Here is a 288,358-nt window from a genome sequence, read left to right as displayed (position 1 = left end):
ACAAATTAAAAAAATATGAATGTAAGACATATGAATGGAAGACAGCAGTGAGTCAGGCTGAACGTTATTTGACAGCTGGCAGTTGAAGCTACTAGATGTGCAAAAAATGTTGCAATTCTTATACTTGGACGTATGGTATTATGCTATGAAAATCAGTGGACGTTCAGCAAAACTGATGAACATCTTACAATTTTATTTTGATAAAGATGCAAATGCTGCGCAGGACCGTGAAGAAACTTGTGCTGTTTATGGGCAAGATATGTCATCAAAAACAACAGCCAGAAGATTGTTCAGCCGCTTTTGTTTTGGAAATTTTTATGTCCAAGATGCTCCTTGCAGTGGAAGACCAGCCACAAAATCACAGAGAAAGTGAATGATATTCTGGCAAAAGTCTAACCGTGCAAGCCTTCATGATATTGCCAGTGGCCTAACACCCATCATCAAACACTGTTAGTCCATTCAGAGAAAGCCAGTTACAAAAATAAGCTTGACATTTGGGTGCCACATAATCTGACTGAAAAAACTTTACTCAATTGAATTTCTATCTGTGAATCTCTACTGAAACGTCACAAAACTGAGCCATTTCTGAAGCCGGATGATCATGAGTGATGAAAAGTGGATAACCTAAGAACACAATGGTGAAAAAGATTGTGACTGCAACAAGGAGAAACTCCATAGTCTGTGACAAAGCCCACACTGATAACCAGGAAGATTATGTGTGTTAGGTGTAACTGGAAGGGCATTGTGTATCACAAGCTGCTGCTGCCAAGTAGTATGATAGACTCAAACCTGTACTGATGGCATTTAGTGTGACTGCACTTAGCAATTAAAAAAAAACGACGAATTACTAAACAGAAAGGATGTCATACACCACAGTGATAACCGCCAGACTGCGACATCTTTAACGACCTATCAACAATTGCAAGAACTTGACTGGGAGGTTATGATGCATCCACCATATAGCCTGGACCTAGCACCATTAGCATATTACTTGTTTCAGTCTCCGCAATAACTCCCTGAATGGTGTTAAATTAGTTTCAAAAAAGGCCTGTGAAAACCATGTATCACAATTTTAAGAACGGAAACCTTAGAAGTTCTATAGTGTAGGATTTATGGTGTTGACAGAAAAGTGGCAGAAGGTTATCGAAAAATATGGTCTAGGTAGTCTCATAATGTTTTTTTCAATAACAATAAATGTATTCTACATTTTGGACTCCAAAGGCTCATTACTTTTTAGTCAACCGTAAATAAAGGAAATATGAATCATGGAATGTGCAGTTATTACAAAGCTTTTTAACAGAATTTTACATAATATAAATGGTTCCAAATGATCTTATTAATAAACTAATTAGGTTAGAATAGTGTATGCAATAATGTAAAAAGAAAAAACTAGGCACAAACTGCCAAGACCCTATAACAGAGACAATTTATATCACTCTGTAACCTAATTTGACTTTTGTGTAAAAGTTTTTACATAAAAATTACATATGACATTTTCTAACCGGTATGAATAGAGAGATGTCTTTTTAAATTATTCCTGCCACTAAATGTTTTCTTACAAAAATTACAAGTGAATCTCTTCTCACCATTATGAACAGAGAGATGTGTTTTTAAATTACAGCTTCGATTTAAAGTTTTTTTACAAAAATCACAAGTAAACTTTTTCTCACCAGTATGAATAGAGAGATGTGGTTTTTAAACTACAGCTTCGATTAAACATTTTTTTACAAAAATTGCAAGTGAATTTTTTCTCATTTGTATTAGTAGAGATATGTATTTTTAAATTACTGCGTCGAATAAATGTTTTTTTAGAAAAATTACATGTTAAGTTTCTTTTGACAACATGAATAGATAAGTGTGACTTTAAAGTAGATCTCTGAGTGAAAGACTCCTGACAAAAAACACATGTGAATAGGAAGATGAGAAGAGATTCCTTTCTTTAACTGGTTTTTCTGTAATTTGCAAGCACTTTTCTTTAAAAGAAAAACAGTTGAATTCATGAATTCATCATATTCTTCATCGATGTGTAGTCTCATTGTGTTCTGAACTTTGACCTACAGCTGAAATGCACTGGTTGAATGGCACTTAATTTCCCATCATAAGATTTGAATAAAAAATGATAGCCTGCGGTTTCCCAAGGTAAAAGCTAATGCTGAATACAAGAGAGGTTTGGTTCTTCTGGAGGTATGTGCATATTGTTGTTGCACAGGGAAATCCACAAGAATGCATTCTCCTTAATTCAACTTTAGTTGAACAGTAATTTAATTTGGTCATATTTTTTTCTATTGCACAGTCTTTTGGTCTCTATTTTCAGTAATGTAAAAGTATCAAGTATTATATTTGATAGATTTTTGTGATTATTAGCAGATTACATTAAAACATTATCAGTGGAATTTTAATATTAATCTGTATACTGGACATGGATCTCTATTCATAAAGTTCTTTTTGTACCATAAAAGCTCGATGAAGTAGCTTAGTTGTCTTGGAGAGTAAAATTTCCATATAAATTCAAAGAAAGAAGAAAAACACTCAGTAATTAAGGAAATTCAGTTTTTGCATGTTGTTGAAAATGAGTATGATTTAAAAAATTCTGCTTAGTTTATGAATATATATCAGCTTGTTTTCTAGAAGTAACATATTGTTAATAAATGAATCATTTGATACATTTCATTTTTACATTTTTGGTGAGTTTAACAAAACTTTCTGATTAACTTTATTATGCAGTATTTATTTATTTATCTTTATTTTTATTTAAATAAATAGTCAAGTCTCCTGGGATGATTAAATAAATCTTTCCATAAATTTACTCCTTAATATTAAGTCTCCTGTTTGAGAGTTACTCAAAGATTTGAGTAGAATTTGATCCTTATTGGATTATGTTTCATTCTAGAGGTCTTATTTTGTATTTAATGAAGGAAAGCTGTCAAAATTAGATGTTAAATATCCTGCCTGTACAAATTTGCCAGAACTTTCAATTAACTGTTCGTATACTTTAGCTTATAAATCGCAAAAGTTCATAATCAATAAATTCAGTTGATAACAAAGAGATGTATTAAATCTGGTACAAAAAAACAGAACTCAGAGCTTTTAAAAAAGTAGCATAGAAAAATGTCTAATGTGGTAGATCATTTATTAAAAAATAAACAAATGTTCTATGAGAATATTGAAAATAACGAATCAGAAGGTATGAAAATAATAATTTAATGGAGATTTGATATATTTATAAAAAGTTATAATACTTTTAAAAAAACTTACATTTACCAATTTAAAAACAAATTAATAAACTGCCAGTCAGAATTTGAAACTTGCTTTAGTTTCAAACACTAATAACATGAACTGTATGGAAAAGATAGTTGCTTTCATACATGATTGTATGAAAAAGATACTTCCTCTGTTCAGATTGATTTATCTAAGAACAAGTCTTAATGATTTGATGTTCACTGCATTTAAAATAATGTATCATGTTACGCAAATATTTTAATTTGCATTCTAAAAAGTAAAAAAGTTTGGGATTAAATTATTTTTAGTAATACATTAATTTATAATAAAGAGATATTTTATAGATAATAAAGAGCCAATTTTCTCCTCCCACTTCGTTCTCAAAGACTATTTATTTATCATCTTAAAGTTCTTTAATATGCTTTTAATTAATGTTTATTCTCCTCAGTCATCAGTTTCTCTCCATTTTTTTATCTTATCCTATTCTTTTCTCAAAGGAAGTTTTAATAGGTTTAATGCATTCCATATTTGTTTTTATTTTAAACTTCTTAACAGTATCTAATGAAACTGCATCATCAAGCAAAAACTATAGATCAGCAGAGACTAATTTATTGAATGTGAATTCAACTATTAGAATTTTAGCATTTCTTCACAGCTTTCAATTTCCAGAATCCTGTTCCCTGAGATCTTCCAAGTAATGTGGGATGTACCTTTTTTTTTTGTAAAAGTTATTCTAAATTAATAATCTATTTAATCTAAATTTATAAAGATTATTACTTTGACTTACTAGTATTACAGTTCAAATAGATTAAACAAGCCAAATTCTGGACAGATTGATGTAAAAATCTTCTTTTTTTACCAAAAGCAAGTCCTAATCACATTTTTTTAAAATTAATCCGATTAAGTAAAGTATCCTTTTGTAAAGGTTTAAACATTATTTTACAACTGCCAGTTCTTATCTAAAATAATTAGTTAAATTTGGAAAACTAGTTAAATTTTTGGGATTAAATTCATTTATGGTTAGCCTTTTGAATAATTACTGAAATAGGTTTTTAGAAACAAACCCAGTTTAAGTGAAATACTTTTCTTTTAATCAAGATGGATTTCCAGTTCTCCTGTATCATTAGAGACCAAAGAATTTCAGCTGTCCAGTCTTGAATGTTATCATGAAAAATGAAAATTCTTATTTCTGCTAAAAAATTCATATATATATATATCAAATTATATACAAATTAAAGCATTTACACTGGAAATTGCAAACTGTATAAAAGTTCTTTTGTTAAAAAGTAATATCTTCTTTTAGTTGTTACTCTAAAGGTCACTTTTTATGTAGATCTCTACAAAATAAAAAAAAAAATGTTTAATCAAAAACAAATTTTGTTACTATTTTTAGTTTTTATAGCAATTTATTAATGCAATTTAAAAAGCCTGTACAAGTAATAATTTGAAATAAATTTACATTGTCTAGTGGTTAGTAAAAGATAAAATGCAAAATTTAATTCTATTCAACAGTTTGGAAAATTTTTACTTTCATTCTGTATTTCAACTTTTATGGAAAATCATTACTGTAAATTAAAAATAATAGGATAGATATTCAAAAAAGAAACTTCAAACCTTCTAATTTTAAGTATAACATGAAATGAGTATCACCATATTTCTAAAAATGGATTAGGAGCACTCTTCAAAATCCAAAATACTGTAGGCGTATGTGAGAGCATAAACTGAAATCTGTTGCCTGAAGCTAAGGAAGGATGTTTCCATTGAATTGAATCGTGCTTTGATTGAGAGGGATGAATGATGCCTCATTGTTACAAGCCCATTTGATTTGTGCTGTGTTCCACAATAAGTTGTCAGAGCACCCAACATGGGCATATACTTTGGAAACTCAATTTAAACTATCATTATGTAGGCAGCTACACCATATAAATACCATATTGAAGTTAATAACCTTGTTATTTATTTGTTATTTTTTACATACCTTTCAACTGAAATAATCTTCTCCATATGACAGTTAGTTCTGTCACAATATGAAGGCAGAACAGCAAAGTTGGTCTTCCAAAGATGTTGGATGTTGATAAGAGAATTTATAACCCTAGTTTTGCAGTATTTTATGTAACAAACATTTTTCACCATAAATAGGAAGAAATTCCTTATTAATAAACTTCGCAGGAACCAAATTGTTAAAATAGTACTGTATGTAACTGTAGTACAGTATTGCATAATAATATTATATATACTGTATATAGTATGAGTACATGCTTAGTATGAATGTGAATATATTGCATGTATTTTTGCTCACAAAAGTACGTTTCTCTTCTAATACACATTCTCAAGCATGGTTCCTATTTTTAATACGAGCAGTTCAAATATGCATTTTTTAACTGATAGCAGAGATTGATTAATATTTTAACTGTCACACCCTCAGTTTGTTGTGACCTATTTCTGGCTTTCTAATAAATAAAAAAATGAAAACATAATTCTTGTACTAGTTAGTGAATAAAATTGTTGTGAAAAAGATTAATAAAATAATCATTTAAACAAAATAACAACATATATTTGCCCAACAGCAACTGTGCATCGCATGAAATGCTACAATACTGTTTGAGGTTAATAAATCTGCAAAATAAAAATTAATTAATATCTTGAAAGATAGAGCTAAGTTGTCAGTTATGAGGTATTGTGAATCACACAGAGTAACCCAGAAGAAAGAGTGAGTATAAAAAATGCTATACAAGGTAAAATAATAAAACGGAAAAATCCAATTCAACTTCCTGATTCTCTTATCTAGTTAATAGCCACCAAATAACAAATAAATCCAATATTATCTTCCCAAAGCATCACAATTTTCCTGTTACCCTAGTCTTCCTTTATTACTAATTACAGTCTTTTTATTATCAAACATTATTAGTTAAATATTATTTTATTTATTGATTTTAGACTATACAAGAAGACATTATCTGTCTTAGGGCATTAAAATTTTATCACAGAATTTCAAACTTACCTTCACGACATATATATTTATAGTTCATTTGTATCTCTACCAGTTAAGCTCATTACATTTTCTAGACAGGGCTAAACTGGCTCATTAGAGTAATAAAAATATTAGATGAAAAATGTTCTAAAATATGATAACATGCTTGTACAGTTGGATGATTCTCGTAATTAATAAATCTGAGTATCTTTAATGAAAGAATATTTTGAAAGCATTAATGTTTATTAATAACAGGAAGAGAGATTGCATATATGTAGATCTGTAATGGGGCATGCATGAAACTTAATATACTACATCCAGGAATTTCTGGCCAGTAAAAATATCAAAAGAATTGTTATATCAAGACTCTGTCTTGATAACTTGCATCCAAATGGCTGATTACTTATCTTATAATGTTTCTATAAAGACATGATGACTCAATTACATTAGCATGATGTACTTACATGGAAAGGAAAGCATATATATTTATATAACAATAATATGAGTCAGGCCAGCACTTTTGCATTCTGTGCTTCCACGTCCAACTCATGAATCCTTTAAGATAATACCTGTGTAGCAAATGAGTGATACATTAACATGACCTTTCAAGATATCTAATTAATTTTTATTTTGCAGATTTATTACCATCAAACAGAATTGCTACATTTCATGCAATACACAGCTGCTGTGTTGGGTTAATACATGCTTTCCCTTAAAATTATTATTTTATTAATCTTTAACACAACTGATATATTGCCTGAAGGTGAGGAAGGAAGTTTCCATTGGATTGAATCATGCTTTCATTGAGAGAGGTCGTGATGCTCCATAGTTGCAGCCTTATAAGTTATCTTCTTCATTGACATACTCAGATAGATGTTACTAGTCCATTTGATTCGTCTTGTGTTTTGTAATCAATATATGAAAATCTGATGCAGACACCAAATGACTTCCTTGTACACCTCTTAAATTATATATACACATTTTTTGCTACAAACTTGTTTCATTTGAAAGTGAGATTTGATCCTCCATTCTTTAATAAAGTGTACAGTTACACAATTGCTGAAATATTAGTTCTTATTAACATCAAATATTTACAAAAGTAAATATTATTAATATTGTTGATTAATTCAACAATCTTACATGAAATATTAGGATAGAGTAAAAGTCCCTTTATTACTAGATCAGTATTATTCGTATCTTTGTGAGTTGTTGATCTGAAACAAAAGTTTCAGATTTCTGATATGTCACATAAATAAAAGTCAATAATGATTAAACTATTCTGTTTATTTATATACTGGTTACAAATGTTAATTTCAACCTTACGATGTAAAATATTCAGTTTTTATTATTGGATTATTTGGTGAATAATAAAAATGAAAAAGAAACAATCATACAGGAAAAAAAATAACATTTAGAAGTATACAAAAAAATGACAAGATGAATATGAAGAAAAAGAAAATATTAAGAAGGGAAGAATAGAAAAATTAAGAGATGATAAATATAAAGAGAAAGAAAGTGTTAAAACCAAAAAAGGAATAAAAAGATTAAGAGAAGATGTTAAATATAAAATAAATTTGAAAACTAGAGAACTTGTACACTAATTAAGATCAGAAGAATTATATCAAACCAAAGAGTGATTAAATGATTGGCAACAAAAAACAAATAAATGAAATGATGATCAACTCCAACTTAGGAAGTATATTGTCCGACAATATCAGAGGAGTAATGAACAAAAAGATAAGAATTTTTTGCATTTTATTAAAGATCAGGCATCTATGACTCAGTGAGGGTCTATGTTGATCTTGTGAGGGTCTATTTTTCAGTCACTATGTAGTTAACTTTAATGTAGATAAAATTAAACATAAATTCCAGAATAATTAAATAAAATTAAACAGAAGTTAAACTAGAAAATTAAAAAATAATACAATTCTAAATTATAATTTTCATTTAAAAATATATATATTATATTATATATATTACATTTAAATTTATAAATTATAATTTATAAATTAAATAAATCAGATGTTTCACCAAATATATTACATATACACACATATGTAATAATGTCTATTAAGTTATACATACATATTTTTAAAAGTACATAAAATTTTATTTCACTAACTTCTGATTTTTTTAATTTTTTTTTTATTGTTATTGAATAATTACTTACTGTAATTTTTTTACAATTACTAAAAAAAAGAAGAAGTCTGATTTGAACTGATGTGCCTTCACTTCTAATATCCAAATATTTCATTAATTAAAATTGTACTTTGCTATAACTCTGGAACCAATGAAAATATCTACCACTTATGATATAATGTTGAAAAGCTTTTATCTACGACTTATTACTGCACCTAAAAAAAAGTCCAAAATCCAATTTTATTTTTTATTTTTGGCACTTTTGGTTCAGTAATTGCAATCAAAAGTGCAGGTGCATAACTAGATGTTACAACAGCCCTAAATCCAAAATTTCAACATCCTACGGCTAATAATTTTTGAGTTTTGTATGTATGTACGTATGTATATATCTAACCTAACTCAAAAACAATTATATACTTATATACGTACATACAGAAGTCACTCTGAAACTAGTCAAAATGGATTCAGGAATGGTCAAAATGGGGTACTTCCGTTGAAATCAGCAAAACAAAATTTTTCACGATCATCAATACTACTTTACTTCGTACAAGGCAGTAAAAATTTTGTGGCTGAGATAATCCTGTTGAACACTCCTAATTATCCCTGCAGGATAATTGATCCCTTCTGAATTATCATAAATGCTTGAACATAAATAATTCCCAAACTCTAAAATCTTTCCACTTACACCTTTAGACCCTAGTTTATCTTTAATCTGACATAATTGAATCAAATGCCTCATAAATATCCACAAAATCTCTTAAAGGGACTTACTACTGGAGCAAAACTGAATTAATTTTCAGGTGATCCTTCTTCAGTTTTTTATCCATTAACGTAATTGGGATGTGACTATTTTTGACAATGTACTAATGAGTAACACATTTATTTGGATCACTTCAATTTTCTTTTCTTTTTTTTATTATGCACCAGGATTTAAATGTTCTTGGCTCTATTCTACCTTCCAAAATGATATTTTATATAAAATCACCAATCCTTTAGGGCATGTTGTGGAATTCATATAGCATTTGGCCGTTTTTTTGTTTTTTTTGAAAAAATGTTTTAAATACCTTATCATCTTGGTAATCAAGGTTTCAATCTAGGTAGTGTGTGTTGTTTTCACACTCATCATATGAACAAAACTGTATACCTGTGTCATCACTTTAGCATTCCCCCATTATGAAATGAGCTACACTCCATCAATCAACAACTAATTTTTTAGCATATAATATTTTAATCCCTGCTCATGAAAATATCTATATAATTAAGTTCACCTTCTGCCACTGAACTAAATTTCCTATTTTTGTGTTAAAATTGCCCCTTAAAATTACTGGTAACTTGAATAAAAATATATTAAGCTCCTCTATATAATCTGCCACCTTTTTTACAATTGACAGAATTAATTCTACCACAATATTTACGCATTGATTCTTAATTTAGAACAAAAATGTATAATTTCTTTCGTTAATTTCTGCTTTAAAAGTATTTTTACATAGTACTATAAAATTCTCCTTACTGCTTTTAATATTTTTGCTAACAAAATAATTTTGTATTAAATTAATTTTTTTCAACAAAACTTCCACCTGTACTAGGTGGTTTATATTATTAGAATTTAAAATGTAATTTAACAATACAGAGGAATAATATGAATCTTAAAAAAACAAATGATATCCTCAATATACCAAAGATTACATTTCTTTTCTTAAGAAATACTTTTGAAATTTCCACATATTTTTAATTAAATTATAATTAATCTAGATATTTATTATAATTGATTGATTCCACTTTTTCTGATCTATGTGGTTTTTCAATTTTCTTTCACTTATGAATAACATAATTTATGTTATTGCATCTTCTCTTAAGTTTTTTGCTATTTTTTCTTCGCTGTAGAATATTAGAGTTGATTTACCATAATGATTTCTTAAGTTTTTATTTTTTTATTAAGTGCATATATTTTTCCATCTTCTTGCAGTTTCCATTTAGTATTATCATCTGTTAATTTAAGAAATAGATTGTGTAAAATTGGACACTGAAATTTTTATTTCACTACCATCTGATTTTAAATCCCCCTACAATCCAATTGTTTGCAAGCATCAATATTAATGATCAAATTTTGCAGCCTAAGATTTAGTTTAACATAATGAGTTTTGAATAAACATATTATAACTGTATTAACATTTTCACTCAAAAAACTGAACTCTAGGACTTGACATATAATTAAAATATAAATTTATATTACTACTGCACCATAAATTCAATGCACACTTAAATGTACTTTAATTGTTGTAAATGACCTGTACTTGCAAAAAACATGCTTTCATTTACTTAATGTACATGCTTTATGTGTTCTTTGCATATCCTTTTCCTTCAACCCTGTGTTCATCTTCAGGTGTACAGAAATATAAATAGCTAATATTGTAAATATTTTAGGTGTCCTGATGACAAAATCATTTTAACATTTGGTAAATATATCACTGAATGACTGAGGACAAATGTTACTGATTTACAATGGAAAATTATTACATAATAATTTAACTTATTGTAGAAAAAAAGGAAAGCAAAGCAATTCCTAATCAGCTTTGTAATTTGTTTTAATATTTTTGTTGAAATAGACTATTCCAAAATTCAGTATTTTAATGATCCCTTAAATAAAACCTTTTTGGTGGTAGAGAAAAGAAATGTTATCTGTGTAGATAATTCTACCCTACTAAACGACATTTGTATGTGTACCTGTCTGTGCATCCCTTACCTTAGTATCATAAGGTACCGATCACTAGCGGAAAATCCCAATTCGTTAGTACGTGTCTCGTGATGGTCTTGTGTATACTTATGTTATTATATAACGAAGTTTTGGAAAAATTTAGTACTTTTAACCGGATCCAATTTTCGGACGAAAATCGCAAATATCTCGAAAACGCCTTAAAAAATTTTTCGACCCTCTCGACGACGCCCCATCCGTGCTCGTAGAATGATAATATTTTCAAGTGCCCTCAGGGCGCTGTTCGGAAATTCGGGAGGTGGTGCGGGCTACCGTAATAACTCGGCAACTGCTCGTACGATTTTCACGATTCAAACGGCGTATGTATCAGCAGGTTAATTGCTAACTGTTTAACGCATCGGCTATACTCCTGATCGACCGGATCTTGATTATCCGGAAATTAAGTCGTTTATCCCCATGTTTGATTGCACTCACCCACCGTAAATCGTACCGCCCGATCTTTCGCTAAATACCCTCAAACTTGTACGCTAGCGCAGGTGTAAAATATAAACTTACGAGGACTAAAAAGTAGAAAATATAATATATGTAAAAATAAACACCACTCTTAAATTAAACGCACTAAAATGTCAAAAATAATTTTAGGAAGGTATCTCAGAATGGATTTGACAACAAGCTTTGATGGTGATATGTAAGATTATGTGAAAGTCATAGCTTCAAATTAAAAATTTGATGCTTTTGCCAATTTTTTCTTATGCGTGCTTGCACCCCACTCTTTAGGCCATTCATCACGCATAAAAAAGAAATTGGCAAAAACATAAAATCTTTAATTTGTAGCTGACTTTCACATAATCTTACATATCACCATCAAAGCTTGTTGTCAAATCCATTCTCAGATACCTTCCTAAAATTATTTTATCATTCAAAAAAAAAAAAACTTTTATATAAGAGGTAATCAATTTTGGACAACTAATAATCCCATTCCGTGACCCCACCCGGAGGGCCTAGCTGCGGAGGCTGGAGGAGTGCTGTAGGCATGCCCTGCAGCTAGTAATAGTTATAAATGTGACAATTTTATATTTATGTCTATTTATATATTTCTAATTTTCTCTTAGGCAATGCAATAGTAAAATAGCATTTTTAAAATAACATCAGTTACAGAAATTACCACAAACTACATAGAAATGAAAACATTCAGTAGTATTTATTATATTGATATACAACAGCAATAATACATTAGCTATTATTTGTTCATTAGCTGATTCATACATATTCCCATATTAAAAAAATTGTTCAGTTAATGAAGGCTATTAAATTAAATGTTTTGAGCTTTTTGTTTTTAATTTTAAGCTGTTGTACTCATAAGACAGTTGTAATAGTCTTTACTGTTAACATCAACTATGTGGATCAATATTAGCCGAAGATTTGTCTTGATTACTGTTTACATACAGAGTGTATTATAATATACATAAAAGCAAGTCTGCCCAAATATGTTGTAAATAAATTTATTCCAACATCCAACCTGAGGACCCAGTGATGTTTGTTCTCTGAACAGCAAAAGTGTTGCATGTGAAGAATGGCTCCCCAAATCAGTACACTAAATTTATATGTTATGAGTATGTCCAAGATATGCAATTTTAAAACATTTAAAATAACTTATCCTTATGTTGCAAAATGGATTAATGGAATTGATGATATTTTTATATTGAATTCTGTGAGTAAAGTCAAAATTAAAACCAGGCCAGTTTTAACTTCTAAAAATTTAATATATCTTGGGGTCGAAAGAACATTACAATTTCTCAAACTGAGTAACACTAAATTAGTTTTTTTGGTAAAATTTGTTATCGAAATAGTTCATTGATGGATTCAGTTTTAACAGTTGCGTTGGTATCATCTACAAAACGTACAGAGTGAGAGTTAAATCATAAATTAATATTAAATTAGCACTGGCCAAAGGACTGAACCTTGGAGTGCATCAGCTACTTCTTTTAGAATGTTTGATTTCTTTTTGTTATAAAAAGAAGAGAAAATCCCTGCTTGATTGTATTATCTATGTAATAGTTATCAAACAAGCTCATCTTTCAAAAAATACAACAGACTTTGTTTTCATTAATAGATGTGACTTTCTGAGTTAAAAGCTTTTCCATAGGTTTTATTTGGATAGCTTTTCTTGCTCCAAAACACTGTAAAATATACTTTGTAAAAAACTGTATTAAACAATATTAATAGTAATTAATAACACTGGTTTTTAATTAAATAATATTCTATTTCCATGTGATTTCAAAATAACTAGTTGCCTATCGAAGGTGGTTGTTATATGAGATTCTTTTTTAGCATAATATTCCTTTTTTATATAATATTTGTTTTTAGTGTTTTTGATGAATTTATTAAAAATATATTATAATAAATTTGGGTTGATCAGGTTAAGTTTATAAAGTAAAAGGGCACTAATATTAAAAACAGAATATTACGTAATAAAAAGTTCTCAACATTTAAAAATTTGAATGCTGTAATGACAAAATATTAATGTCGCTGAAAAATTATTATTTTTTTATTTAAATGAATTTATTAAATACCTAATGTACTAGGTGTAAAAAAAAAAAGAAGAAGAATATTGGGGTTTTAATTTAATATATCTCTAGGATGATGTGTACATCAAAGAACAAAATGGGTAGTTTTAGTTCTACACTGTAGATTGAGTCCTACTTTTCTACTTGGTAGTACCACTAGCAAAGATAGCAAATCCTGAATAGAGAGCCTACTGTGTTTTGCAGTTTGCTAACTGTAAATCTATAGTTAGATTGATATACGTTTTGTAGAGAATTTAATTGCTATCCTCCAAATGACAAAAAGATTTGTGAATGGCATAAACAGTTTGAAAAGACTGTGTAAAGGGAAGATTATGGGACGACTGAGCATATCTGAAGAAAATGTTAAATGTATCAGAGAATCTTTTTTGGGTAGTCTTAAAAAATGTGTTAGGAACGCTGGGCACAAACTCCCAACGCCAGTGTGGAATGTTTAAAGAAATGTTGCACCGTGAAGATTATATTTACTTTCTTGATTATATTGTGTTTAGTGATGCGTTAACATTTTTACTTTTTTTGGAAAAATTAACACACAATGTTTGTACCTGAGAGTCAGAAAGTCCTCCGATGGCAAGTTTACAGGCTGTTTTTTTTCGGCTGAAGTAAGCATAATAGTTGCTTATTTGGATATACTGCATATAATGGCTCTTTCCTCAAATGCAACATGGACCAGAGAATTTTATATGGCAACAATATGAGACATCTCCTCGATGGTATAATTCCATGATATCAATTAAAAGACATTTTCCACAACCGCTGGATCAGACGGCATGAATTTGATGAGAGCTTGTTTGCGTAGCCTCCAAGGTCCCTGATCTGACCTCATATCAATTTTTCCTTTGGGGTTTTATAAAGGTTCTTGTGTATATGTCTCCACTAACTATTGATCTATCTAAATTGAGACACTGAATTGAAGGAGCTTTCACTTCCATTACTCCAGATATGTTGGTTGAAGTATGGGATAAACCCTCCTATCGGTTGGATGTGTGTCTCATGATGAAACATGCTCACATTGAACACTCATAGGGAAAACTGTAGAGTTACTCTTTCACTTTATTTCTGATTAATTATTGTAACTTAAAGGTTTCGAGATAATAAAGCGCTTGAAAACTTCTATTTTATTTTTTTCTACATCTTTATAATGAATAAAATATGATATAAATCTAAGTTCAGCTGGTTGCAGTTGTGATTCTCGGTTTTGCTGTTTTTGCAGCAGGGTGGGAAGCATGACCGTGATCTGTTTTACTGACCGGGTTGGTCTAGTGGTTAACGCGTCTTCCCAATCAGCTGATTTGGAAGTCGAGAGTTACAGCGTTCAAGCCTAGTAAAGCCAGTTATTTTTTTACACGGATTTGAATACTACATCGTGGATACTGGTGTTCTTTGGTGGTTGGGTTTCAATTAACCACACATATCAGGAATGGTCGAACTGAGAATGTACAAGACTACACTTCATTTACACTCATACATATCATCCTCATTCATCCTCTGAAGAATTATCTAAACTGAAGTTACCGGAGGCTAAACAGGAAAAAGAAAGGATCTGTTTTACTGACGCTGAGCAGAGTGTGGACAGGGAGTGCTCATCTCTCTTCTTGGTTGTGGAGCCGGGTTGAGGGTATGGTGCTGTGAGCTTGCTCTGCCGAAGTCTTGTGCTACCCAATGTGTATCAGTCATTTCGGCCCTTGGCAGGGATTGTCCCATGAGTAAGGGTATCAGAGCCCTTATTGCTAGGTGTGACACCTGGGGTGTCAGTATCCTGGATCAGGCTGTACCTGACTCCCCAGCCTGGGCTAAGTTTGTAGGAGGTGGCAGGATCACTGATCCAGGGTACACCCAACAATCTCTGTCTGCATCTTGCAACATATTGACAGGCAAAGAATAGGATTATGGATAATTCAAAATCCACAACTTCCATGGCAGAGGGTCCACGTAAAAACCCTCATCCTGGTGCCTCATTCTGTCTTCACAGAGGAAGAGGAAGAAGAGTGTCAAGTTTAACAACAAAGAAGAATTCATTGTGTTGTGGAAAAGATGGATTGAACAAAGTTTTAACCAAAGAGTAGTGAATCAATTCTGAAATATTTTGTTATCAAGAAAAAAGAGGGTGATATTACTAAGACCAGCCTTTTCATGGTAGCTAGAGCAACACGAGATCACAGAAGCAACAATAGATCCAGTAAAGGATGTTAAAACTGCAGTTGCACTATTTGTAGAAGCTGTGAAGAACTTACAATTGTCACTGTTACTTAAAGCCAAGAAAATTGAAGTACTAGACGTTGAAGTCATGCCCAATGGTACATTAAATACCTCAAAGGGTGTTGTTGCATGTAGAGAATCATTGAATTGCAGTGAAAAGGAATCATCAAAGAATTACATGCTCAGAAAGTTGTTACTTGCTGACGATTGAATACACTATGAAAAAGTTGTTCCCTCTGCATCGCACATCCTGACCTTTAATAAACTGAATTGTCTGGAAAAGATTAAGGCAGGATTTCATAGACTGGATGTATGTACTTTAATACTGACTCCACTGCGATGCTTTGGATGTCAACAATTTGGACATACAGCAGCGAGATGTACCAGGAAACAAATATGCATCTGTGGTGAGTCATTGTATCCTCATGACCCATGCAGGGACCCACCTGTATGTGTCTACTGTCATGGACACCACTCTGTTAGATCTCAAAATTGTCCTATTTACAAGGAAGAAGTAGCTACTCAGGAAGTCAAGACAATACAAAAGGTTAGCTACTTGGAAGCTAGTAAGATTGTGATCAGCAGAACACCAAAGGTTTCTTCATATGCAAAGGTTACTGCAGCTCCTGTAGCTTTAAAAAACATATCGGAAATAGCACCAATACTTACAAATATGGTTGAACAAATCATCAATCAAAAAATGAAGATGACCATCAAGAGGAAATAGTCCAAAGCCGAAGGAAGCACAAGTTTCTGTGGAAAAGAACGCCATAAAGCCAAAGTTTGAGCCTACAACTAGTACACAAGTTAAGCCAAAAAAAACAGTAACCGAAATAAAAACTGAGCCATTACATCTAAAGTAAAAGTGCAGGAAGAAAAAAATCCTCATTGAGGGATCCGTGAAACCAGAAGTGATAATATTGAAAAAGGAAGATTTTAAACAACCAACAATGGAGCCTCTGAAAGCACGGAGGCCTTTAGCCAAGAACTTCGGCTGCCCCACATGTTCTAGTGGTGAGTGTATCCAGTCTCGAGTGCAATGTACTTCTGAAAAGTAAAGGTGTCATTTGATGTTGGCAGCAGAAGATACTCAATGACTAATGGCAGAGGATCTGAACTACATTTTCGAGGGCTCAGATACCTTGGAATTCGACATTGAGGCCTTTAGGAAGATGGAAAAAAGAAGCAAAAAAGGATGTCCTAAAGGGAAACCCAGCCAACAGAATTGAAGAAGAATTGATTGTATGTTTTCAAGAAGAATTTTATAATAAAAAGTGTATTTTTATTTTTTGATTAAGAAAATAGTTTTAATACGTGTTTTTGATGTTTCGTTATAAGTGATCTGTGTGATGTTAAGTGGTATCTTATGTTTAAAAGTTTTTCCAATGTGTGTTTTAATTTTTATCACAGTGAAGTTTTGTTTGATAGTTTTGACAAAGTTTCAAAAGAAATAGCTAGAAAGGTTTTAAAATAACAAGGGCCTTTACACCCTTGTTATGTTGTGTTTTCAGGCTTTCAATAACCATTGACAAGTTTATTTTTAGATTCTCTTATTGCAAGACTATGTTGCTTATGTTCTTTTTAAGGGAGGAAAAGATTTCTTTTATTTTTCTCTTTTGATGTGGAAGGGGCTAATGACCATAGCATCGATGCTTCTAAAATTTCAACAAAAAAAATTATCCTTTGTATTTTATATCAGATCTGTAGAACTTAGATATTAAATATATATAACTGCTTCAATCTTAATGCATAATAATTGAGCATGGACATAGCTTACTTTAGAGTTTACTTTGAGAAAGTACAAACAAAGTTGGTATGTACAAGATAGTGAGCAAGAGATCAAATGAAGGAGAAAAAAAATACAAAAATAATTCAGTGACTTAGGTTTTACCTCCTTCCTTATCTCAATTAAAAAAAAAACCTTAATCGTAATAAACCTAATAGGTAAATAGGCTAGATTTTTAAACATTTTTATTATTATTAATTCATAAAACTTGCATGACTTACTTGGATGCGTGAAGACACATGAATTATTCGTGGTTATGGCATTAATTGGTGAAGCCAATTAATGCCATAACCTAGCTGAGTTTCATTTCACCAAGCTGAGTACATGTATCTTCTGACCACAACCTGAGCACACCACTTCTGCAAACAGATACTAATAAAGGTTGCACTGGCAAAAATGCCAATCCACAAACCCAATCCTTGTGGGCATTACTCACAGACTGAAAATAAAAATAAAAATAATTTTTTCTGGTTGAATTAAATTTCTATAATGAACAATTTTTTATTTTAATGACAGAATTATAATTATATGACAAGGAATATAAAATGTAAGAACAGAAATTTTTTTCAGAACTAAAACATCATACAAATAACTTCATATTTAAAATAAATTTATCTAAACTATTTAACTTTGGATGGCGTAAATACATAGATGGTTCAAATAGATTAAAATTTATACAAAATTGTTTTAAATTATTTTGAACGTAAATTTTCAAGGTGTAACAATTACCTGTAGCTATAACACTTTCACTGCCACCAATTGTTTTCAGTTGATAAAAGACAATTTCTATATTTAGTTTTCTGTACAACCATAGATGAAAAACCCTTTTCATAGAGGTAAGATGTGGCGAAAGAGATTAATATTTTCAATGCTTCTGTGACTAAATTTCTATTCACTTTGACAAGCAAGCCAAAACATATCTAAATTTTCACATGTGAATTGTAGTTGTAACATTTTATCGGCAGACACTTTGATAAGCTGGTCATGAATTTTAACTGGTAACATCGCAGATGCAATAACGTTTTCACTAAATGGATTCAATCCCCGTCTCTTCAAAAAATCATTTTTATCTCATGGAAAATACTATGCCAACTGAATTTTTAGCTTATAAAATTACATCTTCATGCTAGCCAAGCAATGGTGAATAATGTCTTTTTCATCCAGATTTTTTTTAATATAATCGGAAGCGAGTGGAAACATATCAAAATTTTTGCTTTGAAGGCAAATATCCAGATATCAAGCTTTGTAATGAAGGCATGAACTTTGTGATCAATAAAATTTTTTTATCACATTATTGTAAATTCACATTAAAGTCATTTAAATGTGAAAATACATCATCTAAGTAAGCCAACAACATCAAATACTCACTATTCTGTAAAAACAAAGAGAATGGCATTTGTTTGTACTTGATATATATTATTAATTCATCTCACAATTCAAATTACTGGGTTAACACTTTTCCCTGTGATAACCATCAGAATTCTGTATGGAAAAGAAGAAATATTTTATTTTCGCCCATTTCATTGCAGTCTAGCAAACAGCCTATTTCGTAATGGTTGACTTTTAATGATGGAATTAACCATTTTTACAGCTTTACAATGAATTTTTTTGAGGTTTCCCAGCATACTTTTTGTGGCAAGAGAATGTCTGTGAAAGAAACAGAGTGCATCCATTCCACCCTTATTATAAGGTGATTTTTTTTTTTTAATTTTTTAGAAATTCACTGTGTTTTCCTGTTACTGTTTTTGTATCATCACTAAATAATGCAATTAATTTTGTCCAATCTATGTTATAGTTTTTAGTAACTTCACAAAAAACATCAAAAAGTTTTCCTGTTGCATGACCAAGAATTGATTTGCAAAACAACATATTTTCTTTGACTGATCTGTCCAAATCACATTCATATCTCACAAAAAATAAGAACTGAGAAATGTTTGCTACATCTGTTAATTCATCAAACTGGATACTAAAAAATTCACTTGATAAATTTTCTTTGAAACTGTCATTAGAATGCAGAATTTTTTCAATTTTTTTGCTTCTTTCAAGCCTATTAAAACACTGACCATACCAATTGCATCAGGCAGTATGAGGTTTCCTGTCATCGTATGGGGGTTTGGACAACTTATCTATTCTTAATGTTATGAGAAAAGATGCTTCAACTGTCTCTTTTATCAGTATAGATGCCATACTTTTGTCAGTATGGTTTCATATACAAATAGAAGCTTGTATATTTCTCAAAGTATGCAATTTTCTTTTGAAAAATTTCAAGGGAATTTATGACCCAGATATTTAGTTTCTAAGTGCTGAATTAATTTTAAAGTTTCATGCTTTCATCGAAGAGGAACAAAGCAAACAATGTACTATGGCTCTCCATCCAATAAGATATAATAATAATTTAAATGTCACTGTACAATCTTATCTTTTTAGCAATCAATTCACTGGATATAAATTGCTCACTTCATTTTTTCTATTTATCCATTTCAGAAATTTGTCCATTTTGCACAAGAATCTAATAGAAAAAACGCAGTTACATCATTTGACTGCACCGTAAAAAAAAAACAAAATCTCAATTATTATTTTTAATGAAATTACACTCAGACGCATGCTATGCATTCAAACTAAACTGGCATTCTGCAATCCCTTATGCCTCTTTTATGCTGCTGAGGGCACATGTTCAAACGTATCATATGCATGTTTAAATATGACACTCCCACAGCAAACATTATGCACGCAGACCAAATTACATGAAGCACATACATATCAAGTTGGAACCTGTTCCAACAGGTTCCTGCTCATGTTTGTACACTTCATACATGCATGTTCATACCTGTCGCTATCAACACAGCTTAATTTTAACTAGACTTCATTGGGTTAACCCACCAGCTTGGTCTAGTGGTGAACGCGTCTTCCCAAATCAACTGATTTGGAGAACACTGGAGAGTTCCAGTGTTCAAGTCCTAGTAAAGTCGGTTATTTTTATATGGATTTGAATACTAGATCATGGATATCGGTATTCTTTGGTGGTTGGGTTTCAATTAACCGCACATCTCATAACATTTTCACTAAATGGATTCAGTCCCCATCTCTTCAAAAAATCATTTTTATCTTGTGGAAAGTACTATGCCAACTGAAGTTTTAGCTTATACAAATACATCTTCATGCTAGCCAAACTATGGTGAATAATAGTGTCTTCTTCACCCAGATTTTTTTTTTAATATAATCGGTAGCTAGTGGAAACATATAAAAATGTTTGCTTTGAAGGCTAATAATCCAGATGTCAAGCTTTGTGACAAAAGCATGAACATTGTGATTAATAAAATTTTTTTATCACATTATTGTAAATTCACATTATTGTCATTTACATGTGAAAATACATCAGCTAACTAAGCCAACATCAAATACTCATTATTCTGTAAAAACATTGAGAATGGCATTTGTTTGTACTGGACTACTGTACAAGACTACACTTCATTTACACTCATACATATCATCCTCATTCATCCTCTGAAGTAATAACTGAATGGTAATTCCTGGAGGCTAAACAGGAAAAAGGAAGGCTTCATTGGGTTGAGGTTGGGAGTCGCAAAATATTTAAATATATTTTTGTTTTCTTTTTGGGGGTTGTGGAGCTAAAAACCTTGAGAATCATTGCCCTATACTATTACACCATTTTTGTTTTCATTTTTCTACACACTGTTGTAAACATAAATTCATACCTATGTCAAATATAAAAGTTACATAATAAACAGTGTGCACCCCATATGAAGAGAAGTGAAATGAAATGAAAAAAAAAAACAAGAAGTACTTTAATTGATGATAAATTCTTTTTTTCATCATTTTAACGTCTAAAGAAAAAATTTAGCAACTTTTTTAACCCTATACTGACAATGATTTTACCTAAATTAAAACCTAAATTTTAGGATCATGCAGTCTTTTTTTAAAAAGATAATGTAATTTTTCTCTTACATGTAAATATGTATATAATCAAATGCAGGGAGCCATATATAAGGCATCCAGGGTAAGTGAATATTGTTTTACAAAGAAGTATAGAACGTAGTGAAGGAAAACAACAAAGAATATATGAAACAGATAATAGAGTACGTAAAATTAAGAAGATATTTTGAAGCTAAGAGACTGGCAAAAATTAGAAAAAATGAAGCATCAAACATGACTGATACCAAAAAAAAGTTAACAAAAATAAGTGGAAATACGAGCCACATTAGGCTGGTAAAAGAAATTATTCAACAATAGTACAATTTTACAAACACCTTTCCTTGATGACATAACAAATATTTAATTTCTATTTTAACATGCTGAATGGAATAATACATGTAATTTTTACGTGTTATAAGATTATCCAGTATTTATGTTTCATTGGTGCATTACAGGATACCCATATCATGTAAGCTTTCACCTCTTTTAATGGTATCTGTCATAAACTATTTGTGAATTTTACATTCAAATGGTTTGGTAATGATCACCCAGGTCTAGTACAAAATTAATCCATCTAGCATTAAAATTTAATTTTTAGAATTACACCTAAGCATAAAAAAAAAAAATAAGGACAGAAGAAAAATACACTTACTTATAGAAGGGAGATGGAGGGGAAAGTAGGACGCCTCACTGCAAATGCTCATACAAGATATTTTTAACCGATCCATAGTCAATATATAAATATATAACTGAATACATGATAATAAAAGCAAAATGTTTCTGATCAAATAATAAAACATGAGACTAAAATTTTGGTTTTTGCAAATAATAAGAAATTTTTTATATAACTCATCACACATCTGGAAAGAGGATTCTTTTGATGTCCAAAATACAGTACAGCCCTGCTATAATGTGGCTCAATACACCGCAGATACAGATATAATACGAATTATAACCTTCCCCCAAAAAATATCTGAAAAGATTAAATAGGATGAAGAAATACTACTAGTCACACTACCACTGTATTCAATATTGGTGTAAAACCCACCATAAATCCTTTAAAATTGTCAACAATATCAACAATACACTTTTAATATAACTTCTGTCAATTAATTACAAACAATTTTAAAGCCCTGGAATTCCCAAAAACACGATTCAATAAAACTAAACAATGATTCTAATACAGCAATAAGACAAATTCTTATGATATACTGCACATGACTCATTTCCTGTAACAGCAATAAGACCATCAATGTGCTGCCTGTACAAGGGGCACAGTATACGGTATCTGAATGTAATTATGTATTGTGATTTATTCAGAGCTGCTTTTATTGTGTTCATCAGTATCGTTACGTTAGTAAATTTATTCAATTTTGTAGTGTTTGTTTTCGTTCATATTTGTCTAACATGTCATCCAAACAAAAAACATATTCTTTAAAGGAAAAATTAGAAATTATTGAAAAGGTTAAGGCAGGTCGTTCAAAAGCCAGTTTATCCCAGGAATTCGGTGTGCCTGAAGGTAATATACGTGGTTGGATGAAAAAAGAAGATAAATTGCATTCTTTTATTGAATCAGTAGATGAAACAGTTGGACTTGATCACAAAAAGATTAGACTCTGTGATGTTAATGTTGTAGATAACTGTATGTACCATTGGTTTTTGCAAAAACAGAGTGAAGGAGTGCCGCTATCAGGGCCAATACTTCAAGCTCAGGCATTAAATTTTCATGAACAAATTAACAATGGAGAAGAATTCGGTGCTTCTAGCAGTTGATTATCGCGATGGAATCAACTATGGCATAGGCCAAGTAAACATCGAAAGAGAATCTTGTTCAGCAGATGCGACAGCAGCTGAACATTTTTCACAAACAATATTACAATCAGTTATAGAAGAGAATAACTTCAGTAATGAACAGTTGTATAATTGTGATAAAACTGCTTTATATTATAAACTATTGCCAACAAAAACATTAGATGCAAAGCAGGCACCAAATAAGTCTGATATGAAATGAACAAAGAAAGGGTAAATTTTTTTTGTGTGCCAATAAGTCAGGAAAACATAAATTGAAGCCGTTGCTCATTGGCAAATATACCAGCCCATGTTGCTTCAAACATATTAATATGTTTGAAGGTAATATACGTGGTTGGGTGAAAAAAGAAGATAAATTGCATTACCAGTTATTTTTAAAAAAAGTAAAAAGCTTAGATGACGTGTAATATTTTTTTAACATGGTTTAATAACGAATTTGTGCCTTGTGTTAAAAATTATTAACAAGTTCGAAAATTGGAAGAAAAAGCTTTATTCCCTGTTCATCCACCTACTGACTTGCTGAAATCTAAAGATGGTAAAATAATCGCAATATTTTTACACAAGAACATCTACTGTGTAAGTAGTGTGAACATCTACAAGAACATCTACTGTGTCAGAGACCTACTGAACGCTATCGTTAACTCAGAATTACAAGTAACAGTTTAATTAAGACTGAAGTAGTAAGTCCAGAGTCCACTAAGAACTCTGTGATATCTAAATACATAATCAGGAAAATCTTTTACTGATAAAAAAGATTTGACTTTTTAATATATGAAGAGAACGAGATAGTAAACTTATAATTATCTGTATTATTAAGGAATAATAATCATTATTGATGATATTGACAACAAATAATAGCTCTTTATTCTTGTAGTAACCAAATTTTTTTGATCTTAAACAAAATGGTAAACTACCCTGATCAACCCCAATTAGAAGCAATCTATCTATGGTTTGATTGGGCTTTATTCTTTTTCCTTGTTTGAGGACATTTCTTGTTTACGGATTGTCCAAAATTGAAACTAGTGACTGACGTATCAATAATAAAATTATAATAATAATAAAAGTAAAATTTTGGTTTATTTTTCAAATACTGAAAAATATCAATTTAAACGCTTTAAATTCTTTACTGTTTAGACTTTAGTATACAAACACAGAAGATCAAAAGTAAATTTTACACTTGATTAAGGGAATTTTAAAGAATAAAATTAGTAAGTTTTACTGTGTAATAATTTCTACACATTGACTTAGAAAACATAACATCAAGTTGAAATGTATAACTTACAGGCCTCTTGACAGACTAGAATGAAACACAGCTTTCTTCAAACTATTCACAAATGAATCTACAAAATGTTTGATTATGAATTTTCTGAAATTGACATCAATTTTTGATAATGCATACACAAATGTGTTCTATACAATGAAGTTCATAAGAGCCTGATTACAAATTGTTTTTTAAAAATACATTTTCAGGTTTTACTTCCTGAACCAATGGAATGCAAGATGAATATTTCTGCTTTAACGAATTCAGTACAATAATCATAATTTTCTTTCAATTTTATTTCTTTCCTTATAATTCAAAATCTTATAAATTAGACTGCATATTTTTTTCAGAACCTCATTTTATAAGTAATGAAATACATTTAAATTAATACTTTTTATTTTACCATTTATTGTAGTGCTCACACATTTTGATATGAAAATCTCCAAAGTAAAACAAAATTATTCACTAAAAGAAACAGCAATATAACTGTATCACATCATTTAAGAAGGTGAAAATTGAGATGAAGTGAATAGATAATGACATATACACTAAGTTATAAATGAAAAATGAAATTACCGTTCAAATAACTGAAGGGCATTCAAGTAACATCTTCAGTTTGCATACCATACTGCAGTTAAAAGCAAATAATATATCATCCACTTAGGTTACTTTGTAATTTGTTAATTAAAATTATTATAAGTGACATAGTAAAAGTCATCCTCTGAGTGTAAATAATGTTATCACTTAGCTCTTTTACTATCAGTGTCTATTATTTATGTACAGAGTAGTGTATGCTTGGTCCACCAAAATTCCATCATTATTTTTTAAAAATGCCATTTTCATCAGTAATCATTTAGATCAGTTCTATTTTTGGCCTTACCTTGTATTATTCAAAATGTTTACAGATATATGCGCATGCTTTTAGAATGGTACAAAGAAAATTTAAAGCGACCAATATTTTGAATAAACCTTTTTGTTTGACAGTACACACAAACCCACACGGGCTGTACCTGATAAGAATAAAGCGACTACTTAAATTATAAATGTCCGAGAAGTAAGAAATTATATTTTTAAGAATGTAGTAAAAAAAAGGTATCATTTAAGACAACATTATCCTTAAGATCCAGTTCTGAACTATCCAAGCTGGTTGCAGTTGTGATTCTCGGTTTTGCTGTTTTTGCAGCAGGGTGGGAAGCATGACCGTGATCTGTTTTACTGACCGGGTTGGTCTAGTGGTTAACGCGTCTTCCCAATCAGCTGATTTGGAAGTCGAGAGTTACAGCGTTCAAGCCTAGTAAAGCCAGTTATTTTTTTACACGGATTTGAATACTACATCGTGGATACTGGTGTTCTTTGGTGGTTGGGTTTCAATTAACCACACATATCAGGAATGGTCGAACTGAGAATGTACAAGACTACACTTCATTTACACTCATACATATCATCCTCATTCATCCTCTGAAGAATTATCTAAACTGAAGTTACCGGAGGCTAAACAGGAAAAAGAAAGGATCTGTTTTACTGACGCTGAGCAGAGTGTGGACAGGGAGTGCTCATCTCTCTTCTTGGTTGTGGAGCCGGGTTGAGGGTATGGTGCTGTGAGCTTGCTCTGCCGAAGTCTTGTGCTACCCAATGTGTATCAGTCATTTCGGCCCTTGGCAGGGATTGTCCCATGAGTAAGGGTATCAGAGCCCTTATTGCTAGGTGTGACACCTGGGGTGTCAGTATCCTGGATCAGGCTGTACCTGACTCCCCAGCCTGGGCTAAGTTTGTAGGAGGTGGCAGGATCACTGATCCAGGGTACACCCAACAATCTCTGTCTGCATCTTGCAACATATTGACAGGCAAAGAATAGGATTATGGATAATTCAAAATCCACAACTTCCATGGCAGAGGGTCCACGTAAAAACCCTCATCCTGGTGCCTCATTCTGTCTTCACAGAGGAAGAGGAAGAAGAGTGTCAAGTTTAACAACAAAGAAGAATTCATTGTGTTGTGGAAAAGATGGATTGAACAAAGTTTTAACCAAAGAGTAGTGAATCAATTCTGAAATATTTTGTTATCAAGAAAAAAGAGGGTGATATTACTAAGACCAGCCTTTTCATGGTAGCTAGAGCAACACGAGATCACAGAAGCAACAATAGATCCAGTAAAGGATGTTAAAACTGCAGTTGCACTATTTGTAGAAGCTGTGAAGAACTTACAATTGTCACTGTTACTTAAAGCCAAGAAAATTGAAGTACTAGACGTTGAAGTCATGCCCAATGGTACATTAAATACCTCAAAGGGTGTTGTTGCATGTAGAGAATCATTGAATTGCAGTGAAAAGGAATCATCAAAGAATTACATGCTCAGAAAGTTGTTACTTGCTGACGATTGAATACACTATGAAAAAGTTGTTCCCTCTGCATCGCACATCCTGACCTTTAATAAACTGAATTGTCTGGAAAAGATTAAGGCAGGATTTCATAGACTGGATGTATGTACTTTAATACTGACTCCACTGCGATGCTTTGGATGTCAACAATTTGGACATACAGCAGCGAGATGTACCAGGAAACAAATATGCATCTGTGGTGAGTCATTGTATCCTCATGACCCATGCAGGGACCCACCTGTATGTGTCTACTGTCATGGACACCACTCTGTTAGATCTCAAAATTGTCCTATTTACAAGGAAGAAGTAGCTACTCAGGAAGTCAAGACAATACAAAAGGTTAGCTACTTGGAAGCTAGTAAGATTGTGATCAGCAGAACACCAAAGGTTTCTTCATATGCAAAGGTTACTGCAGCTCCTGTAGCTTTAAAAAACATATCGGAAATAGCACCAATACTTACAAATATGGTTGAACAAATCATCAATCAAAAAATGAAGATGACCATCAAGAGGAAATAGTCCAAAGCCGAAGGAAGCACAAGTTTCTGTGGAAAAGAACGCCATAAAGCCAAAGTTTGAGCCTACAACTAGTACACAAGTTAAGCCAAAAAAAACAGTAACCGAAATAAAAACTGAGCCATTACATCTAAAGTAAAAGTGCAGGAAGAAAAAAATCCTCATTGAGGGATCCGTGAAACCAGAAGTGATAATATTGAAAAAGGAAGATTTTAAACAACCAACAATGGAGCCTCTGAAAGCACGGAGGCCTTTAGCCAAGAACTTCGGCTGCCCCACATGTTCTAGTGGTGAGTGTATCCAGTCTCGAGTGCAATGTACTTCTGAAAAGTAAAGGTGTCATTTGATGTTGGCAGCAGAAGATACTCAATGACTAATGGCAGAGGATCTGAACTACATTTTCGAGGGCTCAGATACCTTGGAATTCGACATTGAGGCCTTTAGGAAGATGGAAAAAAGAAGCAAAAAAGGATGTCCTAAAGGGAAACCCAGCCAACAGAATTGAAGAAGAATTGATTGTATGTTTTCAAGAAGAATTTTATAATAAAAAGTGTATTTTTATTTTTTGATTAAGAAAATAGTTTTAATACGTGTTTTTGATGTTTCGTTATAAGTGATCTGTGTGATGTTAAGTGGTATCTTATGTTTAAAAGTTTTTCCAATGTGTGTTTTAATTTTTATCACAGTGAAGTTTTGTTTGATAGTTTTGACAAAGTTTCAAAAGAAATAGCTAGAAAGGTTTTAAAATAACAAGGGCCTTTACACCCTTGTTATGTTGTGTTTTCAGGCTTTCAATAACCATTGACAAGTTTATTTTTAGATTCTCTTATTGCAAGACTATGTTGCTTATGTTCTTTTTAAGGGAGGAAAAGATTTCTTTTATTTTTCTCTTTTGATGTGGAAGGGGCTAATGACCATAGCATCGATGCTTCTAAAATTTCAACAAAAAAAATTATCCTTTGTATTTTATATCAGATCTGTAGAACTTAGATATTAAATATATATAACTGCTTCAATCTTAATGCATAATAATTGAGCATGGACATAGCTTACTTTAGAGTTTACTTTGAGAAAGTACAAACAAAGTTGGTATGTACAAGATAGTGAGCAAGAGATCAAATGAAGGAGAAAAAAAATACAAAAATAATTCAGTGACTTAGGTTTTACCTCCTTCCTTATCTCAATTAAAAAAAAAACCTTAATCGTAATAAACCTAATAGGTAAATAGGCTAGATTTTTAAACATTTTTATTATTATTAATTCATAAAACTTGCATGACTTACTTGGATGCGTGAAGACACATGAATTATTCGTGGTTATGGCATTAATTGGTGAAGCCAATTAATGCCATAACCTAGCTGAGTTTCATTTCACCAAGCTGAGTACATGTATCTTCTGACCACAACCTGAGCACACCACTTCTGCAAACAGATACTAATAAAGGTTGCACTGGCAAAAATGCCAATCCACAAACCCAATCCTTGTGGGCATTACTCACAGACTGAAAATAAAAATAAAAATAATTTTTTCTGGTTGAATTAAATTTCTATAATGAACAATTTTTTATTTTAATGACAGAATTATAATTATATGACAAGGAATATAAAATGTAAGAACAGAAATTTTTTTCAGAACTAAAACATCATACAAATAACTTCATATTTAAAATAAATTTATCTAAACTATTTAACTTTGGATGGCGTAAATACATAGATGGTTCAAATAGATTAAAATTTATACAAAATTGTTTTAAATTATTTTGAACGTAAATTTTCAAGGTGTAACAATTACCTGTAGCTATAACACTTTCACTGCCACCAATTGTTTTCAGTTGATAAAAGACAATTTCTATATTTAGTTTTCTGTACAACCATAGATGAAAAACCCTTTTCATAGAGGTAAGATGTGGCGAAAGAGATTAATATTTTCAATGCTTCTGTGACTAAATTTCTATTCACTTTGACAAGCAAGCCAAAACATATCTAAATTTTCACATGTGAATTGTAGTTGTAACATTTTATCGGCAGACACTTTGATAAGCTGGTCATGAATTTTAACTGGTAACATCGCAGATGCAATAACGTTTTCACTAAATGGATTCAATCCCCGTCTCTTCAAAAAATCATTTTTATCTCATGGAAAATACTATGCCAACTGAATTTTTAGCTTATAAAATTACATCTTCATGCTAGCCAAGCAATGGTGAATAATGTCTTTTTCATCCAGATTTTTTTTAATATAATCGGAAGCGAGTGGAAACATATCAAAATTTTTGCTTTGAAGGCAAATATCCAGATATCAAGCTTTGTAATGAAGGCATGAACTTTGTGATCAATAAAATTTTTTTATCACATTATTGTAAATTCACATTAAAGTCATTTAAATGTGAAAATACATCATCTAAGTAAGCCAACAACATCAAATACTCACTATTCTGTAAAAACAAAGAGAATGGCATTTGTTTGTACTTGATATATATTATTAATTCATCTCACAATTCAAATTACTGGGTTAACACTTTTCCCTGTGATAACCATCAGAATTCTGTATGGAAAAGAAGAAATATTTTATTTTCGCCCATTTCATTGCAGTCTAGCAAACAGCCTATTTCGTAATGGTTGACTTTTAATGATGGAATTAACCATTTTTACAGCTTTACAATGAATTTTTTTGAGGTTTCCCAGCATACTTTTTGTGGCAAGAGAATGTCTGTGAAAGAAACAGAGTGCATCCATTCCACCCTTATTATAAGGTGATTTTTTTTTTTTAATTTTTTAGAAATTCACTGTGTTTTCCTGTTACTGTTTTTGTATCATCACTAAATAATGCAATTAATTTTGTCCAATCTATGTTATAGTTTTTAGTAACTTCACAAAAAACATCAAAAAGTTTTCCTGTTGCATGACCAAGAATTGATTTGCAAAACAACATATTTTCTTTGACTGATCTGTCCAAATCACATTCATATCTCACAAAAAATAAGAACTGAGAAATGTTTGCTACATCTGTTAATTCATCAAACTGGATACTAAAAAATTCACTTGATAAATTTTCTTTGAAACTGTCATTAGAATGCAGAATTTTTTCAATTTTTTTGCTTCTTTCAAGCCTATTAAAACACTGACCATACCAATTGCATCAGGCAGTATGAGGTTTCCTGTCATCGTATGGGGGTTTGGACAACTTATCTATTCTTAATGTTATGAGAAAAGATGCTTCAACTGTCTCTTTTATCAGTATAGATGCCATACTTTTGTCAGTATGGTTTCATATACAAATAGAAGCTTGTATATTTCTCAAAGTATGCAATTTTCTTTTGAAAAATTTCAAGGGAATTTATGACCCAGATATTTAGTTTCTAAGTGCTGAATTAATTTTAAAGTTTCATGCTTTCATCGAAGAGGAACAAAGCAAACAATGTACTATGGCTCTCCATCCAATAAGATATAATAATAATTTAAATGTCACTGTACAATCTTATCTTTTTAGCAATCAATTCACTGGATATAAATTGCTCACTTCATTTTTTCTATTTATCCATTTCAGAAATTTGTCCATTTTGCACAAGAATCTAATAGAAAAAACGCAGTTACATCATTTGACTGCACCGTAAAAAAAAAACAAAATCTCAATTATTATTTTTAATGAAATTACACTCAGACGCATGCTATGCATTCAAACTAAACTGGCATTCTGCAATCCCTTATGCCTCTTTTATGCTGCTGAGGGCACATGTTCAAACGTATCATATGCATGTTTAAATATGACACTCCCACAGCAAACATTATGCACGCAGACCAAATTACATGAAGCACATACATATCAAGTTGGAACCTGTTCCAACAGGTTCCTGCTCATGTTTGTACACTTCATACATGCATGTTCATACCTGTCGCTATCAACACAGCTTAATTTTAACTAGACTTCATTGGGTTAACCCACCAGCTTGGTCTAGTGGTGAACGCGTCTTCCCAAATCAACTGATTTGGAGAACACTGGAGAGTTCCAGTGTTCAAGTCCTAGTAAAGTCGGTTATTTTTATATGGATTTGAATACTAGATCATGGATATCGGTATTCTTTGGTGGTTGGGTTTCAATTAACCGCACATCTCATAACATTTTCACTAAATGGATTCAGTCCCCATCTCTTCAAAAAATCATTTTTATCTTGTGGAAAGTACTATGCCAACTGAAGTTTTAGCTTATACAAATACATCTTCATGCTAGCCAAACTATGGTGAATAATAGTGTCTTCTTCACCCAGATTTTTTTTTTAATATAATCGGTAGCTAGTGGAAACATATAAAAATGTTTGCTTTGAAGGCTAATAATCCAGATGTCAAGCTTTGTGACAAAAGCATGAACATTGTGATTAATAAAATTTTTTTATCACATTATTGTAAATTCACATTATTGTCATTTACATGTGAAAATACATCAGCTAACTAAGCCAACATCAAATACTCATTATTCTGTAAAAACATTGAGAATGGCATTTGTTTGTACTGGACTACTGTACAAGACTACACTTCATTTACACTCATACATATCATCCTCATTCATCCTCTGAAGTAATAACTGAATGGTAATTCCTGGAGGCTAAACAGGAAAAAGGAAGGCTTCATTGGGTTGAGGTTGGGAGTCGCAAAATATTTAAATATATTTTTGTTTTCTTTTTGGGGGTTGTGGAGCTAAAAACCTTGAGAATCATTGCCCTATACTATTACACCATTTTTGTTTTCATTTTTCTACACACTGTTGTAAACATAAATTCATACCTATGTCAAATATAAAAGTTACATAATAAACAGTGTGCACCCCATATGAAGAGAAGTGAAATGAAATGAAAAAAAAAAACAAGAAGTACTTTAATTGATGATAAATTCTTTTTTTCATCATTTTAACGTCTAAAGAAAAAATTTAGCAACTTTTTTAACCCTATACTGACAATGATTTTACCTAAATTAAAACCTAAATTTTAGGATCATGCAGTCTTTTTTTAAAAAGATAATGTAATTTTTCTCTTACATGTAAATATGTATATAATCAAATGCAGGGAGCCATATATAAGGCATCCAGGGTAAGTGAATATTGTTTTACAAAGAAGTATAGAACGTAGTGAAGGAAAACAACAAAGAATATATGAAACAGATAATAGAGTACGTAAAATTAAGAAGATATTTTGAAGCTAAGAGACTGGCAAAAATTAGAAAAAATGAAGCATCAAACATGACTGATACCAAAAAAAAGTTAACAAAAATAAGTGGAAATACGAGCCACATTAGGCTGGTAAAAGAAATTATTCAACAATAGTACAATTTTACAAACACCTTTCCTTGATGACATAACAAATATTTAATTTCTATTTTAACATGCTGAATGGAATAATACATGTAATTTTTACGTGTTATAAGATTATCCAGTATTTATGTTTCATTGGTGCATTACAGGATACCCATATCATGTAAGCTTTCACCTCTTTTAATGGTATCTGTCATAAACTATTTGTGAATTTTACATTCAAATGGTTTGGTAATGATCACCCAGGTCTAGTACAAAATTAATCCATCTAGCATTAAAATTTAATTTTTAGAATTACACCTAAGCATAAAAAAAAAAAATAAGGACAGAAGAAAAATACACTTACTTATAGAAGGGAGATGGAGGGGAAAGTAGGACGCCTCACTGCAAATGCTCATACAAGATATTTTTAACCGATCCATAGTCAATATATAAATATATAACTGAATACATGATAATAAAAGCAAAATGTTTCTGATCAAATAATAAAACATGAGACTAAAATTTTGGTTTTTGCAAATAATAAGAAATTTTTTATACAACTCATCACACATCTGGAAAGAGGATTCTTTTGATGTCCAAAATACAGTACAGCCCTGCTATAATGTGGCTCAATACACCGCAGATACAGATATAATACGAATTATAACCTTCCCCCAAAAAATATCTGAAAAGATTAAATAGGATGAAGAAATACTACTAGTCACACTACCACTGTATTCAATATTGGTGTAAAACCCACCATAAATCCTTTAAAATTGTCAACAATATCAACAATACACTTTTAATATAACTTCTGTCAATTAATTACAAACAATTTTAAAGCCCTGGAATTCCCAAAAACACGATTCAATAAAACTAAACAATGATTCTAATACAGCAATAAGACAAATTCTTATGATATACTGCACATGACTCATTTCCTGTAACAGCAATAAGACCATCAATGTGCTGCCTGTACAAGGGGCACAGTATACGGTATCTGAATGTAATTATGTATTGTGATTTATTCAGAGCTGCTTTTATTGTGTTCATCAGTATCGTTACGTTAGTAAATTTATTCAATTTTGTAGTGTTTGTTTTCGTTCATATTTGTCTAACATGTCATCCAAACAAAAAACATATTCTTTAAAGGAAAAATTAGAAATTATTGAAAAGGTTAAGGCAGGTCGTTCAAAAGCCAGTTTATCCCAGGAATTCGGTGTGCCTGAAGGTAATATACGTGGTTGGATGAAAAAAGAAGATAAATTGCATTCTTTTATTGAATCAGTAGATGAAACAGTTGGACTTGATCACAAAAAGATTAGACTCTGTGATGTTAATGTTGTAGATAACTGTATGTACCATTGGTTTTTGCAAAAACAGAGTGAAGGAGTGCCGCTATCAGGGCCAATACTTCAAGCTCAGGCATTAAATTTTCATGAACAAATTAACAATGGAGAAGAATTCGGTGCTTCTAGCAGTTGATTATCGCGATGGAATCAACTATGGCATAGGCCAAGTAAACATAGAAAGAGAATCTTGTTCAGCAGATGCGACAGCAGCCGAACATTTTTCACAAACAATATTACAATCAGTTATAGAAGAGAATAACTTCAGTAATGAACAGTTGTATAATTGTGATAAAACTGCTTTATATTATAAACTATTGCCAACAAAAACATTAGATGCAAAGCAGGCACCAAATAAGTCTGATATGAAATGAACAAAGAAAGGGTAAATTTTTTTTGTGTGCCAATAAGTTAGAAAAACATAAATTGAAGCCGTTGCTCATTGGCAAATATACCAGCCCATGTTGCTTCAAACATATTAATATGTTTGAAGGTAATATACGTGGTTGGGTGAAAAAAGAAGATAAATTGCATTACCAGTTATTTTTAAAAAAAGTAAAAAGCTTAGATGATGTGTAATATTTTTTTAACATGGTTTAATAACGAATTTGTGCCTTGTGTTAAAAATTATTAACAAGTTCGAAAATTGGAAGAAAAAGCTTTATTACTTCTTGACAACTGCCCTGTTCATCCACCTACTGACTTGCTGAAATCTAAAGATGGTAAAATAATCTCAATATTTTTACACAAGAACATCTACTGTGTAAGTAGTGTGAACATCTACTGTGTCAGAGACCTACTGAACGCTATCGTTAACTCAGAATTACAAGTAAAAGAATTTCTTAAAACTGTGTCATTAAAAAGTGTTGTATACAGTGCTGGAACAGAATGGAATAACGTAAATTCTATTACAATTAAAAATTGTTGGTCAATGTTGTCACAGAGTAATACAGAAGACATTGAAACAGAAAATGTTCAGGAATTGTCAAATTCAACCGAGCAAGAATTGCCTGTAAGTGATCTCAATGAGTGGGTTCAAGAAGACAAACAAACACCCGTTGCCCATTACATGACAGATGAAGAAATTGTAAACTCCATTCTACAACCTAATTATAATTTGTTGTAGGAAGAAGGGGAAAGTGTTGCAATAAAAGACGTTCCGGAAAATATAAATAGTGTAATAACATGGATGGTGCAACAAAGTGATAGTGATGATTGTCATTTATTACATTTACAAAGCGTAAAGTTATATATTATAAAGAAGAAACATACATCAGCAAAAGAAAAAAACAATAACTTCTTATTTTAAAAACTAGTACAAAGAAAAACTAACGTATCTTCTGCATTTAACTTGTTTCAATGTACATATTATACTGTATTGGCTTTTTCTATTAAATCATTATTGTTTGATTTATGACTATTTTTTTAATCGATCCCCTTTGTGATTTAAAATTTACTTCTTGAAATAACGTGGTTAGCCTATACAGGTGTCATGTAAATCCTGATAACCATGTTATAGCGGGGTACACTGTAATATGATACAATAGGTTGAAATATGAAACAACTATGAGCTTGTTGATAAGTGAAACTTTATGGTGAATACGCTATGCTACTCAAAAAAAGACTGTATAGTGTGTACAGAAAAGCCGTTTGGCACTCAGTGCCAAACTGGTTAAAAAGTAATGGTAATTTTGTTAAACTTACGAATCAGCATTAGTAGGTGACTGTGATCTAGATGAAGCATTAGAAGAATTAGAACTTTCTTGTGATTACCAGAAGTAACAAGACCTCCTTGCTTACCAACAATATGTTCTAAAAGCTGTCTTTGTGTTTCATTTTCCTTCTCCAGCTAAAAAAAAACCAACCATATATAACTATGGTTAGTTAAGTAGCACTTTTCATTAGATGTCTTACTAAATTAATATCAGAAAAAAAATTTTCAATTGGATATTACTTAGTACTTATTCATCTAAATGCAAAATACTACCAAGTCAAATTGAAAAATGTCATACAGCAGAAATTTCATAAGCTTTGGCTTAAATTAAAAAAAAAAATATTGTTCTAAGGACCACCACAAACCTATTTGTTACATTTTTTGTGTTGTAACTACTGAAATTTATTTTAAATCTACCAACCTGAAGTGGTTCCTACACTATTAAGTAATAATAAAGGAACCACAACTAATTGCTAACAGTTTCATATTTCTTTATTCCTACCATGTATAATGAAGCCTTTCTTCTGTAGCCTAAAACACTGAACGTTTTGCTTAGACAATGATAATAAAACAATACTAAGTACTTTATATTAAAAGTTATCTATGACATACTTCTGTCACCAATTTAATACCACTAAGCTTAGCCTAGAACTGAGTTTTAGGTCAAAAAGTTGACCATATTTTTTCAAATTTATATATTTAAGGAAAGGTTATATGATTAATTATTTCAATGAAAAGTTCATTAATGATGACAGCCCCTGTATTTCTTGATTTTGGGCATAAAAAAATTTTAAAATGAAAAAAAAATATTTTTCCTCGCTAATCGAGTTTGAATATCTTAGGAATTCACTCAATGTAACCATTTATACTTATTTATTTTATAAATATAATTTAATCAAACTTAACCTACGCTCGCTTCGCTCGCTAACGTTGCCTAATTAACACGGTAATGTTTTGAGTATTTAAATAATAAATTCAGTAATTCTGACAATTATTTATTATTTAAATAATGAAAACATTATTGTTAATTTCTCGATGTCAGCGAGCGTACTCAAAAAATATTTTTTTTCCTTAATTCTCGCCTAAAAATTGTTATTTTTAACAAAAAAAAATGTGTGCTTCACACCGCACGGCCGAAGTGAAAACTTGTATAGGATCGCAATCGTTTCGAATTAATATATATATTACAAGTAGCGTATAACGATTACATTCAATAGCCGCTTTAACCTTTCACCCCTAGAACCAATTTGAACGTGTTTTTTTCACGATTATGCCGTTTGTAGTAAAATTTTCCCGGACAAAGACTGGATTTGCTGCAAAATAATTTTTAATTTTTTATAGTTGTGATAGCTAGCTATTGACAGCTGATGTTATTTTATTTATATTATACATAAGAAACGAGATCGCTCGGACATATCTTTTGTTAAATAAAAAAAAAAGGGCGTACCTCGAAAACGGCGCGTCGTAGAACATTTTTAACGCCATTTTAAAATTCTTAACCCGAAAGGAACTTTGCCATCGCCCGGATCGATCGGTCCTAACCCACGCGTCTAGCGGCTACCGTTCTCGAAATACTAGCGCGAGCGAAATTCGCCCCCGCAGAATTGCAGGACCAAAATATTTCATATAAAGTAATTTTTTAACGGTAAACAGCAATCTTTACCGACAATATTTTCAAGGTTAGTGATATTTTTAACGCGTATAAATAAGGAATTTAAAATCTTCACTTACACTGAATTAAAGAATTATTTTTTTTATTATTATGAGCGATAGAGGGAGAATTATTTTGAATCGCCGGCACTTTTTTCTCCCACCTGGCATTCTTTATACTACATATTACACATCAAATGAAAAATGACCTCGGAAGCCGAGTCGAATCGGAACGGCATATTTTTTCACGTATCGATAGGCCTAACGGTTGCCGAGTTATTGGCGGTGAAAAATCGGCAAAAAAGCTCCCTTAGCCTAGAAAAACGCCCTTACCGCGTCGAAGCGATTTTTCCAAAATCGTTGTCGTCAGTTAAAAAGTCGAAAAAAAACCCAAAAAATACTAGATTTTCTGCTGAATTTTTTGACGGCAAGCACGTTTTTGTCGCGCGACGAGGGTCCGGGCAGTTAAGTTTTGAAAAACGGCCTTAATGGCTGATTTATAAAAAAATCGTAAACGAACGAACCGAGCGTCAGAGTAAGAAAAGGAAGCTACCCAGTAGGTAAAGTCGGCTCGGAAATCCGATTTTTCAACTATAAATGGATTATCTCTAACCGTTATCGGTATAGAACAGTGCCGTTAATTGAACCGAAACCGATAGTAGGATCGAGTTGAAAATACGGTAGACTGTTGAAAGCGATCGGTCGGCCGGTTTATCGGAAATTCAAGTACGAAATCCGATTTCACGTTGTCTCAGGCGAAATCCAAACTTACAGCGTTTCCGTATACCCGATATATGCATTATGACGGAGAGAAACCGTTCACGACTAAAAACGAGATTCGCCCAAGATAGGGTCAGGAATGATGAACTAAAAAAGAATTCTCAGCCGGCAAGACAGACAGGCTCGCTCTGTCGCGAGAGCAAGTGTGTGTGTGGGTGTGTATGTGTACATTAAATAGTCAATTGCCAATGTCTCTCTCTCTATCTGTGTCTGTGCGTGCGCGTGTATGTGTTAATATATATATATATGTATATATATATATATATATAGTGTACATATGTACTCTGTTGTCATATTCACTCACTCACTCTCTCTCTCTCTGTGTGTGTTTGTGTGCGCGCGTATTTCTATTGTAAATATGCTTACTGTAAACTTAGTAATCGGGAGAGTGTGTGCGTTGGTGTGAGGTTGATGGATGTTGCCGGGCTAGACGCACATTCTTACTCTGTTATTATTGGCGCGGAGGGGATAACGTGATGCGCACTGCTACTCTGCGCACCTCGCTGCAGACCGTCTTGGTCGGTTGTTAGGGCTGCAGGGTCTGCAGGCCCTAGCAACCGCCTCTCCTTGTAATCTCCAGCTGTTCCATTGAAACGGCTTTTCTATAATTACCACCCTTTTCTGTTAATGTAATAAGATTAAATAATATTTAAATTAAATTATCATAATTCCCTATACGTAATCTACAGTATCTTATTATAATAAATAAATAAAAATATACATATAATCCTCATTCATCCTCTGAAGTATTATCTGAACGGTAATTACCGGAGGCAAAAACACGAAAAAGAAGTATACATAATAACATATGTTTTGCATCAAAAATTACCGTTTATTATATATATATACTAGGACATCATTAGTCGTAATAAAATATATATGTAAAAATAATAAATAAATAAAAAATAGCATTATTTTATGTGAAATTGCAAAACCGGAGTACCAAAAATAATGTGCAAAGATTCCAACTGCAGAGTAAATCGTTAGTCGCGTAAACTGTATACATTAAGTAACTGCCGGATAACCAAGTATTGTTAATCACTTCCTTTATTTACTTTGAATTAATCATTACACTGTGTTACAATAGTTTTATGCTTTTAATTAAGTTTACATTTTTAAATATATAAATCACATTTCACAATGCACATTTTTAAATATACACACACTCACATTTTTAAATATGTTGCCTAACTAGAACACATATAGAATTTAGTAATATTATCTTTTCAGCATTTTAAAGGAAAGGTGAAAATTCATATATTAATAGTTCGAACAAATATTAGATGAGCTGAAAGATGAACAGAAAGTACACTTATTTTAAATTATATTAAAATAATATAAAAAACATCTTACCTCAACCGATAATGAATGTCACCTATCTAAAACAATGTATAAGAAATAATAATAGTTGATAATAAATCAAGAGTGACCGCAGACGCAAGGATCAAAATTGAACTGCGACCGCAGCGCCATCTGTAATCTTTTCTAACAAACCCGGACTGACCGTTACATTTCATAATCTCATTCTGTCCAAGTAATTTTTCTGTCGCTCCCCACCACTACACTACCGCGTCTAGACAAACAACAATATCTTCAACTGCCAGAGAAAATAAATTATGAAAAAGTATTTCACGCGCACATGCGCGTGTACGGGACGGCAGCAGCAATTTAAGCTTGGACACAGCTGCTGTTTGATAGAGAAGGTTAATAACCTCTCATAGCAACAGGATTGTAGACTGCATGTCGCCGAGCTCTTCCGTCGATTATTGCTGTATGATTTACAAAGTTATCTCGCACTAAATTAAACTAATTTTTATAACCGGTTCTTTTTTATATTAATTTATTTTACTCGAATTGACAACATCTATATGAGTAAGAGTTAAATAAAAATATAATGTGTGTGCGCGCGCGCGTCCTCCATTATTCTTTAATTACGCAACAGACTCAAAATTTAACGAAATATTTTTTGTACATCGCAGATCCATTCTTTTGATTTCATCGACCCAAAAATGTAAGGGAAAATTATTTTTTTTACAGAAAATTTACTGCATTAGAAACTGTCAGGTCAATTGAGGCGCTTAACTAACAGACAACAGATAATACGTTTTACAATGGCAACAGGATACAATTTTCCGGTTATTTTTTTAGTACTACCGTTCTGGTTGACAAAAAATGTACATTTCATTTTACTTTATCAGATTAAATGTATCACGTAACTGACTTATATCCGAAAGGTTCTTGATACGAATCCCATTAATTTTTTACGTACGAAAATATTTATCTACCTCACTGTCATATTTAAAAAAAAAAACAACAAAAATTTTAATTTTGGGCATGAGCCTGTAGGGGTTAACAAAGAAATAAACATCGAACTTATATAATATAAAAATAGATAACAATTTTATAAGATGCAAAAAAAATGATATGCACCAGGCCCCATTATGTACTATTGGTGGAGACATTAATTTTGAAAGTTTAAATAATTTTTTGTAAAAAGCCTTTAAATATGTTTTTTTTTTGTCTTCAGTCATTTGACTGGTTTGATGCAGCTCTCCAAGATTCCCTATCTAGTGCTAGTCGTTTCATTTCGGTATACCCCCTACATCCCTAACAATTTGTTTTACATATTCCAAACGTGGCCTGCCTATACAATTTTTTCCTTCCACCTGTCCTTTCAATATTAAAGCGATTATTCCAGGATACCTTAGTATGTGGCCTTATAAGTCTGTCTCTTCTTTTAACTATATTTTTCCAAATGCTTCTTTCTTCATCTATTTGCCGCAATACCTCTTCATTTGTCACTTTATCCACCCATCTGATTTTTAACATTCTCCTATAGCACCGCATTTCAAAAGCTTCTAATCTTTTCTTCTCAGATACTCCGATCGTTCAAGTTTCACTTCCGTATAGAGCGACGCTCCAAACATACACTTTCAAAAATCTTTTCCTGACATTTAAATTAATTTTTGATGTAAACAAATTATATTTCTTACTGAAGGCTCGTTTCGCTTGTGCTATTCGGCATATTATATAACTCTTGCTTCGTCCATCTTTAGTAATTCTACTTCCCAAATAACAAAATTCTTCTACCTCCGTAATCTTTTCTCCTCCTATTTTCACATTCAGTGGTCCATCTTTGTTATTTCTACTACGTTTCATTACCTTCGTTTTGTTCTTGTTTATTTTCATGTGATAGTTCTTGCGTAGGACTTCATCTATGCCATTCATTGTTTCTTCTAAATCCTTTTTACTCTCGGCTAGAATTACTATATCATCAGCAAATCGTAGCATCTTTATCTTTTCACCTTGTACTGTTACTCCGAATCTAAATTGTTCTTTAACATCATTAACTGCTAGTTCTATGTAAAGATAGAGATAGGGAACATTCCTTGTCGGACTCCCTTTTTTATTACGGCTTCTTTCTTATGTTTTTCAATTATTACTGTTGCTGTTTAGTTCCTGTAAATGTTTGCAATTATTCTTCTATCTCTGTATTTGAACCCTAACTTTTTTTGCTTCCCTTGTCCCTAATAATAAGAATTAAATCTTATTGCGAGAAAATTATTAGTTAATTTGATACTAATTGACAATACTAGAATTAACAATAAACAAATAAAAAATTAATATTTAATCGAATTTAACGTAAAGTGGAGAACAAGATTACAGATACAAAATTACATCAATTTTCTGCCATAATTCGGCTATTTATTAACCGATTTAAAAAAATAAAATGTCACTTTCTTTAAAATAAGAAGCTTAATATTTTATCGAGTAACATACATTTTGATAAGCTAATATTTACGGAGATAAAAAGGATTGAAAAATAAGTATGGCTGCCATTTTTTAATTTGCAAAGGTATTTCATTCCTGATTTTTTTATAATTTTAAAACTTTATAATCAAGACGCTTATCAAATATTAATGTGTTTCGTCTATCCGAACTTGAGATACTAATTTTTATATAAAAATAACAAAATGGCCGACAGGGGGAGAAAGAAGGAAAAATCGTCATTTTTTCAAAGGATATATTTTTTTACCAAAAAATATATATATATATTTATAAACTTGAGAAATGTGAAATGCGTAGATATTTCGAAATTTTCCGGAAGTCGAATCATATATCCATTACAATAGATAGCTTTCTTATGAAATCTACTTAAAACATTAGATTGTTCAAAAATATAATGAAATAAACTATTTTGTAATTTGGGGTGTTTTACCCATTTACAACCCCTTAAAACTAGATAATTCATTCGGTTTGAAAAAATATATATTTTACTGATTTTAAATAAAGGTCCATTTAAATCCATCACTTCGTTTATATTAAACATCGGACCTTTAATTATTAAATATCACCTCATTATTTTCAAGTCATTTAAATATTAAATGATGCGTTATTAAAGTGTAAGCTGCCCAAACCTAGTCCTATTATAATATAATATTAAATTTAAACTTCTTTTCATATTATAATTTATTACAAACGTGTCATTACACGTGTATTATTCGTATTTTTTTTAAAAATAAATTTTGTTTTTATAACTTAAGCATTTTTAATATTATTACGTTCTATTAAATGAAATGTTTTATCGATTTACTTTTGAAATAGATAATTTAATTTTTAAATAGAGAATGTAATATTTTTTATTACATATTTGTTTTTTCGAAGAAGACACCACATCAACACCCAAGTGATCCGATTTTGGCCGTTAACGAACTTGACCGAGATGCTGGGCCGATTTTTATTTAGGGAACAATTTGAAAGTGATTGATGCAAAATTACAGCAGTTATCGTGTACACAAGAAAGTGATACATATATATATATATATTATATATATATAAAACTTTGTGCTGATTGTGATTTTGGGGTCTCCAAAATCACCATGTTTAGCCTTTTCCTGTTTAGCCTCCGGTAACTACCGTTTAGGTAATTCTTCAGAGGATCAATGAGGATGATATGTATGAGTGTAAGTGAAGTGTAGTCTTGTACATTCTCAGTTCGACCGTTCTTGAGATGTGTGGTTAATTGAAACCCGACCACCAAAGAACACCGGTATCCACGATCTAGTATTCAAATCCGTGTAAAAATATCTGGCTTTACTAGGACTTGGGAATGTGAAACGCGAAGATATGTCAAAATTTTCCGGAAATCGAATCATGGTACTCTACAATATGTACCTTTCTTATGAAATCTACCTAAAAAGATTACTCAGACTGAATATTTAAGGGTTTTCTAAGCTTGGAAAAAGTCGCAGCGTAATATGCTTAAGCATATTACACTGGACATGACAAGGATTCAGTCCTTGAGCGTGTAATATCCTCTATACTGTATTTTGTAGAATATTGAGTAGCGTAGAAATTCTTCGAATGCTCGTTTTAGAACTAAACTGTACTACTTGAAGATTTTTTTTCCTCATCTTGTACCGGTTGGCGTTCAAATGAAACACGAGTGCTGCGAAGTGTGCTATTCTCACGAAGATTATTAAATTCTACCAATTTGTTGTTTGCGGTCTAAATTTATCGCACCAAAAAATTGTTTAAAATTTTCATAAATTCATTCGCTGTTTTCTGTTAACTTTTTTTCAGTTTTGTTTTTAATAATAAAAGTAGATATTTTTTTTATTTTCGTAGACTTCTTTTCATCAATTTTCTCAAAATTAAGTTCTCTACACGTTTTCTTAATAAAATTTACGCATTCATTAGTCATTTAACAAAGTTATTGTACTTCAAACCTAAAAAAACATGATTTTCATCACTGAATTTTTCTGTTTTACGCTGGTTATCATAAAACCTACGGGGGATACAATTTTGGGACCTGTTTATTTTTCAAGTGAAAATCATAAAAACCCATCAAGTTTACTTCTTTTATGACCCCCTTAAACATTTTAGAATGACCTCATTTCACCTGGGAACTGAAATCCGAGAGAAATTTCCGCTAACCGCAACTCTACAAAGAAGCGTTTTCGGACATATGTTTGTATGATAGCAGCCCTTTCCTCGATGGAATACTGTATTTTAGGATAAACATAAACGTAAAGAACGAAACTATATCGCACTGTAGCAGGAATGGTTTACAACCGGCATAAACAGACGATTAGTAATAGCAGTGTTAAACGCGACGCTAAAATAACTGCACTTCGAGCCGATTATGTTCTCAAAAGTCTGTATAAGTGTATATTTATTTATACATCTATTCAAATATTAATCCTTTTAGGCAGATTTTTTAAAAAGCGTGCTTAAATTAAAATATGAATTTAAATAGTAATATGTGAATTTTTGTTTTGTACCGGTAAATGATTCGTGTGATTTAGTAAATTAAAAATTCTGATGTTTCCCCATTTACGAACGGTAACATTTGTTAAGAAGTAAACGTATGTAATATTTTAATAAAAATTAAAAATTGTAATTATGTAGTAAGAGATTTGTGCATTTTTTCGCGCGCGCGTGTGCATGCGTGCGAACTCTTGCATTACTGATAAAAACATATACACATATAGTTTTATCAAGCTGGAACATTAGATTTTATTAAATAACAAAAAAGCTTCATACCGGTATGGTAGTTCAATTTACTTTTGAAAGTACAGTTTTATTTACTGTAATACATAATTTGTGCTAGATTTAAAAAAAATCAGATTATGATAAAAGCGAAATGTTTAATAAATAAAATAAATGTAATAAGTAAATTCTTTATGGTAATAAATGCTTTAATAAAAAAACAGTAGTTCGAAGGCCAATGATAAAATAAAACAATAATTTATAAAATATGCTGACAGACGAGCTAAGAGAAATAAATATTAGAGGTAATTATTTTTTCGTTTAATTTTTTGGGGATGACGCATCTCTCAGTCTGACTATGCGATGACGGAGAGAGTGGAAGGGGGTTTAAGAAACACAGTGGCTTCCTTCGCTCTGATTGGCTACCGTTGGACAGTACAGTATCACGCGATGTAAACTTGCTTACATGTGTGCGTGCGTACGTGTGTGTATTGTTGTCGTCGAGTAACAAAATTAATATCCATATTTCTTATATAGACGTTCGATATAATTAAATTAAATCAAAATTTGTCGATTATTTTATATTTACTACATTTTATTTAAAATAATAATAATCTCTTCCTTAATTTTTAAATTTTTTTTTAAAATATTACGATAAAGTTTATCCGTTTTGTAAAGTAATTAAAAAAAAAAAAAAAAGATTCTAATATTGCTAATAGCAGATAAAATTTTTCCAGTTATATTTACAATTCGACCCCCTAATACCTTACACGTGTATTTTAACGAGCGAAGAATAAGCGGTACATGACATTGTCTACATGAAATTATATATATATATATACTGAAATCTAGCGTAGTGAAGAAATTGCCGGTTCTGCTAGTTAAAATTAATAAATTATTTAAAATATTTTAATAATTATTAATTTATTTTACTCGTATTGAAAACATACTAAGTATCTACAATTTTTTTCATTTCCACAGCGCCAACCGCTTATGTATCACCGATTCGAGTACTTAACATTTTTAATAAAATTTTTATTATTATTTTTTTTTTTTAATCTAATAATGAATCATATTATTATTTTATTATTTATATTTATATATTAAAAAAAAAAAAAATTAAATCGTGTTAAATTCTTTGTAATAGTATTAGAAGAGAAGAGAGAAGGAAGAGAGAGAGAGAGATCCTCTCTCTCACTTCCTCTCCATCGTTGATCCCCCTATCAGCCCTCTCTCAATCACCCTCGCTCTCTCTACCAGCTGTGTCTCTCACTCTCCCCTCTCTCTCTAAGTCACTCTCTAACTCATCCCCTCCATCACACTCTCTCTCTGTATGCGGTGGCTACTTAAACATGTTTGTATTTTTTTAATTTTCTCACTCAAAGTGCATTTTTACAAAAACTTTGTAATAAAAAAATTGACCGTTAAGGTTTTCGAAGCTTTTTAAATTTATTAATGCCTTTCCGTGAAAAAGCTTTAAAAATTTCTCGTTGGAATTAAAACAAAAACGGAAACTGTAAATTAAAAATTTACGTAAAATTTAACCTCTGATCCCAATATTTTTCCCGACGAGAAGAAAAGTTATAACGGCGTTTGTAGTTATAAAAAATTACTCGTATAGAATTTTATTTCGAAAATACGATCGATCTAAGAAGGGTCGTTAAATTTTTCTTAAAAATAGTTTTCCTCTAAAAGAACAATCGACTATACATTTTCAACAATTTTGTGATTTTTTTTTTTAAATTTAGCTTAAAAAAATGTGTAATGAACTGTTTGTTGTATATATGTCGTACTGTTTACGAATAATTTCTGCTTTAAATATTATGTACGCATAATTATTAAGATGATACACGATTATACCAGGAGTCGAACTCAGAACTTCACATAAATTATCAAATATCGGTCGCCTTCTACAAATTCACTACCGATGTTTTTTTCCTTTCTTACGATTAATTATTGTTAAATATATATGTTAAATAAAAAATACGCCGATAGATTTCTGAAAATATTTTTACAAATTTATTAAAATGTTTATTTGCAGCTTTCTTTCCTATCAAAAATTATTTTTTCCAAATTTTCGTGTTATTCCCGAGTATACATTCATTTATGAATATTTAACGACATTAACTAAGATCGGTGAAGAAACGGTAAGCTATTTTGGGTCTCGAACCCAGGAGCTCGAGTCAATCAGAATATTCATTATAACGATACAGATGCGAATTATATTCTTGGTTAGCACGATTCATTCTCATTACCAGACTTAAAACTTAATATATCTAGAACGAAATATATCTAATATATCACTCACGAAATAAATTTTGCTTATATTAGTTTAGTTAAATATATAATGGCCAAATAACCTAAAATTACAACCGAACATATAACTTGTGTTTCTCTTTATTATTTTTTCGATATTGTTTAAAACTACTTGGATAAATTATTAAGAGATAAACACAGCAAATTTATTTATTTATTTTTATTAAATTTATTAATTTATTCTGTAAAAATCAATCGGCATTAACTGGAATTTAACATTTTTAATCTAATAAGTAATTTGTAATACAAACAAAGAATAAAACAACTGCAAATTATTGTTTCAAAAATTGTATTAATATTTAAAAAATAAATAAAACTCACCTTAATCAGTAATAAAGAATATCTCAATAAAAAGATGAAATTTGGATGATGTTACAACTTAGGTTAAGAAACAATGTTAACTGGAGGCAATTGCACTACGTATTCAGTCGCCTATCTACCGATAATTCCCGCCAATAACTAACTACAAGACAAAACATCTGAATTGAGTGAATTTCTTTAGTTACACAACACATAATGCTTCTCTTCTTCCCCCCACTCCGGAATGACGTCATCGATAGACAAAATATAATGAAAAATTATTCCATCTAAAATTTAGTTCGCAAACTGTTTCATTCACAATCAATTTTTTTAACATTACACGCCGTCTAATATTAAATTGTTTTTAAAAGTTACTATCAATCTTGCCGAACTTATAATTAGATAAAATATTAAAGAGAATAAATTTTCCCTTAATCTATAAATGGACATATTACTACAACCGCCAACCATACACGAAGGGGTTATAACGAGATTTTTACTTATTATTTAATTACATATAATAATTATTTTATATACGTAATCAAGCTCAAGATATAGTACATGTAAATACGGACCCGCACGCACGCGCATGTACAATTTTGTTTTAAGTGTTACTATATTTTTAAATATCAAATCAGGAATTAAAAAAAAAATAGTATTAATCTTTTTTAGATGTAACATGACTTCCATGCTATTAAAGACTTGCTAGACTAAAAGTTCCAGATTCGATACCCGGTTAAAATCTAAGAAATATATAATAGTGCAGTCTCTAATGACTTTCAGTCATCTTCTCAAAAAGAAAAATAACAGAACTGCATCTTTTATGATGTAGATTATAGAAACCGCGAATGGTACGTAAGGAGGTAATGAACGATTAGTATTATTTCTAAATTTCAAAGTTATCGCATCTAGCCGACCTCCATATTTCACGGTTCAGCCCGTCTACAATATCCAAATCTAATGGGTGTGTAAGCGCGTACATACACCCGTAGATCTATTTATTAATTCACTTTATTATACATGTAAAGCCTAATTTTATTTTATTTAGATATTTAAAAATATATTTCGTCGTTTTTAATTAATACTTGGCTCTCAATGAATAAAACAATTTAATCCAAAAATGTTTGACTTTATTTAATTGTTTTATAAGATAACACTCAATCCTGCTATTGCGTAAGAGATTTATAAAAGCAATAGACTCTGTGTTAACCTTGAACGTTCGTAGACGGTGGAGTGAGGAATGTTTACAAAACAACGAAAGCCGGCTAGACAGCGCGCGCGGAAAGAACTTTTTTTTTATCTTCCATCACGCATTTTTAAAAGAAATATTATTTATCTATTTTAAATAAGGTATTAATTTTAACTAGCAGACCCACAAGCTTCAATACGGTAGATTTATATATATATCAGCTCCTTATATAGTTCCTTATATATATAAATGAACACAATTGAAAGTTAGATAAAGCATTAACAAAATTCACAAAATTTAACCTTTCCTTTTTACCCTTTCACCCTTTAACTTTTCCTTTCCCCCTTCCCAATTTTAATTTTACCCCGTTCCATTTTCCTTTTCAAGGTTTCTCTTTCCTTTTTCTCCTTCTTCCCTTTTTTGATTTTTTACTTTTCCGATTTTTTCCTGTATCGTATCATCTTTACCTTTTCATCTTGTACTGTTAACTCCGAATCTAAATTGTTCTTTAACATCGTTAACCGCTAGTTCTATGTATTGATTAAAAAGTAACGGGAATAGGGAACATCCTTGTCAGACGCCCTTTCTTATTACGGCTTTTTTCTTATGTTCTTCGATTATTACTGTTGCTGTTTGGTTCCTGTAAATGTTAGCAATTGTTCTTCTATCTCTGTATTTGAACCCTAATTTTTTTTAAATGCTGAACATTTTATTCCAGTCTACGTTATCGAATGCTTTTTCTAGGTCTATAAACGCCAAGTATGTCGGTTTGTTTTTTTTAATCTTCCTTCTACTATTAATCTGAGCCCTAAAATTGCTTCCCTTGTCCCTATACTTTTCTTGAAACCAAATTGGTCTTCTTCTAACACTTATTTCCACTCCCCTCTCAATTCTTCTGTGTAGAATTCTAGTTAAGATTTTTTTTTAAATTAAAAGCGAACCAAATCGAACTGTCAGTTACAAATCCTTTTGTTTTTTTTGTGAAAAAATTATTAATTATACATTTAAAAAATACATTTTTAAATATATTATATTGATAATATATATATATTATATAATATATATATATGAAAAATTGTGTAGGCAGGCCACGTTTGGAATATGTAAAACAAATTGTTGGGGATGTAGGATGTAGAGGGTATACTGAAATGAAACGACTGGCACTAGATAGGGAATCTTGGAGAGCTGCATCAAACCAGTCAAGTTACTGAAGACAAAAAAAAAAAAAAATATTGATAATAGTTTAAAAGTATTTTAATATAAAAACTATTAATTCGAACATTAAAACTAATTAATGCAGATTAATAAGGAAATAATAGTAAAAAAAAAAAATCTAACAGTATGAAATAAAAAGGTGGCTTCTGAACGATATAGGGGAAAAAAATTAAAATTGCGGTAACTTTGTAGTAGTGGTGATTGTATATTGAATGGGGAAAGAACGTAACAGCTGAAGTGTATCCACTCGCTCGCGCATCATTCGTCAAAACAACTTGACAACAGTGTCAAAATTGAATGTGTTTTGGCAACAGTGTCAAAATATGTGTTACATTGTTGAAAAATTGTATCACTTTATAATATTATTATTAGGTGCTTCCAATATATAAAGCGATGTAGTGAAAATAAACAAAACTGACAGTAATATTTTCTTTCCGATAACTACTTATTAATCTAATATACGTATTATTAACGTTGTCAAATCTAACAGTAAATAATATCTATTTATCGTTATTAATATTAAGTAAATAATAAATATTTCTTTCTTTGCGATCTGTAGTGGCGTTTTTAAAACAGTATCAAATTTCGTTTATATGATTATTTGTAATTAGCGTATTCAGTATATATTAGAAAAGAATTTCGACGTGTAAACTAGGTAAGTTCTTTCAGTAATAATATTTTATATTAAGAAGTAGTACACAATTAAATAATGTGATTTGCATTTATGTTAATATTAATTACAAGATTAGGAATAGGTTAGCAATAATTAAGAAATTTAATGACCTAAACGTTTTATTATTTGTACTCTGTAGGCTTTAAAATATTATTATTTTTAGTTTAGCCGAATATATTTTAATTAAATAAAATAAAATTTATATATATTACTTTATAAAAATATACAATAAAGCAAAATAATTTTCTTTCAAGTACCGAAACACTAGAGAGGGATTGGTGGGTGATTCATTTGTAGATTTGAATTGCTGAATATTTTATAGTAATATTTTTTACAGTATTAAGTTAATATTTTATGAACTTGAAAAAACATTCTTAGGTAAGAATAAGTTTTCAAATATGTCTTCTATTCATAACCTGAGTATAAATTCCCTCGTTTGCAAATATTATGTATAATAATGTTTAATCTGTTTTTTCATTACATGTCAGTTATTTTTTTTTTTTAAATTTAAACTGAACATTTTCATTTTTCCATCTACATATATATATATATATATATATATATATATATATAATGTTGAATCTTACAAAATTTATATTTTTACAATTTGGTATGTATCGATCAGATATAACATTATAATTAATCTTAGGTAACGTTACCTCTAAAAGTAAATTATATTTATCACTATGAAAAATTTCACCGTAAATAATATTAACATTAATTGTAAGATAAGAAAAAACTGAATCATGAGAATTATCGCAACAGTTGAACAAATTATTTGGTTGAAATATTGCAACTTGTAGAAAAATCTGTAAGGTGAATAACAGCAATTTTAATATTTAAATTTGGATGATAAAATTTGGTGTAAAACATTTTCTAGATTTTACCATAGAAAACCCGGTCCATTAAAGTCACCTAATAATAATAATTTGACTGTGGCTGCACTGTTAATGTATGCGGTAAGGGAACAATTTATTTTATAAATTCTACAGAAAATCATAAACATATTTAATTTGTAGCATTAAATTATTGTTTTTTATTTTTTGTCTTCAGTCATTTGACTGGTTTGATGCAGCTCTCCAAGATTCCCTATCTAGTGCTAGTCGTTTCATTTCAGTATACCCTCTACATCCTACATCCCCAACAATTTGTTTTACATACTCCAAACGTGGCCTGCCTACACAATTTTTCCCTTCTACCTGTCCTTCCAATATTAAAGCGACTATTCCAGGATGCCTTAGTTTGTGGCCTATAAGTCTGTCTCTTCTTTTAACTATATTTTTCCAAATGCTTCTTTCTTCATCTATTTGCCGCAATACCTCCTCATTTGTCACTTTATCCACCCATCTGATTTTTAACATTCTCCTATAGCACCGCATTTCAAAAGCTTCTAATCTTTTCTTCTCGGATACTCCGATCGCCCAAGTTTCACTTCCATATAAAGCGACACTCCAAACATACACTTTCAAAAATCTTTTCCTGACATTTAAATTAATTTTTGATGTAAACAAATTATATTTCTTACTGAAGGCTCGTTTAGCTTGTGCTATTCGGCATTTTATATCGCCCCTGCTTCGTCCATCTTTAGTAATTTTACTTGCCAAATAACAAAATTCTTCTACCTCCATAATCTTTTCTCCTCCTATATTCACATTCAGCGGTCCTTCTTTGTTATTTCTACTACATTTCATTACTTTTGTTTTGTTCTTGTTTATTTTCATGCGATAGTTTTTGCGTAGGACTTCATCTATGCCGTTCATTGTTTCTTCTAAATCCTTTTTACTCTCGGCTAGAATTACTATATCATCAGCAAATCGTAGCATCTTTATCTTTTCACCTTGTACTGTTACTCCGAATCTAAATTGTTCTTTAACATCATTAACTGCTAGTTCCATGTAAAGATTAAAAAGTAACGGCGATAGGGAACATCCTTGTCGGACTCCGTTTCTTATTAGGGCTTCTTTCTTATGTTCTTCAATTCTTATTGTTGCTGTTTGGTTCCTGTACATGTTAGCGATTGTTCTTCTATCTCTGTATTTGAACCCTAATTTTTTTAGAATGCTGAACATTTTATTCCAGTCTACGTTATCGAAAGCCTTTTCTAGGTCTATAAACGCCAAGTATGTCGGTTTGTTTTTCTTTAATCTTCCTTCTACTATTAATCTGAGGCCTAAAATTGCTTCCCTTGTCCCTATACTTTTCCTGAAACCAAATTAGTCTTCTCCTAACACTTCTTCCACTCTCCTCTCAATTCTTCTGTATAAAATTCTAGTTAAGATTTTTGATGCATGACTAGTTAAACTAATTGTTCTGTATTCTTCACATTTATCTGCCCCTGCTTTCTTTGGTATCATAACTATAACACTTTTTTTGAAGTCTGATGGAAATTCCCCATTTTCATAAATATTACACACCAGTTTGTATAATCTATCAATCGCTTCCTCACCTGCACTGGGCAGTAATTCTACAGGTATTCCGTCTATTCCAGGAGCCTTTCTGCCATTTAAATCTTTTAATGCTCTCTTAAATTCAGATCTCAGTATTGTTTCTCCTATTTCATCCTTCTCAACTTCCTTTTCTTCCTCTATAACACCATTTTCTAATTCATTTCCTCCGTATAACTCTTCAATATATTCCACCCATCTATCGACTTTACCTTTCGTATTATATATTGGTGTACCATCTTTGTTTAACACATTATTAGATTTTAATTTATGTACCCCAAAATTTTCCTTAACTTTCCTGTATGCTCCGTCTATTTTACCAATGTTCATTTCTCTTTGTTTTTTATTACAGCAAATATATTTTGTACAACTGAAAGAAGAACCGCTTGACATTATGAATGGTGAAATCGAAAAAGATTCTTTAGCAATTGAAGAGACGAACTTAGTTAAATCAGAAAATTTACAAGTTGAAAATGAAGTGGTAAGAGCGTTAGATTTTGTATACAGTGGAACACTAATTATCCAGATTGACCTTGCAAGGCCAAATGTGGATAATTTAAAAGAGGTTTATCATATATATATATATATTGCACATATTATTCTATATTTAGTGGGTAACACTAAGGAAAACATTAAAATTAAAAAAAAAGTAAACGTATTTCAGTGAAATTAAAAAGAAATTTGGAACATATGTACAATGTAAAAAAAAAGAGATGTAGTAATGGGGTACAAAAAATATAGTTTGTAGAAATTTACTTTTATAATTATGATAAATAAATGAAATTATTATATATAAACGAATTGCAAAAAAGGCAGTTAAAAAACCCAGTATTATAAAGATTGATAAAAAAATTCCTATTGAAGCAAGGGTTTTCAATTTTTGTTTGTTTGAATAGTTTAAATTTTTCAAATAATGTACTAGCGTTTTTTAAGTTGCCTAGTCTGGATTTAAGTAGTCCAGTTAGTTGGACATCTGGAAAATTGGCGTCCCACTGTATTATCTTTTCATTATAATTTTCTAATATGTAAATTTTGGATTACATACATATAGTTCACTTTTCAACACGTGTGTGTGTGTATTATTATTATTATGCTTTTACGGCCAACATGGGACCACTTAAGTCAATTTTAGTTGGATCTTTTTTGAGAAAAGCGTGCTATTTTACTCTTTCGAGCTGCCCAGTATTTCTTCATCCGTTCAGATCTTGCTTTCTTTTCTTCATCCGTAAACACCCTCTTCGTTGTATTTTGTCTTTTGTTTAAATCTAATGCTTTTATCTTTTAGCTTTGTAATTTTTCCAGTTTTATTCTGTAGGTCGGTCAGGGAAATTCCCAATTCTTTCATATCTTCTCTAATTTCTTTGATCCATCCTACTTCTAGCTTTTGGAACCAGAGCTTTTCAATGATATTTCTTGACGGTCTTGTTTCCGGTGTCCTTATGAGATGACCGAAGAAAGAGATTCTTTTTTTCCGCATAGTATCAGTAACAGGCTCTATTTCTCGATACACCACCTCATTTGGCACAATCCACCATCGGCCTTCTTTTTGGTGTTTTTTATTGATACACGTTCTGACAATTCTCCTCTCTATTTTCGGAATTTTTTCAATTCGGTTTTTCTGAGTGAGTTTGAAAAGGGTCTCGCTTCCGTAGGTGACTACTGGCTGTACTACAGTTTTATAATGTTTAAGTTTTAATTTAGCAGAAAGGCATTTTTTGTTATATGTTGACCGAGTTAATTTTTGGGATTTAATCATTTTATTTGTCCTGTTTTGCCATGTCACTTTTTCATTTAAATTATAAGTTATTATTTCCCCTAGATATTTAAATTGTTTTACTATTTTAATTTTCTGATCGTTTACCGTAATGCGCTCTATTACCAGAGGATCTATGGCCATTAGTTCAGTTTTTTCGAAAGAGATATGAAGCCCTATCTTTTGTGCTAGGTTTTGAAGGCTCATGATTTGTGTTTTGGCTTCTTGAATATTATTTGCTAAAAGAGCGAGGTCATCTGCAAACCCTAGGCGATTTAGTGTGATGGAGTTTTTCTTAGTACCCGTTTTTATATTTTTGGGATTTATTTCTAACCATTTTCTCATGACAAATTCGAGGGCGCAGTTAAAAAGGAGTGGTGAGAGGCCGTCTCCTTGCCTCAATCCAGTTTTTATGTAGAAGGGTTGAGAGAGTTCACCTCTGAATTTCACTCTGGACTGGGTATCGGTTAAAGTTAATTTTATCATGTTTAAGAGTTTAGGGTGAAGGCCCAGGTTTCTCAGAATATTCAGCATGGATGGTCGGTGTATACAATCATAGGCCCTTTTAAAGTCGACGAAGGTGATTATTAATTGTTTTTTCCGTCTTTTATATAAGTCCATCATAAGTTTTAGGGATATTATTTGCTCCGGGCAACCTCTCCATGGCCTAAATCCCCCTTGGTATTCCCCAAGTTCCAGTTCAAGTTGGTCTTTGCATCGGTTGTATATGATTCTCGACAGGATTTTGTATGTGCAATCCAGGAGAGATATGCCTCTGTAGTTTTCCGGATCCCCTTTTTTATGTAATGGATGAATGAGGGCTGTGGTCCAGTGTTCTGGAAGTTTTTCTTCGTTCCATATTTTCACGAGGCATAGATGTAGGGAAGTTTTGACTGAATAAACTGATGAATGTTTCCAGAGTTCTGCGAAAAGCTGGTCTTCTCCGCTTGCTTTGTAGTTTTTTATTTCATTTAAGGCTGCGAGAACTTCTTGAATTGTTGGCGGGTTGATATTTACCGGTGAAGTTTTAACCGGAGTTTCAGTGTCAATCTCAAAAAGCTCTGGGGGTCGTCACAGTTGAGGAGTCTATTGAAGGTTTCTGCCAAAATTTCAGCATTTTCTTTATTGGTGTGGGCCATATTTCCTTTTTTTCCTCTCAGCATAAGGGTGGGTGGTTCATATCTTTGAAGAGCCTGACCAAAAATTTTATAATAGTCTCGGAAATTAGTTTTCTTGGAACTTTCTTCTATTTGCTGAATCAAGTTTTTTTGGGCTTGTCGTTTGGTTCCTCTTATAATTTTCTGAGTTATTTTCCTTTGTTTGGTGAATTCACGGTTAGATTCTTCAGTTTTCTGGGTTTGGTGGTTGATCCAAGCCCGGTGTCGGTCTTTGACTGCTTTGTCACATTCTTCATTCCACCATTGGTGTTTTTTTCTTGGGTTTATAGGGGCTAGTTCTTCAGCTATTTCTTTCAGTTGGGATGTCAGTTCTTTTAAATTATTAGTTAATTTGATTTTTTTTGTTGTTTCTTCAAAGATGGCATTGTTTATTAATTTATGTGGATCATAAGCTGTTTTGTTTTTAGGTTGGGATTTTTTCTTTTTATGCGGGGTGAATTTTATTTTAACTTTAATTAAGTAACGGTCCGATCCAGTATCTGTTCCTCTCAAGACTTTTACATTATAAATCTCCTTGTGATAATTCCAGTCCATGCAAACATGATCGAGTTGCCATTCCCCTTTTTCCCAATCTGGGTGTTTCCAAGTCTTCAATTTGTTTGGTTTTCTCATAAAATAGGTGGATTTTGAGATCATATTATGGTTTCTGCAAAATTCGACAAGTCTTTGGCCGTTCTTGTTAGTTTTCTTCTGGGCAGGCCATTTTCCGATAATATCACGATATCTTCGTTCTTTACCAAGTTGGGCATTAAAGTTCCCTATTAAAATCTTGGTGTGGGTCTTATTTATGTTGTTTGCAGTTTGATCAAGAAGTTCCCAGAATTTGTCCATCTCTTCTCTATCTTTTTTAAGATTGTTTTTGTCATTGGTGGGAGCATGGACATTTATTATGGTGTAGAATTTATCGGCTGATTTTAGGGTTACGGTTGAAATCCTGGGGGAGTAAGACTTAAATTCTACGACCGAGTCAATTATTTTAAGATTGATTGCAAATCCTGTTCCGAACTGTGGGCAATTCTTCATCACACGTTTCCCGGGGATTCCTTTGTAAATCCTGTAAACCTGAGATTCAAACGGCTCTCGATCGGTGTTTCTCATTTCTTGAAGTCCTGCGATTAGGATTTTTTGTTTGTCCATTATGTCTGTTATTTTAGTTTGCCGGGTTGAGTTAGAGAATTAATGTTGTGAGTGGCAATGTAGTTTATTTGCTTGTGTCTTAGCCTCAATTTTGAAGTTGTGTTGTTTTTGGGTATTTCCAAACGCTCCGATTCATCGTTATCTTTTAAGCAGCTGCCCACCGGATCCGAGTGCAGCCTTCTCTGGTATTTACCAGACGGTGGGTTTTTTCTTAAAAGACCCTCCATATTTGACTTCCAAACGCAAGTCAGCCTTGGGTGGGAATAAATTCCCGAGTTACAACTCTGGATGTGATCCAGAGAGGTGATTCCGATTTAGTTCACCGGTAGAAATCTCCACGTTTCTAACTGGTTATCCAGACGAACCGACGTGGAGGCGCAAACCGATTTTTTTAATTGAGATTTTAAGTATGGAGAAAGTTTAAATAGGTTCCGGAATCATTTCGTCCGAAAAATAATATTCAATAAATGTATTAATTTTCTGCTTTTAAAAAAAATAGTCTAGACATAATTTTAAACAAATGTTATATTACTAATTTGCTTCTTATAAAAACTATTAAAGGAATGTATGTGGTAAGCTAAAATAATACGTCTGAATTATTTGCAACGGGAGAAATTTTAAGCTTAATTAGAATTTGACTTTCTGAGTGAAAAGTAGAAACGAAACCACCCCGCCAATTTTCGCTTGCTTTAAAAAGAACAAAGTGAACGATTTTAAAATTAAACCTTTCTTTGCTGTTTTTCTACTTTGTGTAGAGGAAGTTGCTTTTTTCATTTTATTGTTTTAACACGGTGAATGATGTAGAGCAAGATATATTTCTGATATTCAATCTATTTACGTGTAATTAGATAATATAACTAGAAAATTACTTTGAAAAATATAAATTACTTATTCCTTCATTTTATCGTCTTAGTTCACTCTGTATTTTCCGAGTTTTTTAACTTTCCGTTTTTTGAAATTATATTTTGTGACAGAATTCGACGGCGTTAATTTTTCATTACCTTATTTTTGTTACTAATTTGGCAAATAAATCTCAATTTTTATTAATTGAAAAGTAAGTTGATAAATGATAAAAACATTTCCGTTTCTTAACTTGAACAAGAAGCAATTTTTTCCTTTACATTTATTGTTACTAACGTTCTCCAGCTACTAAGGTCTCAGCTTCTTGCGTAAACTGCGGCGACCTACACCCAGCGAATTACAAAGGGTATAAAATTTATTAAAAATACAAAATCTGTCCAAACCTACCATATCTCACAGAGTTTCATTATTTTAACCAATATCTATTTCGGCTCCGCCTTGCACCTAATAAGCTGGGCGTCTGCAGGGAGATCTAGTCAAATGAACATCTGATGTTTGACTCCCTGCTCTTGTGGGTGGGGGGGGGGGCGGACAGAGACCGGGTCACCCTGGAACTTAGAGGTCAAGGTGAAAATTGGCCACTCGCAAACGGCGAGTCAATGTGGCGAGAGTCGCATTGTCGGACCGTGTGGGGGTTCCTAGATGCGGTTGCTTTGTTCAACCGGAATCCGTAGTTTGCTTAAGGAAAAGGTTCTTACCGCATTGCTGTGGGGCGCTAATCCTGAGTATGGCTCAGCGCATACATCATGTGCTAGGTAGCTGGCATGCAGCGAGCTAGGCGTGGCAGCGAATTGCTGCCTAGACGAAATAAATGCTATTATGTATTGACGGGGTGTGCCTACCCATTTTAGCAAATATATGACATGTGAACGGTCGGGACAGTAAGCCGATGGTGTATGGCATAACGCTTAGTCTGCTCACACTGTTAGGTAAGCTGTAAGAGCTATGTTAGGGTACTGGTCGCTAAACTGTTCGAGGTATAGTAGCCGTTTGTGGCACAGACATTCGGTCTTATCCTTTTGGGCGACCTAATGGGGTGGTAGCGGGAGAAACTCCAAGCAAATCAATAAACTTCCAGAGTTACAACTACTAGCAATTCTAATGGCAGTCGTACTAATACTACTGTCAATAACACTCCTCGTGCCAAAGGAGGAGATGTGTGGGTAACTGGCTCGAGTAACAATGATTCTTATGTTTGTAATAGTAATAATATTGATAACAATAATACTGACTTTGATGATAGGCTGGATATTTCTGGTCCTACCTACGCTGAGAAAGTTACAATGTGTGGACCCTCTGGTAACAATGATAATGAGTATAAAAATAGGCTGAATACTTCCGGTTCTACCTTTTTCTTTCTTTTCCTGTTTAGCCTCCGGTAACTACCGTTTTAGATAATTCTTCAGAGGATGAATGAGGATGAAATGTAGGAGTGTAAATGAAGTGTAGTCTTGTACATTCTCAGTTCGACCGTTCCTAACATGTGTGGTTAATTGAAACCCAACCACCAAAGAACACCGCGGTATCCACGATCTAGTATTCAAATCCGTGTAAAAATAAGTGGCTTTACTAGGACTTGAACGCTGTAACTCTCGACTTCCAAATCAGCTGATTTGGGAAGACTAACCACTAGACCAACCCGGTGGGTTTTCTGGTTCTATTTACGCTGAACGAGTTAAGATGAGTGGTTCCTATGGTCAGCAAACTGTAGATAACCAGACTTTTCATGGGCTCATGCATATCGTGGACCATATGTTTCAAAGATTTGAGCGAATGATGGGAATTATGATGGACAGGACGTTCAGACTTTTCCTGAGTCATCTTGAGAAAAAATGAACAACTTTCAGAATAGCAGTCTAGAATGCTAACGGGTTGTCTGATGAGAAACTAGATTTGGATCTTTTGTTTCGTTATTATTATTATTAAGTCACAAACCACTGGGTTCTGTGGCTAGTTAATGTTCGTTTAAATAAATCTTATTTACTTATTGTTCAATTCTCTTACTGAACAATTGAAAATTTTCTGTGACGTTATAAAAAAAAAGAAAAAAAACTTTTATTGCGATCGGAGTTTTGCATTTGACTGTTTTCATACGTACAACTGTTCGGGAGAGCGGCTGTGTCCGAACACAGTCATCTTCGGGACATCTGCAGAGAGGACCCAACTCCGACAGTTGTAAGGAAGCGGCCTCACGCCGTACTGGACGAACCGCCGTGATGGTGCGGTGCGGTAGCCGAAAATCGACAAACCAGGCTTAGGGGCCTCCATATCGCATGAGCCATAAACGGAATAGTGCGTCAGACGCGTTTCCGGGGTCGCGAGTTATATAGTTTGAAGACTTCAAATACGGTAAGTCGCGCACAAAACAAAAACGCGGTCTAAAAAAAATTTTTTTTTTTTTTCTCGCGTGTGTTTTGTTCTGTTTCTCTTGTTTCAGAAACGGGAGAAACGTGGATGTGGAACGACGCGTCGTGCCGTCTCATCCTGCCAGTCGAAAGGAAAGTAAAATTTTTTTTTTTTTTTTTTTTTCTCTCACGTGTGTGTGTTCTGCTTCTTTTGTTGCAGATGACAACAGCCACCACAAAAACAAATGGTTTCTTCACTGCGGCCACTTGTGGCGTATTCCTGCTAGCCTATTAAAGAGTTAGCACCGAAAGGACTTCAGTGGACGGTCTGAAGGGGAATTACGTCGGGAGGACAGGCTTTATAAGCCTAGCCTTCCGCGGTCGGCCCATGAAATGGGTTCGATAACGCTGGTTTAACAACGGATTGGAATGCAATTAAATCCGTCTTAAATTCACTAAAATAATAATAGACAAAACTTGAAAAATTAGATCCGAGATTAAAAAATAACCCTTTTAAAAACAAGCCCGATTAGAAAGATCCAGCAGCAAGGGACTCTGTCCAGGTTCTGCGATAAAGTAGGGAGTAATAGACTCCTGCCAACTTTGCATTCCATTCCTCATACGTACAATTTTATTGAAAATATAAATAAAAGAAAAATGTTAAAAATAAAACGGAACTTCTATTCAAATATTTTTCAAATTTTTTGAAGTCAACGCAACTCAGTTGCTTTTATTTGGATAATCCTCGTAGTTTTTAAATTCATGTCGATTTTAGAAAGTTAAAAATTAATGAATAATGAAAAAGTGTTATTTTCTAACTATTCGTGAACTTTTTAACTTGGTTTTATTTTAATATATAAAAAAAAAAACATTATTAAATGACATGACAGGTCTTAATAGACCAAAAGATTTTAAAAAGATCTTTTTCCTATGTTTTCCTCAACACTAAATATAGTAAAAAATAGTAGATATTTGTTAGTAAAGATATTAAATTTACATCTTTTGCTATATTAGCCTCAACAAATCCTTTTCACATTGTATCTTCAAGATGTATTCTCTTCGATGATCTGTTTCATTTAGTTACTTTTTTCATAGATTGCTATCTTAATTTGTTTTTTTTTTTTTTTCATATGATCACAAAGAAAAGGATCGGAGATGTTTAAGTCTGGTGATTTAGGCGGTCTTAGATTAAAGGAATAATCTTCAGTTCGTTGACGTATTACTTAATAATCAATGTTGAAAATCTACCTCAGGATAGTTATGAATTCTGATAAAAAAAATTAACAAGAATGTTTAAACTGCGCACACTGTATCTTGTCAATTGACAAAGTGAGTTGATTTTTTTTATTTTCTAAGAAGTCAAGACTGGTCAAATGTGAAAAACCTTCTAACCATTTTCTTTGATTACAATGGAAGGCTTATCACAAATTCATACTGCAAGATCGTACAGTCAATAAGAAGTACTACCTAGAAGTTTTATGCAATTCACACGAGGCAACCCAGAGAAAACAACCCAAACTTTGGAGAGACAATCCATGGATTTTGCACCACGACAACACATCAGCACAAACGGCTTTAATTATTCAACAATTGCAAAACATAATACTGTTGTGATGTTACAAACACCCTATTCTCCAGACATGACTCCCTGTGACTTTTTTTTATTTTCCAAACTTAAAGGACACTAATGGACAATGTTTTTCAACAGTAGATGAGATAAAGGTGAAATTACAAGGCAAGCTTAAGACGATACCTAAACTGGAAGCTACATTGGCTTAAGTGTAAAATATCACAGGAGGAATACTTTGAAGGGAACGTAATAAATATTGAAGATTGGATAAATACTCTTGAGAAAATTAAAAATTCCTTTTTTTTAATCGAACCAAGAAAACCGAATAAGGAATTTGAAAAAGAAATTAAGACTATATAGTCTGAGTTACAAGTTTTGATCAGATGAATCTAGCTTAGTGAATTTGCGAAAACGGTCAGCTTGTTATATTATGTTTAGTATAGCTATTTGCTCTCATAAACAATTATATTTAAATTTAAATTCTGTAATACTACTGCAGTACATTTTATAAAAAAATTTCATATAAGAAATGAGTCGTGTATGTATAGTAGAAAAGAAATTATTTACTGCAGTTCTAGTTTTATCAGTAATAATAGCTGTACTAACACATAAAAATTTAGATGAAAGGATAAACTTATCTCTAACATCAGGATCCAGACTTTTTCAGGTTAATGTTTATTTTCTCATTACAGAATATCTTATGAAGAAAAACTTATGCATCTGTTAACTCATATGCTTGTGTTCAATATTTATGTTTTCCTATAGCGCATTGAAAAGACACTATGGTGTGTAAACTGTCAAGGCCAAAATCAAAATAACTCAGTATTCCTTTACATCTGTTTGACAACTACAAATATTATCTTGGAAGCAGATATAAAATTATTAGCACCAGGCAGTGATTCTGCATATAGTAACTTTAATTAAAAACAGAAAGTGGTTTTCTTTACCTTTACAGCTGTGGTTCTTTCTGAAGTCAAGAAATAATCCTAATCCTGTCTGTGTTAAAGTAATGTCTGCCTGTATTAAAAGGTCATTTAAAGTGAAAACTGTTTTGATGAAAAATCACTTGCAGAATTGCTTCTTGTGTCGAATGTTCAATTTAAGAAGGAAAAATTCTGAGGAAATTTTACTTGCACTGAACTACATTATACAGTCAGTTTTTAATGAACATAAATTATTTAATTTTAAAAGAAAAGTGATTTAAATATTAATAGGAGTAAAATAATGCTTCAACAATTAATTAAGCTATTAGGAATTCTTTTAATTTAAAAAAAAACTGTTTTCTGCAGCATTTACTCTCTTTATACATCAGCAAAACTAAAATCTTCTTTTTTAAGCCGATTAATGAAAAGTTTAAACATTATTCCTCGAGACAAAAATATATGTAAGGGAATGACTTCAGAAAAAGTTGTGGGAGAAAGAGAACAGTTATAAATATGAAATTATTAACTAACCCCATTGAATACAAAAGGTAATCGTTCTATATCAGAATACAGAACAGTTTTTTTATGAAGAAAACCAAGATTTACAAAGAAAATGTTACATGTGTATAGCATAATGTAAAATATCAGAAACAGTGCAGCACTGCAAAGTCTTTGAAACTAGTGAATTAGGAAAATTGTTTCAAGAGTATATCATATGCAAACAAATCTTTAAAAAATACTGTGCTATAAATTGTACAATAGTGTAAACACAATAAACAACATATAAAAGAACATCTGGGGTCAGTAATAACATGTTTTCTTTATATTTAATAAAATCATATTTTACACGTAATTACATAGTAAAAATATTTAATCCTGGGAGTTACATGAATGATAAAGTAATTTAGATAACAAACAATAAGGTTTACACCCGCATAATTTTGTTTTTATATGCAAAATATTAAGAAAAGTTATAAAAAATTCATGCATAGATTAACACTTTCATTGCTGAACAATTTTATTACCATATGCATCCTTTGCGCTCAAATGAGTTTAGTTTCTTTGTGTTTTTTAAATCTTATTTCCATAAAACATGACTAATTAGTTTTTTGTGAACAAAATTTATTATGACAGAAAATACAAGTTTACTCTCTGTATCAATGTTTGATTCATGATTCTTAAAATTGTATTTGTAATTTAGTGTTTGATGACCACATTGCTGGGTGTTTGATCTTTAACTAAAGAGGTCTATCTCATCTTGGTTAATATACAAACATATATAAAACAACAATACATAATACTTATCATAATTTCACACACACGTGCGTGCGAATATTAACTTACATATATTTATTTAAGTTTATTTTCCTCTTGATTGGATAGAATTAAATACAATAAAGACATATTTTACTTTAAAATATTACCTTTATTAATTTCTTGGGTTAACAAGCAATACTTATAAATTAAATACACAACATTTCACTTAGAATTCTCTATAAGCTTCCTCAGGCGACAATACACATTCACACATACATCATACAAAATTCTCTTACATACTAAGAAATTAAATGTTCCACCCATCCCTAGATAACAATATTTTATCCCCACCTTGTTGTAATAGATCCCCCCTACACATACTGACTCATCTTATCTTTAGAAGAATATTATATCTTTATATAACCTAATTGTTATTTCCTGGGTATTAAAAAACCTTTACCATGGACATATTTTTACAAACATTACAAACTTAAAAATTACAAACATTATTTTCCATAAAAGTAAATTTACAATATAAATATGATTTTTCAAATTAAATTAACATATATGTTGCTTAATACGGCTACGTCCATTCTATTGTTGACAGTGTTTGTATTTTTCTTGATGTAAATCATTTCTAGAGTGATCCTTTTATATGTATTTTGTTCTTTGTCTAATATTTTGGTGCTGTTGAAATCTAACGAGTGTTCATGTTCTATTGTATGTTTTGTGAGCGCTGTCACTTCCTTTTTTCTATATTTATGGGCTTCTATTCTTTTTTTAAGGTATTGAGATGTTTGTCCAATAAACAACACGTTACAATCTTTACACGGAATGCTGTGTATACTACGTTGCCTTTTGATTTTTTTTTTTTTTTATCAGTGATTTTAATTTAGAAAACATACTATTCAAATTGCTGTAATTTTGTTGGGCTATTGCAAAATCCTTTTGTAGCAATTTTTTAATCTTTTCTGACAGACCTACAACATAATTCTCACACCTATTATTTTTGTTAGATTGGTGTTGGCTGATGTATTATTATAGTGTTTATGAGTTGTATTTTTAAATATATATGTATATATTTTTAAATATTTTATTTATGACAAAAATATTTAAAAATACTATTCATAAACACTATAATAATACATCAGCCAACCATCCTAATAAAAATAATAAAGCTGATAATTATATTGCCGATAGAAAAAATCAACTAGTCAACATAGTATACAGCATTCCATGTAAAGATTGTAACACGTTGTACATTGAACAAACATCTCAATATCTTAAAAAAGAAAAGAAGCCCATAAATATAGAAAAAAGGAACTGACAGCGGTCACAAAACATACAGTAGAACACAAACACTCGTTAGATTTCAACAGCACTAAAATATTAGACAAAGAACAAAATATATATGAAAGGACCACTCTAGAAATGATATACATCAAGAAAAATACAAACGCTGTCAACAATAGAACGAACATAAGCAACATATGTGTTAATTTAATTTTAAAAAATCATATTTATATTGTAAATTTAGTTTTAAGAAAATAATATTTAATGTTTGTAATTTTTAAAAATAATATGTGCATTTTGAAGGTTTCAATACATAGGAAATGGCAATCAGGTTATATATATATAAAGAGATAATTACCTAAGAATAAGATGAGTCAGGTATGAGGAGGGGATCTATTACAAGGTTGGGGATAAAATATTGTTATCTAGGATGGGTGGACCAGTTAATTTCTTAGTATGTAGATTTTATATGATGCGTATATGAATGTGTATTGTCAGCTGAGGAAGCTTAGAGAATTCTAATTATAAGCTTAAGAATTCCACAATCTAATTAGATCGTGAATACTGATATTCTTTGGTGGTTAGGTTTCAAACAACCACACATCTCAGAAACGGTCGACCTGTGACTGTACAAGACTACACTTCACTTACATTCATATTTATCACCCTCATTCATCCTCTGAAATAATATCTGATGGTGATTTCCAGAGACCAAAAACAAAAAAAAGAAAAGAGAAATCTAAGTGAAATGTATATTTAATTTATTAGTTTGTATAGTTGATCGGTTAACCCAAGAAATTAATAAATGTAATATTTTTAAGTAAAGAATGATTTTTATTTTATTTATATATACCGGGTTATGACTGAAGTATCCCACAAAAGAATAGCACACATGATTTGATTAACAAATGGGAACCGAGTACCAACTTAAGGGAACAAACAAAGCAAAATGTCTTAATTATTGCGGTGGATTTACAAAAGCATTGTCGATGGACATATAGACCTGATTTTCCTTTTCATATCAAACAAAGGCACTATTTTATTTATAAGGGCATGTTAAATTTGTACAAACCAGATATCAGTTGCCTGAAAATCCTCATTTGATATCTGAGCATCCACTTTACAATGTGAAAACTGGTGTACGAGTCTTGTTTCTGGTAACCACATAGCAAAGCCAATATTTTTAGACTAGATTGTCAATGCAGGAGTGCGCCATACAATTTTCAAAGCATTCTATGCTCAGTTAACAAACCGAGTATACTCAGAATGTAAAAAAAGGTAAGGCTTCTTCCAACAAGAGAGCAGTGTATTGTACATTAGTTTCACCAGCAAAAACTCATGAGGCTTTATAGAAAAACAAGCTGTCAGCAAAGGAAGGTAGCCTTCACGTTCCCCAGATTTTGTCTAGTTATGATTTTTTCTTTTGGGGCAATTTGAAAGATAGACTTTATGAATAAAGTCTATCATTATTCATGAATTATTCATATATTATTATTCATCATTATTCATATATTATTCATGAATTGAAGGCTATAAAATAATAATAAATAATTCATGAATTCAATGAGAAATTGAGTGCATTAACAACAACATTTTGCATCAACTATCCCTCAATATGAACACTTAAGACAAAATAGCATCGCTGTGCAGAGTGCTCACTTTGAATATCTTTTGTAAAAAAGTTGATGCAGAATTTAATTTAATTTTTCATTTCTTTCATAAAATGTTATGTCACAACTGTGTTTAGTCTGTGGCAGTGCTGTTTTAAGTTGCTCACCTGTATATGAATATCTCAAGAGAATAACAGTAACAGAAGTTTTTTTTTTAAGTTGTTTATTGCTCAAAGAAAAAGATATTTAATGTTTGCAGCAAAGGTGTTTTAGTTTTGTAAAATTGGAACACCTGGAAGCTTAACTGTTATTTCTATGAAGAAAAAAAAAGATAAATGTATAAGAAAAACTAGACCTAGAGATTCTTGTTTTCTTCAAAAATAAAAAAAAGACAAATTCAAAAGATTTCCAAATCGAATAGATTATATAATTTATGCCTGAAAGAAATTTAAATCAGATAAGTAATCAGAGTTGATAACTGGCTTGTGATTAGAGTGAATGAGTAGAAAAAATTTTTAAGTCTTTAAAAAACGATTTAAATGTTTTTTTAGTCGATAATGGCAAAGGTAGTGCAATTATATGTGAAAACAACAAGATTTAATGATATAAAAATCAGAAATAAATGAAGAAACGGTTCAACGATGAATTATAACAATTACGCATTCCATCCTTGCCGGTCTCTACAAGGTTAGATGAAAAGAGAAATATCCTACATCACATCAGATTGATCATTACATCGAGAGTCTGCATACTTTCAGATGTAGCAGTGACCAAGTGCAAAGAGAATTAATTAACAAGTAATGTAACTTCAATGAAGCTTTTCATTTAATAGAAAATGGAAAAATAAAATAATGATAGCATTATATGTAACGTGCCAGTTCTGTAATCTTGCAAGTGTGTGGTGTCATACTTTTCAAATGAATAACCGAGTAAGTACAATATTATCTGTATGAATCACCAGCTTTTTTTCCAATCGTCCTCCTGATAACTCAGGTTGAAGAAGTGGAGTGTAAATAACATTAGATCTCTAATACACATCGTGCTGTACTTTTCACCCTATAACTAAGTTATAGTGAAATATTTGACTAAGATATAAATCTTTGATATGTTTTTACTATTTATATTTTCAAAAAGAAAAATATATATATATATATATATATATATATATATATAATTGATTTTCTAAATAGAAGAAAGTTCCAAGAAAACTAATTTCCGAGACTATTATAAAATTTTTGGTCAGGCAATTCAAAGATATGAACCACCCCCCTTATGCTGAGAGGAAAAAAAGGAAATATGGTCCACACCAATAAAGAAAATGCTGAAATTTTGGCAGAAACCTTCAATAGACTCCTCAACTGTGACGACTCCCCAGAGCTTTTTGAGATTGACACTGAAACTCCGGTTAAAACTTCACCGGTAAATATCAACCCGCCAACAATTCAAGAAGTTCTCGCAGCCTTAAATGAAATAAAAAACTACAAAGCAAGCGGAGAAGACCAGCTTTTCGCAGAACTCTGGAAACACTCATCAGTTTATTCAGTCAAAACTTCCCTACATCTATGCCTCGTGAAAATATGGAACGAAGAAAAACTTCCAGAACACTGGACCACAGCCCTCATCCATCCATTACATAAAAAAGGGGATAAAACTAATCCTGAAAACTACAGAGGCATATCTCTCCTGGATTGCACATACAAAATCCTGTCGAGAATCATATACAACCGATGCAAAGACCAACTTGAACTGGAACTTGGGGAATACCAAGGGGGATTTAGGCCATGGAGAGGTTGCCCGGAGCAAATAATATCCTTAAAACTTATGATGGACTTATATAAAAGACGGAAAAAACAACTAATAATCACCTTCGTCGACTTTAAAAGGGCCTATGATTGTATACACCGACCATCCATGCTGAATATTCTGAGAAACCTGGGCCTTCACCCTAAACTCATAAACATGATAAAATCAACTTTAACCGATACCCAGTCCAGAGTGAAATTCAGAGGTGAACTCTCTCAACCCTTCTACATAAAAACTGAATTGAGGCAAGGAGACGGCCTCTCGCCACTCCTTTTTAACTGCGCCCTCGAATTTGTCATGAGAAAATGGTATGAAATAAATCCCAAAAATATAAAAACGGGTACTAAGAAAAACTCCATCGCACTAAATCGTCTAGGATTTGCAGATGACCTCGCTCTTTTAGCAAATAATATTCAAGAAGCCAAAACACAAATCATGAGCCTTCAAAACCTAGCACAAAAGATAGGGCTTCATATCTCTTTCGAAAAACTGAACTGATGGCCATAGATCCTCTGGTAATAGAGCGCATTACGGTAAACAATCAGAAAATTAAAATAGTAAAACAATTTAAATATCTAGGGGAAATAATAACTTATAATTTAAATGAAAAAATGACATGGCAAAACAGGACAAATAAAATGATTAAATCCCAAAAATTTACTTGGTCAACATATAACAAAAAATGCCTTTCTGCTAAAACAAAACTTAAACATTATAAAACTGTAGTACAGCCAGAAGTCACCTACGGAAGCGAGACCCTTTTCAAAATCACTCAGAAAAACCGAATTGAAAAAATTCTGAAAATAGAGAGGAGAATTGTCAGAACGTGTATCGATAAAAAACACCAAAAAGAAGGCCGATGGTGGATTGTGCCAAATGAGGTGGTGTATCGAGAAATAGAGCCTGTTACTGATACTATGCGGAAAAAAAGAATCTCTTTCTTCGGTCATCTCATAAGGACACCGGAAACAAGACCGTCAAGAAATATCATTGAAAAGCTCTGGTTCCAAAAGCTAGAAGTAGGATGGATCAAAGAAATTAGAGAAGATATGAAAGAATTGGGAATTTCCCTGACCGACCTACAGAATAAAACTGGAAAAATTACAAAGCTAAAAGATAAAAGCATTAGATTTAAACAAAAGACAGACAAACGACAAAATACAACGAAGAGGGTGTTTACGGATGAAGAAAAGAAAGCAAGATCTGAACGGATGAAGAAATACTGGGCAAATCGAAAGAGTAAAATAACACGCTTTTCTCGGAAAAGATCCAACTAAAATTGACTTAAGTGGTCCCATGTTGGCCGTAAAAGCATAATAATAATAATAATTGATTTTCTGTCAACATTGTTTTTACACTTTCTAATGAATATGAAAAACATTTAATGTTGTAAAATATATGTATAAATTTACATAACTAAAAAATTACCGATGAAGAACATCAGTTAAGAGATTTAACATTATAATTAAACAGTTAACAAACATTAAACAATAAAAAATAACATTGTTCAATTTATATCCAAATCGATACGGATTAGAAACAAAATAAACATAAAAATTATTAGTCGATTAAATTACAAAGTACACAACAGTGATATGTTGATGAATCTATATTCAGTAAAAATCGCTTAATAAATTATTACATAATATAACAATTCTTACATTATTCTTTGTATCATCAGCACTAACTCTATGCGAGTGAAAAATTAATTTAATTAATTATAAAAACTATATAATATATAACAAAAATAGTTTTAAAACTAGTTGTTAAATTAAATTTTACGATTAGCCAAATCATAATGAAACAGTCCATAAAATATGAGTATGTAAACACTTTTGAAACTGCAATAAAGTAAACAAAAAGCAGCAAATATACGTATATTATATCACTTCACTACATTGAACGTTCCATAAATTTTAACAATTTTTAATTACATAGAAAAAAAAAATTGGTGCAATAAACCAAAAAAATCTATACAAAACAAAAATGCTTTCTTCTAATCATGTTAAATAATATACATATATATATATATATATTTAAGTCAATAAAATAAAAAAAAACCACAAAAAACATCTATCAACATCCCTAGAACTATCCAGCGGTCAAATCCACTTCTATGCTAAACTTGAAACTGTGGCTTTATCAGATGTATATTTTTGTTCTAGATTTTGACATGCAGCAACAAGTTGGCCGTTTTCTACATAAAGATGTGCTAGTTAAAGACTAGCACATCTGCTTTTGTCAATCGATCCATCTGAAAAAAAAAAATGTATAAGTTACAACAATCTTATAACAATCAAAAGGAGATGAAAATTTAATAATAGTTGGAGATTGGAATGCAAGCATTGGAAAAGGCAAGGAAGGAAATATAGTGGGTGAATACGGGCTGGGCAAAAGGAATGAAAGAGGGGACCGACTTATAGAGTTTTGCACAAAGTATAATTTAGTAATTGCCAACACCCAATTTAAAAATCATAATAGAAGAATATACACTTGGAAAAAGCCAGGCGATACTGCAAGGTATCAGATAGATTATATCATGGTTAAGCAAAGATTTAGAAATCAACTCGTGGACTGCAAAACTTACCCTGGAGCAGACATTGATAGCGACCATAATTTGGTGATAATGAAATGTAGATTGGGGTTTAAAAACCTGAAGAAAAGGTGTCAGATGAATCGGTGGAATTTAGAGAAGCTTGAGGAAGAGGAGGTAAAGAAGATTTTTGAGGAGGACATCGCAAGAGGTCTGAGTAAAAAAGATAAGGTAGAAAATGTAGAAGAAAAATGGGAGAATGTTAAAAAGGAAATTCTTAAATCAGCAGAAGCAAACTTAGGCGGAATAAAGAGAACTGGTAGAAAACCTTGGGTTTCAGACATTATATTGCAGCTGATGGATGAACGTAGAAAATATAAGAATGCTAGTGATGAAGAAAGTAAAAGGAAGTATCGGCGATTAAGAAATGCTATAAACAGGAAGTGCAAACTGGCGAAAGAAGAGTGGATTAAAGAAAAGTGTTCAGAAGTGTAAAGAGAAATGAACATTGGTAAAATAGACGGAGCATACAGGAAAGTTAAGGAAAATTTTGGGGTACATAAATTAAAATCTAATAATGTGTTAAACAAAGATGGTACACCAATATATAATACGAAAGGTAAAGTCGATAGATTGGTGGAATATATTGAAGAGTTATACGGAGGAAATGAATTAGAAAATGGTGTTATAGAGGAAGAAGAGGAAGTTGAGGAGGATGAAATGGGAGAAACAATACTGAGATCTGAATTTAAGAGAGCATTAAAAGATTTAAATGGCAGAAAGGCTCCTGGAATAGACGGAATACCTGTAGAATTACTGCGCAGTGCAGGTGAGGAAGCGATTGATAGATTATACAAACTGGTGTGTAATATTTATGAAAATGGGGAATTTCCATCAGACTTCAAAAAAAGTGTTATAGTTATGATACCAAAGAAAGCAGGGGCAGATAAATGTGAAGAATACAGAACAATTAGTTTAACTAGTCATGCATCAAAAATCTTAACTAGAATTTTATACAGAAGAATTGAGAGGAGAGTGGAAGAAGTGTTAGGAGAAGACCAATTTGGTTTCAGGAAAAGTATAGGGACAAGGGAAGCAATTTTAGGCCTCAGATTAATAGTAGAAGGAAGATTAAAGAAAAACAAACCAACATACTTGGCGTTTATAGACGTAGAAAAGGCTTTCGATAACTCAGACTGGAATAAAATGTTCAGCATTTTAAAAAAATTAGGGTTCAAATACAGAGATAGAAGAACAATTGCTAACATGTACTGGAACCAAACAGCAACAATAACAATTGAAGAACATAAGAAAGAAGCCCTAATAAGAAAGAGAGTCCGACAAGGATGTTCCCTATCGCCGTTACTTTTTAATCTTTACATGGAACTAGCAGTTAATGATGTTAAAGAACAATTTAGATTCGGAGTAACAGTACAAGGTGAAAAGATAAAGATGCTACGATTTGCTGATGATATAGTGATTCTAGCCGAGAGTAAAAAGGATTTAGAAGAAACAATGAACGGCATAGATGAAGTCCTACGCAAGATAATAAACAAGAACAAAACAAAAGTAATGAAATGTAGTAGAAATAACAAAGATGGACCGCTGAATGTGAAAATAGGAGGAGAAAAGATTACGGAGGTAGAAGAATTTTGTTATTTGGGAAGTAAAATTACTAAAGATGGACGAAGCAGGAGCAATATAAAATGCCAAATAGCACAAGCGAAACGAGCCTTCAGTAAGAAATATAATTTGTTTACATCAATAATTAATTTAAATGTCAGGAAAAGATTTTTGAAAGTATATGTTTGGAGTGTCGCTTTATATGGAAGTGAAACTTGGACGATCGGAGTATCTGAGAAGAAAAGATTAGAAGCTTTTGAAATGCGGTGCTACAGGAGAATGTTAAAAATCAGATGGGTGGATAAAGCGACAAATGAGGAGGTATTGCGGCAAATAGATGAAGAAAGAAGCATTTGGAAAAATATAGTTAAAAGAAGAGACAGACTTATAGGCCACATACTAAGGCATCCTGGAATAGTGGCTTTAATATTGGAAGGACAGGTAGTGTAGGCAGGCCACGTTTGGAGTATGTAAAACAAATTGTTGGGGATGTAGGATGTAGAGAGTATACCCAAAATGAAACGACTAGCACTAGATAGGGAATCTTGGAGAGCTGCATCAAACCAGTCAAATGACTGAAGACAAAAAAAAAAAATAACAATCTTGTTATTCTTTTTACTATGTACATCTACCGTAACTTAAATCTAACCGGTTGAGTATGGGACTCTAGTAAGATGAATTTGATAAGACTGCAAAGAAAGGGACAGGATATGCATTTCTATTTTTCTTACAACATAAGACCATATCTTAGAAAATGGCTCTACATTTAACATGTTATGTTTTCAGAATACGACAAATTTTTGTTTATTGGAATGCTGAATAATTAGTCGCCTAAATATTTAAGTAGCATATTCCCAATTCATTCGGGCAGTCAATTAGTTTTCAAGCAGTCTAAGTAGTACTAAACCATCTTGCAATTTATCATTCGTGGCCCAATTTTCTATTTTATTATTACCTTATTTCTAATGACAAAAAAATGGTTACAAAAAAGTCTCAGCATAATAATTTCAAAACTAAATTTTTTATTTTTCTAACTTTTTTAACGTTAAAAAATGTTAACTTTGAAAAATATAAACTTCAGCTAAAATTATTGTAAAATATCAGTTAAACTGTCTATTAATATGTCTCAAATCATTATGTTAATTAAATCTGAAATTAACATTTATTTTAGTGTTTGGTTTAAAATCAGACACTCAGTGCTGCCTATGGGCAGCTTTAGTATTAAGAACATTCTGTTATTCTAGTTAGTCGGAGTTGGACAGTGTTAGAGTAATCGTGCATGCCAGTACGGCCTCTGCATCATAGTAATATAGTTTAGTTTTTTTTTTTTTTTTTGGTTGTTTGTGGGTGAAAAACGCTTGGGCGTTTATCGCCCGGTAGTTATTATTAAAAGGGTAATATAACTCCAAAATAATAAGCTATACAGGGTGTAAACGTAATATTAATCGTATAATAAAAATGTACTAAAACAAGCCAAGAAGGCAAAATAAAACCCGAGTTGATAAAATAAAAAAAAAGTAGATAAAATAATAGGATAAAGAAAGTATAAAAACTTAGCTAACTCTGATGGGTTGTGCAAAAATCCCCACCCCGGTTAGTAAAATTAAACACGTAGAACTAAAAAATCAAATCGGAAATAAAGGTTAAAATTATTAAAAAACTCTCCTTACAGAAAAATATATATAAGTATATTAAATCCTTTGCAGTAACCCAGTACTATGCAAAAAGAGAAACATTCGCTCCAAAACCCTGCCATCATTGCCCAAGACATCACAAATGCTGCTGGATATATTAAACTGATGACGCAACGCCGCATAACATACGCAGTCCACGAGAATGTGGTGCACAGTCGTGCGGCAGTTGCATCGTGTGCACAGGAGTGACCCACTCCTGTGGGTCACTCCAGGAGGAGACCCTCCTCCTGACATTAGATATTCGTGTGTGATCCTCGTACGCCCCAACCGTAACCGGCAGAGGACAACTTCCTCACGACGAGAGTTTCTGCAAGAGGAGCCCCACGGCAACACTGAGTTTCTAATCCGTCCAAGTTCACTATCGACGGGGCAGCCGTCCAGCCACTTTGCCACCTTGCTCGCAGCGATTGTTTTATACGATTAATAAAATCAAAGGTAGTAACTCGGGTGGTGAAAGGAGGCTGAATACACGCATCTTTCGCAGCAGAATCTGCCCTCTCATTACCAAGACTCCCAATGTGGCTAGGGATCCAGCAAAAACCTACCCCCTTGTTTCGTTTTTCTAACTCAGCGATTTTATCATAAATGCCAACGACGACAGGATGTCCAGAATAAAGGGTTTCCAACGCCTGGAGAGCACTGTACGAGTCACTGCAAATAAGAATGTTCCTTTTCCAATGATACTTAGAGCCCTATCCACAGCGAGTAGTTCCGCAGTGAACACACTCGTAACACCGGGTAGGCCAAACATATAAATCTGTTCATCGAAAACAAAAGCACAACCAACGTTACGGTCATGCTTCGACCATCAGTATATACCACTACGTCTGGGTTCGACTTGGTGAGGAGAAACTGGAACACCTGCTGGTAAACAATAGGTGGCGTTGATCGTTTATCATACGTTGTAAGATCACACGTAAAATTTACACGGTTTATTCTCCACGGGGGATTCGAGCACGGACATGATGGAAAGAACGAGGGAGTGCCAACATTCATATGCTGCAGCAAAGGTCGTGTACGGACACCCACAGGCGCAGTACAACGTGGACGGTCCTCAAATTAGGATTCTTAAGAACCGGGTCAAAAGCTGGGTGATTCGGCTGTCCACTGAGACGGGCAAAATAAGATAACAAAAGCCGGTCTCGTCTATCACAAAGCGATGGCTCGCCACCGTCTACAAGTAAGCTTGCGATAGGGCTTGATCTAAACGCACCCGTGGCAAGCCGAAGAAAAGAATGATGCACACCGTCCAGCATCTTAAGTACAGTTTGACGAGCTGAGGAATAGGCGACACAACCGTAATCCAAACGGGAACGAACAAGGGAGTAGTAAAAACATAACATACACGACCGATCGGCCCCCCAGTTGGTGTTACTTAGGACCCCCATCATATCCAAAAGTTTGGAACACTTTGTCCTCAAATCCCTCATATGTGTGACCCAAGTAAGACGGCTATCAAAAAGCAAACCCAGAAACCTGACGTAAGTAGAGACAGCAATAAGCTCCCAGTTCAGAAAAACCCGTGGATTAGAAGGGTTCCATAGCCGAGAAAAGACTACACATTTCGTCTTGTCGGGTGAAAATGTGAAACCAGTAGTCCCTGACCAAACCTCAAGGTGAAATATAGTGTTCTGCATCAGTCGCTCCGCAGTGGGTGTAGAGTGGCTCGCAATGTAAATAACAAAATTATCAACGAAAAGACAAGAGACAGGAGCCTATACAAGTGGCAATGCTGTTTATGGCCACAGAAAACAAGCCGGCACTTAATAAACTACCTTGCGGTACCCCATTTTCTGAGACGACACTGTCTGAAAGTGAATCGTCTACACGAACACGAAACGTCCGGTGATTCAAGAATTCCCGGATAAAAGCAAGCATATTGCCTTTGATTCCCCACCTCCTAAGGGTGTTAAGAATGCCACGTCACCAAGCCGTACGCCTCACGTCACGTACGCCTTTTTTATATCGAAAAAGATAGCAACGAGGTGTTGGCGGTTCAGGAAGGCGTTTTGTATGGCCGTCTCAATCGACACCAAATGGTCAATGGTTTCATGTCGGAAACCACACTGTTCCGAAGAAAGAAAGCCATGTTTCTCTAAGTACCACGCAAGCCTGCGGTTCACCATCCTCTCCATTACTTTACACAACACGCTTGTTAAAGAAATAGGGCGGTAGCTTAAGGGATCGGTTTTCTCTTTGCCAGGCTTTAGTACTGGTATTTGGTTAGCTGGCATTTCTCCCGCCACCACCTCATTCGGTCGCCCTAGAGCATAGACCAAATGTACTGTGCCAATAAACGGCTACTGAGCCTCGAAACAGATTTGCGACCTCGTTATCCTAATTGCTCCTAATGAGCTCCTATCTTGCGTGAGCGGTTAAGCTGGGCGCCGTACAGCACCCGCCTATGTGTCCCTACCGCTCACTTGTCACATTAAAACTAAATCGGGGAGGCGCACCCCTTGTTACAATTAAAACAATAAAAGTTACAAAAAATTAAAAGACGGCAATTTAAGCCGCCACGCCTCGGTCGCTGTTTGCCAGCTAGTGTCTGTCCACCATTTAAGCGCTTGGAGCTTTATTGGCTGATGGCAGCCATTATTTCTAGGAAGGTTTTCACCGACACGCCACAGGAATCAATTATTCCCCATTAAAATTAGCTTATACTACCGATGACGGTTGAACATCGCAACCTCATCGAGGAACTCCCACACGGTCCGACAATGCGGCTCACGCCACATTGACTCGCCGTTTATGAGCGGCCAGTTTTCCCCCTGACCTCTAAGTTCCAGGGTGGCCCGGTCTCTGGCCCCCCCAAGAGCAGGGCAGTCGAACATTAGGTGTTCGTTCGACTGGACCTCCCCACAGACGCACAACTCATCAGCCGCTAGGCGAAACCTGAACAGATATTGCATCAAATTCACGTGGTTGGTGAGCACTTGGGCACCCGCCGCCCTTAAAAATGAACTTGAGGCATACCATCCCCCCAGATCCTGTATAAATCTATACAGAGATCTTCCCTTAGACGTGGTGTGCCATTCATGCTGCCATGCCTCCATCGCGAGGCCCCAAAGCCTCTTCCGCAGGCGGGAAATGGGCAACTGTTCGAAATTTAGACCCGGTGCATTGTGATCACCGTTCCGTTCCGGTTCTAGCCCGGCCCGAAACCGTATCCCAAATACCTCGGTTTCCCGACCTCTTCGCAACTTCCACATGGCTGCTCGAACTTTCACCACTAAATCGATTGGGAGAGCCTTTCCCAATACGGTAGTAGCCTCGTAGGAGGTTGTTTTAAAAACACCAGTGCATACAATTAAGGCTCTGCGCTGGGCACTCCTTAAATTTAGAAGCAGTGCTCTATTTCTATCCAACCTATGCGCCCAAACTGGCGCCGCGTATGCAATCATAGACTCGAAGACACCTCGGTACACTAAGTACATTTGGCGACCAGAAAGCCCGTAGTCTTTCCGAGCAATCCTTCTAAGTTTGTGCATCACAGAGACGGCGTCCGCCGCAACTTGTCTAATGTGGTTGCTAAAAAGCAACTTATCATCAAACAAAACACCTAGGTACTTATGAACCCTTACTCGGCTGATTACACAGCCGTTATACTTAATGTGGGGGTTTCGACTGCATGATAATTTGTCTGCGCCCTTTAGAAGCATAAACTTCGTCTTGGGCACAGAAATCTTTAAATTTTGCATGTCCATCCAGCCTTCGGCGGTTGACAAGGCCGCCTGCGCTCTACTTTCCAGCTGTGGTCGTGAATTTCCACGAACTAAAAGGAGACAGTCATCGGCGAAAGCCTGGGCCGTGACTCCTTCTGGAAATGTCAACCCCAGAAATCCATCGAACACCAGGTTCCACAGCAGGGGACCGAGAACGGAACCCTGCGGGCTTCCCCTGGTGACGGATTTTTCCACAACTAGGTGCGCATCTTTAAACAGGGCCGTACGGTTAGACAAATAGTCTCGTACCACGGCCTGTATGGCTTCGGGAACATCGCGGCGTTCCAAAGCATAGAGGACAGAACTCCAACACAAAGAAGGAAATGCTGCCTCTATATCAATAAAAATAGCCAAAACATATTTGCAGTCGGCGCTTTCCACCTCGGTAAGAGCATTTAAGATGCAATCCTCGGTGCCAACCCCTTTCATGAAGCCATATTGGCCTCGATTTAGAATACAGCTCATATCGATGCCTTCCTCGAGCCGTTCCACAACCAGCCTTTCCAGCAACTTGCCGAGAACCGGCAAGAGGCTGATGGGTCGATAACTGCCGACCTCACCAGGATCCTTTCCAGGTTTCAGGATTACCCTTACCAAAGCCACCTTCCAGCAAGCCGGAAAGCAGCCCCAGTTTAGGCATCCCGTGAACAGTCTGCCCAGTGGCTCTCTTATGACAGGCAATAAATGATGGAAAATATCCGGGTCAAGTTGGTCAATCCCCAGTGCCTTCCCTAGTGCCATTCGAGAAACCACTCGGTCTATATCTTCGGGTTCCACGGTCCGAACGCCAGGGAATGGTGTTTCACCCGCCCTAACGCCGATTTCCGCTTCCCCCTCCGGAGCATCTGGAAACAGAGTATCCAGGAACGCCCGGTAAGTCGCCACAGATGTTAATGTGTGGTCACGACCACCTAACCCGCACCGGACACTGGACAACACGTGCAATGGCTTCGGTCGGTAACAAGCCTTCGCGAGCTGCCAGGGATCGCGCTGCAATTCCCGCATGGAGTCTTTCCAAAACTTGAGTTTGGCTTCCTTGATGGCGTGAACATATTCGTTACGGGCGCGCCGGAAGGCCCGCAGACGCTCAGCGCGCACGTCGTTGACAGTGATCCCCGTTAGGGGGCAACGCTGGTATCTTGCCCGAGCGGACCTCACTCTTGCGCGCAGCACACTAAGGTCAGAGGACCACCATTTCTTGCCGGGCCTCCGTCTGCCTTCCACAGACGACCCCCCGGAAAATGGGGTCATGACGGCTCCAGGCACGCTAAGATCAGCGGACTGGCTGCTTGTGACGGGTCCGTCCATTGGCCTAGGCCGCCGTAGGACCACGTCGCAACCAGTCTTGATGGCCCGGCCGATTAGCTCCGCCATCAATTCCACCTCCTCCCTCGACTCCATGCTCCACCGCAACCCCTGCAATGCAGCATCGCACACCCGCCTAAGCCATTAGTACTGGTATAATAAATGCCTCCGACCAGTCGGGCGGAAAGACTTGTCCGGAGAATAAACCGTTGTAAATACTCAAGGGTCAGGAAGGTGCAAAAGCATACAAAGGCGAACGTTGTCCGGTCCAGGGGAAGTGTCACGTGAGTTCCTAAGTGCGTGCAACAATTCTTTAAGTAAGAATGGGGTGTTCTATTCACCATCCGAAACACCAATATTCAACCCCCATCCGTGCTTTGTACCTCTGAAAGTCGTTACTATATGACGAGGTGAGAGACACCGAACGGAAAAATTTCGCTAGAGTATTTGATACAGCAGAAGATGACGTAAGGAGTTCCCCCCCCCCTCATCGATGAGACCGAGAATAGATCGCCCTGGCGACCTGAAAATTGCATGGATTTTCCTCCACACAGTAGACGTGGTAGTAGTACGTGAGATGGAGTTCACATACTTCATCCATGAATTCCTCTTAGCGGTCAAGAAGACTCGACGGCACACTGCCCTAGCCCTACGGTACATAACTAGATGTTGAGTTGTAGGTCTATTATTGAATTTGCGTAGTGCTCGCCGTCGATTCCGAACAGCACACTTGCATTGAAGTCTCCCACTATTAATGATGGAGATGGTATTTGTGCGAGGAGGTCTGAGATATCCAGAGCACTGAACTCAGTGTTCGGCGACAGATACAGATTGCAGATATGCCACTTGAAGGGGACAGAGATCTTCACTGCAACAGCAGGAACGAGAGTGGTCAGTCAAATCCTTGTAGCCGATATTATATATTCATCCCTCATGAAAATAGCCACTCCACCACTCTCTCTACCGTCCACTACACAGTCGAATCTCTCACAAAAGTATCCCCTGAGTGCGATCGGGTCATGTCGCAGAAGATGAGTCTCCTGGAAACACATGACAATCGGATCATGCAGCTGCGCCAGTACTCCAATATCTGCAATGCGGGACCGTACACCCCGAACATTTCGCTGAATAATGTTCATAAAATTAAAATAAAGTAAAAAATATAAATATAATAATAATAAATATAATAAACAATATATATACTCAGGAAACCATATAGAATTCAGTTGTACGCGATTCTATTTTTCTTTTTTGTGTTCTTCACCTTAGATAACTCCGACGCCTTTGGGTCGGGAGGTTCCTCAACCATATCCTCCAGTATATGGGATGATGGCGGAGGAGATTTATGAGAACGGGATTTCGCTACTGACATCCCAGAGGGGGTGGCCATGCGGGTCACTTTCGTGGGGACCTTGTTAGTCGGCTTACCGCCGTCTGTGGTAGCCTCTGCCCGTACCGGCAGCACGTTAGGAGCAGGAACTTTTTTATGAACCGCACTGTTGGATTCAGTTGTCCTGGACAACTGAAGTCCTAAAGTCCTGTCAGTCCTGGACACAGGACTTTTCACTCGCCCTTGTCAGTCCGGAAATAGTGGCTATCGGCAGCACTTTGGGAGTAGGAACGTTTGTACGGACCACACTGCTGGATTCGGTTATTGAAACGGAGGACTTTTCACTCATCCTCGTCAGCCCGGAAATAGTGGCCGTAAGCGAAGTAACCTGATCAGAAAGCATCTGAACGAGCTTCTTAAGTTCCATGCAGGATCCTCGCTGTGGAGCATGAACAGGTGTAGCGGTCTGTTTTGACGCAGCAGTGGCGAAGGACACATCAGGTTGAACGAGATTACGTGAGTTAACTATCTTCCTATACTCCCTGCATGCAGCCGGCAAAAATAGTTTCTGCTCAGTACAGATCTTGAGAATCCCCTTCTCTTCCTTAAATACTTACACATGTGTGTAAGCTAGATGCGTGTGAAAGATTTGTTGTGAAAAAATGATACTGTTGATTTACAAGTTTTGATATGAGATATTTTAGAATGCGTGCTTTTATTTTTTCATGTTTTTATTTATACAAATTTTTGGACAGGAGTATTTTAAAAATGTGTTAAAGTTCATAACAACAATGCATTTATGTATTTTTATACCTGCGAGTTGGGAAGCTTTAGAGCAGATTTATTTTAGAAAATAATTTAGTGTTTTCTCTTACTTTTAATTAACACATTTGTGTAACCTCTCTGATTTAAATATTACTGCATTATCTATTTTTTATAATACATTTTATTGTGTATGTAATATACTGTAAATTAAAGGTACACCGAATAATGTTTCTGCTTTTAATTCAATTTCATTTCCTAATTTACTGCTAAATCAAATTTTTCTCCCGTTTTATTTCTTTTAAAACTTAATTTGCGTTTACAGGTCTGGAACAAAGTATATCTTGACTTTTTTTTTGTCTTCAGTCATTTGACTGGTTTGATGCAGCTCTCCAAGATTCCCTCTCTAGTGCTAGTCGTTTCATTTCAGTATACCCTCTACATCCTACATCCCCAACAATTTGTTTTACATACTCCAAACGTGGCCTGCCTACACAATTTTTCCCTTCTACCTGTCCTTCCAATATTAAAGCGACTATTCCAGGATGCCTTAGTATGTGGCCTATAAGTCTGTCTCTTCTTTTAACTATATTCTTCCAAACGCTTCTTTCTTCATCTATTTGCCGCAACACCTCTTCATTTGTCACTTTATCCACCCATCTGATTTTTAACATTCTCCTATAGCACCGCATTTCAAAAGCTTCTAATCTTTTCTTCTCAGATACTCCGATTGTCCAAGTTTCACTTCCATATAAAGCGACACTCCAAACATACACTTTCAAAAATCTTTTCCTGAGATTTAAATTAATTTTTGATGTAAACAAATTATATTTCTTACTGAAGGCTCGTTTAGCTTGTGCTATTCGGCATTTTATATCGCTCCTGCTTCGTCCATCTTTAGTAATTTTACTTCCCAAATAACAAAATTCTTCTACCTCCATAATCTTTTCTCCTCCTATTTTCACATTCAGTGGTCCATCTTTGTTATTTCTACTACATTTCATTACTTTTGTTTTGTTCTTGTTTATTTTCATGCGATAGTTCTTGCGTACGACTTCATCTATGCCGTTCATTGTTCTTCCTAAATCCTTTTTACTCTCGGCTAGAATTACTATATCATCAGCAAATCGTAGCATCTTTATCTTTTCACCTTGTACTGTTACTCCGAATCTAAATTGTTCTTTAACATCATTAACTGCTAGTTCCATGTAAAGATTAAAAAGTAACGGAGATAGGGAACATCCTTGTCGGACTCCCTTTCTTATTACGGCTTCTTTCTTATGTTCTTCAATTGTTATTGTTGCTGTTTGGTTCCTGTGTACATGTTAGCAATTGTTCTTCTATCTCTGTATTTGAACCCTAATTTTTTTAAAATGCTGAACATTTTATTCCAGTCTACGTTATCGAAAGCCTTTTCTAGGTCTATAAACGCCAAGTATGTGGGTTTGTTTTTCTTTAATCTTCCTTCTACTATTAATCTGAGGCCTAAAATTGCTTTCCTTGTCCCTATACTTTTCCTGAAACCAAATTGGTTTAAAGAAGAGTATTATATATAATTTTGTATATATATATATATATATATATATATATATATATACAAAATTGTCGCCCGCACGCTCTTCCTATATCAGTATAGGAAGTATATCATAAATAAATTAAAGAGCAATTTCTTTTTTTTTGGCTGTCGTGTTTTTTTAATTTTTGATATTAATCTCTTGCTTTAATTTAATTTTATCTTATTTTATAGTCACGGTTTTAGTTGTGTAGATTACAACTATTAACCGGTTATTAATGAAAGGTCTAGCAAGATTTTCCCGAACAAACATTATTGTTATTATTATTACTGTTTTCTCAATTATTAATTAATTTCTAACCAAGTTACATTATCTTTCAACTTACGTATATTTCATGTTTGTTTAATTTATTTGGTTTAATGCGATTGTTATTTAATTATATTATATGTATATGTTTTTATATTCTAAAGTTCCCTTCTTTCTTTTCCTGTTTAGCCTCCGGTAACTACCGTTTAGATAATACTTCAGAGGATGATATGTATGAGTGTAAATGAAGTGTAGTCTTGTACATTCTCAGTTCGACCGTTCCTGAGATGTGTGGTTAATTGAAACCCAACCACCAAAGAACACCGGTATCCACGATCTAGTATTCAACCAGGTGGGTCCTAAAGTTCCCTTAAGTCACGTGACCGTTATCTGGTGGCCGATTCAATCGGTAGTCGCATATTATGTTAATCATTACTTATAGTCATCTGTGATGTCGGTTCATTTTCACTACATGTAACGATTAAAAAATTACATATTTTTTCTAATTTTAAAATAAATAATTATTTTTTTTAAATCTGCAGGTGGCGCAAACGAGTTTGTTACGGTTTTAATAAATTTCTATCTGTGTTCTACATACGCTAAGTTAATATAATTTACTTACCTCGTGTATTAGCGGTTTTACGGCACACATATTTATTTCAATTATTACAAAATAGCTTTTCCACCGCTTTGGGGTGTTACACGTGATTACAAAATTTATATTTATATATTTTATTCGGTTTAGTGAATTTTATATTATTACCTTTGGACCGACTTGATAAATTATAACAATGTTTCTCAACCTTATATAAAATTTTAAGCGAGCATTAGAATACAGCGAAGCATCAACAAGTGCACAGACGAACTCGGTACTGAAAATGAAATCAAGGAAATATTCTCAAAAATACTTAAATTTTGGGTTTGCCAGTACGAAAGGCCCCTGTGTGTCATTTGCTCAAAAATTTTAGCGTGAAACGTAATAAACTTAAACGACGTCTGGAAACGCTTCACAGCGAGTACGATAACAAACCAAGAGAATTCTTCGAATTAAAATTAAAATCGTATGAAAAGCAAACGAAATTTTTAAAAAAAAGTTTGTCTGTGAATGAAAAAGCTTTACTTGCCTTTCATGTAAAACGTTTCATGTAAGACAGCCGGATTTAAAAAACTTCACGCCGTGAAGCTCTCTGTAAAAAAAATTCTAAAACGATGGTTTTCTTTTGAAATAAATCGCTGTAAAAAGTAGAAAATAATTTACCGGTGATCGTAAGATAATCAAAACAATTTTCAACATTTGTAAAAATTTTGCGCTTATAAAATATTTCTTTGCGTTATCGATTTAAATGATAAACTTTCACGCATTTTTACTTTTATTAATCCTCGCAGAATACCTACTTGAATTCTTCAGTAATATTTTAAGAGCGCACAATTGTTTTCTTTTTGCAAATATTGAAAATTATTTTCTACTTTTTAAAGCGATTTCGTTTTCTTAAAAAAAAAAACCATCGTTTCAAAATTTTTTTATTTTTTACATTTTAGACTCCCGCCCGCACTTATTCATTCACATCGGTTTATAATTTTTTCTCATTCTTTCTTACGCTAGTAGCGCTCCGTAAAAAATAAAATAAAAAATTACCTTTCGCCCGTCAAAAATCAACTCTACTCTAGCCCGCTTCGCCTTTTCAGTTTCATTCGCTCGCTTTTCACGGTATTTTTGATGCGCTTTCTCCATTCATAATATTTATGAAAATGGGGAATTTCCGTCAGACTTCAAAAAAAGTGTTATAGTTATGATACCAAAGAAACCAGGGGCAGATAAATGTGAAGAATACAGAACAGTTAGTTTAACTAGTCGTGCATCAAAACTCTTAACTAGAATTCTATACAGAAGAATTGAGAGGAGAGTGGAGGAAGTGTTAGGAGAAGACCAATTTGGTTTCAGGAAAAGTATAAGGACAAGGGAAGCAATTTTAGGCTTCAGATTAATAGTAGAAGGAAGATTAAAGAAAAAACCAACATACTTGGCGTTTATAGACCTAGAAAAGGCATTCGATAACGTAAACTGGAATAAAATGTTCAGCATTTTAAAAAAATTAGGGTTCAAATACAGAGATAGAAGAACAATTGCTAACACGTACAGGAACCAAACAGCAACAATAACAATTGAAGAACATAAGAAAGAAGCCCTAATAAGAAAGGGAGTCCGACAAGGATGTTCCCTATCTCCGTTACTTTTTAATCTTTACATGGAACTAGCAGTTAATGATGTTAAAGAACAATTTAGATTCGGAGTAACAGTACAAGGTGAAGAGATAAAGATGCTACGATTTGCTGATGATATAGTAATTCTAGCCGAGAGTAAAAAGGATTTAGAAGAAACAATGAACGGCATAGATAAAGTCCTACGCAAGAACTATCGCGTGAAAATAAACAAGAACAAAACAAAAGTAATGAAATGTAGTAGAAATAACAAAGATGGACCGCTGAATGTGAAAATAGGAGGAGAAAAGATTATGGAGGTAGAAGAATTTTGTTATTTGGGAATTAAAATTACTAAAGATGGACGAAGCAGGAGCGATATAAAATGCCGAATAGCACAAGCTAAACGAGCCTTCAGTAAGAAATATAATTTGTTTACGTCAAAAATTAATTTAAATGTCAGGAAAAGATTTTTGAAAGTGTATGTTTGGAGTGTCGCTTTATATGGAAGTGAAACTTGGACGATCGGAGTATCTGAGAAGAAAAGATTAGAAGCTTTTGAAATGCGGTGCTATAGGAGAATGTTAAAAATCAGACGGGTGGATAAAGTGACAAATGAAGAGGTATTGCGGCAAATAGATGAAGGAAGAAGCATTTGGAAAAATATAGTTAAAAAAAGAGACAGACTTATAGGCCACATACTAATGCATCCTGGAATAGTCGCTTTAATATTGGAAGGACAGGTAGAAGGGAAAAATTGTGTAGGCAGGCCACATTTGGAGTATGTAAAACAAATTGTTGGAGATGTAAGATGTAGAGGGTATACTGAAATGAAACGACTAGCACTAGATAGGGAATCTTGGAGAGCTGCATCAAACCAGTCAAATGACTGAAGACAAAAAAAAAAATTCTCCAGCCGGCTTTTACGTTGCGTTGCAGTTTTTTGTTTTGTACTCTTTAATTCCCGCGAGAATCTTTACTATCTTCACACGAAGAAAAATGATTATGTTAAAATAACGAATGACGGGATGACGTATGATTTTGTGATATTAACAGAATTAATTTACTTACGATAATAACAAATCGGTTTTTCCTCGTAACAAAATCAGATATTTCCAGTAACGATATCACAACGTTCTCCTGCACCTTTCATAACCTTTTCTAGTCGTGAAAATAATGGAAAAATTTCATAGAAAAATATGTCCTAAAACGCTTCGTTTGCGATTTACGACTAGTGAATAAGCCGTGAAAAGGTGGTTTTCTTTTGTTCGATTCGACTTGCTATACAGTTTTGTTCAGAATTAAATTCTCTACAAGTTTTGTTTAAAAGTTTTACATGATTATTACTCGTTTAACAAAGTTATTGTACGTCTAACATAAAAAAAAAAAAACAAGGTTTTTACCCCAATTTATTGAATTTCACACCAGATTTCTTTATAACTACTGCAGATACGTTTCTGGGACCTATTTTATCTTATTTTTTAAGTCGAAAACCAAACAAAACAATTTTGTCCCGTAATTAACGTTTTACAAATTTCAGTACGGAATTATTTCACCGGCGTTCATAATAATGTGACATTATTTTAATTTTTTTTTTTTTTTGTCTTCAGTCATTTGACTGGTTTGATGCAGCTCTCCAAGATTCCCTATCTAGTGCTAGTCGTTTCATTTCAGTATACTCTCTACATCCTACATCCCTAACAATTTGTTTTACATACTCCAAACGTGGCCTGCCTACACAATTTTTCCCTTCTACCTGTCCTTCCAATATTAAAGCGACTATTCCAGGATGCCTTAGTAATGTGGCCTATAAGTCTGTCTCTTTTTTTAACTATATTTTTCCAAATGCTTCTTCCTTCATCTATTTGCCGCAATACCTCTTCATTTGTCACTTTATCCACCCGTCTGATTTTTAACATTCTCCTATAGCACCGCATTTCAAAAGCTTCTAATCTTTTCTTCTCAGATACTCCGATCGTCCAAGTTTCACTTCCATATAAAGCGACACTCCAAACATACACTTTCAAAAATCTTTTCCTGAGATTTAAATTAATTTTTGATGTAAACAAATTATATTTCTTACTGAAGGCTCGTTTAGCTTGTGCTATTCGGCATTTTATATCGCTCCTGCTTCCTCCATCTTTAGTAATTTTACTTCCCAAATAACAAAATTCTTCTACCTCCATAATCTTTTCTACTCCTATTTTCACATTCAGCGGTCCATCTTTGTTATTTCTACTACATTTCATTACTTTTGTTTTGTTCTTGTTTATTTTCATGCGATAGTTCTTGCGTAGGACTTCATCTATGCCGTTCATTGTTTCTTCTAAATCCTTTTTACTCTCGGCTAGAATTACTATATCATCAGCAAATCGTAGCATCTTTATCTTTTCACCTTGTACTGTTACTCCGAATCTAAATTGTTCTTTAACATCATTAACTGCTAATTCCATGTAAAGATTAAAAAGTAACGGAGATAGGGAACATCCTTGTCGGACTCCCTTTCTTATTAGGGCTTCTTTCTTATGTTCTTCAATTGTTACTGTACATGTTAGCAATTGTTCTTCTATCTCTGTATTTGAACCCTAATTTTTTTAAAATGCTGAACATTTTATTCCAATCTACGTTATCGAAAGCCTTTTCTAGGTCTATAAACGCCAAGTATGTTGGTTTGTTTTTCTTTAATCTTCCTTCTACTATTAATCTGAGGCCTAAAATTGCTTCCCTTGTCCCTATACTTTTCCTGAAACCAAATCTGTCTTCTCCTAACACTTCTTCCACTCTCCTCTCAATTCTTCTGTATAAAATTCTAGTTAAGATTTTTGATGCATGACTAGTTAAACTAATTGTTCTGTATCCTTCACATTTATCTGCCCCTGCTTTCTTTGGTATCATAACTATAACACTTTTTTTGAAGTCTGACGGAAATTCCCCTTTTTCATAAATATTACACACCAGTTTGTATAATCTATCAATCGCTTCCTCACCTGCACTGTGCAGTAATTCTACAGGTATTCCGTCTATTCCAGGAGCCTTTCTGCCATTTAAATCTTTTAATGCTCTCTTAAATTCATTATTTTAATATAAAATATATTTTTATTTTAATGAAATAATTCATTTTATGTCCTAAAATGAAGCGTTTTAAGACATATGTTTATGACGGATTTTTTTCATTATCTTCGCGAGTAGAATAGGTTGTGAAAATCCTGGGAGAAATTCGTGATACACTTTGCGTATGTAATAAATAATTGTATATGTATTACGTAATATATTACCAGGAAGATAAAAATTTAATTGAAATTCAGTGAGATTCAATCGTATCGATTCTTTTTTCTATAACCGATGAACGATTCACCGTAGAAGCTCACAAAGAATTTATTACAAAGGAATGTGAAAATGGAAATTTTAAGCGTACGCTAAATGTTACGCCTGACCGGTATTCGAATCCCGGGACCTCTAGATGAAATGCCGAGACGCTACCCCTCCGCTTCGGTGATCAGACGAGTGGAGGAGTGGTAGCTTAATTTATTATATCAGTTGGTTTTCTAAAAACTGGGTTCAAATTTTTAACGGTTTTTTAATTTAATTTTTTTTTAAATAAAAATTTATTTAGCTACGTAACTTTTGATAATAAATAAAAATATTTATATATAAAATGAATTTTAAATTACGTTTTATTTTAGTTTATTTTAACAATTGATTTTATTATTTTACACGTTTAAATAGATGTTGAGTGTATATGTGAGGGTGCGCGCACGCGTTGTATATTGATAAAATAAAACTTCAACACTGTTACGTTAATCTATATTTCACAAGTTAAGCGGTCGAGTTTCATACGCCGAAGATCGCCGATTGTACGCGGAGATTTACGAACGCGTACACAATAACTCAGCCCATCAGTCGCTTATAGTTGATGGACAATAAACGAGTTTTAAACTTACGTATAATTAATGCGTGTTGCTTTATTTATGCAAACTTATCGTCTTTATTTTACCATTTTGGTATGTATTTTTTACATATTTTATTTGTTTTATCTAACACATATTTATTAAAACATAAGATGTTAATTAAAAAAATTCAATACGTATATATTTAATTTTTAAACGGTCACTTATGTTTCGCTTTTTAATTATATAGTTAATATTAGTGTATTAACCTTTATGTATTATATTATACAAAAATCTCTCTCTCTGTCTCTCTCTCTCTCTCTCTCTCTCTCTCTCTCTCTCATTATAATACGGGAAAAATTGAGGTCGGGGAAATAATTGCTCACAATTACCAAATTATATATTATATAACTAAAGTAATTTCACAACTTACATAGAAAAAATTCGCCTGTAGGGGTCGGCATACTGGTGTATCCATGTGGCTTAACGCACCAGGTACGGAGTCGACCGGGCGATCGATTTAGACATCCCGCCAGACCGAGTGACTTTTTACATTTTAAATATGATTCATTTATCTCATTCTACCACTCACCTGTGACGTCAGAACATAGCAGTAAATTAGATAAATTTTTGCGGTAAGGATGGGATTTTAAAAAAGTTTTTTTTTGTAAATATTGTTACAATTTTTTAATCGTTAAAAAAATTTGCCTAAGTAAAATATGACGTCAGGCGAAATCTCGAGATTGAGGGTGACCTTGCTATACAGTCTCTCATCTTCTTGACCTTTTAAGTTGAAAATTTAACGGCGCGTGCTGCCTCATATGAAGAAGTAATCAGACCAAGTTTGGTCTAAATCGGTTCAGTAGTTCTGGAGATATAAGGTGATTTATATGCCGACACCGAACGCATGTTTATACGAACATTAACATCCGGTAAATTTCCATTCGATTTTTCGGGTTCCTTAGGCGTCAAAATGTCAAGATCCGGTGAAAACCGCATATGCCGAAATAGGACCGATTTAAATACATTCCCTTCTAGAGCTGTAAAGCTATTTAGACGGGAAAGTTAAAGCTAATTTAGTAACTCTCCTTTGCGTTTGTACTGGTAAATATCGTGTGACGTATAATAAATTAACTATTCTAATTAAAAAATTGCGCTTATAGATTTATTTATAGGAAAATTTCTCTATTTATGAAAAAGATACAAAATTTAAATTTAACTATATCTGTTCCTGTATATTTTACGTTCAGATTTAATAATAACTTTGGTAATTATATAAGTTATGAACTCCCCTCTGTTTTTGATGAAATTTGGATTATACTTTTCGTAAAACAAAGTTATTCGTTACTATTAAAATTACTCGTCGGAACGCTTTCCATCGAGTTAGTCTCTTCCGAGTTACGCAGCACCCTTACCGAAATTTTGAAATATTACAAGTGTAATATACTTTATTTTGGAACTAAATAAATCGGTTTCGATGAAATTAAATTCACTTAAGGTTAAATTAATTTAGGTTTAGCTTAAGATGTAGGTTTTGATAAACGTACGATATGCATTATTTGCGGAGTAAAATGCTTGGTTTAAATGAAATTTAATCGAGTTTAGTTAGGTTTATATCAAGGTTAATGTTAGGTTTACGAGTAAGTCGATTGAATTTCCCGTAGTTTAACGGATTAATTCACGCTTCTGGTTAAATCGACTAAGTAAATCTAATCGTATTCTTAACTAAATTTATACGAAACAAAATTTTAGTCGGCAATTAATGTAGTTACCGTGAAAGATCGATATCTGACAAATATGAATTTTCTCCGGTGAATAACGTCACGTACCAAATACGTCGGTGAAAGATTGAAATATTTGCTTATTCGGACGTTCCCTGAATTCGTGACAACATAGATAATCCCTGGGGATGGGGGTCGAAACATTAACTAGAAATTAAAAATAAAATCGGTCCATACCAGTGTCTAGAGTAAACAGATTACGAGAAATCTTCGTAAAACAAGTAAGTTTAAATTTTCTCCAGACATAACCTACATTTGATAATCTCGTCTAATTAACGTTAAATTTACAAATTAAGAATGTTATTCTCCAACATCGGAGGCGATTAATCAATTCACCGCATTTATAAATAAATCAAATCAAATTTTCAACATTTTATATACCGGAAGGACCTATCAGGATATACAGATTATTTTACACGAATGGATGAATAACGGATGTAAATGATCGTCAGATGGTTTGCTCTTCGTTCACTTTTTTTATAAAAATGTTTTTATTCAACATTCACCATCAGAGTGCGCCCTGATAGCGGTGAATCTGTTTAATCGGCTCCAATGTTGGAGAATAACATTTATAATTTGTATATTCAATTTAAAATTCAAATCTCTTCCGATAATACTTTTACAAATATATTCACGATGTTCCATTATCTGGAATAAAGTAAAGCAACAAAAAGTTGCATTTTTTTTATTCTTCGGGACAACCTTTAGGTATTTCTTCAGAGGATGAGATGAATGACAAATTTTGTAGCGCGTGAAAATTCCACGTTTGACCGGGATTCGAACCCGGGTCCTCCGGATGAAAGACCGAGACGCTATCACTCGCACCACAGAGGACCGCAAAAAAGCTCCGTTGCCAAAGGTAATTAAACGGCACATAGTTCGGGGAAATTTATACCTTTTTAACCGGATCCGAACTTTGGTATAAAAATCGTAAATATCTCGACAACGGCTCGTCTTAGAGCTCTCGAACCCCCCAGGTATAATTTTTTTTTTGTTTAACCTCCGGGTCCGCAGTCAAGTAATTCATACCGCAAGGACGAGATGAATGTTTTGTAGCGTGTGTGAAAAATGCCTGACCGGGATTCGAACCCAGTAACTCCAGGTGAAAGGGCGAGACGTTATCACTCGCGCCACGGAGGCCGCTCAGGTATAAGTCTATCCGCTCCCGTTGGTATCCGACGATCGATAATATTTTCAATTCCCCCCGGGGTGCCGTTCGGAAATCGGTGAGGGGTTGCGATGGGGTGCCACCGTAATATTTCGGCAACGTATCGGGGACACCGTTGTTCGACCGGATCTTAGTTATCCGGAAATTAAATCGTTTAGCCCTACGTTTTGATCGCACTCACCCGCCGTAAAACGTACCCATACGATCTTTTGCTAAATACGCTCAAACCTGTGCGCAAGCGCAGCTATAAAGTATAAACTTATGAAGATGAAATATAGAAAATAAGATATATATTAAAAAAAAATCTTTTTAAAATACCGCTATTAAATTAAATACACTAAACGTTATTTTTTTTTTTTGTCTTCAGTCATTTGACTGGTTTGATGCAGCTCTCCAAGATTCCCTATCTAGTGCTAGTCGTTTCATTTCAGTATACCCTCTACATCCTACATCCCTAACAATTTGTTTTACATATTCCAAACTTGGCCTGCCTACACAATTTTTCCCTTCTACCTGTCCTTCCAATATTAAAGCGACTATTCCAGGATGTGGCCTATAAGTCTGTCTCTTCTTTTAACTATATTTTTCCAAATGCTTCTTTCTTCATCTATTTGCCGCAATACCTCCTCATTTGTCACTTTATCCACCCATCTGATTTTTAACATTCTCCTATAGCACCACATTTCAAAAGCTTCTAATCTTTTCTTCTCAGATACTCCGATTGTCCAAGTTTCACTTCCATATAAAGCGACACTCCAAAGATATACTTTCAAAAATCTTTTCCTGACATTTAAATTAATTTTTGATGTAAACAACTTATATTTCTTACTGAAGGCTCGTTTAGCTTGTGCTATTCGGCATTTTATATCGCTCCTGCTTCGTCCATCTTTAGTAATTCTACTTCCCAAATAACAAAATTCTTCTACCTCCATAATCTTTTCTCCTCCTATTTTCACATTCAGCGGTCCATCTTTGTTATTTCTACTACATTTCATTACTTTTGTTTTGTTCTTGTTTATTTTCATGCGATAGTTCTTGCGTAGGACTTCATCTATGCCGTTCATTGTTTCTTCTAAATCCTTTTTACTCTCGGCTAGAATTACTATATCATCGGCAAATCGTAGCATCTTTATCTTTTCACCTTGTACTGTTACTCCGGATCTAAATTGTTCTTTAACATCATTAACTGCTAGTTCCATGTAAAGATTAAAAAGTAACGGAGATAGAGAACATCCTTGTCGGACTCCCTTTCTTATTATGGCTTCTTTCTTATGTTCTTCAATCGTTACTGTTGCTGTTTGGTTCCTGTACATGTTAGCAATTGTTCTTCTATCTCTGTATTTGAACCGTAATTTTTTTTAAATGCTGAACATTTTATTCCAATCTACGTTATCGAAAGCCTTTTCTAGGTCTATAAACGCCAAGTATGTCGGTTTGTTTTTCTTTAATCTTCCTTCTACTATTAATCTGAGGCCTAAAATTGCTTCCCTTGTCCCTATACTTTTCCTGAAACCAAATACTTTTCCTGAAACTAAACGTTAAAAAATAATTTTCAGGACGGTATACAAGAATGGATTTGACAACAAGTTTTGATAGTGATAAGCAAGATTATGTGAAAGTGATAGCTTCAAATTAAAAATTTGTTTTTGCCAATTTTTTCTTTGGCGTGTTTGCACCCCGCTCTTTAGGTCATTCACCAAGCGTAAGAAAAAATTAGCAAAAACATCAAATTTTTAATTTGAAGCAATGCGTTCAGTTTTTGCTGAAGGTTGCAGACGTAACGTAGTTTGAGACTTAGTCGACGTAGAAATATCGGGCTAGAATATATGAAAAACATACTACGGAAATTACATCATCGATGTAACACAATATTATTTATTAATATTTCAATACTTTTTCCTACATCCCTGGGCCGGACATCCGATTAAGTATACTCGGCCCAGGGACGTGTACATTATTTCAATACTGTTCAGAGTGGGGAGTGACGATGTGAGCTGTCAGTCTAGGTCAGAGGTGTCAAACTCAAAAGCTAACTTGGGCCAGATAAACAACGCTTAACTTTAGGTGGGCCGCAAAAAAAAAAATCGATCTTCATAGAAACAAATATTTTTATTTTGAATAGTACATTGTAATAAACATATGTAAAGTTAAATTATTGTTTACGTCCTGACACTTGACATCTCTTCTCTGCTACTATCTTTCCTATTTCGGGAGAAATTTTATCGGCCGAGACTACTTTCAAAATTGACCCGACGTGAGCGTCATTAATACGGTTTCGGACAGGAGATTTATTTCCATTCATAACAGAAAATAATTGCTCGCACCGATGAGTACTTCCAAACGTGGAAATAATTTCTGTGTAAAATTTACACGGTTAAATAAATAATTTTTCATTTTTCGATAACATTTTCGATTAACCGTTCGTTATCTGTTAGATCGAGAGTTTACGTGATGCATGCAAAAATACCCCGTTCGAATCTTGAAAATCTGACGATTATTTAGAGAGATATCATAAAAGCATCCCATCGCACCTCCCACTGGATAAACTGGCGGCCATTCACATCATTTACGCTCTTAAATATCATCCTTTGAAGTAATATCTTTAAGGCTAAACAGGAAAAAGAGAAGGTAAAAAACTACTTCCAAGGCCAAAAACGTTTAAAGTATCTATAATTTAAACTCTTAAAAACTGAATTTATTTGATTAGTTACAGCTACAAACCCAAAAACGGTTAAAACGGGCGGTTTTTTGCAAAGCCAATATTTATTATAAAAATAACTTTTTTGCTATTAGATGGATTTTATAAGAAAGCTACCTATTGTAATGGGTATCATGATTCCACTTCCGGAAAATTTCGATATATTTTCGCGTTTCATAACCTCCAGACCCCAAAACCACGTCAGGTTAAAAGTTGATATTTCACTTTTTTGTGGACGTAACTGCCGTAATTTTAAGACTTTCAAATTGATAAATAAAATATACCGACCCAAACTCTGGGTCGAGTACGTTAAAGGGAGAAATCGGGCCGTGGGAGTGGAAATCGGGGGCTTTTTCGAAAAAACAAAATTATCTTGTAATGTAAAGTTTTTGATGTCACTAACCGTCGGTCCAGGGGGTGGAAAAATGGGATTTCGAAGACAAAACAAATTATACCTTCCTCAGTCGGAAGGTATCGAATCGGTTTAAACCGGTCCTTAATCCTCGAAATATTACCTAAAACTTTCATCTGAAACAATTTTTGATATGACCAACCCTTACGGTAAGGGATGACCAAAATATTGCTGGAATTGTAAAAATATGGGGTTTGTCGTATGCTAAACATGCAACCGTTGTCGTATCGATTAAATTTGAAGTTTTTCTTAACTTTAAGGTGGAAATCTTTTTTATCCACTACGTAGCACCGGCGAAATCAACCTCCGTATTCCGACGTGCCGAAATAGATTTTTTTTTAATATTTATTTTTCAATGAACTGTAAAACAATTATTCAACTCTTTCCTTTTTTACTGGCGGAATCTTTATAAAGCGTTAAAAATTTGGAATTTTGAAAAAAAAGGTGATTTTTGTGGTTTTTGTGTTTATATTTTATTTATTTAGTAATTTTTGTTTGTTTCCATGGACTGGGCTGGACTTGATTACAATTTTATCCAGTCCTGTCCACGGAAACTATATTAAAGGGCAGTCCAGTTCATTTCTGGATAGAAATTTCTGTCCAAAAGAGCCCAGTTCGCTCTTTCCATTAATCCAACCTAGACCGATCCATCCAATCCAGATCGGGCAGTACAAATCCAGCACAAATTTCTGTTTGTTTCAATAAGTAAAAATAAAATTCTATATTAATCGAATAATATAAAATTAAATTTTACAGAAAAAAAAATTTGGTAAATTTGGTAACTACCCCTAGTAATTACCTCTATTAAGTAAGGGATGAATAAAATACCGAATTTACCGTTAACAGTTATTAATAAAAAGAAGGATTAACACCGTTTAATTTCATTTCATTAGATTATAATATAAAATAATTATCTAGGATAACAAATATCTTTTTAGAAACACCTTAAATATAATGAAAAATATTAGGCATAGAGAATTTAGATTTTCAAAACGGTCTAATTTTTACTTCCTTGTACGAAGTAAAGGAAGTATTGTAATCGCGAAAAGTGTAGCTTTTTAAATTTCAACGGAAATATCCATTTTCATCATCCCTGATTTCATTTTGACTAGTTTCGGTGTGACGTCTGTACGTACGTATGTATCTCGCGTAACTAAAAAACGATTAGCCCGTAGGATGTTGAAATTTTGGTTTAGAATAGTTGTAACATCTAGTTGTGCACCTCTCGATTTGATTGCAATCAAGTGAAGCAAAAATGTATAAAACAGCCCAAAATCCAATTTTTGTTCGGATTTTTGAGGTTTCTTAACTGCAGTAATAAGTCCTCATCGAGAGCTTTTCAACTATATATCATAAGCGGTATTTATTTTCATCAGTTCCACAGTTATAGCGAAATAAAATTTTAATTAATGAAATATTTGGATCTTACAAAGGGAAGACACATCGGTTCAAATCTGATTTCATATACATATTTTTTATTTATTCAAATATATTGATTTATTAATAATTATTAACCTCTGATTGTAATAATAATTTTACAATAAGTATGAACGGCATAGATGAAGTCCTACGCAAGAACTATCGCATGAAAATGAACAAGAACATAACAAAAGTAATGAAATGTAGTAGAAATAACAAAGATGGACCGCTGAATGTGAAAATAGGAGGAGAAAAGATTATGGAGGTAGAAGAATTTTTTTATTTGGGAAGTAGAATTACTAAAGATGGACGAAGCAGGAGCGATATAAAATGCCGAATAGCGCAAGCGAAACGAGCTTTCAGTAAGAAATATAATTTGTTTACATCAAACATTAATTTAAACGTCAGGAAAAGATTTTTGAAAGTATATGTTTGGATTGTCGCTTTATATGGAAGTGAAACTTGGACGATCGGAGTATCTGAGAATAAAAGATTAGAAGTTTTTGAAATGCGGTGCTATAGGAGAATGTTATAAATCAGATGGGTGGATAAAGTGACAAATGAAGAGGTATTGCGGCAAATAGATGAAGAAAAAAGCATTTGGAAAAATATAGTTAAAAGAAGAGACAGACTTATAGGCCACATACTAAGGCATCCTGGAATAGTCGCTTTAATATTGGAAGGACAGGTAGAAGGGAAAAATTGTGTAGGCAGGCCACGTTTGGAGTATGTAAAACAAATTGTTGGGGATGTAGGATGTAGAGGGTATACTGAAATGAAACGACTAGCACTAGATAGGGAATCTTGGAGAGCTGCATCAAACCAGTCAAATGACTGAAGACAAAAAATAAATAAAAATAAAAAATAATAAATAAATAATAATAATTCATTAATAACAAAAATATATATATGAAAAAAATCAGAAGTTATTAATGAAGTAAGATTTTATGTAATTTTCATTTAAAAAAAATATGTATATGTAATATAATAGGCGTACAAAGAAGTCTTGTGGTGTCCAGATCAGATATTTCCTGTATGACACAAGTACATCAGGGAGGCTTCATGGAGAAAATCTGAAGTTTTTAATCGAAAGAGTACCATAACTTAGAGGAATACAAAAAACCATTTTCAAGTTAAAAAAAAAATTAATTAAATCTTTGAACGGGTGGGGGGTGGATTGTTTCTTTACCTTCTGTTCACTAAGGATCACGTTTCCAAAATTTTGATTTCTTTTGCTTTCCAAAATGTCACGTTTCTTCGGTCCATCTATTCAGGTTTATACCTTCTTTTTTCTTTTTCACCGGAAACGTAGATTTTCAAATGAATTTTCTAAATTTATCTCTGTTTTTACACAGATCATTATAATGTTTATTATTTTTAGATCTGTTTATTTTTCTTTAAACCGAGTGGTGTTTGAGGCTCGTTTATGTAGAGATTAAATAGGGTTTAGTCATGCATCGATTCCGGTGGCGGCTCGTACTTAAAATTACTGGGGGTGGTGCTCCAGAAAACCCTTTTCTGGACCTTTTCAAGGCCGCGGTCAAATTTTTATGAAAATTAAAAGAACCGACAAAAATGAATCGAATTCGGTTTAACCGAATAAATAATAAAATATCGATACGGATAATATTTTTCAGTATTATTAGATAATAACTTAATAAAATGTCGGTTTAAAAACACTTTAATCCAACGGTGGTTAATTTAAATTTCTATTACACAGAAACAAATACGTAATTATTTTTTACTAATTACCTTCTCTTTTGCCCTTCCAGCGTATTTTTGGACGGTTGTGGCGATCAAAGAGTTCTTGCTTTACACACCATCTTCTGATCGCTACTGAAAAACAACTAAACCGCTTTCGTATTCCTTCCGCCGACTAAACTAGAAAAGGGAACGATCGAGGAACGTTCCACACACGCGCGGAGTAAAAACAAAACTACCTTCTTCAAGCACGCAAGGGTCAGAACTGCGGGAGCGACAGTGCTTTCTCTCCCTCAAAGCATCGTTCAGCGTTCTTTACGCGCACGCGTAGAATAGCCAAACAGCACGCCGCTGTAACTGTGAAGTTCACAGTTCCATATAAAGATTTTTGTATGTTTTCATAAACCGCGGCACGGCTACTGAAATTAAGCGTAAGGATTATATATTGTACACGTATAAAAGGAATCGTTATATTAAATGTTATCGATAATATCAAGTGGAAATAGGGGGTGCTGCAGTTCCACAGTGCCTGTACGAGAGTCGCGTGTCGCTACTGAATATTATCGTCGCGTAATTTCTTTTATACGCATCGGGATTTACAGGAGATGCTTGCGAATCGGCCACCTGAACACTCACACTTGAATTCTATAAGCTAACCGAATAAGATATACATGAAAAATTGATAATTTGTGACATCGAAGTAACTTAACTAGGAAGATTTCCTTCAATTTTAACGCGATTCAATATAATTGTGTCAAGAATGCGTAACTCTTGAAAAGATTTAAATAAAACCTCTTTCTGCAATTCTAAATTATTTTATCAGAACAAAGGTATTTTACTTTTCACTGAAAAAATAATAGAATAACAAACTGTAGTAAATCGTAAAGATGCCGTAATAAATTTAGACAGATCTTAGAACTAATAATATGATTCGACACCCCCCCCCAAATTTATTTTGTATGTAATCGTATAATTGAGGGTACAAATTAAAATAAAGGACTGTATAAATTTTATAATTGAATTTATTCATACGCATAAGAAATTTTACACCGCAATAAATTCATTAAATAAAATGCCGAACTTTAAATTCACTTGTTTGATTTTTTCTCCTGTTCTTTCTATTTTTATTGAAACATTCATTCCTTTCTTGATTGTAATTAGCTTAAATTGTATGACACCCTACCATGTAACGCATAGAAAATTGAAATATAGCATCTTTTTAATGACAATTGAACGCCTACCGCAAAAAAGTTGACGACACAGTTGTAGGATTTTCTCGTCACGCGGAATTTCTCTGATGCACGGCTTACACACGCAACTTAATTTCAAATATTTATCTTTTTATTTAAATATAATATTTTAGTAGTGTAAAAATGCCGGTTCTGGGACAAGCGTCATCAATGACGTCATCAAAAAAATCAATGACGTCATCACCCCGCCCCCCGCCCCCTCTGACGTCATCAAAAAAAAAAAAAAAAATTGACCTTTGACCCGAAAAAAAAAAAAATTGACCTTTGACCCGAAAAAAAAAAAAATTGACCTTTGACCCGAAAAAAAAAAATTGACCTTTGACCCGAAAAAAAAAAAAAAAAAAAAAATCAATGACGTCATCAAAAAAAAAAATTTTTCAAAAAAAAAAAAAAATTTCAAAAAAAAAATCAATGACGTCATCAAAAAAAAATAAAAAAAAAAAAATTCAAAAAAAAAAAAATCAATGACGTCATCAAAAAAAAAAAAAAAAAAATTCAAAAAAAATTTCAAAAAAAAAAAAAATTAAAAAAAAAAAAAAAAAAAAAAAAAAAAAAAAAAAAAAAAATTGACCTTTGACCCGAAAAAAAAAAAAAATTGACCTTTGACCCGAAAAAAAAAAAAAAAAATTGACCTTTGACCCGAAAAAAAAAAAAAAAATTTCAAAAAAAAAAAATTCAAAAAAAAAAAAAAAAAAAATTTCAAAAAAAAAAATTCAAAAAAAAAAAAAAAATTTCAAAAAAAAAATTCAAAAAAAAAATCAATGACGTCATCAAAAAAAAAAAAAAAAAAAAAAATTTCAAAAAAAAAAAAAAAATCAATGACGTCATCAAAAAAAAAAAAAAAAAAAAAAAAAAAAAAAAAAATGTGCTTACTTCGGCATAAACAAATGTACACGTGCTTGCTGACTTTGCATTAACCTTGTTTACTAGTTTGAAAGTCAACCGATAATGCATTTGCGTCAATTGGTGATAGCATTGTTATTTTCAAAGTTATCTCAATGATAATGATAGCCGATACATATAAATACCCGCCAAAAATTTAACGGATTCATACTACGTTTTGCTGTTACTGTTACGTTTTGCTGCTACTATTATATTATCATCTTTATCATCTTTATTTAAAGAGGTAAGTGAAATAATATTTAAATGTAAAATTATTCGCTTAAATATAATTCTATTTCATATTTATTTAATAATTATTTTTCCAGCCAATATTTAAATGTAAAATAATTCTGTTCCAGTTTATGTATTTAAAATCAATTCTTGTACATCTAGTTCACAAAATTAAAATAAATAGTAATGCAACTGTTTTCTTTGCAGATTAATTAAAATTAAATAATTCAAAACATATTGGTGCTAAGATTGGAAAACTGGCGTTTTGTATTGGATTATATCAATATTTTCGTCACCTTTATAAAACAGTAAGTTTTTTCTTAGAAGTAATATATTATTACATATTTTTTTATTATTTTTCTTATAAGTTATATATTATTACATATTTTTCGTTATTTTTGTTAGAGTACAATGAAAATATTTCTTTGTAGATGTCCGAAGAAATGTTTCCAGTAAATGATGCGCAATTAGAACAGGTTGTTTATGATGTTTTACAAGAAGATGATGAATTAGAGGGAACTCCTAATCAGCGGCTGCAGTTATTAATACCGCGAAGGTTGGTGTATGGGGAAGTCGACGACCAACAACATCATCCTTTATTAGATGACGGCAACGATAACCTCATAGCAGAGGCTGCTGCTGATGTTGAAAATAATGAAAGTGAAGAAAGCACAGTAGTAACAACATCATTCATCCTCGAAAACCGTGTTAGATTTACAAAGGCAAATATTATTTTTTTATTTGATAAAAAGAAATATATTTTTAGTTTTACAGAGAAACTAATAGGTCTTTCTTTCAATTTCAGTTTCATAATGAACAAGAGGCTTATTTTGGACTTAGGCGTTGTCTAAATGCAAAAGAAGAAGGAGAATATAAAATGAAAATAAATATTGAAAATATACCGATGAAAGAGGTAATCAACTGTGGAGTAATGATTTGTTCAACAAAAAATTCTTTATTAATAAAAGGTGGAGGATTTATGCACAAAATAAAAAATGGTTCTGTTCTACATAAAATGTTAAATAAAGGTTTTGCAAAATCGCAAAGGAAACCTGATAAAAATAGTTTTCCTATTAGACTTAGTGAAACAATTGCTTTAAACGATCGAGAAGCAATAACATGCCAATTTTGTAAAATAAATGTAATTAAATTTATTACTATTCCATGTGCACATCCAATATGTTTTAGATGTAAGTTATTATATTTTAAAAAAGTACCTGTCGAATGTAATTTATGTAATACTTTAATTATAGCATTGAATAAATGTTTCTAAGCTTAATTTAAATTGATTTATTATATTTTCCTTTTTGCAGTCGAATGAATCAGCGATTATAGAAGAAGGAGAATATATTATTTATCCATTTTCCAATAATATATCTAATATATTATTATGTATTGTGAAACATGAAGAAAATGAATTTGACGAAACCCAGGAGGGGGATATTGAAATAAATTCTTTATCAGAAGATGAGATAAAAGAAAAATATATTTGTCAAATTTGCTTTAGTAATTTAATAAAAGTAACTTTTGTTTTGTGTGGTCATTCCGTCTGCAAATTATGTAATGATCGTCTCGAAAGTAAACCTATAGTCGATGAAAAAAAATGTCCTTTCTGTAGAAGCCCAATACAATTAGTAATTGAAACAAAAGGTGGAAAAATAGTTTAAATAAAAAATTGAAATGACTGAAGCTATTACATGCTAGTTTTGTTTTAGTATTAAATAATTGTTTTTAATTCTTATGTTAGTTTAAGTAACACTTTAATTTTAGTATTTAATAAATGTCTTTAACGTTATAGTATATTATATTTCCTTTTTGCAACCAAATGAATCAGTTGTAGAAGAAGTAATCAACAGTCATAGAAGAAGAATATAATTATTCATTCGTGAAAAAGGTATGTTAATAATTTATTGAAAGGAATTTTTTAATTTTTTGTTCCTAATATTTTCTGTTTCTAATATTTTTTTGTTTCTGTTTAAGATTGATGTCGCAGTTGCAAAAAGAGATTCTTAAGAGCTACTGTGAGAGGCTGAACATATTTAAAAAAGAACTAGAAGAAATTGAATTTGATATAAGACTATATGCTGTCAAAAGTGGAATCAGAAAAATAAATCTAGGAGATGTTTGTCCCGTTTGCGGCGCTCAGCAAAAGGATAAACACACTCCCATTCAGAATTATTAAAGAATGTGGATTAAATCGCTTCGATAATGATGGAATCGTTTCATGTAAGGAATGTAATTGGACTATAACCTCTGAAACTAATTTATTTCATTGCGGAATTGCACATAAAACATATGATGAAACTTGTAGTGTTGCTGAAGAATTATTCAATTGTTGTTTATTTTTTAAAGATAGCATAGTTTGTATTGACCTGATGATGAGTACTTTTAGTAATTGGCCAAGGCTTTTTCCAAAGGTTGAATTATTGTTGGAAGCAGGATTTTATTTCACCGGCGTGATGGATTCTGTGGCATGTATCGAATGTGGTCTTGAAATTTTTGAGTGGTTGGATAATGATAACCCGTTTAAGGAGCATCAAAAAGTTTCATATAATTGCAAAATGGTGAAAAATAAAATGAAAGGTGTGTTGTATTTTAGTAAACATTTTTATAAGTTTATCAGTAATATATAAGTATTTGTATAATTATTTTCTATTTGTTTGTTCTAGGTTAATTGCTGACGGAGTGTTGTGGAGAAATAATGGGTTCGTCTTCATCTGAAGAATATTTATCAATGATGGGAGAGAGTTCTTCCGACGAGACAGCTTGCGAATCTGAATCTGATATCACAAGCGATTCATGGATAATAGGATTTGTACCGGGAGGTCGAATAAAATCGATAAATCATTTAATAAATATTTTGAAGAAAACTTTCCCTTTATCAAGATTAGAAGTAATAAAGAAAGGAAAATATTTCGGTAATAAAACAGAAGTAGTAAAAATGAAAATACCGACAGTTATTGAATATGAATTTTTGCGAAACAAATTAATTGAGTGGGAATTTTATCTCGTTTATTATTTGTAAAATAATATGTTATCAAAACCAATGAATAAATAGATTTATAAATTGAAAAGAATTTTATTATTTTATCCTTATTTTTCACCTTAAATATATAAGTTAAAAACATCCAATTTAAATTTAGTTTATAATAAAATGATGAGTGTTAAACAAGGGATAGCAAGAGAGCTTCACAAGCAAGCTCGCAGAAATTTTTTGACAAGGTCTGTTGAACTTAAGGGTATAGACGATTTGTACCAAGCAGACTTAGTAGAGATGATACAATACTCAAGATTTAATAGGGGATATAAATATATTCTCACAATTATAAATTGTTTTTCAAAATTTGCTTTTGCTTTTCCATTGAAGAGTAAAAACGCAGATGAAGTTGTAATGGTCCTTAAACCCATATTTCATAAACATAAAATGAAGCATTTTCAAACCGATGATGGAAAAGAATGGTTTAATTCAAAATTGAGATCGTTATTACTAAAATTCAATATAAATCATTATTCAACTTTTTCCGATAAAAAGGCATCAATAGTGGAGCGGTTCAATAGAACTCTCAAGACTAATATGTGGCGTAAATTTACCGAACAGGGTGATTACCGATGGGTAAGTATATTGGATGAAATAATTGAAAAATATAACAATAGGGTGCATAGAACTACTGGTTTTAAACCTAAAGATGTTTCTTATAAAAACGAACGCGAAGTGTTGTTAAATATATTAAAGGTTGCAAAAAAAACGTCATCAGCATACGACCACGATTAAATTTAATGTTGGTGATCAGGTAAGGATAAGTAAGTATAAAAAGATATTTGCGAAAGGATATCTTCCGAATTGGACTAATGAAGTTTTTACAATTTTCAAGATAAAACAAACACAACCTATAACGTACATTCTTAAAGATGGGAAAGGGGAAGTGTTAAAAGGAAGTTTCTATACGGAAGAACTTAGTAAAACCAAGTACGGCAACGTTTATTTGGTTGAAAAAGTATTAAAAAAACGCGGTGATAAATTATTAGTTCGCTGGTTGGGATTTGATAAGAAGGAGGACTCGTGGATAGATAAAAAGGATTTAATAAAATAAATTACACTTATGTAATTTATTCAGTAGCAGAGATGGATGCTGAAGAACAAGATCGGAAGCTAACAGTAATTAATTTTGACCGTTTAATAGGTGAGGTATCTGATTTAAATTCTATAAAAAGACATAGTCCTCTTCTTCCAGATAATATCAGATGCTTGGTTGTAGGTCCTTCAAATTCTGGTAAGACGAATGCAGTTTTCAATCTTTTATTTGACCCTAGCGGGTTAAGGTTCAGTAACATATATGTTTTTTCTAAATCATTGTACCAGCCTAAATACTTATTTTTAAAAAGTTTGTTGACTGATGTTGAAGGGATAGGTTACTATCCTTATAGTGATAACGATGTTATTGTGGCACCGGAAGAAACGGAACCGAATTCTATAATGATATTCGATGATGTAATATGCGAAAAACAAAATAACATAACAAAATATTTTACTATGGGACGGCATAATAACATTGATGTGTTTTATATGAGTCAAACATATAGTAAAATTCCTAAACAATTGGTCCGAGACAATGCGAATTTTCTCATAGTGTTTCGACAGGATGAAAGAAACCTGAGACATATATATCATGATCATGTTACACCGGATATATCATTTGAAAAGTTTAAAGAAATATGTAATGAGGCTTGGAACCGGATAAAAAATGGATTTTTAGTAATTGATAAGGAGAGAGATTTTGATAAAGGACGGTACAGATTTAATTTTGACATCTTTATCGGAAAGCCTGAAAAAAGCATACAAAAACGCGAAAGAGAGCTTGAAAAGAGCCTGAAAAAGCCTAAAAAAGCCTAAAAAAGCCTACAGGCTAGCGTGCGCGCTTATGAAAAAGCCTAAAAAAGCCTACAGGCTAACGTGCGCGCTTATGAAAAAGCCTAAAAAAGCCTACAGGCTAACGTGCGCGCTTATGAAAAAGCCTAAAAAAGCCTACAGGCTAACGTGCGCGCTTATGAAAAAGCCTAAAAAAGCCTACAGGCTAACGTGCGCGCTTATGAAAAAGCCTAAAAAAGCCTACAGGCTAACGTGCGCGCTTATGAAAAAGCCTAAAAAAGCCTACAGGCTAACGTGCGCGCTTATGAAAAAGCCTAAAAAAGCCTACAGGCTAACGTGCGCGCTTATGAAAAAGCCTAAAAAAGCCTACAGGCTAACGTGCGCGCTTATGAATCAACTTTAAATACTTCAACATACTTAAAGAAAGATAGTGAGTGCATGCAGTCAGATTAAACATAAATGTCTACTATGGAGGATCGTGAGCGTGTCACCGCGGAGATCGCGGAGATCCGCAGGAGTATTAAAAGAAAACATGGCGAATTGGTAAGAGGAAGATTCGAGTCCGATTTAAGACTTCAACAAGATTTCAAACCGCTTACTGAACCTCTGATTAAGATAGCAGAACAGTTCGGTTCTGAAGAGAGAGAAATGGGAAAACGGATAAAAAAAGAAATAGATTCAAAAGAACGTTCACTACCGAAAATCTCAGCTGAAGAGTTGCGTGAAAAAGAGGAGCGAGATTACCGAGATTTTGAAAAGAGGTTTGATATGGGTTCTATATTCGATCAATTAACTGAAGAAGATAGGATGAAACATAGTAAACGTTCTTTAGCAAATGATGAACCAGAACCTGAAATAAAAAGGTCGACTGCAAAATTACATAATAAGATGGATACTTCTAGTCCATTTCCTTTTCAGCTAGCTCAACCATCTGATAGGGTAGATGATGAAATGACCGGTATGAGACGTCGACAAAAGGCTAAAAGATTTCTTTCTTATTCGGCTCACCATCGAGCTGAAAAAGCCGAAGAAACCGAACAGTCACCTAGGATCGAACAAGAAGAGACTTATGAATCTCAACCCAGCATAGTACAAATGTTGAATACACCCGAAGGGAAAATGCAAATGAGCATGTCTCTCAAGACAAGCATGCGAGAAGGGTTAGCGCAGGAATTTATGCTTGACGCCATCAGAGATGTAGAAAACAACATGGATAACGTTTACGGTGTTCATTTTGAAGGAAACGAACTGAAGATTGGAGATTCATTAATCGATTTCGATAAGGAAAGTAACATCCTGATAAGAGAAGTGAAGTATCCTGCAAGCCGAGGTTTGTTCGAATTACTTTTCTGGAAAAAACCGAAGTTATTCACTGAAGAAGATTTGGAAGAATATAGGAAAATTTTAATCGCAACAAATGCGCACAGAAGAAATAATTCCGCTCTGGAACGGGTAAAGACTAATTCGGGATTTAAGTATGTGGAAGTAATAAGCAAGCTTTTTCCACCGTTCACCTCGAAAAAACGAGGTGAAGGTTTAGTACCATCTGCAATGACTTTGAATGAAAACCATAAAGTCGATTACGTTTATTTTGATGATCCTAACGAAATCTGTGAGAGGCTAAAACTATTGATCGCGTCAAAAAAGGCAGGTAATACCGCACATGATAATGAAATTGTATCGATAGTCGAGGAATTAAAAGAACGAGGACTAATAAAAGGAGAAGGCGCACTGTAAGCAAGTCATTTGAGATCATGCCAGTCAACAGGTTAGGACAGACAGAATTTGGTTCAAGAATCCCGTTTGGGATTACTGAAGAGGGTGATATCGACGCCCGCGAAAAAAAGATTTGCAATCTAGCATCAGCGGAATATTATGATGATGCTGTTAACATGGACGATTGCATATATTTAATCGAGCAATATGCCTCTGATCACGATTTTTTAGCGTGTGAAGAACAAACACATTTTAAAGTGGTAGATTTCAAAGGAGCTCGTGCCAAAAACGCCGCTCATCCAGATGATGAAAACGATTTGGTGACCATGAGATATGTACGGTTCCTTATTCAACAGAAATTCGATGAGATCATCGCTAAAATAGAAAATATGATAGGAAAAGAAATAGAAAATCCTTTAAGAAGTAAAAATACTAATGACCCCATTGTTCGTCAGCGATTAGAGGAAAGTATTTCTCGATTGAAAAGCGAGGTTCAGAAAGATGCGGTAACTCAAACTGAAAAAGAATCTGATTTAAATACGGATGCATTGACCGAAGACTTTTAGTTGGGGATAAAATGAAGAGCACGAACAAGTGTAACGTTAGTTGTAAAACAGGAAACGGATTGATAAGTTCGATCGAAAGTCTTCCGGGTAAAACTTTCGGTATTGCACGTAACGTAGTAGGAACAGTTCTCAATCGGGCTGTAGATCTTCTTCCTTTCGAGGCTCACATACCCGGTTACCAATATTGCGGACCCGGAACAAAACTAAAACAAAGATTGGAAAGAGGCGATCTTGGTATAAATCCACTCGATAAAGCTTGTAAGGCGCATGATATAGCGTATAGTATCTACAACGATTCTCGGCGAAGAGCACAAGCTGATAAAGAGTTAGCGGAAAGAGCTTGGCAAAGGGTATCCGCGCCCGATTCCAGCATTGCAGAGAAGGCTGCTGCGTGGGCTGTAACAAACGCTATGAAAATAAAGAGTAAATTCGGCGGAAGATTGAAGAAAGCTTCAGTCAGAGGTGTGCGAAAAAAAACTATAAGAAAAAAGGGGAAAGGTGCTTATCTTGAACCGTACCGATCTAAAACCGGATGCGGCGTAAAAAAACGCCGGTCTGCAGGTCGCAGTCGTCGTCGTCGTCGTCGTCGTCGTCAAGGCAGAAAAAAGCATTAAATTTACTACGCAAACTCCCCATTCATCCTTTATCAGATGTGGAGTTAATACGGTTTGCGCGAACAATTAATTTACCCCACTTCAGAGGTGTTTTCATGCGCGATACTTTACCAGCTAGAATAAATAAATTCGAATCGGGAATAGTGAACTTGGACAGTGTCCTCAATCCGGGTACGCATTGGGTTTGTTATAAAAAACGTAACGCGAACGTGTTTTATTTTGACAGTTACGGTAATTTACAGCCACCTAAAGAGCTAGTCCAATATCTTAAATCCAACAAAGAGAAAGTCAACATCCAGTATAATTTAGACCGCAGACAGGATTTTAATTCAGTTGTTTGCGGGCATCTATGTTTAAAGTTTCTGATATGTTCTGCCTAAACGGAAAATCTTCTATACTGTCTGCAGATTTTTTCCCTCCGATAGAACTCGGCGATGCCGCGTGGGAAATCGGCCTGATTGATTTTATGTCATATAATAACATTCAAAATGTAGAAAAAGAAAAAAATAATATGTTTTATTACGGTTACCATGGCAGTAAATCGATAAAGCTTCCGCCGGGGATGTATGAGATTGATGATTTGAAAGTTAAATTGAAACATGGGATGGGCAACTGCGATGAATCGAACGCGACTGACAATGATAAAGGTAAACAACGAAATCGCAATAAAAATGATGCAAAATGTTTGATTAAAATCTTAATCGAACCTACGACGATGCACTCGCGTTTATTTTGTACTGAAATAGTAGATTTTACAAAACCACATTCTATCCGTACTCTTTTGGGATTTGATGAAATGGTCCTACCAGCAAACTTCTGGCATACATCTCAGAAACCTGTTAGTATTTCATCTGTAAATGCAATACGTATAAGTTGTAACATCGCCCGCGGTTCATTTGTAGGCGGAGAAGAAGGTCATATCATTCACGAATTCTATCCCAGAGTTGGACGGGGATATAAGATAATTGAAGTACCGCACAGTGTCATTTATCTTCCGGTCAACACCAAGTCTATACGGAATATAACTGTGCACGTTTATAATCAAAATTCAGAACTGATAAGTTTCGGTGGTGAAGAAGTGACGGTGAGACTGCATTTAAGACGAAGAAACGATGGTGCTGATTTTCGTTGATAAAGCAGAATATAAATTCCCTCCCATAGTCCCGTTAACGACTAGTCAACCTGCGAAGCTTAAACGGTTAACACGAGAAAACGTACGATTTTTGGAATCTTTAGGTTTTAAAGTATTACAACAATGAGCGGACAGATAATAGACGTTGATACTGCGAACGCGGTATTTGATGAAAGCATTACGGGTAAAGAATTTCATACTCACTATCCTTATGCATCAACTACATTTAATAATAGTGATGAAATAAGAATTCCTGTCCAGCAACAGGATGTATATACGCTTCCGTGCGAAAGTTATTTACTCATCAACGGAACGTATAGTGATGCTAATGGAGTTTCAGATTCAACACTAAAACTATGCAACAATTTTGGCGCGTTTCTTTTCGATGAAATTCGTTATGAAATTGCAGGACAGGAGGTGGATAGGGTGAGAAATGTGGGGATAACTTCAACGATGAAAAATGCTCTATCACTGAGAAACTTCGAAAAAGATTCAATTTTTATGCATGGTTGGTCATCGGACGGTGTTGAAGATATCCAACCGGTCAACGGTGTATATATCGATGGTGAATCGGCAAAGTTTAAGGTATTACTTCCGCTGAAGATGCTCTTGGGCTTTTTTGAAGATTATAATAAGATACTGCTAAACGTTAAACAGGAACTCATTCTGCTTCGGGCTTCCACTAATAATAATGCTGTTGTCGTTCCAGCTGGAAAAACATTTACCTTCACAATAACGAAAATTAGTTGGAAAATACCATATGTTAACGTATCGGATGAAAAACGGTTATCACTTCTTAGACTGGTAGATAAGGATGAACCGATTTTGATGATGTTCCGAAAGTGGAACTTGTACGAATACCCAACTCTACCTATCAGTAAAGATGTAATTTGGACAGTTAAAACAACAACGCAGGTGGAAAAACCTCATTATGTTATCATTGGATTTCAAACATCGAGAAAAGGAGACGCAACAAAAAGAGCTTCGAATTTTGATACCATTTCACTTAATAACATACGCTTGTATCTGAATTCAGTATATTATCCTTATGAACACATTCAAGGAGATAACATTATATTATACGAAATGTTTAAGAGTTTCTATAGATCTTATTATAACAGGAATTCAGCGGCCGCGTTAATTACCCCATCCAAGTACTATGCTATGCCATTAATCTTTATAGATTGTTCAAAACAAAACGATACTTTGAAAACTGGCGCGGTCGATATTAAAATCGAGATACAAACTTCTACCAACATTCCCGACAACACAACAGCCTATTGTTTGATGATAAGTGATTGCATAATGCAATATTCTCCTTTAACTGGCACAGTCAAAAACGTTTCCTAACCAGTTTAGTCTGTTAGTCGGTAAAGTCAACATGTCTGTCTTTATATCAGACTTTACTTTTTTTCGTTTACCCAACGCTGATGTCTACATTAAAGAATTAGTTTTAATTTCTTTGGATGGGCTCCGATTCGAGCAATATCTATTCAAGCCACCTTTTGACTACTATGATATTTCATCTCAAACTACAAGAGTTGCAATACAAAACTTTCAGAAACAAATCGGATTCAATTGGAATTCGGGTTTTATTGAACACTTGAGGTTATCAACCATTTTTGAAAATTTAGCACCAATGTGTACTATATATGTAAAGTGCAAAGAAAAGAAAAAAGTGTTAGAACAAATACTAAACAATAAACGGAATATAATAAAAGACCTTGACGGTTACGATTGTCCTCCGATCGATTTATTCGGTTCTTCAATAAATAAAGTATGCCCTTTTGGTGAAAAACATAATTGCGCTATGAAAAAGGCTATATGGTTACACATGTGGTGGAGTGAACAAAGTAAATTTTATTATATGTTGGAAACGGTGGGAAATGCTATAGAAAAAGCAAAAGAGTGTTATTTAAACAGTCCCGGACGTAACGTTCTACGTCACCTTCCTAAGCAGGTTATTATCGACCTTTACGGAAGGTATGTTCCGCCTAAAATTTATGAGGATCTACCCAACTACATGCAACAAGATCCAGACATCAAGATTCATCAACTGTTTCCTGACGATGAAAAAGACTGGAGTGAAGAATAATAAATTTTAATTTGAAATAAAAATGTATTTAAAATTTAACATCAAATAAAATATGTATTTGTATTTTGATTATTAAAGAACAATAAATAACTTAAAAAAGAAATAGTTGTTTTTATTTTAGGTTTAATTATCCCTTCTCCTCTAAACAATAAGATTTTGGAATGTATTTAAATGAAATGTTCCATTTGTTACGTTCAGTCTTTAAAACAGTGCAATAAGATGATTATCATATACTTCATAACGTTTTTTATCACAACAATTTCTATAAATGCAGATGAATTTGATTCTAATAAATTTCTATTGGACTATGGAAATCTCAAAGGAGATAATGCAAGCTTAACTGATGAAAAAGCAGTAAAAGATGCCGTAAAACTGTTTCAAGAATCTTTTCATCTTCCGGTTAATGGGGAGTTAAATAGTAAGACCATCGCTCTCATGCGTGAGCCTCGATGCGGTGTACCAGATATTTTACCGTATGTAGTTTCAAGAATCATATGGAGAAAACCAGAACTGAAATGGCACTACCAACGAGCAACGGCTGAAAAGATGAAATTAGCTAACATAGCTTTTGATGAATGGGCAAAGCACACATCGTTAAGTTTCAAACATGATTATTACGGATATGATATCCTAATTTCTGACAAATATGGTATCCACACATGTGCCAAAAACGATAAAGTTCGATGCTCGAGCAAATTTGATGGACCTGGAGGTGTTTTGGCGCATGCGTTTTCTCCTAACACTGCTAACACACCCATAGAAATTCACATTGATGAAGAGGAGAATTGGAATTTTGATCCTGAAGGTAAAGAGGAAAAAGACAAAACCAACCTTCTGAGCACGTTGATGCATGAGATTGGTCACGCCTTGGGTGTTCGCCATTCTTTCAATAAAGATGCTCTCATGTACCCTTTACTAAACAAACGTTCAAATTTAAGCGAAGACGATATATTAGCCATTCAGTCGCTTTACGGCAGTAAAGCGATGACAACTACTGCTAAACCTGTTCAAACGACTAAATCTACTACTGTTCCTAAGTCTTCAGAGGTTATTACCGACGTGTGCGCAATAAAAGAAGATGATGAGAATAAAATTCATTACTTGCTAGTAAATGGTAAAGTTTATGTAATATTCAAAAAACAGTTATGGATAATAAATATTGCGAACAGCAGTAAATATGATAGCAAAAATTATTATAGACCACTTGAAATTACTGAACGATTAAAGTTTCTTTCTTTAGATACATTCAAAGGAATAGATGCGATGTACCAGAGACCGAACGGAGAAATAGTATTAATTGAAAATCATAAATTGTTTATGTTCAATCTTAATACTCAACAGTTGGTCATAGGCTATCCTAGGAATGTATGTTCACACTTTAACATCGGTCATCCTTGTACGATTAATGGTATCGTAAATACATATACTGGAAAAACTTATGTGATTTATAATGAAGATTTTGTGGGGGAGATAAATGAATGTTCATTCACTGTTGCTCGAACAGATCTTGTATCCAATCTGTTTCCTGGAATACCGGCAGATATAGATGGGGTTACTCGTTTTAACAACGGACTACTTTATTTTTTTAAGAATGGAAATTATTATGAGTATAATGAATTCTTCCAAAAAGTAATCAGATTTGGAACTAAAGATCATGAGCTTTTTGGTTTGCTATGTTACAGTAACAATATCTTAAAACAGTTCACTGAATTTATCAGTAAATTTCATGTTTATCCTAAAAAAGAAGTTTAAAAGGAATTGTGTGAATTTAGGATAAAGAAAGAATTATGGATAAGTTCATGTAAAAATTATATTTTTGATTGAAATTTGTAATCAAATTTTATTTAATAAATTAATTCAGAAAAATGTATTGTAACTTATTTTAATAAAAATAACTACCTTTTATCCTTTTTATAATTAGTTTTTAATGATAAAAAAGGTTGAAATAAAATAAAAACTGAAATAAACTTTGAAAAATTATTTATTTTTACAAAACATTTACTTTTGACTATAAAAAAATGCTGGATACATTTTATTAAATATAATAAAATACTAAATACATCTTTATTTAATATAATAAAATAATACATACATTAATTTAATTGAAACAATAAATATCTATTTAAAATATTAAATACATTTTAATTGATTATAATAAAATAAAACATACATTAATTTAATTGAATATAATAAAATAATAAATATATTTTAATTGAATATATTAAAATACTAAATACATTTTATATTGATTATAATAAAATAAAACATACATTAATTTAATTAAAACAATAAATATTTATTTAAAATATTATTGATAAAATTACCAATTTTTACTATATAATATAGAATTATATTGTTTACTAAATAAATAACTAAACCATTTATTCGATCTTTCTGTAAGAAAGTGAATCTTTACGGAATTGTTATGTTTTTTATTAATTAAAATTGATACAATGTTATTGAGAGTTTCTGTTGTTAAAACAGAAAATATATAATTTTCTTCTTCATCATCAATATTTAAATTTTTAGTCAAATGAACACAAAGATAGTTATCAACCATTTCTTTAACTGAAAGATATGTAAGTGAGAAAAAATTATTTAGTAAACAATAATAACATATATTCGGATCGATTACATTCTTATAATTAAACCTGCTGTATACATTAACTTTAAAATCTAATTCATTTTCGTCTAGTATTAAAAATAAATGCCTTAATTCATCTGTAACCTCTATTAAGCCACTAGTTATTGCTTGAACCACACTTAATGTTGAACATGCTACTAATGAAAGCGGTTTGGTTACTCTAATGCTATAATAACAAGATTTTTTGTACATTTTTAACTGAAAAGAAAAAACAAAATTGAAAATAATTTAATGATTAAATAAACGTTTAAGTTCTAAAGGAATATCAACATGCCCCCAAGGTAAAGTTAATATGTTATTAACTGCAACACGTTTATCATCATAACTGCTTAATGCTAATTTGTTTACTGTCACAGTTTCAACTAAGTGTTTTTTTGATCGAATCAGTTTCATTTGAACATAAAGGTCTTTGCTATCGTCACTTGCTTTCAATAAACAGTTTCTGTAATGGTTGATATTTAATTTGTTTTTTACTACATTCTTTTTTATTCCTTTAGCTTTTTTCGTAATCCCCTTTGTAGTTGTAAAAGTATATAATTTTGCTCTTAATCCGATAAATTCTTTTATAGGAATGCCGTTACATTCATCCTTAAATTTACCTAAAACTTTTTTATTTTTAATTGAAAAAAGAGGATGTGAAACAGGAAAATCAGACGTATCAAAATACTCAATAAAACTTTCATCTTGTAAATCTTGGTAAAAATCATGAGTCTCTATTTCATAAAAAAAGCTATCGGTATCCATATAAAGAAGATTAATCTTAGATCTATATTTTTTCTGATTCTGTTAATATTAAAACAATATGTTCACTAGCATTCTGCAACGCTAACCATACATCCGAACATACATCATTATCATTTTTATAATAATACGTTAAAAGATTACATGCAAATGCATTTTCAATTAGAGTAAACTCTCCCATACGCTGAACTGCTTCCAACCTAACTCTTTTATATTTATTGTCCATTTTCCTGTTTCAATCCTGCGAAAAAAATTTAAACAAAAAAGTTAATCAAGTAAACATTTAATTTTGTTGCTGTATAGGACTTACCTTTGCAACTGGTCTAACTACTTTTTTATACCCGTTTTCAGTTTTTAAATTATCACATGCTAGCGAAATAATATCATTAATTAATTCGAAGCGTTCATCATTTTCATTAATAACCATCTCCAATTTAGTTTTTACTCTTTTGTATCTATCCTTAAACGATAACCCTTCAATGTCATCTGTCTCAAACAACTCTAGCCTCACCAAATATTTACCTTTTTTTGCTGGTGTCCATGCTAAAAATTGTTTGTCATTTAATTTTATCTCAATTGATTGTGAATAAGTAAATGGTTCACGTTGCGGGATGGCCTCTTCGTTAAAAACGTCTTCAATTGTCCTTTTTCTATTACAAACCTTCATGTAATTCCAGATTTCATCTACATCAGATTTTAAAAATTGTGGCTTATCTGAATCACTCAATCCTTTCGCCCCTACAAGAATCTCACTACAGGGTAATGTTTTATGTAACACATCTAAAATACCCATTTGGTTATCATCATATGCGTGAGGTAACATTACCCTAGTTCTGAGTCCTTGTATATAAATTTTTAAAATCTGAAATATAGATTTTATTTTTATTGATGGATGCGCCATAACTTTCTCTTCAGCCCTACGTAATGCTTCTTGCCAGAGGGTGATAGAAATCAAACCATACGAATAAAATAGAATAATAATATCAATTAATGTTATTGAAAGTTCATCCGGTTCCATATTAATCAACCCACCAGCTGAAGAATGTTGTAAACCGGATGGACCCGGTCTAGCTTCATTTTCTGCAGGTTCGACAGCCTCCATACCTCGTAAGATGTTTGAAATTTCACCGTTGTTAACTAATTGTACTTCTTCTTCCTCATCAGATATAATAATTCTTCTTGCTCGACTCATCTGTTTAAAAATGAATTCATTATTTAACGTTTTTAAAATAAAATTTCGTATATTTTTCGAATTTATAATTTGTTCAACCTCATCAATAAGTAACTTAAAAATATTTTTCGAAGAAATACAAAAACTAAGAGAAATGCAAACAGATACTGCAGCAAGTTCGCTAGGTAAAATATTATCAAAATCAACACATATCAATTCATTTATAGTAGCATGTGATAAATACATAATATTTCTTATACTGTACTGATTTATGATCTTACTCCTAATCACAATTTGAAGTATAAAACTATGTGGAGTAACAATTGCAATTTTCCATTGTAAACATTTCAAAATTTTTATTTCATAATTAAAAATATCATTTTTATTATATAATCCAGAAGTTAAACTAATTAAATCACTTACTAAAAAATAATTATACGCTTCAATATATTTTGAACTAATAAATAAACACACACAAGCTATTAACTTTAGTTCCGCACTTTCAATTTTTTCTTTTGATAAAAACTCATTTAAATAAATAATAGCATTTGTAGCTACACTAAAATATGAATCGTTTTTTAAACAAAGATCTCTTATCCAATTTTTAATATTAATTATACTTTCTATGTTTAAATTCTGATTAATGTTCAAATTAATTTTTGTAGTAAATGGTGATTGCTTTTTAATTAAACTTAAAAATACTCTATCCAATGTTAAATTTTCATCACACAATGCTATTACTTCATCTTGGAATGATTCTAAACAAAATAACATTTCTGAAAACATAAATTTATATTAAATGAATTAATTATTGAATTACTAAATTAGAATTTTTTTAAAAATATACAATCCCATCCCAACCCTCACCATGTAGTGGATGATATATTGCTGTAAATGGTATCGGGTTTTCTGTTATTATTACTACTGCAGTAGGAACTTCTATTCCCTCTTCATCATCAGAATCTATTGTCTCACCTACTACATCTACAAAATAGTCGGGAAACAATTGCTGGCAAACATCAAATAAGTCTCCTACTGCTAAAGATTCAAATGGAACTATACACCATTTAGTTTTACATTCATGTCCAATATTTTCACAATCACTACATACGTCGCTTTCATCAACCTCTTCTTCACTTTCATCAATCTCTTCATCAATGTCAAACATATTTTTAACAAAAAATTCATTTTTTTGTAAACACATTTTTAAAAACTATTTTATATTTATCTCTTTAAATGAAGATAACAAAGTAATTTTATTTAATCTGTAAAAAAAACAGTTGCATTACTATTTATTTTAATTTTGTGAACTAGATGTACAAGAATTGATTTTAATTTAAGCGAATAATTTTACATTTAAATATTATTTCACTTACCTCTTTAAATAAAGATGATAAAGATGATAATATAATAGTAGCAGCAAAACGTAACAGTAACAAGAGTATTAATTTTATTTAATCTGCAAAGAAAACAGTTGCATTACTATTTATTTTAATTTTGTGAACTAGATGTACAAGAATTGATTTTAAATACATAAACTGGAACAGAATTATTTTACATTTAAATATTGGCTGGAAAAATAATTATTAAATAAATATGAAATAGAATTATATTTAAGCGAATAATTTTACATTTAAATATTATTTCACATACCTCTTTAAATAAAGATGATAAAGATGATAATATAATAGTAGCAGCAAAACGTAACAGTAACAAGAGTATTAATTTTATTTAATCTGTAAAGAAAACAGTTGCATTACTATTTATTTTAATTTTATGAACTAGATGTACAAGAATTGATTTTAAATACATAAACTGGAACAGAATTATTTTACATTTAAATATTGGCTGGAAAAATAATTATTAAATAAATATGAAATAGAATTATATTTAAGCGAATAATTTTACATTTAAATATTATTTCACTTACCTCTTTAAATAAAGATGATAAAGATGATAATATAATAGTAGCAGCAAAACGTAACAGTAACAGCAAAACGTAGTATGAATCCGTTAAATTTTTGGCGGGTATTTATATGTATCGGCTATCATTATCATTGAGATAACTTTGAAAATAACAATGCTATCACCAATTGACGCAAATGCATTATCGGTTGACTTTCAAACTAGTAAACAAGGTTAATGCAAAGTCAGCAAGCACGTGTACATTTTTTTATGCCGAAGTAAGCACATTTTTTTTTTATTTTTTTTTTGATGACGTCATTGATTTTTTTTTTTTTTTTTTTTTTTTTTTTTTTTTTTTGATGACGTCATTTTTTTTTTTTTTTTTGAATTTTTTTTTTTATTTTTTTTTGATGACGTCATTGATTTTTTTTTTTGAATTTTTTTTTTTTTTTTTTTTTTTTTTTTTTTTTTATGACGTCAGAGGGGGGGGATTTTTTTTTTTTTTTTTTTTTTTGATGACGTCAGAGGGGGCGGGGGGCGGGGTGATGACGTCATTGATTTTTTTGATGACGTCATTGATGACGCTTGTCCCAGAACCGGCATTTTTACACTACTTATTTTTTGTTTATTTAATTCGGTGATTCTAACTAGAGTGCGCGCGCATGCAGTATATTATTCGCGAGTGTGTGGCGGTACTAGCGGTCACTTTAGATAATTTTTATACTTTAAACATTAATTCATTATTTAATTCTACCGCTCTCTCGCTCACTCTCTCTCTCTCTCTCTCTCTACATATATATATATATATATATATATATATATATATTATTATAATAATTTAATTGTTACTTAAATTTTATATACTTTAAATTTTTATTTATTGTAATTGAATTTTTTTTTTTTTCACTAACTATTTTGTGTGTGTGCATATATAATATATATATACGGTTTATGGATATATATATACATAATAATAAAAACAATTGTAAAAATTAAAAAATTCACAGGAAAAATATTAAAATAACTTTTTAAAAGAAAAAGACAGTTGAATTTTATTCAACTAAATAATATTAAAAAAGAAAAAAGATATTTAAATAAAGAAGGAAACAGCTACGCGGTATTTAAATATTAAATCAACTTTGAGAGAGATTTAATTTTTAAATGTATTTCTCTTGTAGAAATAGTTTTTTCGATTAATCGAAAAATTCAATTTTCATAGAGCTTCAATTTTTAAACAGATTATGACGTTGTAGAAATAGCAGGTATTTAAAAATTAATGTCCTCACCTGTCTTACATCAATAAGAAAATATTTAACTGCAGTTATTTAAAATTTAAAGAGCTCTTTAATACGATTAAACAAAAAAAAAATACTTTCAAATAATTTTAATTTTTATACATATTTTTAATGGGGATGATTACGTGTGTGAATACAGAGTGTTTCTAAAATACTGGGCTGGCAATATTTTTTCAGATTCTACTTGTAAAACTAAACGAAAAATATCCCAAACGAATAAACCGTAGAGCCATAATAAACCACATGAATAAGCCACAAATAAACCAAATTTTACGCCAAATCAGAATATGTGAAAGACAGAAACTACTCGTTTTGAACGATTTAAAATTTAAACACCTAGTGCAGTTCAAAAATGTCTTTAATCTGTAGTAGGTTTTTAAATTTTAGCATTTGGAAAAATATAGTTAAAAAAAGAGACAGACTTATAGGCCACATCCTGGAATAGTCGCTTTAATATTGGAAGGACAGGTAGAAGGGAAAAATTGTGTAGGCAGGCCACGTTTGGAATATGTAAAACAAATTGTTAGGGATGTAGGATGTAGAGGGTATACTGAAATGAAACGACTAGCACTAGATAGGGAATCTTGGAGAGCTGCATCAAACCAGTCAAATGACTGAAGACAAAAAAAAAAAATTATATTACCAAGCAATATGGTCTTTGTCCTCTTACAATGGTGCTGTTTATGTGAAACTACCCAGACTATTTTGGGGATGACGCACATATTACATCCTGTACAGCTATACTTTTGTACATACAGCCCACAATTCAAATGCTTTATTGTCAATTATAGTTTTTCTTTTGTGTTTTTTCCTTCATGTATTTATTTCAGATAGAAGGTTTTATAATGTATTTAAAATGTATGATTAATATGTAGTACAGTAATAGTATTTTGAATTTGAAAGATATATATGGAACCTAAATAAAACTTGTAAACACAATTGCTGAACTATTATTTTTATAATTATAGGTTTTTTCACATCTCTATCATTTGGAAAATAATTTATTTAATAACTACAACAAATATAGTTTTTCCTGTAAGAATAATTAAAAGTAATTGTAAAACAGAGAATTTAGTTATATACTGGAATTACAGTATAGCTACCTTGCTTAGCTAACTTATTAAATTGAGTTACAATATTACAAGAACCTTATCTTAAAAAAATGTATAAACTTTATATCAAAATACAAAACATACCGGTGAAGAGCAAAAATAAAAAACAGTGAATTCTTGCTCATAATTCATTTTCAGTAAATCAGTATATCAATAATATATTTGATATATTAATAGTTGAAACTCTATTGCTGAAAAATTTAGTTGACTACAATGTTCAGCATTTTAAGATGTACTGCTTTGCAGTTTTTTAAAATTTGTAATTGTAAATCCTGCATCTATGTCTTCCAGTCCCATGTGTGTTTCATTAAGTGGAAGAGTGATGCACTCATAAAGTGACTGACCCAGATTCCCTTTTCCCTTCTACTTGATGCATAAAGCAAAAAGTGTGAGGTCGATTACACGTAAATGTAGCAAATACTTATTGCTAGCTCAAAGAATACATGTATGATGTATCTTTGAACAATATACAACAGTATATTTCCAATATTGACAATCTCGAATTTAAAATCTAAAAACATTAAAAATGGGTATTATAACAATTAAACATATTGCTTATTTTATTATGTGTAAGCGGCTAATGAAGGCTGCGACCAAGCATCTCCCAAGATAAGGAGATCCCCTTTCACAAATGCCAACAGCTTTATGGAAGGTGGAGGAGCGATAGAAGGCAGGGCACCCTCTTGCCTTTGGAGTGTGAAACCATTCCTAAAGGTGGATGAAATCAAAAGTTTAACAGCATAGGGTGCGGAAGGCAGGGGGAAACCAGTTCATTAAAGACTTTTGTGGTATCCAGTTCCATTGGATTGCGCTTTAAGTATGGGAGTTCCTGAGAAGAAATTGTCCAGAATGGAGGATGATGCTCAGGACTGAGAGAAGTGGAAAGCATCTAATTGAAACCTGTCATACAACAGATCCACAAGAGAAAGAGAGAGATTATAACATTAATTTCATTGAAGAGAATACAGAATTAACATGGCTCTTAGCCGGTAGTTTATATTTTTAATTTAGAATGAAAATTACTGTAATAATAAAGAGTACTTTCAGGATGCATTGACTTTGTATTAGCTTATGTCTGTAGTTGTTGTAATTGATGTTTCCCGCATGTTTATCTGACCAAGAAGGGTTTATTATAACATAAGTAATCTTTATAGACAATATTTTAAAAGAATAATTAATAACGAATCAGTTCAGTCCTAGACTCTGTGTCTAGTGTTTGCCAAAGGTTTACAGACAGTATAATGTTTTTAATAATACATTCATCTTTCTCTTCAGTACACACTATCCACTAAAGGTTTCCAAAGACTCAAAAGTTAAGAAAAATAATTGGGATGAAAAATGTACGCCGAGTATATTATATCTTAAATTTATCATGAACTTAAACTGTCTAAAAATACTATGATATTCATACAAAATAATAAAAGATTCTGTTTGTTGGTAACGATTCTAAGAGTGTTTGAATTGTAATTAGTGAGATTAAGAAACCAAGGGTGCAAACAATATCTACATTCATAATCATATATTATTCTAAATGGCCCCAATTGAATATTAATATTTTGTCAATGTAGCTGCTAACAGCATTGAAATCGTAATACCTGAATAAAAAGTCTACGTGTAAATTTTAATAATATTCCATTAGTGTAAAAGATAAAGTCATGGCAGCAAGATCTTATGTTCATAGTGAAATAATATTTTTATTTTATTTAAAGCATTATATTGATTTGATTGTTCTTTTGTATAAGGATATAATGAATTCCTAATTTTTAAGCAGTTTAGTTCTATCAGCTCTTAAGATATTGTATATATAAAAGAAAATTATCAACCAATATTTGTTTTGCAAGTTTTTTCAAGATACTAGAAAAAATAGGGTACTTAAGTATCGCCACTGCAGTTACAGCTTTATTTAAAAACAAAGGAGTCAATCGGATTTCAGTGGAAAATGGGCTGATATAGAGTTTAACATAGATTCAAAACAGTCTCTTTATTAATTTATAAATATAATTTAACACTCGCTAACCTTGACTTTTGTTTTTCTTTTCCCTGTTTAGCCTCCGGTAACTACCGTTTAAATAATTCTTAAGAGGATGAATGAGGATGATATGTACGAGTGTAAATGAAGTGTATGTAGTCTTGTACATTCTCAGTTCGACCATACCTGAGATGTGTGGTTAATTGAAACCCAACCACCAAAGAACACCGGTATCCACGATCTAGTATTCAAATCCATGTAAAACTAACTGGCTTTACTAGGACTAGAACGCTGTAACTCTCGATTTCCAAATCAGCTGATTTGGGAAGACGCGTTAACCACTAGACCAACCCGGTGGGCTCGCTAACCTTGACTAATTAACAGGAGTGTTTTGATTATTTAAATAATAAATAATTGCAATAATTACTGAATTTATTAAATAAAAACTCAAAAAATTATGGTGTTAATTAGTCAAGGTTAGCGAGCGTAGGTTATGTTTGGTTAAATTATATTTATAAAATAAATAAATATAAATAACCATTTATTAATATTAATAGAGACTGTTCATTTTCCACCGAAATCCAATTGACTACTTTGTTTTTAAATAATGCGGTGGCGTTAATATGTTTTTTTTTGTCTTCAGTCATTTGAGTGGTTTGATGCAGCTCTCCAAGATTCCCTATCTAGTGCTAGTCGTTTCATTTCAGTATACCCCCCCCTCCTCCTTTAATACGTAAGTACCAAAAATAGTTTGTAATCTAATTAGCTTTTGGGAGGATGTGGGAGAATTGTAAATCCAGTCCTACATAGTTTGGTTTTACACCCAAAAAATCTTCAGATTTTTAGATAAACTAATTGTTCAACTTAAAAGATAACAGCCAGTGATGGTTTGTTTCTTGGATTACATTAAAGTATATGATTTGATGCACAAACATACATTTATTAAAAAATGAAAAAAATTGTTACACATGTAGCTGGCATGCTGTGTTTGGTCAAATGTCAGATATTTGTAGATATTCATCATAAACCTCTAAATAGTGCAGTTCAGAGTGTTTGAATGATAGTAAGAAATAAATTTTAACAGGGACTTTAGAATTAGAATAGACATTAGGAGTTTCATTAGAAGAAATACTAGAATTCAATTTTATTTAAGGTAAAAGTTATAAAAATTTCTACTTAGTCTGACTCAGCTTTTACTTTAAATTGCACTCCATAAGTTGACAATGGTAGTGCTGTGTATTTTTGATGATTGAAGATTAGTAAAGAGTACAGAAAGTACTAGAGATTGGAAGATGTATCAGTAGAGGTGCGTAAAACTATGCAAACTATATTGCGTATACCAATCACTCTTTAAATAACACAAAAGATGCTAAAGAGAGTTGAGGAAGGAAGTTATTACAGAAAATGTTAGATAGGGGATACATTGTAAAGGGATTACATTTAAAGAAGAATCATAGAAGTAAGTAAAAACGGACGATATGTTGACATGATAAGAGGAAGGAGTTACATTCAGTTGAAGAAATATGCACTCAGCGATTGAGATAAATGGTATCTATCAACTGGAGAGCCAGTTGGTGCCTACAAACTGCCCTCCATTATAATATATTAATGATATAAATTTCACCCCTAAAATCTCAGTTTCCAAGACTATGAATTCAGGAAATATTATTATTATCTTTTATGACCGCATAGGATCACTTTAGTCACTCCATTACCCAAGTCTCTTTGATAGGTTTGGGCCTTGCGGTCCTCCCAGTACTTTTCCATATCTTCCAATCTTTGTGCCCTTTCTAGAGTTGAAAGCAAACATTTGTTGTAAGTTTTTCTTGTGAGTGTGATGCAAGTATTTTTGTTCTTAAGTTTCTTTTTTAATTTTATAATATCTGTGGTGTCTTCTGGTGTAAGACCAATTTCTTTCAGATCCTTTCTTATTTCTCTATTCATCTGCATCCTGTCTTGGTGTTTTTCAAGTTGAGATTGTACTGTACTAGCTGTTTCAGAAGTATTTAATTTTGTATCCTCATGATATCTTCAAAGAATGTTAATCATGTTGGTTTTTGGGACATAAATTCTGTCTTTTCAAATGATATCTTGAGACCAATTTTATTTACAATGTTTTGAAGTTCTAATATCTGTGATTTAGCTTTGTCAATGTCATTTTCTAGCAGTGCCAAGTCGGCAAAACCAAGACAATTTGTTTTGATTTTTACTTTTGCAGGCATTTTTTAAGTCATTCCCTCATCATTTCTATCATTTCTAGAGCACAGTTGAATAATAGTGGTGAGAACGTATTGCCTTGGCGCAGTCCTGTTTTCATCTCAAATGGTTCCAAAAGCACGCCTCTGCATTTTATCTTTGACTTAGTGTTTGTGAGGGTCAGTTTTACATGTTTACTAATTTTGTATGTAGTGCGATGTGTCTTAGAATTTTTATTAGGGATTCTCTGTGAATGCAGTCATAAAATGTCATCAAATGTTATCACCATGTCTCTGTTTCTAGTTTTACAAAACATATATTATTTTTATACAGAGTGTTTGAAAAGTTGCTCTGCAGTATGCTTTAGAATTATGTGGTGAATTATGCTCTTTTGACTTTAGGTTGGTTGCCCCATGGGTTTGTTGGGTATTGCTCAGTAATAGAAAAAGACATCAGTTGTTGAGTTGTGATTGAACGTGCTTTGTTTCTTTTCGTTTGTTGGAATCATTTATTGCAAGAAATGTAATGGTTCTTTTGGTAGAGGTCATATTTTTCTTGTCGAATACACCTTTCATAAAGGCACAAGTTTTCTGAAAAATTTCAGGCGACAGGCTCTGTTAAGATGCTGATCAAAGTTGAAGACCACTTAAATTAAACAAACAGAAGATGCTTGATATATCGGATGCTATGGTTGAAATTCTACCAAAGTCAATGTGTAAGTTATCACAGCAGCAAGATATCAGACTTGCTACCGCACATAAAACTGTAAGAAAAGAACTGAAACTTTCCCCTTACAAAGTAATGTTTGTTCAAGAACTGAAACCTACAGATCGAGCAAAAGAATAAATTGTTTCAATGGTTTAAACGTTTTATCAACCAAACTTCCATAGGTATCCTCAACATTAGATTACAACATTACATCTGGGAAGGTATATATATTAATTCACAAATTGCATGATTTTAGGTGACAACTGACTCCAATTAGACGAAGCAAAAATTGGAGCCTGGATCAGTGTGAGTAGAACATGCATTGTGGATCCAATATTCTTTGAAAATTCAGTTAATAATGATCGTTAGATGAGTTGCAGGATTTATCGAGTAAGGTGGTGTCTCACTGAGTTCTGGTTTGGATATATCAATTTTTTCTATTGGTTTGTACAATGGACAATTATGATTTGGTTTCTGATATGATTTTCTTACATCTGAGATTTGGTGATTGGACAGTTTTTTAATCTTGAGTTTTTATTATTTAATATTAGTAATAAGGGCTGTATTTGCTTCTTGCCATCCCTTTGGGAGGCCTCCTGTTTACAAGTAGAGTATATTTAATCTGTTCTTATAATTGGTGCATTGTTTTTGTTATTAATAGGTATGGTGTATGTTATCTTTAGTTGATAGCATTGTGATGGCTATTGTTTATATTAATTTTGATAGCACTGACTATTATAACTTTACATGGTGTTAAGGTTGCCCTGAAACAAAGTGTATGAAGGCTGAGAATCTTTATTAGAGATCTTGGATCTTGATTCCCATACGACTAAGGAGGATGTAGTGAGGGAGACTGCAGAGATGGAAGGGAAAGTGGTGCAGACCCTTAAGTTGAGACCTGCCTACTCGGGAATGCAGATGGCTACATTGAAAATTAACAAGAGGGTGGTGGAGAGGGTGGGGCACCTGTGAGTTGGATGGTGATGTGCAGGGTAGCACTAGATAAGGAGCTAGAAAGGTGCTTCTGTTGTTGGGACCGGGGCCGTAAGGCCTCTAAGTGCCAGGGTCCTGATAGAACCAAATCTTGTTTTAACTGTGGAAAAGATGGACATTTCTGCAACCTGCAAAAAGTGTGATGTGGAAAGCCATAGGTATGAAAGCCCACTATGTAGACAATAAAAATCTTGCAATTAAATACTAACAGGTCTGGGCAAGCCCATGACTTGTTATGGGCTATGGGAAAGGAAATTGGTGGAGACTTGCTGATGGTCTCGGAACCCAATAGAAGAAGAGTGCCAAATGCTAGATTGTTTACAAATCTCGTAGGAGTGGTTGCCATGGTTGAAAGTAGGAGTCATACAACCAGCAGTAGTGGTGGCAGATGATTTTTTTGGGTTGCAGTGGCTGGATGGTACCTGTTCAGCTGTTATGTTCTTCAAACATACCGTTAGAGGAATTCTCTTTGTTTTTGGAAGAGCTGGCTCCTGAGGTTAGAAGGATAAGAAGCCCAATAATAATAGATGATTTTAATGCCACGAGTCAGGTGCTGGAGTTGCTAACGAACGGGGAAGGCAGCCTGCTGAATCGATGGCCTCCCTGAGAATGGTGTGTATGAATTTGGGGTAAATACATTCCACAGGAGAGGAATGGGGTCAGTTCTGGACCTGACATTTGTTAGTGAGTCGCAGGTTGGTCTTACTCAATCGCGACTTTTGGAGAGTGAGACGCTCAGCGACCACAGCTGTATTGAAGTGATTGCTGGGCATCCTCGACGTGAATTATTAGAGAATATACGGTCCACAAGGAACAAGATGAATCAGGAAGGGTCCTGGATAATGAGGAGCTATCAAATACCTGTCCTGAGGAAGGTGGAGAATTAGGATAAGACCAAATTAGAAGAGGTGCATCAGACTATAGTGGAAGCCTGTAGAGAGGTCCTTGAAAACAGTCGGAACCGGTCAAGGCCATTGATAGATCCAAGAAGGAGAAGTGGCAGCGATAAGTTGAACGAGAACGTGTATCGTATAGTCATGGGCAGGTTTGGGAGGGCTTTGCCTAGATTGCCCAGGGCTCAATTGGGGGAAACCCTTCTAGAATTGTTTCTCCAGGATGGTAATTGGAGGCGCCGGGAGATTGTTGCTGAGGAGATTCCTCGGTTTACGGCAGAAGAGTTAGAATATGCGTTCACTAAGCTCAGGCCGCATGAAAGTATGGGTCCTGATGGATTCACGGCCAAAGCCAAGAAAGTGATTGTGGAGGCATCCCCTATGTCACTATTGGAACCATTTAATCAGGCAATATGTAGGGAGAGTATCCCAATGACGTGGAATGCGGCCTGATTGGTTCTGGTTTCGAAGGAGGGAGGGCTTCAGGCCAATTTACCTAATTAATACGTTGAGGAAGTTGTTTGAGTCCCTCCTTACCAGGAGACTGGAAATGGAGTTGGTGCAGCGGGTTGTGCTGTTCTGAAGACAGTATGGCTTCAGGAAGGGACAGTCCACTATTGGCAGAATTAAGTGTTATAGAAATGGTCAATTATGCTGCAAAGGAGCCGAGACACACTAGGAAGATACCTTTAGTAATCTTAGTCGACACTAGAAATGCATTCAATAGCATTAAGTGGAATGCTATTTTAGATAGTCTGATCTCGATGTTGTATGCAGCCCCGGTATCATCAGAGACCCTTGGGGTCACAAGAAACCGAATGAGATGGACACGACTTATAGATGGCTAATGATACGAGTGGCGCAGGTGTACCGCAATATTTCGCTTGAGGCAGTGCTGGGGATAGCCGGGATGCCTCCACTGAATTTGTTTGCAGAGGAAAGGCGAAATTGGTATCAGGGAACGGAGAGAGCTGTGGCTAGGACTGCCCTGTTAGCATACTAGGTGGAACGATGCATCAACTAGTCACTGGAAGTATAAGTTAATCCCATGTATTAGAACCTGTTGTGAAGGAAGCACGGGGAGACGAACTTTTGGATGGTCCAATGGTTATCGGGCCATGGATCATTCAATAAGTTCCTGTACGCCAGGAAGGGAAGCATGACCCGGGATGTCAATATTATGGTCTCCCAGAAGACATCGAACACACTTTCTTGGAGTGCTCAAGGTGGGCGGCGATGCAGCCAGTTAGTGGACAAACCTCCCTAGAGGAAGTGATGGAAAGGATGCCTAATTCTGATGATGAATGAAACAGGTGTTGTACATGGTTCCTACCAAGATAAATGAGGAAGAGCATTAGAGGATAGTATATTGCTGGTGAGTGATGATGTGGGCCAGCTCCTGTGGTTGGGCAGCAGGGGTTCAACTGAATAGTCACTGCTGGGTGTCCTCAGGGGATGCCTGAAGCTGTGGCTCGCAGGCTACACAGGTGTGACCATTGATATGCATGATGGTGATGTAAATTTTATTACGTGGTTCTATCATCACAGCGTTGGGAGGGAGTGACGTTTTAGTGGGTCCACCATGCATTGTGTTTTAGTGAACCCCACACGCCCAGTATGTACAGGCTACTGGTATTTGGTTGAGGCAAATCTTACGACGTAAAACCTACGACATAATCTTCAGACGTAAAACAAAAAAAAAAAAATGGTGATCCTTATTGTGCTGTTATAACAAACACTATTAGTCAGTTAGGAAAGTGGAAATCATTCACGGTTGGTTCCAATAAGATGGTGCCACAGCACTGACTTTTTCAAAATACCTTTGGTGAATGATTCATTTTGAGAGGTTTGTGACTTGCACAGTTGCCCAATCTGACTCCCTTAGTTTACTTTCTATGGGGGGGAGTCAATGAAATAAGCAGAGTATCACAACAGGCCCTGCACGATTGATGAGATAATAACGGCATATGTACGAGACATTCTAGTACATCAGCTGGTTAAAGTGTTTGAAAACAAATTGAAACCTGTGCAGTGTTGTATTGATGAGGTCATTTTCAGTACCTTTTATAAACTACTTCAGTTATTGTAATATCTGTTTCTATAAAATAATGAAATTAAAAAAAATTTAAAGTAATAATTAAGAAAGTTTTGTCGTTGCACTGTCATAATTCCAGTGTACAACAACTTTCCGAACGTTCTATATTCAATTTATATGTAAAGAATAGCAAACAGGAAAGTTAAGCAGAATTTTGTGGTACATAAGTTAAAATCTAATGTGTTAAATAAAGATGGTTCACTGATTTATGAAAGAAAAGGTTGATAGGTGGGTAGAATATATTGTGGAGATTTATACGGAGGAAATAAATTATAAACTGGTGTTATAGAGGAAGAAGAGGATGAAAAGGGAGTTACAATATTAAGGTCTGAATTTAATAGAGCATTAAAGAATTTGAATGGGAGAAAGGCTTCTGGGATAGACAGGATACCTGCAGAATTACTGTGCAGTGCAGGGGTGGAAGTGATAGGTATATATACAAGCTGGTGTGTAATATTTAAGAAAAAGGGGAAATTCAGTCAGACTTCAGAGAGACATTATTGTCATGATACCAAAGAAAGCAGGAGCAGATAAATGTGAAGAATACAGAGCAGTTAGCTTAACTACTCGTGCATCAAAAATTTTAACTAGAATTCTGTATAGAAGAATTGAGTGGAAAGTGGAAGAAATGTTAGGAAAACACCAATTTGGTTTCAGGGAAAGTATAGGGACTAGAGAAGCAATTTTTGCACTCAGATTAATATTAGAAGGAAGATTAACGAGAAACAAACCAACGTACATGGCATTTATAGACTTAAAAAAGGCATTTGATAGTATAAACTGAAATAAAATGTTTAGCATTTTAACAAAATCAGGATTCAAGTATAGAGATAGAAAAACAATTGCTAACATTTACAGGAATAAACTGCATCAGTAATAATCGAAGAGCATATGAAAGAAGGAGTAAGAAAAAAGGGAGTCCGACAAGAATGTTCCCTATCCCTGTTACTTTTTAATCTTTACATAGAACTAGCAAGCAGTTAATGATGTTAAAGAACAGTTTAGATCTGGAATAACAGTGTAAGGTGAAAAGAAAAAGATGTTATGATTTGCTGATGGTGTAGTAATTCTAGCTGAGAGTAAAACAGATTTAGAAGAGACAATGAATGGCATTGTCCTACAAGAACTACCACATGAAAATAAACAAGAGTGAAACGAAAGTAATGAAATGTAGTAGAAATAAAGTAGATGGACCACTGAATATAAAATCAGGATGAGAAAAGACTATGGAAGTAGTCGAATTTTGTTATTTGGAATGTAGAATTACTAAAGATGGACAAAAAAAAAGCAGGAGCAATAATATATAATGCCGAATAGCACATGTGAGAAATATGCACATATTTCTCAGTCAGAAATATAATTTATTTACATCAAAAATTAATTTATACATCAGAAAAACATTTTTGGAAGTATATGTTTGCTCCAAACATATACTATGAAGCTATGCTCCATAGCTTTATATGGAATTGAAACTTGAGCATTTGGAGTATATGAGAAAAAAAGATTAGAAGCTTTTGAAATGTGGTGCTATAGGAGAATGTTAAAAAAATCAGAAGGGTGGATAAAGTGACAAATGAAGAGGTGTTGCAGGAAATTGATGAAAGAAGCATTTGGAAAAATATAGCTACAAGAAGAGACAGACTTATAGAACACATCTTAAGACATCCTGGAATAGTCACTTCGATATAGGAGGTACAGGTAGATGGGAAAAATTGTGCAGGTAGGCAACATTTGAAATATGTAAAACAAATTGTTAGGGCTGTAGGGGGTATACTGAAATGAAATTACTGGTACTAGATAGATAGGGAATCTTGGAGAACTGCAACAAACCAGTCAAATACTGAAGACAAAAAAAATGTAGTCTTTTTAAACCCTTTCAAGAATTAGGAGATCGTCCTCCACATCAAAATAAAGAAAAAAACTATATCAGCATTTGTCTGGAAACGCTTAGTTTTCCAGCTATCTGCAATTTTGTATTTTTAACATAAAAATGTATTTCTCAGGAATGATTCATCGTTTTGAGCTGATATTTCACATACTGCTTGGGTACCTAGATGTTTACTTCCACAAAAGTAATGAACCTGATCTCTCAATCCATTTCAAAATGGCAGTCATGTAAACTTTGTAATTGTTAATATCTTGCCAGTGGCTTGTTTATTTAAATGCTATATTATCCTAAATGCTATGTTTATTTAAATGTTATGTTATGGGCTTAGTGCATAAAACGCTTAGTGCGTTTTATGACACAGAAAATAACAACTTATTTATTCAAATCTGTTATAAAGTTATTTAGAAATTCTTAAAGTGAATCACTCTAGATTAAAAAACCAGTTTTCATTTCCTCCCAAATAAAATTAAATAACTCAACAAGATCTCAACTGGAATAATTTTATTAATATTATCATGCAATACATTATAATAGTTTAATAATATTGAAAATATTACAATAAAATAAAATATTACTGAAATCATGAAAATATTAAATAATAATATTGAAAAATAATTTGCATTACATGTTTTTCATTTAATGAACAGAGAATGATTATTAGACAAACTAATTTTTTTTTCAATTAAAATTTGAATTCTTGAAACAGTTCTTATAAATAAACTCTCTGTATATTAATTTTAATTTGAACACAGATATTATTTAATAAAAAATATCTTTAGAAAAAAATCATACCTGTACAATTAGTGAATATAGAGTATGGCCTCCTTTATTCTTAATTATTTAATGTACACAATTTGGCATCGATTCAACAAGTGTACTATTTTTTATTTATGCGCATTTGGTTATTTCCTCATCATGAAACCATAGTGATATTATTGCTTTAATGAGGTCAATTTTTTTAAGTACAATTCATTTTTGACAGTTGTTTTTTGACTATTGCCCAAAAATTTTCAATTGGTTTTAAGGCCTGGCCACAGAAACACTTTATTGTTTTTTTTTTGGGAAAAATTTTATTTTTTTGGCAGCCTAGCATGGCACCAAATTGCCTTGTGGGAATTTGTTTAGAAGTTGTGACACAATCCTTTCCTTCAGAATCTTGATGTAGCCATCAGTCTTCAACATAACATCTGCTGGAAGTAATGAACTAGGGGGCTTCAAATGTGAAACAACCCCAAAACATTTTTTCCAGAGATGTGTAACTAACTGTTGGATATAGGCCAATGATGTATTTTAATCTGATACTTTTCTAACAGATGGAAACCTTTGCCTCTGAACATAAAACCTTGACTTGTTGGAAAACATAACATTTTTCCAGTCTTCTTTGGTTTAGTTGGCATCTACTTTGACCCACAAGTCTTTTTTTGCACATTGCTGGTGTTAAAAGCTTTTTAGCTGGTTTCACAAGTAGCATGTAAAAATACCATGCTTGACCAGGATTCGAACTTGGGACTTCCAGATGAAAAGCCCGAGCATATATATATATATATATATATATATATATATATATATGACATACACACACACACACACACACACATTATATATGGTAGGCATTTGGTATATATGTGGTAAATTGTAGTTAATAACTTTTTAAACCCAAAAAAGTCATTAAAAGAAAATTGAATAGAAAGTACAATACATCAAAATCAAAAATTTTGTATTATACCTGTCTAAAAGTGAGCTATATCATTATATGGTCAGTCAGTCTGGTCAGCTCCTTTTTTTTCTAAATATATCTTGGAGGGGACTTAATCTTGTAGATTCTCAGTTAGGGAAGTATTATGATAAATATGGAAATAGAATAGATAATGCAAGGTTAGTATTTCACTTCTACAGATAACTGCAATTAAATGTCTGGGAAAAATTAATTTTAGTCATTTTGTATTACTACATATTACTGAGTATATTGTATTCATTTATAACTTTAAGGCGTAACATAACTTTATGTAGCATGTCAAAATTAATCTCATTTTATTAATTCTAGCTGTAATAATTATACTAACAGGACATTATTAAAGTATGCTAGTATGTTAAATACATACTAGTATGTAGCTAGTAACTAGTAGTAGCTAGTATGTTAAATAAATACCAAAGAACAGTTTTCCCTCACATAATTATTATAAGAATAAAAAACTGGAATTTTCAGGAAAAAGCTAAGATCTTTGTTTAAAATACCTGACTTGCCATTAAATTATTTAACTTTTCATATGAGTAAGTAAAATTCAGCTTATATAATGTTCTTTTGATTTCTTTAATATTTTTTTTTTTTAAATTGTAACTGAATTACTTAGTTGTTTTACAATATGTAAAAGGGTTTTAGAACTTTTGACATTGCCTTCACTTAACAAATTTGAAAAATTACATCTTTTAATTTAAAATATGTAATTTTTTAAATTAAGTTTCAATGAAAGCTTTTTAATGAGTTAGCATGCAATAAAAATTTACTTTAATTATTAGAAAATTAGAAGCATTTATAAAAAGTATAATTATAAAGACCCGAGATACATATGTATGTCTCTCATGATATAACATGTGTTATATCACGTTTTATAATGGCCAGTTTTTTTTTTTTTTTTTTTTTTAATTAAACACGATCATATAGGAAGGAAACTAAGCACAGTAAATTTTTAATTAAATTCAAAGATCTGGTTTTACGTGATCGTACAATGTCATGTACAAAATTCCTCATACGGATATGTTTAAATTTAGCGGTTCAAGCGAGGAAAATTTTGGGAAAAAGTAGGTTTTTAATACTGCAGCAGGGCAAAGTAAAGCAGCTTTTTTAAGCTCAAAAAAATGACTATAATTTATTTAAAGTATTGATTGTTTTGTGTATTATTAGAAGTATAAAATTTACTTTTTTTAATTTACAAAAGGCTAAAAGAAATATTGTGTAATAAGACTACAATATCATGTAGGCTGACAACCGCGTGACATCAGTTGTTGAAATTTCTGTAGATGAGTGAAGTGCGAGGTTAGTATTCCACTATTTAAGTGATGTTTATTTTTTAATGTCAATATTTTTTCGTTTTGTGTTACTTTTTTCCCAGTGTTAAAAATGCATAGGTATTGATGTAATTGTATTTTATTTCTATTTATATGAAATTGAATGTGTAATTGTGTAACTTGTAGGCTAGGTTTTAATGGATTTAATAAAAAATAATCCGTGTTAATTTCTTTTGATATAAGGAAAATTTTTTTTACTTTAAAATCTACTCTTTGAGGTTGGTGAAGGTATATTTTTTATACTTCATTCTGGCTACTTACGTGTTTGTTTCTTTTCTGTAGACATTAGGCTACCCATTTTGACATTTGGTGTCACAGTATCAAAAATACATCCGTTAATATAACCAGATAGTATGGTATAATTGTTTAACATATATTATTATCATTTTTCTTAGTAATTGTTTATTTCTATAACGAGCAATTTTCAGCAGTTGCATGCTGTGTTTTGTTATATCAAATAACAACGTATTAAACTCAATTTAACGATTTTATAGTTAAGTTCAGTTGAAACTTTTATGTTGTAATTGTGTTTTGTTTTTTAGAACGCCCTAAAATTTTTTATCCATTAATTTTTTTTTTACTTGTTTAATTTTATCTACTCCAAGAAAAACTATTATCATGTTACACTATTATATATTGCTAAACCATGCATGCATATTACTCATTGTAAATTATTAATAATTATTTGTAGATGCATTTACTTTTATAATACTTAAATTCAGTAATTGAATAATATGTGTTGTAAGCAGATTATTTTATTAACTTTGTTAGGCATTTTCAGACTACTTATAAATAAATCCTTGCACAGTTGTAATTGTTAGCTAAGTACATGTTAAGTTGCTGTGAAGTCGTATATTGTGTACAGAATGTAAAGATATTTATTATGATTTTAGGTTATGTGTATTTTGGTTTGATGTAGATAGTGTTCTAAAAATGATGTATGATTCTAAAAATGCTTGTGAATTAGCAGCTACTGATTTTGCTAGTAAAAGAGAGTACAACCAAATTCTCAATCATTGGCTTGTTTGTTATATTCCCAATCATTTGCTTGTCTTATGATACTGACTTAAAATGTAGACTTATACAAAGTACTTTGTTGTTTTGTTATTTCTAGAACCTTTGCTGCATTGGTGGTGTGTGTATATATGTAAAAAAATAAATTTTAGTTTACGTACTGAATTTTTATTTTTTAAAAGTATTTTATGAATTTGTTTTCTTTGCTGTAAAGAGTCAGTGTGAGAAAAAGTAGTTTGTTAGTTGGATAGCTTCTGTTCAAAATTTTTATAGTTTCCACTTGATCAATTTTACTGTTGAAAGTTAAGTAATTTATCTTGATACTAACGTTGCTAAATGTGCTGTATATTTTCTTCCCCATTTATATGTTTGAATATACTGAACATTTATTTATTCATTCAGAACATTTACTCTATTGCATTAATTTTGTAACAAGAATTTCTCATTTTTTATAATGCAAATAGCTATACAATTATTTAATAATGCATATTATATGGCGATGGTTGTAGATCTTAATATGGCAACAGTATATCTAAATGAATGAAAAAGACAATGGAAATATATATTTTTTTCATTATTATATACATATTCTTGAAAATGGCTATGCAAATTTTAAGATTTGTTGCTTGTTTGACCACCTACCAAAACGTAAGGAATGCATGTACATAATACACAAAATTTCATATAAATATTGGTTCAGTTTTTTTCCAGTAATAGCTGCTAAAATATTTAGTTGTCAGTTACAGATACAATTTGTGTATTTATGTGTAATTTCACTAGTTGTGATAATAGAACTTGGTATTAAAATTGTTTATATTAAATTAAAAATTAGATTCCAAAGTTATATTATCAACAATTTTTACTTTTATTTTATAAAACTAAAAGTTCAGTTTTTTAAGAAAAAAAGTATTTATCAGCCAAGTGTACAAGTTATTTTCCTGGTATTATTTTAATAATTTGAAATGTATTAATAATTTTAAAAAATCTAGAGAGTATTTTATAGTGGAATGTTAATTTTATACATTTTAGATATCTTTAATTTTTTTTATCAATATAATTTATAGTAATTTGTGGTTAAATACTCATTTATTCATTCATTTGAAAATTTCAATGACAATTTGAAGATTCAAACCAAAGAACACTTGTTTAACAGTTAATTTCATTCATATTACAACAGCATATTCATTTTTTGAAAATTTATGTATTCCAAAGATTGTTTATATTAATTGTGTAATAATTTTAGCATGTTATTTCAATTTTCAAATGAAGAGTTCGCAGATATTGATTCAGTTTTTTTGTTTTTTTAAAATTAAAATTCCCAGACTGCAGCAAGTGAATATGAGCAAACATTTTAAAATAAAATAGTTCCTAATCATATAACATTTTATTAGCCTGAGCAAAAGAGTATTATTCTATTAATACAGCACGTTTATCAACTCAGCACTAGGAAAATTTCACTTAAAACAAGTATATATTGAGAGAGTACAAGTACACTGCAATGAGAGAAGTAATCATGGGGGATTACTTTCATGAAAGCAGTACTTTACAAAGCATATTTTAATTAAAGACTTGTAACATAATTTTTTTTCCTAAACAACTAACATTATTAATACAGTTTCATTTGATATTTTATGCATTTGTATGTTTTAAACCATTTTTGCATTTAACGAATTTTATTTATTCAAAATATAAAAAAAAAGAAGTTTTACGATAGATGTTTATTCAATTTCATAAAGTTTGCTTCATAATTATGGAGATATAGCTTTGAGGGTTAAATTTCAACATTTTTTAGTCAAATTACTGAGCTCCTACATTTTTATCATAATTAGATGTGCAGAATCTGTTTACATATAGTAGAAATTTGGAAAATAAATTTTGGCAGCTGAAACTGAAAAACAAAATGTTTTCAGAGCTATTTGTTTTAACTTGTATGAATGATTTTTGAATTTTGTCATTTACATGCGGGGCAGTGTTTTTCTTGTTTACAAGGTGTAATTAAAGTTTTTTCAATTTTGATTTTGTATAGTAATTTTCTGTCTTAGAGTTTTATACATGCTACTGCTCACTTTGCTTGCTCCAAAAAGTAATTTTTAAAAATCTGTCGCAATAGTATCCAGTTAGTATATTAATATACTAATATATTAAGTGTATTAATCCATATTTGTGCATGTATGTTTGGTGTCAATGCTTTACATTAAATATATTATCTGAATTTGAAGCTATCATTCTTTTAAAAAATCATTTTTAATCTTCATCGATATACTTTTACACAAAGCCATTAAAAATTTTCATAGATAATAATAATATAATATGATTCATTTAAATTCAGAAGTATGATTTTAGGTGTAAGTTGGTTTATTGACTTAAAATAAAAAAAAGTCAAGTGGTGGTATTAAAATGAATAAGTACCACAAATGTTAATATTTGAATGAAGCTAAGCGTGTGATAATATTTAGATATTCATTTCAGGAATACTAATGATATATGTTTATCATCTTTGAAGTTTAGTTTGTTGAATTACTAATTGCAATAATAGTAGAGTTTTATTCCCAATGCAGGTTTTTTTATTTACTTTACCCATAATTTATTCATATTTCCACATATAGGATCCTTACCTAAAATTAATAATAGTAAATAATGGAATTTAATAAAAAAATACAAAAATTAAAAACAGATTTAGTATCAGTTTTTAAAAATGTCAAATTTCACGGAGCTATTGATCTGTTCCTTTGTCATTAGTTAATGGTTGTGTTACTGATTTCATCATAAAACTGTTTAATCACTAATTTTGTTAGAGGATTGGTCATTTATTATTGATAAAATTAATATAACATTTGATTATTGTGAACCGATTCAGTCTAATAAATACTGTAATTATTTAAGATTTATATATATGGAAGTATGAAATAATATTTAATTAATTAATTCAAAAAAGTAAATACTTAAAACATTTTATTGACTGAAGATGCAAAGTACATTAAAAACTACTTTTGTTGTTGCTTAGGTGATTTCTAGTAGGCTCCTTCTTGTGGTTTACATTAATGTAATATAATGATTCATTATAATATTAGGGTCAAATTCTTTGAAGTTTAGTTTGCTGAAGTATTTCTCTCTTACAGCATTTTTCCTCAGCTTCCTTAAAGTCCATCTCCCTCACAGTAGAAGTTAGTGTAGTAGTTGTCTGAGGGATACGGTCTTATCTCATTCTTTCAAGTTTCAAGTTCTTCTTCTTCGACTGAATCAGGAAACCTCTACGCTGAATTAGGAAACTAAGCTTCTGACTAAAGATTACAACAAAAAATAACCAACTGTATAAATAAATGTGAAAATAATATATTAATAATATTAGTTTTATTCAGTATGAAACAATATAGAAAAGTAGTACTTAATGCCTCAGTTTCATGTCTAGTTTTATTGCCAAAACATTTTTTGCTTCATGCATGTTGTGATAACTGCTTATCTTTTCTAATAACACCCACCATGTTCCTCTGTATCCTGTCAAATATATATTACTTATGCACTGTCTCTTTGTATAATTTAAGCTAGTTTAACATTTATATTTGTTTTTATATTAATCTGAACATCTTGTCAGCAAACTCAAAATCCTCATTCACGATAGAGTAAACAATGAATTAAATATCTGACAGTCATTAAATAATAACAGACAATGTTTGAATGAGAAACCTGTTTGACTATTTGAGCTGTATGTGTGGAGATCAGCAACATTGTATGATCTGTGTTCTGCATCGAGTGGTTGATGGGGTCTGCATGTATTCTGTTCATTTTCAATACTTGTTTATTATTTGAAAGCATAAAATCAGCTGTTGTTTTTTGATGAATGATTGATTTGTACAGAATGAATTGTAAGAATAATTTGAGTTTTTAACATGAATAGACAAAATTTACAAATTTTTTAAACGAAGCGCATTCTAAATGCACATTAATGTTATCAAAAGAGATTAGAAATACAGTATGTAGAAAATAATTTTAAATGTGTATGGCGCCACTATGAAAGAAAATAGGACAGAAATACACTAGTATTGGTGAAATGGTAAGATTGTACATTATGTATTGCTATTTAAGAGATGTGCTTGTTTGGGTAGTATGAAAAGTGCTTAAAGAAGCTTACAAAGTTTCAAAATTACTTATGTATTTTGAATAGATTGTTCATTTTGATTGTAAGCATGAGAGATTTCAAGCCTGTTTGCTATTGTTATTAATCTTAGACTTATTTTACTGGTTTATCCCGTTTTGTATACATACATTTTTAGTATGTGTTGTTTAGCTATCATTTAAATGTAGGCTAGGTATGTTGTAGTTTTATTAAGATAGTTTTTTAAAATAGTAGTTGTTGCAGTAAAACCATAATATTTATAAGTTACAATTTTTGGTAAAAGTTGCATAGAAATTCAACACTGTGGAACGTAGGGAATGAAATAAAGTTTTCCCATTGCTTCTTTATTCAACTAAGTTTAATGTAGCATATCTACATAATAAGCTCCACAAAATGAATAACATTCAGCCCTAAAAATAACAGAACAATGACATTTCGATTTAAAACAAAATGGTATTCCAATTAAACTGTGCCTGAATAGATCATAATATATTTGGGTTGTACTTTTATTGTAAGAAATATATATTAATTATTGATATGTGTTTAGTTTAATTGGTTATACGTGCTTTCTTTCAGTATACTTTCCTTGTTAAGCAGTTGATTGGATATGAGAAATAGTTTATTAGGAGTATATATTCCTCTACTTGAATAATGTCTTCTGAGCCACATCCTGCGTCAGGATTTTATCAGCTTAGTATTACTAGTAAGTGTTATAATTCTTATTAGTCCATTTCTTAAATTGTTTTTGGTGAGATACTGTATCATTTATCTTACCACAAATTAAATTGTTTTTGATGATTTAAAAAATTGTTTTTCAGTTTCAAATTAGATTAAATCTAATCTGAATTTTTAATGTTTTTATGTTTGGTGATTATTGTTTGTTAATTTATGTTTAAACTTTAATTACTAATGGTGAATGTAACTTACTAATATCCACCCTCTTCCAGATCTAAAATATATATTCTTTTTTATTAACTTCTTACATTATTTGTGCTTAAAAAAATTAAATTATTTCCCTTTTTTATCAGCTAGTTTGTGATATATGAAAACGTTCTAATGTGTGGAACTTGCTCATCAATGAAAAGGCTTCAGTAGTTATTCCTACAAGGCAGAAAAAGTTTTTTTTTGTTTAGTAGTGTTTTGTGATAGCTAATAGTTTTACAGATTTGTATTTATTGTGAAAGCTGTGACATTTTATGATTCAGTAGCATTGATTGTAACTGTTGCCTCAACATATTGCAAGTCCAAGTACAGTTCAGCAGTTGGTCACATTCAGTCTCAAGCTGAACATATCTGTCCACCATTAATGTTGCCTGCATTGTGATGAAAGCATGAAAAAGAGACTTGTAAAGTTTACAATGATTTGGTGCTTTGTTTGCAGATGTGCTACTTTGTAAATTATGCAACAGTATAGTAATAAATTTGTCCTTTTAAATTGATATGGAGGCACCTTTTTAACTAAAGTATCCCAAAGTAGCATGCAGTGAATGTTGTAGGATCTAAAATCCATGGCTTATTCAAAATTTCCTAACTTATTGATGTTGATCAACACATTATGTTTTGTGATCTTGCAATCTGTAAAAAATAGATACAAATTTCTGATAGACTGCTCAGTGGATAGATGTAGTATGATAAATGTGATAATCATAGTAACTGCCAACAGGAATCCATTGCTTGTAAAAAAAAGTAGTATGGGGTAAGGTTCTGGAGAGCCCCAACCACCATGCATACAGGAATCTGAACCCTCTGGAAACCCTTCATTAAAGATCAGATCCTAGCAAAAAAATATGCCCATAAACATAAACTCATTACTGAAAACTGGGAAACTAAAAAATCTAATTGATTTTAACAACACCGCTTAAAGAAACAAAGTATTTGGATAATGACAATTTCGAATCTGAGAATTTAGGATCTATATAAAGGTAAACGGTAAGTTGATGAAGAACATACCTTACTTAGAAATGGCTTCTCTGGTAAACTGTACAATCAAATTCAGTCGTAGACTTTAAATTGCCATCAGAAAGACTCTCTGTTCTGACTCTAAAGTGTGCTAACGAGACATACACAATTCATCAATGCACACAGTCCTATAAATGAGAACAATTGGAGCAATGTACCAGAAGTGGAAGAATTTTGGAACTTGTTAGAAGCGGAAATGGAACAGGTCCCCCGAACAGTATTAAGATTCTCGTAAGTGATTTCAATGCACTAATTGTAACAGATAGACGAAAAGAGAAAGAAATATGCAGTTATACGCACATAAAAGAACCAATAAAAATAGTAAAAGACTAATCTCTTTATGCCAGTGTGAAGATCTCAAAATTATGACAACATATTTTAAATGATTTCCTAGGAAGATGAAAATGTGGTGGTCTCTGTGTGAAAGGCTTTCTGAATTCCAAATAGATCATTTAGCCATCATGAAAAGGAGCCTCATTATCTCATCACAATCAAAACAAGGTTTTTACTCCCAACATAAGAGAAAGGTGACGTGAGGCAGAATCCAAAGAATAAATTGTTACCACATATATGCCTAATTATAATCGGCGGGTGAACACTGTAGCAATGATGTGAGCTCACAGTAAACGTACGTGCTGATACAAGCATCACTCCTACCTGCAGTTCTCCCACCATAGCGGCACTGCAGCCCTAGTGAGTCATCGTCGACCACCACCTGGAGAAGACCAAGTAGAAGATGGAAGAAGACAGAAGTTCCCTGGCCGCTTCAACGTGGGACCTCCCGGCAGACGCAAACATCCGTGCTGGAGCAGCAGGCCTGGCCAGCCCACCAAGGGAGCCGCTGGACGTGGACTCTGCCTTCCCACTCCAGCTCCACCTCGCCGGGCTTCAATCGCCCTGGCTGGCAGAATAAGCAGCAGGAGCTGACCTGGCATGGAATCAATCGGGAAGAATCGCCTTGGCCATGCCAGCAAAGGACGACCGAAACCGACCCAACACTGCATGGCTCTGGGGGGCCACATTGTAGTGGGACCCAACTGCCACTGAGGGAAAGCCCGGTCGGACTTCAATGAATGAGCTTGACTTCACCGGAGACCAGCTTCTAGACCCAACAGCTCTCTCAGAGCTAACCCAAAAAACGGCCCTTTTCAGAGCCACCACAAGGTTATGATTTATGAGCCGTTGAAGCCATTTGACAATAACAGCCCTTTTCAGGACTACCATAAGGTTAGCAACTACAACAAGCTATCGAAGTCAATAAATGACAAAAATGGCCACCATAAGGTTAGTAAGTACCACATTGAAGCCGTGACAAGATAATCAGAAATTATATGATAACAGAGAGGAATTCCATGAACAATTTGAGACTTTGGGGGTTGGCGTCCCCACGGGCCTAGCCTCCGCAGCTTTTCTTCCCACTATACAATGAGCTGCGGAACATTTTACATTTTACACATATACTACACCAAGAACACTACATAAATTACAACATACACACATACACAATTACACAACAACAACCTACACTGATATTTCTTCCATTTACACTCGGTGGTGTTGCGACATCTTACGAAACGCAACCGTAACCCAAGGTGGGAACAAATCGTGCCGATGGGTGAATGGCTCTACGTAATGAGTCTCGAACGATGTCCTCTGGGCACCAGGGCGAACCCAGTTGTATTTAGCTCTAGCTCCAGTACGCGTGCGCTCTGCTGGAGTGGTCCATTTTTCGCCGGTACTCGTGGGACCAAAATTTCAGTTCCAATAATAAACACTATGATGGTTGGTGGTCCATCTGAAAAAACCACCAATTTAAGTCTTGCGAAGAGACCTCGATCAGCTTCGTCTGACGAGGATAAAAGTCCTACTGAACAGAATTTCTTAAAATCAAAATATAAAAATATCAGATTCATTGTACTCAGAAATAGTCAGGAAGGTGGCTCCCTTCAAAAGGTCTCACCGTTTTTAATAAACAAAACCATAACAGGTGCAAGTGGCTCCCCGAAGAATATCAGGAAATTACGCGACGGATCGATTCTGGTTGAAACATTCAACGATGAGCAGAGTCGATCTATCTTACGTCTCCGTAATATGGGTGGCATAAATATAAGCGCAGAATGCCACAAAACGCTAAATACGAGCCGGGGTGTAATTTTTTGTAGAGACCTTCTGGATATAGATATCTCTGAAATAGTTGACGAGCTGTGCCACCAAGATGTTGTTGAGGTGAAACGTATAATGAAACGGCAGAACGGAACAGAAGAACCGACACCGTCTCTTATATTAACATTCAGTCTCCCTGTTCCACCAGAAAAGATCAAAGTGGGTTACCTCTCGGTTCGGGTACGACCATTCATACCCAACCCACGGCGATGTTTCAGATGCCAAGGTTTTGGTCATACTACAACATCTTGCACGAAAACTGAGATCTGTGCTCGATGTGGTAAAGAAGGTCACAACGACAATAACTGCGAAGAAAGTGAAAAATGTGCAAACTGCAGTGGTCCACATACAGCCCGCTCCCGAGATTGCCCAACTTTTAAAGAAGAAAAGGCAATTCTCAAAATCTGTACGGAGCAAAAACTATCTTTTCCGGCTGCACGTAGAGAATATAAAAACATAAACAACTCACGGAACCTGGTTAAACCAGACGTATCTTTTGCCACCGCTACAACTAAACAAATTCCTACAAATGCTAATAATCAGCAGTGCGGATCCTGCAATGAGCTTAAAAAACTTGTTCAGATGCTATCTGATCAAGTAGCTTCACTTACAGCCACTATCTCAGAGCTGACAAAAATGAATAAAAAGTCCTCCGTCGCAGCTAGTGAATCAAACAGTATGATACATACGAAAGTTCCTATTCCCAAAATCGTACCGCCACGAATAGCGACTATCACAGCTGGCAGTAAGCCACCTAATAAGCTCCCCATAAAGGGAACCCACGTACCTATCTCTTCTGGGATGTCAACTACAGCATCCCATTCAAATAAATCTCCTCCACCATCTCCTCATATACTGGAGGATATGGTTGAAGAACCACCCGACCCTAGGGCATCGGAGTTCTTTAAAATAAAAAATTCAAAAAAGAAAAACCGAATCACGTACAACTAATTTTTATATAGTTTCCGAAATTTATTTTTTTTTATTTGCTTTTTACACTTATGAACATTATTCAGTGGAATGTTAGAGGTATTCGGTCCCGCATTGAAGATATTAGAGTACTGGCGCACACACATGATCCACTAATCATGTGTTTCCAGGAAACTCACCTCCTACAACATGACCGAATTACATTTAGAGGATACTTCTGCGAGAGATACGACTGCCTAGTAGACAGTAGGGAGAGTGGTGGAGTAGCGATTTTCATGAAGAATGGGGTGTCAGCTACAAGAATTCAACTAACCACTGTCATTCCTGCTATTGCAGTAAAGGTCACTATTCCCTTCAAATTGCATATCTGCAATCTGTATCTCTCACCGAACACTGTGTTCAGTGCTTTTGATGTCTCAAATCTCCTTACACAAATACCATCTCCATCGTTAATAGTAGGAGACTTCAATGCCCATCATATTTCCTGGGGCTCAACCTTCTGCTCCACTCGAGGAAATATGATAAACAGATTGAGACAAGATTTTGACCTTTGCCTACTGAATAATGGATCACACACATTTATGTCCTTATCAACTGGTGCTGCATCTAACCTTGATCTTTCCATATGCTCACCGAATGTACTCCCTCATCTTAATTGGTCGATTTGTGATGACTATCACGGCAGTGATCATAGACCAATTATTATTAGTTTCGGTGTAGACTGCGAGATTAAAAGAATGCCACGGAGATGGATTGTTGAAAAGGCAGATTGGAACGGATACTGTAAAGCATTCCAATCTCAGTATGACGATGGAGCGAACATCCTCGACCAATATTCTTCTTTTACGTCCATGATACTTAAGAATGCCAACAGGTATATCCCACAAACATCGGGTAATCCTAGACGTCCTTTCGTTCCATGGTGGAACGATGAATGCAGAATTGCTATTAGGAATCGACGGCAGGCACTACGTAAATTTAATCGTAGGCCCACAACAGAACATCTAAATTTATACCGCAGGGCTAGAGCGGTGTGCCGTCGAGTATTCTTGGACGCTAAGAGGAATTCATGGACGAAATATGTGAGCACTATCTCGCGCACTACTTCCACGTCTACTGTATGGAAGAGAATTCGTGCAATCTTCGGATCACCGAAACAATCTATTCTTGGTCTTATTGATGAAGGAGAACTCCTTTCATCATCCTCGGAAGTGGCAAATAGTCTAGCAAAATCTTTCCGCTCGGTGTCTCTCACCTCATCATATAATTACGATTTTCAACGGTACAAGATACAAATGGAGGTGTTGTCGTTAAACATTGGTGATTCGGTTGGTGATTTAAACACTCCATTCGTATTTAAAGAATTGTTACATGCACTTAAAAATTCACGGGACACTTCCCCTGGACCGGACAACATTCGCCTTTCCATGCTTTCACACCTTCCTAATTTGGCACTACAACAACTTTTGAATATTTTCAACGGTTTATTCTCCGAACAAGTCTTCCCACCCGGCTGGTCAGAAGCATTTATTATACCAGTACCAAAACCTGGTAAAGACCAGACGAACCCTTCAAGCTATCGCCCTATTTCATTAACAAGCGTTTTGTGTAAAATAATGGAGAGAATGGTAAACCGCAGACTTACATGGTACTTGGAGAAACATGGCTTTCTATCTCCAGAACAGTGTGGTTTTCGACAAGGACGATCTTCTATTGACCATTTAGTGTCACTAGAAACAGCCATACAAAACGCTTTCCTCAATCGGCAACACCTCGTCGCTATCTTCTTTGATATAAAAAAGGCGTATGACACAGCCTGGCGACGTGGTATTCTTAACACTCTCCAAAAATGGGGAATCAAGGGCAATATGCTTGCTTTTATCCGGGGATTCTTAAATCACCGAACGGCTCGTGTTCGTGTAGATGATTCGCTCTCAGATAGTGTCATCTTGGAGAATGGAGTGCCCCAAGGTAGTGTATTAAGTGCCACCTTATTTTCTGTAGCCATAAATGATATTACCAAATGTGTTCAGGCTCCTGTCTCATGCTCTCTATTTGCTGACGACTTTGCTATCTACATTGCAAGCCGTTCGGCACCTACAGCAGAGAGACTACTGCAGAACACTATATATCACCTTGAAGCTTGGTCCAGGATTACTGGTTTCACATTTTCATCCGAAAAAACAAAATGTGTAGTTTTTTCTCGGCTACGAAACCCTTCTATTCCGCAAATTTTTCTGAACGGTGAGACTATTACTATCTCTAATTACGTTAAGTTTTTAGGTTTAATTTTTGATAGCCGTCTTACTTGGGTCAAACATTTAAAAGAATTGAAAACAAAATGTTCCAAAATTTTAGATATGATGCGAGTCCTTACTAACACCAACTGGGGAGCCGATAGATCATGTATGATACGTTTTTACTATTCCTTTGTTCGCTCCCGTTTAGATTACGGTTGTGTGGCCTACTCATCAGCTCGTCAAACCGTGCTTAAAATGCTGGATAGTGTACATCATGCTTTCCTTCGGCTTGCCACAGGCGCGTTTAGATCAAGTCCTGTCGCAAGCTTACTTGTAGACTGTGGTGAACCATCACTTTGGGATAGACGAGACCAGCTTTTATTATCGTATTTTGCTCGTCTCAGAGGACAGCCAAATCACCCGGCTCTTAGGTCAGTCTTTAAAAATCCTAATCTAGGAAAGTATGAGGATCATCCACGTCGTACTGCACCTGTAGGTGTCCGTACCTGGCGTCTGCTGCAGCATATAAATGTTGACACACCGTCATTCTTTCCTATGTACCCTTGCTCATATCCTCCATGGAGAATAAGCCTTATAAATTTTAATTTTGACCTGACTACATGTAATAAACAATCAACACCATCTATCGTCTTTCAGCAGATGTTTCAGTGTGTTCTCTCCAAGACGAAACCAGACGCGGTTGTATACACTGATGGATCGAAACAAAACGATACGGTTGGGTGTGCTTTTGTTGTTAATGAGAGAACTTATATGTTTGGTCTCCCCAGTATTACGAGTGTGTTTACCGCTGAACTATATGCTATAAATAAGGCTCTAAACATCATTAACCCTAAATATAGAAAAATTCTTATTTGCAGTGACTCGTGTAGTGCTCTCCAAGCCTTAAAGAACTTTTATTCCAAACATCCTATCGTCATTGAAATTTACAACGCAATCGCTGAGTTGAATAATCGCAACACAGAATTAAGTTTTTGCTGGGTCCCTAGCCACGTAGGGATTCCAGGTAATGAACATGCAGATTCCGCTGCCAAAGAAGCATGTAACCAGCCTCCTTTCACCACCCGAGTTGCTACTTCTGATTTCATAAACTATGTAAAACAATTATTAAGAACAAGGTGGCAAGGTGATTGGACAGCTACTGTCGATAATAAACTCCGTCAGATTAAAGATTCTGTGTTACCATGGAACTCCTCATACAGAAAACCCCGGCGTGAGGAAGTAGTTCTCTGTCGATTGCGGATAGGACACACGAGAGTCACACACGAGTACCTGTTTACAAGAGGACAACCACCTCTATGCGCAAGATGCAACTGCCGCATGACTGTGCGCCACATACTCGTGGACTGCATATGTTATGCGGCATTGCGTCGTAAATTTAAATTACCTGGTAACATCCGTGGTATCTTGCGTGACGATAAGGAGGTTTTAAACCGGATGTTTATATTTTTACATAGTATAGGGTTAATGCAAAAAATTTAATAAGTATGTGTTCTTTCGTAATTGTATGTATTGTCCTATGTATTGTTTTTGTTATCCGAGTAGGGAGCCTTTTACACTCCCTATCGGATTTTTTTGTTTTTTTTTTGTATGTTTTTAAAATTCGTCTGTGATAATAGTTATAAGATTTTTGTGATATTAGTTTTAAGTTTTATCTCCTTTTTTAGTTTTAAGTTTTATTTATTTTTAATGTGATAGATTTTAACGTAGTTTTAAGTTTTATTTATTTTTAATGTGATAGTTTTTAACATAGTTTTAAGTTACATATTAGTGTTTTTGTTATCCGAGAATGGGCCTTTTACACCCATTCCGGATTTTGTTTCTGTGATAGTAGTTTTAAGTTTTAATTTTATCTAAAAAACTTAAATTATTTTTATTTTTATTTATTTATCTATTTATTTATTTTCCGGGCGATGATAACGTTCAACCGTTTTTCGCCCTAAAAAAAAAAAAAAAAAAAAAAAAAAAAAAAAAATGAACAATTTGAGAACCTTAAAACACAAATCTGGCAAGAAATTATGTTAAAATGTGTTGAAGCAGCACAAGCTGTAGCATATTCATTGAAGAAGAAGAAGAAGAAACATATTTGGTGGAATAAGCTTTGTGATGATGCTGTAGCAGAAAGATTATGTCTGAGGAAATATTGGTGTGCAAATAAAACTGAAGTAAACCTTGAGAACCTCCAGCAGCAAAGGAAAGCAACTTGCAAAATGTTAAGAACAGTGTAAAAGGATTTTGAGATGGTACTTTTAGACAAGATAAACAAAGAGTTTCAAAAGAATAACATAAAAAATATTACAAATTATTTAAGCAAAAGTTGACAAAATACACACCTCCAAGTCTTTGCTTTTGCAGGGAGAATGGGGAACTTATGACCAACCAACAATAGGAAAAATTATGAAATTTGGCAAAATATTTTGAGGGCTTGCTCAGTTGTAAGGAAACAAAGGAGTGATTCGCAGAAATATTATTAGAACATCAACACCTGAACTCTGTGTCACTGATTCTAGGAGAAATTAAGCAGAGTATTAAACATCTGAAAAATAAATAAAATAAAGCTTTTGGAGAAGATTCTCATGGCTGAAATGGAAGAATGTAGATAAAAATACTGATCGCACATTTAAAAAGATTATCATGGGAATATATGAGGAGGAATTACCAGAGGAATAGAAGGTTGCTTTAATTCATGTTTGTAACTATCATGGAATTTCACTGTTAACTTTTACATACAAGATCCTCTCAAAAGCCTTACTCACTAGACTTGAAAAACAAATGGACCTTTGCTTAGGAAATTTCAATGGGGTTTAGGAAAAGTAGGTATCTTCTACCAAACAAATTTTTAACCTGAAATCTGTAATTAGAAGATATAATGTTACAGGAAAAAATATAGTGATGGTCTTTATGGATTTTATGAAGGCGTATGATCACATTGGCAAAAAATAATTGTTACAACATATTCAGAGAATCTGATGCAGATGAGTAATCATTGAACCGTGTAAGGCTAACACTGACGGGAACAATATCAAAAATTAAGTTCAAAGGAGAAATCTTGCGGTCATTTAGCATTCAGACAGATATAAGGCAAGGAGATGACCTACCCCTACTTCTTTTCAGTGTTGTTTTGGAAAGGGCCATTAGGGAATGGAGGAAAATCTGCAAGAAAAGAAAATTAGAAAAGTTAGATCAGGATATGCTAAAGAAAATCTGAACATAGATTGTATCACATTTGCCTTCCGGTTGTAAAGAAAAAACAGCGGAGGAACTATTGAACACATCATGATGAAGATAGCTGAAAAGGTCTAAGGATATCAATCGTACATGACAGAGTACATGACCAACAATAGGCATTCACCAAATTGAATTACCAAGGTTTGGAAGAATTAGGAAGACTGAGAAATTCAACTAATTTGGAGAAATAATACAATCAAATGGGTTAGATAGAGAGGCAATTAAGGCTAGAGTAAATAAACTGCAGAAGGCCTTTAAAAAAAATTTATACAATAAAAAAGAGGATATTGAGGATGGGAAAGATTTGACTTTACGCTATAGTAGTAGTTAGGTTTGCAGTACTGTATACTACAGAGTGTGTAACTCTAAACTGAGGAGAGATTAATAAATTGGAAGTACTTAGACAGGTAATTGGACCGTAGAAAACTGATGAGTGTTGGAGGTTATGGAAGAATAAACAACTACCTCCATGTATACAGACTCACAGATGCCATTTGAAAAAGAAGATTGGCCTTCTATGTGCACTTGGCTAGAATGGATGAAAACAGGTTGACAAAGAGGATTTTTGAGAAGAGTGATAGAGCCAAAACAAACAGTAAGTGCCTTCACACAGGTGAAAGAAGATCTCATGATTACAGGGATAACCAATGTAAGGGACAGAGATACATTTACGAAGAAAATCCAAATTGGTGAATGTTCTCAGAAAGGAACCAGAGAGTGCAGCAGTAAAGAGATGGTTGCAAGAAAGGAAGGAACAATATAGTTTGAAAATGGAGAATACTTGGAAGAAAAGGAAATCATCCTGACATTAACTATTAAACATGGTCCTACAGTGGCAGGTGACAAGAAAAAAAAACTAAAAAAATTAATCTCTGTCATTTATTTGTCAAGCTAAATCATTCATTATATGGAATTATTTATTTTTTTAAAATATTGCTTAAGTCAGTGTTTCTCAACCTGTGCTGCCCCCCCCCCCCCATGGGTATGATGACACTAAATCAGGGGTGCAGCATATCGAAAAGGAAATATTAAAAAATTTATTAATTTACTGAAATAAAAGCAAGCAAAACAAAATACATTCTGACATAATAAATAATAAGTACACATTTACACTATTAATAGGATAAATCAAATAAATTTACACTATAATACATATGTACTATAAATAGGATTGTATCAGCACTCCACAATGTATTAATAACTAACTTATTAATACTTAATTAAAAACAAGTTTAATAATTATTAGTGACTCCCGTGGGCCTGTCTTGCAGAGCAAAGTTTTTCGAAGGAAGGTTTAATATTAGAAATAGACATTCCTAGTTCTTTTTCTATATTTAGCCGAGCACTATATTTTTTCTTCAAAGCAGCCACTGCAGAAAATCCATCCCTCATCATCCACCCTTGCCTAAAATCCCAAGAGTGATTTATTACTAAATTGTGTTTTGATTTTCCCACTTGCTGTGAAGTCTATGAAGATTTCTTCTTTGGCAGTTGAGAGAGCCCTACAGGAGTATTTTAAAATGGATCCCTAGCCCGCTCATAACTTGCTACCAAGTTGTGTCAGCAAGAAAATACTTTTTAAAATTCTTTGCCAGCATGGCTAAATGATTTTAAATGGTTATAAAAACTATTTACACCTGTTATTCTTCAGCCTTGTAAGTTTTAACACATTGATCCACATTTGGAAACATTTCTAGGTTTTTTGCTTTAAATTTCTGTTCCACAATTCCAATTTTTTTACAAAAAAAACATTCTTAATCACTCTTATCCAACATGTGTGTATTTGTCCCTTGAATATGTCGACCAAGTAGCTCAATTCCATCACAACTAAACCATCTCGAAACCTCTCCGCTTCTGGTCGGTTTTCCTCTTCTAGAAAAATGACAATTTCATCTCTTTAATTCAGAAACACATAGCAAAAATTTCCCAATTGATAATCATCTTACCTCACAACAAAATAGTAATGCTGAATGTACTGCACTCGTGAAAAGATTTTTGATTTTAGGGGTCTTAATTTTATAACTGCCATTACAACACAATACAACTGTCATTAACACAATATTCATACCAGGACTCATTTCTTTGGAAGCCAGAGCTTCTTAATGTGTCCAGAAACACTGTGGAGATTCTTCTTTCACAACTGCTTGTATACTTTGTAATCTTCCAGACATTGAACAAGCATTATCGGTGCTATTATATTCCGACACAATTTTTCCACTCTGTGTTTGCCTCATTTACAAAATCATTTAAGATAGCAAATGTTGCTTTGAGTACTGATGGTTTGCAGAAAAGTAGTTCTTCTACTGCTGACATACCATCACAAAAATCAAACACAGACAATGAAATAATTATCTTTACTGATATCTGTTGCCTCAATAAACTGAATTGAAAACAATTTGTCATGAAACTTCAAGAAAAGCTGATGCTGTACATATTTAGTTATATCACCAATTTGATAGAGGCATGGACTGCAATTTTTTGGCAAAATTATTGCCAAAAATACTTTGCAGCCGGCAAAATAAGCTCTTCACCAGTGATGTGAGGTTTTTTACATCTGGCTACTTTATATGAAACTTTGTAAGAGGCAAGTAAAGCTTTTTAATTCTCAAAGTTTTTTTTTAAAAATGATGTTTTTTTCATATGATATTAATTTTAATTTGAAGAATTCTCAGGTTTTCTTAACGTACTCATTATAAAGCGTTTTCAAATGTTGTTTAAGTTTATTAGGATTCATGCTGTCTGCTGCCATAATTTTTGAGCAAAGAACACACAGGGGCCTTTCTTCTTCATTTACTTTAGTACTGGTAAACCCAAAATTTAAGTATTCTTGATTTTATTTTTGGAACTACACTCGTCTGTACCCTTGATGCTTCATTATTGTCTATTGTTATTACTTAAAAATTTATCCATTATTATTACTTAAAAATTTAACCATGAGTCTGTATAAATCACTACCATGAATATTTAATACTGTGAATTGCAATTAACATGCAAATTACAACATACGTATTCACAACAGATTTGACAAGAGAAGGATCGACTCACCTGAGGCTGGCTGGAATTGAATAAGGTGCAGCATTTATACAAGTTTGTGCAGACGTTCCGGAATGTTCAAGATAAATCAGAACTTCTCAGAGAGCAACAGAAAGCTCTTCGATTCTGATTTTGTCAGTGCAGCAAATCTGTATTGCCAAATATCAATAAACTTACTTTTTTTGATAATTCGTAAGGTTTATAGTCATAGTAATTTGCAGTCATAGTGTAGCTTTAGTGTCAATATTCAAAATAGATTATTACTGTATACATTGTTATTGTATGAGAGAGGGGACAATGAAAATTATGATTGAAAATTGAGTTGCAAATACTGAAAGGTTGAGAAACGCTGGAAGTTGTGTAATCTAGTCTTCACTTCCTATCTATGAAGTTTATTATTGTACATGTCTTATATGTTAATATAGTTTAATATGTTAATGCAATTAATGTGTTAATTTCTTAAAATACAGTTTAAATATGTTAAAATGTAAAGCAGTGTTTTATTCGTTAATACAGTATAATTACCCTGGAATTAGGTAGTGCCTGAATGTTATGAAGTAGTTTTCAATGATTATGTTATTGTGTATTAAACTTTAGTGCAAGAATTGGAAAAGAGTTTACCTAACTAACTTGCAGATGGGTTGCAAGTTAGTAATTATTATTTTGTTAGTGGTATATTTTATAAAAAAAATATTTTCTTAAATGAATTTTTTGTTTTAAATATTTTTGATTGTAATCTTTAAATTTTAATAAATAGTTTTTTAATAATTATTAATTGTATTATCATACCATTAGGCCATGTTTGATAAAATTATAGTTATTTTTAAATGTATTTCTGTAATGTATTTAAACTGCTATAATAACATTTTCTGGACGAAATGATTCCGGAACCGATTTAAACTTTCTCCATACTTAAAATCTCAATTAAAAAAATCGGTTTGCGTCTCCACGTTGGTTCGTCTGGATAACCAGTTAGAAACGTGGAGATTTCTACTGGTGAACCAAATCGGAATCACCTCTCTGGATCACATCCAGAGTTGTAACTCGGGAATTTATTCCCACTCAAGGCTGACTTGCCTTTGAAAGTCAAATATGGAAGGTCTTTTAAGAAAAAATCCACCGTCTGGTAAATACCAGAGAAGGCTGCACTCGGACCCGGTGTCCGGTGGGCAGCTGCTTAAAAGATAACAATGAATCGGAGCGTTTGGAAACACCCAAAAACAACATAACTTCAAAATTGAGGATAAGACACAAGCAAATAAACTACATTGCCACTCACAACATTAATTCTCTAACTCAACCCGGCAAACTAAAAACTCTAACAGACATAATGGACAAACAAAATATCCTAATCGCAGGACTTCAAGAAATGAGAAACACCGATCGAGAGCCGTTTGAATCTCAGGGTTACAGAATTTACAAAGGAATCCCCGGGAAACGTGTGATGAAGAATTGCCCACAGTTCGGAACAGGATTTGCAATCAATCTTAAAATAATTGACTCAGTCGTAGAATTTAAGTCTTACTCCCCCAGGATTTCAACCTTAACCCTAAAATTAGCCAATAAATTCTACACCATAATAAATGTCCATGCTCCCACCAATGACAAAAACAATCTTAAAAAAGATAGAGAAGAGATGGACAAATTCTGGGAACTTCTTGACCAAACTGCAAACAACATAAATAAGACCCACATGAAGATTTTAATAGGGGACTTTAATGCCCAACTTGGTAAAGAACGAAGATATCGTAATATTATCGGAAAATGGCCTGCCCAAAAGAAAACTAACAAGAACGGCCAAAGACTTGTCGAATTTTGCAGAAACCATAATATGATCTCAAAATCCACCTATTTTATGAGAAAACCAAACAAATTGAAAACTTGGAAACACCCAGATTGGAAAAAAGGAGAATGGCAACTGGATCATGTTTGCATGGACCGGAATTATTACAAGGAGATTTATAATATAAAGTCTTGAGAGGAACAGATACTGGATCGGACCATTACTTAATTAAAGTTAAAATAAAATTCACCCTGCATAAAAAGAAAAAATCCCAACCTAAAAACAAAAGAGCTTATGATCCACATAAATTAATAAACAATGCTATCTTTGAAGAAACAACAAAAAAAATCAAATTAACTAATAATTTAAAAGAACTGACATCCCAACTGAAAGAAATAGCTGAAGAACTAGCCCCTATAAACCCAAGAAAAAAACACCAATGGTGGAATGAAGAATGTGACAAAGCAGTCACCGGGCTTGGATCAACCACCAAACCCAGAAAACTGAAGAATCTAACCGTGAATTCACCAAACAAAGGAAAATAACTCAGAAAATTATAAGAGGAACCAAACGACAAGCCCAAAAAAACTTGATTCAGCAAATAGAAGAAAGTTCCAAGAAAACTAATTTCCGAGACTATTATAAAATTTTTGGTCAGGCTCTTCAAAGATATGAACCACCCACCCTTATGCTGAGAGGAAAAAAAGGAAATATGGCCCACACCAATAAAGAAAATGCTGAAATTTTGGCAGAAACCTTCAATAGACTCCTCAACTGTGACGACCCCCCAGAGCTTTTTGAGATTGACACTGAAACTCCAGTTAAAACTTCACCGGTAAATATCAACCCGCCAACAATTCAAGAAGTTCTCGCAGCCTTAAATGAAATAAAAAACTACAAAGCAAGCGGAGAAGACCAGCTTTTCGCAGAACTCTGGAAACACTCATCAGTTTATTCAGTCAAAACTTCCCTACATCTATGCCTCGTGAAAATATGGAACGAAGAAAAACTTCCAGAACACTGGACCACAGCCTTCATCCATCCATTACATAAAAAAGGGGATAAAACTAATCCTGAAAACTACAGAGGCATATCTCTCCTGGATTGCATATACAAAATCCTGTCGAGAATCATATACAACCGATGCAAAGACCAACTTGAACTGGAACTTGGGGAATACCAAGGGGGATTTAGGCCATGGAGAGGTTGCCCGGAGCAAATAATATCCCTAAAACTTATGATGGACTTATATAAAAGACGGAAAAAACAACTAATAATCACCTTCATCGACTTTAAAAGGGCCTATGATTGTATACACCGACCATCCATGCTGAATATTCTGAGAAACCTGGGCCTTCACCCTAAACTCGTAAACATGATAAAATTAACTTTAACCGATACCCAGTCCAGAGTGAAATTCAGAGGTGAACTCTCTCAACCCTTCTACATAAAAACTGGATCGAGGCAAGGAGACGGCCTCTCACCACTCCTTTTTAACTGCGCCCTCGAATTTGTCAAGAAGCCAAAACACAAATCATGAGCCTTCAAAACCTAGCACAAAAGATAGGGCTTCATATCTCTTTCGAAAAAACTGAACTAATGGCCGTAGATCCTCTGGTAATAGCGCACATTACGGTAAACGATCAGAAATTTAAAATAGTAAAACAATTTATATATCTAGGGGAAATAATAACTTATAATTTAAATGAAAAAGTGACATGGCAAAACAGGACAAATAAAATGATTAAATCCCAAAAATTAACTTCATCAACATATAACAAAAAATGCCTTTCTGCTAAAACAAAACTTAAACATTATAAAACTGTAGTACAGCCAGAAGTCACCTACGGAAGCGAGACCCTTTTCAAAATCACTCAGAAAAACCGAATTGAAAAAATTCTGAAAATAGAGAGGAGAATTGTCAGAACGTGTATCAATAAAAAACACCAAAAAGACGGCCGATGGTGGATTGTGCCAAATGAGGTGGTGTATCGAGAAATAGAGCCTGTTACTGATACTATGCGGAAAAAAAGAATCTCTTTCTTCGGTCATCTCATAAGGACACCGCAAACAAGACCGTCAAGAAATATCATTGAAAAGCTCTGGTTCCAAAAGCTCGAAGTAGGATGGATCAAAGAAATTAGAGAAGATATGAAAGAATTGGGAATTTCCCTGACCGACCTACAGAATAAAACTGGAAAAATTACAAAGCTAAAAGATAAAAGCATTAGATTTAAACAAAAGACAGACAAACGACAAAATACAACGAAGAGGGTGTTTACGGATGAGGAAAAGAAAGCAAGATCTGAACGGATGAAGAAATACTGGGCAGCTCGAAAGAGTAAAATAACACGCTTTTCTCAGAAAAGATCCAACTAAAATTGACTAAGTGGTCCCATGTTGGCCGTAAAAGCATAATAATAATAATAAATTAATAATTTGCAATACGTAGTGTGCATAATATTTTGTTTTTTATTTATTTATTTTTTACAGTTAATTATTTTTCATGCACTTTTATTTCACTAAGTAAAAGTTTTCTGTTTTTCCTTTCCTTTATCATTATTTTTCCAAATTTCATATTTTTCACGATAGAGCAAGTCACCTATGATAGAGAGAGAAGAATGTGTGTCAAAATGAGGCTCAGTGTTCTCCTATTTACTCTTCTGTTTATATTCTTATGTTAGAAATTTTGAGGATATCATTGTAAAAGAATTATATCTAGCATGCTGATTGTACTGTTAACTTCCTTTTTTTAAGTAAGCTTTTTGTGTTATTTTATTTTTTCCAGTGTTAACTTTTTTTGTGTTTATTTATATTTAGAAAAGTTATAAAACTATTGTAGAGAAAATGTAACTTTTTTTATTTGTTAAAAACAATCATTAGAGTTGCCAAGTCATTCCTCAGTAGACATTATTCAAATATATTAATACAAACACTTGATCAGATAGTGTTGATATTGAAATATTTCTGTTTAATTTGGACTTTTTAACGTCTCCATTGTTTTCCTTTCAAGATTTAGAATAACTTAAAATTAACCAATAACTTTAGGGTTTATTTAGATTTGCACATTATTTAAATAACCCCTCAGGATTTATTTAAGTTCTTAAAATTCTGGAGTATTAAAAGATTGACATTGTATGTGTTCTTTAATGTAGTTACATAGCTTCAATTTGAATATTCTAAAAATATAAAAAATTTAACTTCTTCTTAATCTGTTTTGATTCAGTTATAATTATTTTATATTCTTATGATACAGTTTTAAATGTTTAAACTAGATAAAAATATTTTTATTAAATAACCTGATTTTATAACAAATATAATGTAAAATACTAGGGGCGTTCAGGTCGATCTGGGATTATTAATTTGTAATAAATGTGTAGTAACTATCACTTATGATAGTAAAAAATATTTTTATTTCTCATTGTAATTTGCTGCTACATTTATCCCAGCGTTTCACTAGTGCATGGATACCCGCAGTGTAGAAAGATTTGTTGTTACTTCAAAAACCAAAATAGGACTGACTGTTTCACCTCATAATTGCTGTTGAAATGTTGGCCGATCAGGAACGATTTCAAGGGCTCGAACAGGTGAAATTGTTAGAAAAAGATCGTTAGAGATGCATCTTTGTGCATCTCATACAAGGAGAAAAAAACAGTCGGTCATAATTTAACTCATTAAAAATACTGATAAAAGAATTAGTTGTTGTCTAATAATTTCTCAACTTCAAAAAAATTTTGAAAAGAACTGTCAGATCATGACAGACAAGTTGGGTTTCTGTAGGTCTGTGCAAGGTGGATGTCAAAACAATTGAGTAAGTTCATAAAACTCAAAGCATAGTCGGTATTTTCACATTCCCTAACTACTAACAGGGTGATGAGCATCTCAAGAAACTTGTGACTGTGGATTGGAGATGGCTCAAATTCATTTAATACATTGACAAAGGAAAAATACAAAAAGTTAATGCATATTTCATCTATCTCGCAATCAAAACAAAGAACCTCAAGGAGGCACTATCAAACCAATTAGTGTAGTGACTGCAATTTTGCTGTCAATACATGGAACCTGTAATTACACAACATAAGAAGGTTATTGTGAAATATTGAAGGAGCTTTGGAAATCATTCCAAAACTAACAGCATAATGAAAGATGTTATTCTGCATGAAATTTGCAGTTCTGTGCTGCATGTAACTCAGACTTTATTCAGCGGTTCACAAAGGAGATAGGAGGAAACGTATATTTGGCACCTAGTGACATTATTTGACCATTTAAAACTTGTTACGACCTCATGATTGAGGTTTGACAGATATAACAGATCTCAAATGTCAAGGTAGCCTGAGAGTAGAGATCTTCAACAAGGGTTTGTAAAAGCTGGTGCAACGGTACATTAAGTTTTAATGCGAGTAATAACCACATGGAAAAGTATTGTAGGTTATCTATGTGTATAGTAAAATGTTTTTCTTTTTTTAAGTACTGAAGCATTATCCCATCATACCTTAGATACACTGAAGCTGTCTGATCACTTAGGTTCCTCCCTACTTATAGCTAACAGTTATACTAATAGCCTTTCTCCTTCTGGGGATGTACCATATTGTATGAATCTACAGGGAAAGGAATTTCAAATTGTGGTTTTAAAATTTATAAAAGCATTCCAACAGTGCAGGTAAATATATCAAACAAAACACTCTTTATAACCAGCCTTGTTGTTGAAGTTTATAGTGTTTGAAAGGTAGGTAAATTTTTTGTTGAGTAGTAATGTAGGTAGTTTTATAAATGTTTTTGATTAAATACTTAACTGGTGTAAAAGTTTCTCCTTTCAGGAAAAGTCATTAACTTTTTCAAGTGAATTTTGTCTCACTTTGATATCATGTAATATAAACTACTGAATTGTGAAACTTTTGAAAATTGGTGGTTTTAAAGAATGTCCTTTGGAAATTTATAAAATCAATCTTTTTTATGCCAGTAATTTGTTGATTTTAAATCATAGTATTGTTAGTTTATTAAATAGATTGATAACAAATATTATTGCGGAAAATTTGTTGTTCTTCATTTTCATGATTCAGAACAAACACTGTTTATGATAACTGTAGGTATGACAATAAATTTGAAATTCATGAAATGTGATATTTCCTATAGCGTTATATCATTGTTTAGTAGAAAACCATTTTTTTCTGATTCTTGAGTCTTAATATTAATGACCATTAGGTTGCTAGTCGGTAACTAAAAACCAATATGTTTCAAATTATCCTAATAAACACATTTTGTTATTTTTATTACATAATTAGGAAAATCCATATTTAAATTAAAAAAAATAAGTTAAATTTTAAGTGCAAAAAGATGGGTTGGATACTAGGAATTCAGAAATTTTATTAAATAATAATAATGTAAATAGAATAATTTTAAAACTCTTTTGGATTAAAGGATTTAGATACAGTTGTAAGAATTGCCAGCAACATTAATCTTGACAATAAACATTGTTTTAAAACAAAGTTGAGAGATACATTGCTGATTCAAATAACAAAGAGGTTTGCTACATTATTGTTTTACAACAAGCACTGATATTCACCAAAATTTTCTTGTACACCTATTGTACTAGATAAGACAGGTTAACACAGTTTAGATTGACAAACCATTTGGCCCTAAATCTGTTACATAATAATAAACAAAAAGACTGAAGTATAATCATGTTTGTCAGAAACATGATGCTTGTATTTTTTTAACTTATATTTAATTATCTTTTTTATGTTGATTGAAGTTATAGTTTTTTTGATTTAGGTTTGTAGCGGCGGGGGCTGCCTCATTCATGTTATTTTATTTCATTCCACTTTACTGAAAACTTGTCTTTACTGGTTGTAAAATATGCTTTAAAAAAATTAAATAGGAGAGTACTGGGGTTAGCATCCATTTGCAGACTGCAGGTGAAGAACTTTTAATGTGCTGGTGAGAGTTGGTAGGCAGTTAGGATGGTGCATCTTCATGACAGTAGACAGATAATTTATAGCATTAAAAAGATCTTGACATTGGTAGTCTGATTCATGAGACTAATTTAGATATGAATATAAATAAATTATAGAGAATATTTCAGTCCTTTCATTGTACTTTTGTAAGCCAGTACTTGAAAGTTTCCCTTGGCCTACCTATTGAATCTTTCTGTGTGTATATATATATATATATAATTGATTTCTTGAGACTTTGGTTGCACACAGTTCAAGTTACAGGTTCATATTGCAATTGTAAGCAAGCAAGTTCATATGGTCATGCTTGGTGATTCAGAAATTTCCAAAAAGTTTACATAAACAAGCCTAGCTTTGTTCGTTTATAGCCAATACAATGTCAGAATCCTAAAATTGCACCTGGTACTCTTTTTATCATAACTAGTAGTCACGATTTTAAAGTATTTTTGATCATAATTATTTGTAGTATTTTGCATTTTTTTTGTAACATATTCAATATTCATTTTCTATAACTATACATTTGCATAAATTTACTTGAATTATATGACATTTTTTAGCTGGGTATGTAAAATAATTTGTTGTTTTTTCCATGGTAATGTAGGAGAAACATCAGCATGGTCATCACAGCAATGTCTTTTCCCAGAGAAATTGTATCCAAAAGTCACAAGAGATCTTAATACTCCAGTTGCTTTAGAAATATTGATGACTACTTGCTGAAAATGTCATAACTGTTCTTCAGCTTTATACGATGAAGAAATTATGGCTGGCTGGGTCCCAGAGAATTCAAATTTAAATACAAAGTTAGTTTTTTAATGAATTTGTTTTTTATATTTTTATTTTTAGTTGTAATTGTAGTATTTATATTATTTGAATTTTACTACAGTCATGTTAATTTTTTTATACAATTATATATGCTACCTTTCCTGCAGAACTGTTTAACTTTTAAAGTCCATAAATGTAGAAAACTAGTTGACTTCCATTTTGATATTAATGGTAAAAATTCAAGCGTCAAATGTACATTTGATGGTTGGATTTTTTATAACCTAACCACTGAGGAATTCTGCATAACTTCAGTTACTGAATATGCAAACATATTCATTTTAATGTTTATAATTTTCCTAGTACTTGTCAGTTACCTGGAAGTCACGCTGTTTCTTGTTATATATTGTGGTTTTATCTGCATTATTATTTATTATTATTGATAATATAATCTTGGAAAATTAATATTTCATTAGAAATAATTGTTTTCCATTTAATTGCAATAACGTGATTTTGAATTGTTACCTGAAAACTTGTATTTTCTTGCTTTTGGTATTATTTGGTTTTGCTATATGTTGTCAGTAAGACGTGAAAGTTTGGGATTTACCAGCCACTGAGGAAGATACTATTCATTTTTGTATAATGCTGATTAGAAAGGAGTCAAAAGTATTTTATTATTTTGTGATTCAGAAAAGAGTTACAACTCTCATTATCGAGAGCTTTACCTACTACCATTAAGAAAAAAAAAAAAGAAGTGCAACACTAGTCTGCAAGTAAAGAATTATGTAAAAAATTATTTTACTCAGAGTAAAATTTTAAGATACTAAACCCATGTTGATAATATTGTCACACACCCTTGATCATTTCTAACAAACGAAAATGAGGAACTCCTGAATGAAATTACTCAAACACATAGTCAAAGTGAATTGCTAATGTAATGGAACCATAGAATTAGTATAAAAATGTGACTGTGACCAGAAAAAACAAAAAAGAAAAAGATTTTTTATGCCTCCTATTTATGGAGGGGTTTGAATTATTATCAGAAAATATCGTACTTACTTAAAGAGACATTAAATTATATGAAAGCGTTTATCTAATCTGAGTAAAATTTTCAGATACACGATTCATAAGGTCCATATCTCCCTGTTTAAACAATTGCGTCCAAAATAAATTGGTATCAGTGTCTCATATAAAGAAAAAATAATTTAAATTTTTATCTAAATCAGTTAATCCAGTCTGGAGATAAGGAAAAAACAGATTATGTAATTATCCTTATTAACCTTAATGATTTTGGAATGCTTTAGTACTAAAACTGTATATTTAAGTTAGAGAAGGTCCATGAAATCTTTGTAGCTGCAAAAACCCTGACATGCAAAATTAGACCTGCTTAACATACTTTTTTTTAATATATATTGTGTAGCTGTACAGTATAACTACATCCTGTAAATAAGTACATATATATATATATATATATATATATATATGTAATTATTTATTTTAGGTATATAGTTATATTATACAGTTAAAAGAAATTTAAACCAACAAAACACAGTAAATAGATAAGTTAATATGGTAAGTTTAACTTAACTATCATTAAATATATATACAAGTTAAACTTACCATATTAACTTATCTATTTACTGTGTTTTGTTGGTTTAAATTTCTTTTCATATTAAATTTAATTAGCACAGTTAGTCAGTATGTTAATGAATTATTTGAACTTTCAAAAAATTATGAGTATATATATATAAAATTATTTAATTGAAAAACAATTACAGTTTTTTGGCAAGGCTTACAAGTAATTATCTCCTAAACCTGCCATCAACATTGCAGGAGAGTCAAATGATGAAATTATCACATTTGAACCTCCGAGACTCTATTTAATATTTATTTATATTGATGGCATAATTAGATGGGAAATTGACCCTAGTATTAAAATGACCAGTTGACATCCTATGAACACTTTTCTTTAATTGCACCATAGAACTAGAATATATATATATACAGCATTATGTAAGATGAAACAAATATAATAGGCATAATTTAGTAAATTAATTTCAGTTTTGTTTTTGTAATTAAGTTAAAATGCAGTTGGCTTTTATCATAAAACATTTGGATCGTTTCACGTTTTAGAAAACATAAGCTTTTGTTAGAAAAGTTACTAATTGATTATCTCCTTCGTACTGCTTATGAAATGTGTGTTCAGGTTAACCCAATATTAAAAAATCTGATAAATACAGAAAAAATTATTTCTTTTTTCACACCACACCTTAGTCTACTTTTTTTTGAAAAGTTTGAAATGATTGCCTGTCAAATATGGTAATAACAGTATTATGTAGTCAATGTTGGCAATATTGAAATGAAAAATTATTCAAATCTTTCATTTCAGTATAGTAATTTTTTGTTTAAAAAAATTTCACTTATTCAAAAAAATTCAAGTAATTCATAAAAAAACATGCAAATGTGCTATCAGAAGAATCTCTTCTACAAAGTAAAATAAAATGTTATAAGTAGTATATTTGGTAAAATAAGCAAATAAAAAATTAATAAGTCTTTATTACGATTGGAGTATAAAAAAACACTATAGATCATGTCACTATAAGATAAATTATAAATATAAACAAATTATGAAATAAAAAATAGATATATATTAAGTTCATTTTAATTATTTAAATATAATTACATAAAATAATGTTAAGATAAATATATTAAGTATTAAAAAACATTACTACAAAATCATTCAGAAGCCGCTATTGAAAATTATTTTGATCATATATTAATTACATATGTACACGTTGGACGAGCTACAAATAAATCTTTTTTTTTCAATTAGTATTATTTAAATAAACTCTGTGTAAAAATATTCAGGAATTGTGTGAGATAATGATTAAGTAGGAACTGAGATTGCTTGGTATGTACTTTGATAATTAGTGTCTGAAACCTAACACAACAGAGAAAAGCTGCTTCCATTTAAGTTATAAAAATGCCAGAGAGTTGCTAAAAGTCTTATTTGTGGGGAAAGAACTGCGACACAAAACAAATCGAAAGTACCTCAGCATGATGCATGACAAAATCCTGACCTACAAGCAGCATACTTCCTTGCCGCGCTGTCTCAATATTTTTACACCCTAAAAATTTCATAATTAGAAAAAAAATTATAATTATAATTTAACTAGATATTAATATGTTCAATTCAAATTAATACATTATTTAAGATAAGTAGATATGAATATTTGTTTTAGTAATGCGTGATGATAAAAGTTCCTAGCCGCGCTGTCTGGCCGGCGCCTGGTAACTTGCTAACGAAACGTTTTCGGACCTATGTTTATATGAACTTTTTATTTTTAGCCTCTAGAATGAGTTGTCAAAGTATTGCCTTATCCTCCTGAATCACGCTGTATATTGAGTTTGATTACGAATATAAACTTAAAAATTAGATGATATAAATAAATAAGTGAAAATCTCGTTATAAGCTCCTTTGTGTATGGTTGGCTGTTATAGTAACACGTACATTCATAGCTTAAGTGAAAAGTTATTCTCTTTAATATTTTATGTGATTATAAGTTTGTCAAGACATAATAAATTATAAAAATAAAAAAAATAAAACAGTTTAATATTAGACAACATGTAACGGATGGTCTGTTGTTAAAAAAAAAAAAAACTGATCGTGAATGAAACAGTTTGCCGACCAAATTTTACATGGAGTAATTTTTGATGACGCTTTGTTGTTTATAAGTAGAGGTTGTTGATGTATGTCGATGACGTCATTGCCGTGGCAATGACGTCAGAAAAACATGACTGTACAAAAAAACGTTACAAATCTAACCAGTCTTGCACTTATTGGCGGGAAATTGTCGGTAGAGTATTACTCAATACTACAGTGCCTCCACTTGTTAATGTATCCAGTTTACTTTTTAATGAGATATTATGATTAAAGAAAGTTTTATTTTTTCGTTAATATTATTACAATTTCTGAAATAAAAATTTGCAATTGCCTTATTCTTTGTTTGTACTATTCAAATTATTTATCAGGTTAAAAATGTTAGACTCGAGATTAAATTCATTTATTTTTACAAAATAAATTAATAAATTTAATAATAATAAATTAATTAATTTACAGTAATTATCTCTTAATAATGTATCCAAATAGTTCTAAATAGTAGCAGCAAAACAATATAAAAAAAATCAAATAAAACGAAACAAGTTAAATATTTGGTTATACTTTGGGTTATTTGACCATTAATTAACCAGAGAAGTAAAATACGTCCATCGTATATCAAATTTAACAGTACGTGATAAAAAGCAAATTGTATTTCTGTGTAAAAAGAAAGTTTTTAAACATGTAATTTTACATGTTTTAAGTCTGGTAACGAGAGTGAAGCATACTAGCAAGAAAAAAATTCGTATCGGTATCGTTATTAAAAATATACTGATTACTGAGGCTGCTGGGTTCAACTCCCAGATAATTTACCATTTGTTCACCGATATCAGTTCGTGTCGTTAATTATTTATAAATCAATATATACTTAGGAATAACACAAAAAGCAACTAATTTTTGCTTGGAAAGGAAGCAAGATATAACATTTTAATAAATTTGTATGACTATATTTTTCAAATTTATCGGCTTTGGTAGTAGTTTTTATTTAAATTATATATATATAAAGGAGCGGAGCTACCAATAAAATTTTAACGAAGTTTATACAAAAAAATTTAGAACATTCTATCAGTTTTTATTTTTGTAATTGAAAAGGTTTTGCTATAACAAATTTGAATGAGAAAAAAATAAATTTATACAGAGTAATACATTTCAATATATATAATTAAAATTGTGCGCGCGTGTGTGATTATACAAATAAATAAATAATTTAATTAATATATTATTTATAAAGAGATAATAACGTTTACTTAAACTGAAAATTACTTCAAAATTATGTAAGACACCCGTTCGCTTCAGTTAACGTACAGACATTCTTATAGGGAGTTGTATTCATAAAACAGTTCTAACATTTACTGATTAGCATCAGTAAATGGCAACATAGCGTCTGTCATAGCTGACAGACGCTATGTTGCCATTTAAACTTGATTTTTTCCCGCCTTGCCAGTGTACTCGCAACAGTTGGGTATCAGATAAATCGCTGCGTTGCATTTGTCTTATATCTTAATCAATTCATTTTCATAGAATAAATATTCCAACAAGCTAACCCCAGTAAGGAAATGAATAAAAAAAATTTTTTATTACTTATGGTAAAATTTTTATAATTTTTTTTCTTAATTTAATAACGAATCATTATATTATCATTTTACTATTTTTTATAAAAAAATAAATAAATTTCCAACAATATTCAAAGTTGATGTTATATTTTCCATTTGCAATACGGTTGTACTACTTATTTGATATTTGTCGTTTATGTAGTATAGTATTAAAAACTTAAAAAATCATACTTAACTTTATAAGTTTTTACTTCCTTGTACGAAGTAAAGGAAGTATTGTGATCGCGAAAAATTTCGCTTTTCAGATTTCAACCAAAATATTCATTTTGACCATCCCTGAATCCATTTGACATTTTCGGCGTAACCTCTGTACTTATGTATGTATCTCGCATTACTTAAAAACTATTAACCGTAGTATGTTGAAATTTTGGATTTAGGACTGTTGTAACATCTAGTTGTGCACTCCTCCTTTTTATTGCAATCGACTGAACCAAAAGTGTCCAAAAAAAGCCCACTATTTCTTAACTGCAGTAATAAGCCCTGATTGAGAGCTTTTCAACGATATATCATAAATGGTACTTATTTTCATTGGTTCCAGAGTTATAGCCAAGTAAAAGTTTAATGAAATATTTGGATTTTACAAGGAGAAGGCACATCGGTTTGAATCAGACTTCATCTCCTTTTTTTAACTTCTTTTATTTAAATATCTTGGTTTATTAATTTATTAAACTCTCATTGTAAAAAAAACTTTTACTATGAATAATAATTCAGTAATAACCAAAAAGAAAAAAAATATCATGAATTTTTATGAAATAAAATTACATACTTTTTCATTTAAAAAAAAAAACGTGTAAATATAATTTAATTTATTAACCTGTAATTGTAAAAAAATTACAATAAATAATAATTCAATAATATGATGAAAAAAAAAAATCAAAAAATTATTTATTAAAGAATTAGAAGATCGTATTTCACTTTCAAATGAAATAAGTTTATACCAAATGAAGCAAAAAATGTGTATATGTAATTTAATAGGCATACAAGGAAGTCATGTGGTGTCCCACATCAATTTTTTTTTTTTTTTAATTATGACAGTGAGGTAGATAAATATTTTCGTACGTAAAAAATTAACGGGATTCGGATCCAGAACCTTTTGAATATAAATCAATTTTGTGATACATTTAATCTGATAAAGTAAAATGAAGTGTACATTGTTTTGTCAACCAGAACGGTAGTAATAAAAAAACAAAAAAAAAAAAACAAGAAAATTGTATCCTGTTACCATTTTAATACGTATTATGTGTTGACTGTTAATTGATTTAATTTCTAATGCAGTAAATTTTTTGTAAAAAAATACTCTTCCCGTACATTTTTTGATTCAATGAAATCAAAAGAATGAATTCGTGATGTACAAAAAATTTCAAGTTTTAAGTCTGTTGCGTAATTAAAGAATAATGGAGGGCGCGCGCGCTCACACACACACACACACACACACAATGTTTTATTAACTTACTCGTATGTATTGTTAAACCAGTCAGAGTGACGTTGCATCTGAATTAACGTTCTTTTTGTATAGTAAAGAATTCTGGGTTCGATTTCCGGTTACGTTATCTTACATTATTATCAAAATTCATAACATGAAAAATTAAAAATCATAACCTAAATAAAATTGGGTGAATAGTAACTGACGTTTGTCGGCCTCCGTGGCGCGAGTGATAGTGTCTTAGCCTTCTGTCCGGAGGTCCCGGGTTCGAATCCCGGTTAGGCATGGCATTTTTACACGCTACAAAATTATCATTTCATCTCATCTTGTGAAGCAAATACATAACGGATGGCCCGAGGAAAGGAACAAATATATATATATACTTTGTATGTTGTTAATACGATTAAAATAAATTAAAAAAAAAAAAAAAGAAATGTGGTTATAAATATTCGTTTTATTTATTGAGAGATAGTTTTACAAATTATACTGCGCTATCGTAGACAAAACTGCTCGCCGACGCGCTGTCTACTACTCCAGTTGCTACGAGACGTACAACTGTTTCAAGGTTAAACTACACAACTGCCGTCTCGAACGCGCGGCTGCATAAAGCACGTTTAACAATAATAATAATTTACAAATGTTTAATACTGTCTAAAGTAAAGCCATTCGTTTTATTTCTTTTTCACACCCTTCGAGATTTTTATTCTACTTTTTATTTTTTTATCAATTTTATTTATTTATTTTATATTTTAAATACACGTATTGGTGTCGAAGCCGATAATATCAAACCTCATCTCTACAGTATATAAGTTTTTTTTTGTGTTTTTTTAATGGTTTTATAAATAAATTTAAATGTATGGAGACCAAATTGATTCTAAACTAAGTATTTTATAAATATTAAAAATATTCTTTAACGTTACTTAATATTTATTTTTACATTTAGTATGTGATTTTGTGTTGAAACCTAGAATCGAAATCGCGACTTTCAACTTGTCAGTCTTTTTTTAATAGGTAATATCAAAATAAGTATTTTTAAAACCAAGAATCGAACCCGCTTACTTCCAATTACACCAATCTTTTTTCTTTCCTTTTTTAGGTTTTTTAATTAACTTAATTATAGACAAAACCTACATTAGAAAAATTGAACTCTGTGAGAATCAAATTGAGTCTAAATTTACGTACTTATTTTTTTTTATAAGGATTATGCGTGCAATTTATAATAGAATCTTTAATTTATGGTTATTTTTTTAATGCGTAAAACTGATACAGATATTACACATATGGAGTGTTGTCCAAGCTGTAACCGAAGCCTAAAGATTAAATATAAAATTAATACAAAAAATTTAATCTTCTTTAAAAATAATTCACTTCAACTCGACGAGTACAAAACCTGGCTTACTCGCAGAAATGAATTTACTATTTTAATTCAATAATTTATTATATTAGGTTGGAGGTTGTGTGTGGAAGTATGGTATTGACATTTTGAAGTGAATTAAAATTTCAAGCCTGACCGGTATACGAAACCGGGATCTTTCGGATGAAAGGGAAGATATTACTACTCCACCTCGGCGATTGGCGAGGTGATACGAGTTGATACGTGCTGAAGTATTAATTACATTAACTTATAAACTTAAAAGAATTGTAATAAAAAGAACAAAGATAGAAGATAAAAAGTATAAACTTCTATAGGATGTGATTTTTAGTGAAGATCTAACAAAATAATTAAATAATTTTTTTTTTTAATAAACAGTAACAGTACAAGGTGAAAAGATAAAGATGCTACGATTTGCTGACGATATAGTAATTCTAGCCGAGAGTAAAAAGGATTTAGAAGAAACAATGAACGGCATAGATGAAGTCCTACGCAAGAACTATCGCATGAAAATAAACAAGAACAAAACGAAAGTAATGAAATGTAGTAGAAATAACAAAGATGGACCGCTGAATGTGAAAATAGGAGGAGAAAAGATTATGGAGGTAGAAGAATTTTGTTATTTGGGAAGTAGAATTACTAAAGATGGACGAAGCAGGCGCGATATAAAATGCCGAATAGCACAAGCTAAACGAGCCTTCAGTAAGAAATATAATTTGTTTTTATCAAAAATTAATTTAAATGTCAGTAAAAGATTTTTGAAAGTATATGCTTGGAGCGTCGCTTTATATGGAAGTGAAACTTGGACGATCGGAGTATCTGAGAAGAAAAGATTAGAAGCTTTTGAAAATGCGGTGCTATAGGAGAATGTTAAAAATCAGACGGGTGGATAAAGTGACATATGAAGAGGTATTGCGGCAAATAGATGAAGAAAGAAGCGTTTGGAAAAATATAGTTCAAAAATATAGGCCACATAGTAAGGCATCCTGGAATAGTCGCTTTAATATTGGAAGGACAGGTAGAAGGAAAAAATTGTGTAGGCAGACCACGTTTGGAATATGTAAAACAAATTGTTAGGGATGTAGGATGTAGGGGGTATACCGAAATGAAACGACTAGCACTAGATAGGGAATCTTGGAGAACTGCATCAAAGCAGTCAAATGATGAAGACAAAAAAACAATTCAAAAGAAAATATAGATTTCTCTTTTAATACAGTTTCTAAAATACATTTCCTGTTTCAGTAATAATAATTATTAAAGTATTCAATACATAAAACAGTAAAATTAAGATAGTTCCTGTGAGATGTTTATTGTACTAAGAAATTTGTACTTATTTTCAGTAGGCCACTAATGGTAGCGAAGCGCAACAAAGAACAAATAGATATAAATTATATTTACTATTTATACAAATAATGTATCTAGATTTAATATAAAAATTAGGCATTCCTATAAAATTATTTAAAACATTAAAGTCATTTTATAAATTTTACCTTTATAAAATTATTTTAGTTCATTTATAAAACTGATGAATTAATTTTATAAAAATTTCGCGATATTGATGTATCAACATCAAAGAAAAAAAAAATTTGTAAACTGGAAGATTATTAAATAACTAGAATAGATTTTAAATTTAAAAATATCAATAAAACACGAGATTTCATCTAAAAAAAAGTGCATCATATAAATTGTAGCAAGGTACTTTTAAAAATCATGTTGAAATTTTAATTTAGTTTTCATTAAACTATAAATGAAAAAAAAGAAATGTTTAATTTTAAACCGATACAATACATTAAATCAAATGTTCATAAATTTAAAATAATGTCCTAAACTGTGTTGATTTCCTTTCTAGAAAATTCTTCAGTTAACATACAAACGATATGCATAATAGTAACCGATTTTGATGAGACTGAGAAATGTCTCTTAATTGGCACGACATAAGTTTTACAAACAACTTTATTACTTTTCTTTGTTTTTGACTGATCGACGATATTAAGAGTTTACTCGCTATATTTTATGTTCTCTAAGACGGAAAAGATATTATTATTTCAACAATTAATATAATGAAAATTGGTAAATATAAAATTAATTTGGTTATAAATTATTTTCTTTTTTTAAAATTTAAATTAAATACCTTAGAATAAATAATTCATAAAATCATTTTATTAAAACATTTGCAGTGAAGAAATTCGAAAAATTCAAATTAGCTTAGTATGTGGTTTTAGCAGTCAACTACTGATTTCCGTTGAAACAGGAAGTTAAATCCGTGCGTAAATATTTACTTGATTTACTGATAATCTATTTTTATTGTAATTGTACAGTTTTTAGGTAAGATAATATTTAAGTTTATTATTTTATTTATTAATATTATTTAACTACATATGTTTCGTAAAAATCATGTTTGTAACTTTCACGTAGGTTAACAATAAATTTTAATCTATTGTAAGTTTAATATTGGATAAATTTATATTCTCTGAGAAAATAAAAATATAAATTACAACTGTAAGTAAAATAAATACTAAAGTTTATAAATATTTTTTAAGGTGGATTATCTACGTATTACAGTTTAATTATCATATAATTAAAACACTCAGGCAATTTAATAACCTAATAAAACGATTACGAAAGTTCTTGTTATAACAGACACCTTTTTCTTTTAAGATAATTAAATCATTACGTTAGTTAAAAGTTTGTGTTTGGGAATATGGGAAGGAAATTTGTAGTTTGTAAAATAAATACTATGCCTAAATGATTTTCGATTCTGGATCTTCTAGGTGAAAGACTGAGTTTTTACTACTCTACCATAAATATCAGCGAAGCGATAATCCTACTTAAAAAAAAAAACGATTAGAAGTGTAGATTATGTTTGTTTAAAATAATCATCAGTTAAAAATACGTAAAAGTAAACAATTTAATTAAACGCTTACCGTATTGTAAATGCGATGAGTTTTACCAAACATTAGTATGATTATTTAAAAATAATATTATTTCTGAATTGCTCTTGATTAAACTGAACTAAAATAGAAACACAATTATGTTATTTTTAAATACAACTATTTAGTAGAAAATAATATTTTTCCTTACAATAAAACCACAATTGTTATTTGTGCTTGAAATATAAAAAATAATTTATATGTATACGTGTACTAGGGGTAAACTAACTTTTAAAATAATATAAAACAAGTGTTGATTTATTTCTTCATCGCAAAGCTGAACAATTTCTACTGTAAAACAGTTAAAAAGATTAAACGTGTGTCCAGTTTAGTCACGTCTTTCTATACCCCGCTTATTCTTTTCTCATTTTACTCCCTCACTCCTTTCAGTATGTTTTTTTTTTATTATAAGCTATAGTGTGTGTATCTTATTTCATGTAGCACGTACTCATTTTTGTCCTTGAAAATTGACTAAACAGCATTTTTTGTTTTAAATATTACCATCAAAACAACACAGAGTTTAACTTTATTCTTGACCATATCATCAGACATGTTTTTTATGTACTTATAAAAATAGAATTACCAACTATACTACCAGCCTTTCTTTTTTTGTTTTTATCCCTCACACACACACACACACACATATATATATATATATATATATATATATGTGTGTGTGTGTGTGTGTGTGTGAGGGATAAAAATATATATATATACACACACAGAGAGAGAGAGAGAGAGAGAGATAGCGCAAAAGATCAAAAGACTTTGCTTTAAAGGAGACACAGAAGCGACTAATGGTTATAAATAACTGGTAATCTATTCGATAGTTTACAATAGTAAATGAATATAATTTTATGCTACCGTTTTTTTTTTTGTCTTCAGTCATTTGACTGGTTTGATGCAGCTCTCCAAGATTCCCTATCTAGTGCTATTCGTTTCATTTCAGTATACCCTCTACATCCTACATCCCTAACAATTTGTTTTACATATTCCAAACGTTGCCTTCAATCGACAAAACCATTTGTCGATCAACGCTCTCGCCTTTTAATTATGAGCAATGAAATTTTGAAAAACGGAAAAATCGCGATAGAAATAAAACGAGTTAAAATTCCCCCGTAGTAACTTTTTTATTACGTTTTACCTTCAGAATTACATCCAGTGACAAACATTATTCGCTAACTAATTAATTAGATTCGCCTAATTAAGGTCATATTTTATTTAGGCACATTTGTTAACGATTAAAAAATAACATTTGAATAACATTAAAATCTGGAGTTAAGCTTCCCTCATCGCCCCTAACATATGGAAAAAACATCAATCGATAGGTAAAGATTTTCAAATAAAAATACAAATTCGTTTAACTATCAGAAGAATAAAATACATATACATACACAAACATGCGCGGGCGCACGCAAACTCACACAAAAATACAAACAAAAATCAACAATAATTTGATGTTTATAAAGGATTAGGACACACACACAGAGAGAGAGAAAGAAAGAAAGAATGAAAAAGAGAGAGTGACCGAGCGAGAGAGGGGTTTTAAACAAATTATTCAATACTACTTTTTAAAATATAATACAAAAACGTAATACTTTACATTCTATATTAACTATATAATTAAAAAACGAAACATAGGTGACCACTTAAAAATTATATATATACGTATTTTAATTAAAATCCTTATGTTTTAATAATTATGTATTAGATAGAACAAATAAAATATGTAAAAAAAATAGGATGTAGAGGGTATACTGAAATGAAACGACTATCACTAGATAGGGAATCTTGGAGAGCTGCATCAAACCAGTCAAATGACTGAAGACAAAAAAAAAAAAAAAAACTTTTTGTTAGATTAATAAAAAATAAATCTCTCTTTGTGTGTGTGTGTGCGCGCGCGCGCGCGCGTAAAGTAGTAATCGGCTACGATAGATAAATTTAGAAATAATGAAATCATATCATTACATCCTTATGTACCACTCGTTAATCTTTGTAGTTAAGCTGTTAACTTGTATTTGTAATTTGTAATAATTTTTAACAATAATAATTTGTAGTTCAGCTGTTTTTCTTTAAAATAATTAGCTATTGAAGAAGTTACAATCTAATTGTGGAAAATTCTTCACATACTAATCTGGAATCGAACCTTTGGTATGTTATGTAGCAAGGAAGTACGCTTTCTGTGACACGGTCGCGGCGACATTACATTTTTATTGTTAATTATAATATTCGATTTTTTAAATTTCTGCTTTAAATTAAAATAAAACAATGTTTAGTAAAAAAGAAAAATTATAAAAGCACGCACGCGAATGTACTTTTATATATGTGTGCAATAATCACGTTTACGTGCGTGGTTATAATTAATCGAATATTAGGTAAAATTAAATAATTGAAAGCCTCCAAATCATTACTCTTTTATGTTACCGCCATGTTCTTTAGCTAACAGATACAAGTGAATTTAAAAAATTTCTTTCATTTATTCATTAGAGTCTAGTCTTTTTTTAATAAAAAAAAGTAAAAAAAATGAAAAAGAAATTAGAACAAACATTTTGGCTAAATTTTTGTCGAAAAAAAATTAATAATAAATCTGACCATGTAACATAAAAACACCGACCGTTTTGATCTACAGAACATATCAATGTAAATTTCAAGAAAAGTGAGAAAATATTTGTAAAGTATTTCATTTGAATAACAAAGGCAATTTATTAATTACCAAAGTAGACACTAGATGTAGACACAGGCAAACGGTTTTGTTGTTAAACAGAAATCTAAATTTTTAAAACAAAAAACAGAACTTCAATAATTAACTTCCACCATAATTAATTTAGTCTACAAAAGATTCAGCAAAACCCCTCTTATAGTGTATCGGTACTTACTTGAAAGCAAATTATTTTAGTTACATATTTTTATAAAGTAATCTGTACTTAATTTTAATTAAAATAACAAGAATAAAAATATATTTGGCTAACCTAAAAATAATCATTTTTGCCAAAATAAAATGTTTAGTTCATTAAACTCCCAAATTCCTCCAATATGTTAACCAATATAATCACATTATTTAATTGTGTACTAATTTCTTATTACAAAATATTATAATTTGAAAGAACTTACCTCATTTACACGTAGAATTATTTTCTATACGGTTGTCAGATTCGCGTAAAATATATTTAAATATACTGAATTCTCTAAATACAAATAATCAAATAAACAAAATTTGATAACGGTTTTAAAAACACAACTACAAATCGTGAAGAAATAAACTTTATTTACTGTATGACAACGTTAATCTTTAATAACACTTTTAATATATTAATCACTTTTAATAGATTAATATCAGAAAGAAAATGTTAGATAATATTATTATGTAAGATTTTTTGATTTTTTTACATCGCTGAATATAATGGAAACAGCTAATAATATTATAATCAATTATAATTTTTCATCAACGTAACACACATTTTGATCTACGTAGTTGTTTTGATGAATTTCGAGCGAACCAAGGAGAGAACGCAGTAGTTAAACTAACCGCAGTAGTAATATTTTTCCTCCCTTCTATTGTTCAGAAGCCATCTTTTTTTTATATTGTTAGGTTATTTTTACTTTTAATAAATTGAATCTCGTGTATTAAAAGTGATTAAATACGATGACTGAAGTTTCGAATTTTTTTTTAAAATATTTTTTGTCCAGATAAATTTTTTTTTGTGTATAGTGACAGAGCTTGGGTTATTAATCCTAGGATATCATATTCGAATCCTAATCAGACTCGTTAAAACTGTACGAACCACTGTTTTACAGTGTAAAATTTATTATGATGTTTGGTCATCATTACTTTCAACGACAGTGTAATATATGTCTATAATGTCAGTTTAAACTTCAAAATCATCAGTTAAAGTTCTGATCACTTTTAAATTGATAACGATGTTTTGAAAAAAAAAATCGGGCATCATTACTTTCAGCGAAATCGGTATGATAGGTGATAAAGGTTGTAAATTGATTTTTTTTTATGATAGCTAATGACCTTATCTTATATATATTATACATAAGAAAGGGTATATCTTATATTAAATAATGATTTCTAAAAAAAGGGCGTATCTCAAAAATGGTCCACACAGACGATTTTTAACGAAATTTTGAAAGGCTTACTCGAAAGTGTGTTTTCCAACTTCCTGGAACGATAGCCGGCAGTTTGATGTGTCTAGGTCCAACCGTTCTCGACATACTAGCATTAGAAATTAATAAAAATGACATAAAATTAATTATATTAGAAAAATATTACTTATATAAATAACAAACAAAATTTCAATTTGATAAACCATCTGACAGTATTTAAAGAATACGGTCTTATAAAAACCAATGAAGCAGCACTCATGTAATACATTAATATGCAATTTTCATTATAACATTATAGTAATGTAACAGACATTTCACCATTTTTAATATCTTTATTTAATATGCAGTTCAATTAAATGGATTCATCATGACTGAGGATATGGAATGGTGTAATAGTACTTTGATGATACAATTATGGTAAAATGTTTACGTGATTTTTATATTAATAGAATTTAATTTATATTTAATTTAATATACAGAGTTTGTAAAACAAAATTCTGTAACTTTCTTTGAAATTTTTCACATTTGATTAACAAATGAGAAAAATTTATCGGTTAAAAAAAAAGTTTTAGAAAATTCATTATCTAGGAATTTCCACAACGGTTTTATGTTATCTTTTACATCTCCATCTGGTATCAGGTTACCTTATTCTGGATACCTTAATTATATTCAATTGGCTGCACCTTTACATAATATTCTACCAAGTAAAAACAAAATAAAAATTAGTAATAGGGATTATTAGTAATAATAATATCTCTCTCTCTCTCTCTCTCTCTCTGTCTCTCTCTCTCTCTCTCTCTCTCTCTCTCTCTCTCTCTCTCTCTCTCTCTCTCTCTCTCTCTCTCTCTCTCTCTCTCTCTCTCTCTCTCTCTCTCTCTCTCTCTCTCTCTCTCTCTCTCTCTCTCTCTCTCTCTCTCTCTCTGTCATGAGTTTGCAACATATGAGTAATGTTTAGCATAATTTCTTAACCCCGATAGTTATTTACAACCCCTGACGTAGGAGTTGAAATGGTAAAAATGTGATTTGCTTGAGAATTCATAACGTCGTTGGTATTGAACCTATAACAGCAAAAATAGTGCCATTAAAAGGTCTAACTTAGTTTTATGAATTCTAGGAATAGATTAAAATTATACAGTTTACAGGGAACTATTTAATTTTTTTTTGTTTATAATGAAGAGTCAAGTTCATTGTTATAATTATTTTTTTAAAAAATACCTTATACCAAAAACGTTATTTGGTTCTATCATATCGTAGATGAATAAATTTTCAACATTTGGAAAAAATTATTATGTTTGTACATAGTGTAGAACAACAGATCATGAAAGCATGGAAAAAATAAATATGTGGAAAACAACAAAATAAAATTAACTGAACACTATTTAAACACTAAAGTTTTCTCTGGATCAGAACTGCCCTACTCCATTTGTTACATCTTCCTGCTCTCGTTATGATGTTTCACATCAAAACTTTTTTTTTTTTAATGTGTTCCACTTTATGTTTCAGAGGTATATATACTTACACCAGAAAACATAAAATGTGTTTACATAAAACCATAATTATGTATAACAGCCGTACATAACAAATGCGTACGAATAAATAAAAAATAAGATGCTAACAGTATTACTATTTTCCAGTGATTCCTGTACTTCTTTGCTGTGAGTCTAACTTCTGCTCAGCACCATTATTGGTAATGGCTGTCCAGGGACAGCAGCAGGTCGGTTGAGGGTCATCCATTGTAGGGATCCTAAGTAATATCCTGATTGCAGTAGCTTAGCTTTCTATCTTGTCAACAGGGCATCTAGGGATTTTGATCCAGGTTAGGAGGTTGGATGGCTGTGTAAATTGCCAGCCCACACTGCTTTAATGGTACTGGCCCCAAGAATTATGGAATTAAAAATTAATTAATTAAATAATTTTATTTAATTATTTAATTAAAAATCGTAGGCAGTTATGATTTTTTAATGTAATACACATATTACTATTTTTATTCACTTAATTTATTGTATAATATTTAGAAAATTGTTTTTAATTCTCATTTTGCAAGGTTTACACTAATACAAAACATGAGAATTTTTATTAACGAATTTCAATAAATATTAGTTGCACATACAAGTTGGAAATTGAAGATGATAGGCCTACTGTATCATTAGTTCAAAGTTACATTTTTAGGAATGTTCTTTATATTTCTTATTTACTGGTGCTACAGCGAAAAGATGGAATGGAATGCAAAGTTGGCAGGAGTCTATTACTCCCTACTTTATCGCAGAACCTGGACAGAGTCCCTTGCTGCTGGATCTTTCTAATCGGGCTTGTTTTTTTTTAAAGGGTTAATTTTTAATCTCGGATCTAATTTTTCAATTTTTGTCTATTATTATTTTAGTGAGTTTAAGACGGATTTAATTGCATTCCAATCCGTTGTTGAACCAGCGTTATCGAACCCATTTCATGGGCCGACCGCGGAAGGCTAGGCTTATAAAGCCTGTCCTCTTGACGTAATTCCCCTTCAGACCGTCCACTGAAGTCTTTCGGTGCTAACTCTTTAATAGGCTAGCAGGAATACGCCACAACGGGGCACTAGCTATAAGGAGGGAGCAATGCGTCCCCTTTTCCGGAGGAGTCGCAATTGCTGGGTTATTTTGTCTGATTGTAAGTTTTGAAATAGGAGAGGTTGTGTAGAAGCTCTTCATCCGCTTCTGGTATGGCTGCCCTTCAGGACGCATCTCTGCTGGGCTCTGTTCCGGACTCCAGTCCGTGATGTTGAGGCGAGTGGTTGGTCTTCCTTCTTCTTCATCTTCTCCCTCTTCTTCTCCCGAAGACCTCTTCGTTCTTCTTTGGCCTGCACTTTCCAGAATTGGTAGTAACCGAAGTTACATACCATTAACCTTGTAATTCCCGAAGCCCCGAAGGGCTGAACGGGGGAAAGTGCAGGTTTCTTCGTTCTTCTGTGCTGTCAGTGGCTGCTGGGCAGGTCGCTGCTGGGCAGGTGGCTGCTGGGCTCGTTCCCTCTTTCTTCTTTCTTGAAAGGAAAGGAAGGTAATAGGGAACTTACAAAATGGTGATACCTATTCGCGATCGCGGTTTTGGGGCGGCGATTTTCTTAGGAGAAGTAAACAGAAATTATTCACTCCACGTAATTATTAACCTTCAGACACACGTGTGTCTGAGAAGGGGTTGGGGGGACCGCGTGGCCGCAGTGAAGAAACCATTTGTTTTTTTGTGGTGGCTGTTGTATCTGCAACAAAAGAAGCAGAACACACACGAGAAAAAAAAAAAAAAAAAATTTTAATTATTACTTTCTTTCGACTGGCAGGATGAGACGGCACGTCGAGTCGTTCCACATCCACGCTTCTCCCGTTTCTGAAACAAGAGAAACAGAACAAAACACACGCGAAAAAAAAAAAAAAAAAAAAATTTAATTTAGACCGCGTTTTTGTTGTATGCACGGCTTACCGTATTTGAAGTCTTCAAATTATATAACTCGCGAAAAACTATTTACTCGCGACCCCGGAAACGCGTCTGACGCACTATTCCGTTTATGGCTCATGCGATATGGAGGACCCTAAGCCTGGTTTGTCGATTTTCGGCTACCGCACCGCACCATCACGGTGGTTCGTCCAGTACGGCGTGAGGCCGCTTCCTTACAACTGTCGGAGTTGGGTCCTCTCTGCAGATGTCCCGAAGATGACTGTGTTCGGACACAGCCGCTCTCCCGAACAGTCTGCGCGCCTGCGCCACCCCCACCTCGGACACGGATTGAAATCTCGCATCAGATCGGAGAGTGGCGTTCCTGACGAACCACGGAGCTCCAAAAATCGTCCGCAACGCTATGTTTTGGACGGCCTCGATCTTCTTTTGAAGCGAGGAGCTCAACACTGCCCCCCATGCCGGGTAAGCATATGTTAGAATCGGCAGTACGTACAGCCGAAAAATGAGCAGCTTAGTTGCCAGTGGGTATGGGCTGGCACTGTTCAGCACTGAGTATAGTGAGGCTCTGGCGGCCTTAGCCCTCCGGGTCGCATAATTTACATGTTCGCCGAAGGTAAGCCGCCTGTCCAACACCACCCCCAGGTACTTAACCGTTTTCTCAAAAGGGATTTTCTCCCCTGAGATTTCCAGCTCTCTGGTCGGTTTTCGTGTCTTGCATGTGAACATCACGGCCACCGATTTTTCACCGTTGACCCTGATTCTCCACATGTCGAGCCACGGTTCCACTAAGTCCAGCTGCCTTTGGAGCCTCCGGACCGCGTAATCCACATTTGCGGATTCGTAGAAATATGCCGTGTCGTCTGCGTAAAGGGCCGTTTTGACCCCTTCCGACAGCGGCATATCGTTCACGTACAAAGTGTACAAGAACGGGGAAAGTACTGCTCCTTGGGGAACCCCAGCGGCTATTTCTCTGGTGGAGGAAATCGTTTCCCCTACGCGCACGACAAAATGTCGGTCTAGCAGATATGACCGCATCAGTCTGACATAGCGGTAGGGGATCGCCGATCGCGCTAGCTTATAAAGCAGTCCGCTATGCCAAACTTTGTCAAAGGCCTTGGCCACATCCAGAAAAACGGCTGCAGTCACCCGTTTCCTGTTCAGGCCTCCGACAAGGTCGTCTATTATTTTTACCAGTTGGAGGGTGGTTGAGTGACCCTCCCTGAACCCAAATTGCTCGGGCCGCACTTCTCCCTCCATGTATCGCCTCAGTTTTTCGAGAAAAATCCTCTCGAACAACTTAGACAATACCGGTAACAGGGAGATTGGCCTATAATTCCGTGGGAAAAGTAAACTTTTCCCCGGTTTGGGTAAACATACGACTTTGGCCGTTTTCCAACAATTCGGGAAATATCCAACGTACAAAATGGACGTGAATATCACCGAAATTGCTGTAATCACGGAGGCCGGTATGTTCCGGAATGCACGGGCGCTGATCCCGTCGACACCCGGGGCCTTGTCGGGGCTTGTGGCCTTAATGGCTGCGGAAACTTCCGCTTCAGTGACTTGGTCAATCTCTAGAGGGGCGTCCTCCACCTGTGAGAAATAATCTACAAGAAAGGATTCCACCTCGGTTGTGTGCACGTCGTTCGGGGAGGGAGGGGGGTTTGGAGTGAACTGCTCCTCCAAGGTATCGGCGAATACCTCGGCCCTCTCCGCCTCCGAGTATGCAAGAAAACCTCGCTGCCCCACAACCGGATGGCGAGGCTTCTTCCCTTCTCGCAGTCTCCTGTTCAACCTGAACACCGAGGAGATGTCGTCAGAGACCGAGGCGAGGTATTCGTTCCACGAATCCTCTCGATGGCTTTTTAGCAGTTGTTTTACCCTGTCCGTTTGATTATAAAAGGCCCGCTTATCAGCGGGGGACAGGGTGATTCGATATCTCCTCCTCAGTCGTCGTTTCTCCGTTATGGCTTCGGAGATATGAGGAGGGAGGTCGTCTCGAACAACTGCTCGAGTCTTGGCCGATGAGCTGCCTGCCAGGGCCTCGGTCATTGACGACGTGACGCGCCCGACAGTGTCGTCGATTTCCTCCGGGGTGTTCAGGAGCTCATGATTTACCGGCCTGTACTCCCGCTGGAGGGTTTCGTAGAACCTTTTCCAGTTAACTGACCTTCGGGGTATAGGCGGGGGATCTCGGCCACCCTCTGCCTGACCTAGTTCCAACAGGACAGGGGAATGGTCCGAACTGAGGTCTTCTATCGTTTCAATCATGAATGGGAGGGTACCCCCCTTCATGACTGCGATATCCAGCACGTCAGGCCTAGATCTGCCTGAGCGATGCACGAACGTGGGCCTACGACGACCAAGCGGCGGGCTCTCGCCCTTTCGTACAGCAATCTGCCATTCGGATTTGTCAGAATGCTGTTCCATGACACGTGTTTGGCATTGAGGTCGCCCATGAGTATCATGGGCCCATCCCAATTTTCCAGCACGGCATCCAGATCTGCGCCGGTTACCGCGTCGTTCGGCTTGCTATAAGCCGAAACCAGCCGATACACCGTGCCCAGATGCTCCACATGCACACACGTTTGCTCCATCACGTTTGTATGAAGAACAACGCGCGTATGCATGTGGCGTCTGTGGACTAAAACCGCAGTTCCTCCAGAGGAGTGAACTGTGTTCACTCCAGAGGAGTGAACGGGTCGAACTGGCCTATCCGTCCTATATGTAAAATAGTTCCGAAGGGTCAGTTGCTTGTTTGGGTTCAAGCACGTCTCAGACAACAGTATCACGTCTATCAGTAGATCCTCGGCCAGACGGCATAGTTCCTCCGTCCGGCCTACTACTGAGTTGGCGTTCCACTGCAAGAGTCTGAGGGTGGGCCTAACCATACCTGGACAGTACAGCCATGAGGCACTCTATTAAGGACTGAATACAGTCCTTGAGAGATTTTGCCTGGAGCAGGCGTGGCAAAACCATCATGATATCTGGCAGGATATCCTTCACTGTCATCTGCGACAGGAAGTCCATGCCAGTGGTCTCCAACGGGGTAGCCGGTTTCGGATTGCCGCTGGAGGTTCCTTTTGGCGCGGCCGCCCTTTTGGTGGGGCGCGGGGCCACAGGGGCCGCGGTGTTTTTAACAGCCTGCTTGGCCTTCCCAGCCGGAGCAGGCTTTGCCTTTCCCGTCGAGGAAGGCTTGGCCTTCTTCGCCGGGGCCGGCTTTGTCGCCGCCTTTTGTTTTACCACCTTCTTGGTGGTCGCCGCCGGTTTTGGCTTGGCGGGTGTTGGGGAGGGTACCTCCCCTTTTTTCACGACCGCCTTGGCCACAGGTGCCGGCACCTCCGGTTTGGGGGCTGATATTCCCCCACCGGCAACACGGGCCCAGCTGCGGCCGTCTAAAGTCGCGGGCTTTTTAAGTCCCTTGACTTTATTTGTCTGCTCCTTATAATAGGGGCAGCCCCTGTAATTGGTCGGATGTGGCCCCTTACAGTTGACGCATGAGGCTGGTTCCTCACGCGGCTTGACGCAGGCAGAAGTGTCGTGGTTTCCACCACACTTCACGCATTGCTGGGCCCTCTGGCAATAATTCGAAGAGTGCCCAAATTTCTGGCATCTGTGGCACTGGGGTGGCCCCCCTCGTGACACAAACGCAGTCACTGCGACCTTGCAGTAAAATATACTGCCAAGGTCGTAAATGGTACGGGCCGAAGGGGTCCTCTTAAGGGCCACAAGGCAGGTCGGGGTTTCCCGTCCGTCCCTTGTGAGGAGCTTCTTAACCGAAACAACCTCATAGCCAAGGGAGGTCAGTTCCTCCCTTACTTCCTCCGGGGCAGCCCCATAGGGGATCCCCCGTATAACCACCTTCAGCTCCCTGTCCTTCGGGAGCTGAAAGGAGTGGAAGGCGATTCCCTTGGAGTGCAGGAAACTCTGCACCGCCCGGTAATCCGCCTCGCTGCCCAGCTGCAGCCTGATTGAAAGCCCGGTGCTCTTGGCAACCAGGCGCCCCCCGATCCTTGACTTTATGTCACGCGCTAATGCTGGCCATTCCTTCGGGCAGTCCAGCATTATCGGCGGGATTTTCTCCCGCCTGACGGTAGCAGGCTGTGATGGGGCCCCATCATCAGCCTGCGGGTTGGCGGCTGCTGCAGCCTTGCTGCAGCCCGCTACGGGCTCCGTCTCCATAGGAGGCGCGGAGTCCCGGCGTTTCTGGCGCTTCCTAGCGCCAGACCCGCTTTCCTCTCCACCGTCGTGCAGTTCCGGGGTGGGAGAACGGGGTGGAGGAGGCCTTATTTTTCCTTCCATGAAAGAAAAAATAAAACCAAAAATTTTTTTTTAAAAATTAAAATTAAAAATTAAAACTTAGACTAGCACTTCTTATAACTACACTTCCTGTAATAACAAAATGCACAAGAAATAAAAATAACAATGGAAAGTTAGTCTTTCCTTTTATATAGAATAATTTAAAATTAAATTATTCTATATGGCTTAACAATAATAATAGACCTATACAAAATTTGAATAGGCTATTAAATCTATTACTAACGACTTAGCGAAAAGATAATGTAGTTAAATGTTCATAATCGGTTATCTGGTGAGTGTCTAGATAACTTACTGTTTCCTTCCAGCCTATCAAAGCAAATACATTGAAAGTGATACAATATAGTACATTTGTTTAAAATTCTTTTTTTATATATTAGATATTACAATAGCCCGATGCAATACCCAAACATCTGGGCTACAGCCAAAATTTTTTAAGTCTATGGCCAAAAATACAACAGAAATCACCTATTACTTTACAAAAAAAATCCAAAAAAAACATATTTTTAGTATTTTATTTGTGTTTTACATAATTTATCTGTATTGAAAATAATTTACCCTCCCACCACTCATAGGCGATTATATAAAAGCCAAATGGCACAGCAACTGATTATGCAGGGCTCTGGGGACCATCACCACAGATTCCCTGACTACCTCCTGCCAGGCAGAGCCGACTTCATCGAAGACCTGCTTACAGACCTGACAGCCCTTTTCAGGGCTACCCCACCAAACATACACTAACGGTCCTTTTTAGGGCCACCACTCCAAAAATCTGAAGAGCTCTTTTCAGGGCGACCATGACATTCTAAGGTGCCATGTGCCTTCAAAATCATTCGGCGATAATATGAAAGGTATTCTGGATGAATATAGCAAGATTCTTAAATTTAAACCACAACCAGTCCTACTTAAGTGTTAATTGACGTAACTAGCTTTACAGTAACTCTATACTAAATGTAGGAAATTTATTAGAAACCATAATATCAGTGTTATTTAAGTAAAAGCTCTGAAAACATTTATAAATGATATATACTGGCTTCAAAAAGATTGGTTTGTCATTGTCATCAGGGTTTACCATAGTAATGTTAACCATAAGGTAAGGTAACCGTACCTTATGTGAAGTGGTAAAAGAATGTTGAAGTAAATAAAGGTGGGTGATGACCAATTATAAACAATGCATTTTGTTAAGTATGAGGACAAAGTAAATTATAATCTTAAGAAAGTTATGATCAGCACAAAAAAAAAATGGAATATTTCATCATCAATGGAACAGGGATTTGTTGATTAAGGAGGATGGATCTTAGGTTAACATATTGGATGCAGAACCGGTTAATTATGACCTTTACATGTATTTATATTTCTATAAATGACAGATATCGTTAGAAGAGGCAAAACTTTACAAGATAATCGTTTCTGTAACACATCAGTGGAAACGTGAACACTGGATAATGGGAACTTGTAACGCATGAAAATTACATGCGTTAAAAAATACCGCTATAATGTGTTAATCGATGTCAGAATTACACAATTTTTAACACAGGAAAGAGTAAAGAAGAATTAAAATACTGAATTTAAAATGTCAAGAGTGCTACTCGTTAGCTACAAATACACTTAACCAAAATACATCTATAACAAAATGAAAACATATACTTAAAGGAGTTGTAGGAATCAGTATGATAGGTAGAGGGTAAAGGAGATGGATGTTTGACATATTTATAACCTAATTAATAAGTTTGAAATTGATATGAAAAAAATGAAATCCAAAAACATTCACATCGTAGAATGTGCCGGTATATTAAATTAGGAGAAAAGGTGTTAAACTAGAGACCATACAGATGATGTCCAAGACTTCCGAAATGAGAGAGAAAATGATTTAGTAGGAGTGAAGAAACAGATGTTTGGTCGCAAAAGATGCTGCATTATATATGTTATAAAAATGTTTCTGAAAAATAATAAAACAGATAATTAAATGAGATTATTGAACTGTTGCTAGACACAAAATTTTAGATTTTATTGTATTCATTCATAATTTAGACATTGACACAGTCATACGTATATTTAAAAATTTTATAATTTACAAATTTCATTTTTTTTTTTTTTTTTGTCTTCAGTCATTTGACTGGTTTGATGCAGCTCTCCAAGATTCCCTATCTAGTGCTAGTCGTTTCATTTCAGTATACCCTCTACATCCTACATCCCTAACAATTTGTTTTACATATTCCAAACGTGGCCTGCCTACACAATTTTTCCCTTCTACCTGTCCTTCCAATATTAAAGCGACTATTCCAGGATGCCTTAGTATGTGGCCTATAAGTCTGTCTCTTCTTTTAACTATATTTTTCCAAATGCTTCTTTCTTCATCTATTTGCCGCAATACCTCTTCATTTGTCACTTTATCCACCCGTCTGATTTTTAACATTCTCCTATAGCACCACATTTCAAAAGCTTCTAACCTTTTCTTCTCAGATACTCCGATCGTCCAAGTTTCACTTCCATATAAAGCGACACTCCAAACATACACTTTCAAAAATCTTTTCCTGAGATTTAAATTAATTTTTGATGTAAACAACTTATATTTCTTACTGAAGGCTCGTTTAGCTTGTGCTATTCGGCATTTTATATCGCTCCTGCTTCGTCCATCTTTAGTAATTCTACTTCCCAAATAACAAAATTCTTCTACCTCCATAATCTTTTCTCCTCCTATTTTCACATTCAGCGGTCCATCTTTGTTATTTCTACTACATTTCATTACTTTTGTTTTGTTCTTGTTTATTTTCATGCGATAGTTCTTGCGTAGGACTTCATCTATGCCGTTAATTGTTTCTTCTAAATCCTTTTTATTCTCGGCTAGAATTACTATATCATCAGCAAATCGTAGCATCTTTATCTTTTCACCTTGTACTGTTACTCCGAATCTAAATTGTTCTTTAACATCATTAACTGCTAGTTCCATGTAAAGACTAAAAAGTAACGGAGATAGAGAACATCCTTGTCGGACTCCCTTTCTTATTATGGCTTCTTTCTTATGTTCTTCAATTGCTACTGTTGCTGTTTGGTTCCTGTACATGTTAGCAATTGTTCTTCTATCTCTGTATTTGAACCCTAATTTTTTTAAAATGCTGAACATTTTATTCCAGTCTACGTTATCGAATGCCTTTTCTAGGTCTATAAACGCCAAGTATGTTGGTTTGTTTTTCTTTAATCTTCCTTCTACTATTAATCTGAGGCCTAAAATTGCTTCCCTTGTCCCTATACTTTTCCTGAAACCAAATTGGTCTTCTCCTAACACAAATTTCATTAACAAATACAAATTCCGTGGATAATCACGGATAAAATTACTCTTAGAGATATTTCTTCCAGAGAAAGTAAGAAAAAATTTATTAAAGTATCTAAATTTAAAATTGTAGCATTATGTATACTAGCTTAGATTATTTCCAAGGGTATATATTATACATTGTAATCATGTTTAAACAGTGTATTAAATTAGTATAATATTATATTATTTGAATTATAAAAATAATTATTATCTATGATCTAGTCATAATAATTTGTATAATATTATATTATTGAGGAAATATGTAAATCTATTCGTGCAGTATTTTATTCCTAAATTGATAATTATGAAAAATCGATTTTGTATATAATCTTATCATCAATGATTTGATAGAGTTGTGGATACAACTATATATAAAATTGAAATTAGGTGATATGAGAGATGTAATACACAGTCGCTCATAAATCGCAAATAAATCAAATATGGCATAATAGTACATTTTATTTTGCTTCAAAAAATTAGATTTTTTTTCCATGAAGTCACAATTTACAGAAACACATTTCATCTGACCGGTGAACCAGTTTTTTCATTCTGTCAATGAAGGATTCTGGTAGGCTTTCCATGATCCACAACCTCATTGCATTCTTCAGTTCATCACCTGAGATGAAATGAATAACCTTAATTACCCTCCTCTTTAATTACAATGAGCGAAACGTGATAAGTAGGAGGTCTAAATCTAAGGTCTGTATGTGTTGTTCAAACCTGGCTTCCAAGTCTTATACTAAGCATTATGTATAAATTCTGATAAAATATAATTAATTTCAATGTGTACTTAGTATTTAACAAAGGATAGGCAGCATTTCATTGTTCTAAATGGCTACTGGCATTTTCTACGGTTGTGTCTTGCACTTCGCTTGTACAAGAATAAGTTTTTCAATAGGTATATTATTATCAGTTTTTGTGGGTTTTAATTTGTTTTATTTTGAAGTTATAGTTCAAGATATTTTTATTTTGCCTATTGGTAGTAAATCCATTTTTTGGAATTCATTTTCAAGTAAATTGAAAATTTGTGTGATCCACAATCCATTGTTTTTTTATTACTTCCTTTTACAAGGTTAAGTATTATGATCGTGAAAAATTTCGGTTTCCAGATTTTAACAGAAATATCCATTTTGACCATCCCTAAATCCACTTTGACTAGTTTTGGTACGGCATCTGTACATACTTACGTATACATCTCGCATAACTCAAAAATGATTAGCCGTAGGATGGTGAAATGTTTGATTTGGGACTGCTGTAACATCTAGTTGTGCACACCTCCCCTTTTGATTGCAATCGACAGAACCAAAAGTGTCAAAAAAAGCCCAAATCCAAAAAAAAATTGGATTTTGGTCTTTTTCTCAACTGCAGTAATAAGTCCACATTCAGAGCTTTTCAACAATATGTTATAAGTGGTACTTTTCACTGGTCCTATAGTTATAGCCAAATAAAATTTTAATTAATGAAATATTGGATCTTAGGGAAGGCACATCGGTTTGAATCAGACTTCATTCATCTCCTTTTATTTTTAACTTCTTTTTTTTAATTTACATATATTTATTTATTAACCGCTAAAAAAAATCTTTACGATGAATAATGATTCAATAACAACAAAAAAAAGAAAAAATATAAGTTTTTAATGAATTAAAATTTTATGTACTTTTCATTAAGTGTAATGTAATTTAATAGGCGTACAAGGAAGTGATCAGATTTTTCATTGTTATTTCTCTTCCTGTCATTTCAATCGCTTGAATTATGTGATTTCTGTAATTTTTGCCTCCAGTGTTTTTAATTTCTTGGGCTCTTTGGTTTATTGCTGCTTCTAATAGTTTAATTCCTAAATCTTTAAGGTACTTCGAACGATGATAATCACTTCCGAATTGCTACTTTGTTAAAGTATACTTTGTATTGTAAATTACTTCGTATTGTAGTTATTACTTTGTCTTGTATATTTCAAAATATTTTGAATTCACTCATTTTAGATTAGGTACTGTTGACACTACAAATGCTCACTAGTAACTGTTAACCGATAACCTAAAAACAAACTAAGTTAGGTAACTTCATAACCTAAAATCAAGTTTATTTGCCTATTATCCTAGAAGAACCTAGATTTCTATAGGTTAACTAACCCCCCTGGTTGATCTAGTAGTGAAAACGTGTCTTCCCAAATCAGCTGATATGAAAGTTGAGAGTTCTAGCGTTCAAGTCCTAGTAAAGGCAGTTACTTTTATACGGATTTGAATACTAGATCGTGGATAACGGTTTTCTTCAACGGTTGGGTTTCAATTAACCACACATCTCAGGAATGGTCGTCGAACTGAGACTGTACAAGACTACACTTGATTTACACACTCATACATATCATCCTCTGAAGTAATACCTGAATGATAATTCCCGGAGGCTAAACAGGTAAAAGAAAGAAACTTTACTGACCTGGATCCTTTGTGACCCAGGTAAGAAATCTTTCTCTTCAAACTGTTTATTACAAAAAATATGACATACTTTTTGCCAATTGTGATTGAATCCTGTTCTTAATGTTTAATTGTAAAATACCTAAAAGGTTAAAAACTTTTGAAAATGAATAATTGAAAAAAATAATAATTGTGATTTCTGGGATCATGTGGACCCGAGCTTTGTACTCTGAGTGTTAATATTGTATTTCAAAAAATTAACACAGCCATTCTCAAAAACAAGAAACATTTTCTGATAGGTTTATTAGAAAAAGTGAAAATTAAAGCCATCATTCTGTTAACTGTTGGCAATAATGAGGAACATTATTATTCTGCAATAACTATATCTGAGAACATCATTACTTTCAGACATAGTAACTCTGACTGATCCCTGTTGCACTTGTTGCTTACATGTATCACAATTGAAATTTTTTATATCTAAAATGAATTTCTGAAAACATCTTTTCTTAGACATAAAATAACAAGGTTGGAGTAATTTTAATTTTTTTTCACTTTCGAATGAAAATTTGAACCTAGACTGATCCAGGAGGAATCATATAACCTCTCACTATTTGTTTTAGAAGAATTTTACAGAACTTTCTCAGCAGATCAAAAGTGGATGCTAACTCTTTTGAAGATCACTTTTATTTACTGTTAGTGTATGACTTTACTGCAATACAAATTTACAACATATATGTTGTTAAGAAGGATTTAAAGCCTGGTTTTACTTGTAGTTACTTCAGCCTGTTAGTTTGATCTTATAAGCATTCCCCAAATAAGAAAACTGTAGTCCCTGGACAAAGGAATGGTTTTCTTATTTTCCACTTGCTGGAATACAAAATTCAGATATATCTGTGATGCATGACATCACAATGAATAACATTTTTTTTTTTATTTCTTCTGTTTCAGTTCAAATCGTCAGTACTTAAAGAAGTAATGAATTTGATTTGTAGTTTACATAATTTCATGATTATAAAAATTTTCATTCTGCAATTACTTATTTCCCTTTGTCAAAATCGATTCAAGAGCCTTTAGCAAATTTTCTGTCAGACCTGTTTGTGATTTTGGGTCGAAAATCTTGAAACCCACCTTGCAAAGTCTGCAGACCCTACATGCTTTGTAGTAATAGAACGGGTACTTTTTTGACTGGTAGCCATTTCCAAAAAAATTTCATCAACCATAAGGTGCTGATTGTCTTCAGTGAGGTCACAGATTGATCAAGATTGTTGCCATCTAATACACTTGTCTTAAATATTGTGACTCTTTTTCTACATCTGGCTATTTGACTTATTTCCTGGTCCGGTTATAGACTTGGGTATATGATAATGTCATATCCCCAAAATGCATATGCAGTCTAGTCAAGATTTTACAGGTTTTTATGCTCTAATTTGTGAGAAATTTAATGGTAGTGTCTTGTGCTATGACATTTTGACCTTTTCCTGGGATAGGTATTGCTAACCAGAGAGACATAGATGCGATGGCGAGGGGAATGTCCATCCACCAACTCTATTTTTAACTTCTTTCATCAACAACACATGTTCGTATGTGAGCTGTGAAAGCAGAATTCAGTTTATATTTATTGATTCTTGTAATTTTTCAAACCAAAATATCATCATTTGTAACTGTATTACAAAAAAAAATTTGAATATGCATAAAGTATCATTGTTTAGAGCTCACGATTAGGTAAATGTAATAGAAGCAGGGTTATTAACATAATTGAAAAAGGAAAACTACTGGTGATCAGAGGAATATTGATTTCCTATGAGAATTTTAAAAATATTTTTACCTCTTAATTTGTGTAGTATATGTATATATTATTATTATTATTATTATTAAAATATAATAAATACATATGTATATATTTACTATTACACCAAGTTTATTTTTATACTCTATGAATATGTTTGTACATAAATGTTGTTTGCTTAAAATTTGGGAAGTGACCTGATCGGAAAAGATTTTCTTTAATCGTTGTTTTTATTAAATTCTGAGGATGGGTTTAGAAATATATTTATCCAGATAAATTATTTTCTGATAGTGATAGCCTTATAAGTTAAGTTATACTGTAGCTTAAACAGATAGTATGTTATATAATTATATTTCTATGTAGTTTTATTTTTGAGTTATTGATTAAATCACATAATATATAAAATAATATTTAACTACCGTAAATGAAATTAAGACAAAAGAATGAATTCTATTTCTGTAGAACGTTAATAAGGAATTAAATATTTAGACGGGAGAATATTCTATTAACAGAAATGGAAGTGTTTTTGTAATTTAGGAGGTAAAATTGCAAAGAATTCATTCCTTAATGTAGACTTAAAAAGGAAGATAGATAAAAAAAAATCTGCTATCAAATACAGATTTTAGAATTAGAAGCAAATGCTTGAAACAATTAATGTAGATTGTAATACTTATGGCAGTAAAACACATGAACAGGTAAAACTGTACGGAAAAGGATAGAGATGTATGAAATGTGGGGTACTAAAGGAGGTCATAGAAAATCAAATGTAACCATCAACCTCATGTTTGCTGTACATAATCTAAATTGAAAAATCTTTGATGACATCAAATGATTAAATTTCCCATACATCTGGTTCGATGAAAATGCATAACCTGTAAATAGTTAAACAACAAACTGAAGTCAGGTTTATTTGAAATAATGAAAATTGAAATTTTCAACCGCTTTCTTCATTGAATGTAAATTGCAATTCATATCAAATGAAATACATTTGATATTTTGCTCTGCAAATAAAACTTCGGTCTATTGATGAGAGAAACTTGCTGTTTTATGAGCACCAACCATTACTATCATGGGGAAAGCAACTTAACTAAATGGGATTTTGTTAACAGTTTCCAAAATCAGATTTATATGATAATAAAAGATGACCATTTATAAAAGTTTGCCGCTTAACATATTCTTTTTATTCATTAGCTAAAAAAGAGAGGCTTTTCAAAGATGACTCTTTCACCTCATCTTTGAATTGAATCGATGACCGGCATTCAAATTTTTCAGGTTTGAGAAATGGTAGTAATTTATGGGCGTCAAATATAGCACATGTAAAAGCGCTCTGGGGTAAAAGACAAAAGATTGGGTTATAGTTTCTGTGGACTTCATTCATATAATTTACTCAAAATCAAATTCTCCACAAGTCTTGTTTTAAAGCTGAATGTGTGTTTATCACCCATTTGAAAGGGTTATTTTACACTAAACATAAGTGTTTTTTGACTCCAATCTTTTATATTTAACCTGAAATTTTATGAAAATTACTAAAAATACAACTTTGGAGCTTATTTTTTTTTTCAATTTTTCAGATTGGAATTTATTTAAATCCACCAAATTGATTCCATAATTAGGGTACCAAGAATTGCAGACCGATTTAATTTTACTGAAGAAGCCAAATCAGGGGGAAATTATTCGCAAGCCGATGCTCAACTATAAAGCATTTCTGATCCTCTGTTTGTATGAGCTTTCCTCTTTATTTTTACTAGTAGAAATTGTTGCAACATGTCCTGTACATTCTTCATAACTCCTACTTCGGACATATATATATATATCCTGTATTTGTGTGTGTGGCACACACACAAATACAGATTACAGAAGTACTGAAGGATTTACAAAGAATGAAACAAACTTTCAGCTAAATATGAAGAAAAAAGTAAATGGTGAAAGTAAAGAAGAAAGTTCATATAAACAGAAGGTCAGAAATGCTATGTGTAGTTGATTCAGCTAGTATTGCTGATCTACTTTTCTTATGGGCAACAAGTACATGGAATCATATAATTTATACTTGCTGGATTTCAGCAGATTTTGATAAAATATTAAATTTTATAACCGAATTAAATTCAAGTTTGATAGAAGTCAACAGCATTATTATACTTTTACAACTAAAATGAAGAAGAGGAATATTTTAGTACAGTAATTTCAAACAATACATTTTGAGTAAAAGGATATCAGGACTGGCAATATAACATAAGCAAGTTTAAAGAGTCAGTACAGATTAGAAAATGTATAAGAGCCTACTTACTTACACTGAAATTTTAGGATGCTGGCTGTAATACAGAGTGGAAAAAAGATTAACAGGGTTTTAAAGCTACTTAATATATCTAATCTTAACTTACAATAATAAATCACAGGTAAAATGAAAGGTAACTCTTTAAGTTTTTTGTAAGTATTCAATGTGAGCACGTTTTATCATGCAGCTCCTGTTCCGGTGGCAAATAGGTCATCTAATAAAGGGCCATTAACTTGATCGATAACTGTACAACAATCACAAGGGCTTTCTTCAAAATCATGTGCGAACGGACCACGTGCTAAAGGTGGTGGTTTGTGTAGTAAAAGTACTTTACTGATATGTCATTCAAGGGCTTTACAGCCATTGTCATTTCAAGTAGTGAACATTAAAAAATATGACAGATCAATATTACTACCAAAAAATACATTTAAACCAATGAAACCACTGAAACCATTGAGGCCGCCATTGCAACCACAGAGACCATTGCAACCACAGAGGCCATTGAAGCCACTGAAAACATTCAAACCATCAAAACCAGTGAATTTATCTATAATGTTTACATCTGGAAAAATACCTATAGTCGCTCCAAAAGTCAAGGAATTTCCCACTTTATCTAAAAAAAAAACAACAGCTGTATTGGCTTCCAAATATTGATAAATTTCCAATAATAAGTGCTGAAAATTCTTCACAATCTCAGCAGATGAATAAAATGCAAAAATCACTAAATAAATTTCAATAGATACAGTTATCAGGAAGATGACAACAATAGCAACTATGACCACGTCGATGATGACGAAGACAGCAACGACAACAGCAGCAACAGGAACCAATTTTTCATGTAATAAAAATAAAATTTAGTTATATTGTTAGTCACTAAGATCGGGGCAGAAGTTATAGGAAGAATCTGGGATATGCTATACAATTAGTTGTTAAAGAATGGATTTATATGTGCAGAGTATTAAACATAAAAGAGGGTGCCATAATTTACAGAAGGTGTTGAAAATGATATCCATCCACTCATTTCTTTGGATTTGTTAAGCACATTTGACCATGTTTTTGGCTGTACCCTGTGTATTTTCTGATGATATTGGTAATGCTTATCTTGAATTCCTGCAAGGTGTGTGAATTGCTCCTATAAACAATTTATTTTGATTAACTCCACAGAAAGAAGTTTGGATTAGTCAATATCAGGGAATCTTGGTGCCCATAACCTTTTAAAAATGATTCTCCCACCAAAAAAATCTTAAAGAATCTCACTCTTAATATAGAGTAGAGAACTGTATGACCAGCAGTCATGCCCATCCGCTTAGACGATGAAATTTTGGATAATTTCTAGGTAGACTGCAGATCCATTAAAAAAAACGAGGGTTTATAATTTGCTACCTTGAAACCACACACATATGCTTATTATTTGCGGGTATAGGAAAGATTTAAAGAAAATGTGCGGGTTTTCACCCCGATTGTTAACATACTCGCCAAGGTGAAACCGTGCTTCATCTGTGGAAAACATTTTATTTAAAATGTTAATGTTACCTCTAATCAAGTTACTATTCACAGCAATGTGTACCCTTTTAGCAAAATCAGCATTAACTCGTGGAAAACCTGCATTCGATATGAATAACATTTATCATTCTCCTCGCTGCAGTGTGCAATGAACCAAGTAAAATGTTCTTTTCTTGGCTTAGTATCCACAAATGTTTATGAGATCTTGTAACTGCCGCTTTAATGTTACATATTACCTGCATCATTAAAACTGACCTGTGTCGGGCAGTTTCTTTTTACACCGAATCTTTTTCATAAAATTTTTTAAATACCTTCTGAATAACACATTATTTAAGTTTCTATCACAAATACACTTTCTTCAACAGTTAACCGCATTTTAACAAACAACAACATACGATTAGAAAACCTTGTTCAAAAGCTAATGCACGACACAGACTGGCAATACTCAAATGTGCAGTCAATAAAAGACCTCCCCACTCTAGCTCCATTCGTACAAACATTTATCACATTATTTTACCCATCTCAACCAGTGGATGCATTTTAACAAAAATCTTCATTTAGTATAAACTACTCGGTGATAATGTTAAGTTGAATATTTGTTCAAGTTATCTTGAACTATTAAACCCGTGAATTTGATGGTGAGAATTTGTTGTGAATGTGTGATTGATAATAGATATATATATATATTAAATCAAACACTTCCTATTCTCCTATGACATAAGAGCTATGTCTTATGCTAAGATGTTTTTCTTTTGGAGTTTATTGATATGACTTCAGTAGTAGCTTTAGATTGTGATATACTGACTTTGGTAATATGAATGGTGTTTGTTTCTTTTCACCCCAAAAACTATATGAATGTAGTTGAAAAAAAATTTATCGCAGTGTTTTTTATTAACAAAAAAAATGTAAAATTCACCATCACTCGCTCGAGAAAGATTTCTATAATGCTTTTGTCATTTTCAGTATTTTTATTTTTTATTCCTTAGCTTCAAATAGATTTATTGCGTATACATTGTGTAGTGTTTCGTTTTAAAACAGTAAAATGTTGTAACCTGTTATTAAATTTTGTTTTGTTAATTGGGTCCATGCTGACCAATCCAGTAGTTGGGGAAGTGTCATTCAATTGATCCCAGGCAGAGTTATGCTAATGAGGAGCATTGTACATGTCATAGAAGTAATATTATAATAAATTAAAACCCCAATATTTTTTTTTTGTTCACCAGGTATAATACAAATTATTAAATTATTTAATAACATGAACTCGTGGCCCGTGTGCACATATGTTGGTATAAGAAGAAACTTTTGTGAGAGTAATTAAAAAACCCATTCTTAATATAAAATTAATCTTAGAATTTAATGATGACATAATTCTGTGCAAATAATGATTGGCTTCTGTAAATACTTTTTTTTTTTAAATTCATGGCTCAGACTTTCTGTTCATAATGCCTTCTTCTTTAGCTGTCACTTTAATTTTTAACCAGACTTTGCTCTTTGTCCTATTGCAATATTTTTTCAAAAGTATGCTAAACTAAACCTTACCAAAATAATTTTGATATTCAAATACATTGTAAAACAAAACTTACTAGAACTTTCAAATTGTTTCAAAAATAAAAACTATATTCTCTAATATTTAACTTGATAGCTAACTTTATTTAATATAACATTACCAATCATAGAGCTTAAATGTTTCAATATATTATATGTTCTTGCTCTCACATACACACACACACACACACACTCTGTGTGTGCGTGTGTCTTATGTGTGCGTGTGTGTCTTGTGTATGTGTATATATTATATATAGTTTTTATTATTCTTTTTTTCAGAATTTGATCAGATTCAACTGCATCACTACCTTACAGCAAAATATGGTGGAGTCGAAATCAAGCGGGATGGCGAGGTTAAAATAAGGGGGTCAAAATAAGTGGGGTGGAAGAGGTTAAGATTAGGTCAGGGTCAAGATCAGACAGGATGGCGAGATTAGATCAGGCGGGGTGTATAGGATAAGATTAGGCGCGGGGTCAAGATCAGGAAGGGTCAATCAGGGTCAAGGTCAGTCACTTTAATTTTTGCTCTTTTTCCTATTGCAGTATTTTTTCAAAAGTATGCTAAACTAAACCTTACCAAAATAATATTGATATTCAAATACATTGTAAAACAAAACTTACTAGAACTTTCTAATCGTTCCAAAAATAAAAACTATCTTCTCTAATGTCTTATTTGATAGCTAACTTTATTTAATATAACATTGCCAATCATAGAGCTTAAATGTTACAATGTATTATATGTATGTGTGTCTCGTGTATATATATATATATAGTTTTTATTATTCTTTTTTCAGAATTCGATCATCAGATTCAACTGCATCACTACCTTACAGCAAAATATGGTGGAGTCAAGATCAAGCGGGATGGCGAGGCTAGATAGGCAGGTTAGATCAGTGGGATGGCGAGGTTAAAAGAAGGGGGGGTTCAAAATGAGCGGGGTGGAAGAAGTTAAGATTAGAGAGATTTGATCAGGCGGGGTTGTATAGGTTAAGATTAGGCGCGGGGTCAAGATCAGGAAGGGTCAGTCAGGGTCAAGGTCAGTCTGGGGTCAAAATAAGCAGGTTGACGAGGTTAAAGATCAGGCAGGGTCAAGATCTAGCGGGGCGGTATGTTTAAAACCATGTGGGGTCAAAATAAGCAGGGTGGTGGGGTCAAGATCAGGCGCAATCAAGATCAGGCAGGATCAAAATCAGACAAAGATGACCTCTCTGGTAAAGCCAATCAGGGCTTGGAATGGAGGGGGTGGTGTGGCGATCTGGATCGTCACAAGGTGGTTGTCTTCCCCTATGGGGTGAGGTTGTAAATCGATTGAACTAATAAAAGCAAAGCATACATGCCGATTTAATTTCTTTAAAGCATTTAACTTAGATGTTTATTAAGTTCAATCGAATGATTAATTATATTTATAAATCCTTTCAACAAAACTTTGTAGTTTCAAAAATTCAATCGAATTAAGTAAGAGATGTTTAGGTAACCTGAGACGTTGTATCTCCCTCTATGAATCATGAGACCTTGTCGATGGCGAGGGGGCTTGAGTGCTCAGCGATAAAGAGTAGCTGGACCGAAGGTGCAACCGTATCGGAGAGGTATCTATTGAGAGCCAGACTAAGGAATGATTCCTGAAAGAGCTCTTTAAGTAGTTTTTAGGGTGTAGGTCAGGATGACTTTGGTCATTTCAACTACGTTCAATCCTGTTGAGTACTGCGCAGCTGAAAGCAATGGAAAACAACAGCTTCTTCTTTTTCCAAGAAAATGTAGCTCTCTGCATTTTTGTATAACAATGATGGAGGCGGCTTCCTCGGTAAAATATTCTGGAGGTAAACTAGTCCCCTATTCAGATCTCTGGGTGGAAATAGGCCAGATAGGCCTTGGATAAAGAATAGTATTTAAAAAGTTCCTTAAACTTCATACGTGGATAATTTTTTCTGTTCGATTCCATTATTTAAAAAATTAGAACCTACATATATTTGCTTGCGGGGCCTTTTCTTCCAAATGACAAGACCATGAGCCGGGCTGAATTTTCATTTAGTGATGTTCCAGTGGCATCGCAGTATACAGGTGTAAATGAGTACTGTTCAAGATCCTTCAAATAAAACAACTGTGTATCAAAAACTAAAAGATTGATTTAAGGAAAATTTTTCTGCTCTACAAGCTGTAGGCGATTACAAAGTCAGTATGAAATGTAAAAAAATGAATCCGACTGTTTTTTCATTTGATTGCTGCGTCGTGAAGAACTTTATTTATAGTCATTTATTGCCCGCATTCTCAATGTGGGCGCGGGCGAAAAACATTTATGAAACTGTTAATAATTATTATATGTAATAAAAAAAATTACAAAAATATATTTGATTACATATAAAAAATTATTTTTTAAAAAAACTTTTATTTAACTAATATTAATATTAACGTTAATAAAAAAAGGAAACAAATTAGAACACAACCGCATTGAACTTTCGTTTTTGTAACTACTGTTTCGTCATCAAATTTTATTTACACAGCTTTTGGTAACTCACCCCTTTGCAATGGTTGCGTGTGAAAAAAGTTTCACACATCTAGCGTACGATAAGCCCCATCTTCTTATAATTCAAGTCCGCTTTGTTCAACCTTCTTGGTTTGAAGCGGAAATAAATTTGCGACATCAGTTTTCATTTTTTGAGCTAACAATAAACAGACTTGAATTATAAGAAGATGGGGCTTGTCGTACGTTAGATGTGTGAAACTTTTTTCACACGCAACCATTGTCGCATCGACTGAATTTGAAATTTTAATTTTTTAAATTTTTTTATCCGTGTTAAGTTTTGACTGTTAAATTTTATCTTTTGAAGTTTTGTCTCCTAAATTCGTTGTCTACCATTTGTCATTCAAATACAGAGATAGAAGAACAATTGCTAACATGTACAGGAACCAAACAGCAACAATAACAATTGAAGAACATAAGAAAGAAGCCCTAATAAGAAAGGGAGTCCGACAAGGATGTTCCCTATCTCCGTTACTTTTTAATCTTTACATGGAACTGGCAGTTAATGATGTTAAAGAGCAATTTAGATTCGGAGTAACAGTACAAGGTGAAAAGATAAAGATGCTACGATTTGCTGATGATATAGTAATTCTAGCCGAGAGTAAAAAGGATTTAGAAGAAACAATGAACGTCATAGATGAAGTCCTACGCAAAAACTATCGCATGAAAATAAACAAGAACAAAACAAAAGTAATGAAATGTAGTAGAAATAACAAAGATGGACCGCTGAATGTGAAAATAGGAGGAGAAAAGATTATGGAGGTAGAAGAATTTTGTTATTTGGGAAGTAAAGTTACTAAAGATGGACGAAGCAGGAGCGATATAACATGCCGAATAGCACAAGCGAAACGAGCCTTCAGTAAGAAATATAATTTGTTTACATCAAAAATGAATTTAAATGTCAGGAAAAGATTTTTGAAAGTGTATGTTTGGAGTGTCGCTTTATATTTAAGTGAAACTTGGACGATCGGAGTATCTGAGAAGAAAAGATTAGAAGCTTTTGAAATGCGGTGCTATAGGAGAATGTTAAAAATCAGATGGGTGGATAAAGTGACAAATGAAAAGGTATTGCGGCAAATAGATGAAGAAAGAAGCATTTGGAAAAATATAGTTAAAAGAAGAGACAGACTTATATAGGCCACATACTAAGGCATCCTGGAATAGTCGCTTTAATATTGGAAGGACAGGTAGAAGGGAAAAATTGTGTAGGCAGGCCACGTTTGGAGTATGTAAAACAAATTTTTAGGGATGTAGGATGTGGAGGGTATACTGAAATGAAACGACTAGCACTAGATAGGGAATCTTGGAGAGCTGCATCAAACCAGTCAAATGACTGAAGACAAAAAAAAAAAACATTTGTCATTTATTTACATTCTCTTATTCCTATTGCTGGACACTCAACAGCTTCTTGACTTAAATATTCATCTTCCCATTCTCTGCCTGCCACCTCTTTGATCGTCAGAATGCCGGCCACTAGTCGACGTACTGCCCCCCACTCTCTGGGTCCCTGAAGCATAAAATCGATCGTTGTTGTCTGGCGTTAATTCTTCCGTTCCACACCTCCTATTCATGTCAGTCCACCTGACGCACGCATAGAAGGTGTATTCAGTCGTGTCTTGTTCACAGTACAGATATCGAGACGACGAAGGTAAAACGTAAATTCCCCATGACCCGAGAGGAACCGGGTCAGAAAGTAGTCTGCTTCTCCATGTTTTCTCCCTATCCACGCTCCTGCGGTTGCTTCGTCCCACGATACCTGTCATCGATCCAACAATCGACGTTTTGATTCTTCTTTCGGCATACCCACGTATACTCTAGTTAATTGTCGGGCCCTTAACTCGATCAAGCCGGGGCACCTCACCGCTATCCAGATATAAATATCACTTCCACCGCTTTTCCAGATATTGTACGGTAAACCGAGATGATCCTGATGGCTGCCCTTCGCTGAAGAAAAGCCAGCATCCACTACTTAGCACCGGTGAAATCTATTTTCGCCTTCCGGCGTACCAAAAGGGATTTTTTTTTTTTATCTAATCCTCTTAACTTTGAGAGTGTAACAGCAGCGGGTGCCTTTGTGTAATATGTAAAAACTGTTATTTCACGTTTTTTTTTTTTTTTGTCTTCAGTCATTTGACTGGTTTGATGCGGCTCTCCAAGAATCCCTATCTAGTGCTAGTCGTTTCATTTCAGTATACCCTCTACATCCTACATCCCCAACAATTTGTTTTACATACTCCAAACGTTACCTGCCTACACAATTTTTCCCTTCTTGAAGAAAGAAGCATTTTTCCAAATGCTTCTTTCTTCATCTATTTGCCGCAATACCTCTTCATTTGTCACTTTATCCACCCATCTGATTTTTAACATTCTCCTATAGCACCGCATTTCAAAAGCTTCTAATCTTTTGTTCTCATATACTCCGATCGTCCAAGTTTCACTTCCATATAAAGCGACACTCCAAACATACACTTTCAAAAATCTTTTCCTTTTGACATTTAAATTAATTTTTGATGTAAACAAATTATATTTCTTACTGAAGGCTCGTTTAGCTTGTGCTATTCGGCTTTTTATATCGCTCCTGCTTCGTCCATCTTTACTAATTCTACTACCCAAATAACAAAATTCTTCTATTTGTAATCTTTTCTCTTCCTATTTTTATATTCACGGTCCGTCTACATTATTTCTACTACATTTCATTATTTTCGTTTTGTTCTTGTTTATTTTCATGCGATAGTTCTTGCGTAGGACTTCATCTATGCCGTTCATTGTTTCTTCTAAATCCTTTTTACTCTCGGCTAGAATTACTATATCATCAGCAAATCGTAGCATCTTTATCTTTTCACCTTGTACTGTTACTCCGAATGTAAATCGTTCTTTAACATCATTAACTGCTAGTTCCATGTAAAGATTAAAAAGTAACGGAGATAGGGAACATCCTTGTCGGACTCCCTTTCTTATTACGGCTTAGTCAATTATTATTAACTTTTATTTATACGGAAATCTTGGAAAAAGACCGGAAATCTCGTGCATATTAAAAATGTTCAACAATAACTTTAAATTGAATAAAATTCAAAAATTTTATAAGAATTTGCTAAGAAAAAAAATACAAAAACAATACAATTCTTAATTATAATTTTCATTTAATATTAAATAATCAGATGTTTCACCAAATTGATTACATATACACGCATGCAATGTCTATTAAATATTTTTAAATAAAAAAAATAAAAACAAAAGCGTGACATATATATATAACAGCGTGATATATATTGTATGTAAGAAATTGGCTTTAATAAAGTTTTTTTAAAATGCATCAAAGATGATCGAAATTCGTTTTTTGCAATGTCCCCCATCCACTTCCAAATTTAAAAAAAAAAAATTATAGGATGAATGACCCATATGTAGAAATATTTGAGCCAAATTTGAAGAAAATCTGTTTTATCAATGCTGAGATATAAGGTCAAAAGCAGTGCGACACACATAGGTACGTACATATTTTGTTGAACTAGATGAACTATGAGAGATTATAAAAATTAATTCTGAAAACTTTATAAATATTTTTTATTTATCTTAGCGATACACCGGCTTCAATTTACTCTCGTTGTATTCTTCTGCCGCCAGTCCATTTAGCCACTGATTTACAGCATATAAACAGCTGAATATTTTTTTAAAAATATTTATTTAAAATATTTTAACTGAAATATATTAATAGATTTTTCTTTTAATTATCTTCTTTAATTTTAGAAAATTTAAAAACGTATTTATTTTTTAATTTAATAAAAATAATAATTTCGATAAATTTTGCTAAAAATATATATATATATATATATATATATCTACCTTATAAGCAGCGTCTATATCGGGACTAATGAATTCAATATAGTTGAGGGGTTTTTCTGGTCCATAAGCAGGCATTATTTGACCTTCACCGTATTTAAATTCCTCGTAAATTTTGTTAAAACCACTGATACTGAATGTTAAAGTTATTTCATTATTTACTCTTGCACAATTTAACAGATATTTAATGAATTTATTTTGACAAAAGTAAAACAAGTGACAATAATTATTTGTAATTTTAAAATAATCTCTTTTCTTGCCTCACGAGTTTACGTAAACAATATAGAATATCGAAAAATAATTAACTGTATAATTACGATTTATAATTACGGATTTTTTTCAAAAATCCGCAATCGCAATTTGTAGAAGGAGTATATATGTATCGCAAGCTTATTTTTGCTGGAAACAGCAAAATTCGTTACTGTAGTAACGAATCGGCACTTTTCAGAAGTTTTGACGTCATAGTTGATTTAATATGCAAAATTTGTTTTCTTGGTAACTTAAGTTGCATTTTTTTTATTTTAACCTGCTACGCTCGCATAGCAGATTAATTAATTCAATGACACAACATCCAGTACACACATCGAGTGGTTACAATTTTATTTTCTCGGCGAATAAAGATATATTAAAGAGGAAGCACGGTGGATCATGTAATGAGTATCAGATATTTTTTTAAATCTTTACGTTTTAGGTCAAACTAGTTCATGTAGACAAAAAAAAAATACTTTTACGCAATTTTTTTCGGTCTTATTTTTCGATATTCACCGAACTGATTTTCTTCAAATTTGACTAACATATTTCTATCTATCGTTACTTTTTAATCTTTACATGGAATTAGCAGTTAATGATGTTAAAGAACAATTTACATTCGGAGTAACAGTACAAGGTGAAAAGATAAAGATTCTACGATTTGCTGACGATATAGTAATTCTAGCCGAGAGTAAAAAGGATTTAGAAGAAACAATGAACGGCATAGTTGAAGTCCTACGCAAGAACTATCGCGTGAAAATAAACAAGAACAAAACAAAAGTAATGAAATGTAGTAGAAATAACAAAGATGGACCGCTGAATGTGAAAATAGGAGGAGAAAAGATTATGGAGGTAGAAGAATTTTGTTATTTGGGAAGTAAAATTACTAAAGATGGACGAAGCAGGAGCGATATAAAATGCCGAATAGCACAAGCTAAACGAGCCTTCAGTAAGAAATATAATTTGTTTACGTCAAAAATTAATTTAAATCTCAGGAAAAGATTTTTGAAAGTGTATGTTTGGAGTGTCGCTTTATATGGAAGTGAAACTTGGACGATCGGAGTATCTGAGAAGAAAAGATTAGAAGCTTTTGAAATGCGGTGCTATAGGAGAATGTTAAAAATCAGACGGGTGGATAAAGTGACAAATGAAGAGGTATTGCGGCAAACAGATGAAGGAAGAAGCATTTGGAAAAATATAGTTAAAAGAAGAGACAGACTTATAGGCCACATACGAAGGCATCCTGGAATAGTCGCTTTAATATTGGAAGGACAGGTAGAAGGTAAAAATTGTGTAGGCAGGCCACGTTTGGAGTATTTAAAACAAATTGTTGGGGATGTAGGATGTAGAGGGTATACTGAAATGAAACGACTAGCACTAGATAGGGAATCTTGGAGAGCTGCATCAAACCAGTCAAATGACTGAAGACAAAAAAAAAATAAATAAATAAATATCGTATCGATCTGCCGCGGTTTAAATAAACGAGAAATAATACCGTGATTTTTTTTCTAACTATTCGTAGGCGAATTAAATATAATAAATATTAAATGAAGATGTATGACGCGATCGTCAGAATGAATCGGATATGTTAAACTCAAAAGAATTTATTTTCATTAATTTTTAACGTCAAACTTCTGTTTGACTAATTACGGGTTGTTCACGATTCGAATAGCGTGAAATAAATAAAAAATAAAAAACAAATGTTCATAATTCAGACAAGATGCGTATTTAATTAAACAAAGAGTGGTCTGTAAAAAGAATAAAATACGAATTTATAAATGTTCATAAAGAGACTTGCGTTGAAATGAAAATAATTTAAATAAAGATTAAACAAATAAGATATAAGATCGTTAATGATGCTTGACGGATGAATCGCATACACGGCTGTTATTGCGCGACGACTGACCGGTCCAGCTAGCCTTGCGCGCATACGAGCGCAAACATACCGGCCTCCAAAAAATATATTTTTTAAATAAGACTAAGTAATTATCTAAAATGTTCAATAATAAGCGATAAAATCATCGGTCAAATAATTTAAAAAAGGAGAATAATCGCTAAAGATCCTGGCACTAAAATAACAAAACAACTAAACACTTGTAAACAGTTAAACAGAGTAAAATAAAATAAACAAAGTTATTCGGCATTATCTGACACTGGTAATTTTCAAAGCTATCGATCGATCTCTTAAAGACTCCTTGATTATTATGTAACGTCGCAACACGAACAAATTTGTCAGAACCAGGATGAGTCTCTTTGAGTACAGCAAAGGTGGTAAATTATCTTCTTTGACGATTACTACGTCATCGACCTTGAGGTTGGATCTATCAGCTTTCCACTTGTGTCGTTGTTGAAGGGAGTTCAAGTAATCAGCCCGCCGGCGCTGAATTCCCTGAATCAGCGGGAATTCTCGCACCCCGCCAAAATGTGGTTAGTGAGGAGGTATGAAATGCCATTGACAAGATTCAATTGTCGACAAAGTTAACGGTTCGTTTTCCTTTACTTCGTTAAAATTGTATAAATCCTTTAATTCGTTACGGGCATTAATAAAATTAGAACCGTTATCGCTGTAGATATTGGCGCATTTGCCTCTACGAGACGTAAAACCACGAAGTGTAGCTACGAAAGCGTCGGTCTGAATAACTCTAGATGAATCGGTCGGGTGAAAAGGCACACGAAAACTGCTTCGTAATACGTAAGAGCTTGATTAGACGTCTTATATATTGGAATCCAGTATTTAGTACGAATTGCGATCAACAATTGTGGACCTGCGTGAAGTAGTCTGAGATGTTCATGTTCTCCTATTAAGCGAGTAAGATGGTGTTTAGGTGGCAATATTATTTGATGTTTAGCAGAGAATGGAAGTTCTGTATGCTGCAGGCGTCCTCCCGCTTTCAATAAGTTGTTCTTGTCAGTAAAGGGATGTAAATCTGGAATTTTTGTTTTATATGATAATGATTTTCCATTAGACAATGTTAAAATTTCTGTATTGTAACTTAACCGTTGTGCTAATGAATACAGATATTTAAAGCATTTTCTAACTCGGATGGAGATAACAGTAGATTAGGGGTTAAATTTTTAGATGATTTTCTACAATTATTTTTTTTTTTTGTCTTCAATCATTTGACTGGTTTGATGCAGCTCTCCAAGATTCCCTATCTAGTGCTAGTCGTTTCATTTCAGTATACCCTCTACAACCTACATCCCCAACAATTTGTTTTACATACTCCAAACGTGGCCTGCCTACACAATTTTTCCCTTCTACCTGTCCTTCCAATATTAAAGCGACTATTCCAGGATGCCTTAGTATGTGGCCTATAAGTCTGTCAATTCTTTTAACTATATTTTTCCAAATGCTTCTTTCTTCATCTATTTGCCGCAATACCTCTTCATTTGTCACTTTATCCACCCATCTGATTTTTAACATTCTCCTATAGCACCGCATTTCAAAAGCTTCTAATCTTTTGTTCTCATATACTCCGATCGTCCAAGTTTCACTTCCATATAAAGCGACACTCCAAACATACACTTTCAAAAATCTTTTCCTTTTGACATTTAAATTAATTTTTGATGTAAACAAATTATATTTCTTACTGAAGGCTCGTTTAGCTTGTGCTATTCGGCTTTTTATATCGCTCCTGCTTCGTCCATCTTTACTAATTCTACTACCCAAATAACAAAATTCTTCTATTTGTAATCTTTTCTCTTCCTATTTTTATATTCACGGTCCGTCTACATTATTTCTACTACATTTCATTATTTTCGTTTTGTTCTTGTTTATTTTCATGCGATAGTTCTTGCGTAGGACTTCATCTATGCCGTTCATTGTTTCTTCTAAATCCTTTTTACTCTCGGCTAGAATTACTATATCATCAGCAAATCGTAGCATCTTTATCTTTTCACCTTGTACTGTTACTCCGAATGTAAATCGTTCTTTAACATCATTAACTGCTAGTTCCATGTAAAGATTAAAAAGTAACGGAGATAGGGAACATCCTTGTCGGACTCCCTTTCTTATTACGGCTTAGTCAATTATTATTAACTTTTATTTATACGGAAATCTTGGAAAAAGACCGGAAATCTCGTGCATATTAAAAATGTTCAACAATAACTTTAAATTGAATAAAATTCAAAAATTTTATAAGAATTTGCTAAGAAAAAAAATACAAAAACAATACAATTCTTAATTATAATTTTCATTTAATATTAAATAATCAGATGTTTCACCAAATTGATTACATATACACGCATGCAATGTCTATTAAATATTTTTAAATAAAAAAAATAAAAACAAAAGCGTGACATATATATATAACAGCGTGATATATATTGTATGTAAGAAATTGGCTTTAATAAAGTTTTTTTAAAATGCATCAAAGATGATCGAAATTCGTTTTTTGCAATGTCCCCCATCCACTTCCAAATTTAAAAAAAAAAAATTATAGGATGAATGACCCATATGTAGAAATATTTGAGCCAAATTTGAAGAAAATCTGTTTTATCAATGCTGAGATATAAGGTCAAAAGCAGTGCGACACACATAGGTACGTACATATTTTGTTGAACTAGATGAACTATGAGAGATTATAAAAATTAATTCTGAAAACTTTATAAATATTTTTTATTTATCTTAGCGATACACCGGCTTCAATTTACTCTCGTTGTATTCTTCTGCCGCCAGTCCATTTAGCCACTGATTTACAGCATATAAACAGCTGAATATTTTTTTAAAAATATTTATTTAAAATATTTTAACTGAAATATATTAATAGATTTTTCTTTTAATTATCTTCTTTAATTTTAGAAAATTTAAAAACGTATTTATTTTTTAATTTAATAAAAATAATAATTTCGATAAATTTTGCTAAAAATATATATATATATATATATATATATATATCTACCTTATAAGCAGCGTCTATATCGGGACTAATGAATTCAATATAGTTGAGGGGTTTTTCTGGTCCATAAGCAGGCATTATTTGACCTTCACCGTATTTAAATTCCTCGTAAATTTTGTTAAAACCACTGATACTGAATGTTAAAGTTATTTCATTATTTACTCTTGCACAATTTAACAGATATTTAATGAATTTATTTTGACAAAAGTAAAACAAGTGACAATAATTATTTGTAATTTTAAAATAATCTCTTTTCTTGCCTCACGAGTTTACGTAAACAATATAGAATATCGAAAAATAATTAACTGTATAATTACGATTTATAATTACGGATTTTTTTCAAAAATCCGCAATCGCAATTTGTAGAAGGAGTATATATGTATCGTAAGCTTATTTTTGCTGGAAACAGCAAAATTCGTTACTGTAGTAACGAATCGGCACTTTTCAGAAGTTTTGACGTCATAGTTGATTTAATATGCAAAATTTGTTTTCTTGGTAACTTAAGTTGCATTTTTTTTATTTTAACCTGCTACGCTCACATAGCAGATTAATTAATTCAATGACACAACATCCAGTACACACATCGAGTGGTTACAATTTTATTTTCTCGGCGAATAAAGATATATTAAAGAGGAAGCACGGTGGATCATGTAATGAGTATCAGATATTTTTTTAAATCTTTACGTTTTAGGTCAAACTAGTTCATGTAGACAAAAAAAAAATACTTTTACGCAATTTTTTTCGGTCTTATTTTTCGATATTCACCGAACTGATTTTCTTCAAATTTGACTAACATATTTCTATCTATCGTTACTTTTTAATCTTTACATGGAATTAGCAGTTAATGATGTTAAAGAACAATTTACATTCGGAGTAACAGTACAAGGTGAAAAGATAAAGATTCTACGATTTGCTGACGATATAGTAATTCTAGCCGAGAGTAAAAAGGATTTAGAAGAAACAATGAACGGCATAGTTGAAGTCCTACGCAAGAACTATCGCGTGAAAATAAACAAGAACAAAACAAAAGTAATGAAATGTAGTAGAAATAACAAAGATGGACCGCTGAATGTGAAAATAGGAGGAGAAAAGATTATGGAGGTAGAAGAATTTTGTTATTTGGGAAGTAAAATTACTAAAGATGGACGAAGCAGGAGCGATATAAAATGCCGAATAGCACAAGCTAAACGAGCCTTCAGTAAGAAATATAATTTGTTTACGTCAAAAATTAATTTAAATCTCAGGAAAAGATTTTTGAAAGTGTATGTTTGGAGTGTCGCTTTATATGGAAGTGAAACTTGGACGATCGGAGTATCTGAGAAGAAAAGATTAGAAGCTTTTGAAATGCGGTGCTATAGGAGAATGTTAAAAATCAGACGGGTGGATAAAGTGACAAATGAAGAGGTATTGCGGCAAACAGATGAAGGAAGAAGCATTTGGAAAAATATAGTTAAAAGAAGAGACAGACTTATAGGCCACATACGAAGGCATCCTGGAATAGTCGCTTTAATATTGGAAGGACAGGTAGAAGGTAAAAATTGTGTAGGCAGGCCACGTTTGGAGTATTTAAAACAAATTGTTGGGGATGTAGGATGTAGAGGGTATACTGAAATGAAACGACTAGCACTAGATAGGGAATCTTGGAGAGCTGCATCAAACCAGTCAAATGACTGAAGACAAAAAAAAAAATAAATAAATAAATATCGTATCGATCTGCCGCGGTTTAAATAAACGAGAAATAATACCGTGATTTTTTTTCTAACTATTCGTAGGCGAATTAAATATAATAAATATTAAATGAAGATGTATGACGCGATCGTCAGAATGAATCGGATATGTTAAACTCAAAAGAATTTATTTTCATTAATTTTTAACGTCAAACTTCTGTTTGACTAATTACGGGTTGTTCACGATTCGAATAGCGTGAAATAAATAAAAAATAAAAAACAAATGTTCATAATTCAGACAAGATGCGTATTTAATTAAACAAAGAGTGGTCTGTAAAAAGAATAAAATACGAATTTATAAATGTTCATAAAGAGACTTGCGTTGAAATGAAAATAATTTAAATAAAGATTAAACAAATAAGATATAAGATCGTTAATGATGCTTGACGGATGAATCGCATACACGGCTGTTATTGCGCGACGACTGACCGGTCCAGCTAGCCTTGCGCGCATACGAGCGCAAACATACCGGCCTCCAAAAAATATATTTTTTAAATAAGACTAAGTAATTATCTAAAATGTTCAATAATAAGCGATAAAATCATCGGTCAAATAATTTAAAAAAGGAGAATAATCGCTAAAGATCCTGGCACTAAAATAACAAAACAACTAAACACTTGTAAACAGTTAAACAGAGTAAAATAAAATAAACAAAGTTATTCGGCATTATCTGACACTGGTAATTTTCAAAGCTATCGATCGATCTCTTAAAGACTCCTTGATTATTATGTAACGTCGCAACACGAACAAATTTGTCAGAACCAGGATGAGTCTCTTTGAGTACAGCAAAGGTGGTAAATTATCTTCTTTGACGATTACTACGTCATCGACCTTGAGGTTGGATCTATCAGCTTTCCACTTGTGTCGTTGTTGAAGGGAGTTCAAGTAATCAGCCCGCCGGCGCTGAATTCCCTGAATCAGCGGGAATTCTCGCACCCCGCCAAAATGTGGTTAGTGAGGAGGTATGAAATGCCATTGACAAGATTCAATTGTCGACAAAGTTAACGGTTCGTTTTCCTTTACTTCGTTAAAATTGTATAAATCCTTTAATTCGTTACGGGCATTAATAAAATTAGAACCGTTATCGCTGTAGATATTGGCGCATTTGCCTCTACGAGACGTAAAACCACGAAGTGTAGCTACGAAAGCGTCGGTCTGAATAACTCTAGATGAATCGGTCGGGTGAAAAGGCACACGAAAACTGCTTCGTAATACGTAAGAGCTTGATTAGACGTCTTATATATTGGAATCCAGTATTTAGTACGAATTGCGATCAACAATTGTGGACCTGCGTGAAGTAGTCTGAGATGTTCATGTTCTCCTATTAAGCGAGTAAGATGGTGTTTAGGTGGCAATATTATTTGATGTTTAGCAGAGAATGGAAGTTCTGTATGCTGCAGGCGTCCTCCCGCTTTCAATAAGTTGTTCTTGTCAGTAAAGGGATGTAAATCTGGAATTTTTGTTTTATATGATAATGATTTTCCATTAGACAATGTTAAAATTTCTGTATTGTAACTTAACCGTTGTGCTAATGAATACAGATATTTAAAGCATTTTCTAACTCGGATGGAGATAACAGTAGATTAGGGGTTAAATTTTTAGATGATTTTCTACAATTATTTTTTTTTTTTGTCTTCAATCATTTGACTGGTTTGATGCAGCTCTCCAAGATTCCCTATCTAGTGCTAGTCGTTTCATTTCAGTATACCCTCTACAACCTACATCCCCAACAATTTGTTTTACATACTCCAAACGTGGCCTGCCTACACAATTTTTCCCTTCTACCTGTCCTTCCAATATTAAAGCGACTATTCCAGGATGCCTTAGTATGTGGCCTATAAGTCTGTCAATTCTTTTAACTATATTTTTCCAAATGCTTCTTTCTTCATCTATTTGCCGCAATACCTCTTCATTTGTCACTTTATCCACCCATCTGATTTTTAACATTCTCCTATAGCACCGCATTTCAAAAGCTTCTAATCTTTTCTTCTCAGATACTCCGATCGTCCAAGTTTCACTTCCATATAAAGCGACACTCCAAACATATACTTTAAAAATCTTTTCCTGACATTTAAATTAATTTTTGATGTAAACAAATTATATTTCAGACTAAAGGCTCGTTTCGCTTGCGCTATTCGGCATTTTATATCGCTCCTGCTTCGTCCATCTTCAGTAATTCTACTTCCCAAATAACAAAATTCTTCTACCTCCATAATCTTTTCTCATCCTATTTTCACATTCATTGGTCCATCTTTGTTATTTCTACTACATTTCATTACTTTTGTTTTGTTCTTGTTTATTTTCACGCGATAGTTCTTGCGTAGGACTTCATCTATGCCGTTCATTGTTTCTTCTAAATCCTTTTTACTCTCGGCTAGAATTACTATATCATCAGCAAATCGTAGCATCTTTATCTTTTCACCTTGTACTGTTACTCCGAATCTAAATTGTTCTTTAACATCATTAACTGCTAGTTGCATGTAAAGATTAAAAAGTAACGGCGATAGGGAACATCCTTGTCGGACTCCCTTTCTTATTACGGCTTTTTTCTTATGTTCTTCGATTGTTACTGTTGCTGTTTGGTTCCTGTAAATGTTAGCAATTGTTCTTCTATCTCTGTATTTGAACCCTAATTTTTTTAAAATGCTGAACATTTTATTCCAGTCTACGTTATCGAAAGCCTTTTCTAGGTCTATAAACGCCAAGTATGTCGGTTTGTTTTTCTTTAATCTTCCTTCTACTATTAATCTGAGGCCTAAAATTGCTTCCCTTGTCCCTATACTTTTCCTGAAACCAAATCGGTCTTCTCCTAACACTTCCTCCACTCTCCTCTCAATTCTTCTGTATAAAATTCTAGTTAAGATTTTTGATGCATGACTAGTTAAACTAATTGTTCTGTATTCTTCACATTTATCTGCCCCTGCTTTCTTTGGTATCATAACTATAACACTTTTTTTGAAGTCTGATGTTAATTCCCCATTTTCATAAATATTACACACCAGTTTGTATAATCTATCAATCGCTTCCTCACCTGCACTGCGCAGTAATTCTACAGGTATTCCGTCTATTCCAGGAGCCTTTCTGCCATTTAAATCATTTAATGCTCTCTTAAATTCAGATCTCAGTATTGTTTCTCCCATTTCAACCTCCTCAACTTCCTCTATAACACCATTTTCTAATTCATTTCCTTTGTATAACTCTTCAATATATTCCACCCATCTATCGACTTTACCTTTCGTATTATATATTGGTGTACCATCTTTGTTTAACACATTATCTCCATACGTAGGATTTTTATAAATATTTGAGCACCTAACAAGGTCGATTTTTTTGTGGTTTGTTAAAAGTCGGGTCAGCAAGATTAAGAGTTGGTGGTATATTCCAGAGGTAAAAATCAATTTTAGATGAGGGCAAATTAGTAGTTATTTTTGGTAAAATATTGCGATTTAAATTCATAGCAAGAAAGAAATGATTGTATATGAATAAATACACCGTATTTAGATTCTGAGGCAAGGCTGTTAAATGATTCAATTGGGATTGGGTTTTTAAAACGCTTTAATTTCAATCGCTGCATTAGTTGTTCTGTTGCAAAACTAACTTGAACCCACCGTCAAGAAGTGCTCGACAGACTTGTAGGTTACCAGACTTACCTCGTGTTTTACGATAGAAGTAGCAAGTAAGATTTGAGGTCGTTTCTTGTGAAACGCATGATAACCGGTTTTAGGTCGGTATCCGTCCGATTTGTTGCAGACATTTTCTTGCTGCGGTATCCGTTTAGTTTTAGGTTAAGCTCCATTGAAGTGAATGCTTCAATGGAGCCGGGCTGCACATTTAAAACCCGCAGATGTTGATTTACAATCTTCGTAAGCACGATCGGATCTTAAGCGATTAACGCATAGAGATTGTTACGTTTGACTAAATTAAATCGTTCGTTTGGCCGTAATGACAAATATTTAGGACATTTATAAATTAAATGAGGCTTGCTACAAATTTTACGCTTTTGATTTGTCGATACGTAGAACAATTTAGCGGTTTTAAGCTGAGAATTTACATTTTGAACGCTCTTTATCGGTTGTGAAAACGCTTCACCGGTCAAACAATTATTTACTAATTGTTCGGTTTGACATTTCCTCTCGAGAGATTTAATTACTTTATCCAGGCCAGGATCTCATGTTCGTCACAAGTCGATTCAAATTTAGTACGAGTGGATTTACCGAGTCAATCAAGAATTAGTCGAGTAAATAATAATTCCTCCGATGAAATAGGTACCTTTAACGCTAGAATAGCATTTCTATTGTTAGTTACATTATTGATAATGCGTCTTAATTCAGTTGATGCGCCTTTGTTAGCCGACGGCATTGTTAATAACATTTTAACGTGCTTAGTGACAATTAGTTTTTTATTGTCGTACCGATTACATAATGCCTTATACGAGCGGTTGAAGTTAACGTCTGTAATTGGAATGTTCTGTACGAGTTCTCTAGCCTCTCCCTCGAGAGAGGCAAGGAGATAATGAAATTTTTGAATGTTACTTAAAGACTTGTTATTTATTATTAAGCCTTCGTACTTATCCTTAAAACGATACCGTTTGGTGTAATCGCCGGAAAAAGATAGTATTTATTGCCGGTAAATGAAAATATCCGTTGTGAGATCGGTTTGATCGGATTAAAGTTTCGTTATCGTCACGGATTGTACTTAAATGCGGTTCTTGTTTGACTTGACTTAATAATCCTACGCCTAATATTGTTTCAAAACGGGAAAATAAATTACGATAAAGATCTTCAAAATCGATTCTATAAGATCTTCTATTTCTAATTTACTTTGAATAGTATTAAAATACTTTAGAATTTCCGGTAATCTCCGGTATTTTGTATACAGTAACCGTGTATCGGAATGGTTTTTGAAATCGTCTAAAAATGTGTTGATTCTGGTTAATTAGGCCTCTTTGTTTAACAAGTTTGGATTTTTCGATTTTATCCGTATAGATTTTATATTAATGTTACGTTAGGATTGAATTCGTATTATCTGAATATCACAGGGCATGTAAATAAAATTATTAGGTCAGTAAATTTAACTTAGACAAGTAATTTAGGACCACCGGGTTGGTCTAGTGGTTAACGCGTCTTACCAAATCAGCTGATTTGGAACTCGAGAGTTCCAGCGTTCAAGTTCTAGTAAAGCCAGTTATTTTTACACGGATTTGAATGCTAGATCGTGGATACCGGTGTTCTTTGGTGGATGGGTTTCAATTAACCACACATCTCAGGTATGGTCGAACTGAGAATGTACAAGACTACACTTCATTCACACTCATACATATCATCCTCATTCATCCTCTGAAGAATTATCTAAACGGTAGTTACCGGAAGCTAAACAGGAAAAAGAAAGACAAGTAATTTAAATAAGGAGATAAGGAAAGTATGACAACATAGGAATGAAATTAACGATCGATTGGAATAAGACGGAGCGACTTCGCTGTTAAATATTACGTAAACATCACGTGCAAATTAACAGACGAAAGAACTGCTACGGTAGACATAACAAATCGGCGACTGATCAAACTGATCGATATTGAATTTTTTTTTTGTCTTCAGTCATTTGACTGGTTTGATGCAGCTCTCCAAGATTCCCTATCTAGTGCTAGTCGTTTCATTTCAGTATACCCTCTCATACTACATCCCTAACAATTTGTTTTACATATTCCAAACGTGGCCTGCCTACACAATTTTTCCCTTCTACCTGTCCTTCCAATATTAAAGCGACTATTCCAGGATGCCTTAGTATGTTGCCTATAAGTCTATCTCTTCTTTTAACTATATTTTTCCAAATGCTTCTTTCTTCATCTATTTGCCGTAATACCTCTTCATTTGTCACTTTATCCACCCATCTGATTTTTAACATTCTCCTATAGCACCGCATTTCAAAAGCTTCTAATCTTTTCTTCTCAGATACTCCGATCGTCCAAGTTTCACTTCCATATAAAGCGACACTCCAAACATACACTTTCAAAAATCTTTTCCTGAGTTTTAAATTAATTTTTGATGTAAACAACTTATATTTCTTACTGAAGGCTCGTTTAGCTTGTGCTATTCGGCATTTTATATCGCTCCTGCTTCGTCCATCTTTAGTAATTTTACTTCCCAAATAACAAAATTCTTCTACCTCCATAATCTTTTCTCCTCCTATTTTCACATTCAGCGGTCCATCTTTGTTATTTCTACTACATTTCATTACTTTTGTTTTGTTCTTGTTTATTTTCACGCGATAGTTCTTGCGTAGGACTTCATGTATGCCGTTCATTGTTTCTTCTAAATCCTTTTTACTCTCGGCTAGAATTACTATATCATCAGCAAATCGTAGCATCTTTATCTTTTCACCTTGTACTGTTACTCCGAATTTAAATTGTTCTTTAACTTCATTAACTGCTAGTTCCATGTAAAGATTAAAAAGTAACGGAGATAGGGAACATCCTTGTCGGACTCCCTTTCTTATTAGGGCTTCTTTCTTATGTTCTTCAATTGTTATTGTTGCTGTTTGGTTCCTGTACATGTTAGCAATTGTTCTTCTATCTCTGTATTTGAACCCTAATTTTTTTAAAATGCTGAACATTTTATTCCAGTCTACGTTATCGAAAGCCTTTTCTAGGTCTATAAACGCCAAGTATGTCGGTTTGTTTTTCTTTAATCTTCCTTCTACTATTAATCTGAGGCCTAAAATTGCTTCCCTTGTCCCTATACTTTTCCTGAAACCAAATCGGTCTTCTCCTAACACTTCTTCCACTCTCCTCTCAATTCTTCTATATAGAATTCTAGTTAAGAATTTTGATGCATGACTAGTTAAACTAATTGTTCTATATTCTTCACATATCCCTTGCTTTCTTTGGTATCATGACTATAACACTGTTTTTGAATTCTGACGAAACTTCCCCTTTTTCATAAATATTACACACCAGTTTGTATAATCTATCAATCGCTTCCTCACCTGCACTGCGCAGTAATTCTACAGGTATTCCGTTTATTCCAGAAGCCTTTCTGCCATTTAAATCTTTTAATGCTCTCTTAAATTCAGATCTCAGTATTGTTTCTCCCATTTCATCCTCCTCAACTTCCTCTTCTTCCTCTATAACACCATTTTCTAATTCATTTCCTCCGTATAACTCTTCAATATATTCCACCCATCTATCGACTTTACCTTTCGTATTATATATTGGTGTACCATCTTTGTTTAACACATTATTAGATTTTAATTTATGTACCCCAAAATTTTCCTTAACTTTCCTGTATGAATAAAATGAATAAAATCCGATAGTGAATAAAATGCGTATTGGTCCTTGTTTAACGTTATAATACTGAAATATTAAACCGTTCACGATTACGCGATCGAAATATTAAATGTCCGTATCCGGTTCGGTCGGACCAGAATTTAAAATCACAACGAAACATACGGGTAACAGAACAGAAATTTGTAGCGTAACGAAAAGGTTTATATCGTCCTGCCGTAATATCTCTGTGGACAGCCCAGAGGTGAGGGCGGCATGCCCAGGTGTGCCAGTGCCTATGATCCTCTGGGGACTCCAGGGGACGGTAGGCACAGTAAAAGAGAGAAGACCCGGCGCTGTGTTTTCAGCAGATATGTCCGGACACGGCGTCAAGAAAGGGCACAATAAAGACTCCTCAAAAGAGCTGACCTACCGTGCCAGATACACAGCCGGTCGGTGGGAAGGCTCGTTAGAGTAACCAGACACTCCTCTGGGTGGAGTTATACCCAACAGTCCCGACCGACCTAGAGGAGTAGAGGGAAAAAAAAAATCTCCATAACTACTAGTCTCAGAGACGTGAATGCAGTGTCATTTTATAACTTACACGGTCAGCTCACCGATAAGACTAAGTTTGCGTCCCTGGTGAGGGGTTTGGTGGGGACGGGGCACAGCGCAGATCGGACTAAAATGGAGCTCTCACTCATTTCCATTCAGTATAGCCGACGTCTTAGACGTAATAGCTCGGTGATTCGTGTGTTTGTGTTTAGAGTTTGTCGAGGTAGAACGATTTAAGCGATAATAAGTTTTTTTTGGACAATATTTATGTTAAAAAATTAAAGTAAACGTGTAAAAAAGTAGAAAAAATTCAATATGTCAGCCTCAGCCCGCGCAAAAGCCAGCCGGAAATATAAATTACGCATATAACTGGATAGGAAAGGTTATGGGCAACGCATGCCCCAATGTCCGGTACCGAGCGAGCGAGACAGTTTCGGGAGCGTCGTGTCGCAAAGTTGGCACAGCGCGCTCAGTGAACGACGCCGACGGCGCGAGCGCCTCTACCGCTGCTTGTTGTACCATATGTTTCTTACTTCTCATATCGCAGACCGATATTGAACAAAATTGTCGTCGAATATTAGTCGAAATATATATCGTGTACCGTTTAGCGAGTTTTATGTTGACATTAAGTTTAGTACGCACTCGTTTTATTTCAATCCGATGCACTAAAAGTGACTCCGGGACATACCGACCGACCAGTTTATCTGTAAAGTTGGCCAAATTAAGGAACTAACATTTTCCATCGGAAACTTTGTTTTGTTAAAAAAAAAAATACGATTGTGGCTCTCCCATCGGTCGATCTGTAAGTCGGAGGAACTTCATCATCCAACGTCTGTAACGTTTCACGTTAAACCAACGGCTGTACACCCCGACACACCCCCATCCGATTTTGTTCCCATTTTGTTCATTTATTACTTACAAGATATGCGCGCTCTTAATCACGTTTTTTTTTTTTTTTTTTTTTTTTTTTATATCTTAAATAGTTTTTTCTAACTAAAAATCTAGCAGTTAATGATGTTAAAGAACAATTTAGATTCGGAGTAACAGTACAAGGTGAAAAGATAAAGATGCTACGATTTGCTGATGATATAGGAATTCTAGCCGAGAGTAAAAAGGATTTAGAAGAAACAATGAACGGCATAGATGAAGTCCTACGCAAGAACTATCGCATGAAAATAAACAAGAACAAAACAAAAGTAATGAAATGTAGTAGAAATAACAAAGATGGACCGCTGAATGTGGAAATAGGAGGAGAAAAGATTATGGAGGTAGAAGAATTTTGTTATTTGGGAAGTAAAATTACTAAAGATGGACGAAGCAGGAGCGATATAAAATGCCGAATAGCACAAGCTAAATGAGCCTTCAGTAAGAAATATAATTTGTTTACATCAAAAATTAATTTAAATGTCAGGAAAAGATTTTTGAAAGTGTATGTTTGGAGTGTCGCTTTATATGGAAGTGAAACTTGGACGATCGGAGTATCTGAGAAGAAAAGATTAGAAGCTTTTGAAATGCGATGCTATAGGAGAATGTTAAAAATCAGATGGGTGGATAAGGTGACAAATTAAGAGGTATTGCGGCAAATAGATGAAGAAAGAAGCATTTGGAAAAATATAGTTAAAAGAAGAGACAGATTTATAGGCCACATACTAAGGCATCCTGGAATAGTCGCTTTAATATTGGAAGGACAGGTAGAAGGGAAAAATTGTGTAGGCAGGCCACGTTTGGAGTATCTAAAACAAATTGTTGGGGATGTAGGATGTAGAGGGTATACTGAAATGAAACGACTAGCACTAGATAGGGAATCTTGGAGAGCTGCATCAAACCAGTCAAATGACTGAAGACAAAAAAAATTTGTGACTATGATCTGATTTAATTTCTTGTTTAGTATTGTTTATTTATAGCTTACAAATTATGTTAACAAAGTTAAACAATAAAAAATGAGCTAACAAAATACAATATAGGAATGTAAAATGCTAACAATACGTTGAAAAATGAAAAAAAAAAAATACTTTAATTAAACTTTTCAAAAATAGGTGGGTGGTAGAAAGATTTTGAGTTCATAATTGTTTTCAGCATCAAAAAACAAATTAAAATCATGTATTGCATGTTAGGAAACAAAAATTATGTTCATCAGTGTAATTGGAATTGAAGTTTATGAATTTGATAGATGTTTTGAAATGAGATTTTCAGAAACTAGTTAGGAAGCAAAAAGATTTTAATGATGGAATTTGTTATTATTCATTAAAAAATAAAGTAAAGTATTAGTTTGTTTTATTTTTAACTTCATCCTCATCATAAATCAATTAAATTTTTACAAGCATTGTTATTAATAATTTTTATTTTTGTTTATTATTTAGAATAATTAAAAAATTTCTGCCACATTTTTCTTTGATTAAAGTCAAATTTTTTTAACTAATGTATGCATCTTATTGACCTGATCTTATTTAAATTTTCTCAAAATTAAATTCTTTACAATCTTTGTTCCAAAATTTTATTTGTTAATCAACAATTTAGGAAAATTATTTTATACCAAACCTAAAAATGTGTTTTTTATATGAACTTTTTTACAAAACCTTTCTCAAAATATATTAACAGACCGATAATACAAATATGGTTTGCAAATATGGAATTTGTTATTGGAAATGCTATAGCTATGAAAATACATTTCAGAGAACATTTTTAAAAAAAGTCAATTAACATCGACAAACAAACTAATTTTTTTCTGTAAGTTATGTGCAGAAAATTTAGTACAGAGCAAACATCAGGGTTAAGTCTTAAGGCAGCTATCTAAAAATAAAGCATTTTCATACGTATAAATATGCATTTTTTTTAAAGGAATTATATTGCCCATATTATAATATTACCTCTGGAATGTTTCTTTTCAGTCTCCAGCAGAAATCTGCAACCATACTTGGGCTTTGATTTCCCTGAAAGCATGTTTCTATCATTAATGGAACATCATCTAACTCGGTGGAAGTGTCACTGAGCTCATCGCTTCCATCACTGGGGCTAGATGGAAAAAATCCAAATGTGAATGCATTATGTGTATTTTTGCAGATATATTGCATTCCAGTTTTTTATTTTATTTTATTTTTTCAAGGAATTCACTCGCCAATTCTACAGTTTTCAGTCTTCTTTTTTCTCAGGAATGATTTAACAATATTTTGAAATATCTGTGTTGCTTTCTCAGATTCATTCAAATTCTAAACTGTTCATTAGCTTATGTGTAAGTCTGTTATGTTAGATCTAAGAAATAATCCCTTTATTTTTGTCCCATTGATCCTGGGAAACATGCTTATGAGATATGAGAGACCTTGGCCTTACCACCCATTTCTTTAATAAAATTTTTCTTTAGACCAAGTTTTCTTTGTAACTGGGAAAGAAAAACATTTTTCAGATTCACAAGAGATTGACATTTTTGTGCCCGGCTGTGAGTGCTTCTTTCTCTCCAGCAAGTTTAATGTAGTAGTTTTCCTCTCTGCTGTCCCACTGATAAGAAATAACACTTTTAGAAAAACCAAGCTGCATTCTTAATAAAATGGCTGTAATTTTTAGATTTCCCCAAATGTGCCAAGAATATTTTTTCGTACTGTAGCATTGTCAGTAAAAATTTCATGTTATACATCTCCTTCCTTGGGAAATCTTAATCTTCTTCTTCATTACTAAATCACTATTACTTTTTTCATCAATATTTTCTTCTAAACTCCATGTTTCTGACAGAATTCAAACTGTCAATTCTTCACTGTGTGGACTAGTTCTTGTTATGCAAAAGATTTCTTGAATTTACTTGTGATATCTTTGATTTTTGTGATATAAAAATAGTAGTCCTCTCTCCGTATAATAAGAAGAGCAGAATAGGTATATGTTGCAGTTTCCCATTTAGCAAGGTGCTTAATACACAAGAATTACAATAGATATGAAGGGTCCAAACATTGTCCTCATAAACTATTTTACACCCAAAATAGAGATAATATATGATTTTTTTAACTGAAGGATTTCTTTGAGAAGTTAATTTATCACATACACAGCGAAAATGTTAAGGATGATTTATACTAGGAGGCATATTTATAAAGATTACTAAGAATACACAAAAACCAATATGCATGAAATCTAACAAAAACCTTATTTTCTGTATCAGAAAATAAGAATAAAACAAAAGACCAAGCTTTTGCTGGTGTTCATGTAAACCAAAACTCATTCTTTGGTTTGGGTTATTCCACAGGATTGAAATGACTATATTGATTATGATGTCGTTTACAAAAATATTAACTAAAACATTACTATAATAAATTTATTTTTTTCTAGAAGGAATGAATCATAGTAAACAGTTAGTATTGATGTCATTTTATGATGTAATACCATATTAGTCATACTGGTCACTCCAAATTATACCACTCTTAGTGATTTATAAGTATGGTTTATAAAAAATATCTTCAGATATTCATATTTCATTATTTATAAACATTGATTCAATAAATCTTTACAAGTACTTAATTTTAGTAGAGAAAATATATTGTTTAAAAAGTTTTTCACTTTTTACGAGATAACAGTACTTACGATAATCTGTAGTCACTTATGGGTTTTGTTTTGTGTTTCTCAATGTTTCATGACCCTGGGACCCCAAAAAACAAAAAAAAAGTAGAGGGGTTTAATGTTTGTACATATGTACAAACATTAAATGTTTCAAACATTAAGTGTGTTTGAAATTTAATAACTTTTGACTGAATAAACCAATTTTATTTTGTACAGACTCTTGTATGTGGGGAAGTTCTTTGGTAAACTTTCAGGGTCAGTATCTCCAGAGACAGGATAGATATTTTTTTTGGAGTGAGTTTTCTCAAAATTTTGCTAACATTCCCACTTTATTAAACTCAGTATATGCAAGCATGCTTATCTTAACCATTAAAAAAAAAAATTGCCCAAATTTGCCCCTTTCCTAATAATTTAAAAAGCTATAAATTTATTGCATATTTTTTATATCTTTCTTGGCATAGTAGTATTGCAAATGACCAAAAAAAAATTCTTCAGGACAATATTGTGGGGGGGGATCAGAGGTTTAATTAAAAACATGGATTTTTTAATACTTTTTTTTTGGTGTATCTAAATTTTTAATATTACTAAAATTTAAACTTTACTTTGTTAAAAGAGTAAATTTATACCCTTTTCATTATAATATTACAACAAAATTCATCCCTCATCCCCAAAAAAGAAATTTTAGGTAAAGTTTTTCATTTATCATCATTTTTCAACTCTACAAGAATAAATTACTAATGTCAGTAAGGTATTACAACTTTGTTGTCAGCTTTTTTATTTACTGTTTTCTTTTCATAAAGCATAGCAAAATTATAAAGTACAAAATATGACATCATTATGTCGATAAGGCGAAATTAAATTTTACATCTTAAAGGGAAAAGTTCAGTTGTGATGAAATGAAAACAGAAAAAAAATTAGGATTTAGTTATTTAAACTTTATGCACTCACACCACCTAAATCAACAGCTGTTCAATGTGTGTGCATTGCTACATCATTACCTATGATGATTTCAGTTAAGGTAGTGAGTTATGTGCTGATTCAAAGTTAGTGACAATATTTTGGAGCCGTAACCAATTTTGGACATTATTGTTAGCAAATAAGTTCTTATAAACAAAGTCGAGAAACAGTTTGTTTTTAAGTTGTAGCTAGCAAAATAGTTAATTTTCTCTTAACTTCTTCATAAAGATGAAATTGGAGATAAAAAAAATAGCTTTAGGTATGTTGTAAGTTAACTATAAAATTGCCAATAAACAAATTCAAATATGTGTAGAATTAATTCTGAGAAAATTGTTGTAAATAAAGTCAGAAATAAATACAAGTTTTATGAACTGGACTTATTTCAAAATGAAGGAAATTAAAATCTGGCAGATAAAATTACCATTTTAAACCGAACAAAAATCTTTGCTAAGGATAAATTGTCAAAACAAATTTAACTACTGTTCTCAAAATACATAAGGTCTGTAAATATAGTAATGAGACTGGTTCAAAAATACTTTTTGTTTACAATTCAATTATACATGGACTCTCACCTTTGTTTCCTTGGGAAGTTACGCAACGTTTCAAATGGTTTTCCCTTTCTTCATAGCAGTGTTGGAACTCAGAAATCAGAATATCCTTCAGATGGTCAGTTTCTTTTTTTTTAATGTTTTATACTGTTCTAAATAAGTGTTCTTTGAGGTGTTTTTTTAAAGTTAGGAACAAGAATAAGTTGCAGGGACTCAAGTCAGGCGAATAAGGTGGTTGAGGAACTGCAGGAATGTATTTCTTTGCCAAAAACTCATTAATTGAGAGTGCCGTTTGACAAGGTGCATTGTCATGATGCAGCATCCAGTTGTCTTTGATGGCTGGTCTCATGCGGGGCACCTCTTTTCTGCAGTCTTTTAAAAATTTCTCTAAACATTGATTTTGCAGTTGGTCCTGTAGGCAAAAACTCCTAATAGATAATGCCACTATTATCGAAGAAACAAATTAGCATGGTTTTTATTTTTGATTTGCTCATTTTCACTTTTTGGGACATGTTAAGTTTGAAGTGTGCAACTCACTCCTTGCTCTGGTGTTTCTGGGTCGTACTCATATATCCAAGATTCATCACCAGTAATAACACTTTTTTTAGAAAATTAGGATCAGTTTCAATTCGCCCAAGAATGCACACACTTCTACCCTGTTTTTCTGTTCAACAGTGAAGTTTTTGGGATCAATTTTGCACAAACATTTTTGGAGCAAAATGTTTGCTCCAAAACAAAACTGTGGTGGTATGATTCAAATTCAATTGTTATGCAATCATTCTGACAGTTAATCGCTGGTTGTACCATATCAAGTCTATGATTTGCTCAAATTGTCATCACTTTTTGACGTTAACAGTCTTCCAGAGCATGGATTGTCCGTAACTGATTCCTTACTATCTGAAAATGCTTTAAACCACCTAAAAACTTGTGCTTGTGATAGAGCATCATCTCCACATGCCCTTTTCAGTTTCAAAAACGTTTGGTAGCATTCTCGCAGAGTTTAACACAAAACTTGATTGCACAATGTTCCTCATAATTAGTATCATTCATTTTTGTAACGCACAACAAAAACTTGTTTCATGAAAAGTTGGTTTTCATCTCGCATGGCAACAGTAAACTAAAAATATTAACACAATATAAATCAGCTGTTCATATAACCATATGTTTACTAGTAACTTTACAGTGTTGTCACTTTGGCCGCTGTCTCATTACTTTATTTACAGACTTTGTATAAGAGAATAAAGAGTAAAAGTTAAAAAACGAGAAATTATATTAACAATTTTTGCTAACATTAATGTCCCAAATCTCCTTGTTAAGCATTGCCATGCATTTTTGACTCTTATAATAGATTAATCTTGGATAATTAAAATTAATACCATTAAGCATTAAGAATTAATTTTGATCATAGATAACTTGAAGTGTCATGGATTAGAGTACAGGAGTATTAATTTTTTTGTGACTTCATTTGTGATCTTTTTGTATTGTGGTATAGCATTTTTAAGGATGCATTTAAAGAAAAAAGGCTGTCTTTTTTTCAGTCCTATAAAACAAAAGGTTTATGGTCTTATGACACATAGTGTAGTTTCAATTTCAGAATTTAAGGTATTCATCAAATATTCGAACAAAAAAAACAAATTCAATAAAAATTTCACATTAATAAAATAATTTATAAAAAAAAAAAGTATTAATTTTCCAAATTTAAAAACTTATTTTCTTATCAGTTTTTTCTTCTAAAAAGAGAATAATTGTTCACCAAAAAAAAACAGATCAGAATCCCTAATTTGTGTAGACAATTAAACCACGTATGTGTAAACAATTTAGGCATCAGAATCCTTAAATTGTGTAGCTATTTCTTCCACTTTTATTTGAACAAAAATTGTTTAATAAAATAGATCTACTTTTTAGTGGAGGAATTTCGTATCCTTATATTTTAATTTACTGATTAAAAATGTAAGGTAATAAATAATATGAGAAAATAGACAAATTTAATTTTGTTGTAATTTTTGCACTGACTGTAGCTGTAGAAAAAAGGGTTTTGTAATAATTTTGTAACTTGATAATAAGTTTTTGCTGATTGAAACAGTGAGACAGCTTTGTTTCATTCGTAATGTATTAATGAAAAAAATTGTATGTTTAAATAATTATATCCTTTTTTACTACCTTGTATGAAGTAAAGGGAAGTATTGTGTTTGCGAAAAATTTTGGTTTTCAGATTTCAACAGACATATCCATTTTGACCATCCCTGAATCCATTTTGACTAGTTTTGGTGTGACTTTGTATGTATGTATGTATCTTGCATAACTCAAAAATGATTAGCTGTAGGATGTTGAAAATTTGAATTTAGGAGTGTTGTAACATCTAGTTGTACACCTCCCATTTTGATTGCAATCGACTGAACCAAAAATGTCCAAAAAAAATCCAAAATCCAAAAAAATTTGGATTTTGGAGTTTTTCTTAACTAGTAATAAACCCTCATTGAGAGCTTTTCAACAATATATCTTAAATTGCAATTATTTTCATTGTTCCAGAGTCACAGCCGAATGAAATTGTAATTAATGAAATATTTGTGGAGCTTTGAATGGGAAGTAACAACGTTCGAATCAGTCTTCCATCTCCTCTTTTTTAATTTAAATATTGTTAACCCGTGATTGTAAAAAAAATATCACAAGTTATTAATGAAATAAAATTTTAAGTACTTTTCATTTTAAAAAAGATGTGCATATGTAATTTAATAGGCATACAAGGAAGTCATGTGATCCCCACATCAGATTTTTTAATATTAAATAAACATTTATGCAATATATATATATATATATATATATATATATATATATATATAGGAAAAATAAAGTATTTTTTATCATTGATACCCAGGTATAACAAAGAGCTTGATGCTGTTCAATCATACCATGAACCAGAATATTATCGTGGCCGTGGTAGAGGTCGTTATCAATCAGTAGTTCGGAAGGCGATCGGCCGAATCGGGCCTCCTGGTGGAGGATCTGCAGAAGGGCCTCCTTCATATTACAACACTGACTCCTGTACAGCAAACAGGCATTTTCTTATTAGTTTTATACCATCAATATTATTATTCTTATTATCATCATCATCATCATCACAAACACCACAAATATGGTGTGAAACGTCAATTGTATCATTAGTATTACTATTATTATTAATATGCAGTATTAATACTTTAAAAAGCTACAATTGCTATGCTTTTATTGTCATACATGATTCTAATTTCCTGGAAAATAAAATTTATTTTTCTATACCAATATATTTTTAATTTCATCATTTATGAGATAATTTTGTTTTAAAATAAAAAATTAGGACTTGCAGAAATTTTATTTTACTTTCTTATAACAATCTTTTCCATTAATGACAATTTATTTTCCTGCATTGTTGATTCTACTTTTTATTGTAGCCAATTAAAAGCATAACAGTTGTAGTTGTCATTTTTCCTTGTGTTATACTGAAATATGATGCTTACCATACACTTAAATGAGCTCATGTACTACTCATGTTAAATAATGTTATTACTGATGTGTTTATTTTTGTATTTATTCTAGCCCAGGAATAAAAGAAAAATTAAATGTTTTTTTTATTAATTACAATAGTTCCTTTTTAGTCTGTTCTTTATGTAATCATTAAAACTTATGAACATTTATGTAGAAAAAAAGAGAAAACAAACTTAAAACTAAAATGCATAATTATACATTTCTATTTTATGTATAAAATTTCCTTTCATATGTAATTATGTGTAAATGTATAATAATTAAAATTTTTATTACATACAATTTTAAAAAGTAGTATTATATATTGTATATAAAAACGTTTTAAAAGTTAATTTTTTATGTTAATAATTAATTACTTGAATTTAATCTTAAGTTATTTTATTTGTACTTTTTTTTGTTTGTATAAATATACATTGTTTGTATATAAATACATTTTGTGGTTTAATCTTTTTCTTCTTCGTCAAATTGAGAAGTTAAAGATGTAGTATTTGAATCCATGAAGAAACTAATTCCATAATTTTAGATGACAATTATGAACTGACTTTTGCTGGACTCGACAAATTTGTTTTGAATCAGTTAACGTATTTAATTGGAAGTTGATTTTGCTATACGTCTCAAAACTTTACAGTTATTACACCATCAGTTTGTATTGGCATTATTTCTTATATGGTTTTGTTTTGAAATTAAAAATTGTTAATTTTGTAAAATCTTACATAATTAGGCTTGTTCCATTAATGCAACATAATATAAAAATTACTTGATTAAATATGTTAATGCTGTTACTTTCTTCTTTTAAACAAATATCTGTTGTTGATGCTTTATATTCAGCATTTGATAATAGTTATATCTAATGAAAGTATATAGCTTATATTTTTCTCATTGTTAAAAATTGTTTGTCATTTAATCCTTGTAGTAAAATATGTTTCTTTGTATATTTCTTGTTCATGTATGGAGACAAGATATTTCTTTGCTACTGCAGTCTCTGTATAATACACATAACCCAAAGATATGCTTTTCTTTTGGATTTTCGTAATAAACTGATTATTTCAGCTCATGACAAATTCAGTTCAGTCCAGAACTAGCAGTGCAGCATATTGACTCAAGTCAGACCAGAATGCTACAATGTCACTCCATTAACTGTATAAGGAGATAACAATTGGTAATTTTATGAACTAGTCAAGACAGATCATAGAGTAAATCAGAACAGTGACAAGATAATGGATTTGATTAAACAAAACCTTAATATCATTTATAAGGTCAGCTTTGTATTTATATTCTGAAAACTAGGTTGCCGTACTTTATCGATCATAAGAAAAAAGCAGTAGACACAAACATACATACACACACATGGCATGTTAAGTTTCAAAACCATAAGGATTGTAGTTAGAAACTATGATTGTTGTTAGTTTTGTAGTTAGCAACTATGAATATTTTTCCTTACTCACATAAAGAAAGATACAGACCCTTTTTTCTTAATGATATTGCCATATTAAGTTGAAACTTATACATGGGATATTGAAACGGTATTTTGTAGCATATGAAAAATGCCATATACCTAACCAGGATTTGAACCCAGAACCTCTGTATGAAAGACTGAAACACTACCACTTTGCCATGGAGATCGGCAGAGACACTTTAGATAGATGTTTGATTCCTTAAATTCTTTAATTGTAGTTTTAGACAGGAGTTTCTGCTATTTCAATTTTTTTGTTACATTATTACCTTTTTATGTGAATTGTTTCATTTCTTTCTATGTAAAAGATCAGTTAATGAAGGTTTTAGACACATCTCTCTAATTTTATTGTCATCACAGTCTGTTCTGTTCCTGGTCATTAGATTAACACAGTGCATTCGGAAAGTCACTGCTTTAGAATTGGGTGATGCATTCTTTTTTTTCTTTTTCTTTATTTAGTATTAGGTTGTTTGCTCTGAGTTCATTAGGTGTTGCTCAGTAATAAACCAAGACATCAGTTGTTGAGTTGTGATTGAACATGCTTCATTTTATGTTTTTATTTATCGGAATCAATAGTTATGAGAAATGTCATGGTTCTTTCGGTAGAGGAATGCATTTTTCTCATTGAACACATCTTTTGTGAAGGAGACAAGTATACTGATTTAATGAAGCACAAGTTTTCTGAAAAGTTTCCAAATACTTCTGTTCTTCACCACAATGCAGTTCAAACTCTTATCAAAAAATTTCAGGCAACAGGCTCTGTTGAAGACACTGGTCAAAGTGGAAGTCCACCTGAACTAAACAAAAAGAAGCTGCTTGGTATTTCGGGTGCTGTGGCGGAAAGTTCATCAAACTCTGTGCATAAGTTAGCACAGGAGCAAGATATCGGACTTGCTACTGCACATGAAGCTGTAAGAAAAAGAACTGAAACTTTTCCCCTATAAAGTAATATGTGTTCAAGAACCGAAACCTACATATCATGCCAAAAGACTAAATTATTGTCAATGGTTTAAATGTTTTATTGACCAAAATTCTGTAGGTATCCTCAAGATTACGTTTTTTTACAGAGAAGTGTGGTTTCATCTGGGAGGGATATTAATTCACAAAATACATGACTGTGGTTGACAACTAACCTCTGTGAATATCATGAACAATCTTTACATGTAGCAAAGATTGAAGTCTGGGTCAGTGCGAGTTAATTGTTCATTGTGAGTCCAATTTATTTTGTAAATACAGTTAGTAGTAATCGTTAGTGTGCTGTTTAACAAACTTCATTAGTCGGTTAACAGAAGTGAAAATCAATCACTTGGCAGTTCCAACAAGATGGCGCCACAGCTCACATGCTAAGAGGTCAATGAAATTTTTACAAAATGTCTGGTGAATGAATTATTTTGATGGGTTTTGTGGCCTGCATAATCGTCTGATCTGACTCCTCCAGATTATTTTCTGTGGGGAGTCAGCGAACAAGCTTGTATCACAATAGACCATGCATGAATGACAAACTAAAAACCGTAATAACAGCATACGTATGAGACATTCCAGTTCATCAGCTGATTGGTTAGACTGTTTAAAAGCAAATTGAAACATAAGCAGTATTGTTGTATTCATGTTGGAGGAGGTTATTTTCAACACATTTTGTAAACTATCCAGTTATAATAATATCTGTTTCTATAAAATAACAAATTAAAAATACAAAGTAATTAAGTTTCATACTTAATTAATGTACATTAATGTACATTATTATACTTCCTTAATTTCTGTACTCAGCAACTTTCCGAACGTACTGTATATTATTATAAGACTTATGCTCCAGCTGAAAGTTGTTTTAGGATTAAAGTATATTGTCATTTCTAGTGATCAAAGTCAAACATTTTATTAACAGAAGAGCTGAGTTTTCCTGTTTTTGTACTTTTCAGGTTTTGTGTACCCTTACCCTTTGTTTCCATATTTATCTATCGGTTTGCCAAGGAAGTTTTCTTTTTCTTTCTGATCATACTGTTTAAAAGATTGTATAAAAAGAACTGGTTAACGGTTCTCTCTTCTATGCTTTGCATTAAAAGAAAAAAGTAAATTTAAAAACTGCTTGTGCTGTTACCATCCAGGAATGTTAAAACATTCAGTGATGATTTCTTTTATATTTAAAAGAGTTCAGCGCCCTTAATTTTTTTTTTTTTTTACAGAAATTTTCTGTACTATGTAATCATCCAAAAATATTGCATATATAATTTCTCCAGGTCATATTGTTGAGTATTTTGCTATTAATTATTTATTGTCCTTTTCTTGATGTGCAATTAGACTGATAAAGTTTGATCGTTTCACTACCGGGTCTAAAGCTGTTCTTTCTGAGCTCATTTCTCATGTCCATATCTGTTCTATTGTGGCTACCTCACTCTTGTCAATTAAATGGTGCTTTAGTTTTTTCTGGACTTCATTAAAATATATAGAGCTGTGTGAAAGTGCTGGTCATATATATTTTTTTCTGTTATATATACATGTCAAACAGAACTAGAACAAATCTAGTAGCATAAATTATCGATGTAATGAAAGGTAAGTTAAAGCAGTATTTTTTCTCACTAAGATTTTAATATTTTTAATAACGTTTCTCTTTGTTGATGTCATATTTATGACTGCTAAGATCTTGATTTGTTAATACTTTGGATTTTGATCCTATTTGTAAAAGCAATTTTTTCCTTTATTTAATTCTTCATTTGGCCATTTGCCAAAATTAATGTATTTAAATTTTCCTGTCCTGTCAGTTTAATTTACTTAATTTTGGGAGTATTGGCTGAAGTGTAACGTTACTTGTTTTTAGCATTGTTTCAGTATAACAAAAAAAGAATAACATTATAGTACTTTTCATTATAGTTTGTATTTGTTTATGTAAAATATTTAAAAGAATGTATATTTTAATAGATAATAAAGTAAACTTCAGAAAGAAGTGAATCTGCATAAATGTAAATTTAAGATGTGGAAATATAATTTTTTGTGCTAAAAGTTTTAGTGGAAATATCTAGGAACTGTTTGCTTGTGTGTTATGTTTTTATTTGGTCAATTTTATTATTTTTTTAAATTATTTTTAATTTATTTTTATATTGATCATTATTTTTCTGGAATTCAGTAGCATGTGTTTTTCTAACTAAATGTATTTTTTACTTATCCTTTGTGGCTCAGGGAATATTTTATTCATTCATAAATATTATTTTAAACATTATTGACTTGCTAATTAAATTATTATTTTTTTATTTAATAGCAGTATTTATTTTGTTTACATTTCGATTTCTTATTGTGTATGTGTTTAGATGTTGCATCAAGATGCTTGATGGAGTATGTGATATCAATACATTAATTAATATTTATCCTGAAAACTTAATAATTTTTGTTGAACATAATATTATTCTTTCTTGATTTCTTTTGGGATTGGCACTGGCAGAAAATTTTATGTAGATTATATAACTTTTAAATTTTGGTTTTTATCTACATATCTAATTGTTTTTTTTTCTTTTTAAGATATAAAAATGTACACTGCAAAGTTTTACTTGATTTGTATGTTAAATATTATGTACTTATTTATTTGATACTTCTGTTTTTTCAACAACAAAATTGGTGACAAAAAAAAAAATTTAATTAAATGAGATTTATTTCTAATTAACTTTTTTTTTCCAAAGTACTGTAAGGTTTTAGTTAATATTAGTTTACTATTATTCTTTTATTTCCTATTTTGTGGTGGTTCAGAGTATTTTTATGAAAATGTCAATAAATAATGCATGTATTATTTTGTATAAACTAGAGATATAGAGGTGTTGATTTTTTTATATCTCAAAATTAGTGAATAGTTGTATATGTGATTTATGTTTGTGATATTCTAGCTGTGATATAACATTATGATATTATTTACTTGTATTTGTTTTGTCTATTTCAAAACTTATTTAAATTAAGTACATACTTCTATAAATCTGTGAAAAATTATATTTATTATTTTAGTTAATGAAAGTAAAAAAGTAACAAGAGTTTTTTTTTTACATTAATTTGTCTAAGTATTGATGTTAATTTGCAAACTACCCACAGGATTTAGCAGTAGACCATACTTAAAGGAAGCACATTTTGAATGAACATTATCCCTATTAAATATACTTAATTCATTTGGATGTACTTACTGCAAATATTAAATTTGTTAACATAATTAAGATATAACATCACATTTTATACTGTAAATGCAGTTAAGTTTTCAAAGAAGAATTTTAATTGGTATTTACTTCATCAAAAGTTTAAGTAATGACTGGATTTCATCACTTGTTAGAATAAATACAGATCGTGTAATTGGAAAACAAATTAATGATTTAACATTATGTTTCATGGACTATTCAGATACTTTTTTTCTAATGAAATGGATTTTCTTAATTGAAAATTAATTTTTCTCTTACTTTTTATAGAACGTCAAATTAATTGATTTATATTTGAAAACTCTGATAAGTACAGTGTTGTATAATATTCATTAGTATTTTGTTTTCCAGTTGGTGTCCTGTGTTTTGCTTTTGATCTTGTATCTGTGAGCATCAGTAAATGGGTTTTATTTAATTAATAATTAGGATTATAATCCTATGAAATAATTCAATGAATTCACTTTATCATTATAAAAACATATAGAATTATGTGCGTATGTGCTCCTAAATGACATTTTTTATTTAAAGAATATATAATAGTGCATATAGGTATATGAATGAATAATATAAATCTAAAAATGTGACAAAATAGGAATAGTTAGCAGGCCACAAATAAGCTCTGATGTGTGTGCACGTGCGCGCATATTGTGTGATTATTTAAATTTTAAGTTTTTATGGAAATTCCAAATTATTACTGGTTTTTAACTAGCACAGACTATTTAAATATAAACAGTCATTTTAAAATTCTTAACAAAGCAAAAATTACAATAAAATTAATAATTAAAAGAATTGTGTTTAAAATTTAAACTGAAACATAGTTTAAATAGGACAGTTTAAATTTTTATAATATTGAGAGATTCATACTATTATGTCTGTTATCCTTATTTTATATTTTAAAACTTCTATATAAAAACATAATACACCACACGGTCATCAATTGTTTAAATACAAGGATTTTTTTATTTCCCTATTATTTATTTATTTCTTCCTTCTACACAAAAGACATAATTTTATTAATAATAAAAAATTGAAAATCAAAACTGAAGATGGATCTAAGGACCAAAAGATTCTCTCCAAGGATGTGTTACAATACTTTTTCAGTATGAATAAAATTTTATTTAGCAGATCACAAACTTTTAATACTCACAAACTTCTTAAATTGTATATTTTATATTTCTGATTGCTTTCTTTATATTAAAATGGTAATCTGTACTTTTCATATTTATCTGCTACTTCCAATATATATTATATATATATACACTATTCTGTATAAGATTGTTGCATTGTGTGTATGTTTAAAAATCATTTATTTCAAGGATGTTAATAAAGATTTTGCTGTATAAATATTGTAGGATGTTGTTTGATTTAACATTAGAAATATCTGTACAGTAAGTCCCCGCTATAACAGGACTAATTGAGGGAGGTCGTCATCCATTGTTGGGAAAGTCCGTTATATAAAATTTCAAGTACAATATTAGAATGTGACTATGTTCAACGGTCTACACAATGCATATATTCACAGTTCATACCTTATTTTAATGCTGTACGTAACTAATAAATTTGAATTAATTTTTTTTTTATTGTACTTATATAACATAGTCCAAACCAAGATTAGAAGTTAAGACAAAAAATGTGTAATTTAAGAGAAGAAAATGAAAATACGTAAACGCAGAGAAAAACTAATTGTATTTTATCACACTTACAACTATACACTACAGTACACAATAATAATTTTAAAATATTGATTATGGTAAATTGAAAAAGAAATTTGATATGTACAATGTTGTGATTTAACCTACTGATGTGAAGTTGACTGAAATGGGGAGTAAAAATTTTCAATTCTTAATTGTTTGCATGACTGGGTTTTCTTCTTTAAAATAATAATTTCTTTAAACCGTCCAAAATTTTTATAATATGACTGCACATCTTGTTCCTGCGATAAATTGATTCTGTTGTTGTGATCACGAACACTAGAAAGGCTGGGTTTTTTTTAAATCACCTCTTCTTTTTTTGGCCTCATCATCTTCCGAATCATTTTCAATCTGTGAAAGGACTTTCATAAATTATTTGTTCATCATTCATAATTATGTACCAAGGATCGGTATCACCATCCAGTCATTCTTGCATGTCATTTTCAGTAATTTTTTCCTCCTTGTAAAACCCCTCAGAAATTACTTGCTTCACAAAAATATTTTTTAACATTTTCATTATTTAAGCCAATGTTTTTCTAAGCAAATTAAGATTCGTCTTTTTCAATGACAGCCTTACATCATAAAATTAAATATTGATGACTTCATCAAATACCCTTTTATAATGTTTATAGTTTTTTCCCCACGTTTATCTTCAATAAATAATCTTTCTCTTCAAGTACGACAAGTACTTCATCAATACCTTGCATGGTATAACTTTTTGGTGTACCATAATCACATTCTGAACCTAAGGCTTTATTAAAGAGGTTGTGTCGGGTGGTAAAAATAAACATTCAATTTTGCCGTCATAACTAACCAATTTTTCTGGTACAGGATGTGCTGGAACATTATCTAAAGTGAAAACAGTCTTTACTTTATCAGCAGGTATTTTGAGAATGTGTTCTTGATGCTGTCTTACTACAGGAATGAATTTGTTAAAAAATCAAGTTTTCTAAAAGGGTAAGTCCACATCAAATCAACCAATGCATAAAACCTTAATGACATGAATTTGGTTGACTTTATGTGTATTTACACCTTCACACAAGATATTTTTAAATATTTATTTTCAGAATTTTTAGACCATCCTTTTTGACTTATTGACTTTACAAAATGAAAAATTCTCAAAATTTACTGACCACCATATATTGAAATCTAAATTTACTTCAGAACCATGATAGCTACAGTAATGAGGATTGTGTCATTTTAAAGTCTATGAATAGCACTTTCATGATACCGTTGTGGATGTTATCAAAATTTACTGTCTCAAAATTTTCTTAAAAAAATTATAGATTAAGATAGATGTTGTAGCTCCTCACTCCAAATTTCAAGGTGGTGTTATAATTGTATCTTAGAAAACTTAAATTGAAATATTTTCTTACCTATTGGTAAATAATGACTTTCTTCTTAACTAGCATACTGGATGATTTTATCATCTCCTCTGTTATTAGCTGGTATGTTCTTGTAGGTGTAATTGGATCCAGTTTGCAAAGAATGAAATTTCCTTGCATGGTGAGAACATCTGGTTCCCGAGGATAAGAGAAACATAAGCTTGGTAATTTTGCATTAGCTTTTGGTAATTTTTGAATTACTGCGCAGTGCAGGTGAGGAAGCGATTGATAGATTATACAAACTGGTGTGTAATATTTATGAAAATGGGGAATTTCCATCAGACTTCAAAAAAAGTGTTATAGTTATGATACCAAAGAAAGCAGGGGCAGATAAATGTGAAGAATACAGAACAATTAGTTTAACTAGTCATGCATCAAAAATCTTAACTAGAATTTTATACAGAAGAATTGAGAGGAGAGTGGAAGAAGTGTTAGGAGAAGACCGATTTGGTTTCAGGAAAAGTATAGGGACAAGGGAAGCAATTTTAGGCCTCAGATTAATAGTAGAAGGAAGATTAAAGAAAAACAAACCGACATACTTGGCGTTTATAGACCTAGAAAAGGCTTTCGATAACGTAGACTGGAATAAAATGTTCAGCATTTAAAAAAAATTAGGGTTCAAATACAGAAATAGAAGAACAATTGCTAACATGTACAGGAAGCAAACAGCAACAATAACAATTGAAGAGCATAAGAAAGAAGCCCTAATAAGAAAGGGAGTCCGACAAGGATGTTCCCTATCTCCGTTACTTTTTAATCTTTACATGGAACTAGCAGTTAATGATGTTAAAGAACAATTTAGATTCGGAGTAACAGTACAAGGTGAAAAGATAAAGATGCTACGATTTGCTGATGATATAGTAATTCTAGCCGAGAGTTAAAAGGATTTAGAAGAAACAATGAACGGCATGGATGAAGTCGTACGCAAGAACTATCGCATGAAAATAAACAAGTACAAAACAAAAGTAATGAAATGTAGTAGAAATAACAAAGATGGACCGCTGAATGTGAAAATAGGAGGAGAAAAGATTATGGAGTTAGAAGAATTTTGTTATTTGGGAAGTAAAATTACTAAAGATGGACGAAGCAGGAGCGATATAAAATGGCGAATAGCACAAGCTAAACGAGCCTTCAGTAAGAAATATAATTTGTTTACATCAAAAATTAATTTAAATGTCAGGAAAAGATTTTTGAAAGTGTATGTTTGGAGTGTCGCTTTATATGGAAGTGAAACTTGGACGATCGGAGTATCTGAGAAGAAAAGATTAGAAGCTTTTGAAATGCGGTGCTATAGGAGAATGTTAAAAATCAGACGGGTGGATAAAGTGACAAATGAAGAGGTATTGCGGCAAATAGATGAAGAAAGAAGCATTTGGAAAAATATAGTTAAAAGAAGAGACAGACTTATAGGCCACATACTAAGGCATCCTGGAATAGTCGCTTTAATATTGGAAGGACAGGTAGAAGGGAAAAATTGTGTAGGCAGGCCACGTTTGGAGTATGTAAAACAAATTGTTGGGGATGTAGGATGTAGAGGGTATACTCAAATGAAACGACTAGCACTAGATAGGGAATCTTGGAGAGCTGCATCAAACCAGTCAAATGACTGAAGACAAAAATAGCTTGGTAATAATTTTTATTATGGAAATTATAGAAAAATGAATTTGTAGTATTTAATTTTTTAAATGAAGTAATTAAATATTTAATTACTTGGAATGATGGACTCATCCCAAATTGCAAAAACTCAAAATTTCTTCCATTTCTTTGCAAAACTCAAAATTGGAAATTTTTAGACGCAGTAAATTTTGGAAACATCCACAATGACAATGGAATCATGTTATACAAGGGATTTCTAAAGTAAAGACCGCTGGGAAATTCCTCTCTGCAAGATTGGTGAACCTCTGTCGTTCATGGCCATGTTAGTAATGTATACACTGCATTGTTGTCTGTAAGTTGTCGTGTTGTAGTATCTTTGATTATGTGTGAGTTATTACATTATAAAATGAATGGGAAAATCAATGTTGCTGCCAACTGTAAAATACGTGGTCATATGTTTTTTAAACTCTCAAAACTTTAAACCGCTGAAATACATAGCCAGTTGGTTATTCTGTACGGTGATAATGTAATGAATGAAAGAAACGTCCGAAAATGGTGGGAAAGGTTCACAAATAACAATAAGTTAATGTGCGTGACAAAGAACGTTCGGGGAGGCCCTCGATAATCACTAAGGACTTGTTTAAACACATTGATGATGAAATTAGAAAAGATCGTTGTTCAGCGATTTCAGACCTGGCCCTTTTTTCCCTGATGTTTCAAGAGCTGTTATTGATCGCATTGTTCATGGCCATTTAGGCTTCAGAAAGGTTTGTGGACGTTGGGTGCTGCACATTTTAACAGAACATTACAAAAAAATCCAAACGGGATCTGCTTTGGAATGAGTTCCTTAATTTAATTGTTACCAGCGATGAATCATAGATTTTGTATTACACGCCAGAGAGAAAACGGCAGTCAAGTGAATGGTGTCATCCTCAATCATCAACCAGACCAACTAAGGTCAAGCCATTTGTATGCAAACTAATGGCCACAGTGTTTTGGGATCGGTTTGACATATTACTGATTGATTTCATGCCACGTGGAGTGACTATAAATGCAGAAATGTATTGCGAAATTCTACGTAACTTACAGCACACCATTCAAAATCAGCGACGAGGGTGGCTGACCAGCTGTTGTCATGCTGCACAATAATGCATGTCCACATGTTGCGGGTCCAACATGTGATTTACTGAGAACCTTTTGATGGGAAATTTACGATCACCCGTCGTAGTATGGACTTAGTTCCTTCTCATTACCATTTGTTTAGGAAATTGAAATAATTTTTGAGTGGTAAGTAATTTGCAGGTGATTTTGCACTTAAAAATGCTGTTAATCAGTGGCTAAATGGAGTGGTGGGAGAAGAGGATATATTGAAGATGGTATATCGCTACTATAAATGTCCTAATTCATGTGGCGATTATATAGAAAAGTAGTATAAGGTATGTGGTTTAAGAAAAATAAAAAGTATTTATAAAGTTTTCAGAATAAATTTTTTTACAATGAAACTGTCTTTACTTTAGAGATAACCTCTGTATATCAAATGAAAGCGCTATTCTTAAGCTTTAAAATGACAAACGTCTCAGGCATGTACCTTTTAAAGTTTTCAAATTACTAACGTTTAAGTATGTGGTGGCGGCAACAAATTATGAAGTTTTTTTGGCACTTGAAAAAATTTATATCATAAAAAGGGATGGTTGAAATTAAACAATGTATGTATAAGTATCTCAGTTTTTTTTAACTAAAGAGCATTTCCATTTGTGGGTTACACATTCATTTTCTTGCTTTTGATGGTGACAATTTAGCTGGATTTTCTTCCATTTTAATAACTTTTTTAACTTATTTTAAGCAGGTTTACAAAATCACTAACGCAAGCTACACAATCACTGAATTTATCCAATTAAGATTATAACCTATAAAGAGTGCTCATTTGATTACTAGTTCATTTCTATTGGTTGAAGAAGCGATTGTTGGTTTTGTAATCTCCACTTCTTTAAGTGGAGATTACTTATTTTGCAGTGAACACCAATTTTTAACTATCTAGCAGATATAGTCCTAAGCTCTGTGTAGATCAAAAAACGTTCTAATTCACAAAAGATGGAGATTGCTGATTTTGCAATGATAATACCCCCTCATGTATAAGTACAGCTGGAGTTATGCTTGTAATGGTGTTTGTGATAGTTCTTTGAGGTGATTAATGTTTTGGTTTTTCTTGATACACCATGGGCTCCAAATGCTCTCAAAGATAAAAATAAAATGGGGTGCTGGGAACCTGGAGGCCACTCAGCAGGACCATGCCGAACTATACAAGCATCCAGAAATAACTGATCTAACCATTAAAATATGTGAATACCAAAATGAGATGGAGCTCCATCTTGCTGAAAGTAAACATTTAGCAGGGATGGAAAAGTATGGTCCAATGATTCTGTCACCCCGTATCGCAGCCCGCACAATCACTTTAGCAGCACTTTGAATCCTCAATAGACTCATCTGGTGAAGGTTACCATTAATCTAATTTAACGTAGGTTTTGCTGATTAACCTCTCAGTTAATGTAAACAATGTTTCATCAGTAAATAACATCTTGGTTGAAATGTTGGCTTCCTTGTTAAATTTGCTTAATACCCATTTACAGAATTCTATTATAATCTTTACATGGAACTAGCAGTTAATGATATTAAAGAACAATTTAGATTCGGAGTAACAGTACAAGGTGAAAAGATAAAGATGCTACGATTTGATGATGATATAGTAATTCTAGCCGAGAGTAAAAAGGATTTAGAAGAAACAATGAACGGCATAGATGAAGTCCTACGCAAGAACTATCGCATGAAAATAAACAAGAACAAAACAAAAGTAATGAAATGTAGTAGAAATAACAAAGATGGACCGCTGAATGTGAAAATAGGAGGAGAAAAGATTATGGAGGTAGAAGAATTTTGTTATTTGGGAAGTAAAATTACTAAAGATGGACGAAGCAGGAGCGATATAAAATACCGAATAGCACAAGCTAAACGAGCCTTCAGTAAGAAATATAATTTGTTTACATCAAAAATTAATTTAAATGTCAGGAAAAGATTTTTGAAAGTGTATGTTTGGAGTGTCGCTTTATATGGAAGTGAAACTTGGACGATCGGAGTATCTGAGAAGAAAAGATTAGAAGCTTTTGAAATGCGGTGCTATAGGAGAATGTTAAAAATCAGATGGGTGGATAAAGTGACAAATGAAGAGGTATTGCGGCAAATAGATGAAGAAAGAAGCATTTGGAAAAATATAGTTAAAAGAAGAGACAGACTTATAGGCCACATACTAAGGCATCCTGGAATAGTCGCTTTAATATTGGAAGGACAGGTAGAAGGGAAAAATTGTGTAGGCAGGCCACGTTTGGAGTATGTAAAACAAATTGTTGGGGATGTAGGATGTAGAGGGTATACTCAAATGAAACGACTAGCACTAGATAGGGAATCTTGGAGAGCTGCATCAAACCAGTCAAATGACTGAAGACAAAAAAAAAATTATCTATCTGGGTCGTCTTCACTCATATACTGTACCTTATGCAATTTGTATGAATTCCATTTGTTTGTTATCAAAATGCAGCTTATACTCAATCTGCTAACACCTTTTTTTGCAAACAATTTTTATTTTTGTAGTTCTTTTTGTAAGCGTGAGAGTAACTGTTGTGCCGTCATTGCTGGCTATACATCTTTGACCACATCTCAGTTGATCTGTAACACTTCCAGCTTTTAGAACCTTCTAAAAAGTTTTGCCATAGTGTCTTCTGTGATGTATGTTCCATGTTTTTTTAAAATTTGATTGCAATCTTGCAGCTGCTTCCTGAATTGGTCCTTGCTGTGGTTTCAGTTTATTGCTCTTTATTCAAATGATCTTTATCCAATTTTTAAGATATCTGAAGTATAAGAAAGTAAAATGTTAAATAAAAATGGTTTTCATAAAAAAATGTTTATTGTTCCTATGTATAGAAACTTATGGGACACTTGAATATGTATTTTAAACATTTTTTATTATCCATATACATAAATGTGTATAAGATAACATTTTAATTGCTCTACTTATTTGAATTATTTACTCTTCTTCAAGTCTGTTTGTATGGGTTGTAGTGATACAAAATCTTGGAATAATGTTATACTTTTTAACCCTGTGAGTGGCTACAGTATTTATTCAAATGCCAAGCCTTTTTTGGCATTTTAGGCCCTTTTTGAAAATTCTATAAAAAATCTCTTGAAAATCTTAGCTACATCATATTACATACTGTTTTGTTTAGAAAACTTGGAACTTTTTAGCTGTATTGTTGACATGTTCATTTGAGAAAATAATCTAATGAATAAATAAATTTTCTTACCTTATTTTTTTTTATTTGGAAATTACACATTTAGATCAGTGTTTATCAACCTAAAAAAAGGTTAAAAAATAAGACCGGTAAAATTTATAGAAAAATATATAGACCCGGCAGATCCACAGCTTAGATTTTTTGACGAGCAAAAAAAAAAATACTATCATTTTTATTTTATTAGTAATTAAATTTACATATTCATAATATTAATTAATATCATCTCTATTTATAAACAACAAAGTGATATGTAAATGAAATCAGAGAATAAATAAAAAATTATTTTAGGTTTTATTTAAAAATAGGAACTACAAACTAATTGTAAATAATGAAAGTGAAAAATTTATTGTTGCTCATTTTGCACAATTGTTTCAATTTTGGGTTGTAAATTACTTAACCTAATCTATTTATAAATAATTTCTTGTTTTGGTTTTAATAAGTGTCATAGCTCTGAGAATCCAGCTTCACACAAATATGTTGTTGCAAAGCGAAGTAACATTTTTTCATGGCTCTGTGTAAATTTGGATATTCATTTTTTATTGCAATCCAAATTTAATTAAATTCATAGTAGAAACTGTGTTTTTTAATATTATGTTTGCACTCAGTTTCAAGAGACATTCTTGGTCTTCGTTTCTTAAATTTATATTGCAGTTATTCTCAATGAAAAGATTAGTTATCCGTAAATTCATCTCCTGCAAGTTTATGTTTACAGGAAAATATTTTTCAAATCTATCATATAATGACTGTAAATGTTGACTTACTACACTCAGATATTAATTCCTTTTTTTAGTAATAAAATCGTAATAAGAAATACATCAGTATTATTTTCTTTAAAATTTAATTTTTTTAAATGCATCAATTTTTTAAAATAAATTAAATTAGTTGTCATACTTCCCTGCAAACTTAAATTTAAGTCGTTTAAAATATGTCACTTAAATATGCCAGTTTTGCAATCCAATACATATTGGAAAAACATTTTGATAATGGTGATTGTTTTTTTACCAAAAATATCTCCACTTCAGTCCTTAATTCTTAAAGTTTTGTAAGCACTTTTGCTTGCGGGAGCCATCTTACTTATGCATGAAGTAAAAGATGTTGGTGTTTTGCTCCAAACTCTTGATAAAGAATGGCAAATAATCAAGAGTTAAAATCGCTTTTCTTTACAAAATTAACAATTTTTGTCGATTCCAGGAGAACACTTGTTTCATTCAGGTGACATATTTCTGCCTGTTAAGTGCTGGCAATGTGTTAGTAATATGTCAAGAGAAATGATTTCTTGAATCCTGGGGTATTCCATTTTAATTCAGCAAATAATCAGTGCATCACTATTTATGATTTTGATATTTTGTTATAACTACCCACCTTGTAGTGGCCAAAAAATACTTTTTTTTTATTTAAAAAAAATTTTTTCTTGAGTAATAGATTATTTTCTAACTTGCCAACAAGTAAAAACACCCATTTTCATCACTTTTTCCATGACCTGTTGCATTCTTATTTTACATCTTACAGACTGTAAAAAAGGGCTTTTTGGAAAGAGTAAAGATAGAACTTCATCTTAGCATACTCAAAATTCACTTTTACATTACCAAATCTTGTAATGTTAATTGAAGTTATGTTTACAAATTATTTTTTTCAAATTTTGGGCCCAAAATTAATAATGAAGAGTTAAGGTAACAGGCCTGTTTTTTACCTTTTAACTCTTAGGTACTAGTAGTACTTACAAAAAAATTGGATTGTTACTGAATGTCCTTCATTAAAAAAAATGGCCCCAAATCATAAGATTTTGAAAAGTCTCATTTTTGGGGCCCAAAACCACATATGGGACAGGTGGCAAAAAACTGAAATCTTTACAGCAGTACGTAATTTTTACGTACTTTAAAACCTTATAATTATTATATAATAATTATTTGATACAATGGTTGTGATGGTGAGATAAGACATATGATTGAGATAAGACATATCTTACTTTAATTTTATGATGAAAGTACTTTTCCAGGATCCTGCATCCTCAGTTATGATTGAATTCATTTAATTAAACCATATTAAAATTAAAAATGTTAAAAATTAGTAGTACTAAAATAAACCATGCACATGGTAATATTTTTAAATTACTTTACTTCCATGTTAGAATTAAGGTAAGATTTATCTTTATCTCAATATTCTGTACTTGGTGGTTTTTAATTAATAGAATTAAAATATTATTACCAAAGGAATAATATGAATATTAAAAAGATAAGTTCAATAAAAAATATAGGCATGCGTGTACACACACACAAATACAAAATATTTAATTTCATTTAGTTTAAATGATCTTAATATAATAATAAATGGAATTGTGCTTTCCCCCACCCACCGCCTAAACGTGCATGTAAAAATGTGCGATAACCCTTAACTAATAACACTTCAAGTTATACATAAAAAAAATGAAATTAGCAAATGCTCTTACCTCAATTTTTTAATTTTTTGATATGATACTACAGCCCCAAGCTTTCATGGAGAAGAAACTAAAAAAATTTAAATGGAAAGGATAGGGATATGATTATGATAATAATTTTAATATTTATTCACTGCTTATTACTCGGATCTGGGTCTTGAAGAACATTACCTTTAGTGAAGCCACAGTCGAAGCAATCACAAAACCCAAAGGTCATATTTTGTCCAGCTGCCAAGCAGAGACCAAGCAGCCTCAAAGTTGATCATTAAGAAAGTTATAGTTACTCCTGCAATCTTTTTCCCTACTTCCACAGAATCTATATCTTCCTAAATTCTCTACAAACAACAGCAGCCCATGTATGGTTTCTTGGACGCCATGAAAAAAAATCCTTATCTTTTCCACTTTGTTACATAAAGAGAATGTTCTCCTTAACCACAAGAACTGGCCATGTCTTCTCCCAGTCAGTTCCTGGTATATGTTGTAAAATAGTATCACTCTTCAAGGAGTGTTTTGTATATATTTCTCTATAAGTCCATTGGTTTATCTTAACTTTAATTAAGTAGGATGTAGAGTCAAGAAGGAGATAAACCTTTCAAAATAAATGAGACTCCTTTCACATAAGTCTCTGCTGTACACATTTAGCATACTGAGCTGTTGTAGGTACCTCACTTCAGCTTTTTCACTTACTATTAAAAAAAACTCTTGTCGGCCTACCTGTCTCAGCTCTATCTAGTACACTACCAGAAATGTTAATATTATTCAATACTTCCAGTTGACTGTCAGCCAGAGTATCTGGTCTATCTCTCAAAGCTGAAGACATGATTTCATGATGATAATGTCTTTAGATATTCTGAGCCTTCTACTCCTAACAATACCTGAAGGATCAAAGGACATTACAGCTGCTTTGTTCTTGTTTCCATGATCTTAAAGATGGTTTAGATGGGACATGGTTTTACTAATACACTTGCACATTTCCTCACCCTGTTCTCATTCACTGCACTGCCCTCATCCTGAATGCATTGGTGAGTTGCCATAACTCGCGACAACACTTCACATTTATTTACGTTGCTACAGCATTATAAACACCAAACTCCAGTGTACTGAGTTAACAACATTATATTTAGGAACTCTTGTCCATATAACACTTGCTGTAACTCTTGTTCTTTGCTCTGTCCCTCAGCATTATTTTCTACCACAGCTTCTTCCACAGTATTTTTCATAGTTATTTTAGTAACGTGTATCGTCTACGTGTCTCAAAAATTTGACATACACACTAAATTTTGCAGGGGGCTGAGTTCTTAAAAATGCCACATAGCATCTGACTTCCATCTAGGTCTTTACCTATTGTCCTAAACCCATATATTAATCTTAGATTAATATCAAAGAGTTTATCTCTTTGAAACTGATTTTTTATCAGTTGCACTACAAACAAGATTTACTTCTTTAAAAGTATAGAATTTCTCTATAAAACTACAATAATTAAAAAATATTTCTAATCATGAAACTAAACCTACATAGAAATCACCAGTCTTATACCTAAGCAACTGGTTTCACAGTTTTTGCAAAGGGAATACTGTAATAATCCACTTGAAAATAATTTGATGTCAATTATTTCATTACGGTTATTAGTAAGTGACAAATACTTATCAAACTGTTAGACCGATAATTTTTTTGAAGAATTAAATGGCTGTTTTGCTTCTGATTAGTAATATTGGTAAAGTTTATGTTGCTGTTATGTTTCTTCTTCCTATAGTTTACTTTTTTCTTATAAACTTTTGCTAAATTTAGGCATTTTTATAATAAAACTTAAAACAGAGGACTTCAAAACAAAATGTAGGGTAAAAAAATAGCATGACTTCAAACTAAATTATAACCTCCAGCTAGTAAATACGAAACATACATAAACAAAGCACAATGTGTTTAGTAATCAATTTAACAATGGTACCAATAGAATTAGCACAAAGTATTGTACTATACGATATCAATAACATGAAATTCTGATCAGTACTTCAAAAGTTATGGCTATGAGTTTTGGGGGAAAAGAAGCAAAATCAGATGCAATACAGTAAATAATTTTTTTTTTTTAATAGCCTAGAATTATTGTGATTCCATAAATGATCTTTCAAAATGCTCTCAAAATTACACTGTTTCATGTGGCACAAAAAACAAAAATTTTTATACTTTCTGGGTCTCCTTAAAAACCCGATTGCAGTCATCATCGCTGGGAATTGGTACATTGTCTTCGACTAGAAACAGTTGGGATAAGTTTCTCAATAACATTGTACCAAGGGGTGTTGGCTGCAGTGAGTCTGCAATTTTGAAGATCTCAAACAGCAATTGATTGGCGTCGTGCCCTAGACTCTTCATTTGAGCTGTGAGAAGAACTTTATTATGTTAATTGGTTTACCATTATTTTTGGCATGAAAGTTAGAAAATTTATTATACTCACTCAAGTTGTCATGGATGATGCCAGATTGTTCTTTTTTTGATGTTTGATGTTGGCTGTAAATTTTGGCAAGCTTCTTTTGGTCTTGTTACATGACTGTAGTGGCATAGGTTTATTCACCGGTTGTACTTTGGCGAGCTGGGTCTCTTCCAAATGGTAATTGGATGAAGGCTGACTAGTGCATATGAACTCAACCTCATCCTCCCCTGATGAATCACAGTCAGCCTCAACACAAGTCAGTGGTTGTGTATCAACCTCGAGTTTGGCTTGCATATCTTGTGGGATGATGTCTTGTTTGTTTTCTATTTTACGTACGTCAGTGACAACTTGTTTCGTATATGGATACTTGTTTGTCATATGTACTGAATTATACCCACTGTACTGTAATCATGATGCCCATTAATATTTTTCAGAGCTAGTTTCAAAAGTTGCCTACAGTACATCCCAAATAGTGGTCTCATACAGAAAAAACATAGTTTTGAGATAGGAGCATTGCTAAATTAAATTTTACCATGTGTTTATACATTTTGCAAAACATGTGTACTTGGCTACCATGGCTGTTACTCTTGACATTCAGCCTGATCAATAAAGGAAATTTATTGATCATCTGATAACATTTCTTAGAACAGATTCTTATGTAGTTCCCAACATGTACTTTATTTAATTTATTTACTAATTTAAGTTTAATACATTTTATTTTTTGTGTTTTGTTAAGAAGTGACCATACTGATGTAACTTTGATGATATTATTTTATAAAAAATTGTTTAATCTTATCTTTTTATTGACTTCTTTTATTTATTACAAAAGCAATTCTATATTTATCATTAACACCACTTCTACATTGTACTTCTGTTATATTAATATAAATAATTAAAACTTTAAGTTTAGATAGTTGAGAAAATATGGTTTATCTGTTGTATTCAAATTAAATTATTATATATCTGGGTTTTCTGCTACTAGTGTGTGTGTAAATCCAATATTTTATGTAAAAACTATTTGTGTTAATTAAATGAGTCTAGTTTTTATGATAAAATAAGTATAATTGATTTTTCTTGAAGAGAGTTTCATTTTCAATTTTAAATTGTTAATTAAGCTATTGCTGGTGTATATTTTATTTTATGAGTATTTTTTGAGAGTAGAATGTAAGTTCGTTATTAATTTCCATTGTAGACTTGTATGACAAGTTTATCATATTTGTAAGTTAAATGTTTTACTGTTATTTTTTATAATATTTTTGCTGTGATTTGTGTGTTAAAGTTTGGAAATATTTCAACATTCTATTTTATACGCACTTTTAATACTTATATATATTATACTGTGTTATTGTTAAATATAATGGCCGAATTCATTCATGGAGCAAATGGTTTTATATTGCTGTTGTTTATCACATAAAGTTATACAATTTAATGTATGTAATTAATTTTAACTAGTGCAAAAAAGAGATGTTTTACAGTGTTTTGTGATTATTTTCATTTAATCATTAACAAACATTTGGTATTAATCATGTTTTCTGTTTACTTTGATTTTATCAGAATAGTTGAGTTTTTGTCTGCTAGGTGTAATATATTTCTTTGACAGAATCACTAGCCTATGCTTGTAAGCATATGACTGTTTATAACTTATTTAGAACACATTTTTAAACTGTTACTTTTAAAATTAAATAAATAAGAAATATAAGTAAACCAAGCGACTTGCAGTACATGCAAATGACAGTAATATATTCATTTAATTGAAATACAGAGATCATGACATGAATTATGTGATTTTCAATAATGAATGAATAAAAATAAAAATGACAACATTTTCTGAGTAACTAAATTTTATCCTTGATTCAAATATAGCTTAAAGAATCCATAATACCTAGTGAGTAAACTGATATTTCTACCACGAGTTAAACAAATTAGTGTAAATATAATATCATATAAGTTTTAATTCCTGTAGCACTGTGTCCTGGAAGTACTTAAGCAGTCTGCAGATTGATACTGTCAAGCTATTTTCATCAAATTCTTATGTGATTAATGTCCAGGATGATAATTATTTCAGTCAGTACTCAGAAGCCAACTGAAATATGAAGAATGTCATTAGAGGAAGTTCCATTTAGAATTTTTGTTCATAAGCTTTTAACTTACTTAGTAAATTAATAATCCAAAAAGTAAAAGTTTCTAAATCTCACTTATGGTTTTAAATTCATATATAGTATATCTATTCTGATGCCAGAATTGGATGATATAATAATAATCAAAAAATAATTGAAATTTAGCTCTATCTTTCATATTAAATCTATCTTGAAACTATACGCTTAATATCTTGATTTTAATCTTTGTCTACAACGCATAGGAACCTGCTGATTTCACAAGACTGTTTTGTTACTGCGGTTGTTCTGTAAAATTTCATGTAATTTGAATATAGATAAAACCAGATAATTTGTAATGATTAATTTTCATCAAATATACTAATGTAGAAATCATGAAAAGTTCTATAGAACTTTTTCTCGTGAACAATGTTTATTTTCTTTACATATTGTGTATTTGCAGTAAAATTTTAAAAAAGTTTATCATAAAACTTACTTGTATGTAACTTTGTTTGTTATCTGAGTTTATGATTTTAAAACTTTCTACACAATCTAAGAGAAAATTAAGAATATCATTTAGCTTCTTGTACTGTTATGTTCTTATTAATATTAACATTATAAATCAAGGTGGATGGAAGTGTCCATTATTTTACACCATTGCTTATTCTTCCATTATCTAATGTATTTAGATGTTTTTTCATCATATTTATTAACATGCACATTCTTTTTATATTCTTTGCTCAATTTTTTTTTTATCTCATTTATATTGCATAAAAAAAAATGTGTAGTATAATATATTAACTATATATTAAAGAATATATTACTGCTGCTCTGTCTGTGATAGTTTGTCATGGACTTAATTTAGTATAAGATTTATTTTCTTAGATTTAAGGTAATATTATTTTAAAGATGACATTAGTCTAATGTCTGTTTAATATCTCATGTCTAATTTTAGTCTAAAATTATATTGTGAGAAATTAAAATTTTATTTTTGTGACTGATTTAGATGATGTTTTAGTTGTAGTGGACATTTATTAAATTACTTAACTGATAATTATTCACTAGTCATGCTGTTATATTTCGTATTCAGATATTTCTGTATTTTGTTTACATGTTTTTTTTTTTAAAATAAATCTCTAATGAATTGTTTCTGTTATTTTGTTTTGTTTTACTATATTTATGTAATTTTTAAATTTTATTTTATCTATCCACAATTGTTTTTTTTTTATTACTCTTTATATATGTAGATGTATGTGAAGAGTGTAATTGATGAAATGTTTACAAGGTGCGTGTCAAAGGTAAGGGTCATTCGGTCATAAAGGAGAAAAAATATTAACACAGTTCAATGTTTATACATATCTTTTTAATTATTCTACATAATCATCTTTGCTTTCTAAACACATTTTATATTGATGTCTAGGTTTTTTTTTATACAGCGTTCATCAAAATTTTTTTCCTGAGTTTTTGGCCGAAATAGCACAATTTTTTTCACTCTTCTTTTTCCTGAAATGTTGGGAAACAAGCGACTGTCTTACATAAAAGAAGACATGGAATTCATTATAAGAGAATCTTGCTTTAAAGGGAGTGATTAAAATGTTCTTTTAATTTTTCTATCCTCATAAGTGCATGTTGTAAATCGAACAATTTCTGATGCCAGCATTCTATATTGCTTGTCTCAATAATGAACTTCTCATAGTACACCTCTGCTTTGATAAAAGTTAATGGACCTAGTTGACTCGCATACTGAATCTTATTGTTCCCAGAAAACTAGCTGTGATTTTTCATCCGGTCAATTTCCTTGAAAAGTCATCCTTGGTTTTTTATGCGTGACTGTTAATTTCTTTAAAACATATTTTTCATGGAATTTACACAAAAAAAGTATATATTTTTAAATATTCATATAATATATATTATATGAATATAATATATTCTTTCTACCTTGAAATGTCTGTGAATTGGCATCGCTGATCATAAAGCTTCAGGTTTCTCCCCCCCCCATCAGTCACTTAATTCAACAAGATGATTTATCTGAATGCCACTTCTTTACTCCTTTATTAATTTATGAACATTTGAACTACTGAATTAATGATGCTGGAAAACTGTAAATTATATAGAATTCAATGATAAGTTTTACCAACATAAGACCTTTTGCACTGAGAAATCGTATCGTAGTCTGAATTCACAATTGACACAATGATAGCTTTCTAGCTATCACAAGAAAGATCAAGAAAGCAAACAAGATCACTGACAAAGCGGCTTGTAGTTACAACCTGTCTTTACTTGAGTGAGGGCATTCATTACCTTGGTTTATATGATTTTTAGAAGAAAAAAACATGAGGAAGTTAAAACTAATATTATTGCTAAATTAAATTTATTTAAATTATTTTTGTCAAAGATAAACTCATTTCCATTAAGAAAATTGAAATAATATAGCAGCATTGTTTTTTAAGAATGATGTTTATATTAACCCTTCGTGGGCGGAAACCCATATATGGGCTACCTGTACTTACACTGGAGGGCGGAAAACCATATACTGGTCTCTGAATGTAACTGGCTATTTGTCTTGCCGTAGTTACATATAAATTCCAAGAGATGACAGGAGATGTTCTTTCAATCATTTTAAGAAGGTAATTCCTGATACAACATAATTGGGTACCATTTTACTTTAGTTATCAGATGGGTTCAATGACCGTGCGTTGTTGTTACATACGCATCTTGCATCTTGTCTACGCATGCACGCATCTTGTTGCGTGCATTATTTTTTGTGTTTTTCACTCATTTTTAAGTAATTTGTTTACAAACTGTTTTTTCCAAAACTTCATTTTCAGCTTGCTTCATTTGAATTCAAACAAAATTTTTGAGACAAAAATTCAGAAGGAAATGAATAAAAATATTTATATTATTATTATGATGATAAAACCACATTATATTATTCCCTGCCAAGGTGCACTACTTCTTAAAAATTACTGTTTTTATATTACCATCAACGTTACTACTGTTAGTATTATTATTCAGCGTCTTTTACATGAAAAGAACTCGATGTAAAACATAACCAAAATCTTCACCTATAGTTTGCAAATTCTAGTGTGCTCAGTGAGACTTGTGCCATTTTTGCGTAAGCTTTTTCTCGCGAGATAATTAAACATTGCTCCTCAATCAGATTGGTGCTAGAATTCAGCAAAAACACAATGTATATGCTGTTTTTATGCATGTTTTAAGTTACTTTAAATAGTTTTTGCATGAACGTTTTTTTTTTTGAAAATGTCTTTTGCCTATAGCCATAAAACATTTCCACCCGCAAAGGGTTAAACCTTGACATTTGATTGAAATTTAACTTTTTTTTATTTTTGTATAACAAAAATAAATTTTCCTACATTTTGCAAAGACGAAACTTTAACCATTTTGGTACTGTAATTTTGAACTCTTTGTTTTATTAATTCTTATGGGGTATTGTTTAAAACTTTTTATAGTCATTGGCACAATTTAATGGTTACTTACAAACTGCAACACAATGATTTTTTGCTATTGTGATATTAATCTGTGCACAAATTCTCTGTGATTCTATGGAGCTCTAACCTTTTGAATAGAATAGCCATGAGGCAATTAATTTGCACTGGTCATGCTAGTTCCTATCTAGTTAAACAGCCATTGTAGGAATGTACAAGTTATTTAAAATTTATAACTGTGAGAGGCATCAGTAATTTTTAAGTCTTGTAAATTACTCATTGAAAATGGCTCAAACAATCATCACTATAAGTTTGCAGTAACAATTCATATGTTTCTGTTAACAGTTTTCTAAATTTCATGATATGCATTGCTCATATATATTGTTCATTTTAAAATTTTAAATGAACATGAACAATGTCTTTTATTAAAAATGGTGACTGCGTACAATCTGTATAACATATAAAGATGCTCTTATGGTATCCGTTTGTTAGGTTTCATTCTACATATTGTTACAGGCTACAAATCAGTAAAACTTCATCTAGCCACACAATTAAAAAATTTGGTTATTTTTTTGAAAAGACTTCATACTTTAAAATACATGATTTTTCACATTCTAAGGACTACTTTTTTTTGCCAAGTTGTCATTGTTTAGTGTACAAATGGTTTAGTGTATTTTATTTCAGAATTGTTGCCGATGTTTTGAGATAGCATATCAAAGATGTTTTTTTAAGTCAAGAATTATTTTTTATTACATTTATCTTTTGAGTAAAAAATGGATGTCAATTTGTACTTATGGACTGTAAAAAGTCTGATGTCTATCCAAGGTTTTTGCAGTTGTTGATAGGACAAAAAACATGTTTTAAATATGACTGCTTCAATATTATCATGTAAACTATTATTTTATTTTTGTTTATTTATTTGAACAAATATTTTATGACCAACATAACTTTTTGATATCAATATGGTGTAAACAGTTTTTATTGATTGTAAAATATTATATGCAAATTTTGAAAGTTAGTGTAATATTATCATTTGAGGGCCTTAACTGATGTGATCTGTAATGAAAGGAATTTAAGAAATGATTGGAAGAACCCATACAAGTTAGTTGATGTATTTATTTTGCATCCCATCAACCAGGCTGCTGTGACATAGATAACAATTTAATGATTATTAAAGATTAATAACAGTTTATTTTATTTTTTAATAAACATTTTATCAAACTGAAAATCAGCAGAGTGAATCTTACTTCAATGCTTTGATATTAAGAAGCTATTGTCAAAACTTCTGAAGTTATATATTGAAATTTATGAAATAAATAATAATATCGCTTTAATATTGGAAGGACAGGTAGAAGGAAGAAATTGTGTAGGCAGACCACGTTTGGAGTATGTAAAACAAATTGTTAGGGATGTAGGATGTAGGGGGTTTACCAAAATGAAACAACTAGCACTAGATAGGGAATCTTGGAGAGCTGCATCAAACCAGTCAAATGACTTAAGACAAAAAAAAATGAAATAAGGATAAGTATTCATTATTCAAATCATTATTTAATATGAGACATAGTAATAAATCGGGTGAGCTCTCTGAAGGATGTTTCTTCTTCAAAAACTATAGAAAAATTGTTATCGTCAACACTTACATTTATATTAAGTTTCACAAATAGACTATCATGTATAAACTGATATGATATTAAAATCCATTAACTTAAAAAATATATAATTATCTTCAACAGGTAGATTATTATAAACTCATAGTCCATCACCGATAGGATTTTTTATTAGTTCAGTTTGATATACTTGATAGTACAGTCAAGCAGATTTAATTTATATGGCAAAATTGTTTTGAAATATAACATTAAAAGATTTTCTCATCACAATAACTTTTTTTATTACGAGTCAAAAAATGAACTCAAATCTTTTATTCTTGCTGGCGTCCTGCTAAATAGTATTTCTATTCAGTATGTATATTTTGTATGTATTAAAAGTTTGAAACATATTTTAAAAAATGTTAAAAGTTTTTAAAATTCACTGTAACAAGGTTAAAAACTTTACTGTATACTGCTAATAGTGCTGAGTATTGTGGTACCATCAGTAAAACATTGGATGCATTAGAGATTTTATATATTCCACTTTTGTCACATGAAAATTAATTATATTGTAAAGTCAAAATTTTAATGACTTAAATTTCAAACTATCCTTATAGAAATACATTTTTTGAAATGAAAATTTTATTTTTTAGATACAAGTTCTGTTCAGAAAATAACCGAACATTTTTAATTACTTGCCAATGGAGATATTTAGTGACGGGTGGTTGGCAGCTTTGTGTTTCACATAACCTCCTTTGTAACCAAATGTTCTTGGATTGTTGATGTCTCATTTAGGTTTTGTGTTACTGTTATTTGTTTACAACATATTTAAGTGTTAGTAACTAATTTTACAATGTGCAGTTTTTTATGATTGAACTTTTATCTCAATGTTGTAGCCATTAACCCAGCTTTCATTTCCCGTTATGATCCTTGTATGAATGTTTCATCATCATTGGATTTTTCAAGAAGTTGCCTACAAACAGCCATTCGATGTTCTTTCTGCTGTTAAGTCATCAAACTAGGAACAAACTTTGCTGCAACTTGATGCATGTTCAATTTTTCACTCAGAATGTCATGGCATGATCCAGTTGAGATGCTAATCTCTTTTGTAAGTTCTCTGACCATCAATCAGCGATTTGCACGCACCAGATCATTGACTGAACATGGGTGTCATCAGTTGAAGTTGAAGTCGAAGGTTTTCCTGATCGAGTGTCATCTTCAATTGACTGACGACCACTTTTAAATGGTGAAAACCATTCATAATATTGCATATGACCCAGAGCATCATCTCCACAAGATTGTTTCAAAAGTTGAAACGTTTGTGTGAAAGTTTTCCCAATTTCACACAAAATTTTACGTTGTATTATTGCTCCCAAAAATTGCTACTATCACTTGAACCCATTGCACTCAAATAACAATAACAAAAAACTAAACAAGATATCAACGATCCAAAAACATGTGATTACAAAAGTGGTTATGTGAAACACATTGTTGCCAACCACACATCACTAATTATCATATCTCCATTGGCACATAATTAAAAATGTTTAATTATTTTTTTAATAGACCTTGTATATGATTTGTTTTCCCCTGAAACTTTCAAATTTTTATGATGCATGGGAAAGAGATACTGCAAAATTTCTTAAAAAGCTCAAACTTAGTTGTGTGGAAAAAATACTAAAATGTACAATTGTTATTTCTGATCTCTATGGCAGTGCATTTGTACCCCGCCTTCATCCAGAGGTTCCGGGAACAAGTACCAATAAAATGTATTTTTCTCATGCAACAAAAACTCATTACTCATCCATCTGTAGCTGTTATCTGGTTGCAACATGTTATTATTAATTAATATAATAATTAAGTATAATATAATTAAGTAATATATTAATTAATTCCAGGGTACTGAATTAATTACATTCCATCAATTGCTATTAAAAGATATGTTTTCATTATTAATAAAATTAATTTGTTTTAAAGAATTAGAAGTGATATTATTTTATACTATTATAAAAATTACCCATTTCATGTTTTAATTTTCTGAATCAGCACTATTGGTTGTTATTCTGTTATTTACATACTTTCAATTTAGTTATCTGTTATCTATTATGTAGTACCATTTTAATATTCTTCGGGTGCACTTTTTTATAATAAGCGTTAATCCAGTGATGCTTGCTGTTAAAATATATTTAAGAATCATTAAAATTTTCTGTAATTTTTAATTCTTGTTTTGGATTTTTAGTCTCAAATATACATCATCATAAGTGAAGGCAGTTTTATCCATCTTACACTTAGTTTCATTTTCATCTTGTCAGAAAAATCCTCCATTGTTTCATATTGGAGTATTTTATGTTTCTCCTTAATAATTTTGCAGTATGATTTTTCATTTTTTGTTGTTATCTAATTTATTAATCTATGAGTTAAACAAAGATGGTACACCGATTTATAATACGAAAGGCAAAGTCGGTAGGTGGGTGGAATATATTGAAGAGTTAGACTGAGGAAATGAATTAGAAAATGGTGTTATAGGGGGAGAAGAGTAACTTGAAGAGGATGAAAGGGGGACAAACAATACTAAGATGTGAATTTAAGAGAACATTAAAAGATTTGAATGGCAGAAAGGCTCCTGGTATAGACAGAATACCTGTAGAATTACTGCGCAGTACAGGTGAAGAAGAAATTGATAGATTATACACAGTTTGTATGTGTATAATATTTATGAAATAATATTTTTATATTATAATATTATAATATTTTCATAATATTTATGAAAAGGGGGAAGCTTCGTCAGACTACAAAAAGAGTGTTATAGTCATGATACCAAAGAAAGCAGAAGCAGAAAAATGTGAAGAATATAAAACAGTTAACTTAATTAGCCATGCATCAAAAATCTTAAATGGAATTCTGTAGAGGAGAGTGGAAGAAGTGTTAGGAGAAGAACAATTTGGTTTCAGGAAAAGTGTAGGGACAAGGTAAGCAATTTTAGCGCTCAGATTAATAGTAGAAGGAAGATTAAAGAAAAACAAACCAACATACTTGGCATTTATAGACCTAGAAAAGGCATTCGATAACATAGACTGGAATAAAATGTTCAGCATTTTTAAAAAGTTAGGGTTTAAATACAGATAGAAAAACAATTGCTAATATTTACAGGAACCAAACAGCAACAATAATAATTGAAGAACATAAGAAAGAAGCCATAATAAGAAAGTAAGTCTGACAAGGATGTTCCATCCCTATTACTTTTTAATGTTTACATAGAACTAGCAGTTAATGATGTTAAAGAACAATTTAGATTCGGAGTAACAGTACAAGGTGAAAAGATAAAGATGCTACGATTTGCTGATGATATAGTAATTCTAGCCGAGAGTAAAAAGGATTTAGAAGAAACAATGAACGGCATAGATGAAGTCCTACGCAAGAACTATCGCATGAAAATAAACAAGAACAAAACAAAAGTAATGAAATGTAGTAGAAATAACAAAGATGGACCGCTGAATGTGAAAATAGGAGGAGAAAAGATTATGGAGGCAGAAGAATTTTGTTATTTGGGAAGTAGAATTACTAAAGATGGAAATATAATTTGTTTACATCAAAAATTAATTTAAACGTCAGGAAAAGATTTTTGAAAGTATATGTTTGGAACGTAGTCTCATGGAAGTGAAACTTAGACGACTGACGATCGGAGTACCTGAGAAGAAAAGATTAGATTGGTTGTTTTTGAAATGTGGTGCTATAGGAGAATGTTAAAAATCAGATAGGTGGATAAAGATACAAATGAAGAAGTGTTGTGGCAAATCGATGAAGAAAGAAGCATTTGGAAAAATACAGTTAAAAGAAGAGACAGACTTATAGGCCACATATTAAGGCATCCTGGAATAGTCATTTTAATATTGGAGGGACAGGTAGAAGGAAAAAATTGTGCAGGCAGGCAATATTTGGAATATGTAAAACAGATTGTTAGGGACATAGGATGTAGGGGATATACCGAAATGAAACGATTAGCACTAGATAGGGAATCTTTGAGAGATGCATCAAACCAGTCAAATGACTGAAGACAAAAAAAACCTATTTTATTATCATAAAAATTATGTTGTTAACTTACTGACACATCATCTACTAGGTTTTTGTGAGAGAGTTGTTAAAAAATACATTTTTTTTTTTGGGCAGTGCACTAAAGGGATAATATAAATCAGTCTTATGCTCAAGTTGTATCCTATTGATTAAAAAGAAAATAAGCAAATTTTTTTTCTCGTAATTTTGATCCGGCCATGGTGTTTAACACAAAAAGTGCCATCCGACAACAACAGATTTTCAGAAACTATTATTAATTTAGATGAGATGGTTAAAAATGCCTCTCCTACAGTTTTCATCCAACATAAAAAATGACGACTTTAGCATTCTGTGAATAAAACAATGTGAGGTTAAAAATTATTTAATGCCTGAAACAGAGTAACTGAAATTTCAGAAATTATTTCATACAAAAATTTGTATTGTATACACACATGTTTGCTGCATGTCTTTTTTAATACAAACTTTTTTCCATGAATTATATTTAAAGACTAAAGATAATATTTCTTTAAGCTGTTTAATTAATTTAAATGAACATTTTTACATATATTTCCTGCAAAATAAGAATATTTAGATCATGAAGAAACTCGTAGCCCCAATATGTTGATAATCTGCCGTACCTGTTGAGAAATTGAATTTTACTTAGAATAATTGATGGAGCGAATGTACTTATAAACTTGAATGTTTAGATTATAACGCTCTTTGTCTTCATCTTTATATTTTGAGATTTAGCATATTTTATATACTCTGGAGGTTTTCTAACCTTACCAAATTCTATATATATTTTGTAATATACATTTTTTTTTATGCCATTACTAATGCATATCATCAAATTGTTAAATATTTTAAGAGTAAGAAGATGTTTTTTTTATTCTTTATGAGTTCATTTAGAATATTTATATAGTCATATTTTATAAGAAATATTTTAATTAAATGTGTAATTATTACTATGAAGGTGTTATAGTATCGGATTAATAGTAATAATTTTTATTTAAAAGGTTTTGTTTTATAGATTAAGTTCCATGAATTACTCATTTCCATTTAAGTACCTACCGGCATGCTTGTAGTTGGGGTTACTGTCAGTCAATTTAATAAGAATTGGAATTTTACCAATCCTATTAAAATTGAAAAAAAATACTAAATTCTCGCTGTCTAAAACATAGGTACTTATATTTTTACAAAACCTTACAATACCTTTACAAATACCTTTACAATACCTTCACCAAGAAGTTTCTAAATTGTTGACTGTTCTCATTCTTATAATAAATTATATTTCTTCTTTGTCATGAGTTTTTATTGTTAAAATTCATTACTTCTGGTAGAGGTTTTTTAATTGTATTTCAGTACTGTATTTTTATATGTATTGTATTTCGGTGGCCTTTCTTTATTTTTTTACCTTAATCAAAATCACCACATTAATTATGTATGCCTAAAAAATGAACACTAAAACAACCCTTAATTAATTACACATAACCTTCTAATTTAATAAACATTATTGCTCTGTGAAAAACATTTATCTGAAAGCTTTGTAAATTGATGAATAGTTAATTGAAAATGGTTAATTAGAACTACTTATAATAAATTTTATTTTTTCCAATTACAAAATGTTACTTTCCTTTTTAATTACAAATTAATTACTTAATTGCATATTACGTTAATTGAAATTAACATGGATAGGTTATAGGTTATTAACATAGTATTTATAGGTTATGTATTTATATCTGGAAGTATGTAACCTTGGTTTTCATATGAATATGTGTAGAGAAATGTTTAGTTAAAATTGTTATTGTTGTTGTTAAGTTAATAATTATTACTTTTTCTGTTAAGATCACTGTAGTTTCTACAATGATAAGTAAAACTTACTGTACTCCTAAACAGAAATACGATATTCTAGAATTATCATTACCATATTCTAGAATTTTAATTACTTATGGGTAAATATTTGGGTACTTGTTGTAAGTGTATCGTGTACACTGAATATTGAAGCAAAGTATACAATTGTTCCTTTTTATTGTTTTTTCAACAACAAAAAAGTTTGCAAAACAAAATATATTTTACAATTAATTTCCTTTCTAGTATTAAAAACTCATAAATAAAAACTTTCTTAAACAGCGATGGATGGAGTAATTATGTATATATTATATAGTTTCATAAAAATAATTTATACTACACTTTAAAAACAAATGTATTTCTGTTTTTTTAGTGGTACTGAGAATCAAAAAAATGAAACCATTTTTGTTTTATTTTTTAAATTGTCTGTAGTTGATTCTTATGTAAACCTATTTCAGTTAAAATATTTCAAACTTATTATTTATTCAGAATTGTTTACTTTTCATCTATTTTACAAAGCATTAAGATGTCTGTCATATTAAAATATAAAAATATTATGTGGATGTAAAAATAATATATTTATTGTTTTTTTAATGCTTGCATTATTTTTGTTTAACCCTAAATGAATGAACACATTTATATATCCAACTTTCATATCATTATTATGTAGAAAGAGGATTATATTTTAATCTTCATTTATTTTACATTTGCATTTGCTCACTTAAACTTAAAGTTAAACTCATGAAACTTAAAATCTGTTTTCTTGGTATTCAATTTAATAATATTACACAACATTGCTACAACTCTTATGTCCTTAACTAATAATAAAAGTTTTTTTTCAAATTATTTGTTGTATTAGCTTTTTTGCTGATCAATTTCCTAAACAAAATAATCTAAACGTTAAGTATTATGGTGTAACATATCTTGCAGAGTGTATTTTGTGGAATTCATGAAGTATAAGTTCATGAGAGATGTAGATTTGTTGACAGAATTTTTGAAGAAATTATTTGATTTTCACCCTCCTACTTTTAAAATCTGATATTTATGAATTTAAATCTGAAATCATAAATAAATTCATTTGTTTTTGTTAATATTAGTAGAAAATAATTTCAAGTAACTGTTTATTAATAAGTAAATGTCAAATATTTTTTACTATATATTGTAATTTTAAAGAGTTTAACTTATTGTTTATTAAAAAGTTTTTTTTAGGTTAAATGTGGTAGCTTACTGAAATTTTGTTTAATACTTTTCTTTTTATTTTATTGTATTTATAACTTTGATTCTGTATTTGTGTGACCCTGTTTTAAGGAAGGTTTGTTTGTTATATTTTTACAAATTGATAAAAATATTGTACCTATAAGTTGTTAAAATCTTTCCTTTTTTTCATAAAGCATGTCTAAAATAATTTTTCTAACTTTCAAATCATTGTTTCATTTATTATAATATTATTTTATGTAATTTTAAATCATTTGTACTTATATAACACATTTAGTGTTTTGTTCATGAATTTGATTGTGATTATATTTTTATTTAATCTGATAGTACTTTTATTGTTTAAAATAAATTATATCTTTTATTATTAGTTGCTATTTTTGTGTACTTTTATTTAATAAATCTTAAAACTTTATAATTTTAATTATATGTAACTTTTGTGAACTATTTCCAATTTTATAAAATGGATTTTAGTTTGATATAAAATGTAAAAAATCTTTTTTTTTATTGTCAGTGTAGTGTTATTTTAAATAAAATAAATAAATGCATCGTTTTGGACTTACAAAGAAGAAAGAAGAGAGCACATATCTTCATTTAGAGAGTGAGCTGTGAAGTGGAGCGTTTATGCCATCATAAACGCTGATGGCTGATATATTTGTCATGTTATTTGTATTATAAGTTTTTTTTTCTCAGATAATGAAAAAGGATATGCATATATATTATATGTTATTTATTAATTTCATTTTAATTAAGTAATGCAAATCCATTGTTTATATTATTAAGGTTGTTTTCCTCAAACAGACAACTGTATAAAATTATGCTTTTTTCAGGAAAAAACCTTGTAAGTTGTTTTCATCATTATAATAAAGGGTTCCTCAAAATAGATACTGGATTTAAAAAAACCTATTTATTTATTAGTTTATTAATTTCTACATTAAGTGGATCATATTTTGTGCCGTACGGCTGATCCATGCTGGAACCACATGTTATCCAAAATCATACAGTCTAAAAGAAGCCACAAAAATCTAATATCTCACAATAATGTTCACCATTGACAGTCTTTACATTTTCTGCCTCATTTCCAAAAACTTATCATTCTGCTGGTATGAAATCCTTATCAAATTGTCACTTATAGGGTATGCATAGGCTGTTCTTGACAGACCAAGGATTTTATGTGCTCCAAGTACTACTGTTTTGCTTGTTGGCATATCCATTAAGATGGAAAAGAGCCTTGTCGCTAAAGATGATTCTTTTTACAAAATCATCCACTGTTGATTCTTCAGCACCTGATCATTTAATGCTCAGTGTTACAAGCAGTTGTTTTCTTCAGTTTCTTGGTTAGCCAAAACCTTGAATGAGTGCAGATCTATCATTAAAATCTGCTGATTTGTGCTTTGTTTTTTGATTCCCCAGTGGCAGTAACTGATAATGCCCTGAAGTTTTGTAACATCCCACATAATTACTTCCAACAGCAATGTTTGATTGAATGGTCAACATGAGGTTAGTCTGTTGTTTTTTGTCCCAAATCATACATGCTACTTTAAATTTTTCAAGTAGTCTTCATGGTTGTTTCATTTGGAGTGTTTGCCTATCAAAAATGCCATGTAATTGCACACTCTCAGCGAAACTTTTTATACTTTAATGAATTTTAACAATTGTCTCTTTCTTTTTCATCATGTAGTACTCCACATCGACTAATGCAGCGTTTTTCTACGTGTGAACCTTGCAGAATGCTGCTGCCTCTGCAGGAAAGACTGGCACAATTTAAATTTAATGCTAATTTTGGGACTTCCAATATTTGTCTATCATAGTAACATTCCACCAAATGAATTAATTTTATCCCCCTATACTAAATTTAATGTTGTATTTTAATTGATTAACAGATTCCTTAAAAATATCTTTTTAGTTTTATTTTTTCTTTTAAATTATGTAATTTTTTATTACTTAAAAAAATCAAATTTTTAATAAAAATCAATTGAGCTGATTATTTGTAATGTGAAAGCTTGTTTGCAGCAGAACTTTCTAATATTTTTATGTTGATGCCCAAAATTTTTCCCTTTGTACATAAAAGTTATTAATAATGAATAACTACATTTAATATTAGTAAGTTCTGCCTTTAAGATTTAATACTGTAATCAGCTAAAATCGTCCATGAGGTAGAAGACTGAAAAGAAATATTAGTGATGTCAGTTTTAACTTTGTTTTAAATTTTTTAGATTAGTATTTAGATTTTAGTATCATTTCTTAGATTGGTATTTAAAAAATTAAAAAAAAGAAAAGAAATTTAACATAGAAATATTAATACTCCCATATTTTATACAAAGGTTAATGTAGGTATTACTTACAAGGTTAATGTAGGTTAATGCCTTTTGATATTTAATATTTTATTTTTTATATTTAAAAGGTCTTTTTTAGTGAGGTGTGTTGTGCTTTGATTTTGATGAAAAGAATAAATTGTGAAGGTACAGTGATTATTAAAATTATTTTGATTTCGCTTTATGGTATTTTTTTCATCAGTTATATCTGTTTGGTAGAATTCTGCCTTTATAGTAAACTGATGCCTTTTGCCATTTTGCTATTATTGTATTATTGAATTAATTACTATTAAGTATTGCAGTCAAATAATTGTAATTGTAAGAGAATATTAATTTGATAAATAATTGTTTAAAGTACTGTTGTAGGTAACATTTTGTATTCTTTTTTTTTTAATTTATTACTGGTTATAAATAACCTGTAAAGATTAATACCCGCTTATTCTTTACGCACTGATTTTTGTGTTTCATTAATATCTTGAGATTAAGTCTGTAGCTGTATTAGATGAAGTAGATTGTTTTTTTTTTACACTTTTAATGTGGTAATTTCAAAGAAGAGTGAGATAAATTGTCTGTATGAGAACAGAGTTGATGAATTTACATTGCTAGTTATGGGTGTTGTTCATAGGAGTTCTTTGAAATAACCGAAAATCTAGCATTTTTCATGATCTTGTAATATTCTCTGTAGAATTTGTTAGAATTATTTTTATGCCTTTTACTGAACTTGAATATTTCTTCTTTACTTTTGACTAAAGTCGTGATTGTTGAATTCCAGATGATTGATAACTTACATCCTTACATTATCTTATTTATCTTTAAATTCCTGGAAAGTCTCAGGAAGTTTCTGGATAATGTAAAGATTTGAATGAGGATAGTGTTTATGGTGAAAGCCACAAACTGTTTCTTTAGTTCGCTGAAGTCAGTAAGATAACTCCAAATGCGGTTTTATTTCATGCTGTTGAGTTTATTTCTGGGATGACCATAGTAATTGCTTCTTTCAAAAGCTTGCATTCTTTTTAAGTAGTACATTATCCATTTTTCACTTTTATTTAGCCAATTAAAGTTCTGAATTTACTTTTTAATTTAAAAATTTCTCTAAATTGTTTGACTCAATCAAGGAATTTGCTTCAATATATTTTCTATATAATGTTTTCAGATTTTGAAGTATTTTTTTAAAGAGCTATTTAAATCTTTTGATTTACATTTTTGAAAATGTAAACTTTCTGAATAAGAAAAAATTCTTATCTGCACTAATTTATACCTCACTTTTTTTTCTTGGAAATATTCTTTCTTTAATTAATAAAACATCCAAATATTACAACTTGCTTATTTCAGGGTCCTTAGTTTCAAATTAACTAGTTAGAGATTTTCCTCAACATATAATCTTACAACTTTTAGTGAACTAATACAAACTATGTTGTGAAAAGAGAAAAAGAAGAAGTTGTAAAATTTGTACATATATGAAAATTAATTTTCATGAAATTTGTATTCTGAAAGAGAAAATTATGTTGTATTAATGATTCTTGTGTTGTCATAACCTCAAATATTTTTTATGCATATTTTCATGAAGAAGTTATAATAGTGGATTAAATGATAAGTGAAAAAATCCGACACTCTTCATGGGAATTGAAATTAAGATAGTTTTGTTTTACATTGTTGTTCAGTGCAACAGAAACGGTGTTAAACATTTTTTTACAATATTCAGTATTACATCTCTTGTATAAATTTGTAAAGAAATTTCAGAAAAAGGATTTCACTTCCACTATTTTCCATTGTTAATATTTCATTCTGAAGTGGGATACAGTTAACATTTTTCTGACCGACTGCCTGTTGATCACGTTAAAGTACTGTTACAAAGTAACAGTTTAAATTCCTGGATTATTTCTTTGTTATAAAATATTAAAAAAGCAGTTTAATTAGACAGCCTGTTGTCTAATTTCTACTTTGTCTTCTACTTTTGATTACCTTCCTGATTTTTGTATTGGTTACTTTGACATTAATAACAAACAGAATGTATATATTGTTTGTTATGTGTATCACTTTTCTACAGTGATTATTTCAGAAATACCTTAGGATTATATTTTTTTTTTATTTGTAGATTTCATTCACAAGTCGTAAGTTTCTTCTTTTTTTTGTGTACTTAAAGCTTTTAAAAAATAAAAATCATTGCATTGCAAGTGCATTGTAATACCACATTTATTTTTATTAGGATTGTTTGATGTAAGAAGGAAATGATTTCAATTCATTCCTCAGATATAAGCTTTGGCTTATTATGGTTTATAAATTGTATTAATGTTATTATATTATCTGTGTAGAAAATAAGAGCTGAGGTTGTTAATAGCCATCTGAAATTCAATACCTTTTAAAAGTTATACTATTGAGTAAATTTATAAAACGTGTAAAAGCATTAAAAATATAAATTATTTTATTTTTTTCTGAATTGTATTTGAATAAACATTGTGAAATTTAACTATCCATTTTGCGCAAGCCAGATGTTAATTAACTGGATTTATCATGAAGTATTGAATTATTTTAGTATTGCCTACAGTTTTAGTAAAGAAAGATTCATATAACCAAAGTGCCAGAAATACTTTCATTTTGTTTCTTTTGAAATATTAACCTGAATTATAGTATATCAGATGATCACTGATATTGATTTTATATTTATTTACATTTATTGTTTGTTTAATTATAGGAAAACTTTGTTGATGCTATGTAAAATTTGTTTAAATTTATCATAAACATATATGTATATATGTTTCTGAAAAATTTGTGATGTGTGTGTGTATGCTTCTTTACTTACATTGTTTACAGTAAAAATGATATTTGTGTTAATGAAGAGTTTAAAAAGGCTAACTTTCATCTAACCCTTAGAATAATTGTAGAAATTAAATTATATATTTTTTTTATATTATATATCTTAGAAGAATTTTTTTTTTGCTTTTATAAGAGGTAGGTACTATTAATTTCTTTCAAAAGAAAATGTAAATAATTTTGATGAACTGTTTTGTCTACTAATACTACTTTATCTAGTGTTATTAAACAAAAATAAATAAATAATCTGCTTTATAATATTTCGGTTAAAAAAATGGCTCTACTGCTGTTAAGTGGGGTTGATATTCAAACTAACCATTTGTATCAGGCATTGTGAGACTCGGTAGAGAAAAATTTGAAGAATGTAGGTCTTTAATGGGTGCACCCAGGTCTATGATTCTTGTTTATTTCATCATGACTCGAGCTTCAAAAATCAATTAGGTTTGTTGATTTTTGATTCATTCTCTACAAGATATTTTAAGGTCAATACAGAATATTTAAATTATAGATTCTATTCTAAGTATGCATATCCTGATCTATTATCTTTTGAAGGTGCAATAAATGAGAATTATTTGGATGTACTTAAAAAGTGTGTGGTTTCAGGACTCACATGCACATGAAAAACATTCATGAAATTTATTATCAATATGATGCTTCATCAATCCCATTTTGATGCGTGGTGTTTTCTGAGATTACACAAAGAAAGCTTTCAATGGAAAGTAATTGTCAACATGTAACTTTGTAATGTAGCCATATCACCAAATATTTTGCCAGTGTATTTTATTCTCTGTCTTAAACAAGGATTTCATGTGTATCAAGAAGCCATAATTGAGGAATCGAGATGTTAAGACGTTTTCTACAATATGGATAATTACAAAAATCCAAACTGTGGAGTATTTAAAAGTGTTCTAGAGATCTAAAACAATTCTTGAAGATGATAAACACTAAACATAAGACATCGTAAATAAATAAAAAATCTCAATTCGGGTTTCAAGTAACAAGTTTTTCATTAGTATAAAATTGTAAGTGATCAGAACTCAACAGCAGAACTTAGATATACTTTGTTAGATTTCATTATTAATTTATGTAATAGATAAGTCGATGAAACCATTTGTAATAAGAGAGGAAATATAAAGAAAATCAATGAATTGTTAAGCATAAAAATTTCATAGTTAGAAAATCGATGGTGCAGTTCTTCTACAGTGTTCAGTTCTTGAAAAAAATATACTCTTGCCAGTTGTTGTATAATATCATAACCATTTTTCAAAGCAATCAAGAGAGCAATGTTAACACATTCACAACAGGATCTAATTTATTAAGTTCATCTTAAAAACTAAAAATTATGCATTGGGTTAAAGTTATTTATAATTTGTTTACAATTGACTCAAATAGTTTTAAATATCTTGGATCTCATTCACTATAATGTAAGAAAATTACCAATTATTTCTTAAATCTCTTCATGGACGTGGCAGTACATGAGGTTATTGTAATAGAGGTTTTCAGAATTATATTATTTTACATTCTGTAACTGTCATTACTATCAGTCACATATGTATATAAAGCCAATTAGACAAATTGAATGGTTTTATTGTATCTGCTTTTGCTTTCCAGATTACACTGAGAAAGACATTTTCTAATAGAATCCCAAATCATTAACATTAAAACTAGTATCGTAGTTTATTGAATATGCCCACAACCTGGTAAAAAAGAAAAATTATTAGGCTAGTTTATAACTTTCCTAAATATAGTGGTATTCAAATCTCTGCATCATATTAGTTTTGTCCTTAATTAAGCTGTTGTAATTTGAAAAAAGAAAATTGTACCTTTCCATCCACAAAAGGTTTTATTTGAAAACTTTATTTTGAAATCAGCAAAGTTGATAAATTTATATCATTGGCTTCAAGATAATCATAAGGAAAGTTCAGTTTTATTTATTGACACAGTATTTATATTTCTTTTATAAATTGAAGGATTATTTGTAGTTAAATCGTGAATTATAATTAAAATCATTATGTGGTACAGGTTTGTAGCCCGCTTGGTTACAATACTTAAATAAATTATTTACAGAAATGCATATTTGCCGAAATATAAGCTAAGGATTGTTGTATGAAAATTAGGAGCTACCTGTTTGAATTTTCCACTAGTTATTACAAAATAAATTAGCATATAATCATGAAGTCTTGATAAAATGCTGCATTCTTAATCCTTTAAGAATTGATACTGTGCTACCGAAAGTTGAGTAGAAATTGCTTGAGAATGAGGGAACCATTGACACAATAATAAAAAGAAGTATGGCAAATATCAGATTCACTGAAAAAAGCATTTTATGATTATGGAAACATCAAACGATGATAAAAAAGAAGTTTTTGAATTTATGACAGAAAGGAAGCGAACAGGATTTTGTAGGTAGTGATACACAAAAGTCTCAATGGGTAATGAATGAAAATAATTTTTAAAATTTGCAGGTCACACAGGAATGTAATAAACCCATAATGAGTGGTGTGAAAGTATGATGGAATGAAGTTGCAAAAATGAACAATATAATCAATATAATTTGAGAAGAAAATGAAAGTATTTTATTTATATGGCTGACATGTAATGTAATCTAATTGTGAATTTGACATTGAAATAATTTTGAATTTTAGCAAATAGAAGTTAAAACTTTATCATTACTTGGTAAAAGAGGTCAAAAAAGGTAAAAAGCTCAGCTGCCATTCAACAGATAAATATGATGATTGAAAATCAGATCTGTTTTTGGGGATAAATGAGAATCTTTATCAAGATGATTCAATTTGATGTAAAATACAACACTGTTTTTTCTTATATTAATAAGAATATAAAATAAGAATTCCACTTTTTACTTTTGATAAAGGTTTTTCTTTGTTTCTACGAGGCATATTTTTATTTTAAGACCCTTTTCATCATTTAAAAGAAAAGCAAATACCTATGCTTGATGAAGCACTTTAAATGTCTGTGCGAAAATTTTGCAGAGATTGAAATAAAATTATCACTAAAGTGTTAATCTTCAAAAATCTTTCATTTTTATTTTGTTAAAAATCCAACTAGAGGATAGTGCATGCGTTAACTCAAACTATTGTAGATTGAAAATTAACAATGATGGTGTTGTGTTCATGAATTTTGCCATTAGCCAGCTACCATTTGTTGAAACATCTGTGCACTTTTACAAAAGTTTGGTGTTATATATGGAAAGTGTTATAATGCAAGTTATATATGGAAAATGAATACAAAATCATTAACGTTAGTCCTTTTAAAAACTACCAAAACAAAAGTATATGACCTGATGATTACTCAAAAACTAATTATTAAATGATGTTGTAATAAGTGTTTTGGAATCTGTTTTCTTTACTCACAAAGTTAATATCTGATTGAAAACAATATGTTAACCTATTTGAAGTAAATTAAGATAAAATAATACATTAACTTTGTTTTATAGAAACATCTTGTAGTAAGGTTTGAATGCGTTATGTATAAAAATTAACAGAACTGTTTTTTTTTTCATGTTGCCAACATTGTTTGTTCTCACTTAATAGTGATGGGTATTGTTGTCAACAAGCTAAGATATTTAACAAGTAGATGGGCATGAATAATCAATTAATTGGCCTCTGTATTCACCCTACCACTCAGTATATTTATTTGATCAGATATGCAAAACTGATTATAAAATAAATTAATGAAAAACAGTCAGTAAATAATCAGGATTCTTTTTTTGCTTTGATAATACTGGATTCTGTAGGACCAATGTAAATACTTTCACTTATCTCATCTCTTTTCTTTTTTTCCTAGTACTTTTTCATTTTGCGTTAGTATTCTTCTAACTGTTCTTTTCATTTGGAATCTTTCACATATTTTGAGTTTTTGTCTGAATGAGTCTATTTGTGAGTTTGTATATTTTTATCCATGCTTTTAATCTTTGACCTTTTTGAACCGCTTAGTAATTGTCTTTCTGTTGTTTACGTGGTTAGTTTATTTTCATCTATTCTTTTATTTCTTATTTTATATTATTTTTCATCTATGCATTTATTTTCACATCAGCGAATGAAATCAACCAATTAGTTCTTGTCATAATTTTATTGGCAAATATGCCAGTCCTGCTACTAGAGATCCAGTTTTCTTTTTAGTATATTCTAACAGATCATGGTTTCTTTCCCAGTAGCAATACCTTCTAGAAATTCTAATACCTCTGATAAACCGTTAGATTGTTAAAAGATACCCAGTGAACTGACTTTCTGTTATTGTGGAGTTTCATGAACAACCGTCAAACGTACTTATGATGCCTTTTACTCATTTCTACTACTACACAAATGTTTTCCAGTGATCAATCAGTATGTTCAGGATCTATACTTATCCATCCAATCAACTGTAGGTATTAGTTGTTGACTGTATAAATTCAAAACCCTTGTGTTGCAGATATAAATCATGGCCTTTAACAATCTGAAAAGTCAGAAAAAAGCCACAAAACCTTATAAGAACTTTCAGGAGTGATACATTTTTATATGACTATAAATGTAAGTTAAAAATTGTAAATTATTTAATTGATTTTATGAATTAAATGGATCGGTTATGAATAGGTAGACTGTTACAGTAAAATGGTGCATATGTTCCATAATGACACAGTAAAATGAAATTAATACTTAATTATGAACATTTTGCTAACTCTCACAACTTAAAACCACATTTATAGAAATTTTTTTTAATTAATTTTTTTTTTTTTGTACAGTTTGTTCAATTAATGTATATTTAATAAATTTCCATTTGTGCTCTTAGTAATATCAAAAAAGAAAATTATTTAGATCTATATTAAATGTAACATGTGGTAATCTGATTTGTGTGACTTTCACAGCTTGAAAAACTTATAATAGTTCATGAACATTCTCAATTTCTTTAAATATTCCTTTGTACAGATTCATTGATGTTGTCTGATCTAACACAAAAATCTTTCAGTCAACAGCCTCATTAAACAAAAAATTACAAATTGGTTTACATCAGTCATTTCTTCATAATTTATCATTTTTATTCTCGATACTGGAATTCTAAAACTTTCTTTGTTAAATAGTTTAATTTTAGTTTATTTATTAAATATATATTAATTGAACAAACTGTACAAAAAAATAATAAATAAATAAAGAAAAAGTTTCAATAAGTTTGGTTTTAAGTTGTGGTAGTTAGCAAAATTTTCATAAACATAAAACATAATGTTAATATGTAATGTTTTTTTCTGATATTTTTACAAGCTTTACAATGTCAGATAATCCAGTATTTGGAAATCTTTTGGTTTCTATGTGGTGTATAAGAGAATTATTATTTTTTTGTTATGCGCAGTCAGACTGTTTCCATAATGATCCAAAATAGAAAAAAATTTGTTAAAGTAAAGAAAATAAGTAGCTGGACAGCACTTTTCTTGATTAAAAATTCCTCATTAAATTAGTAATAACTTTGTTTCTTAATTATATTTTAAATTATAATTATTTAATTGTTATTAAGTAGTAGTTAGTAAGTATATTATTGTTAAATGAATCTTAGTCGATAGGCATGATTTTCATAAGAGATATACTCAATGCCTGGGACTATAAATAAAAGCCACTTACTAATAAGATAATAAATTCTCTCATCGATTGTCAAGTAAAGGTGAGGATTATTTTTGTGGATAGTTATAAAAACTGTTGATTTTGTTATCTATACCAATTTATCTAAGTTAAACATTCTCTTTGTTATATTTTGAATTTTTGCACGTGATATGCTTCTAGTAATCTTAATTATAAAGTAACACTGTATAAGTAGCTCTAATGTTACAATTTTTTTCTTTATTTCATAAGTTAAAGAAGTTATTTTATCTGATATTATTACAGTTTTAATAAAATAAAAAGTTTGTATTAAAATAAAGTAGAGTGAAATTTCTTAACTTTATGTTATTAAAAGTTATCTCAATTGTTATTCGGTATTTAAGTAGATTTAGTTTATTTAGTTAATATTTGTGTGGTCAGCTTCACTTTAAAATGCCAACTGAAAGAAAAGTCACTGTCCTTCTCCTTGTGTAACAGTAATTCTAAATTACTAACAAATAAATGAGTAATAACTTTTTTCTGACAGTTTTGATTTTTCAGTCTCGATTTCAATTTATAGCAGATTGCTGGGATTTTTTGTGTTCATTTTATTCATCTTTCTTGTGTAAGTAATAAGTTAAAAAAATGCATTCATCCAGGATTTTTAAATAGAAAAGAAAAACCCTGTCATGTTTTGGTAAATGTTAAAAAAGTAGACATGCATTTTATTTTACCGTTTAGACCAATACATGTGAAGGCAAAACATAAGTTAATTGTCTTAATTATTTATCCCGAAGATGAAATGTCAGATGGTTACATAATTACAACTAAATGTTAGTTTCTTTGTCAATATAGTTTTGCATAGTCTTTTTCTTAATAATTTACATGCTGTAGCCATGTAAAGCTCATTTTATTTTACCTAGACGTCATTTTATACCTTCGTAGGCATCTCTTTTATTTGTTAGTATAATTGTTTACATTATTAGTTTACTGTTTTATTTATTTTATAATTTTTGGAAGCACAATAATTTCTCTTTCTATACTATTAGAATAATTGTTATTAGGTAAAAAAAAATTATGAAATTGAAGTTAAACTCAAGTTGATGCTGTGTAATAACAGAAAATAACATGTTACAACCCATATTTAGTGCAACAAGAAATTTTGTTTTTGGTGTATTGTATTTCTTTTTTCTAAAAAAAAGTTTAATATCATTTCAGTTCTTTACATCTTCTAATAATGTTATTCATTTTGTCTCTAAAAACATATTAGGATATTCAAATTAACATATAGTTTTATAATATTTTGTATTACTAGTTCCTGTTTATTTAATCTCAGTTTCTGTTTATTTAACCTCACTTCAATTCTTGATACTCTATCTTTATTTCACACATTTTTCAATAAGATATTCTAGATGAGAATGGAATTCATCTTACTCAGACCCTACTTGTTAAGATATTGATTTGATAAACTTTTATTACAAAAGATTTTTTTATTTTAAAAAGAGTAAAAAAGAAATGGAAAGCTTTTTTTGTGATTATGTCACCCATTAAAGATTCTGTGCAGGAGAAAGGTTCCTTGGACAGTCTGTTTCTGTTTGGCAGAATTCCTCTCTACTAAGCTGCGATATAGAAACAGATGACCAATGAAATCTCCTAGTAGTTATTCAAACAAAAATGGCTGAAAGATAACAAGTTAGAAGGGTACAAAGGAGGGGATGATCAACTTACTGAGGTATTATCGGTGAACTGTTTGTTCATTGCTAGGAGAAAAGACAGGGGAAATTTAATGACATTTATACTGTATATGCAAATTTATGGTAATTTAATGTTAGTAAATCTCAACTGATGAGGTAAAAGTATATTAGTATTATAAATAAAATTTGGTAACTTGTTCTTTACTCGAATTTCTGGATTACCCACTGTTTTGTTTATATAGCCATCATGGAAATACTCTTGAATGAATTTATTATAAGTGAGACTGTAATTGGTGTTATGTTTTAGTGCCATATGCTAAATAAATATGAGTGAGAATTTCCTTTTCTATTATCTTGCTAAGCAACTGCAAAATTAATGTTTACAAAACGTTAAAAATGTTTAGGGTAACTTATAAGTAATATTCTATTTGAAAGAAAATCCTGTATTGAAATTGTCAATAATTTGACAATAAGCAATTTTTAATGTGTGTATGTTTGTGACTGCCTCTTTGGTACAATTGGCACTAAATGTTAAAAATTTATTTCCAAGCTTTTAAAGTTTAGGTTTTAATTGTTGTCAGAATAACTTCAGTGTCATTGTCTGTAGTTAACTGATAAGAAAAACACATTGTAAATCAGGAACGAATATAATTTAAGGTAATCATAAATAAAATGAACAAAACACTACAGAGAAGGATCTTTTTTATTTTTATAATCGGTTTAACTGTAATTTATTTACTGACATTTTTATCCATATATTATTTCTTTTTAAGTTTTATTATGGTTTTTTGTGTGTATTCTTACATTATTTATTACAAAATGCATTTTGTATATAACTGGCAAAAAATGTGTAGCAGTTATCAAGAAGATCTATTCTAATAAAAATTTATTTGGAATGTTAATAAATGAAATTTATTTTGGTGTATTATTAGTGATGTAATGTGGTAATAAAATCTAAAAGACTTGCTTTCCTTGTTCTTATAGAGTAGTATTTTAAGAGCCACAAAATATTACTATGTATTCTTAGCAAAACTTAATACACAAGCTGAATCAGATAAATATTGTTTACAAAATTTTTATGTAAAAGTGCTGGTAAATATTTTAAAAATATGTTCAAAAAAGATTTATAACATGTATTAATTAATTTAATTTTGTTTCATTTTATAAGATATAAATAATAACAATAATAATAAAATAAATGCAAATACAAGTTCATGATTTTATTTTATTTTAAACCAAAGTTACCTTATCCTTTTATATTAATTAAATTATAGACATTCAGTTATAATTTAAGTCCCTTGTACCTTTAACTCGTTAGAATTACATCTGTACTTCGCTTTAGTATAACCCACTTTTTAAAAATATGTAACTGTTTATATTTATTATTAAAGAATTAAAATTTTTGTAGTATTTTTTTTATTTTTTATTTTAGTTGTGTTTTTTCCTCAAATAGTCACCCTGCTTTTATAAGAGTACTTAATTTATTCAAGATTTTTTTTTTATTTTGCTGTAAAGTATTTAATGTTACTTTTAGAAAAAGTAACATTAAATATTTTACAGCAAAATAAAAAAAATTGCTTTTAGAACAAGCAGCTGTTAATATGGTTTCTGGGAACTTAATTTTATTTGTTATTTTATATTTACTTTTGCTTTTAAAATTATGTTATTTATCCTTTTATTGGTATTTAAATGGTTTTGGGGTATTATTTTTTATTACAAAAGTTTCTGTGTTGCTGTAGCAGTGTCGAACAAATATACGTGAGTGCGTGCATATATATCAGTCTTAAAATTCATTTTAAAACAGTCAGTGTGAAAATACAAATAAGTATTTGGCTTGAACTGTTACTTTAGCGAGCAAGTCTTAGTCGTTTCCAAGGGAAATTTAGTGACTGTTTTCAGTCCACCCGGTACTATTTCTAATAAATTCAAATTACTAGTAGTTAGGCTTCTGCAATTGTACCTACTGTCCGCAATTACTTCTAAGGGTTTCTTGTATTGATTTTAAGTTTAATTGGTGGTATGTTTAAATTTTGTATATTGTAGAAAATTATTTTCTGTTTTACTAGTACTAGCAATAGACTAATATATGCTTATAGTATACATCATAAAAAATAGTCTTTCTTTGAAGAATAATAATTTATAAACCATTTGATAGAAAAAATTGAATTCTGTGTTGTTCTAAAACTTAATATTTTTAGCATTATTTGTGTTTTAATTTATTTAAAGAGACCGTATATGTGAATTAGTATAAAAGGTGTCACATTTTTCACTTGTGTATCTATCTGTTAGTGTAATTTCATAATTTAAAGATTACATTTTATCTATATTTAATAGTGGCTTTTTCTGTTACGGTTTTTTAAATTTTTCCAATGGTCAGTTAATTTTAATGACTGTTTTGTTTTTCTTTTAAACTGCTACTATATATCAATAAAAGTAAAACAAAATTCTAATTAAACCATTTATTTTAACACTTACTTTTACAGTGTATATTTGGTATTCCAATTGGCAGTGGGGTAGAAGAGAAAAAGTTATGAATGAATTTCATTTAAAATAGTGAATCTTTGATAACTGTGGAAGAATGATTACAAAACAGCTCTATGGACGAATGTGATACATGTATTGTGTATCTTATGCTTAAATCAAACAATATACTCTTCTAATATTTGACTGAAATGCCAAAAATGTTTAAAACATATGAAAAATGGGGTACTTTGCATTATTTTCCATAATTTATACAGGTTTTCTTCTAATGAATTGTAACTTATAGTGATAATACAGAAAAAAAGAACAAGTTTCAACACTATAAAATTCTTTTTTTCCATATAACCCTCAAATGCTAAGTTTTTATTTTGTAACAACAATATACTAGTGATGAATTGATTATTTAAGTAACTACGTTTTGTCTTCTTTATTGTTAATATACTATGTATTAGTTTCATCATATTCACCTTAAAGCTGATCTCTACAATTTTAAATTGAAATTGTTCTAGTTGATCGGTGTTTGATTATAAAACAAGAGAAGAAAATCAGATTATTAAGTATTAATTCTTTTTTGTTTGCAAGTTGGTAAATTTTCCTTTGAACAAAACTTCAGTTTTAATTGATTAATTATATTCTCAATTAACTGAGTGGCCTTTTTTTAGTGAAATACAAATGATGTCATTTGTGGCATTAATACTACATAAGCATTTGAAAATCATAGTATGAGGTTTTTTTTTATAAATAAAGAATATATTCTCTACTGTAAAATCTAATTTATGGTTTCAAGTTTAATTTTTTTAAATTTTACTCAATAAAATTAATGGTGTTTTTTTCATTTTTAAGGTTTTAAAATGTTTACTTTATTACCAATAATTTTATATATATTTATATATATATTAATCCAATCAACCCAAGTACAGAATTAATAAAATAAAATAAAATAGGTTGATACCTACCTTATTCCATAATCCAAGCAAGACACTTTCACAAGTACCTCGTATCATCAGTTGCTCTATAACTTTTCAAATCTTTTGTTGCAAATTATATATTAAAATTAAAATTGTACTTGCAAATTGCACATTAAAATTAAAACTGAGTTGTAAAATTATTAAAGATCCTTTTCCAATTAAATCAAAACAGAAATAAAACTAATTTTAATTTTCAATTTAAAATTTTGAATATAAAAAAAAATTAGTTTTATTTCTGTTTTGATTTTTAATTGAAAAAGGATTTTTTAACAATTTTCAATTTTAATTTTAATATGCAATTTACAATGTACAATTTTCATTTTAATCTGTTATTTGCAACGATGTGAAAATAGGAGGAGAAAAGATTATGGAGGTAGAAGAATTTTGTTATTTGGGAAGTAGAATTACTAAAGATGGACGAAGCAGGAGCGATATAAAATGCCGAATAGCACAAGCTAAACGAGCCTTCAGTAAGAAATATAATTTGTTTACATCAAAAATTAATTTAAATCTCAGGAAAAGATTTTTGAAAGTGTATGTTTGGAGTGTCGCTTTATATGGAAGTGAAACTTGGACGATCGGAGTATCTGAGAAGAAAAGGTTAGAAGCTTTTGAAATGCGGTGCTATAGGAGAATGTTAAAAATCAGATGGGTGGATAAAGTGACAAATGAGGAGGTATTGCGGCAAATAGATGAAGAAAGAAGCATTTGGAAAAATATAGTTAAAAGAAGAGACAGACTTATAGGCCACATACTAAGGCATCCTGGAATAGTCGCTTTAATTTTGGAAGGACAGGTAGAAGGGAAAAATTGTGTAGGCAGGCCACGTTTGGAATATGTAAAACAAATTGTTAAGGATGTAGGATGTAGAGGGTATACTGAAATGAAACGACTAGCACTAGATAGGGAATCTTGGAGAGCTGCATCAAACCAGTCAAATGACTGAAGACAAAAAAAAAAAATTTGCAACGAAAGATTTGAAAAATTATAGAGCAACTCATGATGCAAGGTACTCACGAAAGCGCTCTTGCTTGGATTATGAAATAAGGTAGGTGTCATCCTATTTCATTTTACTTTATTAATTCTGTACTTGGGTTGATCAGATTAATATTATTTGTATAGTGCAGAGGAATATGATTCGCAAAAGATCGATTAAAGAAAAATAATGTGTGTATATATATATATTATATAAGAAAAGTATTTATTTACTTTGTTACAGAAATTATACATACTGTAATGTTACTGATCAAAATTTATCTTTTACAATTCAGACAATATTTGACTTAATGCAGATGACATGTTTTCATGGTTTTTTTTTTTAATATCATTATGTAGAAATTCTCCCGAATCTTTATAAGCAACCTGATACAAAATTGTTCAGGTTAATATCAAATCATTACTGAAGTTAGCTGTATTTGGATTATTAAAGATATTTTATTCAAAAAAACTTATGTATTGTGATTGTCATCGATTCCATATTCTGAACTCTGCATTTCAGTTTTTCTGTGTATTTTTTTGGTGTGCAGTGGGGATTGGTTTGTTTAACTACTTAATTGATTATTGTTACTTTGTTACTTTTATTACCACATAAATATTACTTGATTACATTGTTTATCACATATCTTTATGTGTGGACTGTTTGATTGTCTCTATTAATAAAAAGAGTTGCACGACAAAGGTAAATCTTGTGACCTAGAAATTACAGTGTTTCAATCATATTTTGTAAAATGAGAGAAGTCATTAGTAGAACTTATTTTATTTTTTACTTTTATACCTTTTAATGTTTACAAATACAAATTATGTAAAAGACAAGTAAATTTTGCTCAATAATGGATCCGTGGAGATAAAATACATCTTACCAAGGAATCAAAAGTAGCAGTAATTTTTTAAGTGAAATTTCAAAATGGAAATTTGTAGCGCATTGAGTCGATATTATTTTTCTATTATGAGAAATATAATGTATGTACATTTGTATTTAAGTTTGAAAAAATCCATTGAAGAAAAAGAAGATAAACAACTTATATTTGGTTCACTTCCAAAATACCATTGCAATTACAAGTTCTGCTTTTGGCAAAGCTTCATTTTACAAATTATTCAGTTTACCTGCTCAAGAAATAGAGATCACTGAGAAGTTATTCTTTACTAAATCTTAGTTTTTGTTTTATATTAAAATAGTTTGTAGTTTAATAAAATTATTTAGTTTATAATATATATTATTAATATTTCTTCAATCATCTGATGGCAATTCCTTATTTTTACAAAAAGATAAATCTTTTTGGTCATGTTACAAGTTAAAATGACTTTTAAAATATTAATGATTACAGTGAAAATTTTCTTTCAAAGGATTCTACTAATAACATCTTAAAGAGTGCCTTCAATATCTACTTCGAAGAGATGCTACATAATTAGTTCTGATAAAATTGTGTAACAATAAGTTTTTTTTATGTTTTTAAAATGTTATGCTGATCAACAAGTATTAAATTAATAAAAAATGGCATAATTCTTCATCTGTTTTAATGAATCTCTGTGGATGATCTAGTCCTAATCCTGATTTATATTGCTTATAAAACTAGAATATCTGAGTGCCACCACCTTCTTAGACAGAAAAAAATTCTATGTACATTTATTTCATGGATGTTATTTATTGCAAATTTAATAAGATTAGAATTTACTTTTAATGTTTTAAATATTTTTTTCAAAATTCATTTTGATACACAACTTTTTTTTCAGTTATTGTTATTTTAGAGGGAGACGTCTCATAATGCTTCCTGTAAAACTTCTTACAATTTTTTTTATGTAGATGCCAATGTTTTTTTTTTTTTGTCTTCAGTCATTTGACTGGTTTGATGCAGCTCTCCAAGATTCCCTATCTAGTGCTAGTCGTTTCATTTCAGTATACCCTCTACATCCTACATCCCTAACAATTTGTTTTACATATTCCAAACGTGGCCTGCCTACACAATTTTTCCCTTCTACCTGTCCTTCCAATATTAAAGCGACTATTCCAGGATGCCTTAGTATGTGGCCTATAAGTCTATCTCTTCTTTTAACTATATTTTTCCAAATGCTTCTTTCTTCATCTATTTGCCGCAATACCTCTTCATTTGTCACTTTATCCACCCATCTGATTTTTAACATTCTCCTATAGCACCACATTTCAAAAGCTTCTAATCTTTTCTTCTCAGATACTCCGATCGTCCAAGTTTCACTTCCATATAAAGCAACACTCCAAACATACACTTTCAAAAATCTTTTCCTGACATTTAAATTCATTTTTGATGTAAACAAATTATATTTCTTACTGAAGGCTCGTTTAGCTTGTGCTATTCGGCATTTTATATCGCTCCTGCTTCGTCCATCTATAGTAATTTTACTTCCCAAATAACAAAATTCTTCTACCTCCATAATCTTTTCTCCTCCTATTTTCACATTCAGCCGTCCATCTTTGTTATTTCTACTACATTTCATTACTTTTGTTTTGTTCTTGTTTATTTTCATGCGATAGTTCTTGCGTAGGACTTCATCTATGCCGTTCATTGTTTCTTCTAAATCCTTTTTATTATCGGCTAGAATTACTATATCATCAGCAAATCGTAGCATCTTTATCTTTTCACCTTGTACTGTTACTCCGAATCTAAATTGTTCTTTAACATCATTAACTGCTAGTTCCATGTAAAGATTAAAAAGTAACGGAGATAGAGAACATCCTTGTCGGACTCCCTTTCTTATTATGGCTTCTTTCTTATGTTCTTCAATTGCTACTGTTGCTGTTTGGTTCCTGTACATGTTAGCAATTGTTCTTCTATCTCTGTATTTGAACCCTAATTTTTTTAAAATGCTGAACATTTTATTCCAGTCTACGTTATCGAATGCCTTTTCTAGGTCTATAAACGCCAAGTATGTTGGTTTGTTTTTCTTTAATCTTCCTTCTACTATTAATCTGAGGCCTAAAATTGCTTCCCTTGTCCCTATACTTTTCCTGAAACCAAATTGGTCTTCTCCTAACACTTCCTCCACTCTGCCAATGCCAATGTATTACTACTGAATTGTCAGTTGTACTGTAACACTTTTTTGGTGATATTTTTTTGTCACATATTTTAATTTTGAGGCAATTGTAAATATAAAGATCTTATTTATCCCATTATTAAATTTGAATATTTATTATGTATTTCAGCATATATACGGAAGTTCGAAATGCCACTGTGTACAAAGTAAACTGATAATTTATTAATATGATAATAATGGTTGTTTATCAACCTGTTCTTTTATCAGTCAGATTTTTGGCATATCTCTTCTCTTTACAAGTATGAACAGGCATGTATTACTTTAGAAAACTTACCTAGTTCGATCACTGTTTTCATAATTAAAACTTAGACAATGTTTTATTTCAAAGTTAACAAATTTTTACCCTCTTTTGGGGGTTAAAGGGTGGCTCAATTAAAATTAAGGCCAAAACCCAAACTCCAGTCTAAGAATTACGTGCATCCAGTTTGTCAGAAAGTATCAGTTTATATCTGAAATATGGAAATACTTTCTCATTACTGGCCTATTTCTCCCATCTTGGCTTACATTTATATGATTACAATTGTTTTTCATTGTTTTTTACCTACTTTGTTCACTCTATTGAGTACACAAAGAATCTCTTCCACAGTGTACCTGTATCGGCATGCAGAGTTTAGGAATTTTCAAACTTTTACTCGCACATTTATTTCATCGACACTCATTTCAAAATTAAAAAAATTTGAATTTAAAATTAAAGAATAACTGATTTGTGCTGTTTCTTGCTCTTGACTATTCAATCAGAAATAGTTTGCACTTTGACTAGCTAGATCACAAATTTCTGTATTTGATAGCAATTAAATACAGTTAATCAACAATATAGGTCAATGGGAAGAGACTGACTGATCTGTAAATTATCCAGTTATAGTGGCTGCCTCACGGTTAATTTATCTGCATTATTATTAAAATGTATTTTATATTGCAAAAAATATTTTATAAAAATTTACGAGTTGATTTTTAAATATTAGTTCGCTTGTATTAAATATCAGTTTTATATGCAACTTTCTAACTATAGTAATTTATTTTTTATTGTTATGATTGTTCAAACATTTTTTCAATATTAAACTGATATTAATATAAATAATGCAAAGTATTCCTTAGCATTCCTACAAAATGGAAAACTCTTGATTATAAAAGCCAAAATCAGACACTATAAAAACTTGGGGGAAGAGCATCAGTACCGAAGAATAATATTTTTTCTCGTGTGTAATTTCTTAAGTAGATTCAGTTTATTTAACTGACCGTTTATATATAATACATATCTTTATCTTTACGGCATGAATTATTTATAAATTTAATCCCTGATCTTATATTAGTAATGGCTTTCTTCACATTTTTATGATTTCTCGCTACTATATTTAATTTTTTACTTACATTTACAGGTAAACATACAGTTGAATTATCAGGGGAAAAACTCAGTGGAACATTGTATGTAGAAAGTTAAAACATCAATAATCATAAACCTCTGTTATTTAAAGCAATTAAATAAACAATTTTTTTTTTTTAAATGTTCGATAATTTTTCTAACTTCCATGATGTAGTGTGCTGTTGGTTCCTCTCATCCAAAAGGTTCTGTCTGTATTTAAATCCTGATCAGACAAAGCTTCTGGTTTGTGTGGGAACAATTTTAAACAATTATTCATTAATGTATTGTATGTGTATAAACTATTTTCCTGTAATTTTATTTTGCATTTTAATGCCATGAAATTTAATGTTATTTTTGGTTTTCCATTTTAATAAATGTCTTAGTATTTTTAATATATATATATATATATATATATAATTTATGTATTATTTAACATTTATTATTATTATTTAATGATATATTTTCTTTTTAGAAATATCATAATAACAATATTCCCTTGCACCAAATAACAAAAGCTATTATAAACTGCGTATCCTGTTTAAGTTTATGATTTTGAATTATCTGGAACATTTCACCAAGTTGGATCCTAGAAGCTGAAGGATGTGAAGTATTAAATATATTTTGTTTTATTATCTTTGAGAAGATAATAAAACAATTAATGAGTTATTAATTGTTTGTTTGTAGATTCAGAAATAGTTTACTCTTTCATGATACAATTTCTTAATATCATATGTTAAAATGTCAGCAATATATATTTTCTAAGTGTATTCTACTCTGTCTTAATCGATATCAATTAATAATGCTTTACTGTAGGGTTTACTCCTGTAATAAAATTAATATATTTAAATTTCATTCCTGGATTAGCAAAGGGGAATTTTCAATATGTTCAACAGACTAATATATTATTTTAGATAGCTTCAGTTAAGCAATTCGTATGTAACAAAAATAATTTCCTGTTGCTGTGTTTCTTTTTTTATACTTAAATTTTATTATGTTTGTATATATTTTTTCTTTATTCATTTTGTAGGCACAACTTAATTTTTTTTTCTTTATGAAAGAAGTATTAGAGTACGTTATTTTCTTATTTTCATTCTTCTGTTTGCTTTTAATATTTATTTATTGTGCTTTATTTAATAATATTGCCTTTCAAATCTACAGTATCAATTAAATTAATTTGATCATTAAAGTTGACAATGTACAAGTATCTGAATAGAATTGTCTTTTTTTTATAATACTTGAATATTAAATAATTATTCGCATTGGATAATTTTTTCCAAGTTTGGCAGACTGAGGACATAGTGAAGCAACATTTTTCATTTATTTATGGGCGTTTTCTTTCTTGGTCTTCAAATAGTTCATTCTTTCGCTTTGTTTTGTCTTTCTGTGTTCTGATCAAACATTGTTGGCTTCTTTTTACTACTTCTCTTAGAAACACTTGAAATGATGTATTTCTTCAGATATATTTAAATTTCTTTTAGGTTTTTCTGAACCACAGGTACATCAGTTTCCATTCTTTTTGTTGTAAATGTGGAAGCCCACAGGGCTGGTTAGTGGTTAATTTGTCTTCACAAATCAATTTGTTATCAGCTGATTGAACAAATAATAATAATTGGCTAATTGAAGAAATTGCAACATACAATTAGGAAAATAAATATAAATATGGTTGAGATTCATTTTGTGAGCCTGTTATGATTCATTCTCATAAGGTGGCCAAAGAATTTTTTTCCTTCTTTTTCTGATGAAATCTTTTGCTAAGTTTCATTTTGTTTGTAAAAAAAAAAAATTATTTCTGAATTTGTATTCGTTTTTACCAATTTTTATTGGTCTTGGCATTTTCTTAAAATTTTCTTTTCCTTATTTTCTGATGCATACAGATCTAATGGTTTGATTATTGTATAGTAATGCCTGATTTTGGTTTTGATTAAGATGGGTTTTTTGTTGTAAATATCTTTTGTTAATTGGTAAGCAATTCTATTTTACCTGTTATTGTTTTATAAGCTTCTTTATTGAAACCGTTAATTTGGATTATTTCTCCCAGATAATTAAATTTATTAACTTTATGATTTTTCCATATTTCATATTAACGTGCTTAGAGGTATTTCTAATGATGTTTGTCATAAAATGTATCTTTTTGAATGACATTTTTAGCCCTTTCTCTGTGATTTCTTTTTTTGTGATTTACTTGTTCTGCTGATGTTACGAGATTCTTCCCAGCAAAAGCTAGACAGTTAATTCCAAATTCTTCTAATTTCAGACCCAATTTTATTTGGTGGGGTGTTCCAATTTATTTCATCTTTTTTTCCCCATTCTCTTATTACTTTCTTTAGTACACAGCTAAAAAGAGTTTGTGATAAACCTTCCCCTCTTCTTACTTCATTTTTAATTTTGAACTATTTGAAAGCTCTCCCATGAATTTTACTTTGGGTCTTTGTTTATAAGAGCGTTTAGTAATGTTAAATGTTTTGGGATTCACAGCGAATAATCCTAGGACTGTTAATTAAGGAGTCTTGTCAATTGAATAGTACGCCTTTTTAGAACCCTTGAAGATGATTATTTAGTTTATTGCCCTGCCATTCTATCCCTTATTATTGTTTTTAAAGTTCCAGATTTGTTCAATACATGATCTTCCTTTTCTGAATCCTCATTTGTAGTCTCCCAGTTTTGTCTATGATTATACTACGTGAGCTGAAGGTTTACCCCTATCTTTGTCAACCAAACTGTTGGCAGACTTAACAGAGTGGGTGAACGGGGTTTGTTATACTGCCTAATCAGATATCATCCGATTAATAATAATATGATACATTTACGAGGTTCGGCTGATAAATTTTGCACATATATGTGTAGCATGGGAATGAAAAGAGTTATTGAATGAAATAAAAATTAAATAAAAGTACAATACGCTGAAAAATGCAGTATTTATTTTTCAATATAATCCCTGCATACACTGATTACACACTTTTCCCAACATGTGACAAGTTTTTGCAGTCCATCATTGAAAAATTCTGGCGGTCTTTTTCAGATCCAAGCGGTCACAGCATCCTTCACTTCATCATCGGTAGTGTAATGATTACCTTTGAGATCGTTCTTGAGGTGCGGAAAAAGTGAAAGTCACAAAGCCAAATCCAGTGAGTATGGCAGATGTGGAATAGACTCAAACTTCAGTTTGCAGAGAGTTTACGTGGTACGCATCGTGCACAGATTTTATGGTAACCCAGTTTCTCAATAATATGGCCTACTCGTTCTTTAGATATGCCTAACTGAATAGCAATGCGTTGCTAGGCGATTCGCTGGTCACTTTGAAGCAGACCATCCACCTCCTTTCTATGTTTCTCATCAGTCATAGAAACTGGTCGTCCACTGCAAGGTGCATCCTCAGTTGTCACTTTATCAGCTTCACATTCGCAAAATTTCAATGTCCACCTATTCGCAGTACTCCTGTCGACAGTTTCACTACTGTAGACCACTTTTAAACTATGAAAAATATTCATAGGATTCACATTTTCTACTGTTAAAAATTCAATCACTGCACGCCGTTTTAACTGTGTTGACATATTGGCCGTACTCGACTCCATTTTAACTGCTACTGAAAACAAACCAAAAAACGGATTTCAACACATTATCACAGGTTTGTAGGGGGATTTTAGCTATCATGTGCTGCCACGCCCAACTCGATAGTGTACCTTTTGTCTCCATGTAGCACACTAGTGTGTAAAATTTATCAGCCGAACCTCATATATAAATTGCAATCACATTAAGAATCTTGTTGTTGCAGTTTGTGAAGTAGTGCGTGCCACGTAAAGTTAATTTGTTTATACTCGTCTATATTTGGTTTTTCTTGAGTGCATTATCCTGCGTATAATATTTTTGTAATTTTATTTTAATTTTAGTGAATATTTATTTTCTTGCCCAATTTTTAGTCTTCCCAAACAATTATGGAGGGTTTTATGTCATAACTTAAGAGAGGGAAAATTCTCAATAGTCAAACTCAGGAAATTGTACAGAACATTAATCACTATGGAAAGAGAGAGGCCAAAGAATTCCAACAATTGGTGGTTCCAAGCATACCATTTATTATTCCTGTGAAAAAGTGTATGGAGAGAACTGCTGCTGCAGTGGGGTTTTGGTCAGGACTGTTGAAACTATAAGAAAAGAAATGAATGGGATGTTGAGAGGATGAATGTTCTTGTTTCAACCTGCAAAAAAATATAAAAGAGAAGACAAAATTACTAATTTAGATGGTTTTGATAAATGTTTAGTTAGGCGGATTGTTTACTATTTCTATTTGCAAGAAAAAGTGCTTCCTACAGCTAAACATATTTGTAATAAACTGAAAGAGGCTATTAGTTTTCAAGGTGGTGTATGGAGCATCAGGCAAGTAGGGAACTTTTAGACTATGTAAAACAAATTGTTAGGGATCTACAATGTAAGGTTTATACCTAAATGAAACAATTGACACTATATAGTGAATTCTTGTAGAGTTGCATAAAACAAGTCAAAGGACTAAAATAAACATATTAGGCAAGTAGGGAACGTTTAGACTATGTAAAACAAATTGTTAGGGATCTGCAATGTAAGGTTTATACTAAAATGAAACAACTGACACTAGATAGTGAATCTTGTAGAGTTGCATAGATATTTTCTACCAAATACAAATTCATTTTTAGCAAAACAATTTTACGTTTGATTCTATTTTAAAAAGTTTTCCTTTTGTAATAAAATGTCAGTTTAGAATCAGTATGAATATTAATAAACGCTATAAACATTCAACGATTACAAATTAGCATAAAGTATTGTAGATATTTTATGATCAAGCAATATATTCAACAGTTATTAAATAATTATTATTTATTTTTTATTATATTTATGTAGATATATCTGTGTTAATGCTTACAAAGAAACATAGTATGAATTATCGCATAGAATTCTTCCATGTTCAAATTTTCATATATTTTGGTGAATATCAATTGCATTTTGGTGGTCCTAAAATGCTACTGTGCATTTCTATATCAGGCTCATTGAAGAAGGCAATTGAATACCACAAAGTAATTTACCTATTGCTGTAGGGAAATGATGAGGCATCATCATTTCCAAGGTTTAATCATCATTTCAAGGTTTAACAAGGGATGTTTTTATGTTTGAGAAGAACTTTTTCTTAAGTAAATTGTGACTTAAGCCAAATTGCTTA

The 288,358-nt window shown here is 31.9% G+C and overlaps 6 protein-coding genes and 2 long non-coding RNA genes across 20 annotated transcripts in view; 5 read left to right on the top strand and 3 right to left on the bottom strand.

Moving 5' to 3' along the window:
* LOC142332149 (uncharacterized) overlaps positions 1-18,050 on the bottom strand; it is a 71,064-nt gene extending 53,014 nt beyond the window's left edge. Inside the window, exon 1 of the mRNA XM_075378416.1 lies at positions 17,834-18,050. Within this exon, the coding sequence (XP_075234531.1) occupies positions 17,834-17,853 (20 nt within the window). The 5' untranslated portion in view covers positions 17,854-18,050. The remainder of the gene's footprint in view (positions 1-17,833) is intronic.
* A 10,745-nt stretch (positions 18,051-28,795) lies between these two features.
* Positions 28,796-47,548, bottom strand: LOC142332150 (uncharacterized). 3 transcript variants are annotated; one of them, XR_012758179.1, is made up of 3 exons: positions 47,414-47,548; positions 35,845-36,014; positions 28,796-29,009 (listed from the first exon to the last, which is right to left on the bottom strand). It is a non-coding gene; the product is annotated as an uncharacterized LOC142332150 (long non-coding RNA). The 3 variants fall into 3 exon arrangements; XR_012758180.1 differs by having other exon boundaries at positions 35,845-35,989; XR_012758181.1 differs by lacking the exon at positions 47,414-47,548 and adding an exon at positions 39,638-39,840 and having other exon boundaries at positions 35,845-35,989.
* Positions 47,549-101,320: 53,772 nt separating this feature from the next.
* On the top strand, positions 101,321-102,263 carry LOC142332549 (uncharacterized). The gene is made up of 2 exons (XM_075379003.1): positions 101,321-101,371; positions 101,495-102,263. Exon 2 carries the CDS (start codon positions 101,495-101,497, stop codon positions 101,912-101,914), a length of 420 nt encoding a protein of 139 aa, XP_075235118.1. The 5' UTR covers positions 101,321-101,371; the 3' UTR covers positions 101,915-102,263.
* A 656-nt stretch (positions 102,264-102,919) lies between these two features.
* Positions 102,920-104,122, top strand: LOC142332328 (uncharacterized). Its single transcript, XM_075378699.1, has 2 exons — positions 102,920-103,646; positions 103,733-104,122. Exons 1-2 carry the CDS (start codon positions 103,184-103,186, stop codon positions 103,735-103,737), a joined length of 468 nt encoding a protein of 155 aa, XP_075234814.1. The 5' UTR covers positions 102,920-103,183; the 3' UTR covers positions 103,738-104,122.
* Positions 104,123-110,081: 5,959 nt separating this feature from the next.
* LOC142331989 (uncharacterized) lies at positions 110,082-111,308 on the top strand. The gene has a single exon (XM_075378040.1). The coding sequence runs from the start codon at positions 110,082-110,084 to the stop codon at positions 111,306-111,308; it is 1,227 nt and encodes a 408-aa protein (XP_075234155.1).
* Positions 111,309-112,272: 964 nt separating this feature from the next.
* Positions 112,273-114,548, top strand: LOC142331988 (matrix metalloproteinase-18-like). The gene is made up of 2 exons (XM_075378039.1): positions 112,273-113,770; positions 114,538-114,548. Exons 1-2 carry the CDS (start codon positions 112,273-112,275, stop codon positions 114,546-114,548), a joined length of 1,509 nt encoding a protein of 502 aa, XP_075234154.1.
* Positions 114,549-134,642: 20,094 nt separating this feature from the next.
* LOC142332356 (uncharacterized) lies at positions 134,643-228,384 on the top strand. Of its 11 annotated transcripts, none has more exons than XR_012758272.1 (6): positions 134,643-134,697; positions 140,434-140,560; positions 161,764-161,962; positions 197,877-198,102; positions 198,392-198,481; positions 227,556-228,384. XR_012758272.1 is itself a non-coding variant. In XM_075378760.1 (4 exons), the coding sequence occupies exons 3-4, from the start codon at positions 161,922-161,924 to the stop codon at positions 227,968-227,970; spliced, it is 456 nt and encodes a 151-aa protein (XP_075234875.1). In that variant the 5' UTR covers positions 134,643-134,697; positions 140,434-140,560; positions 161,764-161,921; the 3' UTR covers positions 227,971-228,384. The 11 variants fall into 10 exon arrangements, 3 of the variants coding, with proteins under 3 accessions (XP_075234875.1, XP_075234877.1, XP_075234876.1); XR_012758274.1 differs by having other exon boundaries at positions 134,681-134,789; XR_012758279.1 differs by lacking the exon at positions 161,764-161,962.
* On the bottom strand, positions 138,679-176,401 carry LOC142332357 (uncharacterized). The gene is made up of 4 exons (XR_012758280.1): positions 176,029-176,401; positions 172,912-172,999; positions 153,441-153,577; positions 138,679-139,024 (listed from the first exon to the last, which is right to left on the bottom strand). It is a non-coding gene; the product is annotated as an uncharacterized LOC142332357 (long non-coding RNA).
* Positions 228,385-288,358: the final 59,974 nt, after the last annotated feature.

The sequence above is a fragment of the Lycorma delicatula genome, chromosome 11, assembly GCF_047948215.1.
Source record: "Lycorma delicatula isolate Av1 chromosome 11, ASM4794821v1, whole genome shotgun sequence".
Classification (NCBI taxonomy): domain Eukaryota; kingdom Metazoa; phylum Arthropoda; class Insecta; order Hemiptera; family Fulgoridae; genus Lycorma; species Lycorma delicatula.
This window is presented reverse-complemented; position numbering and strand designations above follow the sequence as displayed.

Excerpts from the sequence above, each read along its gene's own strand:
- LOC142332549 (XM_075379003.1), top strand. The coding sequence starts at position 101,495 with ATGTCCGAAGAAATGTTTCCAGTAAATGATGCGCAATTAGAACAGGTT.
- LOC142332328 (XM_075378699.1), top strand. The coding sequence starts at position 103,184 with ATGTTTGTCCCGTTTGCGGCGCTCAGCAAAAGGATAAACACACTCCCA.
- LOC142331989 (XM_075378040.1), top strand. The coding sequence starts at position 110,082 with ATGAGCGGACAGATAATAGACGTTGATACTGCGAACGCGGTATTTGAT.
- LOC142331988 (XM_075378039.1), top strand. The coding sequence starts at position 112,273 with ATGATTATCATATACTTCATAACGTTTTTTATCACAACAATTTCTATA.
- LOC142332356 (XM_075378760.1), top strand. The coding sequence starts at position 161,922 with ATGGCTGGCTGGGTCCCAGAGAATTCAAATTTAAATACAAA. Across the intron at positions 161,963-227,555 it reads AATTCAAATTTAAATACAAA|GTATAACAAAGAGCTTGATG; the intron begins GTTAGTTTTTTA and ends ATTGATACCCAG.